This window comes from Coloeus monedula (assembly GCF_965178545.1).
Source record: "Coloeus monedula genome assembly, chromosome: 7".
Classification (NCBI taxonomy): Eukaryota; Metazoa; Chordata; class Aves; order Passeriformes; family Corvidae; genus Coloeus; species Coloeus monedula.
The window spans coordinates 629,721-915,425 of record NC_138787.1 but is presented as its reverse complement, the minus strand read 5'-3'; the positions used below and the strand labels follow the sequence as shown (position 1 = coordinate 915,425).

The 285,705-nt window shown below is 51.1% G+C and overlaps 2 protein-coding genes across 10 annotated transcripts; one reads left to right on the top strand and one right to left on the bottom strand.

Annotated features, from left to right (window-relative positions):
- Window positions 1-14,771: 14,771 nt before the first annotated feature.
- Window positions 14,772-15,254, top strand: TWIST2 (twist family bHLH transcription factor 2; the record flags this gene model as incomplete). The annotated part of the gene is made up of 1 exon (XM_082285440.1): window positions 14,772-15,254. One exon carries the CDS (start codon window positions 14,772-14,774, stop codon window positions 15,252-15,254), a length of 483 nt encoding a protein of 160 aa, XP_082141566.1.
- Window positions 15,255-71,422: 56,168 nt separating this feature from the next.
- Window positions 71,423-246,593, bottom strand: HDAC4 (histone deacetylase 4). 9 transcript variants are annotated; one of them, XM_082285040.1, is made up of 27 exons: window positions 246,500-246,593; window positions 220,467-220,716; window positions 173,580-173,651; window positions 150,300-150,544; window positions 138,136-138,286; window positions 135,067-135,187; window positions 130,148-130,269; window positions 121,403-121,543; window positions 119,441-119,553; window positions 115,828-115,944; window positions 115,504-115,702; window positions 112,332-112,561; window positions 106,224-106,481; window positions 105,287-105,473; window positions 99,928-100,061; window positions 98,467-98,587; window positions 95,354-95,400; window positions 90,101-90,208; window positions 89,810-89,865; window positions 89,209-89,296; window positions 88,192-88,311; window positions 86,398-86,495; window positions 79,300-79,418; window positions 77,586-77,719; window positions 73,976-74,060; window positions 72,776-72,917; window positions 71,423-72,307 (listed from the first exon to the last, which is right to left on the bottom strand). In XM_082285040.1, exons 2-27 carry the CDS (start codon window positions 220,486-220,488, stop codon window positions 72,268-72,270), a joined length of 3,270 nt encoding a protein of 1,089 aa, XP_082141166.1. In that variant the 5' UTR covers window positions 220,489-220,716; window positions 246,500-246,593; the 3' UTR covers window positions 71,423-72,267. The 9 variants fall into 9 exon arrangements, with proteins under 9 accessions (XP_082141166.1, XP_082141167.1, XP_082141168.1 ...); XM_082285041.1 differs by lacking the exon at window positions 246,500-246,593 and adding an exon at window positions 245,944-245,994; XM_082285042.1 differs by lacking the exons at window positions 220,467-220,716; window positions 246,500-246,593 and adding exons at window positions 178,961-179,192; window positions 179,694-179,809.
- Window positions 246,594-285,705: the final 39,112 nt, after the last annotated feature.

Genomic DNA, 285,705 nt, shown 5'->3' with positions numbered 1-285,705 from the left:
AAGTTATGGATGGTTGCATGAGATCTCTGGGTTTTTAGGGAGGTGGGCAGAGAGAAGAAGGCGGAGAGCAGGGCTCTGTGTGGATTTAAAATTTCAAATTGAAAAAAATAAAGAAAAAGGAAAGAAGAAAGAGAAAGGGAAAGAGAAAGAGAAAAGGAAAAGAAAAAGGAAAATGAAAAGAGAAAGAAAAAGAGAAAGGGAAAGAGAAAGAGAAAGAGAAAAGGAAAAGAAAAAGGAAAATGAAAAGAGAAAGAAAAAGAGAAAGAGGAAGAGAAAGAGAAAGAGAAAGAGAAAGAAAAAGAAAAAGAAAAAGAGAAAGAAAAAGAAAAAGAAAAAGAAAAAGAAAAAGAAAAAGAAAAAGAGAAAGAGAAAGAAAAAGAGAAAGAAACAGAGAAAGAAAAAGAAAAAGAAAAAGAAAAAGAAAAAGAAAAAGAAAAAGAAAAAGAAAAAGAAAAAGAAAAAGAAAAAGAAAAAGAAAAAGAAAAAGAAAAAGAAAAAGAAAAAGAAAAATGGAAAGCCACAGGACTGCCCCCAGTCAAAATTTTCTTCCCCACACCCACAGTTTGTGAGGGTTAGATTTCCATTGAAAATTATGAATTGGCAAGGAAAGGTTTTAAATTTTTTAAGTTTTAACCTCCTCTGCCCACCTTTGGAGGTATTTTTCCAGATGAACCCAAATTTCTAAGGAAAAGAGGCCCCTTCAAGAAATAACACTTGGGATAATGCAAAAAAAAAAAAAAAATCAGTGGGATGAGGGGAATTAACTTCACCAGGAGACTTATCCCTATTTGAACATTCCATTGGGTGGGATCAGCTGAATTCAGAGAAAACCCCTCCATTGGAAATGTAAATGTTCTTCAGGAAAATGAAGAATGGAAAACCCCTGGATGGAAGAAATCCTGGCTGGGGACACCTTTAAGTGTGTGGCAGAGAGGAGGAGACTGTGGAAGTCTCCAAAGTGTCCTCACACCCCAAGTTCTGAAGGCTCCTCAGCATCCCCCTTTGGGATGCACCCACTCAGGGATGGAGGAACCTCTGCCACCACCTTGCTAAGGTGACAAAATCCCTGGGAAAAGTGTGCATGGAAGCTCCCTCAAATTTTCATTTTGGAGTGAAATCTGACCAACACACACCCAGTGCTCCCTCTTCCCGCAAAATCCCACCTCCTTTGCCGAGATAAGATCATCTTTTCACACCCCTTACTCGCACTCTTTTTATCTTCAAACTAATTTTTACCCACTCTTCTTAAAAGGAGAGCACAGTTTTGCTCGGGCTTTCCTTTTTTTTCCCCGGTGAGGCCTCCCTCCCTCTCCCTGAAATCCCCAAAATCGCTGACACAGTGCGCTCCTCCAGGAATCCAGAGCCTTTCCCACTGAGTTACAAGCTGCCAAGGAGGCTATATTATAACAAAAGGAGTTTTTATATCCTCCTGTAGGCAGAACACTGGGAACTGCCATGAAATGTGCATTACCCGAAGGGGATTTGTTGATGGATAGAATCAACTTATTTAGGAAATTTCCAGCTGATCTGTAAACACGCCCTGGAGAAGGATGGAGACAGCAACAGTGGTGCAGGCTGTGTCTGAACCCTCTTGGCCCCCATCCTGGGACTTAATATCTTAATAACTTGTCCTTATGAGTCACTGCAGGGAAGGAGCCAGGATTGCTCTTGTCACATTGGAGAAGTGGACTGAAAGGCTGTCACGGACTGAGTGGCTCGAGATGGGGCTGGGTGAGACACGTCCATTGTGGCAGGGATGGTGTCATTTGCCAGGGACCTTGTTTAAAGGATTGAAAGGAAAAATAACACAGGGGGAAATAAAAGAAAGCAGGTAAAGATGAAAAGGAAGAGGTAGGGAATAAAAATTTTAGGCAAACACCTCAGCGAACTCTACCCAGGTGTCTCCAGCCCCGGTCCAAGAGATCAAACTGTCCCTTTTGGCATTAAACTTCTTGATTAAATCAGTGAGGAGCTCTAATGGCTCCCAGCAGGCCAAGCCTGAATTTTCACCAGATCAGCACGGTTTGGTCAATCCCAGATTCCCTCAGCTGTACAGAGAAGTGCCCACAGATTCTGCCCCTGCACCCAACAGGAACCTGTTGAAATGAAATGCAAGATGTGACAGCAAAGAGAGCTGGCAGCAAATGACCACAACTGATCAATACAGAGGTTAAAAATGCGGGTGAGGGGTGATTTTTTTCTCCCTTTTGGTTCTGCATCACTGGCAACACCAATTTCTGCAGACTGAGCTACAGTCACACAAATCCACCCCATCCACTCCCTTGCAGCGATTCCCCTGAGCAGAAGCTGATAAGAAAGGAAGGAGAGGCTCAGGGAAACAGCAAATCTTCACATCTGTGTTAGACTTCACCCATGAGAGAATCCTGCCTGTCCCAATGGCACCAAAGCAAAGCAAACCTGAGAGCAACCGGGGGGAAACAACTTTTTTAACATCCAGGATTTGCAGGGTGAACCCGAACTCTCCAAGTGGTTTCGTAGCCAGCAAAGTGTAAAAACAGCACCTTGCGAGTCCTTGGCTGTTCCTCGCACACAAATCTGCCAACTCCAGCAGCAAAATCAGCCTGGATTTGTGCTGGAGCTGCAGATCCAGGCCGGCTCTGCGAGAGGGAGCTCCATCCCCCCCGGTTCCCGTCTTCCCAGGACACGTTATCCGAAATCCTCCCGCCGAGTCCGATTCCTGGCACGGACGTGGGAACAGGAAGGAGCCCTGCGAGATGTTCGGGTCCCAGCCCACGTCTTGCAAAGAGACACCAGGGCTGCCCAGACAAGGGAGCCGAATTTTCCCACCCCGAAAATTCCCCTAGAATGGTGCTTTCCTTTGCAACTTGCCATGAACTCCATTTCCTTGCCAAGAGTGGGGGTAAGAGGGGAAAGGATCTGTCATGCACTACCCCTCTCACAAGATCATTCATCCTTCTTTTCCTCAAAAAGGAAAAAGGGAGAGAACCGGGAATTGCTCGATAATATAATTAAAATATCTTTGTTTTTTTGCACTCCCTGATTTTCTCTGCTTTATCCCCTTTCTGCTGACAGGGAGACCCTCCCAAAGGAAAAGCAATAGGAAACTAAGTAAAGGAATGAAAGAATTTGTCGCCAGAAATATTTCTCTGCTTTTCTACTGAACAGGGGAGTCTTTCATGTGAATATTTCAAAATGAAGATTTGGATGGGGTTCCCCTCTTTTTAAGAAGACATAAAAATACAAGAAGTAACATTTCTTCCATATTTAATTGTTGCCTGAAAAAAATGTGGGGGATCTGAAAGGATCTGTGAGTTTGACACTAGTTTCCAAATTAAAAGCATGGTTCATTACTTCCTCGTGGTGAGAAACACTGAAGGGAAAATACTGAAAACAGCAACGTGCAAGAAACAACAATCATGATTTTTGTGCGAGGTGTGTTTTCCAGCAAAAACATTTAAAGAAAAAGATAAAAAAAACCAAAAAGAGAGAGCGAGAGAACAAATCTTATCAGTGGCGTGTTTTGGTCCCTGCTATCCAACAGCCTCTTGATTTTTAACCCCAGAGATTTGTATCTAGGTCAAGAGTCCGCCCGCCCTCCTCCCCCGGCGCAAGACCGAGCCTATGGTTCCTCAGGTTAGAAATGCCTTTTGCAAAACTCTCCTTGGGTCAGCGATTAGACCGAGCTCAAGGCCAATTCATATTCCATATGAATCGGTTGGTCCAGTCCTAGTGACAACAGCCAGAATATCAAATATACCCCAAAACCGGCCTACTTGATGATATTTAAAACATATGGCACGACGACGGGCTCGGCATTTCCATAGCTTCACGTGTGCGTGTTACTGATACGCTGAGTTTTATAATGAAAATATTAGGACACGTTGGATTGCTGGCCCCCTCCCCCTCCCCTCCGCCTGGAAGGATTTCATCACATGTCTGCTCCACTCCGATTTGGGGATTTATCTGCGCTCAGTGCCCGGCAGATGTTTGCTTGCAAATCGCTCTGCACCGGCCTCGTCTCGCTCCTGCCGCGCTCACCAGGAGCTGGTGTTGCCCCACTCCCCGTGGGGAGCAGCACCCATGGGAATGGGAATGGGAACTACGCTGGGAGCACACACCAGGATTGAAAAAACCCCATCCGATCTCAATCTTCTGCATTCACTGTCACACAGCAGGACAAAGGTGCCGGCGCTGAGATGTGCCCAAGGTCTGGGGGTGTCGGGGTTCAGCACCCACACACTGAGCACATCTGGCTGGCTGACCCAGAATTGCCACTTAAAAGCCCATTTTTCCACCAGCAGGCTCACGTCATCACAAGACAGCACATGAAAGCCCTCTCCTCCAGCAGCCCACACATCCTCAAACGCACGTTATGTTCCTGTGTTTGCCAAGGCACCACCAACCTTGCAAGGATTTTGGGTTAAAACTCCCTCAGTCCTCATACCCAGTAGTGTTTCTACACAAAGAAGAGCAGTCACACTTTGGGGCTTTCAAAACTCTCGTGTCAGCAAGGTCAGGCTGAAGATTGATCTTTTGTAACACTTGCAGCAGCCCTGCCACATCAAACTTCTGCTTTCCACCAAAGAGAAATTTCCGCGCTTGTGAAAACTTCCTTTAGGAAGTTCTCAGCTTCCTTGAAAACAAGGTGTCTCTTTGCAACCAATATTTTTTTTGTTTTACTACTTGCTTTCTGAACCAGTTTTTCAGCATGTGCTCCCAGGGAAAAAATCAGATCCCGCTTTAAGAAAAGAGAAAAAAAACCAGGGAGCAACACTAATTTCAAAATATCAGAGCCCCGGTTGCACAACATGCCGTGAGACGCTGACGTTTCTGGCTGTTAATTTGGGCTTTGCCTCGTAAGCCAGAAGGTATTTGTCCCACCAGCCACACCAAAGGTTTGGGAAGTGCTGTTTGTGCCTGCGTGGCGATGAACTGGAGACCCTGGATCTTCATCAGCCACCCAAATCTTGCAGCTCCCGAGGCGATGCCAGCCTGGGATACACCGGAGTCGATGGAAGCGCCACACCCTGTCCAAAGCTGCTCATCCCCCGTTTTATTTTTGGTGCAGCCAAGTTCTCTCTGTTCTCCTCAGGCTGCTTTCCCCGCCTAGGCAGGGAGAAGATTTTTCCTGGGAAAACACGGTTTTATGGAGGTGAGCTCTGAGGAAGTGGCTGCCCACGTGCCTGCGGGTCTCTTGGTCCCCATGAAGGCCTTTGCATGGAAATTGGGTGGTTCTGCTGGAAATCAGCAGAAATTTCCACCTGCCCCACTGGTGAGACCCCAAAAAATTGAGAGGGACAAGTGTTTCCCTGATTCACTGTGGACTTGTGCTGTTCCCAGGGTGCCGCTCTTGAGCAGGATGGTAAAGGGATCTTGTAAACTGTGGATCCTTGAGATACTCCTGTTTTTTCCCCCCAGTCCTTCCAGTAGTTAATGGATGATCTCTCCTCCTGTTTGGACCTGAGCTTCCACCCAAAATCTCTTGCATCTCCCACTTCATTTTCTACCACCCTCAGGCAAATGGCTCATCCCACTGCTTTACCCTTCCCTCCCCAATGAGACAGAACCATGTAACTTGGAAAAGGCCTCAAGATCATCCAGGCCCCTCAATGGCACCTTTATCCCAACCCTGAAATATCTGCCGCGAAGAACTCCAGAGGAGCCTAGTTAAAGCCCACCAGACACATCCATTTCCAGAGCCCAGGGCATCCTGTGCAGCGAGGTGCCTCCAACACTAATTCCCTCTAAATGAAAGGCTGCCAGCAGCATCCTGAAAATCAGGCTTTGAAGCCAGCTCGCAGCTCCCCGGCCCTATTATTGCTTTTTCAGATATTCCCCACTTCGTCAAAACTGTGCAGATGGCTCTGTCACGAGTGCTGAGGCAACGCTCTCGGTGTCTTCCCCACACAGGAGACGTAAGCCAGCTCACACAAAGGATCTTCCAGCTCTATTTCCTCCATGTGTTATTTTTATGTATCTTCCAGGGAAATGCGACGGGAGAATTTGAATTTAATAAGTGCGGGATATGGGGCGCTATTAAGGCTTCAAAGCACCATCGAGCAACAGTGATGGATCAAAGGCCTACGAAAATATTGCACGAAATTATTGGCCCTTGAGGAGAGCGAGGCACGACAAATGCCTACTGGATCCCTGCTCCAGCCCCCTTGGGAAGAGGGAATTATTAAAGGTCGCTGCAAAGCCTGCTGAGAGCAACATAAAGTTTTGTGCTGACGCTGCAAGTTGTGGATCAGACTCCGAGTCACCTGACAGGGCCTCGAGTGGAACCGACAGCAAACTCGAGCTTTGCCAAAAGCGCCAAGGAGGAGGAAATGAAACCTCACAGCCGTATTGATGCCAGAAAAAAAACAAATCGCAAAGCTCAACTGATAATGAAAAAGCTGGGGGAGGTTCAGGCCGAGGACAGGTATGTTTTACAGCTCTCCTCCTCCTCCAGCAGCGACTTAAAAGGCGTTTTGAGCTAAAAGATACAAAAATGCAGCGCTTTGCAATCCGCCACAGGTTGTGCTGCTCGTCCTCCTGGCAGAGAGGCAGCGGTATTTAATTCCAGGGTTGGATAACGAGGAGGCTGGGCCGTATGCACAGGCCGCAGCTGCCGCCCAGGTCGCCTCCTGGAGAAGGTCTGAGCACGTGCATTGCCCCCTTAACTTCATGCAATAATTTATACACTTGAGGATGCCCATACAGGGTGTTCTTCTCTCCTGCTGAGACCAAAACCTGCCCCGCCACGAGGATACATCCAAGCACGGGAATGCACCTTGTGGCTTCAGCCAAAGGAATGTTTCTCAAGGCCACCTCTCCTGGGAGATGCTGCAAGGCAAGGTGTGGGCAGCTGGGACAGGAATTAAGAGCCCAGGAATTCTGCTGGAGCACTGCTCCCCACTGGCCAATCCCACTGAGGCTCAGGATACCTGAAGGAGGCCAGTAAGAAATCTGGAGAGGAAATTTGGACAAGGGCCTGGTGTGACAGGACAGGGGGAATGGCTTCCCACTGAGACAGGAAAGGCATAGATGGGATATTGGGAAGGAATTGCTCCCTCGGAGGGTGGGCAGGCCCTGGCACAGGGTGCCCAGAGAAGCTGTGGCTGCCCCTGGATCCCTGGCAGTGCCCAAGGCCAGGCTGGACGGGGTTTGGAGCAAGCTGGGACAGTGGAAGGTGTGGGATGGGACCTCCAAGATCCTTCCGAGCCAAACCATTCCGGGATTCAATGACAATAATGAGCAGGTCACCTTTGCCCAGCCAAGCACAGCAGGGATGCAAGGGAAAGGGTGAAGGATGCCCAGGACCCCAGGAGCAGCAGGCCTGGCAGGTTCATACCTGCTGCCTCATCCAAACATCTTCCCTGACTCTACACATGCAAATCCACAGATGTTTTGCAGGAATGCTCTTCCTGTGCCTCTGAGGGGTGCAGCTGTTTCCCTGATCGTTTCATTTCCAGCGCTTGGGCTACTGCACACACGTTCCTTCACGGCAGGTTGGTGGCCATAGGCCGTGTGTCTACAGCCACAGCTTCATCCGGGAGTCTTTGTGCTCATGACGTCCCAGCAAACAGGGCTGTTGCTCCTGAGAAAACAGCCGGTCCACTCAACACTTCTGCAACAACAGCCCGAACCCAATTACACTCATTTATGAATTTTTATGGCTGCCTCTTTTAAATTCAACCAGCCTTCAGTTTTGAGGACTTGTTTGTTTGGCTCGGGGCTTTTCCACCTAATTGTTTTTGAAAGAAGTAATGGGCCTTTCCTGCTTTTTCCTCCCCAGATCTCGCTAGGAATGTCAAGCCTGGTTTCCCCTGGACTTGTTGAGGGTCCCAGAAGTGGAACTCGAGCTTTTGGGGGTCTGGTTGAGCTTTTAACAAAACTATCTTTTCTCTTCAAAGTTTATTCAGGTGCCTGAGTTAAACAGGTGTTGGTAAAGACAAAGAAAAAAGCAGAAGTTTTAATCAGTCTAAGAAAAATAATTTCCTCTCTCAGCTGAGCAGAGCTGGCTCTCCCTTCTGATGTTGTGAGTGTAGTTTACTCAGTAATTATTATTTTTTTCTTCATTAAATGGAAGATTTCAACCTTTCAGCATCAAATTAAACACCAAAGTGAAACCAAATCAGCTGGTAGCCAAGAAATTTGATCAGAAGGCCCCAGCCCATTGCTGCAGCAGATACCTAAACTGCAACACATGGAGGTGAAGGACTCAGGGTGCCTGGTTTTCCAAAATAAATCATATTTCCCTAGGAATGCTGGCACATTTCACAAAATGTTGTTCTATTTAGAAAACGAACATTTTTTCCCCTCAGTAACAGGTTCTCCTTTGTCTCCTTGCAGAGAAACTCACCAGTCACCCAGGGGGTTCTTCATTATCCCTTCCCTCTTCCAGGCCACTTAAATCCAGGAAAGCAAGGCCCAAAGGACCCAAACCTTGAGGCAGAAGGTGGAGCTCCCCCATTCAAGCAGATGAATACTCAGGGAGGATGAACCCAACTGCCAAACCAGCAGAACTCTTCCTTTCCAAGGTCCTGTCTCTGTGATCCCACAGCCCGGCTGTTGGGCATGGGAACGCTCCAAAGGCAAGGGAAGGATGAAATCATAGGGGAATTGCAGTGCTGTGGGATGAGAAACGAGGACAGAGGTTGCCTGGTGTTATCCAGGCAAAGGAGAGCTCCAGGGTTTGCAAACCATGAGTAGCTCCAGTATCCAAAAGCCAAGGGGAGCTCCAGAGCTGGCCAAAGAACCTGCAAATGACTGATTTTAACTGGCCCCATCCTCTTCTCCTGGAAAACTCCATTTTTCTCACCTGAGAAGCCCTAACAAATTTTTCCTTGTTTTACCCTGGCGTTCAAAATTGCGACTTTTCCAAATCGTGACAATTCCCAAAATCCCAGTGGGCTCCAGCAGGTGTGCCCAGCTCCTGGGAGCAGTTTTCCCTCTGCAGGCAGAGTTACCGTGTCAGGTTCATTGCTTTGGCTCCCCTCTCCCCATCTGACCTGCCAAATGCTGCACCTCCATGCTTAAATTCCAGAGGCAACGGTTCCGTTCCATCCCCAGCAATTAAAACTTTGCTTGGAGAGAGGTCCTTCCCTGCACCCATGAGGAAAACCACTTATTGCAACGGCAGCGAAATGACTCCAGGGCTTTGCTTTGTTTCTCCCAATACCTCGTTTCCATCTTTTCACCTCCCAGCGCTGTCAGCTAAAAGGCTGCTCCACCTCCAGGATTCTGGTTAATCCTCAAAAATACTGGAATGCAGGAATACGAACAACAGACTTGGAGCAACCTGGTCTAGTCAAAGGTGCAACAACCCCTTGTAAGCTGGCGCTGCAATCCCAAAGAATTTAAGAGAAGCCTGACCCTTGCAGCCATGCCTGGATGCTGTTGGAACACCCAGGCTGGCTATGGATTCACCTTTACATTAGTGGGAAGCCCTTCTTTCCCAATTTAACAAGGCCGGAAACGGGGCAGGAAAAGGTGAGGAGAACAAAATATTTCCCATGCTTTGATTTTCCAGTTCATGAAACAATATTTTCATTTCTCCTAGCCCAGGTTTTTAAGCTACAGTTGCTACTGCTGCAGCCACAATTAATATTCCACCTTCCAGAAAAGGGGAAAAGAAGAAACAATTTCTTGCCCGTGGATTCCCAGGGAGACATTCCACCCGGATCTGCAATTAGTGGTGGCCTCAGGCAAGTGATCTAAAATAGAAATGTTATTTTTGGAACCACGATAGCCACCAGTTTTTACTCCCCAGAACACCCGTTCCTTCTGCTGTCGTTAAAAATAGAACCCACAACTGCGACGCCGCTGCCTTTGGGCTCCTTTCCTCCTCTGCCATTCCAGCGCTGCCAACAGGAGAAATTACATGGAGTTCTCATCCTGCCACAAATCAGTGATCAGATCTGAAATACTGCACACGATGTTTGACGCAGAACTGGGTCTGGCCTAAATAATCCTTGTCCGACTGACTGTGGTGCAGATGTGAATGGGTCCTCAACAGCTTCATGCTTGAGATCCCAACCCAAAACCTGTTGAAGCCAGTAAAGACCTCCCTTCTTATTCCAGAGGGGAAGAAATTCAGGCCTGATTTTAACACATCCATCACCTTAAACACCTGTCCATGTCCTACAGGAGTTAAAAGGGCTCAGAAGCACCTCTCCTCTCCAAGACGTGCTCCAGTGGGGCAGCCACGGCTTCTCTGGGCCTGCCCACCCTCCCAGGGAACAATTCCTGCCCAATATCCCATCTAAACCTACCCTCTTTCAGCTTAAAGCCATTCCCTGTGTCCTGTCCCTCCATGCCTTGTCCCCAGTCCTTCTCCAGCTCTCCTGGAGCCCCTTTAGGCACTGGAAGGGCCTCTGAGGTCTCCCTGGAGCCTTTTCTCCTCCAGGATGAACAACAGGATGACCCTTGAAATTCCTGCCTTGCTTGGTCAAAGCTTGGATGGAGCTGCCACGGTCATAAAGGAGATGGACAAAGGGCCTGTGGGCATTTCCTGAGAGAAAGGGACATCTCAAACGAAAGGAGAATCTCAAAGTCCTCCCCGTGTCTTTTTTTTCCTGTCAGCCTCCTGCAGTCTTGCCTAGAAGGATCCCTATTTCCAGCCTCCTCAAGCACCAAGCTGAGGGCTCCAGGTGGATCCACCAGAACAAGGAGAGAGCTGCCACCACCTCTCTCCTCACGGGGAGATCCAAAGCACACCTTGCTGCACTTATGGCCGGGATCATTCCGCAGTGGGAACCACTGCCCCGGGTCAGCCTCTCCTTGCTGGTCGCGCTGCTCCGGGGTTTGGAAGGGGAGGAAGCAGACAGGAAGAGCGGGCACATCAGCTGGTAACAGTTCAGAAACAGATGTACATTCCTGCACAGAACTCCGGCCCGAGCGTATCCAATTACTTTGGAAGCGCGCTCCGCTCCAAGCGTCTCATCCCTGAAGCCCCGCACCTCCCGCCCCTTATCTGCGCCGCTCCTTTGCTTTTGATTATGAACTTGTCACCGCAGGGGGAGTGCTCTGGGGGACGTCCGCCTGCCACACGAGGGATGGGGGAACAAAGCCCAGGCAGCAGGAGGAGCAGGGACAAACCCGGCAGCACGGGGAAGGTGCCCACAAAGGATCGCTCCCGGTGGGTGCTGCACAAGCACTAAGGAACTATCCCTTAAAAAGGGAGGGGGGAAAAGGAATCAGCTTAATTACTGGCTGTAGTGGAGGTGGTTCGATGCTGGGTGCAGTTTGGGAGCGGGATGTTTCTGAAAGGAGAGGTGATGCTCTCCTCTGTAGCAGGAGGTAGCGAGGAGGAGGAAGGCAAAAAGAACAACAGCATCTGGTTTTCCTCCAGTTTGCTCCGAAAATTGGCACCCCTGGCAGCTCCCCCGGCAGAAGAGAGCTGGAAGAGCAGCCTGGATGCACTGAAAGGATGTTACCTGCACAGTCTTTTCCCGCTTCCCACGGCAAGCAGAGGGAGGGGCGGCAGGACACAGAAATCCAAACCTTCTCCTCTTCAGCACAGAGGGGTTAGATTTTCTGGCCAAACCCTGCCAAGGGGACAACTGGCCCACAGGCTTCCTACGGAGGGCAAGCACTGACCCCAAATCCCAATCCACATTCATCATTGCCCTCTAACAAAAAAGTCTAGAAGCCTGGTAAAGGCAGAGGAGCAGCACCATCGTGAGCGTCACATTCAAACAGGGCGTTCAGCTTCCACCAAAACTACTTTTTTAATGTGGCAGGTCTTGTTTCCTAACCTGCCTCCCACCCTGCCGGGGCAGCAGGAAGGACAGATCCAGCCCAGCCCGCCTTGCCAGCGGCACCTTCGCACTGCTTCCCCCACAAACCTCCCCAAACTCCCCTTTTCCTCCAGGAGAGCCGGATCACGTTTCAGCCGGGGCTGGTCCCGTGCCTTTGGTGTGCTCCAGGGCAGATATTTGCAGGATTGTCACCACCGGCCTCAGCCCGGGCACCAAGCACTGCAGCAGTGAAGGGTCCACACAACTCACGGCAGCTCCGGAGCGATGCTCGCTGGAGCCCGGCTCAGAGACTCCGTAACTATCCCACGGCCAAATCCCACCATAAATTTCCCCTAATGAAGCCTGCCTGATACTAAAAGGCTTTGCACGTTTAGAGGTTATGCACAGCAGCCATTCCCTTAGGGAGAAATCGTGCCCCGATCCTGCAAACACTCCTTCGCTCTCGTTTGCTGAAGCGAGGCGGGTTTTTATTTAATTTATTTACTTAATATTAGCTCTTTAATCCGGAGGAGCGCGGGGCCGCTCTGCTGCTGCCGCCGTGCAGCCGGAGAGGCACATCCCACAGTGCCAGGAGCAGCAGCCGCTCGGCTGGGCCGGGATCACGCCACGTGGCCGCAGCTTTTTCCCAGTGGGATGCCCAGGAGCTGTGGCCATGCTTGTGCGGGATTACCCTGAAGGCAAACTCCCTGTGCCAGCTGAGAACGGGGCATGTTGAGATCCACCCACACAGTCCACCCGAGAACCCCTCGGATCAAGTCCCACTCCATGGAAACCCCTCACACCCTGGAAGATCAAGCCCTGCTTTCGGTGGTCATGGCGGGGGCATAAAAAGCTGGGAAATAAGTATTGGCAGGGCAGGGGGAGAGGAGAGGCACAACCAGCAGCTCCACTCACCCTCACAAGCTGGGATCTTGCTCCTGGTGCTCTCAAATACAGCCCAAAACACCCCCGCTCCCTCCTCGAGCAGCTTTTCAGAGGCACCTGCAGCCCTTTTGGGCAGGGCACTCTGAGAGCTCAGGCCTGCATCCCACCTGTCCTCCCGTGCTCCAGGAATCCCTGCAAACCCCGGCATCTCACCCCACAAATGCGGTGCTGTGAGCCGGGAACCTGTTTGCTGGGAATACCAGGAATGGTGCCTCTCCAGCCTTCCATTATGGCTTCCCTCAATACTTGGAAGCAATTCCAGGCACTCAGGAGACTCCTAAATAACCCCAGCATGAACCAAATATCCCTCACAAGGGGTGGCATCTGCTTTGAGGTCCGTGGGGCTGGTGGGCACCATCCCATTGCACTTGTGGAACTCCAGGTTTCAGATGCTGGATCAACTCTTGGATCCAGCCCCGAACCCTTCTGGAAACCTGGATTTGGGGTGTGAGCGGGAGCTCACCGGGGTCTTAAATTGGATTAAAAATCTATTTGCAGAACGGCCTCGCTTTCCGACTTCTGTGCTGCACCTGAGGACCTTTCCTTTGGAAAGCAAACACAGGCTGTCCCCAGGGGCTGCCTGGGGAAGGCTTTCCACTATAAACATTACCTACCAGCAGTGCAGCCAGCCCCAGGCCAGCCAAAAATTCCTTCTCCTACCAAGGAACACTTTCCAATCAAACCAGACATTATTTTTTCCATTAATGAGTGTTGATGCCTACTGGAAAACTTTGCAAAGAAATCCACTCCAAACTAATTCTTCTGATACAACATCGGTGTTTTACAAGTTGCTTTTGTCTTATTTCTTTTTGTTATTATCATTGTTCTATTTTATTTCCCTGCTCCGTATTGAAAACATGATCTTTGCTGCTCAGGAATGCATCTGTTCCTGCAATTTGGGCTGTGACTGACATCAGAGGTCCAAATCTGATTTTTCCCTGCCTTAGCTGCACAGAAGCAAGCGGAGTTTTCCCACATTTTCCCCCACAGTGTGATGGAGAGAGAAAAAGAGACCTGTTGTCTTCTGCTGGCTAGATCAAAAATCCTGTTATCACAGTTTTTGTGTGCTGGGATACCACGAATTCAGCAGGAGCATATTCTGGAGGAGGAAAAAATGTCCTCCTACCTACCTTGGCTGCAGATTCCCTTAAATGTACTGCTTAGCATTTCATGGAAGGGGGGAAAGCGGCGAGAAAATGGCAGTGCATGGCCATTGTTGCCTCTCCGGGGTCATTTCCATGGGGTTTTCCACAAACTGCTTCCCAGCTCATCTATATTTTGGGTTTGTCCAGGACCGTTTTCTCCATGCCCCCCACAAGTAGGGGTTTAGCCCCTCTGCCCCCAAATCTCCACCATTCCCATAGCTCAGCGTGCCCCAGGGAACTTCTGCCGCTCCGAGGTCACCCTGTGGGATGGGGAGGCAGGTCCCCACCCCACCCCTGCAGGACAGGGGCTTCGCAAGACCCCCAGCACCGGGGGCTGCAAAATAGGGCCCCATTCCATAAAAATGGGGCTCGCTCCTTCTCCCCCTGGTCTGGGCACGGAACCTCTGCAGCCTGGCCACGGAGCTGGGAACGGGACCCCAGGCAGCACCCCAAAAACCCCCGGGGTGGGTGCGGGGGGTTATCCTGGAGGGGTGCTGCAAACGCAGCATCCCCGGGGGCAGGGGGTGGCGTTCGCCAGCTATCTTTGATTCGAGGTGCATTCCCAAGATTTTAGTTAAGTGTAACATAAAACTGTGAAAGTTTAGCAGGGGAAAAGCCTTCCTCCCACCGACCTGGCCGGCCAATCAGGAGGGAGCCCCGCACCTCCCTCACTTCTGACAACTATTTAGCAACTGAGCTCAGCTAAAGTTTCCAAAAAGTTAGAATAACTTCCTCTCTCCAAGACCTCAATTTTTTTACACAACCTCGGTCCTTGAAATAAGAGCCCTTCAAGCAACCTGGAAAACGTTTGGTCAGCAAAAAAAAAAAAAAAAAGGAAAAAAAAAGAAAAAAGGAGTCCTCCTGTTTTTCCAAAGGATCTGTCTCAGGAATTTAAAGCACATTTAAGACACACACACTCACATAACATAAGGAGGGGGGGAAAGGCTCTTCCCCTCCCCTTCTTGCAGAAAGCATGGAAGAAAGCTCCAGTTCTCCTGTTTCCCCTGTGGATAGCTTGGGGACCAGTGAAGAGGAGCTGGAAAGGCAGCCAAAGAGATTTGGCAGGAAGAGAAGATACAGTAAGAAGTCCAGCGAAGATGGCAGCCCCAACCCAGGGAAGAGGGGGAAAAAGTCCAGTCCCAGCTCCCAATCTTACGAAGAACTGCAGAGCCAGAGGATCCTGGCCAATGTCAGAGAGAGGCAGAGGACTCAGTCGCTCAACGAAGCTTTTGCTGCCCTGAGGAAAATCATCCCCACGCTGCCCTCTGACAAACTGAGTAAAATCCAGACGCTCAAGCTGGCGGCGCGGTACATAGACTTCCTCTACCAGGTGCTACAGAGCGACGAGATGGACAGTAAGATGACGAGCTGCAGTTACGTGGCTCACGAGAGGCTCAGTTATGCCTTCTCCGTGTGGAGGATGGAGGGAGCGTGGTCCATGTCGGCCTCCCACTAGCCACCGCCCGGGCCGGGCCAGCCCAAGGGGTAGGTACCCGTTTCTCTTCTCCTGGACGATGCTCCGGGTCTGTTTGCTTCCCTTTGCCCGGGGACAGGTGGTGTGGAATGCCAGGGACGCTGATGGGTTTGGGGTCACCGACGCGGAGGGCAGCGTAGGCACGTCCAGTTCCTCCCGCTCCCCCCGTGCCGGCGGAAATTCAAATACATGGAGCTTCCAGGAAGGCAAAAATGAGATGTGCCCCAAATTTTGGGGGGGGGGGGGGGAAGTAATAATCAGCATGTTTCTGCTCTGTGGGAACGGGGGAGAGAGAGAGGGGGTTGGTGTTGAGAGCTGGATGATGAGGGACAGAGGGGAAACCGTCACCGCGTGAGATTTGCCAGAAAGCGCCGCTCCAGAGAAGGGCTCGGAGAGGAAAAGGTGATGGCCACAACAGGCTGACAAGGGGATCCAAACCAGCTGCTGCCCCACTCCCTGGGCGTCTGCACCCCAAAAACCCCAGAGCTGAGCCCCGTGATGGCCACATCCCCTCCCAGCTGGGGGCCAGGGGGTCGGCAGGACCCACGCAGGGCTCGGCGACGGGTTCGCCCCAGGTTGTGTTTCTCTTAAAAGAAACGAGCAGCAGATGTCGGCTGCAGTCCCAGGCTGTGCCCCTTCCCCCTCACACTGCAAAAAGCAAACAGAGACAGGAGAAACTCTGCTAAATTTTGGGGGTTTTGTCCAGTTTCCCTTCCCCAAAGTGCCGGTGAAGCAGCGGCTGGCGTTGGGCGCAGTGTCTTATTTACTCTCCTCACTAAACCCTTCCTCGTCGCTTTCCATTAGCAGGAAACTACTTCCTCTTCAGCTGCATTTGTAATATTCAGGGAGGGAGGAATAAACAGTCAGAAAGGAGGGGAAAAAAGGCTTTTAATAACACCCTCATCTCCAGCTAATTAAGCAGAGCAGCTCTGCGTTGTGTCAGCCGGAGTTTGGGTCTGGCTGGGCGCTGTCTGGGGCTCCGTACATAAAACAGAGCCCATGAACCCGTTTCACCAGGCAAACACACCGAAGGGACATTTTCCCCGCCACCCCTGTGATGTAAAAATGAAATAATTTCATCATGTGCAGGACTGAAGAGGAAAGTTTATCCCAGCCCATTGGCCGGGTTTGTTTAAAGAGGCAAATCCATCTTTGTTCGGGCAGCAATGAGCAGCCCGTTGGAATAAATAAAATACAGAACCAGGCAAAAACGTGATGCAACTGCAGTGCCTTGGTTCAAAGAGCTAAAAAATGTGAAAACAGGACTTACTAGCGGTGTAAAACAGACTTAAAACCATTTCAGATGTAAATGTTTCACTTGCATCCTGAAATAGTTTGGAATTTGCTGCAATTAACGTGTCCACGCGCTCTTCTAGTGAGTCCCCGAAGTATGAAAAATGTCCCAAAATTGGTTATTCTACCAATTGCACGAGCTGCCTGTTGTTTAGCTTTATTTAAATAGGTAACACTGTTGTTGTGGGGTTTATGGCCATCGCTGGCATTCCTATTTTTTGCACGCCTTGCCCTGATTTCAACTGCAAAAATCCAAAGCTGAGTGGGTTTTTCAAAAGATAAACCTTCCGTTTATAAAACAGAGAGCCTTTTCCCATGATAATCTGGCTAAAAAACTGCAGCAAACAGATTAAAAAAAAAAAAAAAGCCCCACGCACAAAAAACCCCAGGCTTCTTGTCAAAACCAGATGTAAAATGTCCCAAACACATATTTCTTCAGCAGTTTAGATTGGCCGAATAGGAAAGTGCTGGGTTGGAACAATGCATTGATTCTGTTGTTTCCCAAATGATGTGTTGCCATTAGCCAAGGATGGTTGGGAATCTGTTATCTAATACACAACCACTCCTAGCACACGGTACGGGGCAAAACCTGCCTTTTTAAAACCACGTTTTAAACCCCACGTAGATTGAATTATTATTAACGTTGCTCTGATGAGGCAGATTTTATAGGTAGGTGCTCAGATTGTCCCTACCCCCCAAAAAATTGTGAGGACATTACAGAAAAACCACGATGCAGAACCAAACCCCGTCGCGTTTTGGTTTGATTGGGAATGAATCGGAATCCGGCGCCTTCGCCGTAACCCAACTTCCAACCCGGTGCTCTGGGGCGGCTCTTGCAGAGGAAGATCCCAAACCTTCCCCCCTTTCCCTGTGCCTGTGTGTGCAGGAACACGCGTGTGGTTGGACTGTTGAAAAGGTTGTTGACAAATGGCCTGGTGCGGTGCGGTGTCAAATTCGATCATTTATGGCGACAGAAATTACGGCTGCCAGAAAATAAAAAAGAAACTACACCAAGATCCTCAAGAAACCCTCGAAAACGGGCAAATACAGTTGGGTGGTGGGACATTTTATGGATGAGTGGGGAGCAGCCTGTGCTGCCTCAATGGACAAAACAATCCCCAAGAAATAGCTGTGTGGATTTGGGATCAGCTCCTGCCTTTCTTAGGAAGTAGGAACTGCAGGCGTGGGGTGAGCGCTGCTCAGGCTGGGCTGCCGTCCTCCCTTTTCCCCAGGTTTTGGGGAGAGAGAAGCAAGGAAAGGTTTTCTCCTTGGAGGGACGCTCGTTCCCCTCTGGCTGCAAGCAAAATAGAAATCGGAGGAGCAGTCTGATTAGAAAATCAGAGCCTTGGGAACTGGGAAAATGCCACCTGGCCCCTGCGAACGCCAGCAGGTCACTGCTGCTCGTTCCCCTGGCCACGAGAGCTTTTCCTGTTCAGCTCCACGGAATTCCAGACAACTGACTCTGGGAGTTTCAGGAGAAACAGGCGCAGCTTGTGCACCTCGTGCACCTCTAGGGCTGCAATGGGATGTTTCAGCCGAGCCTTCCTCCCCCCTACATCTCCCCATCCTCACGGCCGCCACCTGCGCCCCTTCCCTTGCAGCCGCCTTTCCCTTTTGCTTTCGGAATGTTCCACAGGCTCTACACTGAAAAGAATAAATCGGGGAAAAAAGGCAGTATGTTTGCTGATATGCCTTTTAGCAGGGAAAAAACCTGTCCAGCCAGGATGGCAGGACCAGCACAAAGTGTAAAGGACAACACAGCCTTGAGCCCCGCACCAGTAAGACCAGTCTGCCCCTTCTTCCCACTCACTGGGGACGAACCCTTTGCCTCCCCTGGGCTGGCACTGGCGCTGGTAACCCCTTCCCCACCTTACTCATGCTGGAGAAGCCCCGTTTAACGCGTGTGTTCGATCCACAGCCCTCATTCCATCGCCCCTTCAGACTCGCAGCGCTGTTCCCAGTATAAAACACCAGCATCCTATTTCATTTTCTCCTTAAAGAAGCAAACAGATGTTATCTCTGCTGGCCCTGGGAACAAAACCTAATTCTATAGTGTATGAGAGCAGCACAGTGAACTGGGGGTGTAGCGACACTGGAACGAAGCCCTTTTTGTCCCAAAAGCCCCATTTTTTTTATACGCATCCTTCAAAAAATGTAAATAAGTTTCCTTGACAGGAAGGATTGTAAAGTTTGGTATTTACATTAATAGCCTTGTAGCGGCGGGGAGGGGCGGGGGTTTCATCTCAGCGCATTTAAAAAGCCCAGCAAAATGCATTTTGGATCCTCTGTTTACGTTCGTGTCTTTCCTTGGGAAAGGATAAATCTGTTACCCAGCAGACACCAAACACGCTGCAGTCAGCCAAAAAACGCTCAGGCTCAGGGAGCTTTGAAAAAGAGGGTGCGAGGGAAACGCTCCGGAGAAGGAGACATGCGAAGAGACAAATCTGCCAGGGGCTAGACGCAAATAAATGAATTACCCATCAGAAAGAGCTGGGGACACGCATGGCGGAGGGGAAATGTTGGATCGGGTCCGAAGGAGCGCTTAGAAAAGTGGTAAAAACATGTTATTACTTAATCTGCTGGAGGCAGAGCTGCGGTAAAAGTCCTATCGGGAGAGATGTGCGTTGAAGGGTCATTAAGGGAACAATCGAGGCAGACATTTCGGCTAAGTAGACCTAATTTGTCTCCAAATTAGTCATCCTCACACCGCGCAGCTCGGCAGAGCAGCGCTAATTTTCAAAGCATCCTCATTAAAACAAAGGGGGAGACCGAAACGCTTCTCCCTTCGCATTCCTTCCTTCGGTGCTTTTTGGGGGCATATTTCCTGCAGTTGTAGGTAGCAGTGATAAATGAGCCTTGGAGATCACAGCGGGCTCTTACAGAGCCGGGACAGATCCTGTAACCACCGCTGAGATCTCTTTTGGGGACATTTCATGTCACTCTTTCCCCCGGCAATATAATTATTTTTATAGCCGCAGCCCTGAGAATCATTTCCATGTGCTTCAGCACGACTTTGAAATCTCCGAGCCCAAGCCCTCCAGAATTTATGTCTTGCTGGAGAGCTGCAGGAATGGTTTGACGAGGCCACGAACATGGAAAGGGACGGCACCACAAGCCCGAAGCACAGAGCGAGCTCGAAATGCCGCCAGGCACTTAGAGCTGCTTGGGGAAAGCAGACATTTCGGGGAGCTTTTTCACCCCTCTTCCCAGGTTTTGCAGAAAATTGGGAAGGGGGAAAAAAAGCAGATCGCTCCTTGCAAGCTGCCGATCCCACCAGACACCTCGGTGGGTTGCTCGGAGAGTCACCACAGCTCCCGATTTCCTTCTTCAGGCAAATTTGGAAGTGAGGAAAGCCAAGCAACCCTCTAGCTGGGTATTAGCAGACTCATACTAATTAATGATCAGTTCTCAAGAATTGAAACAGTAGCAATATTTGCCAGGGATTTAAAAAGACCCCAAAACAAAAGACCAAACCAACACTTGGCACCCCGGCATTAATTAGATTTGTAGTTGTGGAAGATGACCACTCAGCAACAACAACTAATCACACACAAAAGAGCAAATTAACTCAGCCAGCCCATAAATCAAGGCGAGGCAGCCCTTGCCCTCAGACCCATCCCTTTAACCACTTCCACACCAGCCCCAGCCAGTCCCCCAGCCCCAATGCCCTCATCATTCTCCTGGCAGCTGTGCAGCAAAACATGGGAATCAGGGCTCCGGGACCCTTTGGGATGTATTTCTCCTCCTGTCTTAGAGCGGGGATTTGGGGGGTAAAATAGAGGGTCCCTCTCTGAATTTTATTCGTGGTCTGTCACCCTTAGAGCCCAAGGTTTTCACTGTTCAGCAGTAAGGAGGGTTTTCCCTTGGGAAGGAGGGGAAAAAATAAACCAGTCTTTCTCTATCCCACCAAGGGAAGCAGCAGCAGGAATTTGGAGACAGGTTCCTTGCAGGAGCAGGGTGCAAACGGGACAGGGAGGTTTGGTTACCACTGCCATAAAAACGTTAAATAAGCGACAACAACTCCTAAACAGTGCTGGTAACAGCGGGCTCAGAGTGGCCATTGGACCCCTGAATTCTCCAGATTAGATCCCTGAATTCTCCAGATTAGATTCCCGACTTCTCCGAGTGGCTCTCCCGAGCTCTGAGCCTTTTGGGTGGAAAAGGTGTTTTGCTCTACTACTCCAAAAGGAGTGCAGGAAAGGCAGCGTGGATTCTTCATTGCCAAACCAGCACCTGGGGGCCGGGATCCACCTGGATCCAACCTCTCTTTGTTATAATTACGTGATTTAGGATTTTTAATTGGTTTTTTTTTTTTACACCTGTGTTTCGGCAAGGGATGGGATTGAGGCAGATCCGTTCTCCCCCAGATCACAAAAGTGGTCGGACACCAAAACAGAAAATAATCCTTTTGCCCTGCACTCTAGGGTGAGCGACAGTCCCTCCTCTTCCTCCCATCTCCTCCCCACCTTTTAACCACAGCTTGGAAAACAGCAAAAGGAGGAGCTGGGGGCAAGAGAAGAGACAGATGTCTATGGGTTCAGCTTGATGTATATTTACTGGAAGAGGTCCAGTAAGCCTGGCCTAGCTTTAATTGAATTCCTAATAAGAGAGTTTTGCCTTGTTAGCTGCCACCCCCAAGAAGCATTTCCTTAGGAGATATTAGACCTGCCAAAGTCGTGCTTTAAAATGTATGAAGTGGGTTTGGGGTGAGTTTAGCCACCAGAAATCCTCATGCAGTCATTTATCTGATTATGCCCTCGGTTTCAGCTGTTCGGGCCTCCTTTAAAAGTCATATGTTTGTGCTTAAATGTAAATAAACCCAATTGCTCTGCTGAAATGGGGGAATCACGGCTGTGCTGAGCTTCCTATTAAAAAAAATTAGTTAATCCAGCTTGGAAATTTCACTAGGGTGGGATGGAGCCAGGGAGAAACTTTCATAGGAAAAACAGTATTTTGGGTGGCTGGGGGGGTTCCCCACGGCATCCACACTCGGTGTCCCCAAAACCAAGCTCCTCAACAAAATTAACCTGCCAGAGACACAAAAATGCACATTCGTGGCTGACCCTTGTGGCGAATTTTATGCACATCACGGGTGGAACTTCTCTGTGTGATGTGGCTCCTTGGGCAGAATTCCTGTCTGGGAGGGGAAGCTGAGAAAGGTGAGGAAAAAACCAGATAGAATTGTGGACCCAGGAGGAAGGCGAACAGGGAGATGCTTCCCAGCAAACAGCTTGGCATTGGAAACTGAAGATAAACCACTTTGCTGAGGATAAGAAAGCAGTTTATAGTTTAGTCCAGCTGTGCAAAACCCACCTGGGCCCACCAGAAACCCCGGTGCCATGGCCCTATGGATTCTGTCAGGACCACGCTTGCAGCACAAAAATCCCACCCTGAATATGGCCAGGACAGAGACGCAATGAAATTTATTAACAACCCGTTAATTAAAGGGGTTTGGATGGGGAAAATAGGTTTCCAATTTGCTCCAGCTGAGCAGCTGCCTCCCCCTGTCCTTTTCATGCATCCCACTGGGATGCCCAGCACCACCTCCATGCCACAACCCTACAAAATTCATGCCACAGGCACTTTTTTGTGGATTCTCGTGAGTTTGAGACTTTCTTCCCCCAAACACACAGGTGAGCTTGCCTCAGGGGGCTCCAGAGCATGGGATGGGTGGCAGGAATTGAGCCTGTGCAGGAACATCTGGGAATTGTCCCCATGGAAATTTCCCAGTGAGAAACCAGGGCATAAAACCGCATGATAAAAACAGGCCGGATGAAGTAATATCGGCTTTTACACAAGCACTCTGCACACAGCATATTAACCTGTATTCTTACACATTAGATAGGATGGCTATCCTGCATATTTTAATTTGTTTTGCTTAATTATTTTGCCTGATGAGCCCAGGAAATTTCTGCTAGCACCAAGCCCTTTTTGCTGCACTGGTTGCGAGCGCGACGCTCCAGGCACGGCCCCGCGATCTCCAAAGCTCCCTCCCGGCTCCGTGGGGGTTTGTGCACGGAACAACCCAGCATTTTACAAGGGCTTTTTCATCCCTGGCCACGAAAGGGGCTGTTTAATAGATTCCAGGGATTGCCAGCACTAAATAATCTGTTTTATACCAGATGGGCCTGAAATCTTTGCTGTTGGAAGGGAGCTGGAGCGCAGCGCTCTCACCTCCATCGCGATGTGATGAGTTTGCACTTGGGTTTTGGGACAGAGAAGAGGCTCAGGCTTTTGAAATGTTTAAATCAGCTTGTACCTCAAGAACAGCGGAGATCAGAGATCCTTTTCCAGTGATCCCCTTGGAAACTTTAAAATCAAACAGCCTAAAGATCAATATTTTTCGTTATAACACGCGCAAAGGAGTAACTCACCGCTGCTTTCCCTGTTCATGCCAGGGAAATTGGTAGTGGAAAGCACCTCCAAAAAGACCCTGTCACACCAAAAATACAATTCCAGGCACCCCCAGGGCTTTGCCATGTGCCCAGAGGGCTGAGGATACGGAACTGGGAGCTCAAAACATGCCGATTTTCAACAGGACCGAGTTAATCCGAAAGCTTTCCTCCTAAGCGCCGTTGTTTTGTAAACCGGGCAATACTTTCACTCTCCATGAGTGGCACAAGGTAAATATTTTAAAGCTGTCGAGGGACACAGACCCAGCTCTGAAAATTGTACCTATTCTTTAGCTGTGCATATTCGTAGAATCGTAAGATTTTTCAGGCTAAAAATGTCAGTATCAATTCACAGAATCATATGATTTTTCAGGCTAATCATGCCAGAATCAATTCATGGAATCATTAAGGTTTTTCAGGCTAATCATGCCAGAATCAATCCATGGAATCATAGGGTTTTTCAGGCTAAAATGTCATTATCAACTCACGGAATCATATGATTTTTCAGGATTATCGTGTCAGAACCAGAGAGAAGAACACCTGGCCTTAAATACAGCAGTACTTGCAAATCCATTCCCCCTTTTTCATACTGGTTCATTGTTCTCGTATTTGCCATTACCGGCTCATTTTCTGCTGCAATCAGCAAGGTTTTCATGCCCACTGCAGAGCCCGAGGCACGTGTACAAGTCCCAAGGACAATTCTTAGATCTGCCCACTCATCCCTGCTCCTCCAGAAAATAAACCTCCTGTTCAGGGCATGTTGGGAGCTTCCTAATGCCATCATCTCACCAGCTGTGAAATGTCCTTTTGTTCTCCAGTGCTGTTTTTCCTTAATCTTTCCCTGAAATGCTACTGCACAGCCTCTCGACGGCTCCAGCCACATTTGCGTTGTTTGAAGATCCAAAAGCGCTTTCTGGAGAGGAAATCCATAGGCTCCCCCCCTCCTTGAATTACTCATCCACTGCACTGCTCAGGCTGCCTTGCAGCTCTTCTGTAGATCAGGCACATCCTTAAAATTGCTAAAATGTTCCAAAACCAGGGGATTTGGGTCATTTCTGAAGGAGGGAGAGGAGGAGGTGAAGGTTTCCTGGAGCTCTCGCAGGGAGACCAGGCCAGGAATCAATGCCTGAAGCTTTTCAGGGGGTCTGGCTGCTGGGACAATTCGGGACCTGGGTGATTGGAGCTGCTCCATCGAGGTGCAAACAGGGATAATGAGGCACTCCCAGCTCTGCGGCTGTGGCACAGCCAGGGAAGGGCCTCAGGAGAGTTGCTGGCCCCGTGGTGAGCTTGCTCTTACCCCCACCTCCCGCTGGTTCCCTTCTCCCAGGTGTCTATGAGAGCTGGGAATGCCCATGCCAGGAATGCCAAACCACCCCCAAGCACAGCTCCAGCCATGTGCAGGCACTGCTGGGACCCCAACCTTTCACCCTGGTCCCCCCCAGCCCCTCAGAGCAGGGCAGGAGCCCTGGAACCGGGGCTCTCCCTGGCTGCCAACATCCCAGCACCACGGAGGGATGCAGGGACACCAGGCTTTACTCCAGCAGGCCCAGGAGGCGTTGGAAGGGGCTGGGAGGCAGATGAGGCTGCTCCATTTCCATTCTCTGAGGAAACTAAGAATTTTTATAAAAAAGCGAGCGAGGATTTGGCAGCAAGCAGAGGGTGGGGACGCCTGCCAAGGCCTGGACAGCTGTACCTTCTTCACTAGCAAGTTGTGTGATCAGCGAGGGCCGTGCTGAGAGCCAAGAGGAGTTACCAGAGCTGCCACATCGCATTTGGCTGATCCTCCCTCTGGGAGACACCTTAAAGAAACAAACCCACCCTAACAGCTCTGCCAGCGTCAGCACAGCAAAACCAGGGGTCACCTCACAGGCTTGGGGTGTTGTTGTGGTGTTTCCCCCCGCCCCGTCTTTCCCCAGTTTCAGATCCAAGACCAGGGGACAGGGGAGGAGGAGATTTATCCAAGGCTGTTTTTCCATTTTCTGCAGCCTTGCTTGCGTACCACAGCCCTGCCTGCCCCTCCCATGCACGGCTGGACCTTCCCCACAGCTTGAAATAACCCAGGAAATTGTGCAAAAGCTGCGGCGGGTCCCGTCCTGCCCGGCTGCATGGACACCCAGCTCGGCAGCCTTGGTGTCCCTGCACTCTAAACCCTAAAGCTTCTGTCTGCTGGGGTCTTCAAAACAGCAGGAGGGTCGCAGCAGTAGGAGGGAGGGAGGTGTGTGATGGGCTTGGGGGAGATCTGGGGAGCACTGATGTGCCTGCAGACCCCAGGACGTGGCTGGGGGAGCCTCCCCTCTCCTCCCGTCCCAGCAGAGTGGGTGACAAAAGGCTCTCAGATGTCTCCTCAAACAGGAAATTATTCCCCCGTTTCTTCAAGAGAAAAGCAAGACATCCGTTTCCAGGTGTTATCCCAGCCTTGTCTGTCCCCAGCATCTCCAAGCACTTCCCAGGCTTGAAGATTTCATTTTAAGCTCATCACTGAAACAACCTCCTGAACTCCAAAGGCTCCCTTCACACAGCCTGCCACGTGTATTCCCATTTCCCTCACAAGGCTCGTTTTCCTTGCAAACATCTCCAAAAGGTCCTTCCAAGCAACTGTGCTTGCTCCAAAGCTGCTCTGAGGTACCCATTCCCAACACACCCCAGCGGTGCACAAACATTTCTGGCAGCTCTCCCCGCCCTGGCAGCCCCAGCAGCAGCAGCAGATTCCCAGGCTGGGAGATGGAAAAGGTGGAAAACCGCAGGAGCTGCTGACTCAGCACCTGCTGGCGCTAGAGGGCAGGATAAACGGCATTAAATGAAGAATAAGGTGGGGTTGGGGTTGCAACCAAGGGGAACATCCCCTGTGTGCCTAACAGGGAGCACATGGAATATCTGGGAGCAGCCAGGAGCTGTCTCACTGCCCAAGAAAAGGAGGAACCAAATTTTGCACTGGGCACATCCCTCATCAGATCATCAGGAGAACAGACTCCCAGGTTATTTAATTTAGGGTCAGAGTGCGGCATCAGAGGTGCTTCCACCTTGCAGCCACAGCTGCCTTTCTGATAGAAAAATTCTTTTTTATAAAAAAACCCCATTTCTCTGCTCTGTTTTCCTGAGTATGTGATTAAACCTGCCCTGTCCTCCTCTTAACAGGAGATTTTAAATTAGCTCCAAACACAACAAGCACAGGTCTACTCCATTCCTTTACCAACAGCCACTTCAATAAACAACCCAAATTTTAAAAGATGACTCCAAGAGGGTTGGGCAGCGCAGTCCCTTCATGGGGGAAAACCCCAGAGAGCTGGCAGGCATTGAGAGCAAGGCAATTTGTGGTCTAAACACAAGAAAAGAAACCTCTCAGGCCTCCCAGGTCAGCCCAAATCCTGCAGGAACAGCATCCCCCAGAGCTGCTGGTACCCACAGAAAGCATCTGCCCTTCCCTGAGGGACTGAATTCCTTAAAAGTCTAAAGATTGGGGTGCATGAGGAGCAGCTGGACCCCAGAGAGATGCTGTGCCCACAGGGCTCCTGCACAGGCCTAGACCCAGCCGAGACCCCCAAAAACTGCACACAGAGCTGGCAGGACCATCCCGAAAGCTCCTGGGGCAGGGAGACGAGAGGGACGAACCCCAAAATCTGAGAGATTCCACACATTCCTTAGAAGAGAGTCACTGAATGCTGCTGGGCAGGGGTTTGGCTGCGATTTGGGAGTGAAAACGTCTCAGGCCTGCTCTGCTGCTCAGGAAAAAGGGGGGGGGGGTCTGTAAATATCCCTGGGAAAAGGGGATTTGAAGCACAGCAAACTGCAGAGGTGATGGCTGAGCAAGGAGCCCCCAGCTTGCTCCCATCTGCTCTGTCCACCTCCAGCCCGTTTCCCACTGTTTCTGGCAGGGAGCAAAAGTGCCGCAGGATTTTGGGGCCCTTTCCTCTGATGGACACTTTCCACCAGAGCCTCTGGGCTAAGTGAGAGGGTGACACCTCTTTCGTGACCATTTGATGGGATGGCACCAGTGGGTTTTGCTCTCCTTGCACCCACAGCCCACCCTGGGCTCATCTCTCTCAACTGGAGGGGCCAGGCTGAACGTACTCCCAGCCCACGCCCACCTTGCCCTGCAATTTTGCCTCCATTTCCCCCCCAAAAAGCAGATGTCAACACTTGCAGTGCCCACCTTGGCACGTCCCCAGCAGGCAGGACCTTGCCAGCACAGAAGGCATTCACGTGCCACCAGGCTGGATTTACATTCGGCCGTTTCTATTCGTTTCGCAGCTCCTCATCGCAGAGATCTAAACTGCAGATGTTCCTCGGATTTGGAGAGGGACAAAAACGGAAGGAAAAAGGTTAAGCAGCTCTGTGAGTCACTCCAATACACGACCTACTGTTGATTTAGAAACCTACCTCGGCCGTAAATACAGAATAAGCTTCTCCAAAGTGTTTAACCTCTTGTATTCTGGCCAGAAAAACTAATAAATGAGAGCAAAACATCCCTCCTGAGTCACAGAAGCAACAGAGCTGGAAAACCCTGCCGTGGGGTCAGTACCGAGAATAAAGTGACCCAAAACAAGCGACCTAAGGAAGGAGGGCAAAAATAAAAAATAAAAAAGAGGCATTAGTGGGGCAGATAATAAAAAGAGCAGGCTGTGCTGCTCTCTGGGATCTGCTCCAGGCAGCAAAGGCAGGGAATAACTTCCCAAACAAGCAGAGAGAGGCTGTGCCATGAATAAAATAAAATACAGCTCAAACCAATAGCAGGACTCTGGTTCCACAGGCACCCACTCGGTGCACCCAGAGTCTCCTTGGAGCTGCAGACTCGTCATATCCCTTATGATCCCAAATCATTTATCCACAGGCTGCTTTTTTGGGGCTGGGAGGCAAAGGACATCTCAGCTGGGTAACTGGGGAAGGGCTGGGAGAAGAATTGCGAGTAGGAGAATTAGCTTTGCTGCAGGTCTTGCTGTGCATCAGTGCCTGGGAAGCTCTGGAGAGGGCAGGCTGTGCATGGAAACATCCTAATTCCAGCTTTGGAAATGTCCTAGTTCCAGCTTTGGAAAGCCCTGTGAGTTTTGGAAGGCAACTGAACCATCCAACACCCCCACACCCCCCTCCAATATCTTGTTGAATCATCTTTTGTCTTCAAAGCAGAGGGTGTAGCAGCGGAAGGAGAGCTTTCCCTGGGATTTGAGGCACTGAGTGGGAGTTGAGAGAAAGGCCAGCATCTGCTGATCTCAGGGTACCACCAGGAGAATTCTGCACCAGGATCCTGAGGAGGTCACTTGGGCCGGAGCCATCCCGAGGCCTCCGGTTCGAGCAGGATCCTGCAAAGCGACCAGGGCAGCCAAGGGGGGCTGGAGAGTCCCACCAAGCCCACTGATTAAAGGGAAAGCTGATGAGCAAGCACTTCCAGCACAAATCAGGCTCGCCTTCGATATTTAGGCATGATTGAAATCGGCAGCGCTGTGGTTCACAAACCACCAGAGGTTTCTGTAGGGATGGGGATGCTTTAAATAAAAATACAAGTCACCATTCTGGTCAGCACACAGATGCAAAACTCAGGGCAGGGAAAACTGCCTGAGTAGTGCTGATGGATAATTCAGACCCAAATACCTCTTGGGGTAATTTTCCTCCCCATTCCAAAGGCAATTTCCAGCCCTAATCAGACGTGAATTGGGACAGGATTCCAGAAAATGCATTTTACTTTAAGCTCTTTTTTGCTAGTTTTGAACTCTTCAAAGATTACGTGCTCAAGCTTTTCCACCTAAAACCCAAAGGCTGGAACTTTACCCCACTAAAACTTCTACATTAATTGCTAAATGAAGACATTACATAATCTGTTGGGGCCTTGTGTGAGGGCGGAGCCTTAATCAGTGAGATAAGGGATATTTTGGGAGCTTCCAGGAGTGCTCACACAGGTCAGCCTGTCCTTGCTGGCACTGAGCCGAGCCTGGCACACAGCGAGGAGCCCCAAACCAGGGGAAGGCACAGCACAAAGCCGAGGGATGTGGGAGGTTAAAATTCCTCCTGGTGGTCTCAGAGCTGCCCACCCAGCCAGGATGCTCTGTCTGAGCAGCACTAACAGGGTCAAACCCCAGAGCTGAAGCATCACAAAATGATTTAACCCTCTCTGTGGCACTGCCCGCTCCCCAGCACAGCTTCAAACAGCCAGGGCCACCTTCCTCTGACCCGTTTTTGGGGAAGGGACAGGGGCTGACGAGCAGACTGAAGCCAAAGAGATTTAGGGCCCTTCCAGAGCTGGGAGTTTTTTGATAGATACCAAGTTTTCTCGAAAGCTTCCTTCCTCCTTTTGAGAATTCCAGCCTAAACTTGTATCCAACAGCCTTTATCATTTAGTTACTCCTTGGATCTCTTGGGAAAACTAAAACCCCTAACATACAAGACCAACCTAAGTAAGGATAAAGCAGCACTGTCAGGTTTGGAATACACAGCTCAAGTCCAGGTGAAGGCACAAGTTGGTTCAGAGCTGTCCCTACATGTCCTGGGCTGTCTCCACAGATGTGTCTGGTCCCTGGACCAGACAGCTCCTTGTCCTGGGAAGGCAGCCCACAGGCATTCCCTTGCTCAGCCAACAGGATGACTTGGCCGGATCTCATCAGGGGGCCAGGCAGTGAGTCCCCAAAAATTCAGCCCCAGCCCATGCACGCAGGAGGATCTTTGCATCCGTGGAAAAGGGGAGCAGATCCCCTCAGAGCAGATACCAATCACCAATTCCTGCTGTCAGGGCCTGGCTTGTGTAACCAAGCACTGGAAAGAATAAACCCAGGTCCTTTCACGCTCAAAGATCTTTAAGGTCCCTTCCAACCCAAACCAATCCCTGATTAATGGAGCAGAGATGGAAATCAGTTGGATGGTGCAACACTGGAGAAGTCCCAGAGTCTCATCCCCTGGCCTTAAGACCTTCCCAAAAGCAGAGGTGGAACAGCCAAATGAGGTGATGGGAGCAGAATGAGGCTATCTCTGGAAGGAAAAGCGATGCCAGCAGTTCTCCTTAAGTCTCTGGAGCTGGCATGGTCCTGCCAGCCTCCTTATTCCAGCCCTACCTAGTTTGGGAGCAGCATGCAAACACTTGGAAGGGAAGGAAGAAAATGTTTAATAAGTCTGAAATAATTTGTTACAAATTCATTAGCTATTATTTCAGCTGCGTGACCTCCTGAAGGGACTTTCTAGAGGGCCAGATTATGCAGTCAACTGAAAATATAAATAAGTATGGAAAGGGCAGAGATCACTTTGCTCAGCCAAACCGTGTGGGATGTCAGGTTAAGTTTCCTGTCGGGTGCATCCGTGCACTTCCAGGAGGGGAGCGTGGCCCAGCATTTGCATTTCTTCTGCCATCTCCAGGGAAAACCGTGTGCCACGGGAACCAGCCAGTCTCCCTGAAAAAAAGCTTCATTTCACTCGTTTATTGGTGTTGATTTCAATCCCCGCTGCTTTTAGGGAGCCTTTAATTGGAATGTACATTCACACTGACATTTACTGATGGGGAAGTGCTGCATTCGAGGTGAAATGTGCAGTGCACAGACAGACACGGATCTTCCCCATCCCTGGCAGTGCCCAAGGCCAGGCTGGATGAGGCTTGGAGCAGCCTGGGACAGTGGGAGGTGTTCCTGCCCATGGGATGAGCTTTAAGGTCCCTTCCAGCCGAAACCATTCTGTGATTTTATGATACGACGAGGCCCATCTGTGACTGTAGAAGAATGGCAAAGAGAAATTTCAAAAGGAGACCCAAAGCATTTTTAACAGGCAAAAAGCACACAGAGGAGTGAAAAGTTCTTAAATTAAGTCACCCCAGCCATCCTCCACACCCACGGCGTAGTTAATTAAATCCGGGCTCACAGATGATCTGTGTGTTGTGTGCAGAAGCACGAGCACATTTCTCCAGACAGAGGCAGATCCAAGCTTCCCTCTTCTCTCCCTGCATTCAATCTGATTCCCTCATAAGCCTCTGAACTCTCATTTCAATCACCGAAGGTAGCACCCAGCCTCCCTCCCGCTTCACAAGCATCACATGCAGATTTCACCTGGAGAATACGAAACTTAAAGAAACATCTTGTACTGCAAACACAAATCGTGGGTAAAACTGGGTTGTACAGAGCAGAAAAGCTGTTCAGCATCAACCAGAGGCTCCCATCACCCCTGGGAACATCCAAGGCCAGCTTGGATGGGGCGCTTGGAACAACCTGGTCTAGCGGAAGGTGTCCCTGCCCATCCCAGACCGCTCATGAAACCCAGAGGGGAGCGGCACTGCCAGAGCCCGAGCACGGAGCCTTTGTTCGGAGCAGATGCTGCGGGGAGCTCGTCCTGCTCCCCCCCAGAGCGGGGATTGCATCAGAGCCGCGGTGACACAGGTTATTATCCCAGCGGGAACCTCGCAGGGGTCACTCTCCGAGGTTCAAACAAGTCCAGCTTTTGCAGCTGGCAAACCTAAACAAGACCAGCCAGCTGCTGCCGAGCTGAGTCAGCCGCACTCGTCGGCCTGAAAGCGTCCACTTAACCCGTTCACTTAATCACCCAAACCCCAAAAACCTGACAACTGCAGACAGCGAAACGCACATCTGCCTTTTGCAGCACGACGGGCTAGGAAAGACCGTGGAAACCGATTTTCCAGGGCTTTTTTTCCTAGGCTGCGGAGGGCGTGCTGCACACAAATCATGTTGCTGGGAGCCGGGCTGCTCTGAGTCAGCAGGGCATGTGCTACACCCCACCCCAGCCATCGGGGCGAACAGCACGCATTTCAATATTAAACATGTGATTAAATCCTCCACCAGACACAGACGAGCCGACTTGTTTGCTCCTCGAGCAGAGAGGTTCCATCTCTGCCCGCTTCTTCCCCAAAAAAATTGAACGAGACTGTTTGTTCCCCTTTGAGAAACAGCAGCAAGGGAGCGATAACTTCGCTTTACCTCTCGCGAAGCCATAAAACCCAGAAGTGCGGTGAAAAGGCGACCCGAGAGCTCTGAAGCGGATAATTTATTGATAGGAAAGAAACACGAAGCAGCGGCGCAGAGAGCGAGCAGAATAAAGCGAGATTTTAGAAATGATTAGTCAGTCGTGGCAACGGGAATTAAACCCCTCGGGGTGTTCTGTTGTGGGACTGGAGGCTCTGGGAGCAGAGCAGGGGGTTGGGAAGCTCCCGGCGCTATCCGGGCTGGAAGCGCGTTGCTAAAGAGGCTGTGAGTAAGATCTGGCTCCCCGTCCCCTTCCCGTGGTTTGCCTGCCCGGCCCGGCCCGCCGAGCAGTTTCAGGGAAGCCCATAAAGCAGGGGCCAGCCCCACGCCCAGTGCGAGGAGTGATGCTGCTCCTGAGAGCCTTGGAAAAATGATTCATGGGTGCTCAGAGCCCGGACAGGGCGCGGGGGGATGCGCTACCCACGCTGCTGAAGGAGGATGGCAGCATCCAAACCCGCAGAATTAGAGATAAAATATCCCCCCGAGCAGCCCCGAGGGAGAATCGCAGCCACTCTGCCGTTGCCTGCAGAAAGCCCTGTCCCCTCAGGAGCCACCACAGCCCCGGGTGCCCAACCGGAGCTGGCAAACAACATCCGACCCCTCGTTCAGGCAGAGCCAGACAAAACCACGCTGAAGCGCAGCATATTCCGACAAAACAACAACAAAAGTCAGTCCTCTGCACACCCCCAAACCCCTTCAGGCCACGGCAGCAGCCTTACCTGGCCCTCATGCAATGCTGCGTCCAGGACATCTCCAGAGCTGGAAGGGACCCACGGGGATCATCGAGTCCAACTGCTGGCCCTGCACAGGACACCCCAAGGAGCTGGGCACCCCCGGGAAGCAGAGGCTGCCGTGGGAAGAGGCTGGCAAGGAGAGGAGGAGGAAGAGGAAAGAGAGGGGTAGAGGGGATTGTCAACACCGGGGCAGGGAACGGGCTCCGTACCTCGAACGGTACTTAAGCGGGCTGCAGTCTAGAGGGCTTGGTTTAAGAAGCCTGGTCTAAGGGTTTTAAACCTGGTTTAACGGGATATTCTGTGATTCCAAGTATGGGCAACGCCATCTGCATGGAAGGCAGCAGCTGTAAAATTTAGGAAAACGAGTGCACTGCGTGGTGCTTGCATTTAAAGGCTGGGAGAAACGGTGGGACCGAGGAGAGATGCAGGACCAAGGGTGGCTTTTGCCAGGTTTGTGCCGTGCTGATGCAGCTGCCAGGCCAAGGAAAAGGGACAGAAAGAGCCCCGGGGCAGTAGGAGATAAGGAATGCCGAGCTTATCACACCCATTCAAATTCCAAGGTACTGTCACCATTCCCAGGGTGCCCAAAATGCCAATCCCAATGACTCACCCCAGCCCCACAAAATCCAGAGCGCCTCATGCCGTGCCAAGGACTCCTTCCCCCGACAGGATTGTTTGTCATATAAAAATATAGCTCCCCCTTCAAGAGGGCAGCGCCCTGTAACCCCAGGTATTTTAAAGAGCTGAGCGATTCTTGGCATAAAAAAAAGATCAGAGGGACTTTATTGACTGCAGCAGGGTTAAGCCGCTTTATTCCGAGTGAGAATTTGGCCCCTTGACTTCAAGGAAGCCGTGCTGATTAATCCCAGATGCAGACCTGGCCGGGTACAATCCCTTCCCAAAGTCCTGGGACTGAATCACCTCCGTTGCTCAGAGCCTGGGTGGTTATCAAGGAACGAGGAACAGCACCTGCCATGAGGGAAACATTGAGGATGGGGCCAGGGAGTTGGGATTGAGGAATTCAGGGACCTTCGGCATGTGCCTTGTAGTGGCGGGGAAGATGCCAGAGTAGCAACCTTTCTCCTGCAAACATCTGGGAATGGCACCTGGGATGGGAGGCCAAAACCTGGGCACTGAGCACAGCGGGCAAGGAGATGGGGAATCTTCCTTGTCTCCTTCCCACCAAGGGCTTTTTGTGGTGCTCTGTAAGGATCTGTAAGAGTAAAACCAGGATTAAATCCATCCACACTTCAGGGAAGCTGCCCCAGCATCTCTTTGGCAGTTTTGAGGAGCAAACACAGCTTCATTCCTGCTCCAGATGCCAAGGAAAAGGGTCTTTTTTCAGCTCTTTTTTCAGCAATCGCCTCCAAGGCTAACTCAGGACAGACAAGGTTTCTCTTCCCAGAGTTGTGGGCACGAGTGCCGTCCTTTTTGCAGGAAAAACTAAAATCCTTTACACGTGTGCCCGTGGAGAGGTGGCAAAACTGTGCCACGTGGCGATAAACACCAGGACAAACCGGTTCCAGGGCGGGTGTTGATGGGTTCTTGGGTCTGAAACGCAGTGTGGGTGGCACCTACCCCGCCAGGTCCCTCATGCAGGGGCATTAAAAACTCCTGGCTATAGGATGCCAGTGTCTCTCCCCAGATTTCCCTGGAGGGTCTCTGCCCCACGTTTGCATCGTGCAGGCCAGGTGGGCTCCGAGGGCTGGGCTCTGCGTGCGGAGGAGACTCGGCAGCACGGCTGGGAAGAGGGAAATGCCTGGGCTCGCCGTGCCCCCGCTCCAGCCGGGCCTTCCGAGCTGTGTTTGTGAGGGCCGGCGTCTGGAGCGGGACGGAACCCGAGGATTGATGGGCAGCAGCACACGTACAGCTGTGCACATCTGGCCCGCAGGTGTCTCAGCTGCTCTTTGTCAGGGCCATGAAAAAGCACCCCGAGTTCCCGGGGCAATCGTACCTGTCCCGTGGATTGTTCCCAGAAGCCCCCAGGATTCCTTGGATTTCATGTCTCTGCCTTTCAGTGGGTGGCCCCAAATTTTTTTTTTTTTTTTTTGCTTGTTTTCCCGTTACTATTTTATTTAAAAGAAGGAGTTTAAACCCTAGATGCTTTTAAAACGGGGGGGGTTTGTTGTTATTAATTCCACTGGCATCAATCCACGCAGCTGAGTCAGTCACAGTGGATGTTTATCATCCTTTCCCTGATTTACTCCTAGGAGTAGATGTTACTACAGAGCCTTTGTGCTGCACTGATGAAAAAACTGAGGCTGTTCCTCCTTGTGCTCAGCCACAGATAGAGCCAGACTCGCTCCCAAAATATTTAATCTATGCAAAGGCAGGTAAAGTGGGGAAACGGGTAGGAAAAGTCTCATCCATGGGGTAGGAAAATCCCAGAGCATCCCACAGGGATGCTGCCGCTCCTGAGGTTTGGGAACTGCAGCTGCACGCAGGAAAACTGTGAGAGCAGAGGAGCTGCTGGCTGAGCGGGCCAGACCCAGAGAGTTCCCTTGGAAAAAGAAGAAAGCCACAGATGTATATGTTTATTTTTAGAGAAGGTGTTTTTCCTAGGATCTGTATTATTTTGGCAGGAACGCCGAGGGGGAGGAGGAAAGGTTTCCCTTTGGCCAATAATATCTGCTCTCCTAAAATGGGGTGGAGGCAGAAGGGTGTTCTCACAGCCCCGTTGGTATCTCAGTTGTGTTTATCCCTGGGTCCAGAGACCATGTCCCAGGGAGCTTGGTCCTAAATTAAATTCCCCCTTAGCCTGCGAGTTGTGTCTGTGCAGGGTGGGATTGTCTCAGCAGAAGCGGATGGGCCACCTCTGGCAACTCCACCCTCCTTCCCTGATTTCCGCCCGTTCCCACCGCTTTGGCTCCGTTTTGGGTGGGCATTTGAGGCAGTCTCTGCCCAGGATTGCCGGTGCTCGGGCAGCTGGAGCCCGTCTGGACCCGAGAAGGCCGCAGGATGTGGGACTCGGGCGGCAGAGGAAGGTGGGATGTGGCTGCTCTCAGCCTTGGCGTGAGCCTCAGAGCTGCTCCTTCGGGACACGCCGGTGTCTGTGCAGCTTCTCCTCCCCAGCCCTGGGTATTTCCCTAGAGCTGCACCGGGAGAACACCTCCTTCCCTGCCTTTTCCCCGCTTGGTTCCACACCTTTCTCCTGTGGCTTGTGAGTGAGGGACTCGGGGCAGTAGATCCAAGCCACAGCAAGCCCTGGTGAGCTCTGCCAGCCAGGAGGGCTGGTAGGGGCCATCTCCTGCCCCTCTTTGCCCCCCATCCCTGCCCACACACCCTTCCCTGCCTTGGGAGATGTCTCTGGTGTCCCTCAGTGCTTGTTCCTCTGAGCCACCCACGAGGCAGCTCCGATGGTTCTCCCAAACGCCGGGGCAGCTCTGCTTTTCCCTGCTCCGGCTGCTCATTAGCAGCTTCCGCCCCTCGGCAGCTCCGAGCTGCCATTCCAGTGATGGGCTGCCAAGGTTTTAATGAGGGGCTCCCACAAACCTGCCTCCTCCTCCTCCTCCTCCAGCTGCCACCAGCCCCACTCAGCCTGTGGAGGAGTGCAGGCCTTTGGCAAGGGGGGTTCTTCCTGTTTAAAGCTCCTTTTTGTTGTTGTTGTTGTTGGTTTAAAGCTGTTTTTATATTTGTTTTAATTTTCTGGCCAGGGAGGGACACGGCACCTTGGGGCAACACATTCCTGAATGCCCAGAGGTTGCTGCAGGGAGGAAGGACATAACATAGCAACTCTGAGCATCCCAGCAGCAAAATGCTTCGTTGTTCAGCATTCCCTTCTCCTCCCTGTGGTGAGCACAGCCCCAGGAGACTGATTTCAGCTGGGCTACAACCTGAAATGCTGAAGAATTGGCTTTTTCAAGGTGTTTCGGGCCCCAAAGGACAGCTTTTTCCATGGGGAGTGGTTGAGCCCACAGGTAGCAGCCACTGAATTCCTCTCCTTGCTGAGCATCCCTCTCTTCTTCTTGAGGGGTTCATTCCATTCAAGGCCAGGCTGGAGGGGGCTTGGAGCAACCTGGGATTGTGGAAGGTGTTCCTGCCCATGGCAGGGGGTGGAACGAGGTGGGCTTTAAGCTCCCTTCCATTCCAGACCATTCTGGGATTCTGTGGAGACCAATAACCCTTTCTGCAGCAGCGTGAGGGGAGAAAAAGTATTTTAAGCAAAATTATGGAGTAATTTCTGGCAATATGCGAGAGGAGCACTCACAACTGCCCCAAATTTCTTTCAACCATGGGTGAGGAGCTTTTTAGACAGTCCCAGCCTCGTGGCCGTGCTCCATCCTGCTCCAATGGCTGGGAGCAGACCCAGGCAGGAGGGACCAGGGCTTCTTCTTGCGGCATCATCCCTTTAGGATCCTCAGCTTTCCCCAGACAGCGAGGTGTTAGCAAACCATGGGCATTCCTCGGTGATGCACAAGAGGGTCTGGAAAGGGAGAAACAGCCTCAGGGGGAGGAGAAAAGGCTTCAATCTCCATTTCCTCGTGCCACACCCCCATCAAACTGCTCCTGATAACAAACTGGGGGCTGCAGAGCACAAGGAGGATGTTTCACCTCCAGCCAGCCACGGGCAGATAAATGCCCCAAGCTCTGAAAAGGTGAATCAGAGAGAGGAGAAGCTTCTCCCTGGCTGAGGAAGGGTCCGAGGGGGGCCCCGCGGCTCAGGAATGAACCTCTCTGCCGGGGATGTGTTTTGAAACATTTTCCCAGCTGTGAGATGCACATAACTGTGGCTTTCCCTTCATCTGGGAGACTTCAAGAGCAGATGGGTGATAAGGGTTCAGAGCAGCAAAGGCAGAGCAGCCCGAGCCAGGGGATCTGGTTTCAGTCTGTCCATACCCGCAGCATTAGATCTGATTTTGGCCCTCTCTCCGCCCCCTCGCACGGACACAATTATCTGAATTCCTTTCTCTGCTGCTTCCTCCCCTCTGAAGCCTCGCAGCCTGGCCCTGCTGCCTTTTCCGGGGCTCCCTCCTTTCCTGGCCTGTGGAGGGGTCTGTGCCAGGGCCACGGGGACCGGCACCCCCCAGACAGCGGAAAACAACCACGAGGCTGGAAATTTATCCCCAACCCATCTTTTGTAGCTTTCCCTGGTGAGAAACACCCCCAAAATCAAGGGATTTCTGCTGGGTTTAGCCTTTCCTGGTGGGAAACACCCCAAAACACAAGGGAATTCTGCTGTTTTAAGGTGCATTTTTTTTTGCACCATCCAAATCCCGGAAAGGTTTTATATTTAAACAAGGACGGGCTTAAGTTGAAACAGGTTTATATTTAAATTCAACCAGGTTAAATTTAAATTATTATAAATGATTATAAAATAATGATTTATAATTCTAAGATGATAAAATGGGGTTTTTCCATGCAGAATCTGGGGCATGGAGATCCAGAGGGATGGGAATCAACCTTTCCAAGGGCTCTGCGTGGTCCTTGTTCACCTGTGAGGTGAAAAAAATCCCTTAAATTAAACAGGCTTAAATTTAAATGAATAAACTTAAATTTAAATGATGCTTAGATGAAAATAAATTTAAATTAATTTTGAACAATTTGAATTTAAACAAGGCCAGGTTGGACGGGGCTCTGAGCAACCTGGTCTGGTGGAAGGCATCCCTGCCCATGGAATGAGATGAGCTTTAAGCTAAGCTCCCTTCCAGCCCAAACCACTCTGTGAAGTGGCTACCATCACTTTTACATCCAGGGACAGTTGACAACTCCCTGAAATAATTTGGGAAGATCCCTTCAGCAGCGATCCTGCAGTGAGTGTAGCTTTGTGTAGGCAATCCATAGGCCAGTGCTGCCCTTCTCCCATCAGCTTTGCTCTAAAAATACCAGAGAATGTATTAAACCGTGCAAAAACAGGGACGAAACACATGGAGGGAGAGTTTTCCCCATGCTCAGCCACAGCAGAGCCCCGTGTGATGTTCCCGTCACCCCACCTGAATTCCCATCCAGCTGAAGCTCTCCGTGTGTTGCAGCTTGGTTTTTGCCAGGGGGGGTTGAAACTGGATGAACCTTACGGTCTCAAACCATCCTGTGACTCCATGATTCCGTGAGTCCGTGATTCCGAGTCCAGCTCCTGCCAGCCACCACCGTGCCTCCAGCCCGGCAACGGAGATGAACCCGAGCCAAAATATCTCCAAAATATCTCCAAAATATCTCCAAAATATCTCCAAAATATCTCCGCATGCTCCCTGCCTTTGGTCTCGCAGGAGCACTCAGCCCCAGGCACGGCTGGGAAGGCGATATGGGGAGGCTTGGAGCTGGGGCCAAACGAGCCCCGTGTCCCTCAGCTCCAGGTGGGATGGAGCTCTGCAAGCTGGGCAGTTTGCATGTTGCCTTCCAGCTTTTCCAGCCTGCAACACCTCCCAGGCATGGGGAAGCATTTTTGGAGCACGGCTGTTTCCCACTCCCCCTGTAGCCTGAAACAGCTGGGCCATTTTTCTTGCCCAGAAAACAAAAACCGCGGCGAGAAAGAGGAATCACCGTCGGGTGTGGAAAATTTTCAGCTCAAGAGGTCTAAATTTCGGGAGGTTTTTGAGCAGATCACACCCCGTGGGATGCTGGGAGGCAAAGTGTCCAGACCTGACCATGGATGCTCTGATTGATCTGTGCCATAGGGCTTTTTAGAGGGATTATTCCCAAAACAGCTGGGAATTATGATCCCATCAGGAATGGGATTTTAGTGATTTTCTAAAGCAGGAGCGTCGCCTTTTCTGCTGTAACCCAGCGTTGCTTGAAGCCACTGGTGGGGCTATTCCAGAGTAATTTTTTACACTAAAAAGAGAAGATTAAGGGAGGAAGAAATTCCTCACTCTGAGGGTGGGGAGGTCCTGGCACAGGTTACCCAAAGAAGCTGTGGCTGCCCCATCCCTGGAAGCGTTTAAGGATGGGGCTTGGAGCAACCTGGTCTAGTGAGAGGTGTCCCTGCCTGTGGCAGGGGTGGAACAGGATGAGCTTTGAGGTTCCCTCCCAACCCAAACCACGCTGGGATTCTATGAATGCCACATCTTCCTCACCTTGCCGTGTTTGCTCTGTCCCATCTCATTCAGGCCTTACCTCCGAGCAGAAGCAGCTCAGCAGGGGACTTCTCCTTCCCCATTCACCCTGAAACGTGCCTGGGACATCTTCCCAGCTATGGTGCAGCACCTGAGCATTAAATCCTTAATTAACAGCGTGGATGAGGAGCAGTGATCTCAACGGTTGTTGCAATTCCAGCTCCTTCCAGCAAAGGATGCTTGGTCAGAACCCAAAGGCAGCACTGAGCAGTGCTGGGCTCTCAGCTTGGACCCACGCTGCTTTTTACTTCCCCAGGCTGAAGGGAAAGTGGGGAGAAAACAACCCATAAAATTCCTGGTGATGGGCAAAATCGGGGGCAGCTGGTGTGAGCTGCACCCCTCACCCCTCTCACCCCCTTCCCAGTGCCAAACACAGGGCAGGAAGGTGGGGCAGCACCTTCCTGGCAGGGACTCAGGCTGGCAGAAGCCCACATGGAGGGAGAGAGAGGCTGGGCCCTGGGGGCAGAGCCTTTTTTCTACATCCTCAGCTTTAAAAGAAGTTGGAAAAGCTGCCTTTAAAAAAAAACAAAAACAGCAAAACCCAGCAAAACCAAACAAACTCCCAACGGTTTTCCTGCATTTCCCATTTCATTTGCACTCTTGGCCATGCCATGGAAATGATTTCAATCCTTTTGTAACCAAACCCGCCCCAATCCTATATAAGCAAAGGCCTGGGGGACCTGTTGCGAAATTTCCTGCAAGCTGGGCCGTGCTCTTGCTGCCACCTTCCATCAGGCCAGCAGCTCTCTGCTCCTGTGATTTCCATGATGGGCTGGGAAATGCTCCTAAAGCAGGGAAAAGCGGATCAGCAAGGCCTCAGCCAGAGGAAGCTGCACTGGGTCTGCACTGTGGCAGCACATCACAGCTGTGCTCTGTGTCGGGGTAAGAGAAACGCTTGGAAATCCCTGAGAAAAGCTTGGAAATGCCTGAGAAAAGCTTGGAAATCCCAGGAGAAAGCAGTTTCCATCCCTGGAAGTGCTCAAGGCCAGCTTGGATGGAGCTCTGAGCAAGCTGGTCTAGTGGAAGGTGTCCCTGCCTGCCAAGGGCAGCCTCCACACACCAGGTAGGAGAGGAGAAAAGAGCAGCCTGCTGAGGTTTTGGGGGGCATTTTCCCTCTTCCTCAGCCCTTCCTTCCCCCTGCAAGACTCATACTGCAGCAAGCAGGGGCCAGGTTGCTGACATGAGGATCACAAGCCAGATTCAGAGTCTGGTATCAAAGTCTGATTTCACAGAATCACAGCACGGTTTGGAAGGCGCCTCAAAGCCAGTCTAGTTCCAATCCCTCGGGAGCACAGGATGGGATGTGGCAGAGCCATTCCAGAGCTCTGGAACATCTACGATCCACAGGGAAGAAAATCACCCCGTTAGCACCGAGCTGCTGTGAAATTCCCAGTTGTCCAGCTGGAGCTGGAAACCAGAAAGAGCCAGCGGGAATGAGGTGCCTCAGGGCAGCAGCAGCCAGAGCAGGGGGTCTCAGCCGAGGTTGAAGAAGTCAGCTCTGCCCTGGGAGCAGCTTCGTGCTGAGCTCTCCACTCTTGGGTGGGATTTTAAAAATCCCTGGAACTAGACCAGCTTTTTATCTGGTTTTACCTTGTTTTCCTGTCAGCCACATTCAGAGAAGAGCAGGGCACAGCGAAACCTTGTGACCATCCTCCACCCCCTTCTCCTGCTTGCTGGAAAAAATAATAATTAAAAAAAAACCAGAAAATTGCTCCGTGGTATCTTCCTCCTCCCTGGACTTCATTTTCCTTTCCTGGAGCCCTCCCTGGACAGGGAAAGGACCAGCCTGTCATCTGTCAGACGTGGGTATCCCCAAACCACTGGGAGAGGTGGAGCTTTCCTAAGTGGTCCTGGGCAGCCTGACAAGTCCCTGAGCTCGCCTGCAGAATGTGGTTGTAATTAGATAATTAATAACTTGGAGAGGGAAGGGAAAGGAAATCAGCTAAATGGAAGCTTTCCTCGGTGGGAGGAAATAATTATATCTGCTTTTTGATATCTGAGCTGAGGTGGCTTTGCTGAAGGCAGGAGCAGCATCTCGCCCTGCCCCGAGCAGGATGGGGGATCCTGTGGGCACTGTGGGGTCATGGAGTTTGTCCCACAAAATGTTCCCTGTTCCTGGAGGTGTTCGGGGCCAGGTTGGAGCAACCTGGGATAGTGGGAGGTGTCCCTGTCTGTCCCTGCCAGACTCTGAATTTAGGCTATCTATCCAAAAGTCTAAGGAATTGTGCTTCCACTTGCTCCTGGCAGACTGGATCTTGCCCTGTGCCTGGATTAACTCCACACTACTGGAACCAGGGGCAGGATCCAACACATGGTTTCAGACCACAGCCTGGATTTGGAGGGAAAAAGCCCTTCCCACACAACCTGTCTCACAAAGATGTCCTGCATTTGGTGTATTTATTTTTCTTCTCTTTTTTTTTTCCCTCCTTCTCTCCAGACTGTCCAGTGTCTGCAACTGAAGTGGAATTGGGATTTATCCAAGTTTGTAGCTTCTGAAACCTTAAAAACCTCAAGAAAACTGCTCCAAAAGACCCCTCTTGACCTCCCTCGCTCTGAACTCTTGCGGAGCATTTTAGACTGAGCAGCAAAACAAAGGCACCGAAGAGAAGGGGCTGAGACTTCGCAGCATCTCTCCCCAGAACGACTGACCAAAGAGAGAAGGAGAAGCAACATTCCTGGTTGTTCATTGTTGTTGGGATTTTGTGTCTGTCTGTCTGTGCGTTTGGTGTTTTTATCGCTGATTTTTTTGGTTTTTATTTTTATTTCTGAGGAAAAAACCTTAATTCAGGAAACACATTTATGAGGCATCTTTGGGTTCGAGTTTTACTTCCCCTTAGCTGTATTCTTCTCTTTTTTTTTTTTTTTTTTTTAAAGTTCCAAACCTGATTTCTTGTACAGTCATGGCAAAACTGGACCAAGGCTCTCAGAAAAAAACAGGACAAGAAGGAGAAAAGCCCACCATGCCCCCAGCTCCCTGCATGATTTGTTTCAAGTACAGCCTGGGTTACAGACTGCCCTCCACACTCTGCCACCTCTCCCTTATTGCTCCATGATTTGCTACCGCTCATCCCCTTCCCCCCCCCCCTTTTTTTTTTAATTTTTTTTTTTTGTTTTCATTTTCTGTTCCAGTGTATATGTTGCTTATTTGTTTTATTTATTGAGATATTTTTAACGAGCTAAGAGACTGCAATGTCGCTGTGTATACTGCTTCTCTTGCCAATAAAAATAAAGATGTCATGCAGCTACCGGGGCTTTGAGATTTACGTTCTCGACTCCACAGCCCCCATCAGAGGCTGAGACTCTTCCTTGCACCCCACAATGTTTTGACACTCAGAATTTTGGCTAAAAATTTCTTTCCCAGGGAGTGGGTGATGGGTGTGAGCCTCACTTGTCCGGGCTGATGTCCTGCAGGACGATTTGGTTTGGAATGGACCTTAAAACCCAACACCTTCCACTAGACCGGGATCTGGAAACATGGGGCTAAATTATCCCAAATGACCTTTTCTCCCCATCCACTACGGGAAGAAAAAAAAAACCCCAAAACAACCCAAAAAACTCCCTGCTGTCGTGTCCAGGGCCATTAAAAAAAAAATCATGTCATTCCATCCACAGCAGCTTTGGGGGAAAACATTTTAAGACGCCAAATCCCGACCCTCCATGCGTGCATCGGATGCATGAATTCCCTGCTAGGTTTCCGAGCCCCGATGTCGAGTGTTTATGTCAAAACAAGCCTGGCTGCGTGGAGGAAAACCCATCACATCCATTAGAAGCTCTTGCTTGAAAGAAAATGACATCTCAGTGCGGGCTCTGGGTGCCAGCAGAGCCACAGCCACCTTGAGAAGGTGCATTTAGCAGGTGCCAGGCGATGCGGCGCACGGAATGGCTTCCCCCGCTCCCAGGAATGCCTGCTTCTGCATCAGTTGCTGCCATTTCATCCATGAAATGCATGAGGGTGCTCCAGGTTGTGCTCTCACCACAAGCAGTGATGTTTTTCCACTGCAATCCAAACCCAGCTTTCTTTTGAGGGCTTGTCAGAGAGCTGGTGGTGCTGCTCTGCTGTGCCATGAGGTGCCCAGGAGCAGGAGGACACGGTTGGATTTCCCCCAGGATCTTCCCCTGTGCCTTCCCCACTGCTGCAGAGGGCCAGGGCTGCTCCCTCCATCCTCCAGTGTCAGGGATTTATCATGGTAGATCAAAGCATTTGACCTCCCCCTGCCACTCCTAACAAAAATCACTGCCCACAAGCACCTTTGGAACCTCTTCCATGAATTCTGGGGGGTCAGCCGAGGCTCCTGTGGGTAGATGGCCTTGGAAAGGTCAATTTGGAGCCTGGAATTAGGATACAACATTTGTTTTTAGGCAGAAAAAGTAGTAAGTGTTCAAATGGTCAGGAAAGAGCCGTGCCGTGGGGTTTGGATGGGTGGATTCAGCTCCTGAGGGGAGAACCGAGGCCTTAAAACGCTCCAAAAAGTTTGGGAGCTGTGAACTCTCCAGGTGACAGATGTTTAACAGCAAACACACCTGGCTCCATGAACAGGCAGGCAGACAATTCCATCAGCTGCTGGGAAGGCTTTTTGTGTGCTTGGAGTTCGTCTGGCATGAGCTGGGCAGTCAGGAAACCCAAAAAAACCCCAAAAAGCTGCGGCTGTGTCCTCATGGGCAGCACATGGATATATTTCTGTGTTTTCTTTTCCATACATGGGAGTCTTTTCCCATGGCATTTATCACCCCTCATTCCCAAGGGGATTGGATTTGTCCTTCCCAATCCCACCTCTGATACCACAACGCCCTGTGAGAGATTAAGGGATGTCACCAAGGGCAGGGACAGGGTGGCTTGTGCAGAAGAGGATGAAAGCAAGAAATCCCTAAAAGCAGCAGGATCAGGTGGGTCCCAACAATGGGATTTCTCCTCCTTGTGCAGAAGAGGATGAAAGCAAGAAATCCCTAAAAGCAGCAGGATCAGATGGGTCCCAACAATGGGATTTCTCTTCCGTGGCAGCACACACACACACATGTGGGAGCCTGGCTAAATATTGGTCCTGGATTGCTTGGTCTCTGTGCGCCTGAAAGGCTACAAAAAAAATAAAATCCTCAGCACAAACTATTCCAGCAAACCACAAAGTGAAATATCTGCTGGAAAGAGGCCAAGCACTGAGGTGAGGATGTAAAATGCACTGATTTGGGGGGGTTTTTTTTAAATAATTTTTTACTCAGTCGCAGCTCAGCTTAGCACCTCCAACCCCTCCATTTTCAAAAGGGGGGATAAAAAGGCTTTTGCATTTTCAGCCAAAGTCCACATGAAAAAATAATAATCATTATAAAAAAACCCCAAACAAATCCAACCCCCGAGTCCCACCCCTCGGGATCTCTGTTCTCCTGGCTTCCCCCAAGGCCACCCTGTTTTCACACAGCCAAGGCGTGCTGACAGCGAGGAGGGATCGGGAAAGGGGGCAGCGCTGACCATTTTCCCCAGGGATCCTTGTAAACTTGGAAGCTCTGGTTTGGCTGGGACCACCCAGGCACCGTTTCTGGGATGGCAAACTCAGCCTCCCCTCGCAGGGTGACAGCAAAGAGAGGTCAGTGTCACCTCAGCACGGAGATCTTGGCTAGGGGAAGCTGCATCCCACACAAACCTGGGAGACGAGGGAGCTTGCGAGCCAGGGGACGACCCACGTGCAGCTGCATGGGCAGGACGAGGATAAATCCTCTGTTTCCTGCTCTTGTGAAGCACAGTGGCAATGGCACCTGAATCAGGGTGAGGCAGAAAGACCAAAACTGAAAGCAGAAGTGATGTGGATGTAAAACCCTCTTGGGTGTGGTGCCTGGGGACAGGGGTTGGTGCTGGCCTTGGCAGTGCTGGGGGAATGGTTGGACTCTGACCTTAGAGGGCTTCTCCAGCCTGAAGGATAGAAAACAGACAAAACCTCTCCCAGCAGCTGCTCCAGCAGCAGGTGGGTGGCTGGGAAGCGATGGAAAGCAAAAGGAGAGGCCAGTCCCAGCAGGAGACACAGCCCATCCTTTATCACTCAGACATGTTCTCTCTGCTTTACATCAAAATATCATGAATTTATGTCTCATCTTTAAGCCTTGGAGCACCAAAGCTGGGCATAAGCTGCTCACCTAAGCCCCAAGAAGAAGCAAACACCACAGACTGAGGCCCTGGCACTGGGTGCCCAGAGAATCTGTGGCTGGAATCCCTGGCAGTGTCCAGGGCCAGGTGGCACAGGGTTTGGAGCAGCCTGGGATACTGGAAGGTGTCCTTGCCCATGGCAGGGGATGGGATGAGATGATCTTCAACCACCCTTCCAACCCGAACTGTTCCATGGTTCAGTGATTCCATCACTGCCAGCATTTTGCCTGTGTTTTAACAGAATAATTCCAGGTTTTCCAGCTGCACCTTGATGCTTTTTGTGGTTTCGACGCCATTCCCCTCGCCTTTGTAGTCTCAGAATTTGTTTGGAGCATGGTAAAGTGCACTCAGCCCTTTTATGATTTCCTGTCCTGTTTCGGAGCCCTGCACTGAAAGACTTCAGTTGCCTCCTAAATCTTTTTCCAGAACTCTCCTGTCACTTTAAATATGGGCCAGCGTTTTGTTAGCTTCAAGACTTTGAAATAATATCAAAGTAAACCTCAAAGGAAAATAACGCAGTAAAGGAGAAGGCTGGGGCTTAATTCATATTTAAATAAAGATCCTTCACTTCAGGTTGGGTTACTGTGTAAAATGACTGGGAGCAAATGGAGCTTTTAAAGGCCTTATTCCCCCCAGGGGTCTACTTTAAAATGATCAGGGAGCCTACCAGGCCCAGGAATGAAATTGCCTTCCCAGGAAAAATTCCCTGCCACCGGGAAGAAAAATCCTTGAAGTTCTCCAGAGCCAAGATGCACATTTTTCCTCCTTGCCCTCCTGAGCTGAGACCCAGAGCAATGTTTGTGACTGGTGGGAAGGCAGACAGGATCCTCGTCAAAGCCTTTGGAGAGGCAGACGAGAAGCTCGGCATTGACTCGCGTGTCATAGCACGGATTTTTCTTTCATTTTCTTTCCATGTTCTGGGCCCAACCACACATGGGAGTGGGAGATATTGCCCTTTTCCCCTCCTAAAATGCTGGTTTCCAGGAGAGGAAGGAGGAGCTAAGGGCTGGCTTCCACCAGGCCGCAGCACCTGACAGGGATTTGTCCTGGTGTCAGAATTCCAAGCTGACCGCCCAGCACAGGTACCTCTGCAAGAGCAGCCAAGCACTCAGCTCTCCTGGACTTTATCCGGGGCTCTCCTCTGAAATTCTCCTCTAAGCTCCACATCCTGCTGCAGCACGGAGCAGGAGCGCTGATGGATTTAGCCTTCCACGTCCCCTCTGCCTTGATTCCTGACTTCCTACTCCAGCCCCAGGAACAGTGGGCGGGAGGGACGGCTTTTGCTAACGCCAGCAACTCCAGATCTGCCAAAACCCCGAACAAAGGCTGTGAGAAAAATATTTCTGCAGGAAGCATTTGCTGAAACATGATTCATTTCTCGAAGATAAGCCACATTTCTCCCGGCCAACACTTACAAAAGGGTTCGCCTCCCTCATCCCTGCTCCAGCCTGGATGATGGATACAGCCGGAGCATGTGCTTCCAGTTGAGGGCTGTGGCTCACCAGTGGATTTGCTCCCATGCAAAGGTGGTTTGAGGCTGGGGACGTGCGTGGCTCACTCTGGGTGTCCCTCATTGTCACCGGCATGTTCTCCCGGGTCCGCGCTCCGGAAGGGGACTGTCCCCATTCCCGGCTTCACGCCACCACTTCAAGCATCATTGTTTTGCAGCCGGGTGTGACACCCCTGCCTGGTCGCTGTGGCTTTTTCACCAGCTCCTAGAGACAATGGGCTCCGTGGGTCATTCGCAGTTCATCACGTCTTTGGAGTTGTCTGGGCACTTCGCTGGAAAAAAACCATCCCTGCTTCACACATGGCCGGGAGATCCGTAATGGGATTTCCTAACATCCCTCATTGCAGAAACCCTCGCTCAGGAGGGGCCCTGCCCGCCCGTGGCTTGCTTTCCCAAATCAGTGATGGGGTGGGAACGCAGCAGGAACTGGGCCAGGGACCAGCTGGCATAGCCCCGGTGCCGCGCGGGACAGCGGCTCACGGCAGGTGGGGAATGTCCATCCACGAGTCAGGCAGGGCAGTCCTGGGGGGGTGATGGACCCAAAATGCTGGGCAGGGACCTCTGTGGCCACAGTTCTTCTTGCCATAAAAGCATGGAATGGTTGGCCTGGAAGTGGCCTTAGAGCTCATCCAGTGCCACCCCTGCCATGGGCACCTTCCACTATCCCAGGCTGCTCCCAGCCCCAGTGTCCAGCCTGGCCTTGGGCACTGCCAGGGATCCAGGGGCAGCCACAGGGACTGTCCTGGGACACCACACCATGTCCCAAAGCTGGCAGAGCCCGCCCATGGGGCCAGAGATACACCCACCACACCCAGGGTGAGTGGCACACAGGCCAACCTTGGCTGCCCTTTAGATCCATCCAAGGTGGTCCCAAGCCCCCGATGTGGGATTCTGTCAACTGATTTCTATTTCTCCTTTTTTTTTTTTTTTTTTCCCTGGGATACAGGAAGTCAGAGAGGCTGGCTGGAGCATGAGCGTGTTCCCATGAGTTATTGCCTGGGCCACTGTCCCTGCAGGCATTGTCATCATCATCACCATCAGAGACGTCCAAGCTTCCTGTGCGCCCCCATCATCTCTGGGGATGCCTGGTGGCCCATGGGCCCCTCCTGCCAGGGTTTGGTCTTGTGCTTCGTTCACCAGTTGCCACCACAGAGCATCCTGGCCTGAGGAAACAGAGCTGCTGGGGCAACCTGGGCCAGGTAAAAGCGAGCAGAAAAATAAATACCCATCAAATCTCGAGCCCCAAACCTTCTCACATAAGGGCTGAGGTGAGGTGAGGTTTGTCCCTCCTGGAGTCACACCACAAAAAAAAAAATAAAGAAGCAGAAGGAGTGTGAAGGAAGAGAGAGGTGCAGGGGAAGAAGGGGATTAGCATGAAGCACAGACAGGAAGGGAGGCAAGGACCTGCCTCTTCCAGACCACACATGCGGACCTCAGGGTGGAGACGGGCGGCTCCTACAGGCTCCGAGTCATTTTCCACGTATCCGTGTGTCAGGTGGTCGTTTCATTCCTGCTGGACTCTGCTGCTCTGCGCCGGGACTTCAGCAGTGCCTTGCTAAGGCCCTGTTTGTTAGCACTGTATTAAAACAGAATTAAATCAATGAGGGCAGCATTTCGGCTGCAAACACTGCAGGAGCACCGTGCTGGGGAGAAGGTATTTTATGTTATTAAAAGCTGCTCTTTCCTGCTAGAAATTCTTACAATCACGGCACAGTTCAGGTGGGAAGGGACTTTAAAGCTCATCTCATCCCACCCCTGCCACGGGCAGAGACACCTTCCACTATCCCAGGCTGCTCCAAGCCCCAGTGCCCAGCCTGGCCTTGGGCACTCCCAGGGATGGGGCAGCCACAGCTGCTCTGGGCAAACTCCTCAACATTCCTGAAAATGTCCATCAGATCTGCAGAGCCCTCACTCCACGCACTCCGCAGCCTTCTGGGACGAGCGGAGCACCAAGGCAGCAGCTCGGATGTGAGAGGTGCCTGCAGGACACACCCCGGCCCTGTCAGCGGCAGGATGGGCACGTCCAGCCCCAGCACGGGCTGGGAGCAGCCAGCCCTGGCACAGCTCTGTAAGCAGACCTCAGCCCCCTGAACCTCGTGCTGTGACATGTTTACACAGCCAGACCCTTTCCCCTTCACTGGTGCTGGGGTCGGGGGAGCCAAAGGTCAGGCTCGGAGCCGATGATTTCACTTCTAAACAAAACCTCCGCCTCCTCCACCTCCCTCCTCAAAGGGCTTGGCCCATAAATCTTCATTTAGTACCACCTAGATGACTTCCCCCCGGCTTTACATTCTCTTTAACAAGAGGGGTATTTCATTCCCCAAAACCAGCTCCTTCTTACCCCGAGTCCCAAGGTTTTTGGGAAGCTTTGGCCAGGATCCTGCCCCATGCCTCAACTTACCAAGTGCCAGTCAGGACTGCTGGAAAAATAAAGGTGGCAGAGATGGGAAACCCCACAGCTGTCTCTTGGTCCCACTGCCCCTGGTTTTAATGGCTCTGCCACCTGTGTTCCCACAGGATCAGGGCCCTGTTTGACGTGCCAGAGGCTGGGAAGTGCCAAACCAAACCCCACTGTCCGAAACACATGTGGTTGCTTTGCTTTGGAGAGAAAACAAGGGGAAAAAAGCAGGAGATGCAGCTGGCTTCCAGGCTGGCTGCCTGCACTCATTCATGTCCTAGGGAAGAGCAACCCAAAATGCACGAGACAAAATGCAAAGCATCATCTGTGTTTCTCCTTGTCCTGGAGCCCTCTGTTTCTGTGGACATCCCCGAGACTACCAAAAAGTTCAGCCCTGATACTGTTTCACTGATCCTGAAATCTCTTCCAGAACTTTTCCAGCAGTGGTTCTCAGGGCTCTGCCCTCCTCTCCTCTTTCCAGGGAAGTCTCAGAGCTCAGCTGGCATGGGGAAAGAATTTGGTGATTTAGATCACCTCAGAGCAGGTTAAGAGATTTGGCTGCTCAAATCCTGCCAGTGGGTGATTCCTGAGCTGTGAGGTTCATGTCCAAGGCCAGGTTGGACGGGGCTTGGAGCAACCTGGTCTAGTGGAAGGTGTCCCTGCCCGTGGCAGGGGCTGGAATGAGATGGGCTTTAAGGTCCCTTCCAACACAAACCCAAACCATTTGGTGATCTTCCTGCATCAGCCTGGCCAGGGTTGCTTTGGCTCTGCTTTTCCAGCCCTCTTGGATTGCTGTGAAGGAAAATTTCCCCCCACACGGGGTCATCCCCACCTCCCCATCCCAGCTCAGCATGAAGGACAGTGCCTGGGGGCTGGTGCCATCGTGTGGATACAGCTGCAATGAAGAGGAGGAGGAGGAGGAGGAGGAGGAGGAGGAGAGGTGGGAGGCAGAATGCTGGGAAAAGGACAAATCCGGCATTGTCCAAGTCAGGGTCTGAACCCGGTTTCCTCCTAGAGAAACCGGTGGGTTAAGTGCTGCTTCCTCCAGCAGGTGAAGAAATAGAACAGCACAAGGACGCACCACCTGCACCACTCGTACCCTACAGCATCTCCTGGTGCCACAGCAGATCTCCAGAGGGAGTTTTCCCTAAGGAAAGCAGCAGTGGTTGAGATTTAGATCCCTGCCAAAGGCTCAGAAGCTGAAACCACTGTACCTTGCTCTGCTTTCCTGCTGGAAACGGGGCTGGAACACAACCCATGCGTGTGTCATCCCCTCCAGGATCTCCAGCACTGTCTGCTCGACCAACACAAACACAGTCTTGAACCTGGAGGAGAATCAGGCTGTGGATTTTGGCTGCTGGCAGAGGGTGGGTTCTCCACTCTGGGCTTGCATCCTGTCCTGGAAGTCACAGAGTCCCCAGCCTCCAACTCTCTTGCAAAACTGAGGAGCAAACCCAGCCCGGGATAAAAATAAAGGGTCCACAGGGCCCTGCCACTCGGGGGCCAGCTGACACAGTGCAGTCAAGTTCCTTCGTGTCATTTTTCCACTGCCTTTTACAGCCTGGAGCTGAACAGGAGCCACATGACAAGCAGGGGGGATAACGGATCAGGAGCCTGGGGTTTCCTTTGGGCAGTCAAAATCCCAAGCCAAGCCCTGCTGGCTGGGATGTTCCCATTATCCTGCAGGGCGAACTCTCATGGGCTCCTTCCCAAACCCCCTCGGCTGCAATGGAGAGCAACCTGCCCCGACTCCTTCGGACACGTGGACGTGGGGGATGAGCTTGGCTCCCACAGGAAGGGCAGGAATTCCTTGAGGGCCCTGTCCAGGCACTGCCCAGCCTCCCTCTCTCCGACCCCTGTGCCTCCCACACGCACTCCAGGCCTCCCCACCCCCGCCACGGTTCTGGCTCCCCCCGAATTCCCACTGCCAAGGCCTTTGCAGAGCCCTTGCAGAGTGACTTCCCCCTCAAAGTCCCGCTGGCTCTGCCAGGATGGCTCTGGAGCAGCTCTGGAAGTGGCACAAGGGATGCACCAGGCGGTCACAGGGCTCGATCACGAGCCCTCAGCGGCTCTGTGCTGGCAGGGACGGGATTGGAGCACCTGCAGGTGCCGGTGGGATCCCCCTGGATCTCCTTCAGTGATCCATCAGGGCACAGCCACTCTCAGCGAGCCGGCGCCCTGTCCCAGCCAGGTTTGGCAGCATCTGCATCCAAACCCCACGAGCGACACAGCCCCACGGTGCTGTTTCAGATTAAGTGGTTCCCATTGTTCTTTGGGAAACGTATGAATTTTTCCCATATGTCTTCGACCTATAAAACGAGCATCCCTCAGAACCGAAAGGTTATTGCCAGCGACGACGTGTTTTCATTTCTGGTCTTTAAGCACATTTCATGGCTTGCCAAGGCTTTTTAGGAGGTTAAAATTCGAGGCCTCAGCTCAGGAAAGCGCTCCCAGCACGTGCCAAGTAGGACTTAGGCACACACTCGTGTCTGAGCACATCTTACAGGCCTGCTGTTTGCCCAAACTGGTGCCAAAAATCATCTTCCTCTTCATCAACTCTCCGATTCTGTCCTCAGCTTTGCTCAGCTACAGGTGAAATTTGGCTGGCAGATGTGCAGCTCCTGGATTGCAGGGAGCCGCTCGTTGTTCGGGGAATGCTGCCTGCAGCTTTGGGAAGATGTGGGAAAGCCTGAGGAAGTAGAGGTGGGTGATGCTTTTTTTAAAAGCATGTTTCTAAAATCACAGCGAATTGCAGAAATTTCATGGAGTGATTAACAACAGCAAAATCAGGGAAAAAAAATAGGAAGGCATATTTCAACTGCTTATAAATGAAAACTCTGATTTTAAAAAAAATTTTACAATATAAACCATGGCTGAAGTAAAATCTAACTTCAAGCTGACGCAAACACCTCTTTCCAAAGAATGTGTCTTCTTTCTTTCCTTTTCTTTATTTTTTTTTTTCCAATTTTGGTTTGCCAGAAATTTCCATCGTTTCATTTTTCACCCCAAATCATTATTTCAAGTCTTTGGAGCTTTACTGCTGGAAAAGTTAAGGCCTGTATATCTAAATATACCCCGAGAACTGAAAACAGAGCTGGATAAATGAAGAGGCAATGCAAAATTCCGGCTCCCAAGTTTGTCTTTAAGGACTTGCCAGTCACCCAGGAGGAATTCAAGATACCACGGGTATCAAAGGACACGGGAATCTGTGCTCCAGTTCCAGGAAAGAAACATTCCACGATGACAAGGAAAAATACCGGATGGCAACCAGCCCCCTCGGAGCTTTCAGCATTCCTGCCTGCACTGCTAAATCCCCAAATCCAGCCTTTTCTGCAGCGTGCCTTTTATCTCAGCAGCACGGCTCTCAGTGTGGAGGAAAACCTGTGTTCTGCTCTAGCAGCTTCCCCCATCCCAGCCTCCCGGGCTCTAGTGTGGGCTTTATCCTCTGTCCCATCCCGCTAAGCCGAAATTCCCATGGCACATTCCCCCCGGGTTTGCCAGACTGTGCTCCTGGTTATTTGCTGTCACAGGGGACAGGCAGCACCAGAACCACGCCGTGGTGGCCGCAGCTCCGGCTCCCTCTCCCCGGACAAGCACTGCCCTCAAATGCAAATTCCAGAGGAAAGGCGGTGCTGGATTTCATGGGAATTAAACCTAAAGGTTTTAGCTCAGCAAGGCAAGGGTCAAACAAATTAATTTGGTGAACCTCCCCCATCAGATCTGTCTCATTCTCTTTCTCCTGCCCCATCCCTGGAAGTGTCCAAGGCCAGGCTGGACAGGGCTTGGAGCAACCTGGATTAGTGAAAGGTGTCCCTGCCCACCTGGGTTGAGCTTTAAGGTCCCTTCCAACACAAACCATTTGGGATTCCATGCACAGAGCTCACACTGACAAAGCAACCAGAGCTCTTCCACCCACACGGCTCTCACAGAGCAAGGTGACCAACAGAGAGGGGGAAAATGCTCAAAATCACTTTTTTTTTTTTTTTTTTTTTTTTTTGATCCTTAAAAAATTCGTTTAATCCTGAAAACAATTAAAACCGGGGAGGTTTTAATGGGGAGCTGAAAGCAGCAGTAGGGTCACTCGGGGTTTATTCCTATTGTCAAGAGGCGAAGCCATCCTGCTATTTAACATGTCAAAAGCCTGTGAACCAAACAAACAAAGCCCAAACTTCCCAACATCCGACCGCAGCGACACATTGATGGACACCAGGAAAAGGGCTGCAAGCACAAAACAAACAAACCTCCCTGAAAAGGGCTCTGCCAAATTCAAGGGGAAGAGAGGTTATGAGCATTTGTGGGAAACGCCGCGAAGGGGGGAAGGATAAAAGAGACCAAGAACAAAAAAAAAAAAAAAAAAAAAAAGAGGAGGAAAGAGCAGAGGGAGAAAGGACTGGGATAGGGCTGTGCCAGTCAGGAGGGATTTGGCCGGATGATGGTTTTACTGCACTGCAGTGTGGAAGACACACTTTGATTAATTCGAGGAGACTACCCCCAAGTCATCCTCGCAACTCCCAGCGCGCTAATTACGGAGGAGAGGCGGGCAGTGACTCATGCTGGAAACTTCCCGACTTCCAAAGGGGGAAAAGGGAAAAGAAAGAAGAGGAATTTCAGTTCTCAAGCAAACACGAAGGTCCCCGGACCCGTGCTGGGAGAAAGGTCGGGGCCGGCGTGGTGGCACTGAAGGGGCCTGGGAGGGGATGGTCCCAAGGAGGGCTGGCAGAGGAGCCATCCCGAGAGGGGGTGGGGGGGCCGGAGAGAGACGGGGGTTCCATCTCCAGGGCTGGGTTTGTCCCAGCACCTCCTTGTGCAGGCAGGCCAGCTGTTTTCCCATCCCTGCAGGCAGGGATCTGCCATCCCAGCAGAGACGCCCTTGGGAATACACCAAAAACCTGCTGCCAGGTGGAGAAACAGGAGGGCAGGAGCTGTGGGATCACTCTGTGTCCCTCCACCACCGCCCTGTCAGCACCCACCTGAACCAGCTGGAGGGCTGGCACCACGGCCTGGCTCTTGGCTGGAGCCCCCCAGCTCCGGGGTGCCTCACAGCCCGGTCTGCTGGATCACAGAGGGACAAACCAAGGCAGAGCCGAGCCCCAGGTGCCCTGCTGCCTCCCCTGTGCTTGGGGAGTGCTCAGCCAGGAGGAGATGCACACCCAGAGATGTTTGCTCAGCAAGGATCAGCGCCAGCTCCGAGAAAACCCCTTGGGAGGGCAGCGGAGAAAGTGAGGGGGGTCCTCGCTTGATGTTTATCATCCCATCTCAGCTCCCTTCTCATCTGCTCATTTTAAACTCTCCGGGTAGCTGACAGCACCAGGAACTGAGGCCAGAGCATCAGATTCACAACATCTTTCTTCTCCAGGCTCTTGGCCACGTGTTTGGGCCGGCTCAGCCCGCTAACGGGACCGACACCCCGGAATCTCACGGGCTGGAGACAGAGGTGGGGGAGATGGGGACAGCAGGATTAATGCCCTGTGGCCACTTGTAGTTACTTTTTCTTTTTTTTAGTTTCTCTTTTTAGGAAGAGGAACTAATTTTTTTGGTCTTTAATTCATTTCTATTTTTTTTAAAGAAAGGAAGGTGCAGGGTGAGACCCCCATCTCCACCACCCTGGCTCAGCCTGGGGTGTGTCACACAGGCGCACGCCTCTCTGGCCCTAAGCAGGAACCCATCTGAGCCCTTCAGATGGCATCAGTGATGATTAAAAAGCCACTTCCCTGCACCACCGTGCTCCTCTCTACCTCCCTGGCTCCATAACCACTAGAGGGGAGTGGAAGGTAACGAGTTGAGGAGATGGTTGTGTCCTCAAGGGAAGCACAACATCAGTGGCTTGGGAGGTTCTGCAGCTCTGGGTGTCCACCACACCCAAAGTTCACAGCATCCACATGAGAAGGTTTTCCCCATAACCCCACGGCACCAGCAGGATGCTGGAGCAACCTTCAGCATGGAGGAGCCAGGTGGGAGGTGAAAATTGCTGTGCAGAGAGAGCTTTGGGATGCTGGGTGGGGAACAGAACCCCTTGGGGTTCGTTCGTTCATTCTTTCATTCATTCCTTTATTGCCCTCCCCTTTGCGGAGGGAAAATGCACCAAGGCAAGTCTGGAGAGCTGCAGGAACGGCTCCGAGATGCGAAGGTGGGACAGCACAGCCAGGGAAGGGGTTAAAGGCAGCCCAATCCAGCTGTGTGTGGTCACTGGGGCTGAAGGCATCCCGATCCAAGCTGTGTCTGACTCCCGTGCCTCGGCGCCCTTCCAGGGAAGGGAGCTGGCAACACCCCACGAGCTGCAGGCCCAGGCATCTCCTGGAGATAAGCATCAAGCTGCCCCTCAAAACCCCTGTTTTCCAGGAGGCCATGGACATGGAGCAACCCCTGGATGGGAGGAAATGATCCTCCAGGCAACAGGAAAGCACCACAACCCCGGGAGAGAATGGGTCTTTCCTCCAACAGGGAAAGGGTTACTCAGGAGCTGTGAGAGGCCATCTCCCCCTTTTCCAGTCCCTTAGCTCACCTTTTCCCTGGTGCTGTCCAATGGCACAGGCACCACAGAGTTCACTGTGGTCAGCCTTGGCTTCTTCAGGATCCCAGGTCCCTCATCAGAGGGGACAGAAAGCCACGGGGCCACCCAAGAACTCCTCTGACCGTGGGGTTCACCGAGTGAGGTTTTGCCCAGTGTATTCCCCGAGGCAGAGCTTGGGCTCCTTGTCCTGTTGGCGTCGGAGAAATAAATCAGTAAAAGGGTTCCAGGGCTTGTGCTGATTGGAGCCAATTCCCATGTGGAGGAAACACGGAGAAAAGGCTGAGCACTGTTTTTTCCTGCAGTCTGGAAGCCCTTGAGGTGTTTTTATTTCTCCTCTGCAAATAATTTTGTGTGTGTCTCAGTGTGTCTGAGCCAGCCCGAGCTCCAGTCATCAGGAGATGCTGGGGATGGCGGAGATGGACACTGTGTACAGGGAATTCAGTGCCAGGCCTGGGACACCAGGAATATTTCTGGCTTTGCCATTGGGAAAACCCACATTTTACATTTTACTGCCCTGAGTCCCCAGCCCACGACGAGGCCATTATTAAAGAGCTGTAACATTAACATATAAAGCAAATTTAACAGTTCCCTTTGCAGAAAGGTGGTGGGCAGGGAGAGTTATCCCATTAATTTGGTATTTTGGTGGCAATGGGAAACGCGGGGAGTTCCCCCTGGGGCATCTTCTTTTCTCCACTAGGAAACAGGTCAACATTTCGCTTGTGTCCATCCATCCATGCATCCGTTTAAGGCTGGGTGGGGCTCAGAGCAGCCTGGGATAGTGGAAGGTGTCCCTGCCCATGGCAGGGAGGGGGTGCAATGGGAGGAGATTTAAGGTCCCTTCCCACCCAAACAATTCTGGGATCCCCCTGAGGTCACTGCAGCATTTCGTTTATTATCTCCTTCCCCCTCCCAAATGAAAACGGCTCCGTTTATCTCCCGAAGGTGATGGGCTGGGCTCTGTCCTGGGCAGACAGTTCCCCCTTTTATCTCTCCCGGATCTGTCCGAGCAGCTCTGGAGTCCGTCAGCCCCGTGATATCATCCATTGGCACAGCCCCTGCCTGCTTGCCTGCTGCCAGCATGGGTCCTGTCAACACTCACCAGGAACTGCGGGGCTCCCGAGGGAAAAGCACTTCTCTCCTCCTCCTCCTCCTCCTCCTCTCCGGAGAAACAGCCCATCCTTCATCTTTCATCCTTCATCCTTCGTCCTTCATAGCTCATCCTTCTTCCTTCGTGCAGGACGCCGGGGAGGGAGAGGAGGAAGCGCAGGCTGGGGATGGAGAACCACCCCGTGGCTTTTCCAGGATGACCTCGGTGACTACGGAAAACAAACAAACCTGGGGAGGAGGAAGGAGCCAGCTGCGTTCTCTGCCAGTCACTTGATTTTTTTTTTCTTTTTATTTTTTTCAGTCTTCTATTTAGCTCTGCTCGTTGAAAAGGCTTTTCCTTGATGTGTCACGAGTTCTGCAGAGCACGGGGCAGCCAACACCCAGCTGGGACTGAGCCTGGCCTGGCAGCCTCAGGCTGGTTACTCAAGCAAACGAGATTTCGGGGATTAAGGAGGCATGGATCTCTCTGGGTCCCAGATAACTCCTGAGCCCATTCCCTGCCCACCCTGCTCGGCAAGGGCAGCGATCCCGGAAAGATCAAATTTCTGAACGTCTCTGGAAAAGGGGCAGGGACACCTTCCACTACCCCAGGTTGTTCCAAGCCCCATCCAGCCTGTCTGGGATGGGGCAGCCACATTCCTTGGAGCGGCCATCCCTCCCAACCCTTCCCAAGCAACAGGGAAAGGAAAAATAAACCCCAAACCTCTGAGCACCGTAAAGGTTTTATTATAAACAAACCTCTGGGAGCACTTTGGGGTGATTAACATTCCTTAATGAGGAAGGTGGGGTGCCCAGGGGCTGGGGGAGGGCACGCACAGCACCCTCCTGAGGGCCCCACCTTCCCACCTAATTCCCCCCCGTTGCCATCTGGCAGATTTACTGGCCCCAGCAACGTGGCTCTCACTGATATAATGAGGAATTGCAGCCTGGGCTGTTTTTCCCCACGAATTTTGCTTCCCTGCCAGAAAAATTCAGGGCTGGGTCAGATTTTATTCATATTTATGTATATTAAATACATACATCTATAAATACACGTGTCTATTTTCCTTCTTTCCAGGTGATTGCCACCTTTCCCCACCTAAAGACTCATTCAGCCTCATCTTCCCTCCCGACCGGGTTTTGTCCTGTTGCCCTGGGCTGGGTTGAAGGAAATAATCCGAGGGCCAAAGCCCACATCCATGCCCTGCAGGGTGGGGATGCTGCACGCTGCTGCTTGCCGTGGGTGCCACAGGAGCACCGAGCCTGTCCTCACCCCGCTTCCAGCCAGGAAATGCTGATTTCATCAAGCTCAGCCTTGGCTCAAGGGGCTGGAAAGGGAAGATGGGCGGCTGGGACTTCAAACAGCCCCGTCCCTCCTCCCACACCTTCACAGGGTCACGATCAGAAAGTGCCCCAGCATCCTAAATCCCTGCCCCACGAGCTCCTCCAGCGCTGCTGCGGCTCATCCCTGTATCCACCGCCCCAGCAGGATGCTGGGAAGCACAGGCAGGAGGTGTGGAGGGTCCCCAAAATCACGTACCTGCCCCTGCTCCGAGGGATGCTCCGGGCTGGAGCTGCGCAGGGACAGCCTTTAGGGACCAGCAGAGAGGTAAAACTGCAGGAGGAACGTGGAAAACCTTTTCTTCTGAACCAGGGGCTGGGCCTGCTGCCTGCCACCGCTGCACAGGCTGGGAGCTGTGCCTAAGACAGGGAGAAAGGGGGGAAGGCAGTGTTTGTCTCTCCCTTTGGATGAAGGGGGGTGGGAACACCAGGAGAACCCAGCTGGCCCCACCCTGAGCTGTGGCACTGCTGCTCCTTCCCCTCCAGATCAGACACGTGGCTTTGCAGCCCCGTTTCACCCATCCCGCTGGAGAGAGGCAGCACAAACAGCTGGAAATCCCCTTTTCCCTCTTCCCGTGTCCAAACCATGGATCCCTCCTCCAGCTTTGCTGCCCCCGCCTCAAATCCTCCTTCCCTGGCCATGGCCAAGCTGCCCTGCTCCAGCAAGAGGCGACCAGGCCCCTTCTTTTAGGACAACAAGGCCTCAAATGTGTTCCTAGGTGAATTTTGTAATGAATAGAATGTTCCTAGGTGAATTTTGTAATGAATAGAACGTTCCTAGGTGAATTTTGTAATGAATAAAGGCTCCTGGCACGGCCACTCTTGAAGGGCTCTCTCCTCTTCTTTAGCCAGAGCTCTGGCAGGAGTCAGGGGGTGCTGGCATTGCCCCTGCTGCCTGAAGGCTTTAGGGTGCCAGTTCCAGGGTGATTTAGGGATCCTTCCCATAGGCCACCCCTTTTCATGACCCAGAATTCCCGTGCTGCACGGATTGCAGGCAGAATCCAGGAGGAGGTGAAGCCCATGCACACATGAAGGGGGGTGTCCCAGGGTGCAGGGAGGTCCAGGGGGACCCTCATGGGAACAGAGCTCACGGAAAATTCCAGATACAATCCTCACGGGTTTCCTCTCCCCTGCTGGGAATGAACCATAGCTGCCTGCTGGAGGGATGCCCCTGCACCCAGGGGATTTTCCCCTTGGAGAGGAGGTTTGTCTGGGCACAAACAGGCCTGGGAAGCTGCATTTCAGCAGCTCTCCTCTTTCAGCCTCGAGGAGAAGCAGCGCTGACATCGTGGCTGGAGCTTCCCGAGGCGCTGGTTCCTCACTGGTGTGAGAGAGGCCCTTCCCAGCCTGATCACCCTGCCCTGTCAGCACAGCACGAGGTGATTTGGAGCTGAGCCTTCCTGCTGTGCCAGGAATGGGATTCCCTTTCCTCGCTGGGACAGCTGGTGGGGCCAGTCTGGAGGGGCTCCCTCACCCAGCACCCCTGCTCTCCAGCTGACTGAACACAGGCAGGCCACAGCCCGCCCCTTCAGATATCCCAAACAGGTCCTCACCTGCAGAAACCCAGATCATTTCCTTCAGGAGGGGAGGGGAAGGGAAGGATTTGCTGTACCCAAGGCGCTCCAGCCCCTTCATGAGTTGATTTTTTTTTTTAAAGATCCCAGAATCCCACAATGGTTTGGGTTGGAAGGGACCTTAGAGCCCATCCCATCCCACCCCCTGCCATGGGCAGGGACACCTCCCACTGTCCCAGGCTGCTCCAAGCCCCAATGTCCAGCCTGGCCTTGGGCACTGCCAGGGATGGGGACAATAATCCTGTTACAAGAGCTGCCAGAGCCTTTGCCTCCCCAAACCCCAGCCCTGAAGCAGCCACACACCTCACCAGAGGCTGCCTCCCTAAGCTGCCTTTTCCCCACAGAGTTTTACGGCCAGCATTCCTCATTTTCCATGTCATTAATCTCCACAGGCCCTGGCTCCAAGCAGGCAGGAAGCCAAACGCTGCCAGACAGGTTCCAAGCACAGTCCAAGTTGTCTGGAAAGGAAGAAAATCCAGCTAAAAATCGGGAAAGCACTTGAGCCTCCAGCTGGCTCTCCCCAGGCACCCAGCAGGACGAGTGTGGTGCTGCTCAGCCAACAGATGGGTTTGGTGGCAGCCAGGGTGTCTCTTCCCGCTCCTCTTGGCTTTTCCAGCAACCAGCCAAAATACGACATGTTCCTTTGAGCTCACAGCTTTGATCGTGCCCAAGGGGCAAGAGAATTAAAAAAAAAACCAACCCAAAGCACAACTGGGAGATTATTTTTAAGCTTCTTTAGAAAGATGTTGCTTTGAGAGCTGCCCCTGAGCACTGCCAGCCAAGGCATCTTTCAGAGCATTTCTGCCACGACTTCTCATTTCCTCGTTTTGGAAGTTGCTCTGCTGTGAATCTCCCAACTCCCCAGAATCCCAGAGCTGAGGATGAGCGAGGCAAAACCTCTTTCAGATAGGGCAAGGGAGGAGGAGAAACCTGTCCTGCAGTAGGAGAAGGGGGAAGAGGAAAAACTCACCTGGACATCTCCAGAGGTACCTTAATCCAGGTTGTCCACATGGTTCAGCTCTGCCCAGGAGGATCAGAGAATCCCAGAAAGGTTTGGGTTGGAAGGGACCATAAAGCCCATCCCATCCCACCCCTGCCATGGGCAGGGACACCTCCCACTATCCCAGGCTGCTCCAAGCCCCAATGTCCAGCCTGGCCTTGGGCACTGCCAGGGATCCAGGGGCAGCCCCAGCTGCTCTGGGCACCCTGTGCCAGGGCCTGCCCACCCTCACAGGGAAGAAGGATGAGGCTCCACATGGCAGGAATAACATCCATCTCCACCTCTCCTGCAAGCCCTCAGGGTTTTGGCGTGACCTCTGCTCGTCCTGCACCCATGGTCGACACAGGCCACTGCCACTTCAGTCCCTCAGGGAAGGCTTAGGTTGGATATTGGGAAAAATCTCTTCCCTAAAAAGGGAGGCCAGGCACTGGCACAGCTGCCCAGGGCAGTGGTGGAGTCCCCATCCCTGGAGGGATTTAAAAGCCACGTGGATGTGGCACGTGGGGACATGGGTCAGTGGTGGGCTTGGCAGTGCTGGGGGAATGCTTGGACTCAGGCCTCTCAGAGGGCTTTTCCAACCTTTATGATTCCACGATAAATCCAAGGCACCGTGTCTTCCGACTGCTGGGAGCCGCCAAGTTCCATGTTCCTGAGTGACTTCCCCGCCTCCAGACAGAAGGCCAGCAGGGTTCAGCTCGGGGAGCTGCATGGCCCTGCCCCGGGAAGGACGGGCTGAGCAGCCTGGCAGCACCAGCACAGGGAGCCAGGATCCTTGGGAACGAGGGCCCCATCCAGCTGTCTCCAGAGCGGATCCGAGATGCGCTCTGGAGGAGCCCAGGTGGAACCTGTAGACACTTCCCTGCCCTGCTTGGATTCCTCTCCCTTCCATCCCCCTCCAAGCCTCCCCACCACAGAGCTGGGAAGCAGCCCTGGATACTTAAGCCCTAAGTCCTGCCTTTCTTGCCTCACAAAGGGGACCGAGAGGAATTGTTTTGGAATAACAGTGCAAATCAAATTTCCCGTCGCAGATAAAGGGCAGAGAGGTCAAACACAAGAAGGCTTTAGATGAAAGAGGAATTAGCCTGCAGCTCGCCCGGAATAACTCAATTCCAGTCTCGTTTTCAGCACTCCCGGGATCTGGCACAGCACAGGGCCCTGCTGGAGCCCAGCAGATCCACCTGGCCAAGGCAATTTGTTATCCCCAGCACGGAACTGCCTCACCAGCCACAGGCTGAGCATCCCCTGTCCCCTGGAACCAGGGAAAGTGTCCCAGCGAGTCAGGGGCCACCATCCATCAGCCCAGGGGGAACCAGGCAGGCCTGGCTGAGCTTCCAGCCAGAGCTACAGGAAGCCGCTCTGTGGCTTGGGTGTGCAGGTATTCCACAGCCTCCTCCTCCTCGTCCTCCTCCCAGGCTGCATCCCTCGGAGCTGGGATTGGGCACCTGGCTGCCCCATCCTGCAGACATCCCCTAAAAACAGCTGGAGGGTGCAGCCCCTCTTCCCTCTGCTCCCCAGGCTTGGCAGGGTTCGGGATGCGCTCGGGATGCTCCCAGCGGAGTTTTCCCCCACCCCGTCTCCGCTTCAGCTTCCCTCCCTTTCCCAGACGGAGTTCTCTCCATCTTTCCCAAAGCCACTTTTCCCATCCCTTTCGGTCCCGCTGTTCCTCCTGCTGCAGCACAGAACGATTCGGGAGCAGCCCCGGGGCAGCTGGGCAGGGCTGGGCAGGGCTGGGCAGGGCTGGGCTGGGCAGGGACCCTCAGCAGCGCCGGGACCTCCTCCTGGATAAACGGGCTCCAGAAATTCCTGCCGCTCACCAGCGGCTGAACCCAGCCGGCTCAAAGGCGGCTGCTAAGCCTGGGCTGGCTGCGTTATCCACGGGGATTGGGGGAGGATTGCAGGAATTGCTCTGTGCTGGTGGGGAAGGAGGGAATTCTTCTTTTTTCTTTAATTTTTTTTTTTTTCCCCCCTTTCAAACTCGAACCTGTAATTGAACAGTGAAATTCTGAAAGCTCGCTCGAGGACTCTGGGTATTTAATCACCTTTAAAGCCCAGGAATTGCTCCCCGTCCCCTTCTTGATTTAATGGAAAACAGGTTTCTTGTTCCTGCAGGCGCTCTGAAGCTGGTGACCATTGGATAATTGTGCCTTGATACAGCACAAATGCACAGTTCTGTCTGCACCCTCATCCTCCTAAATACAGTAAAAAGCCTTTTTTTTCCCCTCTTTAATTGCACTGAATTTGGAGTCCCTGGCCATGGCGGGGGGTGGAACAAGATGATCTTTAAAGTCCCTTTCTGTGATTCTGTGATTCCAAACCTTCCCCCTTGGGGCAGGGGAATGAATTGATAAAAAAAATAGATGCAAAAGGCTCAAAAGTCAGGTAATAAATCAGATAAAGGGCACCTGTCTGTGGCTGGTGCACACTGATGCTCCGGCTGTGCGATCCAACCTACACAGGAAGTGTTTTCCCCACTTTTGCTGTGCAGGAGTGAGATTTTGGGGTGCTTTTGTTTCAACCTCCTACACTCCCTTCCAAGGAGCAGCAGCTTGGCCAGGCAAAGAAGCCCTGGAGAGAGCAGCCTGTGCCACCACCTTTCCTCAAGGCCTGGCTCAAAACATTTCCCTCTGCCACTGAATCATTCCATTTGCTGTAAACGTGGGCAGAGGTTTGCTCTTCCCTCGTGGCCATCCAGAAGACACCTCTGCGTGCCCCACAGGCAGGATCCTTTCCCTCAGAGCCCGCCATTAGTTTGGCATTTGCTCTTTTCCTGCTGAGGCCTTCCATTAGCACAGCTGTGAAACGGGAATCTATTCCCCGTCCTCAGCAGGAATTGGCTTTGCCAGCTTGTGCTGCTGGAAAAAAGGCAGACTGTGCCTTCCCCACAGCCCGGGGAGCTGCGTTTTTAGCACTCCCACAGTCCTTAAAATTCATCCTCTCCTGCTCTGCGAACAGCCCTGCTGGGGAGCCCTGGATTTCAGGTGCCTCCGGAGGTTTGTTCCCTGAGCAGCTCCTGGAGGAGCCGCTTTCCATTCAGGGATGGTTTGCCAGCCCTTCCCTTGGATTTTTCTTCCTGCTCGACTGCCCGGCCCTTGCACTTTCTAACCCGTCCTCATCTGACCCATGAGCTTTCCCATTTCTCCCTCTCCTCTCCTTTCCTCTCCCATCCTGCTGCAGGGAGTGAGTGAGGGCCTGGCTATAACCTGCCCACTTTTGGAACCCTTCCAGGGGTGGTGGCTGCCCTGGACAGCCCATTCCAAGGTCTGGCCACCATTTCAGGGAAGACATTTTCCCTAATTCCTCTCCTGGTGCAATTTGGGGCCGTTCCCTCTCCTCCTGTCCCTGTTCCTGGGAGCAGAGCCCGATTTCCCCCCCGGCTGCCCCCTCCTGTCAGGGGCTTGTGCAGAGCCACAAGGTCCCCCCTGAGCCTCCTTTGCTCCCGGCTGTGCCCCTTTCCCAGCTCCCCTTCCCAGCCCCTTCCCAGCTCTGTTCCCTTCTCTGGACACGCTCCAGCCCCTCAGTGTCCCTCTTGTCATGAACTTTCTCCTTCCTTGGGCCAGCTTTGGCTTTTCCTCCCATACCCAGACAGAAAGCTCTTAAATTCCTGGACGTGACCCTGTTATTGCACCTTTCCCCTCCAGGGAAGCAGTGGGAAGCACTTCCCAGCCTCTCCCTGCCAGGAACTCCCAGTCCCTTTGACGTCCCCTGGAATTTCACCTCACATGCTATTTTTCCAAGCATTTTCTCTATCCCAGGACAACTTTGCAGAGACAAAGTTGCAGTGACACCAACACATCAGATCCAGGCAGGGGAAACAAATGAGTTCCCAGGTCCCTCAGAGAGCTTCAGAGAACCCCCTAAGAGATGAACCCTGCACCAGCACTTTTTAGGAGAAAGTTTCCACTCCACACAGATCCAAATCCCATCATAAATCCAGGACATTTTGCTGGCACAGACTGAACTCCTGCCCACCGTGCGCTCGGGTTGTACATTTAATATTGGACCCTGCTCTTCCCCCTGCAGGGCTCCCCCTGCCACAGACATCCATCTAAAGCACAGAGCCTTGACTTGCTGCCCAGAGGGAGAAGCTGCCTCTTCCTCCTTTAAAAATATTAGGAAAACAAGTGAAATGAAGAAAATGAAACCCTGGGAGAACCCTGGGAAGGGTGTGGGGCATCACCCACCCCAGTGCCAGGCCAGGCATCCATCCCTCACACCCAGCCACGGGCACACATCGGAGGAGCCAAGAGGGAACCACCTCAGAATGGTGTTGGATCACATTCATTGCAGGACAATGCTGTTTTCCTTGGGATTAACAGATTTCTGGCTGTAAAAATCCCCATGGCTAAAGCAGCAGGTGCCATAGCATCGAATTCAACCCTCCCTCCCCTCAGGTTTGTGTCCCTGTGCCCACAGTGAGCTCAGAGCATTCCAGGTGAGATTATGCCTGGCACAGGGACTGGGATCATGTCTGAAACAGCCCCCACCCCTCAAAACCAGGCCTCTGCCTCAGCTGGATCACCCAGCAGTGGGATTTCACTCCCAGAAAGGAGCTCCCCCAGCTCCTGCGAGCCCCTTCCCAGCCTTCTGCCCAGAGGAGCCCCCCTGGCTCCGCTCAAGGGAGCTGCAGGTGCCCTCCCAGCCAGGCTGGAAGCCCCAGATCATGGTCCTAAAACAATCACCACACCCACATCTGCCACAAATACAGGCTCCAGGGAGACCTCAGAGTCTAAGGGGGCTCCAGGAGAGCAGGAGAGGGACTTGGGATGGAAGGACAGGACACAGGGAATGGCTTCCCAGTGCCAGAGGGCAGGGATGGATGGGATATTGGGACGGAATTGTTCCCTGGGAGGGTGGGCAGGCCCTGGCACAGGGTGCCCAGAGCAGCTGGGGCTGCCCCTGGATCCCTGGCAGTGCCCAAGGCCAGGCTGGACACTGGGGCTTGGAGCAGCCTGGGACAGTGGGAGGTGTCCCTGCCATGGCAGGGGATGGGATGGGATGGGATGGGATGGGATGGGATGGGATGGGATGGGATGGGATGGGACATCCTGGATCCTTCCAACCCAAACCATTCCATGATTCCCATGAATCGTGCTGAAGCAGCTTCACTGCTGAGGGAATTGTGATGATCCCAAGTTCTCCCTGTGAGTTCCCCCCTTCCCCTCCCACGAGGAGCCCTGCAGAGCCCGTGAACACCAACCTGGCTGCTTCTCCTGGGAGTCACTGGAAGGAGCCCAGAACTGGAGTGTGGCCTCTTCCCCCGTGAGCAGAGGACAATTCCAGGCGATGCACATGGGGCAGCTGGATTTTGGAGGGTTCAGGGGGCTCCAGGGACAACCAGGAAGCCAATTAGAGGGAAAACACTCTGAAAAAGGCCATGAAAGGTATAAAGGTGGAGCTGCTTCACCTGGAAACTCAATTTTTGTTTTGCAGGCACTTTTCAACACGCACCTGGGAGCCACAAGGAACTGGGAAGCTCTGGGAACTTTTCTGTGAACACCCCGAGGTAGACACGGGTGTATTTTGCTCAAAAAGCCACTCTGGCACCGAGACCCCCCTCCAGGACACCAAGAACCCAGCAGATGAAACGTCCCATTCCAGAAAAGGAAGGAAAGAAGATCAGCAGCAGAAACCCGGGTGGTACTATAATTAACTTTTTTCTTTTATTTACACCACAAGAATAACAAGTTGTCATAATGTGGTACAAAATACTGGACTCCTAATAAAGTTGAAATTGAAGTCGGTACTGTCAGAGAAAGACACCATTGGCCAGTAAAAAAAAAAAAAAGAAAAAAAAGGTAAAACGAAATAAAAAGAGGAAAATGAAATAAAAACAAAAGAAAACCAAAGAAAGAAAAAACAAGAATGAGAAAAAATATTCCAACTCCACCGATTTAAAAGAAAGGACCGTCGGGAAATCGAGCACAAAGAATGCTACCATCACTGAAAGTAGGGTCCATACAATAAGAGTGAAATTGTGTCTAAATTACAGCGTAAACCGGTAGCTGCTACCAATGGTGACGTCATACTGAGCATGTATAGGTATAAAGTAGAATATAATATAGTTACAACTTTTTGATACTACATATCTGTAATAAGCTCTCGGGTGAATAATGTTTCAACCCCTTCCCCCCCCCCCCGCCCCCACTTTTATATATATATTATATATATAAGTTTGTCATCCTCATAAATTGGAAAATAGCGCCTCCACTATGGAGCACAGAAAAAGTGTTAATTTATTTTCTTTCAATAGGATACCTTTTTTTTTTTTTCTTTTTTCATCATCAATATCAAAGACAAAGTGAAGATGAGCTGAGAACGAGCCCAACTTCGTGACAATGAAGAAACACGTTTTGCCTTTCGCTGTAAAGTCTCGTTTTTAAACCACAGTGTTGCACAGTACACGACTGCTTAAAGTGAAACCGAGCAATAATACATCATGTAAAAGTAATTTCTTAAAAAAGTTAACGCAGCTGTGCTGAAGAGTTAACTCCTTAAAGTCCTCCCCGTCCGTCCGTCCGTCCGGCTCCTCGGAATGAACGACTCCGTGTGTTGACACAAGGGATGCATCCAACCTCCCCACCCAGCCGAGAAATCAAAGCAAAAACACCAACCCAAAGGGAAATAATAATAATAACAATAATAATAATAATAATAATAATGACACAGGCAGTTTACTTGGTGTGTTCGGCGTAGTTTCCCTAAAAACACTGTTTCCACATAAATACAATAAACTCTATTATTGGTAAGTCACAAGTGCTAGATAAACGTCTTAGTTTTTTTCTTTTCTTCTTAAAATGAGAAATGTTTAAGTAGTCCTTTTTTTTTTTTCCTTTATTTACTCTTTTTAACAATAAAAAGCACAATTTCTTCTTATTAAGTTCAGTAAGACTCCAAAAAAAAAAAAAAAAACCAAAGAATTCCCACTCTCCTTCCTTTGTGTGTCGCTGCGTGGGTGAGTGTGTGTGTGTGTGACAACAACATCCCAACCTTTAGTCTCCGCAAATGCCACGAGAGGAAAAAAAAAACCAATATAAAAACAAAACAAAACAAAACAAAAACCAACCCAAAAAAAACCCCAAACCACCTCTTATAATTTTTTTGTTTTTGTTTTTTTTTTCTTGTTATCGTTTTCAAAGCTGCCAGTTTGGCGTGCAAAATCTGTATACAATATAAAGACATGCCAACCTTACAGACCATGCAACCTCAAGGTGTAGGAAACTTAAAAAAATATATTCATATATATTTATATATATATTTATATATATCAATGCCCGTAAAAGAACGTGGGCCCAAAAAAGTTTACAAAAGGAAGAATGGAATGAATACATGACCGTCACTAATAAAAAAAGGAATGTTTTGTATCGAAAGTAACAACAAAAAAAAAACCAAACCAACAAAAACCCCCCCCCAAAAAAAAACCCAACAAAAAACCTCCCCCCCCAATGGTTACTTGTGTACTGCAAACTGGGCCTCACTTCACTGTAAAGAGGACTGAAAGATGTTCCTGTTCTTCCCAAGCAGGTACAAAGGATGCCCTGGGCAGTGCGTGCTGGATGCGGGAGCATCCCGGGCTCCCGCCCCGCTGGCACGGCCGCCCCATGGCAAAGTCATCTGAAATGAAGAAGCTTTAATGGCTCAAAAAGGTGAAAAAACCCCTGGAGAGCCTCAAAACGACGGCTCCCTCCCCTCTCTCTGTGCCTGCGCCGGCCCCGGAAAGCATCCCCGGGGAAGAGCGTCCCCAGGGAAGGTCACGCCCCAGGGCAGAGCGTTCCCAGGGAAGAGGGGGATGCTGCGAAACAAAATCCACGTCGCCGGGAGTCTGGAGGAGACGAGCTCTGACGGCTCGGGAAAAATCTTTCCACCCCGGCAAAAAAGCTGAGGTCAAGGATGGAAAGGAAGGAAGGAAGGAAGGAAGGAAGGAAGGAAGGAAGGAAGGTGGCATCCCGACAAGCTCCTCCGGATTTTCCAAAGGAACCAGCTCAGCACGGTCGGCCGGTGGCTCCCGGGAACGCAAAAAGGAAGGAAAAAGCTTTGCCACGAACCGGGAGGAAAAATGTCAAAAACCTTCTGGGGAAGAGCTGACAACACAAAGGGAGGTGTAAACAGGGGCACTGCCCACGGCACAGGGAGCAAAACCCCACGCCAGTCACCAGGTTCGGCAGCCAGATGGATTTGGGATCACAGCAGCAGCGTGGTCGGATGGACAAAGACCCCAAACCACAATATCCCCAGGATGGGGGGGGGGAGGGTTAGGATATGCTGAGGATGAGCCTTGCAGCCGGGGCTTTTGGGGTTCTAGGATGTACTTGGGTCTGCACAACTCAAATACTGTAGTGTCTGGTTTTGAAACTGCGCTAGAAATCGAGGAAGGAAACAAAAGCCTCCTGCATTCGCTCACGCGTGGGGTTACGCTCCCGATTCCTCCCGCCAGCGAGTCCTGAACGGAATGAAAGCAGCTGCTTCGAGAACTGGAAAGAAGAGAAGTTACTGGAAGCGGCCCCGCCAGTCACCGTGGGAAGAGGATGAAAGCAGGGTGGTTAGGGGGAAGCTGCGCTGGGAAGAGGGATGTGCTGTCCTACACTGCTGGGAGCGGGCACCCAAGACGCTCCGCTCTCCGTGGCAGGGCTCGCGGCCTTCCCGGGAGGCAACGACCTCCTCGGGGTGGGGGGCAGAAAAAAAAGACCTCCAAAACCCCTCCCAGCGCCAGGAAGAAGAAGAAGAAGAAGAAGAGGAGAGAAAAAGAGGGAGAGAGGAGGTGGGGAGTTTGCGGGCGTGTCCGGCGGAGAGAAAACGCCAGCGGTCCCGGAGTGTCCAACGGGCCTTGCCGAGGGCAGGCAGCGCCAGGAGCCACGGGCCGGACAAAGGCATCGCCCACCGAGTGCTACCAGGTAAGAAAATTCCTTATTTTCTTTACAGAGCTACGACAAGAGAGCTGAGGAAATATACAGTCGGAATCGGCACACAAAAGAGCCCATCACGGTCCCTCCTCCTCCTCCTCCTCCTCGGTAAAAAAACGCCCCCTTTCCCAGAAAAAAATAAACTCTGTCGGTCTGCCCACAGTTCCTTACACCTGCAGAAAGCTGCTCACTGTACAAAAGAGTTGAGGAAAAAGGAGAGAAAATCATACGGAAAATTAAAAAATTTAAAAAAAAAAAATTTAAGGAAAATAAAAAAAAAAGGAAAATCCATGTACAAGCAAGAAAAGAGGGAGGAAGAAAGGTTTAGATGCTATTGCCGTTCGGAAAGGAAACCTGCCAAATGGAAAAGAAATGTCAGAGTCACACAAACAAGGCTTCCGGAGGGTTTCGGGAAATATCCATATAAAAATTAACAGCAAATTCAGCGTCTTTGCTATAAAAAACTCTTTTTTTTCTCGTTTTTGTTAGAAAAGGATCACAACTAAAAACCTTAAATTAAAATACAAATGTTTAGGGTAGTTGCCTAGTGGCTAAAGTGTTGGCTTTCTGAAAAACTTCCCAACCTGTCGCCTGAAAAGTCCTCGAGTTTCAACCTGGATCCTTTTCCAAAAGCACCTTTGACGTTCCAATTCCCAAATCTGTCCCTAGGGAGCTTCCAATGGCTACTGTTAGAGTATGCATTTATTACATATAGTTTTTTCTGGTTTTCTATAAATGCATCATAAATATTTTTCTCAATAATTCATAGGAATCCGGTTTCTAAGCTTGGAATACATTTGGAATATACATTATACACACATATATATTTATACCTAACAATTTAAGCAATATCTCATGCTAGTTGCTTTTCATAAAAAGCATTCCAGTCTTAAAACCTGCATTTGTGTCTAATACATGCTTCGACAACCAAATTGATAAGTTCAATTACTAGATAATGTAGAAGAGAGAGAAAACATTTGAAAATTGGTTGTTAAAAATGGTTGAATTTCAAAGACCCAACAGTATTTGCCACTTTTTTTGGCAACTACCTTAATTTTTTTTTTTCCTTTTTTTTTTTTCCTTTTTTCCTTTTTTTTTTTTTCTCTGAAACAGCAATGAAAGAAAACAAAACAAATCCAAACTTGTCGACAGTTTTTGGAGACGCTCTGTTCAGCTGATGCCTGCTTCCCACCATCATGCCAGCACAAGCCAAAAAGTCTTCCTTCCTGATGGCAGTCCTTGGCTTTCCCAACCAGAGGAAAAATATTCAGGAACTGCTGTGTTCTTTGTGGTTTATTTTTCTTTTTTTTTTTTCTTTTTTTTTTCCTTTTTTAAATTTTTTTTTCTGTGTGTGTTTTGTTGGTTTTTTTTTTTAAATTAATTTTTACTTAAGGCATTGTTCCTCAAACTTCAGAAAATCCAGCTGCACCAAATCCATCAATTAAAAAAAAAGGCACAAACTCATCTTCAGATGGCTTTGGAGACAATAAAGCCGACTCCATCCGGGCTACCGTTCCCCCCCCTTCTCCTTCCCTTTCCTTTAGGTGTCAGATGAGTCCCTTGTTCCCTGTCCCTCCCCGTTAAAAATTCACCGTCATCTCCCAACGTTCCCGTTCCGACAAGAGCTGTCGCTGACTCACAGGCAGGCAAGAGCCATTTCCAAATATCCAAGAAATGAAAGTACACGATGGGTCGAGTGGTTCAAGCGGAGATTGCTCAGTTGTGGGTGATCAACTTTGTAAGCACCAGTTTTACGTTAAGGTTTGTTTGATTTGTGTTGCTGAATCTTTGATTTCTTTATTATTCTCGTGTTTTGTTTGTTTGTTTGTTTGTTTTTGTTTGGCAACTCTGCCAAAGACTTCCCGGGCGTCGTTCCTCTTTCCGCTCCCGGTGAGGACCAGAGGAAGAGTGCCCAACGTGTCAGTCCTTTGCTGCTCTTCACCAGCGGTTTTTCGGCAAAAAGAGACTCAAAGATGCGGAGAGATTTGATTTTTGTGTCGCTTGCTTTGCTTTACACCTGGCTGTCCTTCCGTGTTCGGGAAATAACCGCGACAGGACGCAGGAGTAACAAGAGAAAGCTTCTTGGCAGAGCTTCGAGACGAAGACGAACAGACAGGAGAACTCCAGCTCGAAGGTGGATGCTACAGGGGAGGCTCCTCTTCCATGGGTTCGTCCTCAGGTCTGAGGGATTGCACAGCCAGGCAGGGTGGGAGAGGGTGGGGAGAGAGAAAAGAGGGTTGGGCATGACTTAGCTGGACAATGTGTGGTGCCAAGTCTCACTCCTCATGTTCCCATCACCTTCCCACCCCGCCAGCTCGGATCAGCTGGCTCACCTGGAATTAAACTTGCCACCACAAAGGGGTTTTGGACAATCTGTTTGCACTTGGGCAACGTTAACATTTTCCACAGCAAAATAAATCCCCTCTCGTGCTCCAAAGCCACGCTCGGAGCAGAAGGCTCAGCCACAGAGCTCATGGCTCTGCTGCTCTCCTGCAGCCCGGGAGGACTTCTGGGAATCCACAGAGGCCAGGGGATGTGGGGAACGCAGCAGCAGTGGCTGAAAGGACAGGATTAACCAGGAAGGCGGCTCCTCGTGCCTGAGCAGAGCCGGAAATGTGAGGATGGACAGATGGATGGAAAACCACTGACCTCTTCTCCGCTGGCTTCACGCCCACCGACAGCGATGCCATGGCCGTCACCGTCTCCGCCTCCTCGTTCTCACACTTCTGGGCCTCCACCAGGGAATATCCCACCGTGGAGGCGAAACGCTGCAGGGAATGCCAGTACTTGCCTGGGGGAGAGGTGACAACAGGGCCATCAGGGCACCATGACTGCTCCTGCTTTCCCAAACCCAGCCGCCGGCTCGGAACTGCCCAGGGAAGACTCGTCTGATCCCGACTCTCACTCCAAGGGCCTTGGGTGCTCACAAAGTAACTCCTTTCCCACCTCGAATCCCTCAGAAACTTCCAGACCTAAGGACAAACGCGCCTGGAAGTGTCTCTCTACCAAAACTGTGGGACAGGGAAGGATGCAGTCCAGATCTGGATCCAGCTACTGATCACGTGGATCCTGCCACGTGCTTTCAGTGAGCAAATCACCGAAGACTAAAGAAGTCCAAGGTGTATTTAGAAGCATTAAGGTTGGAAAAGACCTCCAAGATCACCTCCAAGCTTCAACCTCCAATGTATTTTTTATGTCAGCAGTTTGACACCCTTTTGCTTGGGGAAGACCACAGGGAAGGCTCCAGAGGAAAGAATTTCCTAAAGAAGTTTCGATACAATGATTTTAACTTTCTTGGCTAAATAAACCTAAAATATCAACAACTTCCAGCAACGTTCATAGAATATCCTTGGAAGGGACCTAGAGGGATCATCGAGTCCAGCTCCTGGCCCTGCTCAGGACGTCCCAAGAATCCCAGCCTGTGCCTGAGAGCCTGTTTCACTTCCATGCCTATCTACGCTTAATTAATGGGTGCCACAACACCCAATGAGACTGGTGTTATTCAGAGATACTTAATTGCTTTTGAAGAAATAATACACCCTCTAATGACAGCACAGTCTGTCCTTAGCAGAGATTGGAGAGCTTTAATCAGTGTTGGGTTAACAGTTGGACTGGACCATCCTGAAGGTCTTTCCCAACCTAAACCGTGCTCTCATTCTGTAATTCCCCCTCAAGGACTAAAGCCTTGCTGGGCATGGCTCCATCCCCAGCAACACCAGTTTGTGGCTGCACAAACCCAGTTCAGGGTGCAGTGACTGCCAGGAAACGGGAACATGGAGCTGGCAGAGCGATGGAGAAGCCCACGGGGTGCCCCCAGGGAACCAGCTGGGTCGGTGGGGCTGCACTCACTGTGGATCTCGATGACTTTCTCCATGGAATGCACCGCGTTAGCATTTGCTCTCTGCTGGAAAACCTTCTCTGGAAGAGGGTCAAGCTGGAGAGAGAGAGAGGAACACCAGAGAAATGTTACCATTGAATCCCAGAATGGTTTGGGTGGGAAGGGACATTAAAGCTCATCCCATTCCATCTTCCACGGGTCAGTTCTGCAGTGGGAACGTGCCTGTGCCATCCCAGGGAAAGGCCTGACAGCACTGCTGGAGGGATGTTCTAGGATTTATTTGATTTCCTTTAGAAAAAGCCAAGAAGAGGAGACACCTCTGCCCTCCCAGGTTCTCCACGAGTGAATGAATTCATCCCAAACCTCCAAGGTGGGCTGTCCAGAACAAGAGATGTCCACTGCTGTTAACTGTGCTGAAAACAGCACTCAAGGCCCAACCAGGGATGTTCCCCAGCAAAGAACAGCCAGAGTTCAATAGTTAAAAATATCTATGGCAAAGTTTAACTTCTGCTCAAAGCCAAGAGAAGCTGCAGCCAAGACTGCTCTTATGAGCACATGGTAGCCATTCCATAGGTACTTCACGGGATGCTGCATTCCAGATTTAGTAATTACGGATTGCACTTCTTATTAATTCTCCGCTCTAAAAATAGTTCTGCTCCAAACTGGTTTCTGCATGACATTAAGTGAAGGCAAAAGCAATTCCTGGATGAGCCTTTAAGCAAGAGCTTTCCAAGGCCTCTTGGTTGACACTGAGACAAAGCACGTTCCTGATTCCAGAGCACACTCCTCCTCCTGAAACAACACTCCCAAACAGCCTCAGCCTGTGGAAAAGGGAGCAAAACCCTCTGGGCATGAGGCACCTGGTTGTAATTCCCTTCTTGTTTGAAGGGCAGAGGCTGGTGATGCCCACGATGGACTGAGCAGCTCTGCCGGGTAATGGGAGAGGAATGGTGGCTTACTGGTCTGGATTGCCATCAGCAGGCCTCAGAATCATGGAGTCATGGAATGATGGGGGTTGGAAGGGATCTTAAAGCCCATTCCACCCCTGCCATGGCAGGGACACCTCCCTCTATCCCAGAGTGCTCCAAGCCCTATCCAACCTGGCCTTGGACGCTGCCAGGGATCCAGGGGCAGCCCCAGCTGCTCTGGGCACCCTGTGCCAGGGCCTGCCCACCCTCCCAGGGAACAATTCCTTCCCAGTATCCCACCTGATGCTGCCCTCTGTGGTTAAAATGGATTAAAACCATTCCCCCTTTTCCTGTCCCTTCAGGACCTTGTCCAAAGTTCCTGTCCAGCTCTCTTGAAGCCCCTTTGGGCACTGGATGACTTCTCCCTGGAGCCTTCTCCAGGCTGGACAAGCCAAACTCTCTCAGACTGCATAGGAGCGTCTCTCCCTGCACCAAACCCAGCTCTGATTTCCACTGAAGCCCCGTGAGCTTTGCACCATTCTGCCACCACAGCAGTGCAAGCAGCCCTGAGCCCCTCCCCAGCGCAGCCACCGGCTGCACAGCCCAGCTCTGGGGCAATTTCCTGGCAGTTGGACAGGAAAGGAGGCGGCTCCTGCGCTCGCGCGAGGTTTGATCCGCGCCGACGCTCGGGGGACTGGCACCGTTCCCCTCATTTCCTACCGGCCCCGGTGCAGCTCCGGGCGGCTCCTGAGGCAGCCCAGCTCCCTGCAGGCTGCCCTGGCTGCAGCTGCCTGTCCATGTGTGTGCAGGCGGGATCCTCCGGCACGCCGTACATCAAACCGCATCAAAGGGCCGCGGCACAGAGCTGCGGCCGTGCCCCACGACTTCCCTGCCTTCAAAAGGTTCGAGGAAAGACCTGGATAAAACGAGTGCTTCCTGCTTTCTGATGTGTGGGGAAGCCAGGGAATCAAATCCTATCTGCACAGCCCACCTAGGACAAGTGAGAACAGGTCTGGGTTCAGGTGTCCTAAAGTGCCTTGTAGCTGTGATTGAAATAATCAGTGGGTTTTACCTTTAAGGATCAATATTCCCTCTGCTCAATGAAACCACTCGGGCAGCTCACAACACCCAAGGTACCCTGAGTGCTGAGCTCTCCCCACACCCTCACACTCCCAAACACATCCATAGCTTGGATCAAGCACTTATTTACCTAGGAGCACGTTGAGCAGGAGGAATGACATCCTTCAGGCGTAATTCCCACTGCTTCCCTTTCAAAGTGCATCCTGCACCCAGAAGTGGATGGAGCCAGAGGAACTGTCTGTGGTGACAGCTTAAAGCAGATGGCTGCTGCAATAAACACCTCACAGAATCCCAGCATGGTTTGGGTTGGAAGGGACCTTAGAGCTCAACCAGTCACACCCCCTGCCATGGGCAAGGACACTTTCCACTATCCTGGGTTGAACCAAATCTCATCCAAACTGGCCTTGGACACTTCCAGGGATCCAAGGGCAGCCACAGCTTCCCTATGAAACCTGTGCCAGTGCCTCACCACTGGAACCCTCCTGTCTCCATGCTGCCTCCCGAGTTTCCAGCTGTCCCGAGGGCTGAGTGCAGGCTGGAGCCATTCCCCGTGCCCAGAGCCTGAGGAGAGCTGCCTGGCCAAGCACAAGGAGCAGGATGCTCCCTGGACACGGGGAGCTGGGATGCTGGATGATGGAAGCAGATGCTTCTGATGAATCCCAGCTGGTTTCTCTCTTGGCCTGGCTACTCCAGCCTCCCCTTTCAGAGAAGTTCTCCAACAGGCTGGAAGTCAAACTGCTCCACATGTCCATGCAGATCTGAGCTCCCTCTCCATCTTCCCAGACACCTGGTGGTCACTGAACTACAACCCTCCCCAGAAACCAGCTCCCACTGGAGACAGACCCAGCTCCTCTGGTGCTGCACCTTGGCCCAAACTAACCGCACCCACAAACGTGGTTTCAAGTTGCACCAGAGGAGGTTGAGGTTGGATATTAGGGAAAACTCCTGCACTGGAAGTGTGCTCAGGCATTGAATCAGGCTGCTCAGGGCAGTGGTGGACTCACCATCCCTGCAGGGATTTCAAAGATGTGTAGACGTAGCATCTTTCATCCCACTGACACTAAAAGTGGGGGGAAAAGGCGGAAAAGATGGAGTATCCAAAGTTTTCTCTGTAGGAAAATACCCTGAGCTCTCCAGAACCCAAAATCTTGCTGTACTTCTCTGTCTTGCTCTCATCACCCCCCCTAACCTTTCTGGCCAATTCCTCTGACACAGCCGAGGCTTTTCCCACACAGCAACGTGCAGAAACCAGAAAATGTAACTGCAGGGAAAAAAATCCAACTGCAAACCATGCCAAGCAAGCTGCCCCATGCAGCAGGCACGGGCTGTAGGACGAGAGAGGGGAGCAAAGAGAAGGGAAGGCTTGCACAACGAATTCAGAAATTAATTAAAAGGCTTGTTTTTCAAAGAGCACAAAGCAAATTACTTGGAGCAAGAACAAACCCAAAAAAACCATTCCTAGCTGTTTCACTCATCGCAGGGACTGCAAAGCACAGGTGGTTTTTAAGCACAAAACAAACACTCTTTAAAGCACCAAGTGTCCGAAGGACACAAAACAATGACAGAACCCTGGCAGACGGGAGGATGAGACGCCCAAACCCCAGGGGGGAGGAGGTTTTGGGGGTGCCTGTACCTCGTTTCCCAGCAGGGCAGACACACAAGCCTCCGAGGCGTCACAGATGGCAGTGAGGTCGTGGCCACCCTCGAGGGCCAGCACGACGCGGCCCCCGGCCAGGCCCATCAGCTGCTTCGTCAGGTACCCGAAGCCTGCAACGAGGGAACAGAGGAAATGCAGGAGAAGGGCAAAGGTGGTGGCTGGAATCGGGCTCCTGGCGAAGGATCAAAGAATTAGGGAGAGGAATTACATCATATTAAAAACCCACCGGGGATTTGAAAGGGCTCAGTGCATAACACGAGCCAGGTTGGGCTTCGACGCACTCGCCGCTCGATTCCAGCCGTGGCTGCCCTGGGATGGAGCCGTGGGGTGCCCTCCCCAGTGAGAGCACCACCATCCTCCCCTTGCCAGCCCTCCCTCGGCACCCCAAATTAAAGCCAGCAGCCAACGTTCCCTTTGGAAGCAGGGAAAGGGGCGGATTTCTGCGCTGCTTTGGGAGCTGCGGCGGGGGAGGAAGGGCAGTCGGCACAGTTTGGGTTGGGAGAGCAGCAGTGCAGTGCCCCAGAGAGATTTAGGTTTGACATCTCGTTCCCAGCAGACAGCTCTTCCCAGCTATAAGACGCTATAAAAATTCCAGGGGCACCCGGCACTTTGATCAGATGACACACAATACATTTCTGCCCCCTTTAAACAAAACAGAACCGAGCGGGCAGGATTTAAAAAACGTGTCCTCAAAGCAACCTTCCCCCCTCTAGGAAAAATTAAATAAAAAATAAAAAAAGAGCCAAACCAAGGAAAAGCCAGGGAATTTCTACCCTCCATCCCCGCTCCCCGCTTTGGAGCGAGCCCCTTTGCGAGTCGGCAAATTAACAAATTAACAGGCAGAGAGAAACACGCATTGCTGATCCCACAAGTGGTTTTGTGAGAGGAGCAGAGCATAGCAAATTCAACCAGCAGGTAAACAAGACCTTCCCTTTCCCAAGTGTTTCTGGATATCTCAAGGAACTTGTCTCTTGTAAATCTACTGCGCTTTATTCTTATATAAAGTTTATAGGTTCAGCTCCCTTACGAGGTTTTAAAGTTCACTGTAGAGAACAACTTTCCTGGCTGGAGCAAACTCTTAAAAAATAGTAATAAAACCTTTTTTTTGCAAGAAAAACTGTCCTCTGGATGAATTTGAATGAAACAGAGCCAGGTAAACTCCACATAACCTTGGTGGGGGGGAGGGTGATTTCAGTGCATCTCCCAAAAACATCCCAGACCCAAAGCAAAAAGGAGATTTTTGTGGGTCTCTGTAATTAATTCAAAGGTGGAGAGCAAAAATATTCAGCTCAAAATTTTAATAAGGTATCCTGGAGGAAGAAATGGACTTTTGGTAGCAATGAGAGTGTTTACAGCTGGTATTGCCTTTTTCTGCAATTTTATATTAAAGCCAGCAGAACTCTCTAATTCAGCAGATGTGTGGCTACAAATAAATTACACAATATTCCATATTGAATATTTCAAAGTTGAAATAAGCAATGCTTCAAAAAAAAAAAAAGTTATTAAGGCTTCAGCCAGGCCAGAATATGCACTATGAAGAGATAAATACCATGAGAATTCAAAGGAAAAGGACGGAAGCTTTGCCATTGAAATGAAAATCTGAAATAGGAAAGTGAAATGCCATGAAAAGTGAAATCTGGGAATGCCATCATTTAATCCTGAGGACAGCAGCAGCAAAGCCCCCACTTACATTTTGCTGACAGATTATATCCTCCGAGAGGTGTGGGGTGCCCTTCCACAGCATCGAAACCGGATGACACCAGCACAACATCGGGGGCAAACTCGTTGGCAATGGGCATCACTACTGTCCTGCAACACAGAATATCCACGGCACACACGTTAGGGTGGCTCCTGAACACAGGCAGGGACCTTTAAACCCTCTCACCAAACCCTTATTCCACGGCAGCAAAGCCCATCTATTTCCCCACAAGGTGAGAGCCTGGCTGGAAGAACTCCTCACTCGCATCCTCTGTGATTTCCTCCACCAACACCCTCGTGTTTGGAGCAGGGAAATGAGCTGTCACACCTTGTGTTTCCCATTTGGGATCAAATCCTGCTTTATATACATGGGAATATGGGTAAAATAAGAGGGCAGCTGGCACAGGCTGCAAAATCACCTGGGAAACCTCACTCCAAGGCATTATCTCCATGCCCCCCTTCAAAACATCTCCTTTAGGTTTGCAAAGTGATTCGTTTCTCCCTTGCTGCACTTCTCGTTTCCCACAGTGAAAGGCTGGGAGTGTCCCATGGGGCAAAACAGCTTTAAATGCAAATATCCCACACAAATCCACCTCTCCCAATGCCAGGTCCTCCTCCTCTGACACCGAAAAACGGATGAATTGCTCAGCATCTGTATGCTGTTGATTGTTAAAGTTGCATTTAAGTGAAACAAGGGGTCTGTTCCTCTGGTTGCCCACTGAAAGACCTTTTTGCCCTCTGGTTTCTCTCTCTCCAAACTCCGCCATTTGCAAACACCCCATTCCCCACATCAAGACGCACTTCCCAAATCAGCTTTTTTCCATTGCAGCTGCACCTACTGACTGCTGGACGTATCCCCAGGGCAACCTGACCTCTAATTTTCCCACTTCTCCATCCTAGGAACAGCCCCCAGCCAGGATAACTTTCTGCAGCAGGAACTGAGGTTATTTTACCCACATCCCAAAGCACGGACCTGTAAATATCTTTGCACACACGAGAACCTCACTTTATTGAGTCAAGTCTTTATGTGATGCTCTAAAAACAGAGCCCAGGGGGACCTGTTCCGTGCTGAGACGGCTCAAGTGCTCTCGGGGCGCTCATAAAAGCTCCCAGTTTTTGCCACAAGGATATTAAACAGCCACGAGGCATCTGCCAGAGTCAGCAGCTTGTGACATCCCGCTGAGCTCGTGCCACCGCCCTCCGCAGAGTTTATTTTTAACGGGGCATTAACCCCTGCCAGGCACTGAGCAAACCCATCCCCGACGTTCCACTGCCACCACGGAGCAGGGACAGGCACCCAGACACCAAAACCAAACCCCCTCACACCTCCCAGTGTTATTACTTCCCCAACTGTTTGCCACAGCAACCCCAGAGCCTCCCTGCTGCCGGTCTCCGCGCGCAGATGCAGAAAGCTCTGCGAGAAAAAAGGGATCCGATTTTCCCTTAATCCACACAAAATCCCAACAAGGAATCTGAATTTTCTCCTCTAACGACGTGACTGCCCTCTCCACGTTGTCCCTGGGGGATGATTCCGTCAGGAAGACAAAAGGGCACAGTTCTGGCTGGTGACTTTACAGTTTGGTGGAACCCACAGGCATTTTTAGGAGAAACCACCTCCCTCAGCAAGGCCTGAAGCAGCAATTCCAGAGCAAGTGCAGCAGCCGAGGGTTTATTTTCCCTGAGCTTTGAAGTGCTGCTGAACCCTTTCATTCGTATCCCAAGGAAAACTGCCCAAATCATCAGATTTATTTCCCCCCCTCCCCAAGTTATGATGCCATGGGAGCTGCTAGGATCTCAATGGAAGTGTGGCATCACCAAACCTGCACCCCCAAGGTGTGGGTGTAGGAACCCAGAGTAAGATTGTCACAGGGTGAAAAATTCAGAGGTTTTGGGCTTCTCTTTGTAGTAAATAGATAAGAGTAAAAAAGATCAAAATGGAGGATTGTTGCTGTCCTCTAAACCTTCTTCTCCTTCTTCTACTACTCCACGTTCTGCAGTAAAAGTAGTTTGGATTGATTGGATAGAGAATTCCGCAGTTCCTGCCGTGTTACTGAACAATTGGTAGGAAAGTGAAAATAATGCACGTTTTTAGTAACTATTGGTTAAAATATCTTTAAAAGGCTGTGTAAATCTTGATAGAGAGGCTTCACTCCTGCTTTTCTGTGCTCTGTGCTGTACCTGGGTCAGGCTAGTGGCTCTGTTCCTCTGATAACACTTAATAAACAGCTATTGGAAGCATTGAAACTCCAGGAAAAGTCTCTGTTTATCTTTGAAACTCCTTGCATGGACTTTCAGAAAATTCTCTCCCATCCGGCAGGACTTGATTTGTGGCACGGTTCAGTGTCATGTGGGCATGGTCCATCAGCACTGAGCAACCCATGGGATCACGGATCCGTAGGGATTCTCGGCCATGGAACAGCTCATGGAAGCACAGAGCGGTTGCGAAGGACCCTGAAGAGCATCTGGTTCCAGCTCCTGGCAGGGGTGTCCAGTGATGCCAAGCACAGAGGCTCCTGAGGAGCGGGGCAGCTGCTGAGCCTCGGCCGGAGGTGGCTGTGGGTGACAGTGGCTCAGAGGTGGCCTCCTGCTGCCCAGCCACACGGCCCCAGGGCTAACCCTGAACGCTGTCAGGGGCAGTTTGAGGAGAGAAAAAGCAGCAGCTGCTGGCCAGAGGTAAATCCGTCGCTCCTTGACAGGAGTCAGGAGGAGCTGCTGTGAGGATGCCCAGAGTTTCCCCGTGCAGGCCCAGGGTGACCCCACAGCCACCACTGGTGACTCCAGCACCAATCTCCAGCTGGGAGCAGTGACAAGCAGTGCTGGGTGTGGCTGTCAGCTCCCTCAGAGGTTTAAGGAAGGAGTTCCACATCCCCTGGCTCCCTCTCCAAGAGGCCCAGCCTGTGTCCGTGAGGCTTTCGGGACCTTGACCACCCAAACAAATCCCAAATCCCAACCCGGACTTGAATCCTTTTCTTTTCCCCATGGCTCCCACCTAACCTCTCGAGGGCTGCTCCTGCTTCTGCCCTGCTCCTAAATCCAGTAACACCGGCATTCCAAAGCCACAGCCCCAGCTCTGTTTGATGCTCTCCATGGATGTAAAACTTGAGCCAGAAGGATCAAAGCCAGCACTCCCTCATTTTGCCTTTTTAATTGTTAAAAAAAAAAAAAGGACAGAAATCCGGTGTGTTTCCGAGATTCCATCTATGGACAATGTTTTGGACACATCTCATCCAGCTTTCTGCTTTTTAATTTTCCCTTGTCCACAGATAAAGCCAGCCCCGTCGCTCAGATCCATCCCAGTAAAGCCAAACCCTCCAGAGGAAATGAGGATTAAACTGCAAACAACCCCGTGGCTTTGCCCTGCTGATGAGACTATAAAAAAGCCAGAAATTCAAGTTATTACCCAGGAGATAAGCAGCTCTGCCTGGAACTGGGTCTTTTAAGGAATGGCTGAGGTGGCTGTAAAGTCATTCACTGAGGGATGAATATTCCTGACACTGAATGTTCATTCAATCCATGCACAGTTTTTAAAAAAAAAACCAAGGAAACTGAAATTTCCCAAATTTCAGAGGCTTGTTTTGCGTGCTTAAAACAAATTGAATCCTTTTATTTGCCTGGTTACAGCTGAGCTGAACAGCTCTACACAAGAGCAAACTGATGGCTGCAACCAGCAAAACCTCCCCATTGTGTTCTGCAATCGCTTGGGAGAGAGGAAAAAAAAATAAATGCAATTTTAGATCTATTTTCCAGAAGGCTGAATGAACAATTTTTAGCCTGGCATTAGCCAATTCCCCAATTAAATGCCTAATAAACCGCAGGCACATGAAACAATCCTACAGAGGATTATTTTGGGCTTTAAATGCTCAATTGCAGCGAGTAAATTGGTGAAACTTAAAAGGCTGAGCACTTTTTCAGAGACATTTTCCCCACTCTTGGCCATGTCTATGTTCTGTATGTATTTTTATATATGCTATGCATGTATTTATGTATGTTAAGTGGATATATTTATATTATGCATATGTTTATACATATTGATTTATTCTACATTTTGTATCTATCAGGTATCTATTTCTATATGTGTTATGTATATATGGTTTCATACACGTTATATATTTTATATATAGAAACTAAAAATGTTGTTCACTGCTCTTCAGGCTAACCAGCTTCCCGAAAATTCCAGTCCTTGCTTCTCCATGGTCGTTTACCGTGTCAGAAGGGATTAGGAATTTGGGGATGAAATCGGCATGGGGAGAGCATGAAATTGAAAATACAGCAACAACCATTCCAGGCAAAACATCATCATCTCTTCCCCCTCCTCCTCCTCCTCCTCCCCGCTCCTGAAATGGTTTATGGATCGAGGGAAAAAACCCAAATCCCCCCAAAACTGGTTCCTGAACTTTTTTGAAAGCGGCAGGAGGAGGGGGAAGCACAGCCCTGGCTTCTCCTTCTGGTTGAGGTGTTTTAAATAAAAACGAGCGTGGCATTGAGCTGCACGTGGAATTCTGGCTGTGGAGGAGACCTCGGGACAGGGGAAAAATTTCTCAGACACCACACAACTGCTGGAATCATCAGGAAAACTTCCTTGCAGTAATTTCGGAGGGAAACTCCTGTGGGTAAAACATTTTAATTTCACTAATTGCTGTTCCTGTGTAACAAGGAACCAGCGGAGCCTTCCCGTTTTTCCTGCAGGTCTCTTAGCCGGGTTTGCACCCGGAGCAGGAGGACTGAGAGAGGCAAATGGGATTTCTGCTCGTGTAAAACACTAGGGAAGGACACATCGTGGTCCAAAAAAACCCCTCCGAATTTTACAGTGTTTGTTTCTGTAACGATGGAACAACAGCGGAGACACCGGGAACGTTCTGCGGAGTTCAGGACTTTGGGAACGACGTGCCCTGCATTCTTCCCATTACACTGAACGCATTTCTGGCGGAGCTGGGAAATCTGGGATTGCCCACACGCTCGGGGGGTGAGCTCAGGCACGGGATCCGCGCCCACTCGCCTGAGCTGGGATGTGGAGCTGACCCGACACAGCCGCTGCTAGCACGGGGTGCAGGAGCTCCAGGCTCCCAGAAAACTCCCCAAAGCCCTGGAGCCAGGGCAGCCAGTGATTTCAGCCCCAGGTTAGCAAGGTAATGAGGGACAAAGTGCGGGGAAAGGCACATTTTTAACTCTTGCTCTCACTTCTGATACATCTCGCTGGCATCATGGACCATCCAGAGGTCAGGAGAGCCTGGGCACCCCAACACTGGCCTGCAAGACTGGGGAGATAGTATCTGGAGACAGGATGAAAAGCACTGATGTGAGTTCCCTTCTGTTTTTTGGATGGAGCAAACCCACACCGAGACAGGTTTTCAGCGTGGGGATGAGTGGTTTCACTGGGATTTATTTATTCCCTCATTTCTCTCCTTTAGAAGGAAATTATCCCAGTTATTTTCATTTCTCAAATCCACACACCAGCTCATCCTGAAATGCAACAACAAAAAAACGAGGAGCACGTTGCTTATTTAAATCTGCTCCTTTTACACAGAAAAAGGACTTTTCTCCCTTAAAACAGGCGGGTGTGTGAAGAGTTAAGACTTAAAAAAAAAAAAAAAAAAAAAAAAAAGTCTATCAGTATCTTTGCCTAGCTCAAAGGATTTCCACTGATTCCTCTCCAGACTTCAAAGCCTCACAGTTTGGCATTCGGACTGGTTTGAATTAAAGCTCAGTTCTCCACTGCGAGTTTCCAAGTTCATGGTGAAAATGCCTCCTGCTTCTGGAGTTCATTATGGCCAATTTTCTTATCTTTTCTTCATCTTCGGTTTGATCCCCAGCAAATGCAACGTGGCATTCGACGGGGTGGAATAACAAGGTGCTGCCTTGAAGGCATGTATTGTCTCAAGGGGCTAAAGCAAGAAAAGAAGGGGGGAAAAAATAGGATATATGACCCATTCCCTTCACTTTCTAACTCTCGGGGGACCATAAATTGCAAACTTCAAAGCGTTATTTTACATTAAAATCAATAGAAAGATTCGGGGGGTGGGGGAGGGTGGGGAAATTGTTTTTCAAAGGAGCTGGTTAAGATTTAAAAAGGTCACTTGATAATGTATTATCATGGCCAAACTTGGCATGGGATGAAAAAAAAGCTTCTCATTTAACTTATGGTTAAACTGAAGGTGTGCACATGGGGCAGGCTCCGGGAGGAGCATCCCTCAGCTTCCCAAAAACTCCCCAAAATAAGGGCTGTGACCCAAATAGCTGCAGTGTCCAGGCAAGCAGACCCCAGGAACGGCTGGCAAAGGCCCCACCGTGCAGCCCTGTGCCTTTCCCAGGAGCTGGAAAGTCAGTATTTAATGTCCCTGCTTCCCCCAGCTCCGGGCTCTCCGGCTGTTGGAGAGATCCATCCTGGCGGCTGCTGGGACAGCCAGGCTCCACTCTGGAGCAAAGTGCTGCCTTCCTGGGCCAGCAGTGACACAAATGGCAGTGATCTGATGGCATTTTGAATCGTGTGAGGGCTTTTTAATGGCAGAACGAAGAGGGAGGAAAGGCTCTTTCTGCTCAGTGTAATGGGATGTAACAGGGAAGAGCAGGAAATAGTGCTCCCGGATTTAGGGCTGTTCCATGAAGGTGATATTCCAGAAATTCACACCCCATGTTCTGGCAAGTGTGTGTCTGCCTGAATTTAGGGCACCAGAGGTGCACTGAACCTGGTGTGAGGACAGAAAAGTACCTCAGGTTGTTAAAGGAGAGGCCAGCCGGAGCCATGGCACAGGGGAGGCAGACAGTGGGACAGGACAGTGTCTAAGAAAAGTCATGGAATGCTTTGGGCTGGAAGGAGACTTAAAGCCCATCCCATCCCACCCCCTGCCATGGCAGGGACACCTTCCACTGTCCCAGGCTGCTCCAAGCCCCAATGTCCAGCCTGGCCTTGGACACTGCCAGGGATCCAGGGGCAGCCACAGCTGCTCTGGGCACCCTGTGTCAGGGCCTCTCTTGGGTGAATAATACTAAAATCTAAAGCTTACCAAAAGCCAAATTAAGGAGGATGGCATGAGGAGAAAGAAACCCAGCTGAGGTGAAAAATACATTTGTGAGAGGGGAAATTCAATAGTACCTGAAAGCAGTTAAATATTCCGTGTCTCCCATGGGCGGATCCAGGCCACCAGTAAATGCCATGTTCACATTGAAACCAACTCCTGCTCCTGTGCCCACCTGGAAAAGGGAAATGGGACGCTTAATGAGCGAATTCTGGCAACACATCTTTGCTGTCTTGATGTTCCCCCAGTTGAATTTGGATTTGGATTCAGTAGTGAGGTGGTAATGAGGTCGATTTTTCCCTGGTCCCCAAAACAAGAGGGAGAACAAAGCTCCTCCATGCTCAGAGCTTTATGGGAGCTGAGGACCAGTGGTGTTTGACTGCTGCTCACCCAAAAAAAACCCCATCGTCAACTGGACCCTCTTGATACTTTTGCAGCAGAGTGCTGCATGTAATACCTTTCCATAATTCATTTTCAGCTTGATTCAGAAGCATATTTTATATTTCACTACAGTTGCAACTGAGGGAAAAAGCATATTTTAATCAGAGTGAGCTCCCCCTCTGCTGGAGGAAAATAGAATTCACAGAGAAGGGATTTTGGCTGCTTGAGGGACACGTGGGTGGGAGATGTAAATATATCCCTCTCCTTGCTTGTACTGCAAATGTCCCCATCTGCCCTGCCTGCAACTACCTGAGAGGGGGGGAAAACTGAAAAATAAACCAGGAGTTTCCAGCGATTTTTTTTTTTTTTTTGCCAAGAAGGTCTTTGCATATGAAAATAGAGAATTAAAAAGTGAAAGTGAATGTGTTGCACAGCTGGATAAAACTGCATGGCTTTCATTGCAAATTATTCCTTGTACTGGTGCAAATATTTTTGCTAGGAAAGCACAGGGGTGGGTGTTCATCTGTCCACAGTGGGTTATTTATTCACTGTTGGCTCAAATCAAACTTATTTTGTATCCTTTCTTTTATTTGGTCTAAAACAACACATCTAAAAATGACTCTTTTGGTAAACCAAATTACTAAAAAGCAGGAATTAAGGCTGATACAAAGGGCTGTTCCTTCACTACAACAGTGATGGAGCGGCACCACATCACATTTAAGTTTCTTTAGAGGTTGAAATGGAAACACTGAGGTTTTCTCAAACAGAAAATGTAAAATTGACAGGGGAAGAAGTTCTCAGGTGTATTCCATAAAATTTCCCTTTGCTAAATCACTCTGAAGGACCACATTTCCTGCCAGCCCAGAGGGAGAGGAAGGATGCATCCATCCAGAGCTCAGCTCCTGGCTTCAGTGGCCCAGCCCTCCTGCTGTAGGCTCTGAGGACACCACCAGGAAAGGTGGATTTGCTCCAGCAGCATCCATGACCAGTCCTCAAATCCCACAAACCTGGGGTGGAGGTGCAGCTGTGGTGGTGGTGAGTGATGCCTAGGCAGGGCCAGGAGAAAGGGGAGGTGGAGAAGGGGAGGTGGAGAAGGGGAGGTGGAGAAGGGGGGGTGGAGAGGCTCCATGGCTGTGCCAGAAAAACCGACTGCGGGCGGTGCAGCCATGGACAATCTGTTCCTCCTGCATCTAAGAAACAACTTCTGCCGAGGGAGGGGAAATCCTGAACGGGACACGGAGTGCTGGGACAGCTGGAACAGGTTGTCCCACAAGGGCTGGAGAGCTTAATTGCAGTGACTCATTTGCTGCTCGTTAGCCAAGCTGTCCTGCCAGCTCCGGCCGGGACACAGTGCCCGCGGCTGTTGGATCACACGGACGTGGTGCGGCCTTGGATGGCAACACACAAACCCAGAGGACCCCTATGAGGTGGGAAGAGCTCTCTCCAAGTCTGGCAGGGGTTCCCCAGGATTCTGGGACCCATGTGCTCACCTCGTCGGGAGCACCGCTGCCTGGGAAGAAGTTGCCGTCGTCGTAGCGATGTAGTGAGATATAAAGAACATTGGGATCGTTGTAGAAGGCCTGCTGAGTACCATTCCCGTGGTGGACATCCTGCAGGGATGGGAGGATCACAGGAGGGAGGTTAATCCTTCAGTAAAACATGGATTAAAGGCAGCAGTTTGGGATTTGGAGGGGTTTTCATTGCTGTTGTGCTTGGTTTTCTCCAACCTGGCTGAGGCAGTTTCTGGGGAATGGAAATAACCCGCTTTGCACACCCGGCTTCAGGTTACGCTCCTTGTTTATGAACACAGTCCTAAGTGTCTGCCAAACTGAGACAGGAGCAATTCACCTGGATGGAAAGAACTGGATTCACACCAGTCTTGGGGGATGGAGACACCGGGATAGTGGGATATTTGGTGCCCCAATCTTTAGTCAGTCTGTGGGGTGAGCACTGGTACAAATAAAGCTCTGCTGGGCCCAGGTTAAACAGCACAACCCATGAGAGATCCCCTATTGAGCTGCTGTGTGGTGCACAAACACAGCCTGTGACAGGACAGGTATTCAAAATGCCCCTCCCTGACATGAAAAACAGGTGGGAAGTGAGGAAGAAAATGTCCACCCAGTAGGTCCAAAAGGAAAAATAAATCCATTTTAACTTGTGGGTTTAACCTGTGGGTGATTTGTGGCAACAGAACCAAAACTCTTGGCTGATATTCAGTCGCTCCAATGCCTTCCCAGCCACACAAATCTATTAAAAAATAAACATCTATACACTGCCACAGCAGAATCCCAAAGAAGCCCTTTCTTTTTATTTGAAAATTGTGATCCCCTTAAGAACTTTTGCTCTGATTAAAACACTTTTATTCAAATAAACCCCCAAATTTTGGCTTGCAGACCACAGGCAACAAGTTCTTCAATGACTTACAACGTTTGCCCTTGCTAGAAGAAACCCACCCAGAACAATATCCACCTGCTCTCCCAAAGGGAAAGAAAGGGGCATTGACTCACCCAGTCCACTATGAGGATCTTGCTCACGTTGAGCCTTTGCTGGAGCAGCTTGGCTGCAATTGCCACCGAGTTAAAATAGCAGAAACCCCTGGAGAGGGGAGACAAGAGGAAAAGAGAGGTGTTAATTACAGATTCCCGTGGTCCCAGTGCATCCATCACCTAGCTGGAACACAGGAGGAAGGAATTCCTTCTGCTCTCACTCTTCTTTCCTCCCTGGAATCATGAAATGGTTTGGGTTGGAAGGGACCTTAAAGCTCATCTCGTTCCAACCCCCTACCACGGGCAGGGACAGCTTCCAGTAGATCCATTTCCCACTGGAAGTGCTGAATTCCAGCAGCAGGCTCTAGGGAAACAGGGAATGTCCCACTCTTGCCCAAACCCACTGCAAGAAGAGGCTGCAATGCTGATTCCTGCTAGAAAACATCCCCCTGAAAGCACTGAGCAGGATCTTACCCTGCTCCAGAGAATTTGGGAAGCTTTGAGTACCATACATCTCATCAAGCAACAAACAGGAATTGCACAGCCATAACCGAACAGAACTCCTTTGGAATTTCCAGCTCCGGATCCCCCATGGAAGGAGCACTGGAGCAGAGATACTCACATGGGTGTGCTCTCCTCTGCGTGGTGACCCGGGGGCCGGACAACAGCAAATCCATTCTGCACACAAAAAATAAGGGAAGGAAAAGGTCAGAGGGACAAGGATGGATGCAGGGATTGCAGCCAGAAGCCTTAATCCTGCTTGGGAACTCTGGAGTTGCTGCTGATGGATTCCTCACAAGGCCATGGCGTTGGGTGATGCTTTCCCTCGTTGTGGAGGGGGGAAAAGGTGCTGGACATGGCACAGCCCCGAGCAGAGCCCTGCACAGAGCACAGCTGAGGGTTGCTTTCATACCTTCAGTTCTCCCGTGGCCACCTTGAACACCAGCTCGATGACACAGCCCACAGCCAGGCGAGCGGCGCCGGACGAGTGCACCTCGTTCCAAATGGTGTCACTGTCGACCTGGGGGGGACACACAGGAACCAGGTGAGGAGCAGGGAGGGCAGCCAGGAACCGAGAGGTTAACCCCTGTTTGATAAAGACATTGCTCACATGGAGCGACAGGACAAGGGGAATGGATTTAAACTGAAAGGGAATGGGTTTATTTTGGATATTGGGAAGGAATTCCTCCCTGGGAGGGTGGGCAGGCCCTGGCACAGGGTGCCCAGAGAAGGTGGGGCTGCCTCTGGATCCCCAGAAGTGCCCACGGCCAGGCTGGAGCAGCCTGGGACAGTGGGAGGTGTCCCTGCCCACAGCAGGGGATGGAATGAGATGTTCTCTCAGATCCCTTCCAACCAAACCATTCTGTGATTCTACGGCTCTGTGACCATGGGACCAGCACTTCTCTTTAACTTCTGCAAGAAACCAATCCCAGACGAAATGGAAAGGTCTACGAAATAATTCAGCGATTCTTTAAAACTAAAAAAATAAAGAAGGATGTTCAGTGATGGGCATTTAAAAGACAACAGCCCAGGACTGACAGCAGCTTCCCAGGGCAACCACAAGCTCACCCAACCTTCAGTACCAGTGCTGACTACACAATTTACTTCAATGTCGAATAGCTGATAGAACCACCCTATTTCCCCCCTGAAAATGTGCAGACAGGCCATGGGCAAGGCAAGGAAAGGCACCCCGCAGGCATGCCCGTGCTGTTGTTATTGCAGACCATGTCCCAGATAAATGGGACATTCCTCACCGGGAAGGATCACCAGCTGTTCTTCACATTTTAGTCTGCCCTGAGTGTACTTGTGAAAACAATGGCAAAAGGCAGAGATGGGAAGAAAGGGATTGTTTGTTGTGTCTGGCTCACTGAGCCGTGAGGAGACACAAGTGGCCCCACAGAGGACTGATCCACCTCCTTCCCAGCCAGGCTGAAGCCATGACTGGAAATGATTCCAGCTCTGTGATCATGGATGGTTTCTGGGAGCATCCACCCTGACGATGCTTCGGAAGCCACAATAACCTAAGAAAGCACTTGGAGAACACCAAAACCCTCTGGGGAATGCCACTGCGTTGTGGGAAAGCCCTACAGTGACTACTGGTGGCCCCAGGGCTCCTCTGGACCCCTCTAAGTTTGGGCAGTAACAGGGGAACAGAAGCACGATGGAGTTTGAGTTACACACGCCAGCTCCAGGAATCCTGGATCAGGACTGCACACGTGCAGGGGAGGGGACTGACCTGAGCAGGTCTCTCCAAAAGCTCTCAAAAAGTGGCAAGACCAAGCTGCTTCTCCTCCCCACTGACCAGCGCGATAAAGCTCTGTGAGGGTCCATCTTTGGGCTCCTGTCACTGGATCTGACCATCCACGAGTGTATCTACCCCATCTTTGGGCACATCTAACCCATCTTTGAGCAAATCCAACCCATTCTTCTTGGTCTTTGGAAGAAAATGCCTCAGGACACCAGCAGGGAAGAGCTCCCCTTCCTGCCTGGGCGCAGCGAGTTCAGGGCTCCTTCCATGGATGCAGGATTGCTGAGGGCTCTCTTTGCTCCCTGTGAGGCACCAGGGGAACAGAAATACAAAACACCCAAATTCACGAGTCCTAAGGGGCCAGCAGGCCCTCAGATGGCGGCTGGGGACAGGTTTTCCCACAAAACAGACAGGATTCAGCAGTACCAGAGCCAAGCACTGCCACGTTCAGGCTCCTGCAGAAAGCAGGCTTATGCCAGCAGCATTCCAGGAAGAACAAGGAGAGCAAGGCAGAGAGGATTTGCAGTGCTATTATTTCTGCAGGAAGAAATTGAGTACTTAGGAAAAAAACCTTCTACAAGGAATGTCCACAACAAAACCCAAAGAGTTTTTCCTTCCTCATAATAAAAAATTACAATTTCCTTACAATTATTTCCTTCCTTTAACAAAAACTCAAGGGTTTTTTTTATTAATATCCACGATGAGGCTCCTACTCACAGCGTAAATTCCTCCTACTCACACTGTAAACTCTCCTATCCACTAATGTGCAGCTATCTCAGAATTAAATGAGCACCTTACAAAAGATTTCCATTATTCTACTATTTAATTTAGCTGAAAAACTACACAGGTAAGAAATCGAGCACCAGGACAGGCTGACACAGGTTGTACCAGAGCTCCAGACCCTGCAAAGTGAAGGAATTCTGCTCTTCCCTCACAGTGGAAGACACCCCACCGTGTCTCCTCCTGCTCTCAATTAAATAATCCTCACATTCTGTTCCTCTGACTTGCTAATTAGTTCCTCCTCATCTCCATTCCACGGAAGTCCTTCCCGTGGTCTCTGCTCTGCAAGAACTTACTCTGCTGGCACAGTTTAAAATCGTTGATACACTCTCATCAAAGCCCTTGCACCCAAAAATAGAATCACCCACTCCAGAGAAGATCAACAACACAAACACCTCTTAGAGATGGAGATCTTTAGATATTTTTAGAACTCGTGCAGAAAAATGAGGCAGATCTTCGGATATTTTTAGAATGTGTGCAGCAAAATGCTACAGAGGAAAGAAAACACGTTTTATCAGCTATCCCAAAATCAAGCTTTGGAGTGCTTTGAAGAATCTGGATGCAAGTGTGCTGGGACGGTCTTGCAGATTTTCAAAGCTTAAACTCCTTTCTCCAAAACCTTCTTCTGATTATCCTGGATTAGGCAAGGCCGTGGTGCGTGGAAGTCGGATGTCGGAAAGGGGTGTGAGCGGCAGAGGAGTGAAGCTGAGCAAAATTCCCAAGTGATCAGCAGAAATAAATGAGTGGTGTTTCAATCAGAGCTCACATCTGTTGATTTCAGTGCTTCTGTGCTTTCTTTCTTCCTTTCCTGCTAGGACCAGACAGCTGCGGAAGGGAGGAGGTTTGTCAGCCTTGGGAAGGCTTCTTGGGATAAACCGACGAGGAAGCACCTGGGAACAAATTTAGCCTTTTTCTCCTTGATTTCAAGTCACTGTCAATGAATTTTTAATTGAAAGAGAGAGTTTGAAAGGTGTTATAAGATGAAGGCATTTGCTCTAAGCTGTTTTCCTGCTGCTTCACTCCAAGAGCTCCAGGAGCATGTGGACAACACTCTCAGGGACAGGGTGGGATTGTTGGGCTGTCTGTGCAGGGCCAGGGGTTGGATCAATGATCCTTGTGGGTTTCTTCCAGCTCTGGATATTCTGTGATTCACTCTCCTGCCTGTCCTTCACCTCGCTCGTTGTTGAGGAGAACTCATGGCTGCCCAAGCTCCATCCTCCATCCTGAGGCAAAACAGTTTCTCCCTCCCAAAACTGCCCTGCACCCCCCTCCAGACCCATCCTTCCTTCTCATCTACACCACATCCCCGAAGGAAGAGAACCACACTTGATTGCTTGCAGGGAAAGAACCTGGTTTCAAAGCTTTCCAGCCCATAATTTCAAATATGACACCCTCAGCTCCTGAATTCCAACCATCAGCCATCATTCAGCTTTATCCTGCTCCAGTATAAATCCAGGACAGGACCTGTCCCACATTACTCTACTGATCTTTTAATTTGTTTGGGGCTTTTTTTTCCCTTTCCTTTTGACTTTATGGCATCATGTTTGCCCCCTGAAAAATATCTGGGGGGAGGGGGAACAAGCAGGGGGGAATGGCTTCCCATGGAGAGAGGGCAGGGCGAGGTGGGATACTGGGAAGGAATTCACCCCTGTGAGGGCAGAGAGGCCGTGGCACAGGTTTTGCTGATAGGATTGCTAAAACACTGCACCAAAGTCAGCAAATACTCAGTACCAAGGGTCTGTGGAGACAACCAAGCAGCAATTCACTGCCAGCACCATCTTTATTGGGAGCGTATCAGGAATACCAGCACTGAGGCGCTTCCTGCCCTGATTTGGGATTTAATGCAAGACTTCTGGGCCCGTGCTGGGCTCAGACACCGTCTCTACTTGTTACCATTCAGTCTTCATTTGCAAATGATAATTTTTTTTTTCTTTTTTGCTTTGAATGGCATGCCTGACTGCAGGGCAGAGTAAATCCAAACCTTTTAAGCTCTAGCCAAAAATTTGCCATGAATTAGGCGACTGCAGCATATTTACAATACAAAATAAAATATCTCCACGAGTGGCGGTACGAATAAACGACGATTATTCTCTTTTTTTTTTCCCCCTTCTCTTTTTTTTTTTTTTCTGACGGGTAATTTTCAAAGCAGCGATTTTGCAAAGACTCAGGAAGAAAACAATTTTGTTTCATTTCCATAACAGAATCCAGACCTTGAAAATTCAACCTCACGAGCTACAATTATGCAGCAGAACTACCACTGTGAATTTTCAAACACAATGCCTTTTATTGTCTCTTCTCATTCTTTTCCCCTTCCTGTTCTCCACGATTTTCTGTTCTGTCACCCTCCACAGAAACTCTGGAGTAGAAAGTCTGACTTGAAAGGGAAACTTTTAAGCTCTCAGGCTTCAAAGGGAAAAAAGAGAACCTTCAGAACAAGGTATTTGGGGTTTTTTTGGCTTTATGGGAACAAACAACAACAAAAAGTCTGATTATATGGAAATGTAACAGCTGAAAAGTAACATTCAGCTTTTCCACGAGGGATGGAGGGGTATTTCGGTCACCTCCTGGAGAATCCACGTGGATTATCCCGGAGCTGGAGAGTAAAAGATGCCAAGTGCTGTTTCGTTCCAGGGCAGCGACGTAGCAAGCTTGCTGTTTACAGCAATATGTCCTTCACCATCACTACTTCAGGGTCACGTTTTCCACCTGCCGTGGGAGGCAGGCAGCTCTGAAGTCCCAGGACTGAAGACAAAACACCTCCACAGCACGAGCACGCCTTGCTTTCCACAGAGAAAAGCACTTTGGGATGCAAGGGCTGCTTCCAAACGCGGCAACCCCTACTCCATCAAACATCCCTGCCTGGGAAATGAGGTTTTTCCTCCCCAAAGGCAGAGCCCAAACACGCCTCTGGATGTCACACACACGCTCGGGCTCTCCGAAAGGGCTCCGAAACCCTCCCGCTGCTTTTGAAGGAAGGCACGTGAGGCCGAGGCACCCCGCGCCCCAGGCAGCCCCTGTTTGTGGGCAGCATCTGGCTGCAATTACCCACTCGATGGAATGCAAAGCAACAATTCCTGTTGCTGAGGGGACCGGGAGAACAAACAGGACATTATTTACACATTAAAGGGAGTTACTCACCCCGACACCACCGCAAGGCAGCCTGACAAACATCGACGTTAGGGAACCTGCGGGGGGGACAAAGAACACACCCCGTGAGTCAAAAAGTCAGAGGTCACCAGATTCTGGGGCCAATTTTGTGGCCATGCCGCCGTCTTTGTGAGCACAGAAACAACAGACTGGGGGTTTGCTTCCAGTTTTCAGCCAGCCCTGTTACAGCAGACAGACAGACAGACACACACACACACACACACACAATGCGCACGCCTGGGCTCCTGCAAAAGCTGTCTGTAATTCACTCATCTTTATGCAAAGTTTGGGTGCCGTCTGATGCTTCAAGACTATACATGATGAAGATGCCACCAACAATCGCTCAGCGTGTCTTCTCAGAGGAGCACTTTAACCCCTTCCCACCGAGGCAGGACAGGAAACCATAAAAACACCCCATTCAAAGTTCTGCGGGGCCCCTGAGCAACCTGCTCTGGTGGGAGGTGTCCCTGCCCATGCAGGAGGTGGAATGGGATGGCCTCTAAGGTCCATTCCCACCCAAACCATTTGGGATTCTGTTGCTGGAAGAGGAATTAATGCATCTGGACTCATCTGAGCTCCAAGTGAGATCCATTCTTTGATCAGACCCACATGGAAGTTGCTGGATCATCCTGCCTCGGACCTCCTGTCACAACTCTCACTGATAATCCACCCATTATTTCCATATTTACCTTCTTGACAACAATTTAGGATTGCTCCCCACAAATTAAAAGCAGCCTTATCTGCCTAAGTTTCGACTTGTCCAGCAGGTTCCAAGTCTTTCCACTGTCCAAGGAAAGATGGGTTTGTATCTTGTATCCTTGAGAGGACAAGGGTGAATGGCTTTAAACTGAAAGAGGGCAGGGCTGGATGGGGTATTGGGAAGGAATTGTTCCCTGGGAGGGTGGGCAGGCCCTGGCACAGGGTGCCCAGAGCAGCTGGGGCTGCCCCTGGATCCCTGGCAGTGCCCAAGGCCAGGCTGGACATTGGGGCTTGGAGCAGCCTGGGACAGTGGGAGGTGTCCCTGCCCATGGCAGGGGGTGGGATGGGATGGGCTTTAAGGTCCCTTCCCACCCAAACCGTTCTGGGATTCTGTGATTCCATGAAGGCACACGCCCCTTTTCATTTGCAGAAGCTTAACAGGAAACATCGTCCTGAAAAGCCTTACAAGCTTTTTCCCTTTTAGGCTGAGGTTTCTCAGGCTTTTTTCCTCCTCACAGACCTATCAAAGGGGAAGGGTTTACACGGAGCCATCAGGCACCTGCCAAGACACTCAGCCCTAACAAACTCCCATTTGCATCCCTAAACCTCACACAAAGCTTTGCCGCCAGCCTTCAAACCTGCCCTTAATCCACCCTCTAACGTTTAAAGAGCTGGTTTGTAAATTTGGAAGCCTTTTAAACCCCCCCAGCGGGAGAGGATGGCTGAAGGAGGAGTTTCCCCTCTCCCCACGGAGCTTTTCCCTGATATCCTCGCTCAGGTCCTGCCCTGTGGAAGCCATCAGGAAAGAAGGGGGTCATGTGCCACTGTCACCATCTCGAGGCTAAAACGGTGCCACATGGGCTTAGGAAACCAGGTCTAAGCCCAGTTAAGAGCAACTGGACATCCCCTTCTACTGGAGATCCTTGGGGAGCAGACTCGCAGCTCCAGGGCTTTTCTGGAAGTTATATCCAAACAGGGAATGTTTTGTACTGGAAAGCCCTCAGGTGTTAGAATTTCTCCTCTCTACAGGATTAAACTTGATCTCTACAGGTACTTTAAAATGAGTGATTAAAGCCATGGGGGGCACAGAGCTACAGGAGCAGAGGCAGAGCAAGAGAGGCTTCCCCCACAGGTTCTCTACACAAACCGTGAGGAATGGTCCAGCAATTTGGGCGTCCCCCCAAAGATACTGTATCTCCAAAGGCATCTGTGGAACTGTTGAGACAGATCGTGCCCAGAGCCAAGGAGGGAGTGGAAAAGTATCCCAAGAGAATCTTCTCAGATCCCCCAGGGAAGATTTACCGTGCCTTCCTTCGGGCTGACGGTTTTCCACTCCCAAGCACATGACATCATAAATTCCTGGAAGTTTACGTCCTGATGGAGCTATCATTCAGCTGGAGGTGTCTACTTTTGGGTTCTCTGGCTTTAAAGAGGTGGGAAGTGAGCTATAAATACGGTGCTAATTGCGTGTTTAACTACTGGCTAATGGCTTCCCTCTCTGGGAGCTCATGGACACACTGAGCAAAATGTTTCCAGCTCCTTTGCTGTGGCCACTACATCATGCAGGCCATGGAGTTAATCCTCTTTTTATATCATCCAAACTCAGGCTAATCCCAAAATAAACTTTCTCAACGTCTAGGCTCCTGAACTGTCTTTTTTTTTTTTTTTTTTTTCCTGCTGATCCCCACGTGAGAACTTCCCAAACTGCCCCTCCAGCCCACTGCTGCAAAAAGGCAGGAAGTAAAGGGAGGTGATGATGACTCCACGGAGGTGCTAAAATCCGTGTGGTTTGGTTGCTTTGGGGGGGTTGGTTATCTCAAAATCCACCCTTTAGGATTTTTGCTGGGAAAATACCATTTTTTGGATATTTTTGTCTGTATTTTACTACAGACATGGCCATGTTTCAGGAAGATTCAGTCTCCAGTGAAAAGGATAAACAATCCCACCCCAGATTAAACAAATGCAGAGGCCCCTGCATCTCTCTTGCTGACTGTCCATACAAACCTGACAGGGATTTGTTGGTGCCTGTGCAGCTGGCTGGGGGGCTGCAGATCCAAACCCTTGGGAGGGAGTTCCAGCTCCTCCCCAGCCATGGATAACTTCCTAACACACAGAGTGTCCAAGGATAAAACAAACTGCCTGAACTATCTTTCCTCCTCAGGAAAACATCCTTTTAGGTTCTGAAGACATCAAAGGAAGGAGGTTTAAGCTATCCAGGGTTTAGGGATCTGCCTGAAGAGAGGGAGATGGATTTTGTGGGGACAGATGGAGCTGGGAACAATCCTCTTGGAGCTGCACAGGGCTAAGGATGGAGGGAGCCCCAGCATCTCAACCCTCCACGCTGCTCAGTCAGCACTGTGGGTGCCAGGGGTCAGGAAGGGGGATTTCCCCCCAGGGAATGATACCTAGGAGCTTCTTGCTGTCCAGTTTCTGCCTGTTCAGAGGGTTTGTGCCGTAGAGCAGCGTGTGGGCTTCCGAGTGAACCGTCTGCAGCTCCTCCAGCGTCGCCTTCCTGCCACGGATGCACTGGAAGGGGAAGGAGAAGGGTGGTGAAATCACTGCTGAACTGCTCAGCTCTCATCAAAGAGCTTTCGTGCTTCCTTAGCAAGCCAGCAAGATGGACAGTACAACACTGAAACGGCTCCTCAGGTGGAAAAATTCAGGTTTTGGGTTAATCCCTGACTCACAACATTTATTTGCTCGACATAGAAAGTCATCCTCAGACTCGTTCAAGATAAAGAAGGAAACTTTGAGATGGGTGCTGGCAGGAGCTGGTGGGGATGAAGGAAAGGTGGCCAGAGAGATAAGGGAGTACACCCTGCAATGGCAGGGCAGAGCTTGAAGCAAGCCAGCAGGGAATTAAGGCCGAAATTTAGCATTTTTGGACAAAAAGGAGAGTCTGGCGGGGCTGAAAGTCACCGGTGGCCAGGAGGGAAACACAGCTGGAAAGCAGGTGAAGATCAACAACAGCTCCCGTTGTGAGAGCAACCAAAAGTGCCAAGTTAGGCACGGAAATCAAGGAAAATAAATGTTCCTTAAGGAAATCAGCAGGGAATTAAGGACAGTAATAGTTCCCTGGGATCCTACAGTGAGGAACTCAGACATTAGAGAACATCTGTAACACCCATTGAGGAGGCCAGGCAATTAGCAATGAGGTTCTTTTGGTCCCAAATACTCCCAAAATTCGATTAAATGGGTATCCACAGACAGAACCAGGTTTGAAAGGGATAAATGAGGGCAGGACAGGGACATTTAGGCAATGGCAATGCTGCCACCACGTGGATGTCTTATCTGATGGCTCGGGAACATTCCCAGACAGATCCTGACACTGCTGGAATATTTATGCTCTGGGATTCAGCCCCCTCAGATGCTCCAAGAATTGATGAACATACACTTACACTCCCATTTATCACCACTGCTGTTAGTTACATCTAACAATTACTCGTTAATTTTGATTATTAATCTCCATTCTTTCCATTTCATATCTAAGCTTTTCCCTTCGTCTGCTTGCTCTTAAAAATGTATCAAATAAATCTAATTTAACCTCTTGTGATGGAATGGTGCTCAGTGCCATCCTCCTACCCCCATTCCTTTTACAGCATTGACCATTACTCATTACAGAGCACAAAAAAGTTATTAAACCAGAGAGAAGTTGTTGCTTTTGCTGGAATCATTGGAAGGATAACAAATGAGAGGGTTACATCATGTCTTGCTCTTTTCTTTGGCATAATAATAATATAACAGCAATAATAATATAGTAATAATAATAATAATAATTTAAAATAGCAACAACAATAATAAAGCAATAATAACATTGTTAGTAATCCTAAAAGCCATCATGTGGCCTTTGCTGGTGTTTTCCTCACCTCACACTTGCCCCGCAGCCCCGTCTCCTGGAGCCTGGACCAGATGCTCTGGATCCTGCCCGCGTGCTCGGGGTGGCTGTTGGTGTTTCCACAGGTGCACTGGTGCTTCAGCATCAACGTGTCGTACACGAGGCCTGCGGCACAGGGGACACAATTGCTCTCAGCTTGAAACAAACACCAAAAAACTGCCACTTTCAGGGCAAAAAAGGGTGTATTTTGCACTTTGGAGTCAACAGCTCTAGGCCAGAACTGCGTGTTCGAGCAGGAGCCACAGAGAACTGAAAATCCAAACCTGCATCCAGCCCTTCCTGTGGAAATCCTCAAGCGATATGAGACTCCAGAAAACAGAACAAAAGTGGTCAGTTTGGGGCTTTTTTTCCCAAGAGAAAGGTTTCTTGCAGGAAATGTCTACGAATGTTGGTCCAAGGGCTGGAGCCCCTCTGCTGGGAGAGCTGGGGGTGCTCACCTGGACAAGGGAAGGCTCCAGGGAGAGCTCAGAGCCCCTTGCAGGCCCTAAACGGGCTCCAGGAGAGCTGCAGAGGGACTGGGGACAAGGCATGGAGGGACAGGACACAGGGAATGGCTTCCCAGTGCCAGAGGGCAGGGTCAGATGGGATATTGGGCAGGAATTGTTCCCTGTGAGGGTGGGAGGCCCTGGCACAGGGTGCCCAGAGCAGCTGGGGCTGTCCCTGGATCCCTGGCAGTGTCCAAGGCCAGGCTGGACATTGGGGCTTGGAGCAGCCTGGGACAGTGGGAGGTGTCCCTGCCATGGCAGAGATTTAAAACCAGATAATCTTTCAGGTCCTTTCCAACCCAAGGTTTTCCATGATTTCTATGGACTCCAAAGGTCTTGACGAGAATCCAAAGCCTCTGAAGGCAGCAGCGGCAGGAGCCGGTCCCAGCTCAATCTGGGAGCTCCAAGGGGCTTGCAGGGATCTAGGAGCAGCCCTGGACACGCAGCTGGAGCTGAGGCTGTGCCCCTGCACGCTCCCAAGCCTGGCTCCAGCTGCAGTCCCACCTCCTGGCTGGGTGTGGGCACGTTGTGCCACCGGGAATCTTGGCTCCTTGCCCTGGCCCCGGCACCCGCAGGTCTCCAGCGTCAGGGGAGGTGTCTGGCAGCTCCTCGCTCTGCTGTAGGTGAGTGCAGAGGGAAAAAACACCCCCCAAAAGCCAAACCACGCTGGGTTCGAGGGAGAGAACAGAGCCCTGGTAATTGGCTGCCCTCGGGTCAGCCAAAGTTCACTCGGAGGAGGCTGTGCTGCAAAGCTCTCTCAAGGTCTCCCATGTTTGATGCACAGCATCAAACACCACCAGGAGCTGCTGGGCCAAGGCAAGCTCGGAATTCACCTGAGGAGAAGCTTTCACCCCAGCCTGAGTTTAACTGAACGAGTGCAAGGTCTTAAACTAGAAGAAATTTAGATTGGATTTACGGAGGAAATTCTCGGCTGTGAGGGTGGTGAGGCCCTGGCTGTCCCATCCCTGGAAATGTCCAGGGTCAGGTTGGACAGGGCTTGGAGCAACCTGGGATAGTGGAAGGTGTCCCTGCCCATGGAACTGGATCACCTTCAAGGTCCCTTCCAACTCAAACCACTCAAGGATTCTCTCCCACTCCAAACCTGGCATTTGCAGAATCTGGTTCATCACTGGTTCTCCTCTCCCAAGGGTTCAGTGATAACAGCAGTGTCTCAGCGAAGTCCTTCTGTGCTGCAACCACACGTCACTCATCATTTCTCTTTCCTAGAAACCAGCCCAGTGGAAAAGGGAGCTGTTCCCAGTTCCTTCCTGTGGCTGGGGACACACATGCACACTCACACACACACACACAGAGGGAAGCTCGGCAATTTAAGCTTAAAATACAAAACTACACTGGCTGTCACAAGTTAATTGAAGTGGTGCTGGAAGCAAGACTCTCTTCAGACATAAGAACAATCATTTTTAAAGGTCAGCACTAAAGCAAAACCAACTGGCTTTTCTTGGCAGAACAAACATATGATCTGAGGTTCAGATAATTATATTGCTCTGCACGGGAGAGAATAAATGCCTTCATCAGAAAGGAAAAACCCTTTAATGCAGAACATCAGAATAATTTGTGGACCCATTTTTGCAGGAGATCAGAGACTGGATAATTGGAGCTATGCAAATTAATGGCCTAACCTGAAGATCCTTATTCAAGTGTGTAGAACAGGGCAAGCACAAGTATTCATTAAAGTCACGGGGGCTGCTCAAGCTAGAGAGGGCAAGTTCAAGGACTGGCTTTCTGGGAGGAAGGAAAATTAAATGTCATGCTTCGGGACATCAAACTGATTGCTGGAAGGATTCAGGAAGGGCACGGCTTTCACTTTGATGTGGAGTAATGGACATCATGTTTGAGAGCTGCAGTATGTGGCTCTTTCCCCTGCACCTTTGAAGTCTCAGGTGTTGGTCACCGAGAGAGACAGGAAAATAAAATATACATCAGCCCCAGAACTTCCAGCTGTCTGCAGCTAACTCGGTCCAGGGAAAGCATCAGCTTTCTGTGTTATATCTATATAATACCCCACACATGAAAGGGAGGAACAATTCCCCTGTCTGTTGGACAAGGACTGATCTCTTAAGGGCCACATCCAGAGTGATCACGGTTGGCCTGATTAGGGCCATTCAGCGAGGTTTGCTCCCTGCAGCCCTCTCACCAACCCATCACACCAGTTCCAACCCTCAGTCCTCTGCCTTAGGATCAGTCTCCAAAGCAGCCGCTTATCAGCCAGATGGATTTTCCTCAGGAAAAAGAAGCCTGATGCACTTCAGCACTGCTTGCTTTTGAAAAATACCCAAGACTTTCATTTCCTGCCTTCCAAAGAACAGCTCAATCCCGGTGATTAAGCTTCAGCATCCACCTCCAGAAACACAATCTCCGACACGCCGCCGTGGACAACTCCAGCAAAACATGAGGCAATTTCACTCACACACATGCTCAGCAGCTGAAATGCCTTTCCTTCCCTTTCTCCTGCTTCCATGCCCATGGCAGTGGGTGTTCTTCCCTGCCTCTCTTAAGCAGACAGTGCTGGTTAATTAAACCAGTCCCGCACCTCTTATGAGACCTAGGACTAGCTTTAGGTCCAGCACAGAGGTCTTTATGCTTTGCACCTTAATTAGTGACAGTGAATGCCTGATTTTATTGTGCTTCCTCCTCCACTCACCCAGCATAAATGCAGAGACGGAAGGGAAAAGAAAAGTCAAGCCCTTGGAATCTTAACCTGGGTAAACGCCATGAGAATGGTATTTTACAGGTGAACTACCCGAAGCATTCTGCACCTCATCACTCTGTGCAGTGCTGGATAGAAGCAGTGTGATATTCCACCTCTTATTTCCAGCCACTTTTTTAGTTTTTCAAACCCTGCCTCCGAGGAAAATAAACCCTGACACTGGAACAGCACCTTTTCCAAGCAGCACAGCTCTCAAACCTGCACTCTTACTGTTGCCTGCAATTTTAAACGAAATTCAGGGGCACGGAGCTGAGTCAAACATAGATCCTCTGGTAGGAAATGCTATTTATTGTATGTCCAGAGTCTTGCATGTGATTGATTGGGCAGCTTCAACACTGGTGGAGGAGGAGGGAAGAAAGGGAAGGAATGAATAATCCTTTCAAGCAGGGCCAGGCTTCCTTGTTTTGAAAGCCCCAAGGTTTGGGGTTAAGTGTATTAGGAGCTCAAATTTCATCTGCTCTGACCCTGAGCCAGGGGACTTTTCCTTGCACCCTTGGCAAAAGCCAAAATCTATTAATTTTGTGAGAACTGACGGCGTTAGAAATGGAGCTCTGCTGAAATTCTGGGGTTCAACATCAACAACAACAAATAAGAGACTTTAAAGGGAAAAACGGAGCCGTTCCCTGGGTTTTTCCAGAGCTGACAGCACACGCTTCGCAGCCTGCCTGCAGCCAGGAGCTGAGGAACAAAGTCACACTGAACATGCCACTATTACTACACCAGCAGGGCCTGAAAATAAATCCAATTCACAGCACTGAGCTGAGTGATGCAAGAAGTGTAGGTTAAAAATGGAATAAAAGCAGAAGTGAAAGGGAAACAACATCATGAGTCGCTCTTATTTGGGCGCTGTGGATTTTTCTCCCCCCTCCTTTTCCTTTTGCCAGGGAACACATCACGTTGCAAACTGTTCATTCACAAAGTAAGAGCCTGACATTTGGGGGAGAAGGCGGACTTCGAAATCAGTCCCCATCACCCAGCACGGGGCTTGAGAAGTCGCACGGGAAAGCAACTTTCAGCAGTTGCTAAGGGTACTGAAGAGGCAGAAAGGATTTTGGGGAGAAAAGCTGGTTGTCAGGATACAGGAAGAACAATTCGCTTTTTGCTTTTAATCTTGGTGGGGAGCTCACAGAATCCCAGGAAGGTTTGGGTTGGATGGGACCTCAAAGCCCATCTTGTTCCACCCCCTGCCATGGGCAGGGACACCTTCCACTGTCCCAGGGTGCTCCAAGCTGGCTGTGAACACTTCCCGGGATGGGGATCAACACTTATTTTGCACTCATGCTTTCCACCAGACAAATGCAGGACTGCACTTACTGTTTTCCTTCACAGGTAAGCAAACACTCTTTGGTCTCTGTCTCTTCAAGACAACACGAAATCACCAGCTCACCTCATTTTTCCTGACCTGCGGGCACGGACTCCTGTGTTACAGGAGGAGGCAAGGCTGGCAGGGAGCCCGGAGTGGATAATTTATGGCATGAGATTATGGAGGGGCTGGAGAAGGTGGAGGAAGCAGAGCCAGCATTGCACTCTGTCCCTCAGGGGCACTGGCTCTCCCTGCCTTGCCTCTAAATCAGCTCTGCCACGGCCTGGGACTCACTGTGTCTGCCTGGAGACACAGAACTCCAGGGCTGTGCTGCTGCTGGTGTGGGCAGGTTGTTTTTGCTCCAGGGAAGGGACATGCAGGACAACAGGGATGACTCAGTCTGCTCCTTGAAGAAGGCAGGATGTTACGGAGCACCCAAACGGGGGTGAGACGCGGAGCCCACGCTTATGGATTGGCAGGGACGGGGAAGAAAATCTTAGCATCGTCATCATGGAATGGTTTGGGTAGGAAAGGACCTTAAAGCTCATCTTGTGGGCAGGGCTGGGACACCTTCCACTTCCCCAGGCTGCTTCAAGCCCCATCCAACCTGGCCTTGGACACTTCCAGGGATCCAGGGGCAGCCACAGCTGCTCCGGGCAACCTTATCACCCTCACAGGGAAGGACTTCCTTCCAACATCCTATCTAACCCTCCTCCCAGTCTAAAGCTATTCCTCCTTTTCCTGTCACTCCATGCCCTTGCAGAAAAGCTCAGTGGAAGGCACACCAGTCATCCCCAGCCCCCCCAAACCTCACCTGTTGTGAACCTTGGCTTAGTGGGTGGCTCCTGCACGGACATGGGGAAGGTGGCCGAGGCGGGGGAGGACTGTGCCCGGGACAGGGGCCGGTGTCCCCCGAAGGACACGGGCATGCCGGCTGCCTCCAGCGATGCCTGGTAGTTCCTCAGCTGGTGAATCCGCTGCTGCTCCAGGAGCAGGGCTTGCTGTGGGGAAAAGAAGCAGGCAGCTGCTCAAAGGGCCTTCCCAAAAGGGTTTCTCAAGGCTGGTGGCCTTGGACTCCTTTTCCTCACATGCAGCAAATGAATGTGGTGTTTCTAGGGCCAAGTCAGGCAGGCACAGCACACAGAGCCCCAGCCCCGTGGGCAGGGACACCTTCCACCAACCCATCCAGCCTGGTCTTGGACACTTCCAAGGATCCAGGGGCAGCCACAGCTGCTCTGGGCAAATGTAGTTCCTGACATTCCTGGAGGACATGGATGAGCTCCATTACACTGTGCTACCTTGTTACTGGATTTATCACCTGCAATCCACAAGCCTCCGGTGTTTTCCCCCAGAAATGAGCCTGGTTGGAGGCTCTAGGATCTCTAATTCTGAAGCAGGAACACCCTCCACTTGTCCCCTGCTTCCTTGCACAGTCTTTTTCTGGAGAAATTCATTTTAAATCATTAAACCAAAATAAAATCCTCTGCTGGTGGCTAGTGCTCTGGAATGTTAGGATACACTCTGTCTTCCCAAAGAAACAGCCACAGTGACTGTGTTTTGTGCAGGTGAGCCAGACTCTCCTCCCAGGGAAGGAATCACTGATTTTACACTGGGTTCCTCTACCCAGCCAACCCTCAGGAGCTGGTTCCCCTCAGAGTCTCCCCCTCGGAGCAGCACAAGGTGACTTCCAAGCTCAAATCCACGTTCTACACCACAACCCAAGCGCCGGACTCGGCGCTCCGTGAGCTCACCTGGCGGAAGAGCAGCTCCTGCTCCGCCTGCCTCTGCCCGGACTCCAGCTCCTGCTGCGGCTCTGCCTCCTCCTCGTCGCTCTCGATGGGCTCCTGCTTCACCTGCACCACGCTGGCCAGCGCTGGGGCCTCCTTCTGGCCCGCGGCCCTGTCGCCATAGGGCTCCTCCAGCAGGGCCTGGTGCTCGCGCAGCTCCTCCTCCGTCTCCTCGGGGTGGCTCTCGTGCTGCCGCGCCGGCTCCGTGGGTTTGGATATGATCTGAAAGCAGAGAGCCCATCAGCGAAGCGCAACTCACCACAGGGGAAGCTCGCCCTGTCCTCCAGACTCACGGGAAAGAGCACTTCTGGGTGGTTCTGCCTCACAATCCAGGCCCGGAACAATCCAGGGAAAGGTCAGGGCAACCTCGGCATGAAGGGCTCTGAAATCCCGTGGCCCAGGTAATGACACCCCCTCATTTTCCACTCAACTTTCCCTCTGAAGGAATAAGGGCCTCTTGTTCCTGCGTGCCTCCAGATGCTGCTCCATTCACAAACCCGCAGAGCAGCCATCGAGATGTTTGGCAATTAAATTCTGAAAGAATACGAGGGACACAAAGCCTCCGAGCAGGGTTTTGCTGCCTGTTTGCCCAATCTCACCTCGAATCACCCCCTGCATTTCATCTGTGAGGCTGAAATAAAGATTACTTGAAAACCTGCACTCTTAAGAGGAAACTCAGGACACACAGCTGAGAGCAAACCTCAAAGCAGCACTGTTCTAACCTGACCTCCCTAACCAGACTCAGTAAACTCCTCTGAGAGCAGCTCCTAAACCAAAAGGAACAATTTAATTTTCACTGTAATTCACTCAGACTTTTTAAAGTTCATTGGCAAGATAAAATTCACGGTCCTCTGTCTCAGACTGCTTATGACTTTTATTTGGGATATAAAAAAAAAACCCCAAATGTGACCTGTTTTTAACACCAGCATGGGAAAACCAATCCATTTCCTCCCTTTCAAAGAGCTCAGGCTGCCCCTGCTCCACAGGCTTAAAAAGAAACTGCTGCACTTTGAAAGTTGTCAGGGCAAGGTTTAATGAGGATTAGGTCATTGGTATGGAAAGCAATATTGATTTTAAATCTAATAAAGCTAAATCAAAACATGGTTATTGAACACATGCAGGAGGAGGGACTGTTTGTCAGTAACTTGCTCTTTGAAGAACAGCGGCTCCAACCTGGAATTAAGCCTTTTTTCCTCCCCAAAAGTAGGAAGGAAGGTTCTGCCATACAACTTAAGCAGGGCAGAGGGGCAGGAATGGAGTTAAATCTGGCAAGGGACATGAAGGGCATGAAGAAAGAAAAGAGGAAGACCAGAGAGATCCTGGTCCCACTGCTGAATGAGGGAAGGGACCCGGTGGCACGTGGCACAGAAAAGGCCACAGCACTTAATGCCCTATTTAAGACCATCCTTCAGGAATCCCAGGACTCTGACACCAGAGGAAAAGTCTGGAACAAGGAAAACTTCCCTCGGTGCAGGAAGTACCAGGTTTAGGCAACACTTAAGAAAACTTGGATATACTTAAGTCCATGGACTCTCATGGGCTGCACTCACAGGTGATGGGACAAGAGGCCATGGGCACAAATTCAAACCCTTGAAATTCCTTCTGAACACAATAAAACACTTTTTTTTTCCTGTGAGGGTGGTCAAACACTTGAACAAGTTTTTCAGACAAGTCCTGGAGTCTCCATCCTTGGAGATCCTCGGGCAACCTGCTCACGCAGGGACACTGCCCTCAGTGACCTCAGGAGGTCCCTGCAAAGATTCAGGGATCAAAACCCCTCAAGGATTTTTGTGAGGTTCCCCCTGCCCCCCCAGTTTCATTCCTTACAACACACACTGAATATCCAAACCACATTAAGCTAAAACTTCTTCCACCAATTTTCTTTAAGCCCTCTTAGGCTTGATGAATATAATCTGTTTTAAAGATAATTAAATCATCACAAACCATCTGCTACTTGTGGTTTTTTTTCCCTGCTTGGATCGAAGGTCTCAAGCTTTTGAACTTAATACCTTTTGAACTTCTGAACTGCACAAGGTAATTGCTGGGAAAAATAACTCACAATGCCACTGTCATACCTAATGGGAATGAGAGGCCGTGTAAGTCCCTAGAAGTTTTAAATTATTCCTGCTCCTTAAAAATGTGAGAATTAATTGAAAAGCACAGTGAAGGTTGAAAAGACCAAGTGGTCAATGACAAGGACATTTCAGACATTCCGTCTGCTCTCCCTTTGCAGAGGGAATCTCCTGGTCTGTCACCAGCTCCAGCTGCAGCAACCCTGCCCTCAGAGGACGATTTTGCAGAGAAGACACTTTGTTCCCAACACATTCCACATAATGCACTGACTATCTGCATCCCAGGCCCATTAAAACTCCCTAAAAATCTTCCATTTGTGCAGTTTTACGAGCACGTGCTCGTGCAGTTGAAAACTGGAGGGAATCGAAGTGCAAGAGGCTGGCTGTAAAGGTAGCACTGAAGCTGCTCGCAAATGTTTCTGGAATAGTAAACACAGAGCACCGTAAATAACTCCTCCCTCCCTTAATTAGCTCTCTGGCTTCCTCTGCCACGAGGTTACTCCTCTGTTTTCATACCCAGTGGCCTCTGGCTGTCACAAAGTGCCACCACCATGAGCCTCTGGTAAAGGCACTGCCTCTCCAGCCTCGGGCAGAGAACGACTTCACTCCGGAATAAATTACAGCTCTCTAGTCACAAGCATTTTTAAAAGGCTCCACGCAGCTGGCAAGAGTTCTCCTCCACAGCTTCGAGATACAAAGAACAGAAATAAAACAAAACCCACAAAACAACAAAGAAACACCACATAGCAAAGCCACGTCATAAATACAGGGAAAACCAAAGCGTTCGTCATTTTTCGGTGGAATGTTTCATGAGGGGGAAAAAGCTGCATTTTTTGCTAGTGACATTTCAGCTGCCATTGGATTTGTCCAGCAGATGTGATAAATAGACTCACAGGTTCATTAAGGTTGGAAAAGACCTCCAAGACCACCAAACCCAACCTCTGAGTACCACCAGGCCCATCAATCCATACCAGCTGCTCCAGGGGACACCTTTCTCTACAGTGGCAAGTTCCTGGGACACTGAAGACCTTGAAGGTCCTACTAAACAGGTTAGGGACAGCTATTTACACATCAGAGACCAACGAGGAGCCCCCAGCACAAAAATCATGGAATCCCAGAATGGCTTGGGCTGGATGGGACTCTGATCCCCACTGGTGGGTGGCACAGGAGGAAAACCAGAGGAAGAAAGGAGGCAGGAAGCAAAGGAGGATGTCACACTAGCTCAGCCCCGGCCATGCCATGATGTGCAGAAGGCAGTAGAAACCTCCTTTTCCTCCCTCTGGAGGCAAAGGACAAACTCAAGGAAGAAACAGAACAACTCTGGACAGCTGGAGACACAGCTTTGATGAAAATGAGGAAAAAACAGGAAAAAAAAAGAGATGATAAAGGCTGAACTCATTTAACTCAACATCACTCTTCCCACGTTCCCTTTGGGTTCTAATTTTTAACTTTTCCAGACTAAGGGGAAACGAGAGATGATAAGGGATGACGGGGAGAGGCTGACTTGGGCACCAGCCATGTAGGGAGCTGGCAGAGCCTTCTGCAGCAGCCAAAGCCTACAGAAATCTCTTGATCTGTTTTTTTTTTTCCCCTGAAGTGATGAGACAGCAGGGGAAAAACAACTGTCTGAGGCAGCCTCAGTCCTGCTGCTGGAAGGACCAGGAGACTGTGGAGCTGCTGTGCGTGGAGGGGAGGGAACAACCCACCTGCAAGGCTGGATGGGGCTTGGAGAGAAAACTCTTCTGATGTTACAAATCACAGAATCCTTAAGGCTGGAAAAGCCCTCTCAGACCATCAAGTCCAACCATTCCCCCAGCACCGCCAAACCCACCCCCAAACCCTGTCCCCCAGTGCCACATCCACACGTTGTCTGATCACTTCCAGGGATGGAGACTCCACCACTGCCCCCAGCAGCCTGTGCCAGTGCCTGACCATCCTTTCAGTGGAGAAATATTTCCTGATAATCCAACCTAAACCTCCCAGGTTTGAACATTAAACCTGCAAAAGAGGTAGGATATAGGAGCACAGGGTGATGGTGGAATTTCAGCTCACTGAGAAAAATAGAATGGTTTGGGCTAGAAGGGATCTTAAAGCTCATCCCATTCCCTCCCTACCATGGGCAGGGACACCTTCCACTATCCCAGGGTGCTCCAAGCTCAGTCCAACCTGGCCTTGGACACTTGCAGGGACCCAGGGGCAGCCACAGCTTCTCTGATGATTATTCTTACTATTTTAAAGTAAAACAGTGTATTTTTTCTCGGTTGCCTTCCTGGAAACAGCAAGACTTGTTTTGGCTGCAGTCCCCTCAAAAATTTCATCTGCTGCAGACACCTAACAGGGAACATTTAGGGCCAAAATCTCTAAGTTTGGAAAAATCATATGGAATTAAGAAGAGCCTTATTTCAGAATATATAAATATATAAAAGACTTCAGGAGTATTATTTACGGGAAATCCACAAATAAAAAAATTAACATGCACTGCCATTGGTCCTGTTAATAATTAAATATACTTTTATTTTATTTTTAGCCATGCCCTTAACTCTCCTACACACGAGGGTCCTAAAATATCCCCACATCTGGGAAAAGTCTTCTTCATGTCAGCACTTGGATGCTGTCCCACGGGATAAATCCGCCACACGCATGCAGCGCTAGCACCGAAGTGATTTTAACTCGTGACTCCTATAAATCAAACTCTGGGAAGCTGCCCCTCTGCCATCAGTTCAATTAAACCCTCTCTGCTTCTGCTGTGGAGAGCGATGGGTCCCAGCTTTGACAAAGCTGGAATTCAGAGTGCTCCAGTGGCTCTCCAGCTCCTGGGAGGTCTGGGAGAAAGTCTGAATGAGCTCAGCGGATACGTCACGGCCGAGGCTTTGGAAAAGCTTTAAAAACCTTGATGAGAAAAATCCCTCCAGCTGACACTGGCCTGAACAAAGAACCCCAACTCACTGCCCCGCATCCCACGGCCCTGGTCCTGAGGAGTGTGTGGAGGGGGGAGGAAATGGGATCCCTCTGGAGCAGCCCCATGTGCGGGGCTGACCCAGGGCCAGGGCTGGCACCCGCGGTGGCAGCTCTCCAGGAGGACAGCATTGACGTCAGTGGCTTGTGTAACCATCCTGCCTCAGCCCAGCCCATAAACGAGGCTTTGGGGGTGGTTGTGTGGGGGGGGGGTTGTGGCTTCTTCCACTCTTTGATCCAGCCCTTGGTGGTTGTGTTTTCTCACAGGACTGGAACAGTGGAAACATTTGGAGGAAGCTCTGCTGTAAATGAAACCGCCGCAATCCGAACGGCCGCCTGCCACGGGCTGGTCCTGAGCCCCAAACTTCCTGCTCCTGGAATTGCTGCTTTCCCTGGAACTCCTTGGGAGGACTGTTCTGAAAGCCTCAAAGCAGGGCAAATCCCAGAATGGGTTGGGTGGGAAGGGACCTTAAAGATGATGCAGTTCCACCCTCCTGCCATGGACAGGACACCTCCCACTGTCCCAGGCTGCTCCAAGCCCCAGTGTCCAGCCTGGCCTTGGGCACTGCCAGGGATCCAGGGGCAGCCCCAGCTGCTCTGGGCACCCTGTGCCAGGGCCTGCCCACCCTCCCAGGGAACAATTCCTTCCCAATATCCCATCCAGCCCTGCCCTCTGGCACTGGGAAGCCATTCCCTGTGTCCTGTCCCTCCATGCCTTGTCCCCAGTCCCTCTGCAGCTCTCCTGGAGCCCCTTTAGGCCCTGCAAGGGGCTCTGAGCTCTCCCTGGAGCCTTCTCTCCTCCAGGCTGAACTCCCTTAAGTCTCTCAGCCTTCCAGCAAACACTTCAATAAATCTGAGTAACTTCCCTCACAAATACTTCCTGGTGTTGTCATGCCTTAGAGAGGTCCAAGGGTGAGAGGTCCAGGGATGAGAGGCCCAGGGATGCTGGAGGTGGAGCCCACACACACACCCGCACTAGGGACCCCAAAATCGCGCGCTTGGAGCTGCTAGGGAGGAAGAAAGGCATTGCAAGCTTCATGCCTACCTTGTTGATGTGCAGCTGCTGCTGCTGGAATTGCTGTTTGTGTTTCTCCAGGAACTGCTGGTGCTGCTGCTGGATCACCAGCTGCTGGAGGGCCTGGGCGTTCTGGGGCAGGGGAGCAGACTGGGTGCGCCCGAGCGGGCGGTGCTGCCGCAGCTTGTGGATCGAAGGGGAGACCCTCTCTCCACCCACCAGGGGCTGTGCGTGCAGGGGCAGTCCTGAAAGATACCAGTCTGAAGATAATATGGAGGAAAAAACAGCAGAGGAGAAACAAGAGGAAGAAGAAAGGAAGGGAGAAAACGGCTGTTGAGTAACGCTGATGGTGACAGTGATACCATGTCAAACCCAGCCACCTCGCCACCTACAGCTGGAGCTGCCTTAAGAGAGAGCAGATAAATTAATTACCACTGCACGGAGCAATGCTTTGCTTGGTTTGAGCTCTGTGTCTGCCTGGTGACTCAGAGACCCTCTGGAAACATTTAATTTCTTGAAACCAGCAACACCTCACAGACCCTTCCGAGACCACAGAAGTCTGGAGGAGTTTAAACCTCACAGCTTGCCTTGGTCCAGGGACTGATCCCAGGTTCAAGCTGCAGGAACCAGCAGTTATCCCTCATGGGGGCTCCCTGGATACTCCCTTGATGACGATCAAGGAGTGCACGGCTGCCTTTGGCTGTGCTCTGCTCCACACACAGGGATGGAGAATCCCTGTGATAAGCCCCTGGCCGGCTCTGAGCTGGGAAAGGGACTGTCTCAGGAACATGGGAGCTGTCAGGCCTCAGAGCTTCTGCAGCAAGAAGGTAAGTTAGAGGCCAAGGTGACAAAGAGCTGGAATTGTTTCCATCACTGTCCTGTGCAGACATGCCAGTGAGTTAACAAAACTCAAAAGGTTATTTTGGGATAATTGTGGTTACTGACACGCCCTTGGAGATTTGGGTGTCACTGATGGCTGCCGTGTGAAATACCCCCTGAGCTCTGGGAAGGACACATCTTTAGGAAGTGTCCTCTTTCCTTAGCAGTTCTTGGGGTGAGCCAGTTCCTGCCCAGCTCTCGGAAAACACTCCTTCCCACTCTTCTGAGAAAGCTGGGACACCAGCTACACCCACCAAAGCCCAGCCCAAGGTGGGAGGAGCTGAGGATACACGTTTACTTTGGTTACACCTTGGGATAAAAAGGCACGGCTGGGAACTGCTGCCTCACTAACAGGGCTAGGGCTGCAGTCACTTTTTTTTGGGCAAGAAGCCCTCTGCTCTCCTCAGGCTTTGGTTTAGGACAGAGTCAAGCTGCCGGAAGTCTGCAGCCAGCTCTATGCTGAGGATTAGAAACACCTTGACATTTGTGTCTCAGGATGTGACCTCCTTTCCCAGCGATTCGCAGAACTGCCCTACGTGGAAGGAGCTGACTCATGTGGAAGCCTCTTTTCTCAGAAGACTTAAGGAGTTTCTCCCACTCTCTGCTTTTTTCTGAAAGCAATCATGTGAAAGGGTATTTGATTTTATAAATGCGTGTCTCCACAGATGTCGGTGTGTACACACACGGGTCTGCGCACCAACACACGGATCATCGGCAGAGATGTGCTCCTTTTCCCTGAGAGCACAGCTCCTCCTCCCAAAAGCTCGAATCAGACAGCAGAGCTTGCACAGGATATTATGGAAGACTACCTTCCTCCAAGGCAATGGCCAAGGTGCTCCTGGGAAAGCTTTCCAGGAGACACCAAGTTCATGGAATCCTGGAATGGCTGGGCTTGGGAGGGACCTTAAAACTCATCTCATCCCACCCCCTGCCACAGGCAGGGACACCTTCCATTATCTCAGGTTGCTCCAAGCCCTGAATGCGTTCCATGAGGACTATGGAACATCAGGACATGTGCCACAACACAAAGGATACTACCCGGAGTAACCGGTCCCAAAAGGAATGCCACAACTAAGGAATTCTGGTCTAGCTTCCCAAGCTGGCCATGTCTACCCTCCAGCACAGAGAGAGCCATCACAGCTGGATAATTCTGCAGCTGTCAGGGGACCATCTCCAGAGCTCAAGGCTCTCCAGCAGAATCCTAATAAACTCCACTTTGTTTCCAAGGAATAGCCAAGTATTAACTGCAGCTTGGCAGCCGGTGCACTCAAGGCTTTGGGGAGCACGTGTGAGCTCGCTGCCTCTCAGCTGCTGCCTCTGGAACGTGTGTTTCTCCTTCTTGCTGTGTCCTGACTCCTTCTCCTGAGTGTTGGGCTGTAACACGTTGTACTCACTCGGGAAACACCGCACGGAGCAGGTGGAGTAGAAGGAATTCGCTTGGAAGCCAACACGGCACACTGGAAACCGAGGGAAGCGAACACACTTCTCTAGCTTCGGCTTCCCCACATCTACGTGCTCCTAAGCTTATCCCAACCCCGTGGGTATTCCTGGGATCTGGATGCACAACCAGCCACGAGCTGCAATGCTTCAGGGGCTGACACCTCCCGAGAACTTCCATTAGAAATGGAAGGAAGGGAAGGAAAAGCAACATGCCAGTAACTGAGGCAGAACATCTTTTGTCCCAGCACCACACACAGGAAACCAGGAACGCATCCCAGTGGGAATTATTGCTTTGAATCCAGCCTATTCATTGCCACAGGCCTTCCCACAGGTAGCTCATTCTGAAACTCCAGCACCGGGAGTGACTCACGGCAATTAACGTCCTGGAGAGGGAACGCACACAAACAAACCCAATCTGCTGGGAGGCAGCTGATTCTGCCACGGTTTTGCTATTTATATTAATGGTGGAGAGGAAGTGCTTTGATCCGTCATTTTCTAAGTGCGTGCCTTTCATACCCTCATGGAATAGAAAGCATCCATGGAAAACAGGAATTGTTAAGACGCAACGTTTTTGCCCTCGCTTTGATCTGAACTGGTCAGAACTCCAACAAACAAGAGTTTTCAACTTTTACCTACCAACTTTTGCTGTCCTGATGGAATAACAGCATTTATTTTCATCTCACCAAAATGAGGTGGGAGATCTGGTTTTGGAAAAACCACCACTAATCAATGAATCAGCAAACACATCCCGAAGGTTTTATGTTCTACCTGCAGGGGGTAGAGGGGATGCAGGACCTAGAGGCTGCCTTGACAACAACCCAACAGATCCCAGCTGGTTCCCTCTCTTTCCCAGGTGCCCGAGTGCTGCCCCCGGAGCGCTCACCTGTGACCAGGGGCGTTTGTGCAGTTGGCTGTTCCAGTAAGACCATGTGCTGCAGGAGAGGGTTATGTGCAGTTCCCCCATCCCTCTCCAACGTTGTAGTGCTCAGGTAGGGAGTGAGGTGAGTGCCAGGGAATAAGGAGATCCGCTGCTGTAAGGCTGGGATTGCGAGCCTCTCCGCGTCCTGCTGGGCTTGTCCCGCCTGCAAATGCACCACGGCACAGGGGGTTAAGGGACATCCCAGAGGCTGGTCCCCACCCCACTGACATCCCAGAAGCTGATCCCAACCCCACTGACATCCCAGAGGCTGGGCCCAACTCCACTTACGCTGGAAGGGCCGGTGGCAGGCAGTCCTAGCGTGATGTTGGGCAGGGAGGGCGAGGTGTAGAGCGGGAGCTGCGTCACGGAGCCCTCGCGGTTCACAAGTCTGTGAGCCAGGCTGGTCTGGAAAGGAGAGCGAGAACAGGGCCCTGGTGAGACCCCATCCCCAGAGCCCACCAGAACACGGCACAATCACCAGGACAACACAGCAGGAGGAGACACAGAGTCTCCAGAGCCAGAGAGGACCCATGAGGATCATCAAATCCAGCCCCAGGCTCTGCACAGACCCCCCACCAACCCCAGCCTGGGCATCCCTGGCAGCGCTGTCCAAACGCTCCTGGAGCTCTGGCAGCCTCGGGGCCGTGCCCATTCCCCGGGGAGCCTGGGCAGTGCCCAGCAGCCTCTGAAGGAAGAATCTTCTCCTAGCATCCAATCTAACCCTCCTCCGGAACAGCTACGTGCTGTTCCCTTGGTACTTGTCCTCCTCGAGCACTTGACCTTTTTTAAAGGTAAAACAGGTTATCTTAAAAAAAAAAAGCTTTACAATTGGTGTTTTTCTCTTCAGCAAATAACAGACAATTTATGTTATTTACTAGCGTGTGTTAGCACAAATCAGACTTCAAGATCTCATCCAAAACCCTTAAGGTTGCATTTACAGAGCTATTTCCTGATTTTCAGGGTGAAATGCAAGATTTGCTCAGTTGTCTTACGGGCATTTGAAGCAAGAACACTTTAGCAAAAATACCTTTAATTTCCAAACAAGACTGATTTGAAATACGCACGAGAAAACCCATTATAAAAATTACAATAAAGTGCCTGATTTTCCTGTTAGGAAAGCAGCGTTCTGATCATCCTGAAGTCTCTGCGGGTGATTTTCCAACGTAAATAGAATTTAGACTTCAAGAAGACTTCTGCAGAAGTCTGTTAAACTCAGGTGCTGTTGTGAAAAAGGGGCTTTTGTTTGACTCAATATTCTATTATGGGGCAATCTGTACCTAAGTCGTGGCTGTCCCATCCCTGGGATTGTTCATGGCCAGGTTGTTCCACCCCCTGCCATGGGCAGGGACACCTTCCACTATCCCAGGGTGCTCCAAACCCAAAATCCAGCCTCACCATGGGAACTTCCAGGGATGAGGCAGCCACAGCTTCTCTGGGCAGCCTGTGCCATTTTTTTTAACAGCCTTGTTGTAAAAAAAAAAAAACCTTCATTTTTCTCTCTAATCTAAAGTGACTCTCCATGTGATTATTTGTACCCACACACTTCTCCTTCCAAGTGATTTTTGAGCACTCCTGGCAATTTTGCTTTAATTTAAGTTACACAATGTCAGTGTGCCATTGAAAATAAGATACTTATTGTCAGCAGAGGAATGAAATATTTTACTGATATCATAAATGAAACAAAACTACATCCATTTTCCCTTTGAACAATCAATACTCTGGAGTTGTGCCTCAAAGCCTCTCCTGGGGATTTGATACAGAAAACAGAGGAGAGAAGAACACAGCAGCTTGATGCTCTCAGCATATGGGATTTGGCAGCATTATCATCACTTTAAACACACAGCTCCCGTCTCTGGGCTGTGCACAAATGGGCCTGAATTGAACACAGCCATTGCTGAATGCACAATTTGCAGCTGTACTCAAGCAGTTTCTAGAGGCTTGTACCAACTGCACTGGCAGTGAATGCTGTGTGCCTTTCAGAGAGGGAAAAGCCTTTAAAAGCAGCATTTCTAAACAGAAAGGGCCTGTTTTGAAGGAGGCAGGGCTGCAGCCTTTCCCCACTGAAGGCACTCAGATGAGGACCGTGGACACCATCTCCCCACATACCTGCTCCAAGGGCTGATGCAGCGAACTGAGCAGCAGCGAGATACATTTCTCACTTGAAACAAAACATGAAGCCAAGAACGAAACACAGCTTCATCTTTTCAGGAACATTCAAATGTTTCTAAACATTTAATGGTGGGAACATGGGAAATCCTGGTCAACTGGTATTAAAGAAACCTCCAACACTTGAGCTCCCAGGTCATACAGCTCCTACTGAAGAAGAAGGTTTTAAAGACACCAAACCCCACTGATTTTTTCCCAAATGCAGACCAACGGATCAGCTGGGATCACATGACATGAATGTTGAAATAAAATGCAGAGTTATTTTTCTTTGGGAAAGGGAAAGGCTTGGGCAGGACAGGGTGGGTTTTTTCCAAATCATTTGTGGTGCTCGTGCCTCAGCCTAAGTCACAAAACTGCAGCACTACAAGCAGTTGATGGAAAGGCTTTTTCTTGTGGTCAGTGTCCATTTGATTAGGTGTTGGTGGTCTAGTCCCAGATGATCAGCTCCAGTTATTTAGCTGAAAAATCAAATGGAGGAGGAGAATGCTCCAGCTTCACATTCACCTGCAGGAGCTCACTCCGACTTCATGGAACGGTCTGGGCTGGAAGGGACCTTAAAGACCAATAGGTTCCAACCCCCTGCCCTGGACAGGGACTTGTGGGAAGCTGCCTGCTCTGTTTATGTCACAAAAAGCTGTCAAATCCACTAGTTTTTCCATCAGCAGCATGACAGAAAATGGGGATTTGCAGTTTGCTAAGGACAGACAAGACTGACAGCTCCTGGATCAGCAAAACCAAAACTCAGTGCTCGTCCTCTCCACCTCACACCATCTTTATCTTCACACCAATTACCCAAATCTGTAAGGTTTACCACGGACTAGAGGGGCTGGAATGTGTGCTGGATAATTTGGCAGGGCAGAGGGTGGAGAAGGAGGCATGGTCCCCCATATTAAATACTGTTACACCACATTAGAAATAAAAATAAAGTGAGAATCTGTACAAAACTAGAAAGCAATAAGGGCTGACATTTCCACCATCAGAAGGCCTTTTCAACCCTAAAGGAATATTTGTGGAGAACAAGCCCAAGCCTGTTTGTGGAGCCCTGGTGTTCAGACAGACTCTATATTCATGGGGAGAACAGCTACTGGATAACAAGAAATGCACCAGTAACATCAGACAACCACACGGGTTTTCTACAGGCACAGTTTATAGTGGGAGCCAGCTCACATGGCCCAGACCCCTTGGAAAAGCAGGGATCCAGGATTCCTGAACACAGGAGCTGCTGTGCTCAATCCAACCCCACTCACCCAGTCCAACACCCTGCCCTGGACATCCATCGATGCCTGGAGCGATGGTGAAAGTTTATGGGATTATAAACCAGCACATGGCACCAAGCTTTCAGATCCCCAGCTGGGGAGGAAAAGTTTAAACCCATTCCCTTTAATCCGGTTCTGGTTTGGTCATATTTAGACCAGCCTACTGCACACAATAAATCCACCCCATACACAAGAAAAAATTCCCCAAACATTAAAATACTTGCATCTGACCTTGCTGGATCCCTGTATTTTTACTTTCTCCTCACTACAAAACCACTGCAAGTTACCACAAGCTGCCTGTGAGCTGGTTCAAGCCAGATTTAATAAACAGATAAGGCATCCTGTCAGCCCAGGCTGAGAGGTAATTCCCAAAGTCTGCTCCAAGTCACAAGCCAGGGTTTTCCTTTCGTGTGGTTTAGCCCTAAAACTCTCCCGAAGCTGATGAGTGTTAAAAAGCAGAGGGAAGGAGGGCTCTGTACCTCTGCTTGGATACTCGTGACTGATCCTGCAATTCCGTTCTCGGTGCTGATGTTGTTGGAGCTGTTGTTCGGAGAGCTGGGACCAGATCCAGGAGCACTGTTGCATGCCGAGTCTGAAAAACACATCCAAAACCAACTCTGAACATTAGAAACCATCTCTCTGATGGGATTTAGACAGATAACAACCCCTCAAGTTTCGTTTTGGATGAAAGCAGCCCTCCTCCTCCTCCCCTTCTTCCCCCTAAATCTTCCCAGGGCTCTTAAAATACCAACAAACACTTTCAGATGGTTCATCCAAGTACCTACTCAGCTTATTTAAGTCTTCTCCCCACGGGGATTTCTCTTAGAGTGTATTAATAACTTGAAATATGATTGAAAGATGATATAAGACATGGAAGGTTTGAAGAGGTCAGACTGGAGGACGCAGGAGCTGTTCTGCTTCATTTTTCTAGAAGTGCCTCTCTCACCCTCTTTCCCTCTAATCCTAAAGACACCTCCTTGCATCAGACTTCCCTCAGAAGGTCTCTCACCTGCTGTATGGCACAGCTGCCAGTGCTCCTCCTTTTCTTCGGGAAGGTTAATAAGATTAAAACCTTTTCTTTTGAGCTTTCCCTGTCTCCAAGCATTTGCAGCAGGAGAATCTCCCAGCAGCTGCAGTGGCTCAGGCTGCAGCAGGCTCCTCCTTGCTCCAGCAGGAATAAAAGCTAATTATTACAAGGGCCTGGAGGGACAGGACACAGGGAATGGCTTCCCACTGCCAGAGGGCAGGATTGGATGGGATACTGGGAAGGAATTGTTCCCTGGGAGGGTGGGCAGGCCCTGGCACAGGGTGCCCAGAGCAGCTGGGGCTGCCCCTGGATCCCTGGAAGTGTCCAAGGCCAGGCTGGAACAACCTGGTCAAGTGGAAGGTGTCCCACCAGAACCCCCTGCATTCTTCAGGGATTAAATATAATTTCTACTCCCTCAAGTGGGACTGTTTTAAAAACCTATTTTCCATTTAGAAGTCCCCTCTTACCATGAGAACTCAGATACTTTCCTAGCAGGCTCCAGGCTGGCTTCTTGAACCACGTCCATGCCAGTGAGAAATGGGAGCTTCCACTGCCATTTCAGAAGGCATTGCTGAGAGAAATGGTCAGCCAGCAGAGGCTGACTTATCCCAGGAGCCACGTGCCACATAGCATTGTGTGAGTGAAGGAAATTGGATTTTCGGGTCTGAAAGCCTGCCAGAACTCATGGAGGGTTTGGACAACGCTCTCAGGCACAGGCTGGGATTGTTGGGGTGTCCTGTGCAGGGCCAGGCTTTGGACTGGATTATCCTTGTGGGTGCCTTCCAACTCAGGATGTTCTATGATTCCACCATTCTTAGCTCTTGAAATCATCCTTCCCCTCTGCAAACAGAGAGGCTCTGACACAGAGAAGCGCTGAGCCACCCCAGGGTCTCCCAATCCCACTCCGCTGTCTAAAGGGAGCTCCCTTTGAGTTTGATGGAGTGATGAACGTGTGCCTTGGAGCGAGACAAGCCTGGCAAAGCTGTCCCTGGGTGGTACTTACCCAGAGACATCCCTAGATGGTGCTAAGAATTAACTTTATGGTAATCTCCTCATGTTCTCTACTCTGATCCCACTTACAAACTTTATTCCTGAAAGAACAGGACTTTTCAACAAGAAACTACCAAGTGAGTAATCAAAGTATCAGCTGCATGTTTAGACCCCCTGTGTCAAGAACCTCTTCCTGTTTTCCATCCTAGCTGACACAGCTTCAGGTGTGTGTCGGGTCACAGAGGCAGAGATCAGAGCTGCCCCTCGTGAGGAAGCTGTGGATCCGGACGAGGCCTGACCTCAGCCTCCCCCAGGCTGGACAAGCCCAGTGCCCTCAGCTTGGTTCCACCAAGGCACACGAAGGAGCCAGGAATGCATTCTGGAAGAGGAGAAGGGGGTGAGGAACTGAGGAAATGTCGCTTACCCGCCGTACCTGTGACGTCCAGCGGGCGCTTCTTGAGCGCCGTCACCACAGGCCCGTCCTTCCTGCGCAGGAGGGGGCTGCTCCTCCTCTCAGCAACCTTCTGCTTTAGTCTGGAGCGCAGCTTCAGGTTGGGCTCAGAGGCTGGGCAGGACAAGGAAACAGTGTCTGGGTTAAGAGTGTCTCAGCAGTGTTTTACTCAGACTGCAGCTGAGCTGAGTTGAGTTGGCTGCAGCCGAGCACTTGCAGGAGGCTAAATTAAGTGAGGCCATTTGCTAACAAATACCTGGAATGCAGACTTTTTAACGTAACAACCAGGTCCCAGCCCATGCAACATCTGAACTCAACAACAACGGCAGGCATTTCAATTGACAATGTAATAATTATCCTGCAAAGTCTGCCCTGAACGAGGATACAGAGGCACAAACTGCTGACAGCTCACCAGGATTAGTGCAGGGCTTCCCACCTCTGCCCGACCTGCTCCCAAGCCAGCGGCAAACCCAACCGATGGGATCCAGGGAATCAGCAGAGGAATGGGTGAGCCAGCTGAGAGGCTGCTGTGGGTTATCTCTGACGTGCTGCCAGAACGGGCAGCTCCACACCCTTGGAGTCATCCAACCCCAGGGAGAGCTGGCTGAGGGAGGGACACCAGGGCAGGGGGAAAGAAAACGCCAAAATCAAACCCCACAAGCAAAGCAGGCGATTGTCTCCCTGCTGGGTCACCCTCAACTTGCAGACAGACGAACCTCTGTCAGCTGGAGCCAGTGTCAACTCAAGGGAAAGGGCATGAGAGCGTGGCCAAGGAAAGCCAAGGCCAGGGAGGAGGAGGAGGTTTGTTTGTTTATTTGGGAAGCAACCTGGGTTACATCATCACAGCCCCACAGCTCAACCCTATCGAAGAGCACATCAGACACTTGGGAAGGTCCGGGCTGCCCAGGGCAGGTGTGGATGCATCTCCTGTGACCACAGCCTTGTGTACAGCATGCTTTCGAGAGACTCCCTCCAGATCCCAAATCCTGAGATCCCAGAAAGCCAAGGCAGAGCTCCTGGGAAGCCCCAGCGCCCCTGGGGCCAGGACAGCCAGTGACAGCGCATGCATTATCGAGTCTCCATAGAGTCATGAAGCTTTAATTCAAGACTCCTCCTGTGAGGTGACTTCCTCTGGGTGCTTTCTGACCTCCTGAGTCCTGAGAGAAACAGCTGCTCTGGGGTTTGAGGGCTCCCAACAGAGCCGAGATGCATAAACCAGCCCCATCCTTTCCCTTCCCCAACCTCCCAACAACTCCGCTGCTCCATCCCTCTGAACCAGCAGTGCTCAGTCCTTAACCAACCAACACACTCCAGGGCCAATAATCTACGCTTCTCCAGAAGAATTACAACAGGGTTTACAAACTGATTTGAATTAACTCAGCCTGGCTGCAGCTGTATTTCCCTACAGTTGGCTTTGACCACCGGGTCACATCAAAGATCAAGCCTGTCGACGTTAGTTGCAGGGCTCAAAAAATCAGAAGGCTGATGAATTCAAGATCAAATGCTTGAAGTTAAGCCATCAAAACAGTGCTTTGATGGAATTTTTGGGAGGAGGAAAAAAAAAGAAAGGAAAGAGCTTTTTCATGAATGCTTTGGACAGAAAAACGCCAGCAAGAGATAAAGGGCGCACTTAAAAAAAAAAGTGCTTCCTCAAGATGATGCTTCAAATGCTGAATGAAGTGCATTAGCAAGGGGAGAATTATCTTAGAGAGAGAGAATTTGCATATAAAATGGCAGGGGACTGAATGCAAATCTGCTCCCAGGGCAGTACTGAAGAGTGGACCAGTTCAAATACAAGCCCAGGCTCCAAGCAGCAACTTGTCCAAGTTCTCTTCGAAACAGCAGCTGACGTACGATTTTAAGAGCAGTCTTTGGGTACACACCTCCTCCCACATCCTTACATTCACAGCTTTCATTCCTCCCAATTTCTGAGCGTTAGTAGCTGCCTGGATGCCACACGCATGGCTGGAACGAGACGATCTTCAAGGTCCCTTCCAACAAAACCACTCTGGGATTCTGTGGAAGGGGAAGGTATCACAGCTGGATGCTGATATATCCATTTTAAATCAAGGAAATCCAAGCCTGTGCCACAGCTCTTGGAAGGATCTGTGCTCTGACAGAGGAAAACATGGCAATAAAAACTGTACTTCAGCCCAAGTTTCATTCTTGGTGTTCAGCTGAAGGATGGCTTCTGTTGGGAACACACAAGTAATTAGGTAGCTTTCAAACACAGAGAAGGAATGGGTTTGAAACACCTTAAAAATGGGCAGGGAAACGAAAGATTTGGGGTCACAGATCACCCAACACATCCCATATTTAAAGCCACAATAAAAACCTCCTTCCATATAACAAGAGGCGAACAAACATAGAAAATGACAGCCTTAAAAGAGAAAATACCTCCAGCACAAGTGATTGCCAAAGCAACGCATTGGAATTTGTCAGATTAAACTATTTTAAGGCAAAATCACTCCGTGTTTTCCCCTTCTGCTCCCTCAGCTGGGGGGTGGAGTCTCGAAGCACCAAAAGGTCTATTTAAAGCCCCACTCTGATTTTGCTCTTTATCCCTCAGATATAATCCCAAATCTAACATGGCATCAGGACCCCCGAGAGCATAATCCCTACACGGATTTAATTGGGTGCTCCGGAGCCCAAAGCAGGGGAATTAAAATTCAGCGCGGGCAGCGCAGCACAGCCTCAAACTCACAGAATTTATGTAAAACCTACTTTATAGTAAAAGATGGGAGCTTCCAGCAGAGGCATTTCCAAAGCTCCAACCAGGAATTCAGGCTTATTCAGATGGTTTTTAAACTATTATATAATGAAAATATTTTTAAGCTGAGGAGAGCTGTCTTTCACAAGTGTAAAACAGGAATTTAAACAACACAGAAGCATCAATACCTGGCAGTCAGTGCAGGTTCAGTGCTGTTCTAGGAACACCGATTTCACTGGAAATCTCCCCAAATTCACCCTGCCAGGCAGTATGCCCAAACAAAGCCTTGCTAACTAGAGTAAATCTAAAAACTGGAGACTAAATTACAAAACCTAAGTTAAAAAATTACTGCTCCTCTACGTCTCCAGGTGAAACATTTAAAACAAATGCCGTGAAGTTATCTAAATTCCCCTCCAGCAAACACAAGAAGCCCATGCCCAAATGTGAGTCAGCTCCCACAAAGCCAGTGGGATTTCTTAAGCACTGCCATACTTAATTTGGCCTATAACAAGGATTTATACAAAGAATATTTTGTTTTCCTCCGAGTAAATTAATAACCAGAACATAAGCCAAAAGCTTCCCTCATTTTCACAGGCTCCAGCCCAACTTACCCCTCTCATACGTCACTGAGTGCAGCAGGACCCATGTAATCCAATTCTTCCAACATTTGTGTCATTCCCATTGTTTTTTTTCCTAGAACTGCAGCCCCTGAGCTGCTGAACTAATCGGACATTAAGCCTGTGCAAGTCAAAACCCCACCACATTCTGGGCAGAGTTTGCCCTGTTCCCACTGCCTGTCCACATTTGGGGGATAAAAGCAAACCCTGCAGCATGAAAGCCCTGCCCCCAGTCCTTGAACACCTTCATTTTGGCAGGTGGGGACTTCATTCATTTATTATTATTATTAAAGGATGTTATTATTTTTATTATCATTATTGTCGTTGTTGTTATTATTAAGCTTCAGACTAAGCTTTACCAGTCAGGCAAAAGCCAACAGAATTCTCTTGTCTCCCTTCTAACATCCATGAGAAAACCCCATGAGCAGAGGGAGCTTAAGCTGAAGGAGGGAAAGGTGAAATGGGATATATTCCCTGTGAGGGTGGGCAGGCCCTGGCAGAGGGTGCTCAGAGCAGCTGGGGCTGCCCCTGGATCCCTGGCAGTGCCCAAGGCCAAGCTGGACGCTGGGGCTTGGAGCAACCTGGGACAGTGGGAGGTGTCCCTGCCCATGGCAGGGCTGGGATGGGATGGGCTTTGAGGTCCCCTCCAGCCCAATCCCGGGACTCTATGAGCAGTGCAGGCCCCTGGAAAGCAGAGATGGAGCTGGGAGGACCGAGGAGGAGGAGGGTGGGTTCCCTGAGTGACTGAGGTCCCCCAGAGGTGACACTAAACCACAAGATTTTGTTTGGTCTCCTACTGGAAGGCGTTTCTCTCTTGGAGCACCACTGACAGCACCCCTCAAGAAGTGTCTTCATGATCCCACAACTGTTCAGGCTGGAGGAGACCTCTGAGATGACCGAGTGCAACCATCAATCCAGCACCACCACAAACCGTGTCCCCCAGTGCCACATCCCGTTTTCTGATCACTTCCAGGGATGGAGACTCCACCTCTGCCCCCGGCAGCCTGTGCCAGTGCCTGACCACCCTTCCAGTGAAGAAATTTTCCCAAATATCCAAGCGAAATGTTATTTTTGGATCAGGCAGACTGACGTCCTCCACTTGGAGCAGGACAGGGTATTTCCAGCAGGGATTTCTCCGGCGGGTCAGGGCCTCCTCTGCATGCGTGGGTCTGTGGGAAGCCAGGCTTCCAACCGTGCTGCCTCGAACCACAGTGACACTCCATGCCACACAGAGCTCCGAGGTTTCCTCTGGATTACACTCCCACGTTACACCAGGGTTTCTCACTGGTCTATTTTCCTCCAAACAACCTTTTATCCTAAAACAAACCGCTCCAAACACTCCAGTAATCAGAACCAGCTCAGAGGGATATTACAGTTTCCTTGACAAATGCAGCACTGTAATTGTTGACAAATCCTTTCATTTTCCCTTTTATTTCTTTTTAAACACACCAGTTTCACCTGCTTAGCTGCAAACAATACCCAAACAGCTCCAAGTTTCTGCAATAGCAACATCATCACAGGATGCTTTCCTCTCTCAGGCTCCTCTCTTTTGCACGGAAAAAGAATCATGGAGTCACAGAATCGTTTAGGTTGGAAAAGCTCTCTAAGATTGAGTGCAGTCATTAACCCAGCAGTGCCAAACCCACCATGAACCCATTTCTCCCCCAAAAACATCCCACAGGCACATCCACAGTGACTGTCTAGGCAGGAAATCCAGAGATGCACCGGCCAAAGGTGTCCCTGTAAGCTCCCACTCTGGCATTAGTGGAGAATCCCAGAACAAGTTGGGCTGGAAGGAACGTTAAAGCTCATCCAGTTCCACCCAGCTGTGCTACTGGAGGGGAAGGAAAAGCCAGGATCCAGAGCCTCAGTAATGCTTCACAAAACAGGGCCCTGAGCAGCCTGGGACAGTGGAAGGTGTGTGTCCCTGCCCAGGGCAGGGGGTGGAAGCAGATGAGCTTTGAGGTCCTTCCAACCCAAACCATTCCAGGATTCTGCGACACAGTCCAGCTCTCCACCGGATTTAAAACAACCCCAAAACAGCCAAAAACCCCAAGAGGAAAAGCATGTCAGGAAGTGATCTACATGATGGTGGCAGTGTCAGCTTTCCAAGGAACAGCATGTTTTAATGCATCCACCACTCGAGCTTCAGAGAGCAGGGAATGCCACCAACAACCTTGTTCCCAGGGCGAAAACCAGGACAGGATTCCTTAGAAATGCAAAACTGACAAGCTCTGCTAAAACCCACTTCAGCAGCTCCAGGCAAGGTGTTGACAAACAACTCTTGGGGTTATCTAAACAGGCTGTCCCAATGCAGAGTCTAAAATCACTCCGTAAGGATTCTCCAGAGATTCTCCTTGGAGGACCCCGGTGCAGCACTTAACAAATGTTATTAAATTTGGGAGGCACCAACCCTGATCTGGGAGCAGAAAAGGCCACTTACAATCTCCCCTCTCAAAAGCTGTCAATAAAACTCTGACACTAAATCCTAAACAGAACAAAGAAAACTCCCCAAAAGGGGAAATAAAAATCCTTGTGCTAATCCAGGTATTTAACAGCAAAGGCAGGAGTAGCACCAACCAAACCAGTCTTAGTTCAGTGAAAAAAAAAAAAAGGAAGAGCCCAAAGTGCTTGGAGAGAGGGAGCAGAGTGAAATTAATCCCCCAGCCAGGCTAAGAACAGGATTCAAGCAATTAGTAACTGCACCAGGAAAACAATTTCAAGCTGAAACTGAACAGCCAAGAAACTGGAACATAATTTAGGAAAACAAATCAGAGGGAGTTGGATTTCGGGGCACGGGAGGCATCAGGAGCACGCTGCAGGAGCTGACTGTTCCCCCTGCTGAAGGCTTTCAAGCACTCCTACGAGATCATTCCTGCACATCCTCCCTCCACCATAACCTGTGACCATCAGGATGCTTGAAATCAGAGTAAAAACACGGAGTATTGGTAAAATGCAGTGAAATGACAAATTCCGTGGAATCCCAGAATGGTTTGGGCTGGGAGGGACCTTAGAGCTCACCTTGTTCCAACCCCCTGCCATGGGCAGGGACACCTTCCACTAGCCCAGGCTGCTCCAAGCCCTGTTCAACCTGGCCTGGAACACTTCCAGGGATCCAGGGGAGTATTTATTCTTCCCAAAAATGTCTCAACCTGCGGGACACGCTCCCAGCTCTGCAAACTGGGAGAGATGATCATTCCAACTGCCTTCCCACCGCCCCCTGAGCCGCCCTCTCCCCAGCAACGGTGCTGGTTGGATTCCAGCCCTGGTAATCAGAGCTGTATTGTGATGGGCTCTGTTATTTGAGCTGCAAATATTTAATCAAATTTAATAAAATTGGACTACACGATATGGCGGTTTTAAATTACCAGCACAAAGCCAGAGCGCTGCCTGGTGCCAAAAATCTGAAAAGCTCACCCGTAATAAAGAACTTTATTTAGGATGGGCTCCAGCCTTCCCTGCCTTTTGTTTACACCAGACTGTTCAGGAGCCTTTCCTCTCCAAGCAACTTAACATTCTTGGCACTGGGAATTCTGCAGGATATTGCTGTGCCAGAGCCTGACGTGCTGTTGCGTTGAAAGGAAAATAAAAGAAAACAATGAAAAGAAAAAGAAAAAAAAAATTTCTCCCCTGAACCTTACAGAAGTGAACTCGTTTGTATCCCACAGCAGCGCCCAGGAGATTAATGCTGGCGCCCAAAAAGAACGAGCGCCAGCGCTCTGGAAAACCCAAATCAGCTGAACGTCCTCCTGTTGGAAAACAACAATGCCTTTGGTTGCTTCCACTCTTTAATAACGTGATTAGCTCCATTTATCATCCTTAATTCTCCCTGTCTGACAGCAGGAGCCTGTTCAGCAGGAGCCTTGGTGAGATCCCAGTTTGGGAAGCGGCGCAGGGTGAGATGTGCAGATGTCTTCCTTCCCCTGCAGAAATTCCCTTCCAGGACACTGGGAGCAAGAAGGGCGACCGCTCCTCCAAGCCACTCTGACAAGGTGCCTCGAGGTGATGAGCCAGGCGGGTTTGGGAGCATGGCAAAGCCCATTTCTACTGTGGGAACACTAACGGAGTAGGAACGGATCACCTGGCATCACAAGGCATAGGAAAGAGCTAAAAATCTCTTGGAATCAGGCTGCCCACAGGCCCTGAGCGATGGGTTTGGTGTCAAGGGATGCCTCCCTGCGTGGAAACGCTGTGGTTCCCCAGGGCAGCCTGGAAGCTCTTCCATTATCTGGAAGCACAGAGGAGAGGACGCCCTGTCCTTCAGCAAATCCAGGCTTTTGGAGTCCTCCCGAAAGGGCACAATCAGAATTACCATCCCCAGAGCCACAGGGGCACCTTTTCCAGGGGAAACCCACATCCTGGAGCCAATTTTTGACTGGGTTCCTGGGTGCAGCTGAAGTGTTTGTTACTCGTCAGCCCAAGGGGGAACAGAGACAACTGCACTGAGGGAATCCACCCAGCAGGCCAGGTGCTATGGTCCATAATGAGAAGCTCCCAAGAAGGGATGGTCAGGCACTGGAACAGGCTGCCCAGGGCAGTGCTGGAGTCACCATCACCGGAAGTGTTTTAAACACCTGTGGATGTGGCACTTGGGGCCATGGGCTAGCAGTAGCCTTGGCAGTGCTGGTTAAAGGCTGGATGATCTTAGAGGGCTTTTCCAACCTTAATGATTGGGTGATCTTTCCAGAGCAGCTTTTTTTGCTGTCCTGAAGTGATTCCCAGCAGAACTGCTCCCTGGGAGAGGCTGAGCTCTCCGAGCTGAGCCGTTCCCCGAAGGCAGCAGCCCCGAGCTGGCCGGGTCGGGAGCCCAGGCTGCGCTGGCTCAGGCATGGATACGGAGCTGAGGAGCACAGCCAACCCAAACAACCTGGTTTACATAATGCAGGCTTAAGGAGTGACTGACCTGCTCGGCCACCATGCAGGGAGAAGCCAAACTGAGAGAGAACTGTCTAGGTGTGAACCGAACCCTCGCAGGAAGCCCCGGCGCTCGGCCTGGCACAAACCTCCTTATTTACCTCAGGTACAAACTCGTACATAAAATGCAAATCCCCCAAGAAATGCACTTTTTCTCACTCAGCAGAACACGCTTGGGCTGGAGACACGCGGATCTCTGTGCGAGCTCTGGAGCTGGGAAAACATCCCAAGCTTAGACACACGGCTCCGCTGTCTCCCGCGCTCCTCGCACAGCCCGCAGCAGCCCCAGGCTCCCTGGAACCCTGGGAGCGCAGGGGCAGGTGAAGGGGGAGCAGATGGAGAGGGGGCTTGGTAAATGAAGCGTGGCCTGGAATCCAGGTTTTTGGCAACAGCCCTTGTTTTTCAGGAAAATCAGATCAGCGGGCTGAGCGTGAGGGCGGGGAGAGCAGCGGCACGGCGAGGGAAGGGCAGCCCTACCTGTTTTTCTGAGTGGGAAGTCGTCTTTGGAATCGTACATCCCCAGGACTGGGTGGTTGTAGGTGCCGGAGACGCCGCTTTGGGGTGGGGAGCTCTGGTCCAGAGAGCTGTGCTGGGTCTTCCTGCACGGAAGGAAAGAGAAGGGACAAGCTTTACACCAGTGACACACAGAGGGGACGAGCACAGTGCCTGCCGCCTCAGGGAGCGGGGAACGGGGCACAGGCAAAGGCTTTGGCTTTCTCCTCCTGGTGCTCCTACAAAAAGCCCCACTAAAATCCAATCTACGGGAAGAAATCAACTTAGTTTTCAGTGTAAGGCTCCACCTTGGCTCAGCTCATGCAGGTACTGAACCACGAGTACAAATTCTAAGCCTGTAACCTGGGCTGGGTTTTGCTAAGTCATGTCCCTGAATCTCAGCACAGGTGGTGTTACCCCCCTCAACTTCAGAGTGAGTGAACCACTTCCCTCCCTAAAATAAACTCCAGGCTTAGCAGACAAAGTCCAAGGCCACACAGGTGGCTCCTGCCTCTCCTCCTGCCTGTCCTCCCATCCCAGGAGCTCAGCAGAGACAGGGCCAAAGCACTCAGCACCTTTCCAGCTGAACTTCTCCGAGCTGATAATTTATGGCTTTGTTTGAGCAGGCTGCTGGAAGTAAATTACAGTCTGTTTGCTGAGGATATTAAATAATGAATGAGTTTTCTCAGCCTCCTACCAGTTTGTTGGCTTCATCTTTCCTGCTTAATGACTTGTGCCCAGCTTTGCTGTTTCTCAGGAGCTCCACCAGCCTGGGAGAAGTCTCCAGTCAGCAGAGCAGCTCCATCAGCAGAATGACTGATTTAGCCGTGCAGGTGGCACTCACTGGGCTCTCTCAACTTAACTTTAAATAAACAGAATTTCAACCCTGTATTTCTTCTAAAAACTGAAGGATTTGGGAAAACAGAAAGCAAGCATTTTGTGGAGAAAAAAAAAAAAAAAAAGGTGAATATTTGCAATTTTATATTGCCTAAAAATCAAGCTGAAAATGTTCTCCTACAAAAGGCTCTTCAAGGAACCAAAATGAGCCATTCCCAGCTGAAAATTGCACAAGTTCCTGCGACTTCTCGAGCAGTACCAACCCCTGGAGTGCAAGCTCAGCTCACAAGTTGGCTCTTTGCTGAGATCCAGAGCATCAATTCCACTGCAAGTCAAAGCCTTCAAAAAATAAGGGGCTAATGAAATACCAGGAAAACGCATTGCATTTTCTACATAATTTTACTACAAAAAGAAAAAAAACCTCTGAAATCTTTATTCCAACACCTACTTCAACATTTTCTACTCCCACAGACCTTCTTGTGGGAGGTGTCCCTGCCCATGGCAGGGCTTGGAAGGGGATGGGCTTTAGGGTCCCGTCAACCCAAACCATTCTGGGATTCTCTGGAAGTATGAATGACAGTGGTTCCCCAACACTCCCCGTTCATATCCCAGATTTCTCTGAACATAAATGACTTTTGGGGCTCTTGCAGGGCTGTGTTTCCCACTGCCACCCACACCCGCCCCTGAATGCCCCCACTCGCACTTCAATCTTCACCTGCAATCAAAACAGCCCCAAACAGAAAAATGTTTGAGTCCCTCCTGGAAGGAGACGTGGCTTTTCCTGCCGGGATCCGCTCATTCCGTGGGAAGGCAGCACACGGAGATGTTTCACTCCCAGGAATCCTGGACGCTGTGATCCAAGAGCCCTGAGCCCCATTGAGCCACACAATGACATTTTTGGCTCTTTATGAGCAACAGACCTTTTTTCCCCCCCCCCCTTCCTTTTTCTTTCTTTTTTTTTTCAAACCATGACCTAAGCAGCACAATCAAGTACATTGAAGCTATTTTCACCACTTTGTTAGGGAATGTGCAGGAATTCAAAGGGCCTGTTTAGATGTGCTCCGGGACTGCTGAATGACAGATATTGAGCTCTGCAAACAGGAACGCATTCCCTGGCTCCAGGACTGGGAGCTGACGCTGCTCCCAGCAGCATGCACTGCTCTGCGTGCCCCTTCAGGAATTTCAGAGCTCTGGAACAAGAGGAAATTGGACACTCCACGGAGCTTGCAGGCATTCCTGAAAGCACATCCCTTCATTCGAAGCATGCCCTGTCCCCTGAGCTCCTTCAGACACCCACGTGCACAGACAGAAAGGTTGGAGGGATGATCTTGGAGGTCTCTTCCAACCTTGACGATTCCATGACTTGCTAGACCCTCCCTCCAACATGTTCACCATGCACTGGACACACATGCAGACACGTGTACCCGTGCTGGGATGCTCTGTGCTCGCACCTGTGGATGCTGGGACCATTCAGTGGGTAACTGGATGTGTAATTCCAAGTGTAATTGTACCTCTCTACCTCCTCACCACGCAAACAGCGGAACTCCACTCACGGCTGTTTGCACACGGAGCGGCTGCTTGCCAAGCACTGCTGACAACTGCCCAGGGAAATCACAGGGAGCAGAAATTCCTGGGAGCTGCGCTGCCCAGTGGGATCAGGACCCACGGGAGGCACAGTCTGACAATGCAGCTCCAGAGAACCTCTTCTGCTGTTGCCTAGCACAAAATCCCAGAGTGGTTTGGGCTGGAAGGGACATTAAAGACCACTTTGCTCACCCCCTTCCACTCTCCCAGGTTGCTCCAAGCCCTGTCAGCATTTCCAGGGATGGGACACCATCCTAGAGGTCTTTTCCAACTCTAACACCTCTGTGATTCCATGTCAGCACAACATTTTTTGCTGCCACAGCCACTGACGTCAGACCATCATGGTGTTCAATACCCTCAGGAGACGTTTTTGGGTTTTTTTTTTTCCCAAGCAATGCTTTCCATTTTTTTAAAAAAAAAGGAATTCACAAACCTTACTAAGACCGAGGGAAGTGCTTAAAAGCAGGCGTGGTGCTTCGAGAGGCTCTTCCAGCATCTGTTCCCACTTAATTGCCTCGCCTGCTCACAGTGGGAGCGCGGAGTGGATCTCCTGCAAGCCCCGCTCGCGTGTGCTCAACCCAACCACCACCCAACTGCATCACATCACAGCTATGTGGGGACAGGAATGCCTCCAGAGCTCAGCTGGTAACCTACGAGATGCCATATAAATAAATACTAACATGTCGGGAATTTTAAGGTTGTTTCTCTTCTTCAGGGGGAAAAAAAAAAAAGAAAAAAGATTTTTTTTTTTTTTAATAATAGGATGGAAAGAGAAAAATCCTCAACTTCTGCTTTAACAAGTGAAGGGTGCATTTAAAAAATCCTGCACTGCTGCCCTCCTTTGAGGGCTCAGCAGGACAACTCAGCAGCGAGAAAGATCTGTGTGAGGCCCCAAGGCTTTGTCCATCTCGGGTTGGAATCCAGAATACCAACCCTCACCCCACCCCAAAACGGATGGAAAATGAGGGAATGGCATGACCTTAAGCCCTTGTGTGATGCTTTGGGTGCTGGCACCCCGCAGCATCACAGGAAAGGGGTGCTTGGATTATTAAGTGCCACAACAAACCCAGACCATCCTGAAACCCCAAACACGACGTGGCCAAAAACCTGCAGCACCCCTGGCCTTGCATCACAGGATCCCAGATGGTTTGGGTGGGATTTGGTCCTTAAATCCCATCCCATTCCACCCCTGCCATGGGCAGGGACACCTCCCATTGTCCCAGGCTGCTCCCAGCCCCAATGTCCAGCCTGGCCTTGGGCACTGCCAGGGATCCAGGGGCAGCCACAGCTGCTCTGGGCAACCTGAATTCTAACTGACCTTGTACCACTCCTGCATTAACTGCTATTTTAACCAACTTTTAAAGAAATGGGGGCTCAGAGCCTTCAACCACCTTTAATGAAATCCCCAAGCCTCAGATTAGATTTTCAGAGATGTATTAAAACTGCTCAATCTCACTTTGCCTCCAGTAACATCTGAATTCTTCTGCCAACTCCCCTTCAGCATTTCTGTCCTGGCTCAGAGCTGGGACAGCTTTCAAATTTCATTTCAGCTTAGTTTCTGGAATTTGGAAACATCTTCTGGCTATGACCTCATCCTCCCTGTACACACGTTCATTTCTTAAGACTTAAAACGCTGTCAGTGCCTCAGCTTGAACACAAGTTTCATGGCAAAATGAAATTACTTTTGCAGCTCAAAATCTCACGAATTTTAAGGTCACTAAAGCCAACATCCAAAGCACTTTGGTTTTTTATTTAACGTAGACAGCGACAAAGCCATAGCAGCGGAAACTTTCAAGGCACATCAAATTTTCTGATTGTCTTTTGTACAATGAAGAAGTTAATTTCTGAAATTGAAACTGGAGACCAGTAGTTGAATATTTTCAGTTGAAAACAGAGATGTTGGGACAGTTGTGATTGAAAGTGCAGACTGGACCCACTGGATGTTTCCAGTAAGAGCCAAGAAAACAACACTTCCAACTTTGAGAGATTCAGAAGAGCAATAAGTGTTAAAGGCTTTAAAATGCAAAGCTTGACTATCCTGAGTTGCAGGAATTCACTGAATCACAGAACATCCTGAGCTGGAAGGGACTCACAAGAATCATCGAATTCCAACTCCTGAACAGAAAAAATGACTCCTCATTTGACTAAAGTTTGAGTTTTATAACACCAGGCAGGATCAAATCCTGGGTGAAAAGCTGGAGGACTTACAAAAACTGATCTCTGACTGTAGAACTTGTGAGCTTGAATAATTGTGGATTCAGGATGACAGCAAAGACCTCTCTGCACACACAGAGCACCGTGACCATCACAGCGGACACAAAAACCACGCGTACTGGGACCCTCTGGAAAATGCATTTTGGGAATGCACAGCACTCTTGTCACCGCTCTGGCTCATCCCACAAGCACACCAGGTCTGTTCCCTCAGGGAATGGGGGACAAAGGTGGCACTGGCTAAACCCTGCAGGAAGCCCAGCACCACTTACCCGTACCAGAAGCGAGGGTCGCTGGATATGCAGTGGTTGAGATTCCGGTGGGCCAGAGCCTTCTTCTTGTTTAACACAAATTCCTGCAGCTTCATCTTCACTTCTGTGCTTGCCACTGCACCTGGGATTAAAAAAAAAGAAATGCATTAGAAAGGCTATTAAACCAGCTCACGCACTTGAAGGAATTTTAGATTTCTAAAAAAGATTCCGAATCAAATCTTTCATTGCCAGCCTAAAAAAAAGGAACTTTGCTTTCAAAGAGAGAAGAACAAAGTGCCTCCAGAAAGGAGCTCTCCCTTTTCATCCCTTTAGCTTGGCATATATTCACAAGTTATGCTTGAAAACACAGATGAAATCGGGTTTATTTCACTAGAAGAGGATGTTACACTGGCATAGAAGCACACTCAGAATAAAGCACTTGTCCGGGGTATCCCAGCTCTCTTTGAACCACAGTTATTTAAGAAAAGGGGTCTTGTGCACCCTCAAGTTGTTAAATGTCACATCTGAAAGCAGGAGGGGAATGAGCCCAATGGCTCATACGTAGGTTTTGTCTTGCAAACTCCTGTAAACAGGGACCTCTTTGTTCCCAAGTCTCTGTGTACACCCTGACCGACGCAGGATTTCGCTTCGTTTACGGGCGCGCAAATCTCTCGCTGCAAATGGAAAACCCAACGCTGAACAAAAAATAAAACAAAAAATAAGGGAGTCAGTGATTCTGCAGAGCTAAAATGTCAACTGCGTAATCCCCGCTCATGATTCCCTGCACAATGGAGAGCAGGCTGCTTCCCTGCCATGATGGATCCCAGTGATCATCAGGTTGACAGCCCAGGCTCCCAGGCAGGGCTCCTGACGGAGCGATGCAGCCAAAGTTTGGCAGGGGACACGTGGAAAATGATGGTTCATCCACACCGTGGCGTAAGGCAGGAGCTCCAACGGAAAATATCCGGGCTGGGACGAAAAGAAAAGGGCAGGGAAGCTGCCTGCTCTGCTGGGAATGAGAACTAAAAGATCACCCCGCCGAGTTCTCGTCTCCCGGGCCATGCTCGACTACGTGGTGACATCTGACACGCTGGGGGAACAAGCCCTGGGCTCTCCCCGGGAGCAGGGGGCTGCAGCATTCCCACAAGGCACTGCCTGAAGGTGTAAAATTGCTCCAACACCAAAGAGAAAATTCCCTTTTTTTGGAGCCCTGCATTTCTCACCAGCTCTACAAACACAGGCTTGGTGGAAAGTTCAAGCAAAGAGCTGGAGATAAACCCCTGAGTGGCAGAAGAGGTGACAAATGCATGCTTAAAAGCCTTCTCTCTGCAGAATGTGTCACCCTTAATCCATTAGCATCCTCACAACAACCAAACCTGGCTGTGTTCTGGCAGTTTGGGATAAACCCGGTGCTTCGAAGACTTGAAGCTCAACATTTTTGGACTGGGAGGTTTACGAAGGCTCCCCTGGAAGGTCCTCCTCCTTTACTGGAAGCTGGAAGATACCATGGAACCTCAGAGTGCTTTGGGTTGGGAGGGACCTTAAGGATCCTCTAATTCCAACTCCCTGCCATGGGCAGGGACACCTTCCACTAGCCCCAGGCTGCTCCAAGCCCCATCCAGCCTGGCCTGGGACACTGCCAGGGATCCAGGGGCAGCTGGGGTCATTCAGGGCCTCAGCACCCTCCCAGGGAACAATTCCCAATTCCCAAGATCCCATCCAGCCCTGCCCTCTGGCAGTGGGAAGCCATTCCCTGTGTCCTGTCCCTCCATGCCTTGTCCCCAGTCCCTCTCCAGCTCTCCTGGAGCCCCTTTAGGCCCTGCAAGGGGCTCTGAGCTCTCCCTGGATTGTTCTCTTCTCCAGGCGAACACCCCCAGCTCTCCCAGCCTGGCTCCAGAGCAGAGGTGTTAACAAGGAGGAAGAACAAACTCTACCTCTCTCACACTCTCTTCATATTTCAGATCAGGACAATTTTAGCTTCTCTTCACCAAATTCTATGATGTGAGAAAAATAACTTAAGTGTCCTTAAGAGCCGAGGTGCGATAATGATTCTACACCACAGCACTTCTTAAACAAAAAGTAATTTAAAAATAAACCTGTAGCCATGGGAACAGGATCTTCAACTTCACATCCCCAAATTCGGGGTTTTTTCCTCCACACCTCTGTGTTTCACCCAAAAGCTGCTTTGCTCCTATTTTCCAGCGATTCGGGCATTTAAATTCCTTTCCAGATTACTTTAATGAGGATGGGCAGGTATCAATTCTGAGGAGAGGCCCAGCAAAACATGGATCAAACATCAACAGCTGATGGGAGCAGCAGGGGGAAGGGGAAACACCTAGGGATTCTGGACCTCTGGTCTTTCTAGGATTTAGAAAGGTCTCCCACACCCCAGTCTTTCCCTACTAAAAAAGTTCTCGGAGCTTTATCTTATTCCCAGTTTCCAGCCAGCATCCCATCCTCCTTCCACCACTCCTCCCACCACAAAACCAGACCCGAGGAGTTGATGGCACAACTCGGGGAGGTATTTTTTTCCCCCCATTCACTTGCAAAAGAAGCCCTAACAAGCAGCCCCGATCGTCTCTGATAAGGGACATTGTGAGGCCACAATGATCTCCTCAAGTGCATAATGACACATAGTGGGGAAGGCACCCACAAGCTGTCACCTCCTGAAAAAAAAGCTCCTGCTGAATGGAAATGCTTCAAAAAGGGGAGAGCTGAGAACTCAGGCTACGTCTTAAAAGGAGTGGAATTCAGAGCAGCAGAAAGAGAAAAGGAGTGCAGCGTGCATCTGGTGTATTTCATGGGCTTAATATTCTGCCTCCATTAGGAATGCTGCCAAAAATACTTCAAAAAATGTAAAATCAAGGGAAGAGAGGATACGCTTCCTTTTGAAAAACGCTAAAATGGCATTTAGCGAGACGAAAATGAAGATAAAGCAGAGAAATACATTTCTCTCTTTCCCTCAATCCCCCTGATGAGTCCCCTCACAAGCTCCCCGTGCCCTCAAGGAGGTTCCTCCAGCTTTCTGAGGCTCCTCCATGGCTCCCATCCACCGGTCACCACCCAAACGAGGGAGCTTTGGCCACTTACTCTCTTTCCCTTTCTCTTTGTTTTTCAGCTGCTGCAGTTTCTGCTCCCGGTGCTGCTTCTCCAGCTCCTGCTCCTGTCGGTGCTGCTCCAACTTCCTCTGGTGCTCCAGCAGCTCCTGCTGATGCTTCATGGCCAGCATCTCCTGCTGCTGCTGCGGAGAAGGGAACGGGGAGAAGGACCAAATTAACACCATCAGCCTTCCCAGGGCCAAAGCAGAGGCTGCAGGCAGGTGACAAGGACAGGGCTTAATTCATGGAAATAAGGACAAGCACGGGCCTTCCTTTTATCTCCATCACCTGTTTTAGATAAATACCCACTAGGGCACCTTCAGTATTATTTGTTGTACGGGGAAGTTGTGGAAATTGTGGCTGCCCCTGAATCCCTGGAAGTGTTTCAAGCCAGGCTGGATGGGGCTTGGAGCAACCTGGGATAGTGGAAGGTGCCCCTGCCCATGGCAGGGGGTGGAACGAGGTGGAATTTAATGTCCCACCTAACTCCAACCACGCTGAGGTTTTGTGATTAATTATAAAATCATTTCCTCAATATATAAAAAAAAATAAGTCCTCCAATAACTTCTCCAGGAAGGATTTACCCTGAGCCTCTCGATTCGCCCACATCCATGGGAATAAATCAGGAGACATGATGTCTAATTAAGGTAATTATTTGCAAAGCTCCCATCAAACGGGACCTTCAAGGCTGGGAGCACCAGAGGCTCCTACCCCAGCGCAAGTCCCGCCATGGGTCCCCAAGTCCCAGCAGCTGGAAGGCGTCAGCATCCCCACCAGGCTCCTGGGCAATTTGGGGTGCATGCCCCCCTGTTTGGGCGCAGAGGGCATTCCCACGGGACAGAGGGCAGCAGGTGGATGCGCTGTGCCCCGGGATGGCGTGAGGGAGCGCCCCGTGTCCCGGGTGTGTGAGGGTGAGGGTGCGCTGTGCCCCGGGATGGCGTGAGGGAGCGCCCCGTGTCCCGGGTGTGTGAGGGTGAGGGTGAGCTGTGCCCCGGGATGGTGTGAGGGAGCGCCCCGTGTCCCGGGTGCGTGAGGGTGGGTGAGGGTGCGCTGTGCCCCGGGATGGCGTGAGGGAGCGCCCCGTGTCCCGGGTGTGTGAGAGTGGGTGAGGGTGAGCTGTGCCCCAGGATGGCGTGAGGGAGCGCCCCGTGTCCCGGGTGTGTGAGGGTGCGCTGTGCCCCGGGATGGCGTGAGGCAGCGCCCCGTGTCCCGGGTGCGTGAGGGTGAGTGAGGATGTGCTGTGCCCCGGGATGGCGTGAGGGAGCGCCCCGTGTCCCGGGTGCGTGAGGGTGAGTGAGGATGTGCTGTGCCCGGGATGGCGTGAGGGAGCGCCCCGTGTCCCGGGTGCGTGAGGGTGAGTGAGGATGTGCTGTGCCCCAGGATGGCGTGAGGGAGCGCCCCGTGTCCCGGGTGTGTGAGGGTGAGGGTGAGCTGTGCCCCGGGCTGGCGTGAGGGAGCGCCCCGTGTCCCGGGTGCGTGAGGGTGAGTGAGGATGTGCTGTGCCCCAGGATGGCGTGAGGGAGCGCCCCGTGTCCCGGGTGTGTGAGGGTGAGGATGTGCTGTGCCCCGGGCTGGCGTGAGGGAGCGCCCCGTGTCCCGGGTGCGTGAGGGTGAGTGAGGATGTGCTGTGCCCCGGGATGGCGTGAGGGAGCGCCCCGTGTCCCGGGTGTGTGAGGGTGCGCTGTGCCCCGGGATGGCGTGAGGGAGCACCCCATGTCCCGAGCACCGGCCGGGAGCATGCGAGGCTGTGGAAAGGCAGGTGACGAGCGGCGTGGCCCGGCGGCCTGCAGAGCTGTGGAGGGATCTCCGTGGGGATCTAAAACTGCTTTTCCCTACAAAAGCCGAGCCGGAGCTTTGCTCCGTTGGAGTCCGCAGCTGCCCGCTTGATTTGCACCCTCCCCGGCAAGGTGCAGGCCACAGCCAAGCGCGTGGGCTGCTCCTCGGCCTCCCGCCAAGGGCCGGAATGCCGGAGCCCTCCGGAGCCCTCCGGAGCACGGCGCCCACCCGGCACTCTTTACGTTGGCAGCTTATAAACCGAGGGATTGACTGGGAGCTGGCAGCCTCCAGCCTCAGAGCCCCGAGCTCTCCAGGGCTGCACTTAATGGGGGCCTGTGCTCGGATACCACCCACCGCTCCCGAGAAATCCCCGCGGCGGAGAGGGATCGGGAGCATGGAATTGTGGAATGGTTTGGGTTGGAAGGGGCCTGAAGGATCGCCTCGTTCCAAGCCCCTGCTGTGGGCAGGGTCCAAGCCACGGCTGTTGGGACAGGGAACCTGCTCTCTCCAAGCTCTCTCAATCCATCCTTCTCCAGACCCTGCCAGCTCCTGCAGACACGAGACTCCCACCCCACAGGTTTTCCTTCTCCTTGAGCTCATCTTCCTTTTCATCCCTTTAATTGTGATTCTTGGGGCGCCCTGTGCAGGGCCAGGAGCTGGACTTGATGACCCTTGTGAGTCCCTTCCAGCTGTGGATATTCTAGGATCCTCTGATTAACTTGTGGCATTGCACACTTGCCCCACTCAATGCTTGAGCCACAGATGCACCACAGATACAAATAAAATCACACCGTTCTACATAAAGATGCAAAAAACCACAATCTAAGAAGTATTTACAATCTGCCTGGCTATCTGCTGGAAACTCTCCATGGAGGAATCCCTGCTGCTGCCTGTTCCAAGCAGGCAGGCTGTTGTAAAACACCGAAAATCCAGTTATTTGCAGCAACTGCACCTATGCCTCCCTTCCTAATTCTATTGAATTATGTGTAAACAACCGAAAATCCACACTCAAAAAAAAACTAGAAAAGGAGGAAAAAATAGAGGAAACCAGCTATTTTTGTTTTCTAATTAAGCAGCAGCTTCTACTAACACGTCTCCATTTGGGGAAAGAGTCTCTTTTCCGACTTCCAACAAGTCCACCACATGGTGGGCTTTGAGAACCTCGCCATGGAAAGTATGCAAATGAACAATATTTAATGCACAATATGGTAAAACAGGTTTTGTTATTTTTATGGAATCAGGAGCCTTTTCTCTCCATCTGCAGTCTCCTAGGCTCCGCAGGCTCTGCTTCCTGCGATGGTTTACATACATTAGGCTGCTTTAGGAGGAGCTGTGCTTTCACTGACATCTGGAGCGAAATGGGAATGAAAAGCCCAATTTGTAGCTGGATGGTTTAGGGAAGTTTCATTAGGGATGTATTGTCTCTGCTCGTTTTGACCCCAGTTTCCACAAAGCCTATTCTTAATATAGTTTTTCGAATCATTTCGAAGTTGAAAAAAGAAAAAATTTAAAAAATAAAATAATGAAGCCATGTCTCCCATTGTATCCATGAAAAATGAGAAGAAATCACTGTTGGTGTCTGCTCTAGCCTGGGAAAACGAGAGAAGAAAACCCATCCGGGTGTCTTCTCAGAGCATGAATATTTCTCCACACTTACCAAGAATGTTATGGGGAAACAGAAATTTAGGTTGGGTATCAGGGAAAGGTTCTTCCCCCACAGTGTGCTGGGCACTGCCCAGGCTCCCGAGGGAATGGGCACAGCTGCCAGAGCTCCAGGAGTGACAGGGTGTCAGAAAAAAACATCAGAAAAACATCAGTTTCTGGTTCATTTAAAGCAACCGAGGCCAATTTGAACAGGCACTGCCCACTCAGACCCTGTGTGTTCATCACAGGCAGCTGGGGCAGGGGGTTTATTCCCCAGCTGTATTTCCCAAACACTGAAATGTCATCACAAAGTTCATTCACTGAGGGAAATCCCTCAGGATCTGAGACTAACTCAGCCCTGAGTTTGAGGAGCACCGTGTGACAGACGCACACGCTGCATCAGGGAGCTCAGAACATCTGAATTAGGTGCTCCTGCCAAAATCAATATTTGTAAATATTCATAACTATGGGGATTCCTGCATATGTTTAATGTCACTGCTCCCACTATTTCTGAAAACTGCACAAATGTTCAACTGTACCTGCAGTTAGTGCTGCTGGTGCTCCTTTAGCATATATTAATATTAATAGAGGTAACAGGGAGAATGCAGAGCATTTCCAGGTATTTATCAACTGCCAGCCTGCCGTGAGCACTCAGCAATCCAGAGGATTTTGCCATCACACTCCTCAATTGTCTTCAGTGCTCCAGCTTGTCAGCCTGGGAGGGGGACCGACACCTTATCAGTGGGGAAACTGTCACAGAGAAACCTCTTTTTAAGGGAAGCGCAGCTAAAATGGCTCCCTTCAGTCATCAGTCATGTTCCAAAATCCTCCAGCAGCCAGGCAGTGCCCTCCCAGGAAGAGTGGGGTGCTGACACCAAGATCCCATTTCCCAGAGACAACCGGGATGTATTTCATGGAGACTTTCACAACCACTCCTCCAGCTGCCAAACAAGAAGCCAAGCACAGAGATCCTTCCTGCCCCCCCCGAGCTCAGACTGGCTCCTGGGTGTTTATAAGAGATTATTTTGAATAGCAGCAATTAGTGGAAGGGAGAGCAAAATAATCCGTGCCCAGACAGCTTGTGGAGATAAGCACGAGCCTGGGTGAACGGCAGCTGGAACACTTTTGGCTGACAAATATTCCCTGGCACCCAAAGTTGCTGTGTCCAGCTCCCAACTTGCACCTCAACCCACACCTGAGATCAGCTCCAGCACGGGGGGATACCAGGGAAGGGATCTTCTGCCACCTGTTCTGGCCAAATTCTACGGTTTGGGGAGCTTAAATCGGGTATTTAAAGTGATCTTGAGCTCAGGTTCTTCAAAAATAAAGTCAAGTCGTAGGTGAGGATGAAGAAAAACTGGCCAAGAACGTACACATCAAACCACCCCCCGAAAAATCCGTGGTTACGGGTGGAAGCAAAGCACAGACACTGGGAATTCTGGGAGGTGGATTTCTGGGAGCACTGCTCTGCTGGGTTGTTTTACAGCGATCCCAGCGCTGGCTGGACTCTCTGCTTCGTGTTCCCCCATCCTGTTTACTGAAGCCTCGGGCTGTGGCTCCGGTTTCAGGATCCGCTCTCTTGGCTCCGTGGCGGCGTGTTTGGGATATCTCCTGGAGCACCAGAGGCCGGGCAGAACAAATCAGCTGTGCTGGGACACGGGGAGGGGGGATCATTGTGGCTTCCAGCAGCAGCCAGGACACAAAGATCTGGGAGAGCGAGCACCTCTCATCTCTTTTCCGGGACACGCATCCCGCGTGCCCCCTTCCCGCCATCGGGCAGCTGACAGCTGGCAGTCCCATGCCAGAAATTCCCATGGGCAGGGAATTTTCCACAGGGAAATGATCCCTCCCGGCCGACAGCTCCCTGGGCAAGAGGCTGATCTCGGTCAGACACGTCCTACTGAGAACGTCTGGTGTTCAGGTTTATGAGGCTAAACCGTCTCCAGGACCAGGAATGACGGTGATAAGATCCCGTGCTTTTACTTTGGCAGCTCATATGTGGATATGGAATCTTGTATCCCAGACTCCTTCCCGTGCCATTACCTCTCCTAAAAGGCCGGAAGCCCTCTGGGTCCTGAATACCTGCAAAGGTTCAGCACTGGGAATGCTTTTGTATGAGCCTCTTGCTCCCTGATTCCCATTCCAGCCTAACTTTTCCCTCTCTCCGGAAGCAGAATATCCAACAGCCTTTTCAGAAAGCAGCAAGCTCCGTTTGTAGTATCCAGCACATTCAGCTCCTTCTCCAGCTTTCCCCTTTAAAGGTGAGGAAAACTCCTTTGAGTCTGCCTCTGCTGGGCTTTACATGGTTATTGTTGAAGGGGAAGCAATCAGGAGCAGGGAATGCTCATCCCAGCATGGATGGCAATAAGTAAATCAGAAAATTTGACTTAGACCAAAGCCCTGCAAACCAAAGGACCACATAAAAAAACCACGTAAAGGAGGAGCCGCAGATGTTTAATGCTAAATAAGAGATGAGACCTGGGGCCTTGGAGGAGCAGTTACATTCTCTGTGAATTGTTTTGGGAGTATTTTGGGTATTACAGGAACTCCATGTTTCTGGATCAGCAGTGGTCTACATTAACAGGTCAGTATTCCTGGCATAACAGCAGGATCCAGTGGCATATTTCCTCATCCCTGCCCTGATTCTTTGTGTTGTCTTTGACTACTTCCAAATGTTTTGTAAGTTCAAAAATAAGATAAAACTGGAGTCGAACATTCAGGTGTGGGAACTGCCAGAATATCCCTTCTGCTGCCGTTTACTTTGGAATTCCAAGCTGGCAAAGATACAATCAAGGTGCCCCTCACATATTTTACTCCAGGCAGGGCTGAAGTTCTCCTTGTACTCCTTCCAGCCAAGCAACCGTGGCCCATCTCAGAAGAAACCACCAGGAAACGTTTCTTTCACCGATTTCCAGTGGCTCTGTAAGGACCAGAGCAGACAAACTCCCCTGGATGAGCACTCCAGCTTCACTCCTGACACCACCAACAGTGCCTGGATGGCAGCAAGATGCCTGAGTTATCCCAGCCTGCCGCAGGACTCCTTCAGCCAAGAGATGGGGTAAAAGGTGTCCAAGCTGCTCCATGGATTTGTTGACAGAACCCAGCTCTCCCTGTGCAGCTTTGTCCTCACCGCTCTCAGAAAAGATCCCGACTTTGAGGCTGAGGAGAAGTCACCACCCACCCCCTTCAAAAGCAGCAAACGCTCTGATCTTCCAAAGGTCTTCCCCAGGGTTGCTTCCATCAGAAGTTAAGTTTTGCAGGATCTAAGGTGTAAGTTTTGGAGCCGGCTCGGTGTGCCAGAAAAGCGAGGCAAGGTCACTGAGAAAGAACAGGAAGCCGTCTGGAAATAGCGCGAGTTCCAAGGCGCTCGAGTGGTAACGAGGCACAAAATGTTCAGTCTGGTCTTTTACCACCGACTGTACCCAGCTGCAGCTTCCTAAGATGAATAATCCTATCATCCCGGAATCCAGACAGAGGCAGACACCTGGTATCTCCAGGCTTTTAAAGTTCCTCTTGAAAAGGACGCAGGCCGCGAGCAACGGGCGCGCTGCGGAAGAGCCGCGCAAAAATGAGCAGAGGGAGCCCCTCCACGCTGGCTGCTGCAGGAAGAGAGCACGGAGCAGACAGGCCCGGGATCGGGAGCTGGGATATTGGGGGGTGAGACGGGAGCCTGCCCTTCTGGAGTCCGAGGGAAGCGGGTGCTTTGTGGGAGCCACGGTGCTGCTGGCACCATCCCTGCTGGGGACACGGGGGAGGTGCCACAGGGGATCAGCAGGTGACACCGGTCCCAGCAGCAGAACTGGAACATGCCCAGCCTTCCCTGCTGAGCGGGAATCAACATGGAGAGGCCACCAAAGAGAAGCTCTGGGCACCGTCAGGGCTATGCTGAGAGCAGCCCCACTAAAGGACGATGTTATTTGGGCCCGGTGAGCTACCACGGAATCATGGAATGCGTTGGGTTGGGTTGGGAGGGACCTTAGAGATGATCCAGTTCCACACCCTGCCCTGGGCAGGGACACCTTCCACCACAACCCCGTCCAGCCTGGCCTTGAGCAGCTCCAGGGGAATCCTGCAGGCAAACCTGCCATTCCACGGGCAGGTGGCTCCACATGAAAGCAAGGAGCAGTTTCTCCCCTCAGCATCAGCATGACAACTATCAAGTCTAGACATCTTTGGGGAAGAATTACATTTCTTTACAGCACAGCAAAATCCGTCTGGAAGATTCCCTGCAAGATTTTCTCTCTCTGTAACCAAAGGAATGGCTCGAGAGTTTCACCCCGTGTCTCTGAACACGAGGCTGATCCCTCGGAGGTGTTACCACCCCTCACTCAATGCAGGAATTCATTCTGTCAAGGGAAAGAGAACAATTTCAGGATCACTGCACAGCAAACGTCCTCTCAAAGCTCCTTTCCCTGCTGCTGCTTCCCTGCCCATCCTGTCCATGCTGGATGCACAGCCCAGCACTCCCTCTGCACACAGTCCTTTCTCCAATGGTGGGGAAACTGGGAATGGGGTTGCACACCCGCGGGTGAGGATTTCAGGCCCACGAGGAGCTGGGAGGCTCAGCTGCTTCCCTGCGCTGTTATCCCTCCCGCCGACGTGCGTCAGCATCCCCCAGAAGTTTCCGGCTGTGGCTATAAAACAGCCAGAGCTGGGAAGAGCCCTGCTCCAAGCTCGGACAGAGGAGATGAACCACATTCCCCACGACGTCCTTCCCTTCCCGCTGAGCTCACAGCGCCCGAGCTGCCTCTGGCCCCTGCCAAAGCGCCCATCCTGCCCCTCTTCCATCGCCCCGCTCCAGCCCTTGACCAGAAGGGCAAACGGAAAAGCTTTTGGTAACTTCCAGCTGATCTTGGCTGGGAATGAGTGACTCACAAAGGAAAAAATTCCCCGCCGGTTCCTCCACAACCAAAGGTCAGGCAGAGCTCACAGCGGGACCTGCGGAGAGGCTTTCCACCATCTCACCCGAGAGCCAGGCTCCTTGTTCCATCCTTGGTTTTGTTTAGGAAGGCAGATTTGAAGGCCATAAATATTGTCTGTCCCACATCTGGCGAGGCAGAGAGGAGTGGAAAATCCATCTGGCTGAAGGTGAGTGGCTACAGGAGAGAGCAGCCACTGCTGGTGCCTCCAGCCCCCGGCGCTCTCCGGAGTCAGGCCTGGGCAATCCGCAGAGCTGCTCTGGAGCTGTGGAAGAAGCAGCCTGCCCTGCTCCGTATGGTGTGAAGCCTTCAAAAGGCTCCGCTTACTTTCCCTAAACACGTCAGGCTTTTCACAGAATCGCCACAGAACGGTTTGGGTTGGAAGGGACCTTAAAGCTCATCCCACTCCAACCCCCTGCTGTGGCAGGGACACCTCCCACTAGATCAGTTTGCTCCAAGCCCCATCCCTCCTCACTAATTTCTTCTGAAGATCCAATCTAAACTTACCTCTCTTTCAGTTTAAAGCCATTCCCCCTTCTCCCATCTCTCTCTCCACGACCCTGTTTTCTCCTAACCCTCCTATGCCAAACTCTGTGTCCATTATAGAGCCCTTCCACAAATATTTTTTCACTCATTTCCTGGCTCTCTCCAAATTGCACCACCTTGGGGAATTTGGCACTTTCATGTGAAGGCCAAAACACAGCATGTCTAACAGCAAGCACTGGGACACACCAGGGAAAGGATCACATGCTCAGGCAGTCATCGTCTTTTCCTCCTGCACTAGGTCAGATGTTTAAAACTGAGCTGATGGAAGCGATTCCAAGCTCTGGAAAAAGCCAAAACTTCAGCTCTCAATAGGAAAAAGTTATCTACTGGGATAGAAAAACAGGCAAGTCATGCCAGCATTTTCCAGGCCAAACTTCGCTCACTTAAGTGTTCTTCACACTCCTGCTTTGTTTGGGGGGTGGGATGGAGGGATGTTCCCCCCTTCTCACTTCCTGTCAAGTCAGAACAGTTCCTCTGTTCCCACCAACACCATGGCAATAAAAGGAAATAAAACGACCCCAAACCACAATTTCTCCTGTACCAGCACAGGAATCAGCACTGTAAACAAAGGAGCTGTTTGAAAGCTTCACCACCTGGGAGAGCTGGGGGTGCTCACCTGGAGAAGGGAAGGCTCCAGGGAGAGCTCAGAGCCCCTTGCAGGGCCTAAAGGGGCTCCAGGAGAGCTGCAGAGGGACTGGGGACAAGGCATGGAGGGACAGGACACAGGGAATGGCTTTCCAGTGCCAGAGGGCAGGGCTGGATGGGATCTTGGGAAGGAATTGTTACCAGTGAGGGAGCTGAGGCCCTGGCACAGGGTGCCCAGAGCAGCTGGGGCTGCCCCTGGATCCCTGGCAGTGCCCAAGGCCAGGCTGGACACTGGGGCTGGGAGCAGCCTGGGACAGTGGGAGGTGTTCCTGCCCATGGCAGGGGTGGGAATTAGATGATCCTCAGGGTCCTTTCCAACCCAAAGCATTTGGGGATTCCATGAAAGCTTTGCACTTGTTGACTAAAATGGTGGATGCTAGGCTGGAATGGAAAAAGCCAAATTAATCAATTCTAGACAGCAGCAGATACACAGAACAGAGTAAAATGCAGAAATTCTTCCTCCTTCACAGAAGCAGTTTCCAAAGCAATTGCAGGTTTAACATTACCATAGAATCACAGAATGGTTTGGACTGGGAGGGAGCCTAAAGCTCATCCCATTCCCAACCCCTGCCATGGGGGTGTTCACACCTGTGTGGACATGCGATTAAAAAAACCCAAAAAACCGACTAAATTTCTCCAAAAAGAGCTCTGCATCTTCACTCAGGACTATTTCTATACCAGGTTTCACAGTTCAAGCGCTTCTCCTGAAGAAGATAAATGGGTTTTATTCGCTTTAACATCCCCACCCTGCTTTCTTCATGAGCCACAAAGGAGCTGGGCAGCTCCGAGCCCAAATTTAAAGTTATATATTTTAATTCTCTGGGCACAATAATTGCTTCCCTGCACTCAGAGCCACTGGACTTAACACAGCTGCCAGTTGTAAGAGTCACCTAAATGTGGGTTGGCTTCTTCACACGGAGACAGGCAGGACATTTCCCCAGAGAAAACACACCACAGCCACACGCTGGGGCAGGGTGTGGGGTTATTTCCTCTGTGAGGCATCGCAGTGTTTATTTCAACAAGGGGCTGTTTGATTTTTAAAGCAACTCGGGTCCCACGGACACACTTCCTACTCTCAGAGATCACCTTGCAGGCCACCCTTCTGCACAGGATTATATCATCCCTATTTTAAGGCTCTCGTTTAGCCAGGCTTACACACGAGATGAAGAGCTTCATGGCTGGATACACTGTGGCCTCTCAAAATTAGAGCCCAGCTTCCTCCTAACACAGATTTTGAGCAGAGGCAGTCAGAGCTTTACCACAAATGAGGGTAAATATGTTCCTATCAGCTTTGAGCCTGGCCATTAAATGGGAACGGGCCGGCCTGATTTTTCATAGACAAATAACTACAGGCACGGGCAATTAGAAGGGAAGAATGCAAATATTTGCCACAGGAGTTCCCCATCCTTCCCCCCCCCCTGCACCCCGAGTGCTTGCACCAGCTGTGGATGAACGTGGGGATACACCAACATTCCACACATGCCCCCAGAGATGCCTACATTATGCATCCATGTATAAACACAGCTACACCCAGGCACCTCCTCACCTCTGCCCTGGTGACAGCACAGAGGACTCACCCAGGGACAGGGGCATTTGCTGCTAATCCAGCCTCAAACAGGGGCACCTCTTACAAACTCCAGCTCCTCTCTGTACTGAGAAGTCTGTAAATAACACCCCATTAACTTTTAATCCCATCTTCCCCACTCTGACATGCTTTCTGTATTAAAATGAAAGTTATATAAGGTTGAATCGAGGTTGCTTTTCAATATTACATTAAGGCTATTTACCATGTGCAGCACTAATCCCCCTTTGAAAAAAGGAGCCTATTAGCAATTCGGAAAGCTTACGTTGCCATAGCAATAGTCCAGCACTGGGAAATATTTATATAATGTCTCCTGTTTTCACTCTGCCACAGCCATCTTCCAAACTGGACTGCCTGCTGACCCTGCCTGGTGTTCCCTCCCTGTCCCACGCAGGGCACAGCACCTGCCTGGTGCCTAACTCTGTGCGTGCAGACCCACCCTCAGGCACTGCCTCTGCATTCCCTGCTCCCGCACTCCCACCACGGTCCACACACTCGCTGTGCACCTTGTGCTGATGGCAAATGTGCAGCGAGGAGTTCCCGTGCCACTCCACTCCCAAATGTGTGGCCACAGGAACAGGTAACCTCCTGCGGGGCTCAGTTCCACTGGAACATCCCAGCTTGGGGCATTTTTTTGTGTCCAGGGAAGGGAACGGAGCTGGGGAAGGGTCTGGAGCGCCGGGAGCAGCTGAGCAGGGAAAGGGGCTCAGCCTGGAGAAAAGAAGGCTCAGGGGGGACCTTGTGGCTCTGCACAACTCCCTGACAGGAGGGTGGAGAGCAAGGGACAGGACAAGAGGAAACGGTGTCGAGCTGTGCTGGGGAAAGTTTAGGTTGGAGATCAGGGAAAACATCTTCCCTGAAACGGTGGCCAGGCATTGGAACAGGTTCCTCAGGGCAGTGGTGGAGTCACCACCTGGAATTGCTCCGAAGGTGTGTGGGATGCAGCGTGGTGGTGGTGCTGGGGTGGTGGCTGGGCTCCACGATCTTGGAGCACTTTTCCAACCTCAACAATCCCACAGCGTCCTGGTCCCCGGCCGCCCTTACCTTGATGTGCTCGTGCAGCTGCGCCTCGTGCTGCCGGGAGAGCTGCTCGTGCTGCCGCTGGAACTCGGCGATCAGGATCTGCCTCTGGATCTGCTGCTTCTGCTTGAGGGCCAGCAGCTCCTGCTGCAGCTGCTGCTCGCGCAGCGTGGGCTCCGTCACCGGCATGGAGAACTGGTGGTCCAGCCGCAGGTCCATGGGCACCGAGCTCGGCGCCACTTGCAAGGGCAGCGCTGTGCTCACGTCAACTGCGGGGAGAACACAAGGGCAGGGCTCAGTGGGGTCCTCATCCAGCAAAGGAACCTTGAGGAACCATGGGCTGAACCAAGGACAGCGCTGTGCTCGCGTCAGCTACGGGGGAAACAAGGGCACGGCTCAGTGGGGTCCTCACCCAGCCCCGAGGAACCATGGACTGAGCCAAGGGCAGCACCATGAAACTCACACCGCTCCTTTACTGGTAGCCAAGGCCTACAGGAATTCAGGGATCAACGAGTTTTCCTCCAGGCACCACCTCCCACAAACCCGTGTGTTTGCTACAAGCAAAGAGCACCACGTGTGACCCATCTGTGCCTTCAAAACACACACACACCTCTGTTCCACCCGTCCAGCACCACTGGAAATAAGGAGGATAAAGATTATTCCAGGACTTCACAGAAAGGATTCATCTTGACTCGTGATGGATGAGCTGATGTTCCTGGTCAGGAACATGAGGCTCTCATTTCAAGAAATTTATGCAGAAAACCACGATGTGTTGGGTGATAAATCCCAAACTGGTTTAGCTTGGGAAGGACCTTAAAGCCCATCCAGCCCCACCCCTGCCATGGGGAGGGACACCTCCCACTGTCCCAGGCTGCTCCAAGCCCCAATGTCCAGCCTGGCCTTGGGCACTGCCAGGGATCCAGGGGCAGCCACAGCTGCTCTGGGCACCCTGTGCCAGGGCCTCGCCACCCTCACAGGGAAGAATTCCCTCCCAATCCCAATACCCAACGTAACCCTGCCCTCTGGCAGTGGCAAGCCATTCCCCCTTTGCAACAACTGAACTCAGCTTGTATCTCCTAAAAAATGAAATTACTCCTACCCCATGAATGACTAAAAATCTTCTAAATTTCACCTGCATGACAATTCTGCCTTTCACAGGTATTCTGTATTTGCAACATTTGCTGTCTCTCTCCGGGGCAATCCCTCAATAACTCTGCTGAGAGCTGTGAATGAACACCAGTTACAGGGTAACAGGCTAATCCCTCAGAAACGCTGGGCTTCAGCACAACTGGAAAATAAAGGTGGGGGTTTTTTTCTCCACATCCTCCATCAGGACATTAATCTTACCCATCCCAGGGGAAAGAGTTTTCATAGGGTTTTTCCCAAACACTCTCGTGGAGCAGAGGTCCAGGAGCGTGTTCACCCCTCCCTGCACCCGGCTCGGCCAGGGAGGAGGAGAAGGAGGAGGAGACTTTCTTTTTTTGATGGAAACATTTTCAGCAAAAGGTCACATTACTGGAAGTGTTGCTATTTTTCAACCCACAAGCTCTTCCCTCCACTTCCCTATTGTTTTCCTTCCTGTGGCCTTTTCTCTGCTCCCCTCTCTCCCCCGCAGGACCAGAGCAAGGATTCCTTGCCATGGATTCCCGAGCCACAGCCAGGGATTCTGGGGAGAGCAGCACACTCTCACCTACAGATAACTGCTCTAACTCACGTCAACAGTGTGTTTGAGGGCTCCAGGGAGAGCTCAGAGCCCCTTGCAGGGCCTAAAGGGGCTCCAGGAGAGCTGCAGAGGGACTGGGGACAAGGCATGGAGGGACAGGACACAGGGAATGGCTTCCCAGTGCCAGAGGGCAGGGATGGATGGGATATTGGGCAGGAATTGTTCCCTGGGAGGGTGGGCAGGCCCTGGCACAGGGTGCCCAGAGCAGCTGGGGCTGCCCCTGGATCCCTGGCAGTGTCCAAGGCCAGGCTGGACATTGGGGCTTGGAGCACCCTGGGATAGTGGAAAGTGTCCCTACCCATGGCAAGGGGTGGAATGGGATGGGCTTTAAGGTCCCTTCCAACCCAAACCATTCTGGGACCCCATGTGTTCCCCTTGTCCTGTCCCTCCATGCCTTGTCCCCAGTCCCTCTCCAGCTGTCCTGGAGCCCCTTTAGGCCCTGGAAGAGGCTCTAAGGTGTCCTCGAATCCTTCTCTTCTCCAAGGGAACACCCCCAACCCTCCGAAGCGCGCAAAAATCAGTCCAGTTTCAGGCAGAAGGAACACCCTGCCGCTCGTGAGCGTGCCCTGAGATCCATTCCTCCTGCTTTACTCCCTAAGAAGTGCCTGAAGTTGCTGTTCCCCGCCAGAAAACACTCCTGAGAGAACTTGACCAACCTCCCATTTCCCATCCAAAGGGACTCATCCCCCCACAGCCGCAGGGACGGGGAGCACAATTCCCATTCAGGGCTCCGGCAGAGCTGTGTCATCCCCGACTCCCGACTATTTCAGGCTCCAAACAAGCCCCTGTTTGGCCCGCCGGGAGCAGCCAGCCCTCCGTGCCCCACAACAAACACGGCCTGGGCTGCGGGCAGCGCTTGCCGGGACACTCGGAATCGCTGCTCCAGGCTCTGCGCTGAGAACGCACCAGCACAATCGCAGCCGTGACGTGAGCCAGGGCACAAAGACGACATTCAGGGCCGGGATGAGAAATGCCAAAGCCGGGAATTAGGAGACAAGATCCCGATTATGAATAATAAACTATCTCACGGTCTCTCCCTGCTTCTTTTTCTTCCCTGCAGGAACAGAGAAACGTTAATTTTTTCATTTTTTTTTCCCCCGCCACCCTTGGCATATAGGGAATTATTTCCTCCCTGTGGTCAAGTTAGCCTGATTTTGATTCCACGGTCATGTTACGATGATTTTTTATACTGAGTTGGAACCACTCTGCTGGTGTTTCCCTTCCCAAATAAATAAAACATGGCTGTACATCAAAGCCTGCTTGCATGCTGCCCGTTAATTAAGACCTAAAGCACTTCAGTCCCCCTCGGCTGCTGATGGAGACTGGAAATTCGACACCTCCCAGCTTGTCTGTGACACACTGAGGGGAATAACCCAAAATGGGGAAATGAAGCGACAATCCCCAACCTGCAAGCAAAGTGCACGTCCCACAAAAGTATTTAATCATGGAATCAGAATGGTCTGGGCTGGAAGGGATCTTAAAGCCCCTCCAGTGCCACCCCTGCCATGGGGGCACTTTCCACTGTCCCAGGCTGCTCCAAGCCCCAGTGTCCAGCCTGGCCTTGGACACTGCCAGGGATCCAGGGGCAGCCACAGCTTCTCTGGGAAATCCATCCCAGCCCCTTCCACCCTCCCAGGGAAAAATTCCTGCCCAATATCCCATCCAGCCCTGCCCTCTGGCAGTGGGAAGCCATTCCCTGTGTCCTGTCCCTCCATCCCCAGTCCCTCTGCAGCTCTCCTGGAGCCCCTTTAGGCCCTGGAAGGGGCTCTGAGCTCTCCCTGGAGCCTTCTCCTCTCCTGGTGAACATTCCCAGCTGTCCCAGCCTGGCTCCACTGGAAAAATCAAAAATGTTTCACACGAAGGCTGTAGATAAGACATTATCAGGGAAGTTGTACCTTGAGATTCTTCCACGCTCCAAAATGGAAATAAACTTCTCCGTAAATCCTGAGTGTTTTGGAAGGGATTAGGGGAAGGTGACACTAAACCTGTGAATAGACTTTTCAATAAAACTAACATCTATAATTGAATTTCCTTCCCCTTCTCTGATACAGCCTTTTCATGCTGGTCTTTAAAGGATGGAAATACAGGATTGAATCCTGGAACACACTAAAATGTTAAACCAAAAATTCAGTATGAGAGGCACCAAACGAATGTTTAAATTCAAACCTTGTTTCAGCATAACCTTCACTTAAGGTTAATTCAAAAAATATTCACAGAATCACAGAACCACAGAGGGGTTTTGTTGGAAGGGACCTTAGAGACCATCACATTCCAGCCCCCTGCCATGGGCAGGGACACTTTCCACTAGACATCAAACTGGAGTTTTTTTAAACCAAATGCTGTTGCCAAAATTACTCTTTCCTTTCCTTTTTTTTTTTTTTTAACTTGTTCTTCTATTTTTTTTTTTAATAATTTAAATTTAAGCAGCACAGAAAACTGCCTCTCCCATTTGAAACCCAACATCACCTTCAAAGGGAAAGTGCAGGAAATGCTTTCCCTGAGCTCTCCCTCCCTCCGGCACAGAGCGAGTCCCGCTGAACACAAACAGCTCCTTCCCAGCTCTTCTTCCTCCGGCAATTCCCTTTGGAGAAGGGAAAAAATCCCATCAACCTCCCCAAATCTGCTGCAAAACCCTGGGGATGAGAGTCAGGGCAAGGCTGGAGGAAGAAAGCAGCTCCCTCTCCAGGACACATCCCACCTGCCCATGACAGAGTGAGCCTGGGAGATTCCCAAAATCCCAAGGAAAGAGCATTCCAGCTCCTCCGGTGACTCTCCAGTGCTTGGTGCCCTCCCAGATTGCTGCCCACCAGGAATGAGATGTTCCTGGGGCTGGCTGTGGCTGACCTTCCCCAGCCAGGGCTTTCCAGAGCCCGTGGACTCAGTTTCTCCACCTTTCCCATCCTTTCCAGGCCGGGGCTTTATTCCCAGCTAATGAGTTTGCTGCTTAATTACCACTGTGCCAGCCGTGCCCTCGGGCCAGGCTCTGCCAGGAGCAGCACGTCAGCCTTTGGGCACCCACAGAAAGCAAACACAAAGCCAGAGGATGTGCTCAGTATCCCAAACTCTTGGCTGCTGCCGTCGGATCATGCCCATCCCACTGAACCACCCAGCGGGACGCTCGGGAAGCGTGTGCATGGATCTCCCCCTCTCAGCATTATTCCCAGCCCTTCCATCCCCGGGGAAAAGCAAGAAAATTGTGTGTTTATTCCCTGACTTTATTCTTCAGGGCTGTTCCTGGTGTCCAGCAACAGTTTAAAGACATTTAAACACCAAGCTGCTGCCTGCAGGAATGACTTGGGCATGTGGGGAGAGTGACGCTGGCTCCGAATCCTCGGAACACCGTTCCTATAACCCACCACCCCAGTTTTGCTCGGAATCAGCCTGGAAAGGGAGGCGAGCGGCTACTGCTGACTCCGAGCACAGCCAAGGGAGCACTTGAGGTGGTTTATTCTGGCAGGAAGATGTGTGTCAGTCGAGCATCACTGGATTACTGTGAATTAAATCCATCCCCCCCGGCAGTGGCCGGAACACCGGGATCCCCTCCGCCACCCGGCCAACCCAGGGATCCTTTTCCAGCGGGGCTCCCCTTTCCCAAATTGTCAAAACTCCCCAAAACACTGTGAGACGGTGAGATCAGAGCTATAAATAGCACGGAGCTACTGCAGTATGTGACTGCAGTGCCGGGATAAAAGCAGCGGCCTCGGTGGGGAAGCGGAACGAAGCCGCGGCACAGCAGCCCCGGAGCTGGTTCCATCTCCAGCACGGGGCATGTCCCACACACAGGGAGAAATTAATACAGGAGGGGGGAAACAACGCATTACCAGCTTCACTCAATTTATTCTCTGGACAAGATTGTGCCGAGCTGGGCTTGTCCCAGAGCAGCTGGTGGGAGCAGGTCACGGCAGGACACCAACATCCTCTGGAGCACATCCCGAGCAGCATGCAGGGACAGGATGAGGGCAGACTCCTGCCCTGCTCCTCCGCGGATCCACACCACACCAGGGCAAACTAAAAGACTGTCACAGAATTATGGGATGGCCTGGGTTGGAAGGAACCTTAAAATCACCCGGTTCCAAATCCCTGCCAGGTGGGACAGTAGGAGGAAGTGGTTACTTCTGTCCCACTGAATTCTTACCTCTGTTATGCCATTTCCAAGGACATGGGGAGGGTATTCTGGGTTGGAATCAGCCAACAAGCTTGAGCATCACAGCCCAGCTAGAGCCAAAGGCAGGTCAGCACCCCGGGAATGTTTGGACAGCCCAGGTGGGTGGCCTGGATCCTGTCTGGGAGCACAGACTGGGAGTAAACAGCAGCGGAGGTTTCCTACGAGCTCCACGCACGCTGCAGTTCAGCGAGCTGGAGTCACTCCCTGCTCGGGGAGTGTTCCCTGCTCTGTGAATGGGAACCGAAATTAATCATCCCATCAGCCATGGAAACACATCGCGAGGCAGCGCTCTGCAGGCAACAGATGGAGCTTTAAATGTCACTCTCTCATTCATCGCAAGGAAAACTTCTCCCTGATTACTACCGAGACCTGCAGACACAATAAGGGCGCAGAGATTCGGGATTTCCATCGTCCCCGGCTTTTCCGAGCCCAATTCCTCCCCTGAACGGACCTCATTAGAGTTTATCAGGAACCTGCATGGAGATTTCGGTCATGATGACAAGGAAGCCAAAACTTGAAGAGCAGACCACTTATCCTACTGTCTCCATCTTAGATCTGAAGCATTAAAAAAAAAGTCTCTTCTCTTGAAGAAAAAGAACACCCACCAAGCTACAAACACAACAGACAGAAAACCACATTTTCCAGAGTTTGCAAGGAATCCCAGAATGGTTTGGGCTGGAAGGGATCTCGTTCCAGCCCCTCTCGCCTCAGAGCAGGACATCAGAGTTTGGAAAATTATAAACTTCCATGGATAAATATCCAGGGGTATTTCCTTAATGAGAATGTGGAGAGTTCAAGGCCAGCTCCAAACCCTTGATGGCACAGACGCCTCCAACAGAGATGTCTCCAGCAGATGAGCCTGTGCAGGACAGAGCAGCTCCAAAGGAGACACACCAGCTTCTCCACCTCCTTTTCAACCATTATCCCACTTCATCTCCTTGCTGGTTTCATCAGTGACATCTCTAACAAATGAGTGTCTTGGATGGAGCCAGAGCTTTCTGTGAAATTAAAGATAATGGAATGGAAGGAGTCGGCTCGGACTATTTCTCATTTCAAACTTCATACAATTGTGGGAAACCTCTCCTGCCACAGTTTCCTTGCACGGAGTGGGTAAGCAAAACCCACTTGAGTTTCCATTAAAAAAAAAAAAAAAAGGTGCTAAATAAATAATAAATAATAAATAATAAACCAGAAAACAACAAAAAGAAATGTATAGCTCTTCTCAAAAAGCTCAGGAAGCTGTGGCAGCCCCTGGATCCCTGGCAGTGCCCAAGGCCAGGCTGGACATTGGGGCTTGGAGCAGCCTGGGACAGTGCGAGGTGTCCCTGCCCATGGCAGGGGTGGCACTGGATGATGTTTAAAGTTCCTTCCAACCCAAACCATGCTGGGATTCTGTGATTCCTGGGAATGTAATTTCACCTGCCTCTTTGCCTCAGGCATTACCCAGCAACTGAACCTCTTTGATGGATCTGTCTTGGTTTCAGAACAGGAAACTTCTCCCCTCAGCACATCCCCAGGACAAAAAGCAGAGTTGAAGGAAGCTCAGCTGCACTTCTGTAGAGACAAACCCACGTGGACTTCCCACATGCCTCTCTCTAAACTCACTCTGAGCTTCCTTCAAGGGAAAATGACGCTTTGGAGAAGAGAATTAAACATGGAAGAGATCCAGCAGGAGCCAGAAAGTCTCATCCCAAGATTATACATGAAAAACCTCCCATGAGAAAAACGAATAATCCACCTTGTTGGATCAGCATGGGGGAGTTGAGGGATGCCCAGGGAAGGTGGGGTTGGACAAACACCTGGACATTCTCACCAGGTCTTTGGGAGTTTTCCCTGGAGCCTCCAAAGGGGTGACCCCTCCAATAGCAGGAATAAAGCCACTGATGAGCCAGTGGCACAGCATGGTTTGGGTTCTTAAAGCCCATCCTATTCCAACCCCCCGCCATGGGACACCTCCCACTGTCCCAGGCTGCTCCAAGCCCCAGTGTCCAGCCTGGCCTTGGGCACTGCCAGGGATCCAGGGGCAGCCACAGCTGCTCTGGGCACCCTGTGCCAGGGCCTGCCCACCCTCCCAGGGAACAATTCCTTCCCAATACCCCATCCAGCCCTGCCCTCCCTCAGCTTAAGGCCATTCCCCTTTGTCAAAAGAGAAGGTGAAACAAAATTCTGAGGAATTACCTGTCCCACTGTATTTCAAATACAGCAAACAAATGGTTATTACTACCAGGACAGTGAGCTACCTTCTGTTACCAGCCAAGGGACTCCCAGCTGTCCAAGAAGCCCCAAAATGTGCAATGCCACAACCTCCATCACGGCAGAAATAAAGTAAAAGCAGCAAAAGGAGCAGCTAAACAACAAATTGTAACAGGAAAGCTATTCCACAGCTCTTGAGAACTCGTAGATTGCTCAAAGGCTGCAGTTTTGAGTAGAAATCCAGACGGGTGAAAGAGAAGCCCATCCACATGGGCAAGTAGCCCACAGCTTCCTGTAGCCCCTTCTGGAAGGGCTTTACTTCCAGATAATGGGTGTTCTCAGGTATCAGCTGTGCTAGGACCAGGATGCTACTTGGTGTCCATTCAGTGCAATGAAGACACACATGAAAACACAAAAAAAAGTCTTTTAAGAGACTGTCAAACACAGGCAGTTTCCCAGAGAAATTCAAGTAACCTCCAGCCACTCAAACCCCAGGACAGCACAGAGAAATGGCACTAAAGCACCTTTTTATTCTGGAGGAACAGGCAGGGCTTGCCGTGCCTGGATGCACACACCAAAACACACAGCTGAGTTAAGACTTCTCTTTAAAAACTTCCCTTTTTCCTTAAAAAATTTTCCTTTATTTTTTCCCAAGACCCACCAGAGGAACTGAGCACATGAAAACCCACAATCCTGCTACCCAAATCCTAAAGGACAGGGCAGAGTTCCCTGCATTCCCCGTGCCAGCAGTGATCCACGCATGACAAGGCTTCCCCACGTCACGGCTCTCCTCAAACCGAGCTCTCCCTTGGCATTCATGCCCAAACCACTGACATCAGGTGGCCTTTTAGACACGGCACAAAACCCCAGTGCAGCTTCTGCTGAGTGTCTGCCCAGCCTGTGGCCAGGGAACTGCATTTTCCTTCAGCAGAGCCAGCCAGGTGCTGCTCCTCCAACAGAGCCAGAGCCACCCAGGGATCGGCTTTAAGGTGAGTTTTAACATGACAACAGGTTAAATCCAGGTGTGGTTATAAAGAGATTTAGGTGTTTCCCACAAGGAATCTCACAGGGATTCTCCATCTCTACTCTGGCAAGAGCCCACCTGCAGAGCTGCCTCCAGCCCTGGAAACCCCAGCATAAGAAGGATGTGAAGCTGCTGGAAAAAGTGCAGAGGATGCCCTGGAGCCAGGCTGGGAGAGCTGGGGGTGCTCACCTGGACAAGGGAAGGCTCCAGGGAGAGCTCAGAGCCCCTTGCAGGGCCTAAAGGGGCTCCAGGAGAGCTGCAGAGGGACTGGGGACAAGGCATGGAGGGACAGGACACAGGGAATGGCTTCCCACTGCCAGAGGGCAGGGATGGATGGGATCTTGGGAAGGAATTGTTCCCTGTGAGGGTGGGGAGGCCCTGGCACAGGGTGCCCAGAGCAGCTGGGGCTGCCCCTGGATCCCTGGCAGTGCCCAAGGCCAGGCTGGACACTGGGGCTGGGAGCAGCCTGGGACAGTGGGAGGTGTCCCTGCCCGTGGCAAGGGAGAGGCACCAGATGCTCTTTAAGGTCCGTTCCAACCCAGCCCATTCCATGATCCCATGCCTCTCTGAATGCTGTTTTCCAACTCATTTTAAACTGGCCTTCCCAAGGAAGGAACAGTGCAGTGATGAACACCTCTGTGAATGGACAAAAAGCTTCCTTTTGTCCCCAGAAGCTTCTGGACTCAAAGCTCTCGTTTCTTTTATTAAAAGCTCTGAGCTGGGTGGTCGCCTGCTGAGAGTGTCAAGCAGCTTCCCAAACCACAATACACCTACACTGCGTCTACTACAACCACAGCAAGAGGGGAGCAAGTCCTCCCTCAGAAATTCCGATAAATTCTGGATTATCTGGCTTAAAAATGCCATTTCAGCTGTGAAACTTGGACCTAATACAGGGTTTAGGGATGCTGGCAAATTAAATGGTGCCTGCCTCTTTCAGTGGGAGGCTACAACTCTGCTCCAGCTACGTTCAGGCACCAAACTCCCCTGCCAAGGAGTTGACTGCAGCCTGGTCCTTCCACAAAAAGAAACAGGATGCTGTGAGAAGCCCGAAGGTGAGAGACATAAAATATCTATATAAGGACGGAGCTCCTATACGTACCCAAAATAACAGTGACTCACTTTTCAGAGCACTCGGAAAAAGAGAAACGACTCGGGGAAGGAGCTGAAGAGGGTTCAGGGATTCAGCCAAGCCAGGCTTAGGAGGACGCCCCGGACAAAAGGCATTCGGAAGGTTGGAAGGAAGAGATAAAAAGGACATCCAGGCAGCAGCTGAGGGACAACCGCAGGAGGCAAGCTGGAGAGGAAGGCGTCTGAAAGCAAGTCTAAGGAGGTTAAATCTGGTTCAGTGGTATCTGGAGGCAAGCAGAGATGGCAGTGGCTTATCTGCTGCCTCCCTGAAGCACTGCACACCCTGGGTATTAGCAATAAGTGATGGAAATGGGACATTCAGATTCGCTTCAACATTCCTGGCTAAGACACTGTGTAAAGAGGCGCCAAAGAAAACAGATAATCACTACCAAAACCTTCTTTAGACAAAACTCCTGCTTGATCCCAACACACAGATAATCCCTCCTCCACCAAGCAAACCACATCTTAACTGCATCTTAACAGCATTAACTGCATTTGATTTTCAGGCCACTTTAAGGAAGCTCTGCGCTCTACAGGTTCATCCCTCAAGTTTGGGAGCCCATTCCTCCTAAAGGTTACAGAAACAAGTCCTTGCAGGGAAAGCCAGACCAGCTGAAACACACGTAGAACAGAACACCGTGAGTGACAATGCTGCCCAGAGCAGCTGTGGCTGCCCCTGGATCACTGGCAGTGTCCAGGGTTGGATGGGGCTTGTCCCGTGGGCAGGGACACCTTGCACTAGCCCAGGTTGCTGTATCCATGTTTGCTACATGAATGCCAGAGCATCTCCCAACATTCCAGAAGCCCACGGGACGCGACGCCTACGAGAGCCCCCCTGCTCTCCCAGCTGGTCAGCCCAAGGAGCCAACACGGGGAACAGCATTTCCAAAATGCCATTATTACCATTTTTTTGCATATAGAAAGGTCTGCAGGGAGATGGATTCCTGCACACGCCTGTGTCAGACCAGCCCTCTGAACGAGGGAGATAACGAGCCAAACTCCAAGTGCGTTAAATCCTGCGTCAGTGTTTCCATCCCGAAATAAAGCTGCCTTAAACCACCACAGCCTAATCCTCCCCTGATTTCGCCTGGTTTCGTTCCCATGTTTCCACTTCACAGCCCATTTGCCTCAAGTTTGCTTCGCTCATGGCAGTGGCCTTCAACTGCAGAGAGCCCGGCTTTGGCGGGGACCGTGAGACAGCACCAGCTCCTGGCCACTGATCCCAAGCCCTGGGAGATTTCATAAGGATTCAGGGTCCAGAAGCGATGCTTGAAAAATGAGGGAGGGATGAAGCTGCAGGAGCTGGACCCTGAGGGGCTGGAGCATGGCCAGGGCAGGGAGCAGAGCTGGGAAGGGGCTGGAGAATTCCTGAGGGAGCTGAGAAAGGGGCTCAGCCTGGAGCAAAGGAGGCTCAGGGGGGACCTTGTGGCTCTGCACAAGTCCCTGACAGGAGGGGGCAGCCGGGGGGGAAATCGGGCTCTGTTCCCAGGAACAGGGACAGGAGGAGAGGGAACGGCCTTCAGAGGAGGAATTAGGAGAAATTTCTTCCCTGAAAGGATGGTCAGGCCTTGGAATGGGCTGCCCAGGGCAGTGGTGGAGCCACCGCCCCTGGAAGCGTTCCAGAGCCGTGTGGATGTGGCACTTGGGGCCATGGCTTAGTGGTGGCAGTGCTGGACCTCCTGAACTCAGGAGGTCTTTCCCAGTCTCGCTGATTCCATGATTCTGTCCTTTGTGAGGATGGATTCATGAGGGACAGATAGAAAAGCCCACAGCTGGCAGATGAAGAGCGTTATTTAGAAAGGAAGTTGGGCCACATTTTCAGAGGAAAAGAACACAAACTGTCCCAGCCAGTGCTGTTGGCCACAAGACACTGAGGTGTTCACATCAGCACAGGCAGCTTTAGGCAATAACCGAATTCACAGATCCAATAGAACCAGACAAACCCGAGCAAACCAAGCCCCAAGGAGGAAGAAACAAGAGGCTGAAGCTCGCTGCAGTCAGTTTGATCACCAGTGTGTTCTTGGAGGATGCAGGATTCATTCCTGACCTCACCCAAACTTTGACTTCCCCGTACGATCATCACTCTGTCAGAAACGCCATCTCGGTATTTTTAGGTGACAGTACACTTGTTTGTACTGTACATTTGTGGTGAGAAAACCGGTTATATTTTGTAGGTCACTCGGTTCTACCATCTGCCTTGATTTCTGCTTAAGGAAAGTGCTGTCTCTGAAATCCCCGGGGCCCTACACGCACTGGAAGATGTCGGAACCAGCAGCAGCTTGGGTTTGTATCACCCCAGTGGAAGCGTGGGATACTCCTGGATCCTGAAAAAGGGTGCAGCAAAATCTTGGGGGTGCTCAGTGAGAAGCCATTCCCCCTTGTCCTGCCACTCAGTGTCCTTGTAAAAAGTCCCTCTCCAGCTCTCCTGCAGGCCCAAAAGTTTGGCAATATTCTACAATGACCTTAGTAAATATAAAAAGAACGTGAAGTTTATTAGGAAATGAAACCTGGGCTGGGAGAGATCCTTCACTGCAAGGCCTCTCCCCTCACTGCCAGCCCATCTCAGATGCCTGAAGAAGCTTTACCAGCCACCCTGACAGCGACAAAAGAAAGCACTGTGACAACTAGCTGATCCTTGGGAAGGCAAACACAAAATTCTTCAGTAAGGTCTTGGAATTTTGTAGTGGATTTGTCCTTGTCTTGACCATAATCTCACGAGCGACGCCAGCACATGTAAGACAAAGTATCTGCTGCTTGTGGAGCTCAGCATCTCAAAAATCAGCGTTTGCAGTGGCTCAAAGAACAAGCAAGTTCAGCTTCCCCTAAAATGCTGCACTCCTTCAGACTGCTGTGCCCAGGGAGGCTAAATCTGTTTACAGCTAAAGGAGAACCTGGAGCGATGGACTGCAAAGGATCCTGGAATGGTTTGGGTTGGGAGGGACCTTAAAGCCCATCCCATTCCACCCCCAGGGACACCTCCCACTATCCCAGGCTGCTCCAGCCTTGTCCAAAATGGCCTTGGGCACTTGGAACCCACGCTGGTGTTGATGGTGCTGAATCCATGAAGCAGCTGACACCTTTAAGCTGGGTTTAACCTGCTCATTCCAAGTCAGAAACCTGTCCTCAATACCTGCCATATCCACTCAGAGATGCACAGCTGGGGATTTCGGGTGTAAAGCAGCATTTGGATAGCAACCAGCAGTTAGTACTTAATTCCAAGATGTAAACAGCACCCTGCATTATGGAACAGCTCCTCAGAGGCTGAAATTCCCATCCTGTGCAAGAACTTCTTTTGTGGGATAAAGAGTAAAGCACATTCTAAACTGCACAGAAACTTAATATCCACCATGCTACAGGACTGTCTGAAACCCCCCTTAAAGCTGCTTTGAAAGGACTAGAATTTGTCTTGATGTTATGGTGATTTTTAAATCACCTCTTAATACTTATTTGTCACCTCATGCACCTCACTTAAAAAGTCATTTTTCTCTTGTGGAACAGGACCGTGGTGCAGTTCCTGCACCAGCATCCTGCCCAGCAGCAGTAATTTTGTTAGAACACGTAGCCAGATCTCTACATTGAAGGCCAAATGATTTCAAAATAATAATAAAGAAATAATAAAATTAAAAATGAAAAAAAAAAAAACTCCAAAGCAACAAGGAAAAGTAAACATTGCTTGAACGTATTGCTTGAATGTATTGCTTGAATGTATTGCTAGAAGAAACAGTGCAAAAAACCCCTTTTGCTTGGCAAAAGTCCATGAATATTTGAGTATATGAGTATTTACAAGCTGCAGGAACTTGTTGGGGGTTCAATGATGTGCAGAGAAGTTGCCAAGGAACTGCATTTTCTTCTTCTCTGCTGCAATGAGCCTTTTCCAGCCCAGCAAACAGCAGCCCAACTCCAAAGCTGCCCCTCTGTACCAAGGAACACAATTCCTGCTGAAACTAAAGGGAAAACAGAGATTATCCAACAAATGGGGGGGCTTGGGATATGAGTAAACTCCACATTATTGACCCTGACAGCGTACGGCTGGCACCTGCGAGGGAATATTTGGGAAAGGCAGGGGGGAATGGTGTCTTGAATGACCGAAATCCCCTTCAGATTAGGGCAGAAGAGCAGCTTCACCTGCCTGTGCCTTCCTGAAATAAAGGGAAGGGTTAGGTGGGATATTGGGAAGGAATCCTTCCCTGGGAGGGTGGGCAGGCCCTGGCACAGGGTGCCCAGAGCAGCTGTGGCTGCCCCTGGATCCCTGCAAGCATCCAAGGCCAGGCTGGACACTGGGGCTTGGAGCAGCCTGGGACAGCAGAGGATGGTTAAAAGCAGGGTGGATTCATCCACGTGTTCCCAGACCCAGAAAAAGCGCCAGTTTTGGGGGTGGTTCCCCTAATGGCCGGCGTACGGATGGAGGTGCAGCGGCTCCTTACGGACACGCTGCACGTGTGGCTGCACGTGCAAGCAGATGAAGTCTCTTGGCTGCTCACCCAGGACACCTGACACTCGTGTCAACACAGCCAGCACCTTCCCTGCCGTGTCATTCCCATCCCTCATCAGCGGTGGGACACGGCCAGATCGTGTATCGAGGCTCTGAACAGGAGTTAAACCTTCCCCTGTGCTGCCACGCTGGAAACGAAACACCAGAGAATTCTAGAGTTTCCTTCTCTGCAGTTTTAAGGATTATTCCATGCCAGTGTGGGGTCACCAAGGTAAAGTCCTCAAGGTCCCCAAAGGGATTTTTTCTTTTTTTTTTTTTTTACATCTATTTACTTATTTGTTAGCAAAAGCCTTTCCTTCTGCCTTTTCCACAGTGTTATCTCCTAACCCGGCAGCTCCGATGAGCTTTGAACTCCTGAGGCTTTAGAGACTTTGTTACAGGCACAGCCAGGGATGGAGGAGAGGGATCTGAGTTCTGCTGAGCACTAATTCAAGACATGATAAATCCCTGGGACAGGGATTATACAGGCATAATACAAATATATACACATATATGTACATATACAAGTACATACAAATCCCTGGATCAGGGATTTACACAGAAAGTGAAAGGAATTTTATTTATTCCATCTATAAAAACGTTTGATACCTCCAAGCACGGTATCAGACATTTGATACCATGGTTAGGGGTATTTTTTTGATAATATTCCACTTGTAGTGTGCCAGCACAACATTTGGTCGAAGGTCGAGCCTGGTGTTTCCCACCAGGAAAAGCTGGCAGCTTTTTAGACCCTATGGACTATCAAAGGCAGGACAGGGAGACAAGGAGCCGTTCCCTCTGGAACATCTGAACTGGATTTACAGCCCTAAACATGATTTGTGAGGTTAAATGCCCTCACACACACACAAAATTCCACTGGAGAGGCAACCTGGACACCATGGTCTGGCTGAGTTCCAGGGACAGAGCTGGCTGCTGCTCCCAAGATCCTGCTCCCACTATAAAGCCATTAAGCAGAAGGAGGGGCAGGGTTAGGTGGGATACTGGGAAGGAATTGTTACCAGTGAGGGAGCTGAGGCCCTGGCACAGGGTGCCCAGAGCAGCTGTGGCTGCCCCTGGATCCCTGGCAGTGCCCAAGGCCAGGCTGGACACTGGGGCTGGGAGCAGCCTGGGACAGTGGGAGGTGTCCCTGCCATGGCAGGGGGTGGAATGGGATGGATGGGTTTGAGGTCCCTCCCAACCCCCAAACCATGCTGGGATTCCGTGACTGCTGAGGAGCTGGAGGTATCCAGCCCATGTGCTGCTGGAGCCCAGGACTCAGCCAGCCACGTCTGTGACGGGAACCTGTCCGAGGGCTCAGCACATTCCGTGAAGGGAATTCCTGCTGCTCTCTGAGCTGAGCTCTACCAGCGAAACTCTGCTGCTCAGTTCAGCAAAACCCCTGCGACCCACGCCGGGCTGAGGCACAGGGCAGGTCTGATGGCACCCTCAGAAAGTCCCCATTTAAGTGACAGGCACAGCAGCTCCCGGGATCACTGCGGAAGGGCAGGAATTGGCTGCACTCGCTGCCCCTTCTCAGTGCGTCACAAACACCTTCCCAAAGCTGCTGCTGAGCCCCAGAGCTCATCTTCTCAGCCCCTTCTGCCAGCAGAAAACAAACAGACAATCCCACTGCTCGTCAGAGAAGGGCTTCAGAGACACAGGGACAAAACCCCAGCTGAGCCTGGCCTGATCCGTATCATTGGAGGCCCAGCACTCCCTGGGCAAACGCCTCCAACTCTGCCCCGTTAATATTTTTAAAAACACATTATTGCAACCACTTCATCTGGCTCTAGAAAAAAGATGAAAAAAAAATTGTAGTAATTTCCTCAATCTGAGGAGTAATTTGCACACAGGTGGCAGATGACTCCGCAGTGAAAATAAAAATCCTCCCATGTGTCACTTAAGCAGTGCCCTGACAACTCAGGATCCTCAAGATCATTAGTATCATTACAGTGTGACTGTCTATGAGTAGGACTACAAATGGGTCAAAAAAAGCAAGTTTTGATCTAAATTTCTCTGTTTGGTCAATCAGTGCAACCTGGAGAAGTCCGGTAGTAGCTTGGGAGTTCCTCTCTGCAATGGAAAAGATCACTGCATTTCATCAGAAACTTTTAAAAAAATTCAATGTACACAATTCACTGGCAGAACTGCCAGAGCTCTAAAAAACACCTAGGAAAAGTATCATTAGAATGTGCAGTACATTTATTCTGCATATTACAACTGCAGTTCCAAATCAGTGATCCAAAGCCTTTCATTAGATCATAAAAAACTTCAGGCCAGCTTATAATGAAATCCCTAATCAAATATGAATGAATCATCTGATATGACACAATTCCTTGAATGAGAAACAGATGGAAAAGTAGTGATGATTAAGTGGTTTAGATCACAAGATATTAGTTAAGCCAAAGGAGGAGATATTTAATCACAGAATCATGGAATGGTTTGGATTGGAAGGGACCTTAAAGCTCATCTCATTCCACCCCCTGCCATGGGCAAGGACACCTCCCACTATCCCAGGGTGCTCCAAGCCCCATCCAACCTGACCCTGGGCACTTCCAGGGATGGGGAATCCACAGCTTCTCTGGGCAACAAAGGAAAGGTCTCTTTAATGAACCATCAGCAATTCCCCAGGGAACCATCTGGAGACTGCTGCTGTATTTTAGGCATCGCTGCACAAAGCATTCACCTGATATTCCCTCCACTGCCCAAAGACAAAGCAGAGCCAAATATAGCCCTGAAAATCAATATACGCTGGGGAAGAGCCTCCAGGATCTTGATAAATGTGTGTCATGCTAGAGGAGGAATTCCTAAAATCCTGGGAACGCAGGTGGCTGCTCTTTCCCCCCCCCCGGCAATAAAGTACCCCCAGTTAATTTTGGCAGAAGGCACCCTGGGGAGCTCTGCAGTGCAGGGCACAGCCACGAAAAGGGCAGGCAGACAAAGGAAACACAACCCCTGGAAATAAAGAACAGCCCATCCTCATCCTCCAGCCAGTGCTGGCATCCATCTGTCAGGAGAAGCTGATGGAAAAGAGGAATCGAGCACCGCTGTGTGGGACCACTACAGCCCCAGGACAAGCATTACCTCGAGAAACAGAAGGGACTAAAAATGAAATAAAACCAGCAGTACAAAGGTTGCACCCCGATTACCTCTTTGAGCTTGCAAATCCAGGTGGAACAGCCGGGGTGCAAACACACACGGCACACAAGCCATGGCAGCGTCGCCTCCAGGATCCCGTCTGAGACACAGAAATTCTTCCCCAAGAAACGCCTCAACCCATGATCGATTTCCATGAAACATTTATCACTCCTCATTCACCTCACAGTGCTGTTATTTTTAGCAAAGCCAGAGGCAACGGGAACAAATTCCTGAATAACCATTGAAAGGAGCCTTTCCATGCCTGCCTGCTCGTATCCTGCCATCTCCTCCTTCCCAAAGAAGCCACAAAGTTTTAGCATTCAAAGGCTCTTCCCTTCACCACCTGCTTTTATATAAATCAAAAGCACAAAACAGCCTTTCCTGTGGCAGGGAATCGGTGAGAATTCTTATTTTTGAAAATTACACTTGGTGAAGAGTCAGGACTGAGAGAATCCAGTGAATTCCGGAGCTGCTCAGTGTGAATTCATGAACTAAGCAAGGTGAGGGAAGAAGAAAGAAAAATAGCAAGTTGGGGCTTGCAGCAGAGCAAACTTTCCTGCCTTTCATCCAGGAAAGCAGCACTGCATTCACGAGCTTCACATTTAAGTGCTGCTTTCAGCTGTTAAAAGAGGGATAATCATTAATAATTCATCCCAGCTCCTCCAACTGATAACCATTTCCTCGTGGGTAAGAAAAGGAGACAGATAAATCATGACAGATAAATACATTTTCTGAGACAAAAGACAACAAAACCAGAGCTGAGAAGCTGTGGGCTCCTGCTCTTCCCAACCCACGGGGATCAGGATATGCACTTTCTGGGCTCCAGAAATAAGATCAGTTCAGGACTGCCCATCCCTGGAAGTGTCCAAGGCCAGGCTGGACAGGGCTTGGAGCAGCCTGGGATAGTGGAAGGTGTCCCTGCCCACGGGACAAGATGGGCTCCAAGGTCCATCCCAACCCAAACCAGTCTGTGATTCTCCGATTTCCAGCCTGGCCAGAGGAGTGGTTTCATTCCATGTGGAACATGGACACTGAAGTTGAGGCAGAGGTGGCCAAAAAGCTCATCCCTCTTCCATACAGCCCTGCACATGCACAAAGCACTGAGGCAGAGTTAGAGGGTCCTTAAATTATCCTGTGACCAACAAAATATGAGTTTGGGGACAGTAATAATTCAGAAAAGAGGTTCTGAAGCTTGAACTTCCCTGCTCCTCTGCAGGGAGCTGCCCAGGACCTCTGGATGTGGCAGTTCCCTCTCCTGCACAAATAACCCCAAATTCACTGAATGCAAAGGGCTTTTAATAGAAGCACAGCAGTTCAGCAAATCCCCTGTGGAAACCTGGGAGCTGGCTGAAGGGCTGTGCAGGGCTTTCCTTGCTGAGGAATGGCTCTGAAGCTGGGCACACTTCAGGAGAGCCTCTAGCAGGTGAAACACTCCTTTTCTCATTGCAGGAGCTGTGGTTTGTCCATTTGGCTTAGGGCTAGAAATGAAAGACACATATTAATAAATCGTAGGTATCGCAGGAAATGTAGTGCTGAGCTGATTTTAACTCTCAAGGCTTTAAGCTGCACTAACCTGCAGTTTCTCTGCTTCCTTGGAATCCCAGAATGGTTTGGGTGGGAAGGGACCTTAAAGCCCATCCAGTGCCACCCCAGCCATGGGCAGGGACACCTTCCACTGTCCCAGGCTGCTCCAAGCCTGGCCTTGGACACTTCCAGGGATCCAGGGGCAGCCACAGCTTCTCTGGGAATCTTATCTTACACCAGAGCATCTAAAGTGGTGGTAAAATTACCAGACCAAGGCTGCTGCCAAAAGGAACTGCAGCTTTTCAATAACCCAACGAGAGGACAGGGTTGAACCTGCTTAGTGTCCGGGCGTGACATTAAAATGATTTTTCCTAGAACTCACTTTTGATGATAATTTGGGGGGTTTGGATGGGTTTGTCCCCCATCCTGGGCTTCATGTGTATATCCATACTATACATCAGGATATTCTGAACACTGAAGGAAAGCCTTTCTGAGGGGGAGCTACTTCTGGGGTACAACAAATGCTCATGTTGCTCCCGAGCTGACACATCCCAGTCTGAACCAGGACGGGATCCTGTCAGGAGCCCAAGTCCCTGCTGCTTGGGCAGCTCCCTGGACCTGCTTCAGAGCTGTTTGGTGCCTTTCTGGAGGAGGTGCTGAAGGAGAGTTTGGAGGTGGGGAGCCATGAGGGCATCCCCTTCCTCTGAGAGGGGGAATTAACAACAGCCCGGAGCAGCTGGAACACCCCTCCTTCCCCTCACAGGCAGGGATTCATCTCTGGCTGCAAAACCAGGCGACAACATCAGTCCAGAGGCTCGTACCAACCATTTAATCCCACATACATCAACATTATTTTTGCGAATGGCTGTGGAAGTGAGAGTGGATAATTAGATCTAGCAAGGAGAAAAAAGCAGCAGGGAGCTGAAATCTCCCACTTAATGCTCTGCATTGGAAGGGACCTCATCCCTTTCCACAGGCAGGGACACCTCCCACTATCCCAGGCTGCTCCAAGCCCCAATGTCCAGCCTGGCCTTGGACACTTCCAGGGATGCAGAGGCAGCCACAGCTGCTCTGAGAAATCTGTACCAGGGCCTCACCAGCCTCTGACTTAAAAAAAAAAAAGAATGAAGGGAAGCAACGTTGCTGAATAAAGTTAATTTATTCCTTTTCCTCCCCCGGGCCAAAGGCGCAGCGATCCTCGGAGCCCGAGGCAGAGAGGCAGCGCTATCAGACAGATGATGATTGCACTCCTGAGCAGGATGTGGGCTGTGGGGGCTTTGTCTTGTTGTACTTCTGCGAGCACCTCAGAAATTCAGAAGCACCAATTACGGCTGATGCGCCTTTGAAAAGGGAAAATGTTTCCCTTCCTCCAATTAATCTTTAATTTATACAGAAAAGAAGATAGAAATAATTTTCACTGCTGATGACTGAACTCGGTTCTACTCAACCAAATTCGCTCCTAAAAACCATCTCATAAAATTGCTGTAAATATTTCTCGGTTTGTAGCTGAAATGCCCTGCAGGATGGAGGATTTTTAGAACTTTCTCACCATTTCACATCAGAGAAAAACAACTAACAAGGGTCAAACCTCTCCTTCACTTGGTTCGTGGTGAAGAGAAAAACATTTTGGTTTCCTACAAGCACACCACAGTGATTTTATCTGAAATAGAAATGCAGCATAAAAGCTCAAGGACCACTCAAGTTCATTCAACCTTACCCTGACCTGGGCAGGAGAATGTTTTAATCAAAATATCCCAGGACACAATCAAGTCTTTTTTTTTCCTCCTTAAGCTGTTTTTTAACACCATTATTTCAGTCATGCCTGAGACTTGGAACACCACCCTACAATCCCACACACAACTCGTTTTTCCAGAGCAATGCTTGGTGTTGCTTCTCCTTTCTTCTCTCACAAAGATCTGCAGCAAACTCCTAAAGACAAGAATGATAAAAACCAGATACGGCAATCCCAGGATGGTTTGGGTTGGGAAGGACCTTAGAGCTCATCCCATCCCACCCCTGCCACGGGCAGGGACACCTCCCACTGTCCCAGGCTGCTCCAAGCCCCAATGTCCAGCCTGGCCTTGGGCACTGCCAGGGATCCAGGGGCAGCCACAGCTGCTCTGGGCACCCTGGGCCAGGGCCTGCCCACCCTCCCAGGGAACAATTCCTTCCCAAGATCCCATCCAGCCCTGCCCTCTGGCACTGGGAAGCCATTCCCTGTGTCCTGTCCCTCCATGCCTTGTCCCCAGTCCCTCTGCAGCTCTCCTGGAGCCCCTTTAGGCCCTGCAAGGGGCTCTGAGCCCTCCCTGGAGCCTTCTCTCCTCCAGGTGAGCACCCCCAGCTCTCCCAGCCTAAGTTCCATTCCCACAGCCCAAATACTGGGAGAACCATCTGCCAAAGAGATGGGGCTTCCCACCTCTCATTCAACCTACTTCGCACCAGCACAGCTCCCCAGGGATCCCTGCCTCAATGTTCTTCCAAAAGCACAGAGGTGAGCTATTAGAAATTGTCAAAATGGAGTCCAAACAGCAAGAACTCCCCAAATCCTGCATGGCTCCATTAAACAGCCTCACTTCACCTGGGCAAAACCAGCCAGAACAGACTCTACCATCAGGCTCCCCAAGCTCTCAACCTCAGAAAGAAACATTAAATTTAGCCAGCAATCAAAACCAATACCAAAATAAAGGGGATTGAAGATTCCAACCCATCCCTTTCCCAATCCTGGCCGATGATCCACAGAGCCACAAAATCCACCCCGGCTCACGAGCGAGGTGAGGGCAGTAAAACCTGTAAGTTGACCTGTGCTACCACAGGGATGTTAAAAGGAGAATGCCTGTGAGGGTTAGGACAACAGAACCTCCCTTACCTGACGGACACGTCTGGGAGCACACGGAGGGGACAGGGATTTCTCACAGTCCGAAGCCAAACGCCCGTGCCTGGTGAACAACCATCTCTTCCTTTTTCCCCCCAATGCTACAACTCTACCTCCTTGAAAGTTTCCTTCCCCAGATATGCATTTGAGGCCACAAAAATCTAGGTTAGGCCACAGCCCACTTTCTTCTCCCCCTCCCAATGTAGCGAAGTTGTTTTGAATAAACTTCGTTTACATCTTTCCAACTGGCACTACCAGAAGTGCTCAGATCTTCTGCGAGATCTCATCCTTAAGAGAAAAGGGCCTGAGGGAATTTTGGGAGGCAACAGAGAAGGGAAAGTTGGAGGTTTGGAAGATCTGAGCTGCTCCCTGCAGAGCAGATAAAGTTTCCTGTATCCTATCACCCCTAGTACAAATATCTGCTTGTACCTGGAAGACAGAAGGGGGAAACACAACAGCCAGCAGCAGATTGTTTCCCACAGAATTCCATGTGCTGGGAGCAGAACTTTGGTCTCCATCACTCACAGAGCTGCAGCCACGAGCCTTTAAGAGCTCCCCCAGCCCGGTCAGGAGCAGCCAGGACAAGGAGCAGGAGGACAAGCCCCAGGAGATGCTGTGGCAGGATCATTATGAGAGGGAGAACAGCAAACAGCCCGGAGCCCGGCGTGACACACTTTGATCAGCCCGGCCTTGGCTCCCTGTCCCTTCTCCCTAACGAGAGCAGCAGCTCCAAAACCTCCTCGGCTCCCCAGTGCTCCTTCTGGGCTGGGGAAGGACTCGTTCAGATGCTGCTTTGTGCTCCCATCCTCTCCTTTCCAAGGCAAACCAAGCACCCCCCACCAGGCTGGGCTCCCCTCAGCGCCCTGCAAGACTCCCAGGGCTGCTGTGCTCCATTCCCAAATCCCACTCTCCCAGCCTGGGAAAGCAGAGGTGTGCAAGTCCTAACAGACTTTGTTCCAGCACTCTGCATTTGCATTCTGCTCTCCCACTCGCAAGGCAGAGCTGCAGAGCGTTTTCCTGCACCCCCAGCACAGGAACGAGGCTTAATAGGAAGCTTTTTCCTTACCAGAGCTGGGCATGTGGTTCACTCGAGGTGGATTCAACAGCTCCACTGGCTGGTCTCTGCCAGAAAGCCCATCTGGAAAGAGGGGAGGGAAAAAAAAAAGTAAAATCACATCAACACTTTGGGTAGCTGAGCTATTTTTAGCCATTCCAAGCAGAAAAAATAATCAGCAACCAATTATCGATGCAGAGCAGAAACACAAGTAGCATGAATCAATGGAAACAAGAACATTCCCAGGACAGCTAAAGCAGGAAATGAAGGAGGCTCTACCCCGAATTACGCCCAGGTTTTCCTGGTCTTTAAGCCCGCAGCTGGTGCTGAACCCAACCTGAGGAAATAGGGATGTCAGCTCACAAACCTTACCAGAGAACAGCTAAACTGCCGCTCCTTCCTTGCTGGGAGAACTGAGTTAAGACAGAGACGCAGCCCCACAGAGCAAAGTTGAGGAATGGCTGGAATATGCCAGGGAGATGTTAAGGAAAACTGACAAATCACTGCAGGAGATTAAAATGCAGAGACATGCATAACAAGCCCCATTTTGCATAAGTTTGGATCTCAGAAAGGCATTAAAAACATACTTTGTAAATGAGATGCACAAATCCATCTTGCTGAAGCAGTTCCCTATTTAAAATATTTCCAAGATCGTATCTTGCATCCAGGTAGAGTTAAACAGAACAACCAGTGTTGGAGACTGCCACACCTGAGTTTCTAGTCACCCATTCCCCTCCCAGGAAAGCTGAAGCAAAAAATGCTAAATTATGTTTTCAGTGCAATTATGAACACTGGGATACAGAAAATTTATCTCAAACCCATTTGTTCCACCTCTGCCAGTCTGTCTCACTTTTCCCCTCCAACCCCTTTCTGTGCTGCAGCTCTGATAGGATCAAGCCAAACCCTGTCTGGAGACATCAAAGAAGCCACTCCATCTCTCTCAGGCAAAGGACAGTGCTAGAAAAACGTTAAGATTTGTTTTCTTCTCCCTGTTTTCTCCATTTTTCTGGAGAGAAGGCACAGTCGGGGATTTCTCCATGTCTTGCCTGGGTTCACCTCCACTGACTACGGATTGAAGGGGAAGAGCAAAACATCACTATTTCAAATATAATTGAGCCATCAGAGTCAGTGGAGAGCACAGCCCAGGAAAATTCCCAGTTTTCCTGGGGAGCAGAGTATTTTCAGCTTCTCTGCTGGGCAGTTTCAGATGAAGACGAGCCTTCAGAGGAGAAGAACCCATGGACAAAGCAGAGCCCTGCAGCAGCACCCAGGTGCTCTGTGAGACAAATCCAGGTCAATTTCAGGGACTTTTAAGACCTGTTTAATTCTAAGAAATAAAGAATTTTTTCCACTGATTAAAAAAAAGTATTCCTTTCCACTCATTTAAAAAAACCCAAACCCAAAAACCAACGCTTTGCCACCTTTGTTTCAAAACGAGGATTAGATTAATCACAGCAGAACATTTAGGAACATCTTTTAAAGCACTGACACCTGAAAGACTCGAAGCAAAACCGAGCGATGCGAGACTGAGGTTCTGTCTTTGCTGTCCAAATAAAGCTCTATAAAAGAAAATATTAAGTATAAAATAAGAAATAAAGCTCTGAATCTCTGGAGTCCTCCCTCAGCACAAGGATGTGGAGCTGCTGGAGCAGTGCAGAGAGGTCAAGCCACATAATCAGGGTTTGACTTCTTACAAGCCATAGACCCTGGTTTGAATACTGAGACAACCCAGACAAGCTACGAAATATTCCCCAGCTCTCTGCTGGCCAAATTGGTCCTAAGCTACTAAAAAGAACTGGCCAGAAAACATCCTCCCAAATTGGCTCTGTGTGAATCAGGCTGATGATTTCCCCAAAACTCTGCAACAAAGTGCTCTGTCCACCGAGCCTGGAGGGAGGCAGACACCAGCCTGTCTGATTCATGGCTCGAGTCAGGGAACATTTAGTGGAGCTTAATTTCCAGATGGGTATTTCTACTCATTAATTAACAAAATGAAGCCATAATTCATTGATGGAAACTCGAACACGTTGTTTTTAATCTTAATCTGTTCCAAAGAGTTGTTTAAGTTATTCAGAAAATATAGCCAGGACAGGTTTGGAAGTAGCTGAGCTTGCAGGATTTAAAGATGTTGAAAATAGCAAAACAAAGGCAAAATATTTACGAGTTCACTCCAGAACAAACCAGAAACATGACAGATAAAAACCCTCAGAAAAGATGAAGCAGCAAAATGAACGATTTCACAGAATCAGAGAATTGTCAAGGTTGGAAAAGACCTCTGAGATCATCAAGTCCATCCAGGGCAAAACCAAACCAGATGAGGACAAGGAAATACAACTTCACCGCTTTAGAAAGACAAGAAATGAAGAAGAATAGAAGGCTGAAACATTCAATGAGGTCTTAAAGAAAACTGCAAGCAGCCTGACTATAATTAACTCTGATGAGCTTCAAAATGTAGGGCAGAACTGGGAACGAAGAGGTTATTTAAATAGTTTTCCATGTATTCAGATCTTTCGACCTGATGCAAATCACCCTGGCCTACCTGAATTCCTGGAGGGAAGTGATGAGCAACTAAAAATTATCTTTAAAGGATACCTGCAGTAGAGGAAAAATTCTACAGAGGTGCAGAAGTAAAACTTTAGGGAAGACAGGGAGAAAGGCAGGAGCAAAGGGTAGAGAAAATCAGCATTAGTGACTCGGATTTGCTCCCTTTGGAGCTTGAAATGCAGAATCCAAGGTGAAAAACAGATGGATGGAAGATGCAGTGACAGAAGAGTAAAACCTTCCCACGGTGATGGCGACAGAAAGAAGTACAACTACCAACGGGAAATAGCTGGCCAAGCAAGGCCAGAAGAAGGAAAAGCCAAAGGATTTCCCCAAACCACACAGTCCCCACTCAGCAGTGATGCAGAGGATCCAAGCTCCCTCCTGGATGCATGAACAGGGGCACGTGCAAAGTCACCCCTCGGGGACGCAGCAGCCTCGGCGGCCACGGCTTCAGGTTCAACACCTGAAGATGAATTATGGGCAACCAAGAGGGAAACCTCAGAGAGAAGATTTTTTTATTAAATGGGACAGAGGCGCTGCAGAACTCAGTTTTGCCAGCATCAGCCTGGTTCTCCACTGAGGGAAGGCAACAGAGTGGTCCAGAGGCGTTTTCAGGATGAGCAGCTTTCTGCTAACGCTGCGAGTTTGAGACCACTTGACCAACTTCTGTCTCCTTTGCTCATAAATCTTCTGGACAGCACCTCACTGCACAACAGCAATCAGGGGCCTCTGAGCAGGCAGGGAATTCACTGGGAGGGTGGGCAGGCCCTGGCCCAGGGTGCCCAGAGCAGCTGAGGCTGCCCCTGGATCCCTCCCTGGCAGTGTCCAAGGCCAGGCTGGACATTGGGGCTTGGAGCAGCTTGGGACAGTGGGAGGTGTCCCTGCCCATGGCAGGGGGGGGAAGCAGATGAGCTTTAAGGCCCCAGATCATGCTCCTTGCCCCTAAGCAAGGCTGCCCAGTGCTCCACAAGCCAGCACAAGCCTCATCCCTTGTCACCAGGCTGTTCACACGAGAGCCCTGGCAGTGCCCAGCAGCTCCGTGCTGTCTCCATTACATGTGTCAGCCCACAGCAATTCCATGGATCTCCTCCAGGCACAGGAACGTGGGGTGTCCTTCCCCCTGCTATCAGTATCCACGCACCAGAGCCAGGCTATAAAAAGCACCTTGCATTCTGTCCCCGAGCCGGGTCGGGGGGCACAACGTGCACACAGAAGGTTTCTCTGCGTTCCTTCCGGGCAGGATCTGGGGAGGGTCCGTGGGTGGCTCTGCTCGAACGTTTGGCTGAATTTAAAAACCAGATCATGCACTACCCTTGGAGCCTTGGGATGCCAGGCAGCTAAAACAGGCTGGCTGAGGAATTAAAAAGCCTCCACCCCTGACCGTTAAGCACAGGCCACTGGAACACCCTGACTTGCATATCAAGCGTGTGTGACAAGTTACAATATTAGCAATGAGAACGCTAATTACCATGGGCGCGTTATTTATCTGTCTGCTCATACGGAATTTACAGAGGGGGGAGAAAAAAAGACAAAAAAAAAATCCTTCAACGTTTACAAGAAAGCAATTAGGGCAGCAAATGGATTATTTCTCTTTAAACCTATGAGAAAATGCTCAGTGCATATTTCCTCTCTAATTTGTCTGCACTCAAGGAGCTATTTTTGGAAGTCTCCCTAGACTGTATTGTAGCACCACATGTACTGTAATGGCATTTTAATTAGCCCAGAGAGCTGGAAGATGCACTCTGCATCCGAAAGAGAAGCAGCCTAACAAAATGAGAGCATCCTTTCCCTTCCCTTCTCGGAGATTTACAGCAGCCATCAAGCCCAAATACCAATTATGGCTTCGGCTGGAACCGACTGCGGCTGCTATAAAAACCCAGCGCGCCGCCCCGGCCCGCGGAACTCCGCGCAGACAAACCCGGGATTTAAGCACTGTTTACTCATCCCTTAAAGGTGGATGGTAAAAATAAAAGCGCTGCAGCCACGCACGGGCAGAACGGGGCACGGGAGGAGGGGAGACAAGTGAAAAAGAGATGGGTCTGTTGGAGTTACCAGAACGCCTGTTCAGAGGAGAGTTAACCCAACCCCGTCCGTGTGGGGTTGTTTGGGGGAATTTTTTAACTATTAGGGTTACTACAACTACAGCTAATACTGAAGTGAGCCGCCTCGCCTTGCCAGGGAGTGACATCGCATCACCATCACCAGGATGGCCTGGTGTATATATCTATATGTATCTAATTTGCCTTCATTCTGACTGCTTGCTGTGGATGCAGTAGAAAGTAGGTCAGGCTGGTGGCTTCCTCAGCTCTGGAGGAGGCTGGCACACCTGGAATAGCAAACCCCCTCGTGCCCTTGACAATCCTGACTGCTCCAGAGACATTCCAGAGTCCAGATATCCAGATGTCAGTTCCACTGAAGCCAGGAGCCCACCCCAGCACTCAGCACCTCGCTAGTGAGAACCAGGATGAGGCCCAAGCTTTCTTTTGCATTAGAATCCACACAAATACCTCACAAGAATCTGAAGGTACTCAGGTATAACATTTACAAGAGCTTGGTACTGCTCTCCTACCCTGGACCCTGTAAAGGTAAATCCTGCAGGTCACAGTTTGGTTAACATCAAAGTGAAAGCATAAAAGGAAACATAAAAAAGTTTGAGGCTGGGTTGGATGGAGCTCTGAGCAACCCGATCCAGTGAGAGGCACCCCTGGCCACGGCAGGGGCTTGGAACTGGATGGTCTTCAAGGTCCCTTCCAACCCAAACCCTCCCGGGCTTCTAATGCTCAGCAGCTGCTAACACAAAAAGCAACACTTAATTTATTACTAGGAAGTGATCCTAGAAACCAAAATACCTAAGAAGCGTTTAAACAGGAAGCTGCGGTCCTCAAGGTGTTGACAGGCTGATATCCAAATGACAAGACACCACTTTTCCCTGGAAGCATTGTGTTCCACTTCCTATGCCATTATTTTCCTTAATTCCCTGCGGTGGGAGGACGAAGCAACTCCCACCAAACGTGACAATCTTCAGCCTCCTCAGCAGACTCCGATGACTTCATCCGCACACAGCTGAGGAGATGTGTCACTCTGGAGATCCACGGGAACAAAATAATCCTTTACGTCTAAACGCGAGTGAGCAGAGGCTGGGAGTAACCCATCCACTCCACCGGAGACAGCCAGAAGGAGGAGCTGCCCATTCCAGGATATTTGATTCCCTTCCCCTGTGAGCAAGGAAAGCCAGAAACCTTCCCCCCAGCCAGCTTTCCCACTGCCCCCCAACAAAGCACGCAGGGGAGGAGGAATAAAACAGGTTAAAGGGAGAGAATGTGCACTACACATTTCATGTCCATTTTCCCTTCCAAGTGAAAAAAACTCACGTATTTCATGCTGGTTTTCAGTCCATTTTTCTGTAACTGGTTTCAAAACCAGCTCATTTGGAAACAACCACGGAGAGTCGGGTAATACTAGGGCTGAGCTCAAGCACACACCTGAAGCACCACCACCCTGCTCACCCGTGGCACCCGGACCCTGAGGACGGCTCAGGAGAGACGAAGAGCCCAGGAAGCCGCGCGTCCCCCTCACACGCACCTGGCAGGCACAGCCTCCCACAGAGCTGCGCGGGCCCGGGGAGCAGCGGCGTCCCGACCATTCCCAGAGCAGCGGGATCCCGGCCGCGGGCGCTCTGCTGCCGGCCAGCCTCAGCCCGTCCGGCCTCTGCGCTGTCAGCAAAGGCTGAGCTCTGCTTTCCCCTCGCAGGCGCCGCCCACGGAGTGACATTCCCAGGCACGGAGCCCTGTCCCGGGCCCGGCTCTGTTTCAGGCCGAGCCGTGTCCCGCAGTGTCTCTGCTGTGGCCAAGGCCAGAAGTCCTCTGCTGGTGGCCACCCCGCACCTCCCGCTGGCCAGCGCAAAGCAAACCCCAAAGCACAGCTCAGGGCTTCTGCTGCCAGCATTCCTGGTGTCCCCAGGGCGCTGGGAGACTCGGGGTGGGATCTGCAGGATGCACCATCGGTCCCCGGTGATAGATGCTGCAGGATCAGCCTGGCACTCTGCACAGCACCTCCCCGCTATCCCAGCCTTATCCCATAGAGAGCCAGCCGGGATCAACACCAGGCAGCAGCAAAAGCACCCCTGTCTACCTGTTCTTGACATAATTTCCTTATCACAAGGCTGGAGCCCCTCTGCCCTGGAGCCAGGCTGGGAGAGCTGGGGAAGAGAAGGGAAGGCTCCAAGGAGAGCTCCAGGGAGGGCCTAAAGGGGCTCCAGGAGAGCTGCAGAGGGACTGGGGACAAGGCATGGGGGGACAGGACACAGGGAATGGCTTCCCAGTGCCAGAGGGCAGGGAGAGATGGGGTATTGGGAAGGAATTGTTCCCTGGGAGGGTGGGCAGGCCCTGGCACAGGGTGCCCAGAGCAGCTGGGGCTGCCCCTGGATCCCTGGCAGTGCCCAAGGCCAGGCTGAACACAGCTTGGAGCAGCCTGGGACAGTGGGAGGTGTCCCTGCCCATGGCAGGGGGTGGAATGGGATGAGATTTAAGGTCCCTCCCAACCCAACCCGCCCTAGGATACTGTGATTCCATAATACCTGCCGCTACCCGCTAGCTTTAGGCTGTCTGTATACATCATCTTCGTGTCAATTATGTACAGATTTCTAAAATTTGGACTTCAGATATTTTTAAATCTCAGATAAAAAAAAAACAGACTCCCATTTCAAAGCATCTAAAAGTAGATTCCACTTTCACAGACTTGGTGGAACAGCAATTTCCCCACTTGCGACGAAGGAGCCGAGACTCCGCTGCTCATGACTATAAATATATTCATAGATATTTTCCCTGGCACAAAGCACTTCAATTTTAAAGGCAAGAGATTCATCAACTCTTCTGGAGAGCTTCATCCTTTTGCTGCTTTGATTCTGTCAGTGAGCACACGCTCCTGGCAGGAGTGGAGGAGGGCACAATCTGCCACCATCTGCAGGGTGCAATCCATCTGAAAAGGTGACTGTCCTCAAGAAATTAGCATAGTCCAAGCATTTAACTTCGCTCTGGAATATTATGTTCAACCAACAGGCTCTTTCCAGAGCCATTCTGCAGAATGTTCCTGCTCCCTGCACGGTGCTGGGTTTGGGGTTTTTTTTTAAGTTTTAACACAGCCTTTTAACAGAAGTGGATAAAATTTTCCATCCTCCTTGGGAGGCGAACGGGGTAAAGGCAGGATTCCACCACCCTCCCAGTTAAATGTTTCTGCGGGAGATCGGCGTTATCAAAGTGAGGTGTTCAATCTGCTGAGACAGGTCCCGTGAACTTGAGCACAGTAAAAAAAGCCAACTCCCCAGGACTGCCTGGGCGTTGAGCGGGAGAGGTGCTGCTGGCAGCCGGCCATTCCCCAATCACCCGCTATTCACAGCACGTGAATCCCCACTGCAGCGCCACGAATCCGCAGACAGAGCGCCCCTTGGATCCAAAGCAATATTCCAGCAGGTTCTTCAAAACTGATTGCTGGTACAAGAACGAAGCAAGGGAAGAGGGGAGCGGGGCGGGGGAAGAAGAAGCACCTTGAAATTATCTGCGATTGTCAGCAGCAGGAGGGAGGCGAAGCACATCTTCGAGGCAGGAGAGAAGGGTCAATAACCTGCTTAATTTTCCCTTCTCTCTGGATGAATAAACTGTCAGGAAGAAATCCAGCTGAAAGATAGCCTGGCTCTTCCACAGCTTCGAACGAGGCTCCAGCTCCTGCCCACGCACTCACAGGACGCGATGTTCGAGCTAACGAGATGCCATGGGAAGAAGAGGCTTCCTTGCTTCCAGGAGGGAACAAACTGTCTGTGATGGGAAGCAAAGAGCATGGATTGCCTTCCAGCCCCACGGCCGGCTAGCACACGTGCTAAATGAGACTGATCCACACAAGTGATGATTCTGGGCAGGGTCAGGTTGGGTATCAGGCTGGAGAGCAGGGAAAGGTTCTTCCCCCAGAGGCTGCTGGGCACTGCCCAGGCTCCCCAGGGAATGGGCACAGCCCCGAGGCTGCCAGAGCTCCAGGAGCATTTGGACAGCGCTGCCAGGGATGCCCAGGGTGGGACTGGTGGGGGGTCTGTGCAGGGCCAGCAGCAGGACTTTGTGATCCTTGTGGGTCCCTTCCAGCTCTGGAGATTCCATGATTCTATGAACTATTTCCAATGCAGGCTGCATCCAAAGGTTCCAATCCTTTCCAGTGCAGGAAAGGGAAGCGAGGACACTTACTCAGCAACCCATTACACTCACACTAACCCAGGAGAAACTCCTGGATGCAGCAGAGGGCAAGGAGAACAGAGGCAAAGGAAACTGAGGCTTGGAGCCCTCCCTGGGCACTGCTGGCAATGGGAACCATCCAGGATTTCATGAGTAAGCAGATGCCTGCTGGCCTTAGGAGCTCCCTGAGCACATGGCAGAACTGGAAAGAGCAGAGGGGAAAAAAGGGGGAATGTTTCGTTGAGGGAAATAAATACAGAGATATGGAGACAGGAGGGTCAGCAAACAGATCAGGCCTTGGGTTTGATGGGGCTGCGGGTCCCAGGTGCCTGCCAGGCTCCAAAGGCTTCCAGCCCCAACCCTTCCCAGTGCCCCATCATCCTTTCTGCTACACTCCCCATGTCTCAGGGTGGAAAACTCATCCTCACATGCAATACCACATCCAAGCCTGTAACAGCAGCAAATCTGTGGCTCATCAGGGAAAAAGCCTTTTGGTCTAACATTTTAAGGACCACAGGCCAGCTGACCGTGCCTGCAAGCAGCCTGAACTGCAAGTCACCCTACGCCTGTTGAAGGTGACAACAACACATTTGAGTGCCACCCTCACCCTCAGACAGGGAGGAGGACAAGGTTTCTCCTTGCTTTGCCCAGATTTCAAGCAGGCGCACGTAAACATTGAGTAAGTTTGTGTACAAAGCTTGGACCAGAAATTGCTGGCACCCAGAAATGCAGATCCTGTCCCAACACGCTAATTCAGGGTGCTCAAAACAAAACTGGAGATAGTGCTTGGTCAAAACCAAAATCATCAGTTCAACAATCCTGGAAGCACACAAACAAACAGCAATTAAACCAATCACGCAGTTAAAACTAGTCATGTCCAGAGTGCCCATATTCCAAACTTCCAACACTGGCTCTTCACCCTCAAAAGAAACAAACCCCCCAAAAGTGCCAAGCACCAGAGGTTACTTTTAACTGAAGATAAGAACGTGAAGTCATTCATCAAAAAGACTGTTTTGCTTTAAAATACTCACACTAAGTATTTCTGTGGGAATTACTGCCCTTAAATTAAAGCCATGAAGAAGTTGGACACTTCCTACAGAAAACTCTGGATGGAGACCACCAAATCCCAACCCAAAGGACAGCTCCCGGCACCTACCCTCAGCACCTTCTCTGTTTCATCCTGATGATGGAAGACAGCAGAAAGCTCCAAGAGAAGAAAATCTCACCAATGCCACTGGAAAGGCACAATCCACAACTCCCTCGCACTCAAAAATCCCCTTTATTCCAGTTCTGTGGCACATAAGGGGTTAACACAAGCTGAAATGCTCATGCAACGCATAATGGGTTTTCCTTACCACAATGGATCATTATTGCATGGCAATCTAATACAGTAATAGTAGATAATACCAGTAATATGGATTTGCTTTAGTAAAAGCATTTGAAATTGCATTAAACACAGCAACACGAGAATGGCACGTTTTGAAACGGATATTTCTAATTCCCGGTGTGTAGAGGAGCCGCTCCTGTTTCCAAGCCAAGGAGAAGCAAGTCTGTCTTACCACGAGGCTGATCCAAAATCATGGAATCGCAGAAAAGGCTGGAGAGGCCCTCCAAGATCACAGAGTCCCACCATCAGCTCAGCAGCGCCGCTAAACCTCGTCCCCTAGTGCTGCATCCCACGTGCGTTTGCACTCTTCCAGGGATGGTGCCCTGGGCATGATGCCTTCATTTCAGGCAAGACATTTTCCCCAATATCCAGCCTGCCCCTGCCCTGGCCCAGCCTGAGGCCGTTCCCTCTCCTCCTGTCCCTGTTCCCTGGGAGCAGAGCCCGATTTCCCCCCCGGCTGCCCCCTCCTGTCAGGGACTTGTGCAGAGCCACAAGGTCCCCCCTGAGCCTCCTTTGCTCCAGCCTGAGCCCCTTTCCAGCTCCCTCAGCCGCTCCTGGGGCTCCAGCCCCTTCCCAGCTCCGTTCCCTGCCCTGGCCACGCTCCAGCCCCTCAGGGTCCCTCTTTTTGTGAGGGACCAAAACTGAACCCACTGGATCCAAGGTGCAGCCCCAACGCTGGACTTTGTGTATGTTCAAAATAATGTGACAAAGAGGAGAAAAGAAACTGAAAAGCATTTTAATGAGTATTATTGCCTGCTCCTTTAGAGCACAGAACTTTTATCCACAAGGTGCAGCCTTCACAGGGGGCTAAGCAGCACCGAACACCTCATGGGCTGCACTTTGATAATGGCATGGCTGCCCGGATTGCTCCGGGTCTGTCTGGAGACAGCCTTCACAGGGAATCAGGAATCTCAGGAGCTGCAACACCCGGGGGACCTCGGAGTCCCTGAGGATCTCCCTGAGTGAACCATCAGCATGATACAATACTTTTTGTGTGTTACAAAAGGAAACAAATGTTCTAGAAAGTACTGGGCAGAGGTCTCCCGATGGAATTGTGAATAGGTGATTTGGGTGGGAAGGGACCTTAAAGCTCATCCCGTCCCACCCCTGCCACAGGCAGGGACACCTCCCACTGTCCCAGGCTGCTCCAAGCCCCAATGTCCAGCCTGGCCTTGGACACTGCCAGGGATCCAGGGGCAGCCACAGCTGCTCTGGGAAATCCATCCCAGCCCTTCCCCACCCTCCCAGGGAACAATTCCTTCCCAATATCCCATCCAGCCCTGCCCTCTGGCACTGGGAAGCCATTCCCTGTGTCCTGTCCCTCCATGCCTTGTCTCCAGTCCCTCTGCAGCTCTCCTGGAGCCCCTTTAGGCCCTGCAAGGGGCTCTGAGCTCTCCCTGGAGCCTTCCCTTCTCCAGGTGAGCACCCCCAGCTCTCCCAGCCTGGCTCCAGAGCAGGGGTCTCCAGCCCTGGGAGCACTTGACAATCCCATACCCCAGCACAAGCAGGGAATTAAACCCCACAGGTAAACACAGCAAAGGCTGAGAGTTACAGGCAGCACCACCAGCGCACCTGTACCAACAGCAGTGCCAAGAAGTGCCACTGTTCTTGGTAAGCAAAACATAGATGGGAAACAACAAAGAAAAAGCCTTGATTTTTCATTTTAACTCATTTCTGTGTCATTATGTTGGTTTTTGCTTCATCACTGCAAGTAGAAAAGCGTAAATTAAGACACTTGGGTTTACTACTTAAGTTGCTCCTTAAGGCACCATTTACTCAGAAGTAGTCAGACAAAAAAGGGATGATTTCAGGTTTTGCTTTCTTATTGTTTTTACGATTTTTTTCTTAACCTGGAGTTATTTCTCTCCCATTTCTCACTTAAAGCCATTCCTCCCCTAGCCTTCTGTGTGCCCCAACTGAAAACCAGCTGGCACCTCCCAGAAAGCCATCAGAATTCCTTTAGAGCTTCTGCAGCCAAGAGGTCCCTGCTCATCATGGGAGGGGGAAAACATGGCAAACAAGGTGATCAGCACATGGGGGAGTGGGCCCCACATAATAAATCAGAATGTGCTGGGCCTGGAGAACAGGAGGCTCAGTTTCCCATTTCCCAGAACCAGTGCACACACCGAGTCTGAACCTATTATCCCACCTGGATGTTATTTACAATAACAAACCACAGTGACTACAAATCTGCTAAACAGCAAACACCTCCATCAGTTTTGGCTGCATCCTCCAGTGCTTTACACCAACAGCTACTTCGGGGTTGCCTTGCCCCAGCCACTGATGGAGAATCCATCACTGTCCGTGGAATCACACACTGCAGTGCTGCCTTTTGCTGGCCCTGCTGACACTCCCGTCCAGCCAGCAGCGCCAATCAATGGCCTCCCCAAAAAAATCAATCCTGGCCCACATTTCAATCCCCCCCAGCACCCAGCCAGCAGGAATTGTTGATCCTTTGTGCGCCACGAGCAAAGGAGCAGCTGAAAACACCTGACATGTGTCAATCTGGATGAGGTTCCCTCAGCACTGGGTAGGGGTGCTCGCTCCTGGAATTGGAAATGCAGCAGGGCAGAGCTGATCCCGGCATCACTGCAGCTCTGCACAAGGACTCATCCAACCCAAAGACAGAGCATGTCCTGAAAGGAACCCACCAGGACCATGGAGTCCAACCCCTGGCCCTGCACAGACACCCCACCAACCCCAGCCTGGGCATCCCTGGCAGCGCTGTCCAAACGCTCCTGGAGCTCTGGCAGCCTCGGGGCCGTGCCCATTCCCTGGGGAGCCTGGGCAGTGCCCAGCAGCCTCTGGGGGAAGAACCTTTCCCTGCTCTCCAGCCTCACCCTGTGGTTTGATCCCTCTCTGCTGCACGTTAAGCCATCGAGTAATGCAAGTAAATCCTCGCTGCTTTCCCTCAAACTCCTCCTCAATACCCAAGGCATGTCCTTGGACAGGTTTTTTTGAACATATTGTTCTCGAGCCACGGTTTAAAATTCACTGTGGCCCTGCATTGCTGTCATCCTGTACTCCTGTCTCTGGCATACATGAGGTTTGACCTTTTCAGATTTACATTTACAGCATTCACAATCCTTGTGAGCTTCGCTACAGACAGGAAAAAAAATGAATTGAGAGGAATTTCTGGAATGGTGACTGGACTGCTGATGTTTCCTAAGGCAAAACACACACTGCTTCTATTCCAGCTTCCTAATATCCTGGTAAACAAGAGAAAATTGAATGACAAAGGAACCCTAACTAGCTGGAATCTTCTGAAAGATGGAAAACAGACTTCCAGGGCTGCCCACACAAGCGAAGACACTTCGGCAGTCACTGTTCAAGGGTAGCACAAACAATGCTCCAAATGAAGAATGCGGCAGGAACAAAAAAATGCAGCCCAGCAGCTGGATTTCCAACCGAAGGAAGGAAAGCCAGGCACTTCCAGAAGTGTCCCACCACACACCCAGCCTCCCGCTTCTCCCTTCCCTTTGTGCTGCAGATGCCATGCTTGTTTTCCTGGTGTCCCTAATTTATGTGGATCCCTTCCACCCAGCTGTCTCTGCACCACACAGAGCCTCAGTGTGTTCCCCCAGCCTGGAGCAGAGCTTCCTCTCCCATCCAGCCCCCAGAGGGAGGCAGGCACGCTTTTCCTAACACATCCATCACTCACAACACACGCACAAACCCCAAAGCTCTGGATTTTAACAAGGCTTGGAGGGACAGGACACAGGGAATGGCTTCCCTCTGACAGAGGGCAGGGCTGGATGGGATCTTGGGAGGAAATTGTGAGCGTGGGGAGGCTCTGGCACAGGGTGCCCAGAGCAGCTGGGGCTGCCCCTGGATCCCTGGCAGTGCCCAAGGCCAGGTTGGACATTGGGGCTTGGAGCAGCCTGGGATAGTGGGAGGTGTCCCTGCCTGTGGCAGGGGTGGAATGGGATGGGCTTTAAGGTCCCTTCCAACCCAAACTATTCCATGATTCTGTGATTTTCCAGCACTCCCATGCTATGAGACCACATGAGAGCAGAAACAGGCTCTTGGATAAGGACGATCAGCTCTGGATAACCACGGTCCTCCTCAGACACACTAATTCCTGGGCTGGGCTTGTAAAGGTACCACAAACTTTGGCTTCCCCAGCCCTAAATGCCCTTCAGTGCCACAAAACACCGTGCCCAATTAAGCCTTTTGATGTGCCTCATTTTTTAACAGGGAAAATCAAGGGCACGAAGAGGAAAGGCTAAGCTCAAGGAATGGCAGCATTCCCCAAGCCACTTTTCCAGATGCCCTACCCCAGACCCACCACCCTGCCAGTCACTGGTCTCCTACCAAATCATGGAATCCTTACAGCTGAAAAAGACCTCTCAGACCACGCCCAAGTATTCCCCCAGCACTGCCAGCTCCACCACTAAACTGTGTCCCCAAGTGCCACATCCACAGTCTCCAAACCAGAGACCTCAGAACAAATTCATCTGCCATTTACAATGAATGGGTGAGACCCAGAACATTTTCTATTTCATCACCTGTGGGTACTTCCAGCACAAGACACCAGTGTGCTTGTACAACACTCTTACAGACCAGGAGCATCTGCCTCTGCTTTCAGCAATTTTTTCCCTGTAATACTCCTGCTGTGCACACTCTATCCATCTTGTACACCATCAATAAGATTCATTGATCAGTGTCAGCCACCAAAACCCAGCAGAAAGGTAAAGAGAGGATGAGGAATTGAGAGCTCACTGCAAAGAAGGCAGCTCCCGGGGCAGAGGATTACTGTCAGAAGGGAGATGGGCAGCACGAACTCTAGGAAAGGGGAAAAGAAGTAGGAAAATAGGACACAGGTGGTTAAAACAACACCTTCCTAGTCCTGCTTGGGGCTAAGAGCTGCATTTCAGCATTGCTTGCGAAGCTCTGCCTGTGAAAGGGAGACTTCACAGCATCCACAAGCTTTTGAGCAAAGCAGCCAAAGGAGCGAGAGCCTCAACAGAGCTTTGTCCCAAGCAGGGGGGATCACCCCGGGACCTGCTGGTCCTACACACCCCTGCCCTTCCAAAAACCAGGCAGCAGGGCAGGGCCTGGGTGGGGGTTTCTCTGGCAGTTTGGGCTATGATGGGCACACAGTTCTCTCCATCCCAGTGCCATGTGCTGAACAAACACCGCAGGAAGCAGAAGCAGCTCCTCAAAGTCTCCGAAGGGTGGCTGATTTTTTCACCCCAAGAAATTAAAAGCTGTAGTGCACCAAGAAGAGAGCAAATCATCAACAGGCTGCCAGGTTGTTTTACTCCTTCTTAACTCGTGATTACCACCACCAATTCCATCATCTGGGGCTAAGTGGAGCTCCAAAGAGATGTGTGGGATCAGAGATTAGTTCAGACAGTTGGAATTATTCCCTCCACGCTTGGAAGGAGATGTGTAAGAGACGGGAGTTTGGGGTGGCTTTTTTGAGTTTGTTTGGTGTCCTCCAGCCTGGTCTGTCCTTGATTCAGTTCAGTTCCACTCAAACAAACCCCAACTGTTCACGGGTAGGATCAGCTTCACAGGATACAAAGCTGTGACCACACAGGCAGCTCCACAGCCACGAGTGCTGGAGACACCAGCCCTGCACTTTGCCCCAGCTAACAGGGGAAAAACACACCAGGAAAAACAAAAACACACCAGGATGGGGGCACAGACCCCCTGAGGCAAAGCTGGTTTTACTTCACGGGCTCCACTGGAAACACAAGCTGGTGGGTTTTATTCTGCACACACGGAATTATCTTCTGTCCTCACAAGTAGATGCCCTGTATGGAAACCACCAGAAAGGACTTTGAACATGCAGTTTGGAAACACACAGACCCACAGGGCTCTTGTTTGCCCACGGTTTAGGGATCTCAGTGTGGTGCTGGTGTTCCACCCCCTGCCACGGGCAGGGACACCTTCCACTGTCCCAGGCTGCTCCAAGCCCCAATGTCCAGCCTGGCCTTGGGCACTGCCAGGGATCCAGGGGCCTCCCCACCCTCCCAGGGAACAATTGCTCCCCAGTATCTCATCAAAACCTGCCCTGCTCCAGCTTAAGGCCAATCCCCCTCATCCCATCAGTCTACAGCTTTGTGAAAATCCCTCTCCAGCTTTCTTGTGAGAATCCTTCCTTTCCCCATCTTGCTCCTGCATCTCATTTCTGCCTCTGCCATAACTTTTTGACTGAAGCAAAACAACTGTGCTTGCAGTCCAGCAAGAGGATTAATTAAAACAAAGTAATAATAAACAACCCCCCTCCACATAATAGACTCTTAATACAAATTAAGACCCACACTTTAAAGTACCAGGAACAAGTCAATCAAAGCTAAGTTTGTATTTCCAATGGACAGAGAGCCTTTGTACAACTTCTCAGAAATAAAGTCCAGTCCCAGCTAGAAATTCTGGTCGTACACACACTACCCAGAGTTCAAGGAGCATTTGGGAAACACTCTCAGGGATGCACAGGGTGGAGTTGTTGGGGAGTCCTGTGAAGGACCAGGAGCTGGACTGGATGATCCCTGTGGGTTCCTTCCAGCTCAGGAGATTCTGAGATTTTATGATTCAATTTTTCACCAGTTTCTGTCTGCCTAACCCTGGGAAGTGTAAGGAGCCAGGCTCCAGCCTGCACTCCAAGAGCACTCCAGCAGCTCTGCTGCCAAAGGGTAAAAGGGTTCCTGAAGCATCTGCAGTTCTCCAATCAAAGGGAACGTCACTCACTAAACCAGCATAAAACAGGAGGCCCTGGCCTATGGATTCTGTGTTAATATTGACAGGCTGGAGCTCAGAAGTATCACTGAGAAGAGTGAAAGAATAAAGAAAAACCCAACATGAAGACTTTTTGTTGTGAAGAGCTCGAAAAAGTTGAGGAGTAAATCAAAGAGTCAGAAAATGGTGAAAAAAGCAGAAACATCCCAAAAAAACTTGTAAGTGCAGTCTTAGGTTCCAGAATGACAGCATCCTGGAGCATTTAACAATTTCCACTTAAGTCAAGCTAATAGAAAGATTGAACTTTAATTTCCACTGAATTACTGCCAAAAGCTTTCCTTTAGTTGAGGATGGAAAAAGCATTCTCCCTCCTGCTTTTTCAGCTTGTTCAGGATAGACAGCAAGGAAAAGAGATCTGCACAAGGGCATGGAGTGACAGGAGAACAGGAATGGCCTTAAGCTGAAGGAGGGCAGGGTCAGATGGGATATTGGGAAGGAATTCCTGGCTGTGAGGGAGGTGAGGCCCTGGCACAGATTCCCAGAGCAGCTGTGGCTGTCCCTGGATCCCTGGCAGTGCCCAAGGCCAGGCTGGACATTGGGGCTTGGAGCACCCTGGGATAGTGGGAGGTGTCCCTGCCTTTTTGTGACAGGCTGCTCTTTTCCTCACTCCTGAGCCTTAACTGCAGCCATACCCAATTTCGAAATGCGCTTGTTCACAAACCAAAGGTCAGCAGGGCCTCCACAACAATCCTCTCCCTGTAGCTGTGGCCATTGAGCTTTACAGCTCTGGAACTCTGAGCAGGGGAGCAGCAGCATCAGTCTGAGCAGGTCCCCAGCTCCTCTCTGGCTTTAGGCTGTATTCCTGAGGGTTGGGTAGCCTGGAGAAGCAGGGTTAGGTGGCCAAGGAACCATGAAAGCACTGGGGGATTAAGCAGCCACTTGTCCTGCACGACAAGGTGAGCCAGAAGATGCTAGAAATCCACTTGGGTGCTTCATTAAGCAATTAGAACTTGTTAAATAACCCACAAAGGTGCCACAGGGATCCACCTGATTCCAGAGGACTCCTCTGTCCTGTCTCCCACCCCAGCCAGGCTGAGGAAGGGCAGCTCCCTGAGGGGATCCTGAACACGGAGGTGGGAGTAACATTGCAGCTTGCAAAGAGCTTCTTTTGCCTCGCACAAAAGCCACGTGTGCAGGGGGTGTGGGTGACAAAACACGACGAGAGAACAGGTCCCTTCTTTAAGCCAGGGAGAACAAGATGCTGTCTCCTACAAGCCCCAAGAAAGGGCAGGTGCAGTTTCTACACACACCCCAAACACCTCCTCTGACATACGTGTAAACGGGGACAAGGGATCAGCACAAGATTCCAAAGAAAAGACCTTTTTGATAGAATCACAAAATCAAAAACAGCCCTCTGCCATCATCAGATCCAACTGTTCCTCCAGCACTGCCAAGGCTGCCACTAAATCATGTCCCCAGGTGCCACATCCGCTCGTCTTCTAAATCCCTCCAGGGATGGGCACTCCACCACCGCCCTGGACAGCTGTGCCAGGGACTGACCACCTTTTCCATGAAGGAATTTTCCCTAATACCCAACCTAAACCCACCCTGTGCAACCTGAATCCAAGAGGAGCCCATCTGTGGAAGAGCTGGGGATTAACTGCTGGAACAACTCAGAAAAAGGGATCTGTGTGAGGAATAAAAGCCAGCTGGGCACATGAGGGTCCTCTGCAGCATTCAGGAAGGCTGGTTGCTCTCCAGCTCCCAGTTGTTTCAGGTCTGCCATGAACTCCCACCCTGTAAACAGGTGATGCAATGAACTGACAAAAAGGAAAAGGTTCTTCCCCCTGAGGGTGGTCAGGCACTGGAAGAGGCTCCCCAGGGAATGGTCACAGCCCCAAGGCTGCCAGAGTCCAGGGAGAGTCTGGACACCGCTCTCAGGGATGCCCAGGGTGGGATTGTTGGGGTGTCCTGGGCAGGGACAGGGGTTGGACTGGATGATCCCTGTGGGACCCTCCCAACTCAGGATACTCTATGGAAACAGCTCCCTCCCGGCTAGTCTGCCTCCAAGGAGGAAAACACGATCCCCAAGTGTGGAGAAGGAGGCAGGCAGACCTGGGAGTGTTCATTTCCATGGGGAAACTCTGAGGTCGTCCGAAACCCGCCAAAATTAACGATCGGAGAGTCCAGAGCAGGAAAAGATGGGTGGAGGGGGAAAACCCTGCATGCTCTCTAGTGTTTTATCAACATTTATTGATTTATTTTAAAAGCTGGGTGGAACACAGGGAATTAATAGACCACCACATGCCCACGTGCTGCATCTGCTACAGCGATTTATTCTTATAGTTCTTTTATTACCTTCTTTGGGAACTGAATGGGAGAAGGAACAGCATCCTGACACTTGGAAATTAGCTCGTTTTCACAACTGTCAGCAGGAAAGCAGGAATTAATCCTCTCATTTCAGCCTGAAAAACAGTGAGAGCAAGCCCAACGAAGAAAATAAAAATAAAAATTGTTTCTGCGTTTGTAAGGGGGGGGGGGGGGGAACTGCTTGGAAGAGCAGTGGCCTTATTATGCTGGCAAGGCTACAGCCCATGAGATCAATGTTTTGATGAGCACAAGGACTTGTGCCAGAGGGGGACGGGAAGCAGGAGAGGAGACTTCAATGGGCTGAAAGCATGGAGAGAGGAAGAGGCAGGGAAGTGGTTTGGGAATGAATTAGGTCAGGGGTGCGTTTAGGACAAGGGAGAGCAGGGAATGCCTGGACAGGGACATGGGAGCTGGTGGGACCTCAGCCACCAGCCCTGAAGGCTGGGAGGAAAGATGAGAGGAGGGAATGTAGTGACTCCCACCTACAAGTGAAAGGAGGGTTCTTAGAGGAGGAAAGGAGAAGGATTTACAGTGGACTTTGCACACAACACGAGAAGCACCATCTGCCCAAGGTAGCCCTTACCAGGACGGCTCAAAGGGAACCCACAAACCTCAGCCAGCTCCCAGGACCAGCTCTGTATCCAGCTTGGAGACCTCTCTAAGGCACCAGAGACTTGAAGTGAAGAGCAGACAAGACTTGTGGGGTTTGGCTGTTCTTTGGGCTTTTTAACACCTCTCCAAAAGCCTTCCTGCACAGCAGCAGGAGCAGCAAGTTGTGTCCCACCCCAGGGCTGGGTTTGCCAACAGGATTTATTTCTGGGCTTGCAATCCCCCTCGAGCTGGGAGTTGCGTTTCGGCACTGCCTTTGCCTGGCTCCTGATCCCACGGCAGTCACAGTTTCTAGGTCAGAAAGAGGCTTCTGTAACAACCACAGGATTTATCGAGTTGGAAGACACCCACGAGGATCATCCAGTCCGGCACCTGGCCCTGCACAGGACAACCCCAAGAATCCCACCCCGTGCATCCCTGAACGCTCCTGGAGAAATTTTAATTCGACTGAAATTCTTACTAAGAAAAAACAAGAAACTAAAACTCACAAATAATTAAATGCAAAGATAAACCTGCGTCCCTTCACATAGGAACACTTATCCACAGCAACCCTGGGCAGAAACCCCATGCTGCCACGCCGAAACCTCACAGATCAGTCCCTCGAAGACAAGCCCAATGCTGGGCATTCCAAGATGAATTTATACACCCAGCATCCAGCGGGAGAGGGCTGGAAGGAAAAGAGCAGCAACTTCCCACCTCTCCCTCAAACCACAGGCTCTCCCCCCAGAGCTGGAGCGCGGACTGCCGGACCCGGCTCGGAGAGGAGCCGCTGGGAGCAGCGCTCGCGCACCCGCCCGGGCCTGGTGTTCCAAGCTGCGAACAAAGGCGCCCTTAAATGTGGTTTGATTGACGCAAATCAAGAGCTGAGCGGGTGATTCATCGCTGTCAGAGCGCAGCACTCGCGCAGAACCAGCGCGGGGACGGAGCCGCCGATGCGCTCCAACACCCGGCGCCATGGGCAGCGCGGCCGGCACAAACACAGGGCCCCCTCAGCGGGAGGGGAGCGCTCGTTCCCCCCTCTCTGCCCCCCTCCCAAAGACATTCTGGATTTTCACAGGTTGTAATAAGTCTCGGGACACGAATGTGTAATTAGCAGCTTGCTGCACCTCCCCACAGCTTGGCAGGGAGGATCAGTGTGTCAAATAAAGTGAAGGCGTAATCCCAGCGGAGCTGAGGGATAACCCATGGCTGCACCCCACCGAATTCCTGCTGTTTGACGGACGTGTTCTGACCTTTCTGTGCCCAACCCCAGCCTACTCCCTCTCTCTCCACACTAAAGACGCTTTCCCTCCTCTTTTCCTATACCACGAGCTTCTCGAGAGCAGGGCCAGGCTGGTTTGGGGCTGAGACACAAATGTCTTCCCCCATTCCATGAGGGGAGCCTTCGGAAAGAGCCCCAAACCGCGGCTCTTGTGCTGACCCTGAACTGGTCCCACTTTCCTTGCACTGCAGGAAGCTCTGCACAGGGTAGCCACGGATGTAGATAAAGCTGGGATCACAGAGTGCGTCAGGCTGGAAAGCAGGATCGTCCTGGAGCATGCTGCACAAGGATCCTTCCATGCTCCCCGTGGATCTCAGTCCAACTTAATTAAAGACCTGCAAATTTGTCAGAAACAGCACGGATCACAAATACCTAGTTCTCCTAGCTGGAAAAGAGTGGGAATTAGGGAAAGAGCTGCTGGGTCACAGGAGGGTCCCTGCCACCAGCAGCAGGCTGGTGCTGTGCTGCTGCAGCTCTCCCACCACACACAAAGAGAGCAAACAAACTTCTACCATAATTAACTCATGAAAATGACACCATTATGTTCCTGCAAACAATTAGGAGACAAAAGAGAATGTACAAAGATCCTGCCAACACCACAAAATAAACTGAAGACATTGTTTCATACTAATTTTCTCATAAACCATTTCAAGATAAACGTGACTGTAGGTAAGAAAATTCCAACAGCCATGACTTCTGAGGTCACTCATCAATCCAAGGAGCACCTTGGGGTGGAAAAGTGGCTTTCAGTGGATCGGGGCTGGAGAAAAGTGTCAGGATCTGCCCAGTGGCCTGCACCAAACCTCTGCTCCTCAGCCTTCAGCTCTGCTAGCACAGCAATCCATGCCAAAGCCTCTGGATCCTGAGCTGGCTTTGCCAGAACAAGCTCATGTTTGCACCTGAGCTTCCAAAGAGAAGTCAAAAATTGCTTCAGCACCTCTGCACTGCTGCAGCTGGAGCAGCCTAAGGAGAAGTCATTCCAACAGCTCCAGCATATCAGAACTAACTCCTGAGGGTGAAAATAGAGAGAGAGGGAGCAGAACACCAGGAGAGATTTCTCAGAAACACATTACCATGGAAGAGTGAAGTACACGAAGTTTAATCCCTCAGCACTGCAGTTGTCACCGCTCCTCAGGTTCCGGCTTAGTCATCGTTGAAAACAAACCCAAACACAACTCAAAACCCTCCCGAAGTTTAGCAGTGCCCTGGCAGTCATGGCAGGAGTTTTCCCCCCGGCACTGCTGCCCAGGAATCTGGCAGGATGTGCCTTCAGCTGTGCTCTCCCAACAACAGATCACTTCTTGTTCCACCGGCCAAACGGGGAGAGGAAGGGATTCTGCAGGCAGGACCCTACAAGCAGCTGCCTGCAAGAGTCAACAGCTGGAAGCTGAGGCAAATTATTTTAAAAATAGAGAGGGCAGCAGGAGATCAACATGTGAAGAACAGGACAAGGTGACACACAAGAGCAAACACTTTCATTTATAGGATAAATTTCTATAGCTCTCAGGGTTTGGGGCTTAGGAAGCCGTCAGCGTGACTAACATCTTTAGGAAGTCCAGAAATGAAATCTTGCCTTGTTTTTGGCTTAAAGCAGGAAATCAGCTTTAATGACAACCTACAGTTAGCTCTGGAGTAATTTTCTTTCTGCTTCATTGACATACATGACAAGACTTTGTTAGCAGGACTAAAATTAAAAACAAAACATTTTTCCCAGCTGCACAGAATGCTTAATGCACACACTGACACCTCAAGAAAAGAGACCAAAAAAATTATTTCAAAGCAATTCCATCACCTTTTTATACTCCAGCTTTTCCTGGTACTTTACATCAGAAGTTTTGCACTTTGCACAACCACAACCATAGACTTTTCATCATCAAGAATAACCACTGTCCAACTGGTTTTCATGGAATCCCAAAACCGTTTGGGTTGGAAGGGACCTCAGAGTTCCTCTTGTTCCACGGGCAGGGACACCTTCCACTATCCCAGGCTGCTCCAAGCCCTGTCCAGCCTGGCCTTGGACACTGCCAGGGATCCAGGGGCAGCCACAGCTTCCCTGGGCACCCTGTGCCAGGGCCTGCCCACCCTCAATGTAAAAAACCCTGCATTTTAAAATCTGATCCGAATCAATCCCATTTTAGCTTAAATCCTTACCCCTTTCCTATCAATATTTTACGTATCGTGTATTCTTCTACTGTGTTAAACCTTGTGATGACAGCGTTCAAAAACGTCAAATCCATGAGGAATCACCTCAAATTACACTCTGTTAAAAAAGAATCAAGTCACTTAAAAAGAATTTTAAAAAAGCAAAGGTTTTAAAAGTTAAGCAGTTTTAGGCCACTGAACCAGTTTGCTGTTTGGTACCCAATAATCCTTCCACGATTTTCCAAGTGGAAGCAGCAGCTCCCAAAGGCTTCAACCTGCCAGGCAACCCTTAAACCTCATGTGGCTTTTAAAATCTTCCTGCACACAATGTTCCCTAAAAAAATGTTCTTACAAGAATCTTTCATCTATTCAGAAGCTTCTTCTAATGATAGGACTTGGGACTGTGTGAAATCCTAAAAATACTGAGCCAATTCAGGATCTGTGTTGCCCAATGGGATTGGGTGGTGAGGCACTGTCAGAGGCTTCCCAGGGAAACCGTGGCTGCTCCATCCCTGGAAGCATCCAAGGCCAGGCTGGATGGGATTTGGAGCACCCTGGGATAGTGGAAGGTGTCCCTGCCCACAGAAAGGGTGGAATGGGATGGGCTTTAGGATCCCTTCCCACCCAACCCAGTCTGGGATTGCCATATCTGGTTTTTATCATTCTTGTCACGTGGGTAATTTCCAATAATAACCCAATCTGCAGCAGAAATATGGGTTGGATTTTGCTTTCTTTTAGAAATTTTAAGCAGGAGCGATGGTTGAAAAGCTTCAGAAAAAAAGAAAAAAAAGAAACCAAAAAGATTTTGCTTGAGCCCCTCTGTCCAGCATTAGAGAAGAGAAAGGAGAGGAAAGAGAGAAAAGGTAAGGAATTATGATTGTGGAAAGAAAATTTGGTTTTGCTAAGCTGTCAGAGCCCTGCTGCAGAGAGAAGTTACCCAAGGAAGTGATCCTGCAGCACAGAAAACCCCTCCCAGGACTCCCCAGTCCACCTCCAGCTGAAACACTCACAGAAAAAAACCCATTATGGTAAAAAACCCAAATCCTAATTTACAGGAGGTCAGCAAGAGCAGAGTCCCTGCCGTGGTCAGCAGCGTTTTCCCCTGGCTCCAAGGAGCTTCTCCTGGAAGTCCAGCTCAGGGCACGATCGAGGAACAGGACTCCCCTGCCCGTGTAGTGAGTGACCAGCCCACGAGGCGAACACGGGGTGAAGCCATCAGAAGCCAGAGATCACCACAAGTGCCGTGGCTCAAGGCTGCAGTTCCTCAACTCTGCTCTGCTTCATGTGGCTGAAACCCTCGGTACTGGTTTGTTTGTTTTGTGCCTGCTCTGGCTGATTAAAAATGTGTCAGTCACCCAAATAAAGCAAATATTGCCACCAGCGAGCAGGAACTGTCTGCAGAGCTGACCCCAGTGATGTTCCTGACACGTGGGGCTTTGACTGCCACTCAAAGAACCACCAACTCCAAATATTTACTGTAAAACTGCAAAGAATTTTCTAGACACGTCAGGGACATGATTCCTGAAGAGCTTTGGCTGATCAGTCATTTACATCACTTGGGTACCAATTTGGCATTTAGGGGAAGGAGGGAGAGCTGGGGGTGCTCACATGGAGAAGAAAACAATCCTGGGAGAGCTCAGAGCCCCTTGCAGGGCCTAAAGGGGCTCCAGGAGAGCTGCAGAGGGACTGGGGACAAGGCATGGAGGGACAGGACACAGGGAATGGCTTTAAACTGAAAGAGGGTAGTTTTAGATGGGATATTGGGAAGGAATTGTTCCCTGGGAGGGTGGGCAGGCCCTGGCACAGGGTGCCCAGAGCAGCTGGGGCTGCCCCTGGATCCCTGGAAGTGCCCAAGGCCAGGCTGGACATTGGGGCTGGGAGCAGCCTGGGATAGTGGGAGGTGTCCCTGCCCATGGCAGGGTGAGGAATGGGATGGGTTCAATGTCCCTTCCCACCCAGGCTATTCCATAATTCCCTGAAATTCAGTAGAGTGGAGATGCAGGTGAGGAAGGAGCACTTTCCCAAAGAATCCCCCGAGGAGCAGGGAGACTCTCAGGCCCTGCTTTGCCTTGCCCACGGTGGGAATCACTGTCGGTTTGCTGAGCAGTTTTCCAGCCCGGGAAGAACACAAAGGGCCCGGAGCTGGCCCTGGGAAGAGGCTCTGGAGCTATTTATAGCAGCTCAAGGTGTGTGCTGCCGCCGCTGCTGCAGACAGGGAGCAGCTTGTTTTCCCAGGAATTGATCTGCACGGGCGGATTATATAAACAGTTGTTTCTTGCTCATTTCCACACCGCCGGCATCTCCCGGGGTAAAAACGTGCCTGTCAATACAGCAGCTGCTCGCAGGCAGCAGAGCTGGCAGCAGCTGCGGCGCCTCGAGCTGGGAGCTCTAGGTGAGTTCGGGAAAGATGTTCCAAAAATACAGCTGCGAAGCCGTCACGTCACAAGCTGGATGCAGGCAGAGGAGAGCCATCATCTCCTTCCACGCGATTCTGCTGCTGTTTAAAAACCCCCAAAGCCAATTTTCTCCGTTTCACTCACCATAAATCCTCATTTAAGCCTATCTGCACGAGTCTTTTGGACGATGTCGATGGGAAGCTCCGCATCCAGCTTCTGTTTTGGGGAAAGCCAGTCCAATTTCTTTGAAGGCTATTCCTTCTACTTCAATAGTTATTTGCTCCTGCCCCACAGCACTCTCCAATGATTCTATCAGAGCAAATAAAGGCTGGGGAGCTGCTATAAACAGGTAGAGAAGCAATAACCACCCGTGTGAGCGCTCTGCTTTATCTGGCATCATCCGGGGCACACCTCATCTCTTTCAGGTTAATCAGATTTTCAGAGCAGGGCCCAAAAGCTGCAGTTTAACTCCACGGTATGAGGAATGTTCCCTGCACAGAGATTCCTTATCACTTCTCCATTTTAAAATTTAACGACAAACTGGAGCAGAGAGCCAAGGCTGCAGCCTGGTTACTGTACACTCAGAGCTCGGGGCCCTGAAACTCGCTTTCATCTACGGCAGAAGCCACTGGAAAAGAGGTGAAAAACCACCAGCAAGCCTTCGTTTTCCCCTCAGTGATGTGCCCAGGTTAACTCTGCTGGCTGTGCATTGCAAAAGCAGCGCTCACCTGAAGGGCTGCCGGGCTGTTGAGCAACGCTCTCCGACCTCTGTCACAACTGCAGAAGTTAATTCTGAGCCCTGCTGGAGAAAATCCATCTCCTCCAGCTGAGGCAGCAGTGCATCACATTAGGGATCCCAAGGTTGCACCTGAGCAGCTGCTTTGAAACCCAGAGGAGCTCAGCTGACCAGCCAGCACCAAAACAGCAGACCCACCCCGACAGAAATCCCTAAACACCCATTCCTACACCCTCCGAGCCTGGAAGAGCCTTCCCAAAGAGTCAGAAATCCTTTGGCCTCCAGGCTAACACACCCCACACACGTTCTGCTGCAGCCTCAGCAGGTGAGAAGGCATTTCCCTCCTCACACCTTAACAAGAAGGGCCCAGAAGACCTTTCTTCGTTCCTTTAGACACTAAAAAGGCAAGCTCAAGTCAGCCCTGGCCGAACGAATGCAAAATGTTGTGTTTAACCAGTGTTGTCCTCCCTGATGGCTGCTGCCCCTCTCTGGGGATGGAAACAAGATCATGGAATCATAGAATGGTTTGGGTTGGAAGGGACCTTTAGGATCACCTCATTCCAACCCTCCTGCTGTGGACAGGGATGTCACCCAGATGCTGGTTTCTGCACGGGAGATGCTCATATGCATCGCTACAGATGTGCATGTATCCATATTCAAAGTGTGCTTTGCACGTACAAGCATATCTAACCCCAGCAGAAATTCCCATTTATCATGGAAACCCCATTAGCCACCGCCGGTGCTTCCACTCAGACAGATCCCTGTGCTTATCCCAGCTCCCTGGAGAGCTGGGATAAGGGGGAAAGGCTTCCCACTGCCAGAGGGTAGGGATGGATGGGATATTGGGAAGGAATTGTTCCCTGGGAGGGTGGGCAGGCCCTGGCACAGGGTGCCCAGAGCAGCTGTTGCTGCCCCTGGATCCCTGGCAGTGTCCAAGGCCAGGCTGGACATTGGGGCTGGGAGCAGCCTGGGACAGTGGAAGGTGTCCCTGCCCATGGCAGGGGTGGGATGGGATGAGCTCTAAGGTCCCTTCCACAGTATGGGAAGCCTGGTATCCCTAACAGCCACCTGGAATGTGTGGACCCAACCCCTTCTTCAACAAGATAAAGATTTACCCGGTGCTAATTCTCCTCACGCCCACAAAATGCTGCACTGACCTTGCAGTCTGCATCCGGACACTTACAAGGCAAGACGCTGGAAAAGCTGGAATGTGGGGGGAAGGTGGCAAGGGGGTGGAAGCAAGCCCTCCCTCCCAGCATGGATGCCACCAGACAGCAGCTCCCCCAAGCTCCCTTGTCTTTTTAAGGGAAGATTACGAAGGTTTAGAAAGCAGCAGCTGCCTTGGGGTGAGATGTGAAACAACCAGCTTGACTCCGTGCCATGCTCCAGCTCGCACAGAAAACATCATTTGCAGCAGTGGCAGCGAGCCTGCAGGTGAGTGCAGCCCAAAGAATTGCTGCTTGGGAAAAAAGCCCCCAAATACAGACGGCTTAGCAGCGGAGATAATGGCATTTCACTCCCCAGGTCTCATCCACTGTGAAATCTGGGGAAAATATATTCCACACGTACACTACCTGCTGCCTGAAACCAGCACCAAAATTTCCTCCTGGGCCAGCAGGCTCTGTGTCCAGGATGTTAATTAGTGCTCCTTTCCCTCCTGCCACGGGATGAGGGCCAGCTAAAAGCTCTGCACAAGTCACTGTGATTAACCTGCCAAATCTGTGATTGGCTGCCCATCACAGAGGAGTCACACAGTTAATTCACAGCTCCAGAAGACACAAACACATTTCATGCCTTCCTGAAGCCAGCCGGCATCAGCTGCCTCCTCCCCGCAGAGCTGACAAGGCTCAGGACTGAAACCCACAATTCCTTGCAAAGCAGACTGGAATAGTATGATAAATTGAAAAGGTCTGCAAGTTCATTTGTATCAGCCTTTAATTACGCTCCTTTCTGGAGGTTTCCCTTTCTTACTGTCTCGGTGTCAAGGATAACTTGAAAGTTATTCCAAGTGCATCCCCCTAATAACAGGCACAGCTTTGAGAGCACTTGCCCAGAGCAGCTGTGGCTGCCCCTGGATCCCTGGCAGCGTCCAAGGCCAGGCTGGACAGGGCCTGGAGCACTCTGGGATAGCGGAAGGTGTCCCTGCCCATGGAACTCGATGGGCTTTGAGGTCCTTTGCAGCCCAAACCATTCTGGGAATCTGTGGAAACCTCCTTTTGGGAAACCTTATGCTCCAGGAATCGAATTTTAGACAAGAGTGCTTGTAGGAAGCTATCACTGCTCTCTGCTGCTGTTGGAACAGTGGGATTTGGGGCCAGGGAAACCCCAAGAGCAATAATTAAAGCTTAAAAAAAAAGTGAATTACAGCAGCTATGCTGGATGAAAACATTAAATAAGTGACAGAGAAATACACTGCTCTCGAAGCCATGCTGGTCTGAAACTGCTCACTGCTCTTCCTTCCTTTTTCCCATTTATTTCACTTGTTTAGGGCCTATTTTCTGTAATTCCTGGTTGGAGAACATCCATTACCTGTCTACTCACGAAGCCATCCAGCCAGGATCCACCCAGGCTCGTACCTGATGCTTTCCCAAGTCCAAGTCAAGTTCAGCATCTCTCTGCCAGCGTCCTTCTCCACTGAGCCATCACCATCATCATCATGCCTGGACCATCACGGCAACGTAAATACCTAAAAGGCCTCTCCAACACTTCAAAAAAACCCCTGCTGCTGCTGCTGCATGGGAGAGAGGCAGAGTTCAGGAATACTGAGGGCAAGGACATGGCTGGGGCAGAGCTGTTGCTGGTTCCCCCCACAGGGGACAGAAATATCCCCATTTGTGTAAATACAGCCTTAGTCAACAGGGCGACAAATCCGTACAGAGATAAATGTCACCCGCTGACGTCAGTGCCACAGCAACCTAATCAAAGTACAGCCTTCAGCTATTTTTAAACCCCAGTTAAAGTATTTTTCTTTAAAAAGAGAAAAAAAAAAAAAAAAAAGAAATATTGTTAAAACCCATCTTAGGAAAAAAAAAAAAAGAACCAAAAAACCCCCTTGAAAAATAAATGTATTTAGCAGTAAAACAGAGCTGAAATATTTCTTTCTCTCCTGTGCTGTGGCCATACAAGCGAAGCTTGACCCAAGCCCGAAACTCGCTGTTCCATCTGATGCGTCACTGCACTAGAAAGCAGAAGATAAGGATTTGGGAAAGCGAACACATCAGATTGGCACTGGCCTTTGTATTGGAAATTTACCCAGACAGGTTAAAAATAACACGGGGAACGTTGGGAGCCATGCTGAAGGTCGCTCTCGGCGGAGCTGCTGTTTTTGTAGTAGGAGCTGCCGGCGACACATGACTGCCATTGCCAGGATTTGTGTCCCAGCACATGCCGGGATCCCCTGGCTCACGGAGGCTGCTCAGGACCAACGCAGCAGTGCCACAGCACACAGGCCGAGCCCAGCACTTCCTCGATGGACCTGTTTTCCTCCTCAAAACCAGTCCTCTGTGACTGACACTGAAAGGAGTCGTTCCTGCCCGCTGGCCAACATTCCCGTTCTGCATTCCCAGGGCTTTAAGGCCCACTGCAGCAGGGCCCGGTGTCAGTAACACGGCAGTGTTCCCACAGAGCTCAGCACAGAGCTCCAACCTTCAGGCCTTGCAGAGCTCAGTGAGGAGAGAGGAGCGCCCACACCTTTGCAGGAGAGCTGGTCAAACATCCACCATGACCAGCCTGAGGGGATGTTCTCCATGGTGACTATGTCTGGGCTCTCCACAGTCTCCATTTAGAAAGAAACCACAGAATCCTCAAGGTTGGAAGAGGCCTTCAAGATCACCCAGTCCAAACACGCACACAGCACCACCCTAATCCCCCCCAGTGATATCCCCAAATGTTTCCAGAACGCTTCCAGACACTCCACCACATCCCTGGGCAACTTATTGCAGTGCCTGACTACTCTTTCAGTGTTTTTTTTTTCTTTTCTAATACCCAACCTGAACCTCCCCTGGTGCAACTTGAGGCCACCTCCTCTCATCCTTTCACTTGAGGCACAGCAGAAGAGCCTGACCTCCACTTCACTACAACCTCTTGTCAGGTACTTGTAGACAGCGATGAGGTCCCCCCTTGAGCCTCTTCTTCTCCAGAATGGGAGTTGAAAAGGAAGCAATTCCAACTGGGAACACCCGATTCTGGACTTCAGAGGTGCAAGAGGCTCCACTGCTTCCTTGCAGTTGTAAAGCATTCTACAAATGCTTCATGTGGGGGAAAAGTGCCTCCAGCAGTTAAATCCTCAGTTTAAGCTCAGGCTCCACAGGGAACTTGCAGAAGTCACTCCTGGGTGTCGGCAGAGCTGAGCAGTGACCACATACAATGAGCCCAAGTCCTCTTTCCATGCTGTCCGTGAAAGGAGAGGCAGCACGGGTTGGATGCTGTTGGGAATGGCTGGCAGCAAGGGCTCACACTGATTTCTTCCACTTGTTTGCTGGTTTTAGAGGAAGAAACTTGCTGTTTAGGAGGAGCAAGAATCTTTAATTCTTCCTTCATCTAGAACGTGCAACTGATTTAAGAGTTTCTAGAAGTTATCTGTACTTAACAAGGGGGTGCCTGAAACAGGTTCTGCTCCCACAGAAAAACTGGATCTCCAGCCCCTGCAGCCTCATCCAAGCCCAAACTCCACCGGCAAGGTTCTGCTGGGCTTCCGAGCTTCACCAGACAGAAGGAAATTCATCTTCAGCAGCAAAAGCACAAACACAAGCGCAGGAGGATGAAAAACACGAGGGAAGGGAAGAGGAAAATTCCCGTCAGCTCCCACTCGGTGAGATCACACACACGCCTCAACTCGTGAAGATGCACATGAAGACCAAGATAGATGTGCATCGATCCCTCTCTCAACCCAGGGCTTGCCTTATTTAATGGGATACAGCAGAGATAAACCTCCGGGATAAACCAGCGGTGGAAGAATCCATTTCCCCACCAGAGAGAATCAATGATTATCCATTTTCCCTTTTATCCTCCTCGTCACACGGCGAATTGGAGCAAACGAGCTAACTGCAGCTCCCATCTGCTCCCCTCCCAGATGTTCCTCCAGCTCCGGAATCCCCGGCAGAGCCCGCACCAAACCTGTCCTGACGGGATTCTCTTGCCAAATTTAAACATGACAAGCAAAGCAGCTTCCCTTGGAAGGCTAAATTTAGTGCAGCTTGACCGTGTAACCCACAGAGCCGGACACGCGGAGGGGCTCTCCCGGGACTCGGCACTTGTGTCCAGCTCATTTCAAGCTGGGAACACGCTGGCTCGTGGATCTGGAGTAGCACACAGGCTCTAATTACATAAAAGAACACAAGTACAGAATAACAAAGTCTTTATGCAAGAGCCATGCTGAGCGCTCCGAGGTCCCCCGCAGCACTTTCCCAAATAAAACACCCCATTCGGGGAGGGGGAGAAGGAACACAAAGTGCATTTACTGTAACACTCGCGGATGAAAAATTGTAATTGCTCTGCCTTGACATCTGGTTTCTATTTCACTCCCATTCTATCAGGTTACATAACAAACAGATGATGCACCAGAGCCCCGGAGTTCTTCGGCAAGTCTTGTGCGGATTTGGTGTTTACATTCCTCGGCATAAAAATTCAAGCTATGCCACACACACGGGCATGTTCGAGGCAGACAGAGCGCTCGGAGACAAACGAGCGCCTGCAGAGGAAAAGTGAGGCTGATTGGGGAGTGTGGGCGTGTTTTTCAGAGCAGATTCCGTGCAGAAAATCCTCCGCTGTCCCAATCCAGTTCGGGAATTGAGTCTGCACTTGCAGCTGTGCAGACGGAGTTTATAGGAGCGAGCCACAGGGAACACACCGAGCTTACAGCCGGGCGAAACGCTCGGGTGAAGCCAGTGCCAAATTTAATGATGCAAACACAAATTCCACCCTGCCCCGTTATCTAACCAAGTGCAACCTCCGGGGCCTTCCTCCACCTTCTCATCGGGGGTTTGGTTTTTTTCTGAAGAAAATGGCACCTTTCACTCACTTCTGCTGTCACGGTGATTCACAGCCTCGAGAGCGCGTGGCCAGTGCTGGAACTCAGGCATCCACTCCACTGACCCTGTCCCCAGACATCGCAGGCTTTCTTCTGAGTCAACAGCACATCCTTCCTCGGCAGCAATTCAGGAAGCCATGCAGTGCTAATAAAGCTGACTCAGCTGAGCACAGGTGCCACAGAATCCCTCTTCCCTCCCCGAAACACCGGCACGCAGCAATGATCGCAGCAAGAGCTGGAAAATCGTGGAGCCCATGGTGCTCCGGCGCTTCTCTCTCCAGTTCGATCTGGAATAATCCTGAGTTATTCTGGAGTCCAGTATTAATAGGAAATTTCATTCACAAAGGATTTTCTATGATTCACACAAACAGCAAGTGTCCCCAAACTTTAAGTCACCCCCAAGCTTCTCCTTGCACCTTTAATTGCCAGCTTGGCCTTCTTTACCTTCACTTCTTGGGCCAGCAAAAGCACCGGATTATCAAGCACCAAAACTGCCAGAATTATAAACTCATCTCACATATTACTCTATATTCTATACTCATTTTGGGCTCCCTGTTTTGCTTCTTAGAGGCCATAAACACCTTGTGCTCGTCACTGTCAGGCAGGACACTGGTCCAGGTCAACATTCAGCTTCCTCAGGTACAACCCAGTCTAGGACTGGATTTATACCTTCAGGAGAGACCAATTCCCACGGGGACTTGCCAACCTCACCACTGCAGGTTATTTTTGAAGGAAGCAAACAGGGGACCCTCTCCCAGCTACACCTCAAGGGTGTAAAATGTGTCCTGTAAGAGGGGGCAAGATCCCTGTGCTGTGTTTGGGAAACGCCTGCCAAGGCTCCCTGCGGACGGGACCTCTCCGAGCAGGAGGTCACTGACATTTCAGCTGGAGCCAAATATGAAAATAATAAAAGCCCTGATGGACATTGCTGCAACGCCTGCCGATATCCAAAGGTCGGTGGCTGGCTTTTCTCCTCACATTATCCCCACACAAATCTGCGCGCAGCCACGCGCCGTGGTGTGAGGACGGCACCAGAAGTGGTGCAGGTGGTAGCCACGGGCAGGCAAGTGGAAGAATGCTCCAAAACACCAGTTTTCAAGCAGCCTGCTCCTCAGGTACTACAGTGTCTCTCTGCTGCCAGCTCGGGCAAACACAACAGCGAAAAAAGGACATTTTCCTGGTCAGAGAACCCCTTCTGGACAGGTCTTAACAATTAAGCACCAAGAAAGCAATTAACAGTATTAACTTAGAAGGAACACACAGCACTACATGCATTCCCTTCCTTACCAGGAGGTGGTTTTCCCTCTGTTTCCACCCTGGACTAGCTTCCTAGAAAGCTCAAAAAGGAGCAGCTTAGGGGAAGAAAGAAGGGAAAAGCAAAAAAATAAAGGAAAAAACTCCAACCAAACAATGCCACCTCCCATTTCAAAACTCCAACAACTAAAATACTTCAGGTGTCCCAAGGAAATCCCATGGAAACTAAGCACAGAGGACAAGAGCAAGGAGCAGAGGCAGAGTTGCTGTAGCCAACAGCCCCAGCACTGACACCTCAAGGCAGGGCAGTTCCTTACTCCAGGACGTAACCTTACAGCTACCCACACTTTGCTGCTCTTCTTCAAGCATCCAAATTAACGTGTTTGCTCTGCCATTTCACCTCCAGGAGATCCTCAGGCGGCCATCCACTGAAACACATCAGGATCTATCTAGTCCGTGCTGCCGGGATGTTTACAGCTGGTGAAGGAGTTTGTGTACTGTGCTTCGGATACCTCCTCCAGCTGCTGGGGGGCAACCCGGGTGGCACAGGGGTCCTCTCCAAATTCAGCACACAGCCCAGTCAGAACAGGTCCCGGAGCATGCCAAGAGCAGAAGAGGGAACCCCACGGGGAGGCCGAGGGATGCGGAGAGGAGTTTTAGTTCCATGCTTCCCAACGCCTGTCTTTGGAGCAGCAAGCGACACTGCGAAGAAAGGGACTGCAAGACTCCGACTCGCTCAGAGGCCAAGATGGAAAAGCTGTTCCTCCAGCACCAAAAAATTTTAAGTGCTTATTCATCCCTGCTTGTCATCTGTAAGCAAACTACTCCTCCATTCACTACAGACTGGCAGAATGCAAAGGCGTAGCGCAGGAGCCTTCTCTTTTACTATTATAAATGGTGCTATTTTTGCCTTTGAGCCTCCGGTATCACAAATCCCACATCCTTCACATGCCTCACCCCAGCTCCCTGCGCTCTGCCATTGTGTCTTCCCGAGCCGGAGGTGTTTTCCTGCCGTGCCTTCACCTGCTGAGAGCGGAGTCGTGCCACGTGCCCGCTCCGTGTACAACCACTCATTCAGAGCACGGGCCAATCAATCCAGAGCCACACGTGGCCAGAGAGCCCTGGTGCCATGTGTGCTGCACCCCCTGAGCTTTTGGCACTGATGGCACCTCTGGCCACCAGGGACGAGCTGCCACCAGGGACGAGCCGCCACCAGGGACGAGCCGCCACGGCCGTGCCAGGCACCGCCGGCCATCCCAAACCCAGCGCACGCCCTCGTTCTGCCCTCTCAGCTCTTCCCACCAGCACCAAGTTTTCCCTTCTGCCAGACAAAACATCACCCAGCTGCCAGCACGAGGCTGGGCTGGCACAGCCAAGGGCACTAGGCCGAGGTCAGCAGCTCCAAGAAGCTGCACAGTGAATCAAGGCATGGCATGCTCGGGGTGATCCGTCATCAGGCGTCGCAGCGTTTGTCACTCTGCACCCACAGCAGCATTTCTGAGCCCAGGACAGAGGGGTAAAACACCTCACACAGCTCAATTCCATTTTCCCAGCATCTAAAAAGGGGGCTTGAGCTGAAATTACGATTTGGAGACCAGAGACAGCGCAGCTCAAATGCCTCTGACTGCATGCAAGGCCTGAGCCAGGAGATGTGGAAGCTCCGAGTCAGAAATGTTCCAATTAAAGGACTCAGTGGAAGTGGCCAGCAGCCTCCCCTAGTTTCAGTTTGGGAGGAGAAATATCCCGGGCAAATTTTTCCTCCCTGCATCTCCCCTGTGCACAAAGGTATCCTTAGTCAGGGGAATCATTAACTTGGAAGAGGCAGAGCGGTAAATAACGCGGATCTAAGCAGATAAATCATGGAGAATTTGCCAATACCAAGAATATATTAACAAACCGAGATGTTATTAACAACTTGCAAATGTGACAAAAGCAGTGAAGCTCGCAGACACGATGAAAACACCGGCTTGGTGGGAAACAGCAAGAAAAAATATTAGAGGAGCGAATACTGAGCATTCTGCCTCTTTCAGAATCTCTGAAAGCTGTCGGTGAGATTGTATCTTTGCCAGATACGATCTCACCAACAACGGTTCCTAAACACTACCTACTGCTTCTTACTGCAAAATAAAACCAGTTGAAGGTTTTGGGGGGGGGTGAAAAACCCACTGCAGCCCAATAGAAAGAGTCCCCCAGGTGTTTCTTGCAAGAGGAAAAGGAGTTTCTAGCGCGATGGGACCCATCTCCCAGCACAAGTGTGTCTCATACCTCCACCTGCTCGAGCCACAAATGTTGATGTGCCTAAACCAGCCACTACATCACTATTTCTGAATAAAAACAAACTCCTTCTGCAGAGCTCCCTGGCTTCAGCAGCCTGAAAAGCCAAACAAGACACCACAGCCACGCTCCTTTATCCCAGCTCACCTTCCCTGGGAAGGAGGGCTCATCCCACAGCAGAGCCAGGCTGCTGCCACTACAGAACCCAGCTTTAGGGACTGGTGGCTCCTGAAGGGATTCTCCTGCCTGCCTCTCCTGAGGAAAGCAGCTCCAACAGTCAAGTACAAACCAAAATGGGAAGGAAGTTAGGAATTTTAGAGTCCACACGTTTCTTCGAACACTTCCAGGGACGGCGACTCCACTGAGCAGCCTGTTCCAGTGCTTTACAAGGAAAATATTTGACCTCAGGCACAAAGGAAGTCAAAGACTCCTCAATGTGTGACAGGCAGCCCAGAGAGCTCCCCGAACCAACCCTCAGCACCCCATGCCCCAGCCGGATCAATGGGGGTAGGGGATCTCCAGCTCTGCAGCGCCCAGGTCCTGGGGAGAAGGAGAAGCCAAGCACACCCTGAGCTGGCACAGCTTCACTCGGCAGCTGCAGGTCTGTCTTCACCCCCACATCACTCCCTGCACAACAGACACCCGAGAGACGGGGAAATGAGCGTGTGAGTGTGATCAGCAGGCTCCAACACCCCGAGCCCACACCAGGCTGGGGAAAAGCACGGCCCTAAGGAATAACCTCTGGCCAGTTCAGACAGGAGGAGCCTGGACAGACGCGCGGCTGAGCGGCAGCGCAGCCACGTCAGGGGAGCGGGAGCTGCTGTGCGCCCGCTGCAGAGCCAAAACACCGCCCTGGCATCAGCAGCAACGCCTGCCTGGCAGGGAAAAGAGGGAAAAGCCCACGCAGCCTGCACCCCGACACAGGCACGGGCAGGCAGCTGCCAGAAAGGCCCGGTGACACAACCAGCACTGCCTTTCCTGCAGCCTCGCGCTCCTCCGGCACCGCCCCGCGCATCGCGGACGGGCAGTGAACACACCGACAGGGAAACATTTCCAAACCTGTATTTTCACTCTAAGCCTCGAGCTCGAGGGAGGACAAAGGGCAGGGGGGGTATTCTTTGCACACATTCTGCATTTTGGCCAAAACACGTACATGTATTAGTGAATACTAGCTCGCAGCTCCAGAGAGGAGGAGGGGGAAGGCCAAGGGAACAAGATGAAAAACCCTAGAAAATACAGAGTTTATCAAATCCCCGCATCAGGACGAGAGCAAGCCATGCTCTCCTTTCTGGCAAGGCAAGTCAACTCTGAGCAGTTTCCTCATCAAAACAGGTGCTCTACCTCTGGAAGTACTTCCAGACCCAAATCACATCGAGGCCTGCCCTTCCAGGGACCTCCAGAGTTGACCCATTGGCATCCACAGGCTGGCTGTTTTTCCAGGGACAGAAGGAATAGGTGCAGAAGTTTGTGACGAAACAAACAGTTTGGTTTAGAGCAGCTACAGCCGGTCTCTCAAAACTGGCCAAAATAACTGCTACTTTCATCCACGGGTGGGATATGGAGGAATTTGCCCCCACCCCTCCACCAGCAGTTTGTGTTTGTATTTAGATATAGATTGAGAGAATAATAAACAACAACAACAAAAAATCTAAATTTTAGAAACATTTCTAAATCATTCTTATTCTCAAGTCTGCTCAACTGCTCCATTTAGAGGCAGGGCAGCTGTGGGGGCAGCGATGCCAGTGGGAGGAGGAACGTGCTCCAGGAAAGCCCAGACGAGCAGTTTCATCAGGGCATTCTCCAGGGAGAAACCTCTGGAGCCTGGGAGAACCAGCAGGTTCCATCCCACTCTCTGACTCAGAAGCTGCCAGTGGATCATCCCAGCCTCGCCAGCAGCTCCCTCAAGCTTCCCTGCAAGAATCCCAGTGCAGAAGGATCACCCATTTCCCAGGTTTTCTCACCCCCCACCATTTCCAGCAGCATTCAGCACCCGCTTTGCACAACAGTTGTTCCAGCAAATGGCTTTTGCAGAAAGTTTCTTTCATCTGGCGGCTGGAACATCTAAAGATCAAGTCCCTGTTGCCCAACGGTTTGGGCAATCCTTCCCAAAACATCACGTTCTTTTGTGCAACTGCCATCCGCGGTCTCCCCGACAAAAGCAAACACTGGGACTACCAGTAAAAAATAAAAAATAAAAATAAAAGGAGTCTGAGCAAGCAGCTCGAAAAGGAGCCCCTCAGGTGCCGGGAGGTGAAGCGGTGAAAGGAGGGCTGGGAGTCCCTGAGCAGAGCCCAAAGCAGGGGTTAAGGAGGGGGCCAGAGGGGCTTGCAACACAAACTGCAGCAGCTCTGACGCCCCAAGCAGGCACTCTTGGACTTGACCACTCTGCAGCTGCAAAATTGGCAACCTCTGGCCTACTTTGGGGCATGTTAGAGTCCAACTGTATTTACGCTGACAGAGACAAGCAAAGGTTGTGACGATTTATTGACGCAAGAGCTATTTTGTGCTCCATGCCAGAAATTAATCAGTGGAGGAGGAGGAGGAATTCTCTTTAAGCGCTTTGGTGAGCTGCTAAAAACAACAGGCTGAGGTCTCCCATGGCAAACACCATCAAAAAGAGAGAGAAAGAAAAAAAAAAAAAATTTAAAGGGCAACTTTCACCCAGCAGCTTCTTTAGAAAGACTCAGGAATCAGGCAGTGCCTGAGCAGAACTGCCCTGCGTAACTTTCCTTGTAAGAAAGAAAATACATGAGAGGAATAAATCAGAGCTTTCCCAAACCTCTGTCAACACAACCTGGGGCTGTGTTTGTCCAGATCAACAGGTCTCAAGTACATTTGGGGGAGGTGGAGGTGGTGGTGGAGGTGGGATGACCCTGTGAGTTGGCTCTACCTGCTGCAATTCCGGACAAAAAGAAGGAAAGCAGAGGCAACAGTCCCATCACCTCCTTGAAAGAGCTGCTGCACAGAGCTCCACTTTGAAGGGAAAAAATAAAAAGGAAAAGAATCCTTAATGCAGACTGAAGGAACAGCATCAGCCCTACCTGCCAAGAAGACATCACGATAAACCTGTCAAGAGTTACGAGCCTGCAGAACAGGCCTTGCACCTGCTGGAAAGGAAAAAAAAAAGGAAGGGAAAAAGCCATCTAATGCCAATCAGATTCTTGCTGCTGGCAGGGAAGAGATGCCAGAGCCCTTCTCCTGGGTTTGGTAAGCTGTGAGGATCACATGCTTCCCCCTGGCAGAGGTTCTGTGAGACCAGTGGCACCTTAGTTAGAATAAAGCGAGTTCTTGGAAGTTTCAGAGGTTTTTCCTGAAGTGACAGACGTGAAGGATTCAGTACTTGGATGGACTTGTGGAGTTTGGTGTATGGTCTTTTTACTGTTTTGGATGATTTTATGACCAGAGAAGGGATGGTTGGTCTAGTTCAGGCTTTTATGTCTTCCCACAGGAGCAGCTCAAGCATTTTGTAGATCAGGAGTGGAAAAAAAAGTTTAAAACTGTTTCTCTTTATAGGCAGCATAAAATAAAGGTCACAGTTAACAGAGGGGGTTAAGTCTGTTTGAGTAGAAAGTGCAAGTTTTGAATGCTGAAACAGAAGAGCAAAATATAATTCCCAATGGATTATTTTAACATCAGCAGGCTTTAAGGGTTTCCTGCCTGAAGAATTGTCCGTTGATCAGAACTACTGAAGCCACCTTTTCCAGCAGCAGACACAAAAACCACCTGCCCTCAGATCTCGGAGCAAATAACCCAGCTGAGGGAGCGCTCCCCATCTCCCAGCTGCCCCCAATTTGCCAGCTGGCTGCAGCCCCATTGATCTGGGGCTATTGATCACGGGCTGAAGCCTGGCGGCACAAAGGCACCACACAGGAGCTCAGGGACAGCAGCAGCTGGGGAAGGAGAAGTCCCAAGGCCCAGCACGGCGAGCACAGGGCCCACGGCGCTCACCCCGCGCCTCTGATCCTGGTGGGGTCACACGGCCACAGCAGCGCCTTGGAGGGCACAAAGGGTACCTGAAGCCAAGGCTGGCAGCTCAGAGCTCCCACAGCAGACCTCGCCCCCACTACAGTCTGCCCCATAAAGCTATTTATGCCGTTTGGCAGCACAGCAGCTACAAACAACGTGAGTCCACAGATTCCGGGATAGTGAAAGGGTCAGGATTGATTTTTATTTTTTTTTTTCCCCAAACAAGTGATTTCTTTGAATTCGACTGTAATTTCTCCAGCACCCTGATGCCAGCCTTGCCACAGAGCACAGGGGGTTTCCAGCAGTCCCCTCCACTGCAAGCAACTCTGCCTTGCCCATGGCTCCATGCCTCCATGGCTGGAGGTTTCTCCTGGAGGAGAGGATGGCACTGGCAAAATGCCACTTGTTCACGGGCAAGTCAACAAAGGAAGTTGTTTTTCAGTGCTGGGATTATTCAGCTCTTGGTACAACCAAAATGACAGGGAAAAAAAAAACAACAAAAAACAACAAAACAACTAACAAAAGTAAAATTCACTTTATCAGCCCCCTCACAAAAATCCACATCACACACAACCAGAGGTTGAGAGGGTGTGCTAATGGCTGTTGGCACAATCCTGCCTGTCCTTCCCCCCTTCCCCAGGCATCCACAGGTGGCTGTGGTCAGGCTCCCGTCTCCCCAGGCTGACCTTGCCCAGCCATCCTGGCAGAACCTCCTCACGCCTGGCAATTCCAGCCTTCAAAACAAAGCTGATGTTGCTACATCAAAGTGCAGCAGGGCAGCTACAAACACTGATTAAGCCTGGCCTGCGGATTCCCTGGAAAAGCCCGGGTCAACAGGGTTCAAAGCAGGATCAGCAGTGCCCCACTGAACCCCAAACACACTCCAGGGCTCCCGAAAACTCCCACAAGAACTGAGCTGAGAGAGGAGGATCTCAGAAAAGCCCCCCTGGGGTTATTCCTGCATGGAATTCAGCTTTCAATAGGGCTGAAATTTAATATCAGCCTCATCCTTCTGAGAGGCTAAAAATCTGCTCCCACACCTGAGCAAATCAGTCCATCAAGCCAAAGGGTGACAGCAATCCCCAGGGGCAACCCCAAGAGCTGCTGAGCATCTCAAAGCAAACCAGAGCACTGCAGGTAAAGCAGTGATTTTCCCAGGAACTGATGAAACAACAGGATTTTGGTTTTGGTTATGGAAACAAAAGCTTTAGAAGACCTGCTGATGTATTAATTTTAGCTTTCTTAAGGGAAGAATAAATTGTGTGCCCCATTTCCCTGTAGTTTGACCACCCCACCTGGCACCTCGAACCTTGCAGGTGTCAAGGTCTTTCTTGCTTAATGGCCTAAATAGAAATAATAAAATGAATAAATAAAGGGGAGGGAGGGGGAGGGAGGAAATTCCTGGTATGTGGCAAGCTACGGGGAGAAAGGGACTTGCAAAGCCTTTCCTGCAGGATGGGAGAGTTACCAACTCCACAATTGTTCATTCTCCAGCCAGGCACCTGCTGCTCCACGTTCCCTCACTCCTGGCTATCCTCTGACTGTGAAGACAGTTTCTACAGCTGTTAGGGGATGAAAAAAACATGCTAAAAACTACACTAAAATAAGAAACGTCATTGCAATTGTCTCTCCACTCTTCTTCCTGACCCAGCAGCACAGAATCAGAGAACCACAGAATCTCCAGAGCTGGAAGGGACCCACGGGGATCACTGATCCAGCTCCAGGCCCTGCACCCCACCAATCCCACCCTGGGCATCCCTGGCAGCGCTGTCCAAACGCTCCTGGAGCTCTGGCAGCCTCGGGGCCGTGCCCATTCCCTGGGGAGCCTGGGGAGTGCCCAGCACCCTCTGGGGGAAGAACCCTTCCCTGATATCCAACCTAACCCTGCCCTGGCACAGCTCCAGCCACTCCCTTGGGTCCTACATGGAAACATCTTCAAATAAAAATAAATCTCCAAAAGAGTTTGACCAAGAGCTCTCCAAAATAAAGCCCTGTTTTCCCTTTTGCAGCAAGGGTGAGCAGCACCTGCCAAGCACAGGTAGCCAGTCCTAGACTTAAAGGATGCAGAGTGCCCTGGCTGGCTGACATCCCTCTGGGAATAAGTGGATTTTCTGCCCCTGCTCTCAAATCACTTTCAGAATCAGCGGGGTGACTGAGATAGTCCTTTGCCATCAGCTCTGTCCCAGTTATGCACATCCAGGACACCCCAACAAGCCTCACTGCTGTGAGAGCCTGGCCCCAAAGGTGACAAGCTGAATAATTTAAAACAAACCCTGAGAAAACACTCCTTGTCAACTTAATTTGGGGAAGTATGGGCAAACAGGGCAAACAGGGGTTGACCAAAAGTGAGTAACAAAAATGTAGTAACATCTCGTAGAAAAAGGTTTGTCTCCTTTCCAAGTGAGACACAAGATCCCAAGGATTATCTCAACCATTATTACAGAATCTCCTGACTTTAAAAGTACGACCTTTTATATATCCTTTTCCTACCCTGTACTTCATTCAAAATAATCCAGAGTTCTCTGCCTCTCATCACAAGTACCTGCTTCTCATCTTTGCACTGCAGGAAACATCACAGGCTAAAAAACTTACTTTAGAAACAGGCTTTTAAAGAATTCCTAAGTGTGAGAACTGCATTTAAAGAAAAAGCAGAAATGAGAGGAATGCACTTGGCAGGGACACTGACCTAGCAGGAACTTCAACTTGAACCCCAAGTTGAAGCACAAAACAATTCTTCTCTTTTGAGGGTACAGTAAAACCCTTGCACAGAAAGTCCCAGCTATTTGATGCTCCAGAAAGGAAAAACTTCACAGGTTTAGTGTGAGCAGACTGAAAACTTTCAAGGACCTCAGAATGACACTGTTCCTAGAGGAAATCCAGGACAGGCTCAGCTCCCACATAGGTACGAACAGGAAAGCAGCTGGAATAGGTGTTCTGTTGTGGGCTGGGGAAAGAGAAGGGAATGGAGGCATGGCCAGTTCCCATCTGCTGGAGTTCTCAGCTGTTTTAACTGAGTTTACTCCACAGACAACCCCGAAGGCCTCCCCAAAACTGGGGGACCACACTGCTCAGGGGAACAGCCTCTGAATTCCCAGTCTAGAATAATCCAGTAAAAGCAGAGCACCAGACTGGTAAGGGGAAGCAGAGCTCCTTGGAAATGTTCCAGGTCAACCTGGGATAGTGGGAGGCGTCCCTGCCCATGGCAGGGGGTGGGATGGGATGGGATGGGCTTTAAGGCCCCTTCCCACCCACACCACTCCACGACTCTGTGATACACCACGTCCGGATGCTCTTCCACAGCCAATACCCACCCTGGCCCTGCTGCAGGAGGGCTGGAATCTACCCCCACAGCCCCTGTGTTTATTTGAAATGATGCTCTTGCCCCTAGATAACTTCCCCAGACAGCCTCATTACTGCCAGAAAGTAGGTCAGTGTCATTTAAAGCCGGCTTGAAATGCATCTCCACAGAAACTTCTTAATCTTTAAAAAGAGAACGCATCAAATATTTATTGGGCGGTGCAAAACGCTGGGAGACGCTCACAGGGAGAGCTCTTCTGTGTGCTGCATGAAATGGCTTTCCATGCCTCACCGAGCCCTGGAGTAGGGGAGGAGAGTGGCTGGGTGCAGATAAAGCCCCGTACAAAAGTCCTTATCTGCCCAGCAAATCACAGTACGTGACTCCCTAACTCGTTCTCCCGGTGCCATGTGATCCTGGAGCTTTCTGCTTCCTCCAGGAGCTCCTCTCAGCCTTAATGATCCCTGCTGCAGATTTTCCCCTATCAGCCAGGCAGCTCATTCTTAAAACTTCAATATTCCTAATTATCGAACATTCAGCCCTGCAAAATGTAGCTGAAATTTGCATCTCTGCAAGAGTGGCTCTGAAGAAAGGATGGAGCATTTGCATTCAGACTGGTTAATTCCTGCAAGATAACATTTCATAAACAAAATGCTTCATTGAACATGGAGGTTTTCAGCTTTTACAAAGGAAAGTGAACTTTAAACAAATACAAATCAGTTGAGTGATTAACTTTAAGTGTTTTGGTTTTTTAAAACTAATCTTTATGTATAACTAGTATCAGCAGAACAATCTTTACTGATTAAAGAAGCGAAGACAGTGAAACTCAAGCCACTGAATATTAAGGAGGGAGGTAGAAGGAGACTGCAAGGAATCATTTAAGGTCAATAAGAGAGGGGAAAAAATCCAAAACACAAAAAAAACCCTATAAAAAAACCCCACACTACTCACAACGCAGTCAGCCTGGGTAAGGTGAGCACCACGGGTTACGTGAGGCAAGTTTAAATTGTGGCCAACGTTACCAGGCTAAGGAGTGAAACTAAACACGCTTTCCCCTGCCCCCCCAAGCTTTGTCATAATCCTAAATGTTATCTTAATTAGCCTAATTTTCTTAATTATACTTCGCAGCAACTTGAGCCTTCGCAGCACAATCCCAGCGCTTTTCTCCAGCTTTGCTCCAGCGCTGGAAGGGGCGGCGACTCCTCTGCCAGGAGCCAAAGGGCGCGTGACGCCTCCCAGCTCGGTCCTGACTGGATCTGCACAGCCTCCTGCTCCCATCACCGCGGGCAAAAGCCAGATCCAGCCCCTTTCCCCACCTCCAGCCAGCTGCAGGGAGCTGCTTGTTCCTCTGGACCACACCAGCATGGTGCCCGTGGCACGAGGGGCACCGGCAGCCCACCGGCTTCTCCTGCTCCACATGTGCACAAGAGCTGCTGGTCCCAACCCCAGACTCAAGAAGGAGGCCGTGGGGAGAGCCCAGAAAACAAAGCTCGAGGTCTTTACCCTGTGTCCAGGGCTCAGACTGATTTAGCCACTGGAAGTTTTCTCCCACCTGGGTATTCTTCTCCAAAAGCTGTTTCTTGTTCCCTGAGGAATCTTACTCCAAACCACAACGAGAGAGGAGGCAGTGAGGGGGGAAGAAGCCACACTTTTCTTAGCCAACTTAAATCTCCTCCGAATTCTTTCACCTGAGGGCGAGAAGCCCTCAGTGCCCGACACTTCTCACACAAGCTTTGCAGAGTGAAATGAAAAATCAAAAAAGCACAGAAAGAAACCCAACCCAAACCACTTCCATTCATCTACGCCGCAACAACTTTATGGCACAGCTCCTAAAACATCCCATTAGTGCTGGGCTTGGAGAAGATTAGAGAAGAAAGCTTGAACCCACTGAAGCAAGGCTTAATAGGCTCTCGAGTTAAGCCAGAGCCTTCCCTTAAACAATGCCCATCATTAGGGATAATTACCTGTAGCTGTATAATCACCGTGGCTACGATAACTGACATGAGAAGTCCAGATGTCATCTTTGGCAAGGGTTGGGAAATGTTTCTGCTCCTCATTATGCAACTGACTCTTGAAAGAGAAACGAGCGACAGGAACACCGGGGGTGAAAAGCCACCATGGAACACGGCGGAGCTCCAGCCCAGCCCTTGGAAATACAACCAGAGTCAGAACCCAGCACTCAGGAAGGGCACACGGATGTCCAACACCATCCTGCCCAGCTGCTGCACCCCTGGGTTATGGTCAGACTGCCCTTCTCAGCACCATTCTAGACAGGGTTGGTGGGAAAACGAAGCTCAAACTGGTTTTTAGAGCTGAGCCGAAGCAGCAGACCCAGCAGAAAGAGGCAGGAGAAACAAGGGTTCGGCAATGAATTATAAAGGAAAGCCAGAAAAACCAGCAGCAGGCTTCCACTGAGTAACAGCCCAGCCAGGAAGGACATCAGCACTTCCCAAACCTCTGGAGAGCTGCTCCTCAGGGAGCCAAGCAATAGCCATGGTTGGGTTTGGACTGCAGGTGGATGTTTCAGGTGTCCCACCGCCACGGCGAGAGAAAAGCAGGCGGCCCCAGCTGCCCAGCCTCACTGCAGAGGCAGGAAAACACTGAAACAACAATTATCTGCTATCTGAAGAGCAGAACTCCTGAAAAACACCACTCTGCATTTGTGGCCCAGGTGAACTCATGCAAACACACTTCAGTTTCCCAACTCCTCATAGTGCCAACAAGTTGCAAAACCTAAGGCTGCTACATTATGGAAGCAGAGACCACTTTTTTTTCTTTTTGATAATTGTGATGATTTTAGAGACTTACAAACTCCTTTCAGCCGTGAGGAGAGGGTCGGATCTACCCCTGCTGCCGGTGAACTCCAGCACCCCTATTTATTGCAGGATTTCTTTCCCCACAAATAAGCAGTTCCTTAAATCTTAGGAGCTGTTCCCCGGCTTTTAGCACTTCAGCCTTACTTGTTAACCCAACCCTGATTAAACTGAAGTCACAGAGTAATCTCTCAGAGGCAGAGTTAAGTAAGTCCTTCCACGTGCCCCGTTGTTGTTGGATTATTTGCTTCCCAGCAGCCAGTTCTGTACCATAAACTCAAACAGCCCAAGCACCATTAAAATTCCTCTTACAAAGCTCTGCCTGTCACAAAAGTTGCCCCAAACTCCCCAAAAACAAATGTATGAGGCACCTTTAAGCTCAAAAGCAGGTAACCGAGTAGCTACAGAGCCTGCTGACAGACAGCAATGCACCATTTGGTAGTGATGAATCATGCCTCCAATTGCAAGACACATTAGGGGTAATCCCCCAGCCAGCACTGAGGTGGATCAATTGACTTTTGTTCCAGCAAAACTATTCCTTCCTATTAAAAAGTACTTTAAAAGTCAAAGGGTTTTCTTAAGTATCACTAAAGGCAGCAGCAGAACCGTGCCCATTCCTGGGAGGTACACTGCACATCGTTAACGCTGATTTAACAAATTAAACATCTGGCTAATGACTCAGAAAATACCAACAATTTGCACTGATGCAACAATTAGAGAGCTGAATTTTAGCACGATTATAGAAACCTGACATGGTAAAGCTTCCCTGTTAACTCCTGGTAACAGCAGCAGCGCTTTCCAGCCTCACACCAAAAGCAGCGAAGGCAGCAGGGCTGATGATGCTCTGAGCACGGTAAAAGGCGTGTCCATGCAGCCAACTGTGCCTTGGGGTCGCTGCTGGGATCCCAAGCGGCCCTGCCCTTACCTGGATGGCTTTGGGAGCTCATTGCTGGCAATGTCTAGTCCTTGGGAGAAGGGATTCGAGACGGATCAGCTTCCGCGGGAGTAACAGCAGCTCGAAAGAGCTCCAGTGCTTCACCAATACATAGGAATGGGAAGGGGGGGTTAAATCATGGCCACCTTGTAAAATCCAGGGCACAGTGACATGCTGAGTTGTATGGGAAGTAATCCAAGAGGGTGGCAGAGTATCTTCCAATGGCTTTTAAAATGGGAACCTGCAATTAAAGAAAAAGATGTCTGCGTTAGCAAATTAAGATTAACAACCATTTAAATTGTACATTATGTAACCTGTTTATCCCCTAGATTAAACTACAATGCTATTTTAGGCATTAAGGGTTGCAGAGAGAGTAATTTTCAGAGTTGTAAATGTTACTTTGATTAATAACCATAAAGATGCAGATTAATACTTAACATTATTTAGGAAAAAAAAAACAATTAAAAAAAAAAAAACAACACTTTCCAATGACACATTCAAGTCTCAGAAACCCAAAATTCCATGTTAATTCTCATCCTCCAACAGCACCATATGAAGCCACTTCAGTCCAACAGCTTCCATATTTTAAAAGCCATATGTATGAGTGGTAACTGTACTTCACGCATCTGTTCCCCGAAGAAGTCTAAAGAAAAATTCCTCAGTGCCAAGAAGTGGTCTTGGAGCAGGAAGGAAAAAACCCACACAATCAATTCCACTCCCACTCTACCCAAGCCTCCAGCAGATTACTGAGGAGCAGCTCCATACTGCCCCAGGGGAAAAAAAATCCACCATTCCCAATTATTTTGAAGCTGTATATTAAAGGGAGGGAGAGAGAACAGAAGGGAAGTAACCCCCAGAGCCAGCAAGCCCTGACCCCTGCCCTCCCAAAAAATGGAAGTGTAGAAGCAGTAGATACCCAGCCCACCTGAGGCACCCACGCTGACCCAGCCAGCCACCCTTGCACCGAAACAACCTGCTCAAGCTCTGTTTTGGGTGGGGTCAGGGGCTTTTTGGCACTGTACCAAGTTACATCCAGTATTCCCCATCCTAGGAAGTGTTCCAGGCCAGGCTGGAGGGGCCTGGGAGCAACCTGGTCGAGTGGAAGGCGTCCCTGCCCATGGCAGGGGGTGGAGTGGGATGGGCTTTGAGATCCCTTTCCACCCAAACCATTCTGGGATTCCTGGACATCCCTGTTTCACAGGCAGAGCATCTCAGGGATTCTGCTCCCAGCCAGCTGACCTAGCTTAAACCCAGCTGTGTCCTTCATGCAGAGCACCCCACAGCCACAGGTGATTTCCCTTCTTTGCACCATAAAACACCATCGAACCAGCAGCTCAGCCCTCCTGGGCAGCAGGGGCATGGGGTGAGCTCCTCCTGCCTGGCCAGGCATCACCCAGCGCTGGGATGAGGTCACCCTGCTGTCAGCAGCCAGCTCCAACCCATCCCCACGGATCCAGCTGACTCTGCTCACCCCAAACTGCTCTGGCAGCAGATCCCAAAAGGAGTGGTGCCCTCCAGCACCACTGGGGCGGGGGACGGCTGCGATGGGAACTGCGATGGGAACTGCGATGGGAGCTGCTCCTGCCTTGCACAAGGAGCATCTGTCCACAGCAGGGCTGTGCCACAGTGTTTCAGGCAGTGCTGGCTGTTCCTGGAAGAGCTCTTAGCACGCTCGGGTTTGTGTGCTCCTTTCCAAGAAGCAAAACCAGGTCTGAGCCTTCCAGCACCGGCACAGTTGCTCAGGATGGGCTTTCTGAGGTCAGGGCAGGAAAGCGCCCCGGCAGGCAGTGCTGAACACAGTCCCTTCCTCGCTGTGCTTCATTAAAAGCCCTCTTTAATTGGCTGTTTCTCTGCAGCCCAAGTGTCTCAGCATCACCACTCTCCAAGTTCCTCTCTGCCCATCTTGCATTCTTAGAGACCTGGAACGCGTTCCACGGTACGCGTCAAATTCAAGAGAAAATCACTTAAATGTCATTTCTAACCCCTGCAGGTCTCTGCCACCCCAAATGTTCAAGATGTTCCAGTCCCATTAATGAGCACATCCTGCTAAACAGAGCTGGGTCAGCTTAGACCAGGCATTAGCAAGACACTAACATAATTTATTTCCATTAGAACCAGCAGGTACTGTTGTAGCATAAGCCATCTCAGCTGCAGACAAGAAGGATTTGGAGTGGAGTTACCAGATCCCCATGTCCTCATTTTCCCAGCACAAGAATGAAAATGTGAGCATGAACAGTGGGAAGTTTCCCAAAGGAAATGGACTCAATCAGTAGCACCAAATCCATTCAACAGCACCATTTAATCGTTCCATCTATTCCCACTGCTGCCCCATCCCTGGGAGTGTTCAAGGCCGGGGGCTTGGAGCACCCTGGGATAGTGGGAAATGTCCCTGCCCATGGCAGGAGATGGAATGAGATGGGTTTTAAGGTCCCTTCCAATCACTCTGTGATTCCACAATTCTCTCCAGGACACAGCAGTCACGTCCCAAGTGACCTCCTCCCAAACTCTAATTTTCAGGTAGCCCTTGCACTGACCTCAGTGCAGACCAAAGAGCCGCTGCCAGGCCTCCACCTGCAACAATTCCCGTGTACATGTGTCCTTTTGCCACTGTCTCAAGGAACACACTCCTTAAACTGAAAGGAGTGAAACGCTGCCTGTCCCTACGCCTCAGCTCTCCGGAGGTCTGGAGGGTTTTCCAAGCCAATTATCTCGTTGGGAAAAAAAAAAAAAAAAAAAGATTAAAAAGAAAAACAAACCCGAGTTTGTTTAACTTCTACTCCAGTGCCTCCCAGGACAAGGACGATCACCTCTGGCCTGAGGAACAGCGAGTGCACCCCAAGCATCATTCCAGAGGCACGTTCCCCTCCGGCACCGGATCAGGGCCGCCTGCCCGCTGCCATCCCGGCGTGCAGGAGGAACCTCAGACCCCACTGCCTTGGCCAGATGGGTCTCAGCAAGGCCCAGCCCTGGGTTTTGGGGGGTTGGGGGCACATCAGGCTTTGCTGGGAGCAGAGCCGGGCACGGACGGCCGCTGCCACCGGAGCGCGCCGCGAGCCCCGGGATTACTGCTGGCTACGGGAATTGTCCTGGCAGACAGCACGCGGGGCCACGGTGGCCGTGCCAGGGCTGCCACTTGCCTGGGCACAGGGCAAAGGGAGGGCTCAGGGGTGCATCCATGGACATGGGGCACTGCTGAGCACAACTGCAGGCCCGAACAAGCAGGTGTGTAAAACATTATTGGACCAGGACTGGGATCATCAAGCCTCCTGCCTTGCAGGAGAATTTTCAGAGTCTGGTCACTGCTGGATTTTTAACAAACTCGGCAACAGGAGCACAAGGAACCACCCGTTTATTTCAGCCTGCTTCTGGCAGGGCACACCTGAGAGCACAGGCTCCCTGAAACCACTGGGCTGGTGCATCAGCAGCTGCATCCTCACCACATCCCTGGAGCAGAGGGTGGCCGTGCTCTGAGCGCGCTGGCACCTCCCTGTCCCCGCCCCAAGCGAGCCTCTACCTGCAGCCAGCACAGAGCAGGACCGAGGGCCGAGGGGCTGCAGCCTCTGCCAAAGCGCCTCGTTTCTTACTGGTTTGGTGCCCCAGCAAACCACCAGCTCCTGTCAGGCACCTTCCCTGGATGAAAAGTAATTCCAGCTCTCCTCTTACCCCCACAGAAAGCTTGGTTTTTTTTCTCTTTTACATAAGAATCGTACAGTTCTGCCACAAGGATGGTTTGTTGACAGGAGGCCTGGAGCAGCTCCCCTACAAAGACAGGCTGAGAAAGCTGGGGCTGTTCAGCCTGGAGAAGAGAAGGCTGTGTGGAGACCTCAAAGCAACATTCCACTGCCTGAAGGGGCTATGAGGAAGCTGGAGAGGGACTCTGCACCAGGAACTGCAGTGAGGGGACAAGGAATAATGGGTTCAAACTGAAAAGGGTGGAAGTTTAGATTATATATTAGGAACAAATGTTTTACTGTGAGGGTGGTGAGACACTGGCACAGGTTGCCCAAGAAGCTGTGGCTGCCCCATCTCTGGACGTGTCCAAGGCCAGGCTGGATGGGGCTTGGAGCAACAAGATGATCTTTAAGGTCCCTTCCAACCCCTCACAGTTCTGTGATTCTTTGGCAGTGCTAGTCACAAGCCCAGATGTGCAGAACCACTAATGACACTTACCACAGAACTTTATTTACACAGAGCTGCATTTTTCAGAGCTTTAATTGCTCTCCAGCCCAGATAAGAATCTTGGCCTGGGGCTGAGGTTTCGGGGCTGAGTCAGCCGGGCTGCTCTAGGACCAGGAGCCCTGATGCCCCGGCTCTCTCAGACACAGCAGCCAGGATCCCTCGGAGCCCTGGGTGACACGAAGCGATGCCAGAAGGGATGCTTCCCATCCTGGCACTCCTTTAGCACCACTCCAGCACCGTGGCGCTTGCTCTCCAAAAGCCATGGAAACACCACCACCACCTTCCAGACGGCGTCAGCGCCGCTCCTCCTGCCTGCCACAGATTGATTACGGCGAGATCATTATTTTTTCCCCCGAAATTACCTTCCTCGCTGCGCTCACAAGCAAACAGCCCCAAGCTCGATCCCACGTGCTCCACGTAAGATGCCAGCATCACCCTGATGTTTCCTTGGATTCCTGCTCGTAGCAGGCAGCCTGCAAACAGCCCAGCGCTGCAGCACACACGTGCTCAGCACTCGCCGGCCTGAAGGGGGGTACAGCCTCTCTCAGAGCTTTATTGATTAACTCTCTCTTCTGACAACAGATCCTGCACTTCAACCGGAGCAGGGGAAAGCTGCCTTTGCTTTCCAGGGTTTGTTTATAAAATACTGCCAGCACAGGATCCATACATGAAAAGAAGAGGGAAGGAAGAGGCTTAGAGGTGCCTGAAAACAATTCACGGTGACCACAGGAAGATTTACTGCGTCTTTATTTAGAATGATGGAATGGCTTGGGCTGGAAGGGACCTCAAAGCCCATCTCATTCCAAACCCAGGCAGGGACACCTTCCACTAGGCCAGGCTGCTTTGTTTAGAGCAGAGCCAGGGTGGAACAGCCTCCCGAGCTGATCTCCCCTCCAGGGACCACATCTCCCAGCCACCACCTTGCAAGGTGACAAAAAGAGTGGCAGCCATCCCCAGGACCCCCACAGCCCTCTGACAACATCCCCTGAGCTCCTGTCTCTGCAGCAGAATACAGCTTTACTGGATCTGTCCCAGGAGAGCAGGTTTCACAAGCACTGCCCACTTCCACACGTGCTGCTTTTCCTGCAGTTTCAGCAATAACCAGACCTCTTCCAGGAAATACGTTTGCAAACCTCAAATATCATCAGACCCTCAAAGAGTTCGGAGTCTCTAAGCAGTTTTCTGTCTCTAAACACACACTGTGAGAGTAACAGGTGACACTGTAAAATCTACTATCAGCTTCACACTCAGCTGGGGCCAGAAGAGCCACCAGAATATCACAGAATAATGGAAAACAAAAATAGAGCAGAGAATTTGCTGCTGCGTTAGCCCAGTTCCTCCAAACCCACGCGGATTTTGTGCAGACCTGGACATTCCCCCTCCTTTGCCAAGTACACTGTATAAGAGCTTCAAAAGGGCAAGAAAAACACCACCAGAGGTGTGGCACAAATTCCTCATGCAGGTGATGATAAACCTGCGGCCCAGACAGAGGTGACTTAGAGATATCACAGTGATGCAGAGTCATGATTAATACAGACAAATCACTCATCGCTCTGCTTTCCATCTTTCTTTCAGAGCTAGAAGTTTTTCCCCTGCTTTTGCTGGGTGAGAAGCTGGGTGGACACAGCAGAGAAGGCCAGGAAATCCATGGGACAAGTCACTGGCTCTCAGGCATGTTTGAGAAGTGCCACCTTCAGTGACAGCGCATATCCTGTTGTGAAATGCCTCCCTCTTGGATGCTGCTGGAGAACGTGGCAACCAAGTACTTTTAAAGACCTTGAAAAACCTTCAAATATCACCTGGACACCAACCTACAGTCACCAAACCAACTCAGCTCTGCTTTGTCCCACGCAGAAGTGACAGCCCCATCTGACCAAACACAAAGTTTGCTCTGCAAAGCTTTCTATATTGCACTGAAATCATGTATCAGATTCTTTACAGTTTCTACACCTGCACTCAGGAAGTAAAGGAAAATACTGGCAGATAGAAGTGCTGACACAAAACTCAGGAATCCTCACAGAAGAGGGGCAGGGAGCACAAGCAGTGTGAGCACCGAAGCCTTCACCACAGTTAGAACTGTGTAAGTAACAATTAAACAGGAAACCCACCCTAATCCAGCTGTTACCAACAGCTCCTCTCCAGGGGAATACCAGGTACAAACATGCCCGGGTGAGGAGGATCCAGACTGACCAGTCCAGCCCTCTCTGCCAGGACATCCCATCTTTGCCAAACCCTGCAGCACCAGAACCAGGGGTGCCTGCCTTCAACATCAAAAGCTCAGCACGGTGATTCAAACGCACGAAGCACCTCAGAAACACAGCAAGGTTCAGCCAGCACTTCAAGGAATCAGCCCCCGGTGCATTTGTTTAGCAAATGCTGACATTTCCCTGCCAGCCATCACAAGAGACTCTCACATGACAGCCCAGAGCCGAGCAAACACGGCGCTTCCGCCTCCCCACGAACCTTCCAGCACACACACACACGGTGAAGAGTGACTGCTTGTGTGCTCACACCAAGCCCTGTGACCCCGTGCCAGGCTCTGTGTGGTGGAACAGTCACACACAGACTGCACCTCCAGCCGTGTCCGTCCTCTGTGCTAAACCAGGGAGTAACCAGCACCTGCTGTGAACTTGCACAGCTCCCCCAGGAGCCGCGCTGCCCTCCTGGGCCGTCCCCGGGAGCTGCTCTGGAGCGATCCCGCTGGTACCCCGGGCAGGCAGTGCTACCCCTGCGCTGAAGGCACCGTGAGGCTCGCAGAGGAACCCAAAGGAGCAAGAGCCACAAACGGCAGGACGCTGTTAGCTGACTGTGAGCTGCTTCATCAGCGCAGAACTAACACAGCTGTCTAAAGGCAGCAAACCTAGATGGAAATTATTAATCTCACTACGTGCAACAGAAATTCTCCATAGAAACAATTCAAGGCAAACGTCTTCTACAGGTTCCCATCCTTTTGCTTCTCACTGTCAAGTAACGCTCCGCAACTGATTTCCAGGGCACACAGGTTCCCTGAGTAAAGCTGCTTTTCCCAGGCTCTTGTCAGCTGTGTCTCAAAGCCAGGTGCTCACACTGATCTCTGGTGGCAGTCCTGTACTTCTGGAAATCCAAGCACTGAGACACCAGCCCAAACTGAAGATGTGGTATCTCAGCAGAAGTGAAGACATCCCACGCCCATTTCCATGTTAAATTAACACAAAACTGACATTATTGAGCTTGCCCCTGGCGGTATTTTCCTCACTAAGTCTGAAACTGAGGAAATCCCTCACGGTACCTTGTACTTTTGTAAATCACCACCCTGACCAGCACTCAAGAGCTGCTCTGAAAACCGAAGGTGCCTCCACAGCCTAAAAAGAAAAATCTTCTGGTGGACACCCAAAACCCCAAAAGTTTTGTGCCCCTTCTCCTTCCTTGCTAGTACAGGAGAGCATCCACACGATTTCTTCTTCCACAGATTTCCCAGCAGTATCACTGGTAGATCTCTCATCCATTTTTAGACCTCAACAAGTACTGATGTCGAAACCACTGCAGGTATCCCAGACACACAGAGAAGCAAAAACACTTTGGGAACAACCAAGTGCATGAGGAGTGAACCCAAATCCTCCCGTGCATCACCCAAGACTCTGAACAAAAGATCCCGAGCAAATCTGGAAATACCACCTCGAGCTCACTCTGTGGGAGCTCCGATTTAGAGTGGCCAACAGCTTGGAAATTATTTTTTTCAGAGTCAAGCAGGAAGAGCTGCAGATTCAGAAACACGGGCGACTGTTTGAAACCTGGGACTGTGCAAATCTGCAGGAATACAGAGCCCTCCTTGACTAGCAAGACTCTGGCAGAGGGTCTGAAAGAGCAGGATGCTTCTGAGCTCGATCCAGTTTCTCAGCAAGAGCAGCAAGAACAAGCAGTCTCACAGATGGATCCGCGTGGGAGGGAGAAAGGATAAAAGTCTGCCTCGGGAGCCTGTTCCAGCTGCTACCGGAGCCTTGCAGGAGTCGGCACAAATTGGGCAGAGCTACCTATAAAAATCTACTGCCTTGGCTTCTTCTGAAGCCCTCTTCTTTCCCGATTCCATGTTTTTCCTCCATCCTACTATTTCCACATTCAAAGGAGTCCAAATCAGATAGCTGAAAGTAGTGCCTGACAGAAGGCGAATGCAGACTGGGAGTTTATCCCGATTCTTCATTCCTGCCTTGCAGATCACCCTCACTACACACACTCAGGAGCACAAAAATCAAAACTCCTTTTCAATGCTTGACTGAGAAGTGATTAAAAATGGAATACTGGAGGCCGGGTTGGAACCTGAACCAGTGAGGGGCAGCCCTGCCCATGGCAGGGGGGTGGGACTAGATGGTCTCTCAGGTCCCTTCTGACCCAAACCCTCCTGTAATTCTGTAATTCCATATTCTTTTTATCCAGAATCCCCCCAACGACATTTCCAGTGCCAGGAAGAGGTTGTGTGGCCAGCAGACGGGGAGCTCACCTCACTGGCTGAAAGCAATTCTTGTTTTTCAGCTCCTCAGGTAGGCAAAGGCAGAGAGAAAAACATTTACCTTTTCTCTTCATGTACTTGAGCTGTTCCAGCCACATCTGAACTTCTTGTTCCTTCTGACAAAGAATCAGAATTACTGGTCACTAGCTGTGCCTAACCCATCTGGTCTCCCAGCATAAAATAGCTGAGTACATGTGTCATCAATCACTGTTAATTACTTCATTAACTTGGAAAACGAATATTGACTTTTTTTCAAAGAACAAACATTGTTTAAGGTCAGTCTAGTTCTTTTTTTTTTTTTTTTTTTTTTTTTTTTTGCTTTTAATTGAATGCTATCTGATTACCAAGAGAAAATGACTTAGTCTGAACACTCAAGCAACCCTGCCAGATAACTGGTGCAGGAGACATTTCCCCAAATCCCTTTCTGGAAGGGCCGGTTTGATCCAGAAGCTTCGTGCTGTTCTCCAGAGCCCCGTGCTCACCACGATGCCGTTCCCACCTACTGCCCCCATGGCTCTGGAAGTCCTGACCTTTGCCATGCTCTGGGAAAGAAACATGCCCCAAGGTCTCCACAAACACGTTGCATCACTGTGGAGTGGACATTTAGCCCTCTGCTGCTGGCTGCAAAACAGTGACACGAGAGATCACAGCTGTCTGTGCGTTCTCATCTGCAGCAGATCTGCTGCCAGCACATAAAACCACTCAGGAGCCACACAGCACAATGCCAACTTGCCCCTGGACTGTCCCCCTGCTTCAGAGGCTCGCTGAGATCACCTCCTGGCCCCAGCATGAGCTCTCCTTCCTGCCAGGCAGAGGGGTCCCTCTCTGCACCTGCTCACAGAGCCTGGTCCAGCCACTCTCCCTGGAGGAGCCACTTGAACTTGATATTTATTACATTTCTTCATGCTCACTGAGCTTACTGGCTCACTCACTGTCCACCTCCAAGAAGCTATTTTGCTTGAGGGCATCCCCTGTCACTCCTGTCCCCCAGTATCCCCTAACTCTGCCCCCAAACCCGGGCCCTGCTTCCCAACCCGCCCTGCAGGAACATGTGCGGCTCACTCGAGCGCCCTCGACCTTGGCTGCTGCCCAGCTCCTCAGGCACAGCACAGCCTCACCCACAAAAGCTCTGGGATCCCATCATGGGTTCCCAAGTTTACATTTCTGGGTGTTTCATTTCTCCTGTCTGGCACTGCATGCGAGTAATGATACCAAGACACTGCACTTCCCACAGCCACCCCATCGGCCAGACCCCAGTCCTGATGGACCACAATGGTTTGGGTTGGAAGGGACCCGAAAGAGCACCTCATTCCAGCCCCAACACGTGGTGCCACTCTGCCACTTCTCCTTTTAAAGGGTCTACAGCCAGTAAAAATGTCTTACAGCCAGTGGGTGCATTGTGCATTTGTGTACCTTACTCAAAGGAACTCCGCCTAAATCCAAATTTTACATACGACCATAAATAATGCACCAAGCAGAAAGCAAGAAATCACAACTTCACCTTTAAAGTGCAACGTAATTTGCTTTTATTTGTTGGGAAAACCTGTTCTCCTCTCACCAGCATCATGTGAAAAAGTCATGCTGACCTGTACCCACTCACAGGATCATCCCTCAGCACACACGGCAGTCGAGGCACCCTGCTCAGTCCCAGCTCCTCTGCCAAAGCTGCTGGGACTCCAAGCCCCAGACTGCTGAAAACTGAACAGGCAGGAATTCCCCCGGGAAGCTGAAATAAAAGAGATGGCTGTCTATTCACAGGGGTTCCACGACTTCCAGTTCTAAATCAAAAGTAACATTTTTTGAGCCACATCCACAGCAAGAACAGAAAACCAAGTCAGTCACCACAAACCTCTAAGTCCCTCTGTTGTACCCCTCTGAACAGGGTTACATTTTTCATGACCAGCATCACCCTTTAATAAAATCTAGAATCTTCAGGCATATATTTCAGTCTTAAAAGCTGACAAGCAAGAAAAGCGAGGAAGGTACTACTCAGACTCCAGGGGGTTTCAGGTTGTTTATTGTATATTTATGTTTTATAACACCACCAAAGCCAAAAAGGAACAAAACCCTTTAAAGAAGTAATTGCAGGTTACCCTGATAGACAATGCCAGCAAACTTTTGAGAATTTCCTTTCCAGGTGCTGCTCCCAACACCACAGTGGTTCCTTAACTCAGTGAGAAGGAAGGGCTCCATTTACTTTAGGATTTACACCACATTTTATGTGGCCCATTCTGCCTGTTTGCACAACGTGAACACAGCAAGGCAAACTGGAACTGTCCTTTGAAATAAGAAAACTGGACTGCAAAGCCACACAAAACACTGGACACATTTCAAGGACTGACGCAGTACCTGCCACGGGGGCTTTTTAAGGTGTGTTCTACAATACTGTTCATCGCCAGCTGGAAAGGGACTGCAGCTCTGTGTCCCCAAGGAAGCCTCAGAGCCCTAACTTAGGGTTTGAGTTGGGAGGGACCTCAAAGCCCATCCCATCCCAGCCCTGCCACGGGCAGGGACACCTTCCACTGTCCCAGGCTGCTCCAATGTCCAGCCTGGCCTTGGACACTGCCAGGGATCCAGGGGCAGCCACAGCGAACAATTCCCAATTCCCAATATCCCATCCATCCCTGCCCTCTGGCACTGGGAAGCCATTCCCTGTGTCCTGTCCCTCCAGCCCTTGTCCCCAGTCCCTCTGCAGCTCTCCTGGAGCCCCTTTAGGCCCTGGAAGGGGCTCTGAGGTCTTCCTGGAGCCTTCTCTTCTCTTCTCTTCTCTTCCCCAGCTCTCCCAGCCTGGATCCAGAGGGGCTCCAGCCCTTGGAGCATCTGTGTGCCTCCTCTGGACTCCCTCCAGCAGCTCCAGGTCCTTCTGCTTTGGCCCCAGGGCTGGGGCAGCTCTGCAGGGGGATGTCACCTGAGCAGGACAGAGGGGCAGAATCCCCCCTCCCTTGCTGGTCACACTTGTTTTGATGCAGCTCAGGATATGGGGTTTGGGATTTCTGGGCTGCAGAGCACTTTGCTCTTTGGGGTCATGTTGAGCTTCTCATCCACCAACACCTCCAAGCCCTTAATGGCTTTTCACACTACACAGCACAGACAGAATAGTCCTCCCTGCAACTCGCCCCCCTTTCAGGGTGGGAATGAAGCAAAGTAATTTACACCTGCTTTTGTCCCTCTTCAGCCTTTTAAAACATCAAAGCCCAATCTTGGGGGTCTTTTTTTCACTTTCCTGGCGCTTGGGATTTTGCACCTTTGCATGCTCCTAAATCTCCTCCCTTAACTTCTCGCTAACAGCTCCAGCTTCCAGGAAGAATTGCTTGGCTTTCAAGAAAAGCTGCCATTAGTCACCAAAGCTCTGCCCTGCAGAAACCCCTCTCACCTGATCCCCTGCTGCTTGGGATACTCTGAAATAAATGAACAGGAAAGGATACAAGGTGAAAACAAAACAAATCCAAAGGCTTTGCATGTAGCGTTAATCTGGATACATCTTGTACCCGACAGGAGCCTGTACTGAGGTGGGGGTTGGTCTTTTCTCCCTGGTAACAAGTGACGGGACAGGAGGAAACAGCCTCAGGCTGTGCCAGGGGAGGCTAACTTCGGATATTTAGAAAAAGTTCTGCATGGAGAGAGCTGTGAGTCCCTGGGCAGTGCTGGAGACCCCGTCCATGGAGGGATTCCAAAGCCGTGTGGAGGTGGCACCTGGGGACATGGGACAGTGGCAGTGCTGGGGGAACGGTTGGATTTGATGATCTTAAAGAACTTCTCCAACCTAAACGATCCTGTGTTCCTGCGAACATAATGACGAACGAGTTACATTATGGCAGAGGGGGAAAAACATGGCCTGACAGCCGATGCCTGCAGCCACCTCCAGCCAGTGCAGCCCCTTCCTGAAGGAAACCGCGCACAGCCACGGCACGCTCCGACAGACAGACACCTCCTCTGGATGTCAGGCGGCTGAAAATTGACATTTCAGCACCCGTTCGACATTCAAGCAAAGTGCGGGGCCACCGCAAAGCAAACGCGACTCCCATTACCTCAGAGCACTCGGCATGCCAAGCACACTCCAAGGCTGGGGCGGGGGGGGGGGAAGGAGATTGCAGGAATTTTTTCCTGAAATGGAATGGGGAGATAAGATCGAGTGAAAAGGAGCAGAGGCTGCTGACATATCTAGATTCCCAGAAGCCAGTAAATATGCAAATGGGCTGCCATTTCTGCCAGTAACACTCAGAACCAACTTTGATTCTGCTAAAATATATCGCATTAAACAAGGGAGATAAGCCCAGCACCGAATCCACACAGAGCAGCTCCCTTTGACCAAGACAGCTTTACTTCTCACTCCAGGGAATCCTGAACAAAGCTCTCTATTCTAAGAGTCTCCACGCTGACTATCACAATGTTTATTAATAACTTTGGCCATTTACCTTTTCATAGTGTGATTTGCAAGTACTACTAAAAACTCTCCATAAAGCCATAAACCGCCCTGGAAAAGCTGCATCCAGTACCAGCCGCAAATCCTTCCCCAAACCAGGAAAGGGCTTGTTGCCCTGAAGCCACAAACAGCAAATTTCACACGAGATGTCAGAGAGGAGAAAATAAAGGGTGGATTGAATGTGCATCCCCAGAGACAGAGATTACAGAGCAAGAACTGAAGTTGATGTGACCTGATAGCAGATGATAAACTCAGGAGATGATAAAGGCATTCCCTGGACATCCATCTGTTGCCCCTGGGGTTTGGACACTGGGCAGAAATATATATATATATAGAGAGAGAGAGAGAGAGAGATGAAAATATTAAATATAGACATGATTTGTTTTCATACATATGAAGTATATACGTGTGAAATAAACAGATGTATATTCAGCACCGGAGGCAAAGAAAGCATTTCTTATTTTCACTCCATTTTATCTGCCTACCACCTCTGAATCAGCGAGATGAGCTCAAAGGCCAGTGCTGGCTACAGTCTGAGACACACACTTTGCACACTGCTAAGCAAGAGCAAAAGCAGCTCTCCCCCTGCCACGGCAGGAACTGAACTCGGCCTCCACAACTGACTCCATTCAGCGAGGCTGTTCCCTAGCAGAGGGAAAACTACAACCTGCACCCTCCTCGACAGCCCTTGGCCGCTCCTCTGAGATTCCAGCACGCAGGAAAGAGCATCGAGGACTTCAAGCAACCGCCAGCATCAAAAAATAAGCATGTAGCGAAGGTAGGGAGATGTAAAAAACAAAAACCAGACCTCTGGGGGCTGAATAAGCCTCCCACGTGCAGCACACTACAACAGGAGCGATCTCCCCAGCAATGTCAGGCGCTGCAGGGACATGAAAGCAGGCTCCAGCTCTCCAGGAGCAGGGAGGCCTCCGGGATTCCCAGGAGCAGGAACCCATCCCCAAACCTGTGGCAAACACAGCTGAGAGCAATCCAACGGGAGATGGCTGGGGAAGGCTCCCAGTGCTGCAGGAAGGTTATGACAAAGCAGGTTTGCCGGCAGGGAGGAGAGACACAGACATGGACAGGGGCTGTGAGGGCCTGCTCCAGGAGAGAAGAGCCTCGGGAAGAGGGAATAACCCAGCCCAGGAAACACCTGCGCTCACCTGAGCTCAGTCCCTGCTCCTTCCATCCCAGCCAGCCCAGCAGCGCCCTGGCAGGAGAACACCAGGAGCTGTCCCTGGGTGTGCCTCAGATCCACAGCCACGCTCGCTGGCTGGCTCCAGCATATGCTCAGAATTCCCTTATCCCTGTTCCGAGGCTGCGATAATTCCCATTTTCGTTGCCAGTGCTAGGAAGGAGCCTCAGAGCTATATGCTGAGGCCCTGGAATTTAAATATACGATAACACTGTAAATAAAAGGAAACAAATTCCTTAAGGAAAACCTTTTCACATGCCAGATCAGTTCCCAATAGTAACTGCTCTGCTTTGACAAGAGATAAATATTTACAGTCTGAAACAGAGAACACCTTGTGTTGCAATACTGGAATGCAAACCTTGTCAGTCCTGGTATCCTAAAGAGAGGGTTTTGATATTTAAAAGAAAAAAATTAGACAGAAACCCCCAAGCTGAGCACTTAGAAGCACACACACGTTATTGTGCTCATTTACCCCACCAAAACAAAAACCTGAAGGTAGTCACACAGAGAAATTGTCAAACATGCTGAATCCAGAACAGATTTTCTCAAAAGGAGACCTCATCCCCCAGGGAATGTAGACAGTTTATAGCAAAAGTCTAAATTATTGCCAAGAATATGCTGCTTTTTTTTATTTATTTAAATATAGTCTAAGTTGCTCCTCTTAGACATTCCTCTAGCGAAAGCAGACACTGAAGATTTTTCTTACTGGAGCAAAAAGGCAGCAAGGAGGCTCAGATGTCCATATCCAACTCCTTGGACTGGGGCATCCCACACCGGGAATACCCTTGGCAGAGGGAAGAGGAAGCCCAGCAGCTAAAGCCTGAGCTATCTCAGAGCTTCCAGCAGCACTCCCAACCTCCAGGCCTGAGCAGCTCCTTCCAGCTAAGGAAAGAATGTGGAGAATGTCATTCATACTGGCACTTGGGAAGATCGAGGAATGGAGAGTGCACAGTGACTGGATATCCCTGTCCCGAGGAGGGTGGTAAGGAGATGCTCTCATTCCTGCACGGCTCAGGCTGCTGGGGTTTGCTGCCATTCCAGACCAAGTAGCCACCTCATTCAGCATGAGTGCTTTTTCCTGCTGCACTGCCTGCACAGTCCAAACTCCCATTTCTACCAGGACCAGCACGAGGCCGGCCTGGCTGAGCTGTTACACTCCAGGATCTCATATCTGAGGTGCAATTTTCCTCACCCAACTGCTGTTTGGGCTTTTATGGCCCGCTCCCTTTGAAGTGGGGCAGCCCGGCCGCCGGCGGGCCGATGGAAGAGTTCAATGTCTACCTGCCACTCTCAGTTCCCTTACTTCCTCCTCTCCTTCCCAGGGAATGACTACCCCGTGCAGAACTTTCCTGCCTCGGCCTGGCTGCTGCCAGGGCTGGTGTTGCTCCATGATCCCATCCCTGCAGTCAGCCAAGCCTTATGTTCCGTGCACAAGTTCTCCGTTTGCTCCCCTGCTTCCAGCATCCCTGCACAGCAGTTTATTTTTAGACCAGCATTTTTAGAGCAAAGCCCAGAAGCAGCACACTTTCGGTGCCAAACAGAATTCAGCTGTGATTCTAATGCTGTCAGCTGACAGGAGGACACTCGGGTTTGGTGGCCACAGAATATTGGTGCGGCTCCGTGGCTGCCACCCAGGGCCACTGCTGACCCCTGGGCTTTTCCTGCAGTGCTCTCCTAGCTGCACGCACCACGGGCCCTGGGTGGCCACAAAGCTCAGCCCAGTATTGCCACACCAGTCCCCTCTCCAGCAAAGGAACTGTTTTTCCCTGTGTGTGTGCGCAGCCCTCTGCACGGAGAAGGATCTGATCCCCCCTCTCTTCACATCGGCAGTGCCACGAACCAAGCAAGATTACAGAACCACTGAGGCTGGAAAAGACCTCCAAGGTCATCAACTCCAACCTCAGAGCACCGAGTGCCACATCCAGGTGTTTCTTGAACACCCCCAGGGATGGTGACTCTGCCACTCCCTGGGCAGCTCCTTCCAACACCTGACAACTGCTTCAAGGAAGAAATTCCTCCTGATGTCCACCCTGAAAGTCCAGACAGAGAACTGCGCTGGCCCAGGAGAGCCCAGAGCTTCCCCCTTGGCTCCACGTGAACATTTATAATTTGGGGTCACCACTCACAGCCAGCTCAGGGCAAAGGGGAGATCCCTGCTGGCTTTACCAGGTGCTGGAACAAGCCCTTAACCACCAACACAGACAAGGAGAAGTGCCCCGATATACAAAGTGAGGCTCCTGCCCAGCTTTATCGTCAGCTTTCTGGGGTCAGAGGTGGTTTTCAAGTTCTAAATACCAATATTTGCCTTCTTTTTACTACAGCTTGTTGTTTTCGGTGCAATTATAGAATAACAGAATCAGCTCCATCAGGTACCACCACCACCTTTTCCTGTTGACACAACACAACCTAGTAGAGGCAACAGCAGCAGAGACACCCAGACACAGCAAGTGAGATGAACAAGACCATGCAATCTGTGCAAATCCACCCAAAATCTGCAGGGATGGCTCAGAAAATTGCACAGTAAAAGTCTTTTCTACTCTCAAGAGCTCATGGAATGTCCTTGTGAACAAGACTGCAGTGACAAGGCCATCTTCTCCAAGGTACAAAGCAGTCAGGGACAGAGCCACACTTTGCCCTGAAATCACATCAAGCCTTTTTGTCCACTGACCCAGAAGTCTCCAGCTTTCCTGCAGGTTGGATAATTTATAACATAAAAACTCAGATTATTTTTCCCTGTCACAAGCTGGTGGTTTTTGCAAAGCTTCAAGCAGGAAGTGTTTTTCCTAATGTTGAATATTTCATTCACTGTTATGATTAATCCCATCCTCGAAGGCTCCATCCGAGGCACAGGGAGCAGATGAGGCAGCAGGGATGAACAAGGGGATGAAGAAAAGCCTGACAACGAGAGGCAAACACAGCCCCCAAGGAAGCATTAGATACCTACCATGTACAGTCAGAATAAATACTCCTTTCTAGTCCTCTCCCTCCTCCTTTGATCATGCTTCCAGGTCAATATCTTGTGAGAGGCAGTCCAGACTCAAACGTATCCCTTCAGCCCCCACCAGGATCTGACAGCAGGTATCAGTTGTGGAAATAAATAAGTAAAGAACATTTCCTCCCAACCAAAGCACTGCTGTTTGATTCAAATAGGAAATCTGTCTTGGGCAGGAGAAATGCATAACAGAATCCATATGGAGAGTCATTTATTCTGGGAGGTTCACATGCATCAAGTGGTGAGGAAGAACGGAGAGGGAAATGCAGATCATGGTAGCCAGTGCCTGTCCCAGCCCAATGGAAGGGCTGGTCACTCAGCAGGACATCCAACACCACATCCCAACACACCTGACTGTGTGGCCTCTTTCTCTTGCCTTGCCTTCCTCTTCAGCACACAGCAAGGACAAGACACCAAGTCTGAGCGTTCTCACCACCCAAAACACCTGGGCCCTTGTTGCCCTGCTGAGTAAGAGCAGCAGCAGCCCTAAAACTGGAGAACTTGGATGATCCATGCAGCAATTCCCACCCACAGCAGGGCTCAGGAGCACAAGATCCAGGGGCTGGTTTGCTGACCAACAGCAGGAAGAGCAGGGTCGGACCAGGCTTTCTGCTTTGCATGGGGAGCAAAGAAGGGCTGAGCTTTGCAACAACCCAACAGAGATCCTGCTCACATTCACGGAATCATTAAGGTTGGAAAAGCCCTCTAGGACCATCGAGTCCAACCATTACCTCAGCCAGAGCTGTTTCTTTCCCTGCCCCTGAAGATGCCCCAGCAGCACAACCCACACTCAGACTGCGCCATCTCCCCAGGAAGGCAGCAGGAAACTGCACTTCACTGTGTTCTCGCCCTCTCCAGCTTTAGAAAAGCTGCCAACCTTCATCCCCTCCAGCAAGACCTCCCCAAGAAACATGATCCAGTATCCTCTGAGTTATTCCGAAGCATTCTGCGCTGCTTTTTCCCAAGCAGCCTGAAGAAATGAGCCAGGCCTGCCAGCAGGACGCACACCCCGCTGTGCCGCACGAGGCCGAGCTCCGTGTCACCGTCCTGGTGACCTTGGTCACGCCGTGACTTGGAGAGGTCTCCTCTCCCGACTCACCCACAGCACCAGGGGCAGTGATTTTATTTTATTGCAAGTCTCTGATGCCTGGAGAAACGACTCTATTCATTTGAACAAATGAGTTGCACATACGCAGAGCTGTAGAATATAACCCAGCCTGCAGGAAAGCTCAGTTTTACTCCCAAATTCTTCCTTCAGGACCCCTCCTGAGGGATTGTCTGCATACAGCTCTGCCCCTTCCAGTGCTCCCTGGGAACTCCATGATCTTTGCATCCCTATCTGTCTGCAGTTGGATCCAGTGCATCCAAAGTGGGACCAACAGCCCATCTCATCCCACCCCTTTCCAAACCAGTGCTCTCAAACACCTGCCCGCTGCCGCCGTGTTCCTTCTCCCTTCTCCCTGCCCTGAGCTCCCAAGGCTAAAACTCACACACTGTTCCAGTCTGCAGAATCCTCGTTGCCATAAAGCTGTGAATAATGCCGTTTTTCTTCACTTCTGTGCACGTTAGTTGAGCAGAGAAGCCAATCTCGCCACTCCACATGCACATGAATCTGCAGCAAAAGGCAGCCCAATCACTTTCGCTCTCCAGGAGAACCACCTGTGTTGAGGATTTCACCAGAATCCACAGCAGACAGTAACAAGAACTAGATAACTGTAGCTCCCACAGGGGAAAAAAATGTAACCTCACTCCTTTTCTGAGAATTTCCTGGGAACAGCACACACCAGGATGAATTCCTTGCTTTGGGCTCACATTGAGGAGGACCCTTCCCTTGGAGATAAAGTTTTGTCCAGCGGAACCCCAGAACTAACCTGAGCATCATTTTCCCTGAGCAAAGGCAGCATAAGCTGTTGCAGCACATCAGGAAACTCCAGGCAGGAGAAGGAGGTAAAGTGACTGGTGAGAGCCCAGTTATGAGTAACCACTATTCCTCAAAGTGGAGGCAGCACCAATTCTACCAGCAAACCAACGCTCTCACGTGACAAATGGAAGCTCATTTTACATGGAACAAGACACAGTGTGCTAATGTTCACAGAATTTAACTGTAATTAAGTCTCGCTGACAGACACCTCATTAAAGCGCCACTTCTCCAGAAAAATTAATAAAGTGAATTATTTCCTACGTGTGAAATATCGGGGTTTTTCACTCTTCATGAAAGATACATGGAGTTCAGTTCAACTGGATGTCGGTGCTCCCCAGAATGAAGGAGTGGCACGCTTAAAAAGACATTTAAAACAACACACTGCTGTGCTGCCAAAAGCCAGGCTGAGATGCTCAGCCTCTGCACGTTATTTTATCCTGTGATGGCAGAAAATAAAACCCTTAAAATACAATTCTGCACCCAGCAGATACAGACAGATAGATAGATAAATAGATAGATAATATAACTGGCTTGTTATTAGAAAACCAAACTAAATTAAGACAACCTAATCTTGGCCAAACTAAAAAGAAGATTCTCGTGACCCAAAGATCCAGTTTTCAAACTGCAACTTTTTGGGGTTTAAATGCTTCTGATGTGAGGAACAAAGGTTCAGCCATTGGGGAGAGGGGCAGAGGGCCGAGTGTGCCCAGGCCCATGAGCCAACACACATTCCTCTGCACTGGGAGATGGCTCTTTGAAGCACATTTTAATCAAACTTCTCTGAGGTAATATCCAATATGAAAATGAACTACAAAAAAATGAAGCTGATCAAGACATGCCCAGTACTGAATGCCATGAAAAAGGCCTGAATTTTCAGAGGGGAAGGCCAAGCTGTAATTCCTTGCAAAGGGAAAACCACGGAAGCTTTCCAAGAGATTTTTACAGTCTTTTTCTAATTGTTCCCTTTTTCAACATCATTATGCAACCTCCGTGTGCTTTCCTGCTTCTCTACCCCCCTTTATTTCACCCATTCTTCCCCCCCCCAAACTTCTTCTAAATGCTGTGAGGCAGCTCCTTTAAGACAGCCAGAAATACAGTGCAGATTTTTCTCTCCTCCTCCTCCTCCTCTCAGTTTAAACTGCCCAAATCTTTCCGGTGAAGAAGCATTGCCCAAAATCTGCTCGCTATTCAAGCAGCCCTGGCAATGACAAGCAGCACTTCATGAATCATCTGTTATATATTGCCTTATCAACACGGTCCACTGCAGGAGAAAGTAAACCTGGCCCACTTTGGGGCTGTGCATAACACAATCAAAATGCAAGTGGCATTAATTACAGGAGGGCTCTGAGGAGTTCCCTCATCCAAGGACTCAATATAGGCTATATATACACATATAGTTATATATATATATATATATACATATATGAGGCAACGTAAATCGAACCAAAATGCTAACAGCCATTTCCTCCCCCACCACACACAGCTTTTACTTTAATATTTTAAAGGACTATTTACCCCTTTTACTGGTTTCCAATATTGTCACATTTCTAATTATTAAAGCAGACAGCTTTCGTGTTTCTGCTGTTTGTCAGCTTCAGCTATTTGTGGCAAACACACATATTTTCATGGGGATTTTTTTCCCCCCCAAGCCAGACCTCTAAGCTCAGCAAGTGAGGGGAACCTTGCACTGCTCTGTTTCCTTCCACTGCTCTGGAGCATTGGCATGCTGGGGAACCTGGAAGCAAAGGTACATGCAAGACAGAAGCTATCCATGAGGGAAGGGGGCTCAAAACTGAAAAGCAATTGTGCATTCAGCGCCAAGACACATCCCATCAGCTTCTCTGCCCAGTGAAACACAGCCTTACAAAAGCACAAACTCAAGGGATTCCAGCAGGACTCTGATAAAATCTAAACCCACGTACACCAGGTAGCAGGACTGAAAAGGATGACAGAAAAGCAATGGGGTAACTGGAAACAAGCTAAAGGTGAACTGGCAGAGCAAGAAAGTAGAGTATGACACCGCTAAAGAAGCCAGCAAGAAGAATACTTGGCAAATATTTAACAAATGTCATTACCAGTGGCCCAATAACATCTTCAATTAATATTTCCTTGTGGTTTGGGACAAGCTCTGCCATTTGGAACAGGCGAGCAACAGATCCCACTGAGCAAACGAACTCCTCTGTGTGTACTCAACCATGGGTACAAGACGAGGGAAATACAGTCCCGAGGGCTGGGGTTTGCATTTTTTATATATAAATACAACATACACAGTGCCAAGGAGGACACAAACACTTCTTTAGCTGGAGGAGGACACCAAAGAAGTGCTTTAACCCCAAGATGAAGCTGGCACAGCTGGGCAGTGAGCACTCAGGTTCTCAAACCTTGAAGGGAGCATCACTTAACCCACACAGACCCAGGGTGACCTCGACAAAACGTGGGGACAATGGGTTCCAGTGACCTTACAGAGGTACAGCGTGGCACACCAGCATGGGAGGAACGCTGGAAGATGAAGGAAAACTGTCCTGAAATATTTGCTTCTATCCCATCTTACATATTTAAGAGCAAGTTTTAGTCTCAACACTTCATCTGCAATGTTTGGTCTGCAGCTTCCCCTGATTCGAAACCTGCAAATGAACCTTGAGGATAAGTTTCAGTCCCTGCACCAAGTTTCTGGATCACAGATACACCTTAAGCTGGCTTTAAAAGGTCTATTCCCTGGAAAGCACAAAGCATTTGAAAGAGAGATAAAGAGGGCAAACTCAGCTAAACCCACAGGCAGTTTTAACCTTTATTTTGAACAAGCCCTACTCCTCACCCCTGCAGCGCCACAGGGGACTTAAGGCTGAAGACTCAACTCCAGCTTTTCAGCAAGCTATAAACAGGCAGCTCCTGTGCTTCCACCTCTGCCCCTGGGAAGAAGGAATCCTCCCCTGTGTGGGTGGGGAGGCTCTGGCACAAGGTGCCCAGAGCAGCTGTGGCTGCCCCTGGATCCCTGGCAGTGCCCAAGGCCAGGCTGGACATTGGGGCTTGGAGCAGCCTGGGACAGTGGGAGGTGTCCCTGCCCATGGCAGGAGGTGGCACTGGATGGGCTTTAAGGTCCCTCCCAACCCCAACTATTCCATGATTTTAGGGCAGAAGGCTGGGAAAAAAACAGGCACTGACCATGGGGGCTGAAGTTACTTGTGCTCAAGCTGCTGCTCTCAAGGAGGGGGCAAACCACAAGGCTGGCACATCACGGGCCGGTGCTGCAAGCAGAACAACCTGACCAGTTGGGCAAAGCCTCCACCCAAAACCATCCCTCAGCTAACACAGGTCCATGGGACCTGCAAACCTCCCCAGCCAGGTGCTCCAAGGCTCAGGAGGCAGGCTGGAGTTCAAGCCCCTGAAGATTTGGGCAAAACACCTTGCTTCAGGACAAGGCACTGCAATCTGCACCTACCTAAATATCTCTTATCAGCTCCTGCTACCAGGTAACTTCTTCAGGAGTTCATCAATCTCCAATCTCCAGGTGTCTGTAAACACATCACTCCTAGTTTTAAAAAGTCCCTCATTCTTATATTTACCTTTTCTTGTATTTACCTTTTCCTGCTGTTACTGCACTGTTGGTTTTTATCTTTCCTGCATTAATAGGACGTTACCTGTGAAACGTAAGCACAGCAGAGAGCTGCATCTTCACCAGCACAAAGATTATGCAAGAAACTACTTTTACTGGTTTTATCTACTCATAGAATGGTTTGTGTGAAAAGGGACCTTAAAACCCATCTTGTTCCACCCCCCTGCCATGGGCAGGGACACCTTCCCCTATCCCAGGTTGCTCCAAGCCCTGTCCAACCTGGCCCTTTTTTATTTTCCTAGTGATTCACCATCAAAAGGCAAGCAAGAAAGTGAAAAAATTTCCACACTAAGGAGCTCACCTGCATCCCACAGCAGAATCTTGGTATCCTCCACCTGTTATCTCCTACACTGGACACTCCCTGGGCTTCTCAAAAACTTGATAATTCACACCTGGTAGTGTTCCTCTACTTCAGGATAGTCTGTTTAGGAGATGGCAGCACACAGGCACAGACTGCCCAACAAACATCTCCTCCCAAGGGAATACAAGCTTTCCATGCCATACATGTGCTTGCTTTCCATGCCTCCATCCCACTGAGCAAATGACCAATTCTTCTGGCCTTCTGAGCTGATTTTCAAAATGCTTTTTCTAATCCTTTCTAAAGCTAAGTCCTGAAGCAAAACAAACAAACAAACAAAAAAAAAAAAAAAAAAACCAGGGTGGCAAAGTTAAAATTTTGAAAATTTAAATGTATTTTTTCCCTAAGTTTAGACCAGCAAGAGCACAGCTTAATATCAACACCAGGAATCTGTCAGATGCACATGCTAAAACATGCCATCCAAGGACGAAGGGAAAAAGCAGAGAATCCTGGAAAGCTGCATCTTCCACATTTCACTTTATCCAGAAAATCTGCAGTCGCTAAAACTTACTCTTTCTAACTGGGTGGCATTTTACATTTCCAAATGTAATTGAGTGAGCGTGTTGCCATGGCGACAGCAGGGCTCTGCAATAACTTTGTTGCCTTGTAATTGCTGTATATTTGTATACAAGCAGCTGAGCTTTCTTTAATTCAATGCCCTCAACTCTTCCAGCGAGGCTGCGGAGCAGCGACGGCAGCTTTTTAGGCTGAGAACTCCGAACAGTGGTGCTGGAAACATCAGAAACGATTAAAACTCAGTGCCGCGACCGACCGCATTACACACACACACACACAGAAAAAACCCCACCACGAAACCCTGCCAAGAACCAGATTATTATATAAACTTCAGAGCTCCTTAGCTTTTAAAAAATATTGCCGTTACAACAACAACAAGAAAAAAAAAAAGCACAATTCAGATAATTAACTCCAGGTAGCTTTGGCACCGAGCGAAGCACTTTGAGGGCAGGGAATAATGCAGCACGAGTCCCATTTATTGACAGGGCATAATGCCAGTAAATCAAAACGCGTTGGCCAGGGGATTATCCACTCGCTGTGACTCCCAGGGCCAAAATAACGCTTGCTCCATCTCCCCGGCCTCAAATCAGCGCTATGAGGACAACGGGATGCAGCTGTGGGAAACGAGCACGGCACCGAGCTGCCTGGTGGGAAAGAAGTGGGGAAGACGGGAGAGAGCCAATGCCTCGCCGCACGCCCCATCCCAGGGTTTTACAAGGCATTTTCACACCCTGAATCCACCCACACCTTCCCGACACAGATCCCCACTCCTTGGGAGCGTTTTCAGAGCTGTAATCCAGCCTGGAATATGAGGCAAGGCTGGAAGATGAAATCCGCTCGTACGGGCGTTAGCGGTGACGAGCCTAATTTATGCAAAGCTGCCAAAACACCCTATTGACAGGCAAAAACCCCACCGAAGGCAGCACCTTCCACTACCGCGGAGTGGGCGCACAACACAATTACGCAAGTGCTTTGAGCGAAGGGCAGGTTCCCTTCCCCTCCAGACGCTGCCCAGCGCCGAGCTCTGACAGCGCCAAATTATTGTTATGTAAATCCATCTACTCCGCGGGGCTGTCAGGGCGCCGGCCAACACCCCGCACACCACATCTGGGGCGCGGGCAACATTTTGGGGGCAGCGCCGGGATCGCGCAGCATCTTCCCTGATAAATCCCTGCAGCAAAACCCACACGCGGCTGCCGGGCAACACCTCCCTCCGCGCTCCTCCGCCAGCCCCAAACCTCAGCTTTTTCTGCTTCGTTTCGCCCCGTGCGAGCCAAGCCTTGAGGTTTCGCGGCGGCACACGAGGTTTGTCCCCCCTCGGCCCCCCAAAACCGGACTTCTGGCGGCGAGGCTGCAGCCCTGGGCCTCGGACCTGTCACCGCCACCTCCGGGCTCCCCGAGAGCGCCGCGCTGCCGAGGGCAGCACCCCCTGTTTTCTCCTCCCAGGCACAAAAAAAAAAAGCCATTTTGGGGCTTTTTTTTTTTTTTAAGAGGCGATGGGTCCCGCGGGGCCCTCGGCCGAGCCGGGCAGCCCCGGGGAGCGGGGCGAGAGGACACAAACTTTCCCCAAGTCCCGCGTTATTCCCAGGATAAGGACAAGGGAAGGAGGCACCGGGGGAGAGAGGATGGAAGAACCGACCCCGGGCCGCGGCCCGCCCGGCGCCGCAGGGCCCCGCCGCGGGCGTCGCCCCCGCCGCAGGGCCGCGCCCGCCCCGCCGAGCCGCGGGGCCGGGCCCCCGCGCGGCGCTGCCCGCGGCCGGGCGCTCGCTCGCTCCGCCGGTCACTCACCGCTGCCCGCATCGCCCCGCCGAGCCCCGCACGGACCGAGCGCCGCCGCCGCCGCCGGGGGGGACGAGGCGGAGCCGCGGCCGCCCGGGAGGGGCGGGGCGGGCGCGCAGGGGGCGGGGCTGGAAGCAGCGCCGGCCCCGCCCGCCCCATTCACAAAAACCGGGCCCCGCGCGCTGAGTGGGCGGCGGCGCTGCCCGTCACGCCCCCCGCGCCCCGCCCACCCCGCCCGCCACGCCCGGGCCGGGCTGATGGCGCGCGGCGGCCCCGCCCCGCCCGGCGCGCCGCCCAATCAGCGCGCGGGCTGGGGCGCCGCGCGGCTCAAATCCGCCCGCCACCGCCGCGCGGGCGCCTCCGATTGGCGGCGGGAGCTGCCCGTCACCGCCCCCTCCCACGGCCGGGGCGCAGCGCGGACCAGCGGCCCCCGGGAGCGGCCCCGCCGCGCCGCGAGCCCGGCGGGCGGGGAGGCAAGCGGCCTTAAAGGGCCCGCGCCGCGGGCCGCCCGGGCACGGCGGCGGGGACGGCGCGGCTCGGGGGCAGCGGAGCGCCGCGTACTGACCTGAGCGGCGGGCGAGGCGGGGAAGCTGCGCGGCGATGGCCCCCCCGGCGCGGAGCGCGCCACCGACGGACTCAGCCCGTGACGGGTTCCGCCATCTTGGAAATTTTTTTAGATGGGGAGTCACGTGGTGCAACCATTTTTTCCCCGCGGCCAATCAGCGGGCGCGGGCTATTTATAGCCGCGCGGGGGGAAGGGAGCCAATCGGGCCCCGCCCCGCGCGCCCACGGCCACGCCCCGTGGCGCGCGGCCCGTCGCCATGGCGACCGGGGGGCGGGCCGGGGGCCGCCATGTTGGCGCCGAGCCCGCGGCCTCGCCGGGGTCGGGCTTGAGGATCAGGGTGGCAGGAGCGGGGTCCCGGCCCCACCGAGGCGGGCTGCGAGCCCACAGCAAATGCAGTCCATACCGTGTCGACGGTATTGCAGCCAAACGTGAAACTTCGGGGTTTTTTTTTTTCCCCCTCCGGTTTTCCGCAGCCGCGATGCCGCTCCCGAGTGGGCTGTTTTGTTTTATCCCTCAGGTGTCGTCCGCAACGGCAAACAGCTGAAGCGAGGGATAAAGGACAGAAAGGGCAGGGCACGGCTCAACGTCTTTGCCTGAATTGCCGAGAGGGAATAAATAAAAACAGATAAAAACAAAAAGGAGTTGTCCGGCGCGCTTCCCACTAGCCGTGTTTTCGCGGCGACCATCGAACACTGAATTGATTTTTCAGCCGTACGTGGAATTACCCCATCGAACTGACACACCTCGTCTCATAAAACTCATATTTCGTTGTTTCACCTTCCATTCGCCCGCTGCCCAGAGCTCCCCGGGTCCTGCTCCGAGCATTCCCGACGAGGGGAAGCCCAAGTGTATCTGGGGGGACCTGTGGGACACAATCCGATGGGAACATCCCGCCTGGGATGCATTATCCCATTATCCCATTATCCCCAGAGCTGCATCTCTGGGAGCGTCCGAGGCCAGGCTGGACACTGGGGCTTGGAGCACCCTGGGATGATGGCAAGGAGACTTTCCTGCTAAGCTTCCAAGGAGTTTCTTCCCATCCTTGCCTAAGACAAGCTGAAACATGACATTCCTTATTCGCAGGCAGCCGTCCCAGCACGCTTCTGGTGGGCTTGATTAATTGGCTCTGGCTAAATTGTTTTTAAAACTTCCAGATTTTCCTTAAAGCAAAAAAAAAAAAAAAATGAACTCGTGTCGTTCAGCCATCTGGATTTACATAAATTCCGGGACCTGATGGGAATTGCTAACAACTTTGTCCCTCTCTCTAAATCTGCATATATGTGGTAGTGTATATACACCGCTCCTCCTCTCTTTTACCTTTTTTGAGATATTTCGCATTTAAATTTTCGTTTGAAAGGGCTGCCCTTATAAAAATCCCTGGCATATTGAGCCAACCCTTAAAATTGCTTTTTTTTTCATGCTGTGAACAGGCTCCCCAGGGAATGGTCCCAGCCCCGAGGCTGCCAGAGCTCCAGGAGCGCTTGGACACCGCTCTCAGGGATGCCCAGAGTGGGATTGGTGGGCTGTCTGTGCAGGGACAGGGGTTGGACAAGGATGATCCATCAATAATTTCTCCATCCCTGGCAGTGTCCAAGGCCAGGTTGGACACTGGGGCTTGGAGCAACCTGGAATAGTGGAAGGTGTCCCTGCCCGTGGCAGGGGGTGGACTCTGACAGTCCCATCAGCAAAAACATCCCGTTAACTTCAGCTTTCCATCTTACTTTAATTTTAAGATAACAATTTATTCCCACCAGCTTCCCACCATTACACTTTGACAGGTCTAGGCTCAAGCACACGGGCAGCATGGCTTGCCATGGAGCAGGCCAGGAGTTTGGGGCTATTTTCCCTGGAATACACACCTGAGAGCACCACTGGCACTAAGAACGCCACTTCTGCCTAAAGCTGAAGCCCTTTCTGTTTCATTTTCAGCTTCTTTGGGCTCGTGGGCTTGTTTGTTGTTCTTTGGCTGGTGAGGTTTTGGGTTTCCTCGCGTGGTTGTTCTGCCCTCTTTATTCGGGGCCAGCTTGTGTGCTCAGAGGGATGGGGGAATATGTGTATAAATAACCTCCTAAATTATTTTTGAGTGTCAGGAGACCTGTGGGTGGAAGGGCTTCGGGGTTAGAAGGTTACCAAGGCAGGGTAATATTTGCCACAGCAACAGCTCTTCTGCTGGAGGTTGGCATAGGACACGCCTGCAGCAGCCAGGTGAGCATCTGCCCTCCCTTGTGGTCCCCATTTGTGCTGCAGCTGGGGGGTGATTTGGTCCCAAACCCTTTAAACATGGCTTACAACCAGTATTTTTGCCCCTGTGGTCACTGCAGGTTGTAAGTGTGCCCCACCTGTGTCCCCAGCCAAGCTGGGGGCTGTGGTGCAGAGCACTCTCCTGGCCACACCAGCTGCCTTCCCTCTCTGCACTGCTGGAGCAGTTTGGAGACAGGAAACGAGAGGAGCAAGCTGTGCCCTGAAAGTTGCCATGGAGTGTGAGTTTTACCTTCAGGTTTTGATTGATGCCGTACCTGTGGCTGTGGGTGTGAGTACATGTCTCTGTTAATACCCAGTCTAGGCTAACCTGTGCATAATGGCAGAAAACTAAACCTTTGTCGTTGCTCGTGTGAATTAGACCCCAGAGATTCACAAGGGAAAGGCTCCTTGCTACAAGTTAAACCCAACATATTGGCTATAGCTGTATATAGTCTGTTTTTACTGTAATTGTAGCTGAAGAACTTACTCAGAAGCCAGTTGAAGCAGAAAATAAAAATCTAAAAAAAAATCCAACCCTGGCAGAGCTAATTCATAAAGATTTAAATAAAAAGCAATTACAGAACTTCCCGCCTACCTCCACCTCATCTTTAGCTGAACTCCTTGTTTGTCAGGAATGATTCCATTTTTTCTGTTCTCAAGCAGGAAACAGCCATCACAACACTCCAGCTAATTTCCCTCGCTAGTCACAGGGAGCTGGTGAAAGTAAAATAGGGTGCTTCAGCTTTCCACTCCAATCCTGCCACTCCACAGCCTAAAAAAAAAGGAGGATAAAGTTAGGAAGAGAGCCAGCAGGAACTTCCTCTGGAGCCTAGACACCAAAGAAGTGCCGGTGCCACTTGGTTCTGTGGAGAAAGTCAAGCCTAGACACAATTTCCAGCCTGGTGAGGGCTTCCTCTTCTTCCTCCTGATCATTCAAACACCATCACTGACCTCCCCTGGTTTTCCTGCCCCACCCATCACCCTTCTGTGCTTAACCTCCCATTCCCTGTTCTCCATCTTTCCCACAGCACACTGCTTTACTCCTTTTTGGAGTAAAAACCCCATCAAGGCCCCCGAACTCACAACGCAGCTCTGATGGGACAGGCAGTGTTACATTTACATCGCCCCTCTCCTGTGTTCTGCCCCAACATACCTTTTGTTGTGGAGTTTTGTTCTGTTGTTACTGGGGTTTTTTTAATCCTGGTGAATTTTGCTTCAGCTGGATCTCCTCCTCCTCTCCTTGCACAACTCTTTCAGAGATACACACCTCTTCCTTACCCTGCTGCAGCCCTGTGTGGCTCAGAGCGAGCTGTGAGGCAGAACGAGGGGGTTCTCCTCCACTCCTGAGCCCCCCACGCCTGTGTTTGGCTGCAGGAGCCGTTCCCCAGCTTGGCTGCACACCCGACACTTCATCAAGTCTGCAGCACTCAGGGCCTGAAGAGCTGGAATCCTGAAGCACTACGAGCCAGACTCTGAGAAACAAGTTCTTGCTGTTGTTTTGGGCAAAAGCAAGTCCCTGTCCCCCACTTGGGGGGGAAAAAAGAGCAAGTGAAGCTCAAAATGAAGGTCACAATGTAAAGTTTGCTTTCTTCTCCATATTTACACTTTACTTTTGCTGATGGAGATACACTGGGTTGTTATGGCGGTCATTTTGCAATGCGCTTTTAAAATAAAACTCCTTGCTGAAGTTTGTTTTTAATATTTTTCTGGATTTGTATAAACTTCCTATTTGTTTAGCAGCTATGCTCTCAACTGTGTTATGGAACATCCTGACTTGGAAGGGATCCACAAGGATTCCTACTGCAGAGAGAAAAATTATTCTGGGGCCATTACAAACCACTGCCCAAAAGTTCTTACCGTGTCATCATCCCTCTAAATTACACTGAAGAATTAAGAGTATGACAGAAATCTCTTTTCCCCCCTCAACTGTTTTTTTGGTTCAGTCAATTTTAGTAGCACGCTTAAGGCTTAAATTTAGATAAAAAGCAGAAGTAAGTCTAAAATAAATATGGAATCTTTGTGAAGTCAAGGCTAGGGTAACTGTTGGATACACTTCGTTTATCAGTGCTCATTTTCTTAATGGTAAAATTCTTAATGGTAAAAACAAGGGAAATGGGTATCAATTTATTATATTTATTTTCATCCATGGCAGCTGCTGGGAGAATAATGTGGGGTGTGTCTCTCTGTAGTGGGAACCTTAGAGGAAATATTGATCCATTTTTCTATTCTGTCTCTTTCACCCAGAAAAAAAAAAAAAAGCAACCAAAAAAGACATCATCCAGGGTGAAAACCAATTAAAATCTAAATAAGTGTAAGAAAAACGTGACCAAAAAAAAAAAAAAACAAGCTAGAAATGAAAATATTTGCAGCCTGGCCCCTGGGTGTTGGTTTTACATGAAGATACTGACTTGCAGCTGAATGACGAGTAGGATATTTTTCTACTGAAATATTGATAGTAGATTACACTAAACCACAAACTATCTCCAGAAAGCCCATCATTTCTAATCCTAATGGTGTTTTCTTTCCCTTGGCTGACTACTACATTCATGAGATGATGGCTTTATTCCATCTGGGGGAAAAACTTTTTACCATACAGCTAAATTAACTTGTCAAAAGACTTCAAACTTCGGAAGCTTTTACAGCTCGATTCAAAGCTATTATTCAAGATTGAATGAGAAGGCTGTGGACTGTAAAAGCTGGCAAAAAAAAAAATTCAAAAAAAAAATTTCAGCAGCATTCAGGAGTTGAATGGAACACTTACTTTTTGTTCAGGTTGTGTGTGTTTCATTGAGCTGTTTCGGAAGAGCTGGATTTTCGTATTTTAAGGCAAAATGCTTCTTTCTGCTGCTCTGGAAGCTGTGACCCAGTCCGTGCTCTTTCACACACACTTGGTTATATTTAGTTTGTGCCAACCTAAATAAGTGTCAACCAGCTCTCCAGAAATGCGGGGAGCACAAAGGAGAACGGCCAGCAGCTAAATTGAGGCAGAACGAGAACACAATTAGACTTATTTTTATCCTTTTCTTTTAAAATCAGATCACAGACTATCTTACACTCAGCTCCAGCTTTCTCATGCAAATAAAAATGCCTGGTTTCAAGGAGCAGCAACTTTTAGATTTTGCAGACGAGGAGCAGCTGGCAGAGCTTGTGCTTGGAGTCTTTCCTGTCTCGGGTCCAATCTACTTTGGGCCAAAGCTGGAATAAAAAGCCGAGCCGACAATGGCAGCCCCCGGAAGGGAGCCCAAGGCTCTCTGGGAGAGCGTGCAAGCACGGTCAGGATGTGGCAGGATGGGCTCCACAATGGCCAGCACAGGGAGCAGCCTGGATTTGGGGTGTTCCGGAGGCAGGGAGCGCTGGGCACGGGAGCAAGCCTTCAGTACAGCTTGTCACCAAGGCCTGCAGGTGGGGAGGTTCTGCCCTCCACCAGGGACCCACCACCCACTCTCCTATTCAGGAGCCGAATTATAGTCCCTGCACTGTTTGTGGAGATGCCCAGGCCTTGCAGCACGTTCAAGCTCAGAGCACGCAACCACGGAACGGGGGACCCAGGCCCGCCAAGATCCCTCTTCTGCCTGACAGGTTCCTCCTCCCGAGGGACCGTGGCCGTGGTGGAGCAGGACAGTGTCCCTCCTGCTGCAGAGACGGAGCACTGAGCAGCGGGGTGGGCAGGGTGCACGAGAGGACAGAGCAGGCAGGATGTTAACGTGCTTAGCTGATACACAGAGGGTTGAGGAATGTTTGGGTTCTGGAATGTCAGCACAGAATCATGGAATGGTTTGGGTTGGAAGGGACCCTAAAGCTCAGCCAGTCCCACCCCCCTGCCATGGGGACACCTCCCACTGTCCCAGGCTGCTCTGAGCCCTGTCCAACCTGGTCTTGGGCACTGCCAGGGATCCAGGGGCAGCCACAGCTGCTCTGGGCACCCTGTGCCAGGGCCTCCCCACCCTTATGCTAAAGAATTTCCTTCTAAAACATCTTCCCGTGATCTGAGCTTAGGTTTCGAGGGGGCCAGCAGCAGAGCACCAAGGTGTTTTAGAGCTCGGCACTCCAGAAGCCAAGCTCTGGAGAGCACTGAATTGCTGCCTTCGTGATAAGGTACCAAGATGACCTCACAGTTTTGAGCACTTGAGACTGAAGTTGCACTGATAGATGATGTGTGGGGACAGAATTGCACAGACCTTTCAATTTCCCAATTTTTCTCCCCTCTGTTCTGTTGCTCTAAGGGCTGTTTAATCTCATTTCATGTGGGTCACAGCATTTCCTGAATACCAATATCTATTAAAAGGCACCTGTGCTTTGCATTTGGCAAAACCTCAGCCGACCTGTTTTCCCTTTCCTATGGCAAAACCAAAATTAGCCAGCTTTGGACTGGAATCCACTAGAAAGCACTAAAATACCTCAAATTTTCTCTGTCTGCTCATCAAGGAGCAAGGAGTTTTTTCCTAATGCAAGCTCCTTAAATGTGGTATCTTGAAAACTCATGTTCCTTACGAGCACCTTCACCGAGTTCTTAAAAAGCATCACAGTAGAGCAGGACGTGCCAGCAGAAGTGTCCGGAATAGCAGCAGTGGCATCGAAATCATGAGAGGAATGTCTGAAAAGCCATTGAAGGGTTGCACTCAGACCCTGTCAAGGAGCTGGGTGGGACTCTGGAATCCGGCCCTCATTTGCAGATACGTTGTTTAATAGAAATGTAAGAAGTGAGTGCTGGCCCACTACTGACAAAAATAAAGTTTAGAATGTATTGGGATGAGAGGTCAGGGGAGTCAAAACCTCTGCAGCCCTGGAAATGTCTGTGTGTGTGACTGTAAAACACGGGCAGAAAGGAGAGCTGCTTCCCTCCTCCAGGATCACTAGGCAAGATCAGGTCTGCGAAAGACCAGGAGGTTCCACAAGGGAAAAAAGGAAGAAAAAAGGCAGACTTCCCATTCTGAAACACAGCAGATCACAGAAAACCCACGGAGGCCTGGACTAGATCCAAGGGGATGTGTGTGCATTGTTGCACTGGGATTGGTTTAGGATGTTCACACTGTGATCCGAGGAGATGAGGCACATGGACCTTGATTCATCCTTATCAGGAGCTTCTTATCGGGTGGCCTGCTGCACATTAAAGACTCGGTTATCAGCAGAGCCTTTGTCTTGGATCGGGACGAGGGGCAGGATGTGTTCTGCTCATATCCAGAGCCCAAGGAGCAGCGATCATGTGGTGGGAAGTGTAGTGCTCCAAAACTGGGATATGCTTCTGTGGAACTGGGGAGACAGAAGGTGTTGGGGCTTTTTTCCCCTGCTTCTCTGGTCAAGGGAATCGTAAATCCCAAAATGGTTTGTGTTGGAAGGGACCTTAAAGCCCATCCAGTGCCACCCCCTGCCACAGGCAGGGATACCTCCCACTATCCCAGGTTGTTCCAAGCCCCAATGTCCAACCTGGCCTTGGACACTGCCAGGGATCCAGGGGCAGCAACAGCTGCTCTGGGCACCTTGTGCCAGGGCCTGCCCACCCTCCCAGGGAACGATTCCTTCCTCATGTCTAATCCAAACCTATCCTACTTCAGTGGAAGCCATTCCCTGTGTCCTGGCCCTCCATCTTTTGTCCAAAGTCCCTCTCCCGCTCTCTTGGAGCCCCTTTAGACACTAAAATGGGCTCTAAGCTCTCTCCAGAGCCTTCTTCCTTCTCCAAGGTGAACACTCCCAGCTTGTCTCCTGTCTTATCTCTGGCACAAGAACACTTTTTATCACTTTGCTTTCGGTAAACCCAGACAGCTCTTTCAGAGGAGTTTACTTGTTAAATTATCCACAGTGCTACAGATGCTCAGCTCTTTATTTTGGTCATATATTTCAAAGAACAGTTTCTCCAGCAAACAGTGCAACAGCTGTGGCTGATAAAACTCCTGGGTGCCATCATTATCCTTTTTCCTGATAGAGACTGTCACAGATTTACCATCGAGTTTTGGCTCAGATGCTGGTGCTCTGCAGCCAGCCAAAAATAAAATGGAGCTGGGTAGCCTTCACATGACAGAAGAAGGATTCCCAAGGTTGGAAAACTCATGGAACTGCAATTATCAGACCAGAGGAAGGAGCTGTGTCCAACACAGGTACCAGAATCTAGTTTGGATGTGGCAGGGATCTGCAGTGATACATTCCCCCATGCTTGGCCACAGGGATCTTGCCACAGGACTGAGGATTTTGGAAGGTGGACTCCTGTGCCAACATGAAAGAAGTTCTCTGAAGATCTCTTACATATTCCCAAGCTGAATTCCCAGAGCATCCATCAGTTTGGGGTGCCTCAGTTACTGACCGTCTACGAATCCATCTCTGAAGTCACACTCCAAAAACCTCTCCTGAGGTTTCTCCTACAAAGTCGGACCTGGAAACCTCTCCAAAGGCATCCTTAGTCTTCAGCATGCAGCTGTACGGGGTGTGAGGTCACACCCTTGGCAGGATACGTACCTGCAGCTCTCGGAATCGTGTGGCAGCCAGGTGAAGTGCTGGTTTCTGGGATGCACACACCTGAGCGCCCAGAACGGGCACCAGGCCACCAGGGAACACGGGAGCTTCGCAGCTTCCCCTCGCTGCCAGCCTGGACGGGATTCAAACCAGCAGAGAAACCATCCCTGCTCCGAGGCATCCCATCTTCCGTGGGCTTTAATGAGCCAGCGGGACAGCCCCCGCTGCAGAACAGCAGCCTTACAGTTGGGTTTGAAGGAGCATTTTTGCTCTCCTGGACTTGAGCCCAAAGTCCCGCTTGGAGTAACTCACATTCACGTCAGCAGAACAGCCCCAGCCAAACACAAAGTTCTCTCTTTGTGTTTTTTTCTTCCCCTTTAATTAAACTGTTATTCTCTCAAATCAAATGCGAGCATTCTCCTCATTCCAAACTCAGAAAGATCACAGGTGAATGCTGCCAGTGAAATTAAAAACTGTCTTGAGACAGCTTTGCTTTAAGCAGAAAGTATCTTTTTTTTTTTTTTTTGCTGGATGCCTCTTCACCAAGCCAACGGTTGGAACTGAAGTGGGGCAGGTTTTTAGACTGTCAAGTGCAGAAGATGTTTTCTGTCTGCATTCCTCCTTCAGAAGAGATAAACCAAGCCTAGAGAAATGAGGATGCTGCAGCTCCTCGTGTCGTGGAGGGGTGATCATGCCCAAAACACCCTGCTTGCCACAGGTGCTCCCTTCGTTCCCAGGGCCACCAGGAGCTTTGCTGGCAAAAACAAACCCTCCCTGTCACTGCTGCTTTGCTCATACCAGGTAGTGGCATTTCCAGTGTTACTCATGCCCAGAAATCCCAGCGCCAGAAGGGCCACACTTACACCCAGCCCAGCTGCCTTGAGGTCACAAAAGAATCATTTATGTTGTAAAAGACATTTGGGATTGTTGAGTCCAGCTGCCAACCCAGCACCACCACCACGTTCTCCACCAAACCACATCCATGCAGTTGCTGAACACTTCCAGGACTGGTGACTCCACCACTGCCTTGGGCAGCTTGTGCCAACTCTTTGCGACCCTTCCCATGAAGGAATATTCCCTTAAATCCAGTCTAAACCTCCCCTGGCACAACTTGGGGCCATTCCCTCTCCTCCTGTCCCTGTTCCCTGGGAACAGAGCCCGACCCCCACCTGGCTGCCCCCTCCTGTCAGGGAGTTGCAGAACCCTCAGCTCCCACCAGCCCTTAAAAAACCTCTCGTTACAACCCTCAGCAATTTATTTCCAGCCTGCCTGGGTGTTTTGCAGCGAGTGGGGTACAGAAACCCTGGAGACTGACAGAAAACAACAGAGTTAAAAGAATGGAGCGGAATTACCCATCCCCTGCGCATTAACTGGCTTCAGATGGTACCAGCTTGCTGTTGTTTTTTCTGCCTCTCTGACAGGGAGTGTTTTATTTGCTTAGTAAAGTTTTCACATGCAGTATGTTGTTGCTGTTTTGTTTTGTTTCTGAAATCCCTTACCTATATATTTATTACAGACAGATATTATACCCTGGCAGTAAAGGAACGCTGCAAAGTGCTAGTTAACTTCTCAGAGCTGCCTGAATAATTCCATAAATACGAGGGGACTGAAATGACAACAATAAAGGGATCTGTACTTTGAACAATAAATATGAACTGGAGCTCTGCTTTGGATTTGAGGCATGCTGCAGCTAATAGGTATTCAGCTTGTGTGGGCCACTGACATTTAAATAAACACATGTGCAGTCCAAGGGGGTTGGCTGCAGAGCCTCTTGTCAATTGAATCCAGCCCTGGGAACACTGAGAGAGTGGTTCAGGACTGCAGGAATTCCACGCTGGGCTCTAGCCCTCGGTGGGATCTCTCCTGAGACCATAAGATGTCCTCCATGGGGGAAAAATAAAAGATGGGGGGGGGGAGGGGGGGAACACAATGGGAATGAGGAGAGGGGGGTGGAAACCCCCCCCCAAAATATGTGGCTTCAAAGAAATGATGAAAATATTTATAAGAAAAATGCCTGGCGGGCTGCCCGCTGCAGCCTGAAGGAGAGCTCAGCTCCTCAAGCTGAGATAGCTCAGCAACCTTAACAGCATTCCTGCACTGCCTCGGGAAAAAATCACCTCTAAACAGGGCTGTTGCACGTGAATTTGCAGAGCCAGGCCGGAGTGTACTCTGAAAATCCATTCGTGCTGGGAGAGGAGCAGGAGGGATCCTGGGACAACACCTCCGTGCAGCTCCTGGGGCCTGCAGAGCCAGCTTTGGTTACGGTGGCACCAGCTTTCCTGCAAAGGTAGCCCTAAAATCAAGGATTGTTTGGCAGCCTCAGACACACAGGGAGGGACAGGTGCACGTGGTGCTCGTCCTCTGCACCTCACACCAAAACATCTGAGAGACCTTGAAGTGTCTCCAGCACTTGTTTTGTGTGATTCCCATAAACCTTAATCATTCGTAGCCCACATATTCTCCCTCAGTATTGCAGAAAACACAATTTCACATGCAGGTGTCACCTTTTCCCTCACCAGGGCAAACGAGGGATGACCCAGGAACAAGGAGGCATCAGCTCTGGGGCTGTCAGCTGCAGAAGGAGGGAAGTGTCCAGTTAAAAAAATAAAATTAAATAAAACCAACAACAAAAACAAATTTTAAAAAAAACCACAAAAAAAAAAATCCAAAGAAGAATGAATTGAGCTACTTATCACTGAGTTCAACACTGAGGCTGTGCAACAACATTACAGATAATTAGAAAACTGGGATGGAAGGAAACCATTCTTTTGGTAGCTGGAATCGTGGCTCCTGGGGAATCCTTTGTGGCCACCAATGCATGCAGAATGGGGGCAATTTACTTGATACCATGTACTCTGGTTTCTCAAAAGCTCCCTCACTGGGGGCACCTTGGAAATTAATCTCCCCTGGGATTAGAAGAAAGGTTCTCAGGTGAATTCCAAACCAGTAGGAAACAGAAAGGGACAGGTAGGAATAAATGGTGATTTTTCATGGCAGAGGGAATCCCAGTGGAATCCCTGAGCAGTTTGGGCTGTGGCATGTGCTGTTCTCAGAGCCTAAAGGATCAGGAAAAGGGGTATTGGAGCAATTTGCAGAAGAAAAAAAATAATGACTTAAAGCAGCAGAAATTGGTGAGAATTAGAAAAAAACTGCAAAGGACTGTGGGACATGGCAATAAAAGAGAATCCCAGGTGCAGGAACACAAAACCAGGCTGAGTTCACGTCAGCCCCTCCCTCAGTATTCCCAAAGAAAGAGAGAATCCAAAGCAACCCTCAGTTCACGCCCAAGCAGCGAGCAAAGGAATGGACAGAGCACAAGGAATTCACAGAATTATGGAATGGTTTGGGCTGGAAGGGACCCTAAAATCCATCCAGTGCCACCCCCTGCCATGGGCAGGGACACCTCCCACTGTCCCAGGCTGCTCCAAGCCCCAATGTCCAGCCTGGCCTTGGGCACTGCCAGGGATCCAGGGGCAGCCCCAGCTGCTCTGGGCACCCTGTGCCAGGGCCTGCCCACCCTCCCAGGGAACAATTCCTTCCCAATATCCCATCCAACCCTGCCATTTAGGCATGGATGTAACTTCCAAGGCATGTTGCTAGGGTAGGGAAAAGGAGAGTTTGGAGCAAGGGGATTTTTTTTCCCCCCCATGACTTCCTTGCTGGAGGACAGTCAGGGAGAGAACCTTGTGTGCTAAAGTGTCTGGGAAAGAGTTTAGACGGATAAAACAAACAATAAAGTCACTGGAATCAATTACTTCTCATTGACAAAGTCATTTGTGCCTTGTAAAGGAAATTAAAGATGAAATAATTGAACTTGTAAGCAGTCACCCTAAGCTATTCCTCTTCCCAAATTTTACATTTAAAAAAGGAGGGCACACAGATGGACAGGGACACAGCCCTGGAGAATCAGCATCATCCCCATAAAAGGAGGTTTTGCCTCACCAAACCGTGGTGGTCCTGTGAAGGAGTGGACACCTGGATTAGTTGTTCTGGTTTTCCTGGATTTCCAAAAACATTTCCAGTCTTTTTCACTGGGGGCTCTGAGGTGCCCTGGGATCAGAGGTTTTGGTCCTTGCCCATGGCTCAAGGAAGAGGGGACCAAAACCAGAGTCCCTGGCTGCACAGGGACCTGAAGGGAGAGAGGGAGAGCTCGTGTCAGCGCTCGGAGATGCGCAGAGCAGAAAACCAGCAGAGCACCTTGCCAAGCCCACGGCTGGGAGAGTGCAGAAAGCACATCTGGGAAAGCAGCTCTCGCGGGAAGAGGCCCAGATCTCACTGGAAGCTTGGAAAAACCTGCCCTGAAGTGGAAGGCTGAAACAGCTCCTCTCATCTCAGGCTGGAGAGGTGCTCTGACAAGGCCATCACAGCCAGCGCTGGAGGAACTTTTAGCAAAAGAGGGCTCCTGGGTTTGGGAGAAGCGGGCTCAGGGACTCCCTGGGGCTGAACTCAGGGAGGCTCTGTCTCTGCTCCAGGAGTGGAACACAGAGCCCTGCCCAACCACCCCAGACCAGTGTCAGCCCAAAAGAGAGATTTTGCTAAAAAGCCTGTTCCAGAGGACAGGCACTGTTTAAAAACCTGTGTCTTTTTGGGGCACCACAGCTTCCTGGAGCGAGATCAGACTCTCTCCCCTTCAAGTATGAAGTTCCCACAGGGGCTGGATTATTTTCCTTCCATGTTTTACCACACAACGAAATTCCTTCACTTGTCTGCAATGACCAGAGAGCTGGAATTATCTCAGCTAGGGGAACACTTCCCTCAAGAACTGAAGAGAGCCAAATAGCCCCAGGAGATCGTTTGAGTCCTGTGAGAAGCTGCTCTAATACCTGCAATACATTTTGGTGATCTACCGCTGCACCTTGGGCTCTGCTTAAGGAGCTGACTCCTCGTGTTGGGGAGCATTATGGAGATTTGTTTGCACTCAGCTGAGTTATTGCCAACCAGAAGGCTCTGCTAGCAATCACAGGACTGTATTTCTTGGTGATGGAAAGGTGATAGCATTGCACTAACACCAAAACCTAAGCCCTTTTGCTCTGATGGGATGATTGCTGTTATGAGGGAGCCCTGTGATCCCTGCCCACAGGATGAGATGCTGCTCTACAAACCACAGGATCCCAGAAATTAAAAGTAAGGCTATCCACCCTTGAGAGAATCGCTCCTTTCTATCCTCAGCAAGATAGCAAACCAAATTTAATTCAAATCAGAGTTTCCTCACAGAGTGGCTGCTGCTGAGTGCCTGTGGGAATTCAGGAAATTACGCTGGAAGGGAGAAGGGCTTGAGAATTTGGGGACAAGGAATCAAATCAATCCCTTGTATGGGACTGAGACAAAACCAAGGAGCTGCAAGACTTTAACTTGACAGGCTGGGAGAGCTGGGGGTGCTCACCTGGAGAAGTGAAGGATCCAGGGAGATTTTGCAGGGCCTGAAGGGGCTCCAAGAGAGCTGCAGAGGGCCTGGGGATGAGGGATGGGGAGCCAGGACACAGGGAATGGCTTCCCACTGCCAGAGGGCAGGGTCAGATGGGATATTGGGAAGGAATTGTTCCCTGGGAGGGAGGCCCTGGCACAGGGTGCCCAGAGCAGCTGGGGCTGCCCCTGGATCCCTGGCAGTGCCCAAGGCCAGGTTGGAAAATAATCCACCCCTCAGAGCTACAGGAGCTCCGAGGCAGAGAAACCTCTTTAAAAGCCGAAAGCTACAGAGCAGCACTTCACTCCCAGTTAATTGATTTCCAGGTTGGTTTTGGTTTTGTTTTTTTGGTTTCTTTTAAGAGGGATTCTCCTGTGATCAGTTATTCCTTGACAGTTCCCCGCTTTCCTTAGGAAACCGGGCTCCTTCAGCGGTCCCAGCCGGCTCGGCTGAGAAACAGCCTTTCCCTCACAAGTTAATTATAGGAGAGGGCTGAGGGCTGCTCAGCTCCTTCCTCAGGCAGCCTGCACGGCAGCCTTGGCCACAGGAGTCCCCTGTGCGGCCAGCACCGCTCTGGAAGTCGGGAAGAACAGAGGGATAAATCAGGGGATTCACACGGCAGCGTTGTCCACCCCGCTCAGCTGAGCTGTTTAACCCGTAGCCACCAGCCCTGGCTGTTCTTTACCAGAGCTTCTGGCCACAAATACTTGTGACCTCAAAAAAAGAAAAAATAAATTTATTTCTAGATTGCCCAAACAGCAGAAAATAGACACAACCTGTGCATGTCCCGATGGACCTGGACCTCCCTGCTAAGAATAAAGAGACGGATTTCCTAAGATCTAAGATTCAATTTACTGCTGAGAACTCCCTCCCCCCAAAAAATTAATTAAAACTGCAGCGAGATACACTGATATCTAAAAATATGGGGGGTGGGGGGGAAATCAGATTCAGGATTAGCATTTTGGTTTTAGCAGCTCGGCACTGAATCCGTAGATTGTTAAAACTGCCAGCAATTGATTCTTTTATTACCAGCTACCTGCTGAGAGCTGCCTGTGTTGATGTTTCACTGACAGCAGAACACTTCCTACCCTGTTATTACCTGAAACCACTTGGAAAAATAACATATCCAGCAGGCTGCCATGAAGACATCCTGGAGATGGGAGCTGCCATCGGCGATGCTGACATTTCAGGGTGTGTTTAGGACACCACGTGGGGTTAAACCATCTGTAATGGTTAAAACAAGCTCGGTTGATCAGGTCTGTGGTAGCCGCAGCACCTTCCAGCAGGTAATGGTGGTTTTTGTAAATAGATGGTAGAAATGGGGCCTTTATGAACACCCAGATCACACAATGCTGCTGTCTTCCATCACGAAATGGTTGGGGTTGGAAGCAACCTTAAAATCCATCTCATTCCACCCCCTGCCATGGGCAGGGACACCTTACACTATCCCAGGCCGCTCCAAGCCCCGTCCAGCCTGGCCTTGGACACTGCCAGGGATGTTGCCACAGCCTCTTACTGGCACTTCTCAGCTGGTTATTCCAGCTGCAATCAAAACCCCCCTGCGACATCCCCAGGAAATTGTCACAGCCAAGCGCACTTTGCTGCGAGCCCGATATAAACTCTCTCCATCTGACCAGCCGGGTTGCCTTCCCCAGTTCCAACAGCAGCCTTAAATAAACCCACTCTTCCACAGTGAGGACAGCAGCTGCTTCACAGGCAGCTAGAAATTTTGCTGTGGTTCTCAGGAGAGAAGGCAGGAGTCCCTGGAAAGACCAAGGGAAGCAGAAGCTGAACTGTGTTGAGAAGATGTCGGTGGCAGAGGGTTTCTCCCCGCTCTTTGTAGTGCCTCCAAAACACCCTGATGGTGTCAATTTTTCTCCTTTTGTTGCCCCCCCCTGTCACAAACACCAATCTCTGCCTTCCCACCCAGCCCCTCGCCATCAGCAGAGATGAAACAAACATCTGGGCTGCCCCTGCCAAGGGCAGTGCCAAACCCACCGCTGCCCGCGCCCTGCCTCAGGGGCAGCATTGGCACAGCCAGCAACAGAGGGAGCTTGGCTTTTTGCATGTCCGACCAACAGAACAGCTATTCAAAAATACCCTTGGCAAGGGGGTGGCAGAGAGGGCCTGAAAATACACATCAAAGTACCTAAAACCTGCAGGGACCCACCGAGACATCGGGGGAGAGGGTTTAGTGCTCCAGACAGCAAAGAGGGACATTGTGAGAGCTGCATGGAAAGGAAAGCGCTGCCTTTTCAGAGGGCAGCCAGAAATGGAGTTTCATTTCAGGGAGTTTGGGTCGGTTTGGGGTCTGGATTTTCCTTTTGTGACCTTCTTTGTGGAAGGGGAGGCAGGCAAGTGCCAGGGTTGAGCCAGGGTGGGCTCGAGGATAAGCAGCTTGCCCAGCAGCAGAGGAAGCAGACACTGGGACCCTTCCCTCCTCTCTGCCCAACAGGCAGCCAGGAGTAGAAAAGCAGGGAGAAAGCAGGTAGGCATCCAGGGAAACCTCCTTGGGTTCCTTGTTGCCAAACTGAGCCCACAAAACATCTCCGTATCAGCACAAGAGGGTTCCTGCCCCAACCCCGTCAGAATCCCCATCTGCCTGAAGGGTTTCTCATGAGGTGATCCAGCAGAGGTTGTCTCCACAGGTCCCTGGAGGCATCCCAGCCCCAGATGGATCTTCAGGATGCCCTTCTCTCCAAGAGCACACCAGTTCTGGCTGTGAAAACACGCTGTGTTAGGTTAAAGGTTGGACTCGGTCCCGGGAGCCTTTTCCAACCTGAACCATTCTGTGGTTCTACAAGAGCAGTCCATGAAGGTTCTGCTCCTCTTTTCCACACCTGTAAGTCCTGGGGGCTAAAGGACCAGAAGAAAAGAGCAGCAGAGAGAGCCCAGTTCCCCAGAATTGCCACAAAAGCTGCAGGAGGGTGTGAGCACGAAGTAGACACAGAAGTGGCTACAAGCAAGAGTGGGATGGAAAAGCAGTATTTTCCAAGGGGAATGGGGTGGGATGCCATCGCCAGGGTTATACACCTGAGGCAGCCCATGTGGTGAGAACAGCCTGGGGTGGGCTGCAGGGGTGCTGGGCTTTACTGGGCCCATGGTGGGAAGGGGATTAGCAAGACAGAAGCACTCGAAGATAACTCTGTGCAACAATTCCTTTGGAGGTGTGGGCTTTGGGGTAGAATTCCTGCAAACAGAGAAAGCCATGGACACCTAGAGGTGTCCCAGCTCTAGAGGAATGCCTCGAAATAGGGTGGGAGAACAAGGTAAAGAGCAACCCTCAGGCTGAAGGGTCAGGGCACAGAGCGAGCCACGTGGATGTGGCGCTTGGGGACACGGATTAGTGGGGGACAATGTTCTTAGAGGGCTTTCCCAACCTTACTGATGCTGTGTGGAAGGAGGGCAGCGCCTCAGCTGGAGCCAGCACCGTGTTTTCAGTGCTGGAACTCCTGGGAAACAGGGCCCGACCTGAAGGTGTCCACGGAGGGCAGAGGAGATCCAGCCCCAGGTGCGCTGCCAGAGGGTTTGATCGAGGCCAAGGCTGGGAGCGCAGGCGCCCAGAGAATGTTTGTGGTTTGATGCAGGACAGGGAGAAGCCATCACTTACCTGGCAATAAGGGATAACAGAGTGCTGCACGTGGTCCCACGAGCTTCCCTGACAGCAACCACACACAAATGAGCTGGAAACCGGCTCAAACACCACAGGAAATGAGGAGCTGCGAGATCCAGCAGAGACACGAGCCCGGAGATGATGACTTTCCGTGCTCCACGCTGCCCGTTCCTGCTCTGCTGAGGAGCTGACTGGGGGACTACAGGCAGGGTCATCCCACACTCTCCCCTCTGTTTCCTCAGCAGAGCTCTTGGATCACCTGCCCATGATCCAGGGCTGATGGAGGATGATCCCACCATCCCTCCTTAGGCCCAGATCCCCGTGAACTTGAGGAGAGAAACAAGGACTGATGTCTTTCGAAGGGAAGTGCTGCCCTGTTGAACTGTGGATTGCATGATCTGAACCAGAAGCAAAAGATCTCCTTTCATCCCACTCCAGGCCCATAATTTTATAGGGCCAGCACCACAGGGAAGAGCTCGAGGTCACACAGGGAAATCATGCACATGCAGGAAGGCAAGAGCAGGGCAGAAAAACAATTTAAAAAAAAAAAAGAGAAAAGAAAAAAAGAAAAAAACCCAAGTGGCAGTGGTTAATTATTCAGTGTTTCAGCTACTTTCCCCTCAGAAAAGAGGAACTCCTGGGGCTGGAGAACACTCTAAGGAGCAGGAGGAGGGCCTGATACTCTCAGTGCCGTGGGAAGCCTCTGGAGCCCAGCATCTGATTCCAGTTCAGCCATTTATTCAGCATGGAGGCTCCCAGGTGGGTCCCTGTCCCCTGTTCTGTTTCTGGGGCAGGCAGGAGGTACACAAATCCTGGAGATCAGCATTCCCCACCTCCTGTCCCTCATATCAGTGGGACCATCACCTCCACCCTGTCCAGCCTAAGCACATCCATCTTTCACAGGCAGGATCGTGCACTTCCACTCCTCAAGGGCCCTGAGACTGGCTTCCCATTAAGGGAAGGGGAGCCCTCCAGTCTGGGATACGCTGCTGAGGACCACTGCACAGCCAAAAGATGAGTTATTGAACTCAGCCTCTCAGGCTGGCATCACCAGGAGCTGTGCAGCACGTGGAAGCCCCTTTCCCATCCTTCCAGCACTGGCTAGAAGCGGAGGAGAGCCACGAGCCACCCGCACCAGGCCGGCATGGCTTGGGGTCCGCTGCTCCAGAAAGAGCCTGGTGGCATGAGGGACACCAAAGCCACACTTGCAGCAGCCCCATGAGACAGAGAACCTGGGAAGGGATGGGGATGCTTTGGCACCCCTTGGCTGTAGGGAAAACAGCTCTGAAAACTGCATGCCCGGAGCAGTTTTCCCTCTCTCCTCCACCCCCTTCTTTCTGGGAGCAGAGCTGGGTTTATTCATCCCCTCTCCATTGATGCTGGCGTGCGTCACCGGCTGCACGGGTGTGGGAGGTGCAAGCGTGCCTCAGTCAAATCCCAGCCTTTCAGCTTAATAACACCTCAGGGGCACGGAGAAAAACAGCAGGGGAAATAAATGATCCAACAATATCAGCTGAAAAGGAAGGTGGAGAAAAAAAAAAAAAAACAACAAAAAACCCCACCCCAAAACCTCCGCAGCAGGAGGTGAAGGAAAAACAACGCCTGGAAAAAAAATACATCAATAAATAACTGAATCTCATTTTCTTTTGCACAAGGCAGATAAATCTCAGAATGGTTGGGGTTGGGAGGGAGCTGAAAGCTCATCCTGTTCTACCCCCTGCTACAGGCAGGGACACCTCCCACTGTCCCAGGCTGCTCCCAGCCTCAGTGTCCAGCCTGGCCTTGGGCACTGCCAGGGATCCAGGGGCAGCCCCAGCTGCTCTGGGCACCCTGTGCCAGGGCCTGCCCACCCTCCCAGGGAACAATTCCTTCCTAAAAAAGCGATTTGTTAAGGATAGATGGTTGATGGTAGGACCCTGGACCAGGGATGCTGAGCACAGGACAAGGGGATTGGGCTGCACCAGTCCTGGGGGAAGGTCAGTGCCACCTCACCCCACTCCACCAAACCCCAGAGAGCTGGGCAGGATGGCACTTAAACTAAACAAGCCACGTGGCCAGCACTGACCACGGGCACTGGGGCTTTGGGGAGCTCCTTTTAGGAGGAGGGTTGGACACCTGGGAAGAGGCTGAACCGAGAGCTGGGCAACATCAGCATGGCAGCCCCCAGCCCTGGCAGCGCCCACCCCCACAGGCACCTCCAAAGGCAGACTCTCTGCCACAGGGAATCCTTAGAGTTGGAAACAACCTCCAAGGTCGTCAAGTCTGACTTCCAGCCAAGGACCACCATGCCCACTAAACTGCAGAGCACCACATCCACTCATTTTTGAGCACTTCCAAGGACGGTGACTCCACCAGCACTGCCCTGGGCAGCCTGCAGCACACTTGCTCCCTGACTGTATCCCCTGGAGAGCTGACACACCAGCCCAGGCATGGGAATCAGGCAGACACGTATTATCCAGGTGAGGGTGAGAGGAGGCATTTTGTCTGCTCGGTGGTTCCAAGCAGCTCCAGCAGATCCCATGGATGTGATGATGGCTGCACTACTGCCAGGGACATCCCGCTGGGCTTGCAGAACCTGACACCTTCCCACTCCACAGTGGAACCAGCCATTCACCTCGTGGTGAACACCCCAAAAATGCAAGTGGCTTGCACCGCAGGAGAAGGAATACAGCGAGTGGAGGACAGCAGACATATCCCATGGGATGAGGGAGAGGATGCCAGCTCCCACACACACAGGATTCCTTTAGAGCCGGATAACAGTGCCCATCCCCAGACAAGGAGTCTTACACCTGAGTGGCCTCAAGAGGAGCAGCACAGACCCACATCCCCAGCTGGGGAGGCAGGAAAGCTGGCAGGAGCCCATTCATCCCATTACAGTGAACTTTCCCAGGTATTCAGCCACAGGGAAAGCTGTGCTTTGAGAACAGCACTTAGCAGGGAAGCACAGACCTCATGGAGGTCACCAAACACCTCCACAGCACGACTCTGCTGGCTTTGCCACTGCCCTCAGCTCCCAGCAGCGCTGGCTCCGCAGCCTGGGCTCGTGGGTCGCTATCCCTGCTGCCACTGGGATGTTGTGGGCTGCCAAAACCACTCCAAAGCAGAGCCTGGGCAGCAAGCAGAGCCCGAGGCCGGCTCAGGGCTCCCGGGGTGCTGCCACCCCTCCCGTAGCCGTCCACGTGCCGCCGGGCGCTGGCTGCTCCGGCACAAGCCGCCCGTGCCGCGCGGCCCACGCTCCGGCAGGCAGATGATGTTTTTCTGAATGCATCCCCATCTATAATGAGACATTACTCACAAGCTGCAGAATAAAATAGAATAATAGCATCTCTCGGCGTTAGTCATGCTTTAAATGCGTACCTTTCAGAGCAGGAGGGGATTTGATAGGATAATCTTCCAAGAGACACGTAGGAAGCGTTCATTGAGGGACACGGGCCCATTGGCAAATTACAGCTTGCTGCTCCTCGTGCTGCTGCGCTGAATGATGCTCTCAGGGGGGGACCAAACGTGGGGCAGGGGGGCCCACAAGCCCCTGGAGAGAGGTTTGGGGCAAGGCAACAGGATCTGTGAGTTTTACCAGCTCCAGGTGCCGCAGTTCTTTCTGCTCCCGCTGCCGGGCCGTGCCTGCCCACAGCCGCACAAGGGCTTTTTCTTCCCTTTGCCCTGCTCTCCAACTGCGGCATCCTCGGTGGATGTGTTCCCTACCCAAACAAACCCTGTGTGGCTGGAGGAGAACACTGCAGAAGAATAAACTCGTTTGGCACACGTGGAACCAGGCCCCAAACCTCTTTGAGCGAGGAATGCTGCAGCCTCCCGCAGGCCCCGCGGCTGGGACGCCTCACCAGAAGGGGCCGGGAGCGCTGCAGGGACGCTGATTAGGCTGGGAGAACGCAGCTTTGTCCCAAAACCACTTCTCTCCCACATCTGTTTGGATGACCCCCTGGTAAAAGGCAGGAACCAGCTTGCTGGGAAAGCCCAGCATGCTGAGGGCTGCCCTTCGGGGAGCCCAGCGAGACAAACTGGCTCAGCACCGGCACGGCTGCGCTCTGTTTGGGAAAGCTCATCGCAGGATCTCAGCGCTGCGACAAACAACTCATCCCTCGTTTCTTTACCCGCGTTTGAGGCACGCTAAAGGCTGCCAAGCAATCTTTCCTGGGTGCTTGAGGAGATGGAGAGGAAATTTGGTTCCCAGTCAGAGGCTCTTAACCAATTTCAGCCGCGGCGCAGCGCGAGAGAGGAGCGATTTCGCACAGCGGTGCGGTGGCGTTCCTGCAGCCTCCTGCTGGCCCCAGAGAGGCGGCTGTGAGGGATGAACAAACACAGCACAGGGGCTGGGATAAGGCCCAAAGCCTCGTGTCCTGCCCCAGGGAAGAGCCCTGCACCCTGGCTAAGGGGGGTTTGTTCTTAGTGGCTGCCAGCCCCGGGTCAGCGCGGTGAGGCCAGGACTGGTGGGGGTGTTCAGGCAGCTCTCACCCTTCAGAAAGGGTGAGAAAACACAGGCAGGCTCCAGGAAAGCAAAAACTCACCCTGTGCCCTTCCCCAGGGGCTTCTTGTATAAAAAAAGCCCAAAGAACAAAAGCACCAAAAAAACCCCAAAATAGGGTAGAAAAAAGCGAAAAGGGAAGGGAAGGAGTCACACAAGGATGTTGCAGTTCTCCCAGTGAGGACCAATTCCTCGGTCACGGGTAAGATGTGAGCAAGCCTGCACACCTGTGGGGCAGGGGATGAGCTTTGGGGGCCTCCCAAAGCCCCAGAGAGGGATTAAGGTCACCCTGTCTTCACATGGTGGACCCATAAAAACACACTGTGCCCAGCTCAGGTCCCTCCTGAACCTCCAGTGGTGCCTCAAATCACCCCAAAGAAGCAAAAAGCTCCATTTTGCTATGGCAGCACTACACCTGTTACAACACCGGTGCAAAGATTTCGACCAGCAAAACCCAAAATACTCCCTCTCCTTTTCTTTTGCATCCAGATAGCAAATTAATTTGGAGGAGCAGCAGCTAATTGGTGCCACAGAGAATTTAACAGCAGCAACGATGACCCCTGCACACCTCCCTGGTCTCTGCAGGCACATCAGGCCCCGGTCCCTGCTGCAGGAAGCAGGTGGGAGAGCAACAACTTCCCCTTTAAAGTAAAGCAGGGTGAAAGCAAAAAAATGGAAAGAGTACCCTGCACGTTTCCAAGCATGAGACTCCCATACAAATGGTCCCCGCAATGTTTAAACCATTTGGGCTCCTTCCTTATGCTGTTTCTAAGTTTGAAGAATGCCTGCTGGGGATGATTAATATTCCTCCTCCTACACTTACCCGTTACTCCTGACAGCAAAAATTAAAACAGGAGCTTCTCTTCATTCAACCCCAGCCCACAGGAACGTGGCTACACGGGGAGAAGCTGCTAATAAAAAAGGGGGAAGGTTTGTAAATCTGCTGCATTCGCGGGCGGGAGAGGTGTGGCTCTCATTCAGCATCCCTGGTGGATGAAAGTTCCCTCACCTCCTCCCGACGGGACGCTCGGCACGGGCGCCGCTCAGACGGCTTTCGGGGGCAAAGCAGCAGCAGGCAGCACCTCCATCCAGGTCCCTGGCACGGCAGGGATGCCCGCGGGATCACTCCAGCCTGGCTCGCACCAGTTGCTATGGGCACTGCTGCCTAGGAGCAGCCGGCAGCACAGGGAATAGAGAGGAGCCATCCCGGAGCCTCCCAAGCTCAGCTTCTCGTCATGCTGCACGTTCTGCCCTCAGCTCCGCTGCTCCTGCGCTTTCTGAGTCGCCTTTCACCAGTGAAGAAAGCCTCGTCCCCACCAAAGGCCCGCTCGGACAGGAGGAGAAGGGGGCACGGCAGCCGGCATCACCCACGGAGCAGCCCCACCCTCTGCACCCACCCCTGCGAGTGGCATCCCGTGGGATGCAGGACAGACATTCAGAGCTGGGCGTTTTCCCATGATCCTGAACAGCTTGGGGCGGAGCAGGCCTTTAAAGCTGCCCTAGTCCAAGCCCCAGTGACACAGGAGGCTGACCTGGACTGCTGGACTGGACCTCAGTGACACTGGAGCAGCTTTGCCACCCTGGATCTGGTTTCAGAGGAGGTTGTTCTGCACGTGGGGCGGCCTTGACCCGGCACTACCACAAGAACCTCATGGGCTTCACCTCAAACGCGTTCAAAACCCATCAAAGACTCTTCAAGGTTGTCCAGCATCCTAAAATTGAGTGTTACAGGTCCTCCCTGCCATGCTCAGATGTGTTCTGCTCATCACCTGCAGGCAGGGAACCCCAGGTCAAAGCCCTCAGCTCCCTACAAAAGTGTTTCCCCATCAACTTGGCCCGTTTTGGGGGGGGGGGGGGCAGGGATAGGGGTTTGCCTTTCCTCGGTCCTCCTTGCACGGAGGGCTGGGGAAGTCAGTTTTCCCCCCATGCTTCACCATGTGGCTTGGCTGCAGCAAACCTCCAAAGAGCAGAGGGCAGAGTTAACTCTGAGTCTGGAAAGCTTCAAGGGACACCGTGCAAGAGACACTTACACAACCCTAATGAGCCAGAGACGTCCTCAAGGAAAAAAAAAAACCTCCAAGAAACCATGTTAATTACAGCCCTTTCCCTTCAATTAGCTTCCCTCCATTTAAAAGCAGGAACGAGAGATCAGAAATTCCAGGCAAGCCTGAGAAAACTGGTGTTCCACAGCAGCCTGAGTTTGGGATGCAAGCAGGACTCACCCACCAGCCTCTGCTGTGCTTCTCCACCCATTTTATTTTCCCCCAAGCACATTTTTAAGACCCTTGAAAGCCTCCGTGGTTGTACCACAAAGCATAACCTCCCTAGGGAGAAAGGGCAGGGCAAGATTCCTCATCAGGAGTGGTGCGATAGGACAAGGAGTAATGGGCTGCATGTGAAGGAGGGGAAATTGAGGTTTGAGATGGGGAAGGAATTGTTCCCTGGGAGGGTGGGCAGGCCCTGGCACAGGTTGCCCAGAGCAGCTGGGGCTGCCCCTGGATCCCTGGCAGTGCCCAAGGCCAGGCTGGACGCTGGGGCTTGGAGCAGCCTGGGACAATGGGAGGTGTCCCTGCCCTTGGCAGAGAGTGGAGTGGGATGGGCTTCGAGGTCCCTTCCAACCCCAGCCATTCCACGATTCCAAGCGCGGTGCCCCGGGAAGGAGGAGATTCCCCAGCCCCATCACCACCGTGGCATTTGGACGCCCTCAGACTCCAGAGGTCTTTAACAAATCGAGTTAATCGGTGCCTCACACAGAGCACCTTCACGGGGCGGGCGCAGAGACAGCGAGGAACAACGGCGTTCCTCTTTAATGAGGATAAAGATCAAAATGAAGTCAATTAAGTCTGCCGCTGGTGACATTTGTCTGAGCGCATGAAAATCGGTATAAGCTGAGGCAAGACAGGTTGGTTTGAACTCCGTGGGCAGGATTATTTCTCTTTTTTCTTCCCCCCCCCCCCCCTCCCCCCGCCCCCCCCGCTCCTTTCAAAATTAGTTTTTCATGATGCATTTCGATTTTGTTTCCCTGCCTTGCTGGTAGGTTCAGGGGACATGTGGGACAGATTCCACTCGACAGTTTGTAAACAGCTGACGTGGGAGGGAGAGGGCACTCGAGTTATTGGAATTGTTTTCATTCAAAAAATTCTGTAAATTAATTCCTCCCCCAAGCGCCTGCTCTAAACAGCGCGGAGCCGCGTTCCTCCCCTCCGAGCGGCGCACGCAGACAGATGTGCCTTCTGTTCCCTCGCAAACATCAAGGCTGCCGCGCTCGCCGCGCAAATGTCAAGGTGCTAATTAGTTGTAGCAGGAGTCAGGCGAGGACAAGGCGCAGCGCGGCGAGAAGGAGCTTTCCAAGGCTCCTCCGAGCAGCCTCCGAGCCGCCGGCGGGGACAGGAGTGGGAATTGGGGCTGAGGGGCGCGGGATGCCCGAGGAGGAGCACCCACAGGCTCACGCACTGACGGACCTCTGTGAGCAGCGACAAGGGACGTGCATGTCCCGTCAGAGCCAGCACGACTCTGGTGATGATCCCTGTGTGTCCCTTCCCGCTCAGGATGTTCAGTGATTCCACATCAACGCGACCCGCCCTGAGTTCAAAATCTCCGTTCCTGCCCTAAACACCGGCCCCTTGTTCTCCACCTGGCACCAACAAATTGGATGTTTCCTCCTCTCACTCAGGGGAGCCGGAGTTGCTACACCCATCACACTTCCATCGATACTTTCCCGTCCCCATTCCCCTCCTGCCTTTACCACACTGGAATATTTTAAGCCTCAGCACAGGGATGTCACTTAAGCCCTCTTTGTTCAGACGGTACCTGCTGACCACCTAATTACAGAGTGATTACCACGCGGTAATTACGCGGTAAGCACCGTTTCCGAGCGAGCGAACGCTGCTCTCTGCCTCCCCTTCCCCGGGGCAGCTCCTCCCAGCCCGGCCGCACGCAGTCCCTTGCCACAGCCCCTGGCTACCCCGCTGTTTAATTCACCTCTGGCGCTCCCCAAACTCCCGTCTGGGAAGCGAGCGACAGCGGAGGTGACACCAGGGAGGTGCCCGGCTGCAGAGCCACGGCCCCCAGGTACCAGCACCCGCCTGGTACCCCTGGGGAAGAACACCCAGCCACAGCCAGAGCACAGTCCCTTTCCACCGGGCATCAGAGCCCTCCTTTCCCAGACCGGCGGCAGTGAGAAGTAATTAAATGTTATTTCTCGCTACTATTGCTTCCCCTGCCTCTGTGAGCAGCTGTCTCCCGGCTCTCTCGCGCGTTTGGAGCTTGCTGGAAGCATCCCTGGATTGCCCTTCCTGCTCTCCAGTTCCCAAGGACTCCCTTCTGCATTTCCCTGCAGGAAGCACAGAAAGCGCTGCCTCCTCCGCTGACTCATAATCCTCTCCTCAAACATACAGATTATTTAAACATAAGCGGGGATTTCATGCCGGGTTTCGGAATGCCGGGAGCTGGAGAGTATTAAAATCCACCATTTTATCCTCGGAACGCCCAGCCCCAACACCCAGAAGCAGAACCACAGTGCTGGGTACTGGAGGAACAACCCAGCCCAGAGACGGAGCCCAGCGCCTTCCCCTCAGTGGGAAAACACAGACATGGCAGCTCAGCCAGCTCCCAGAAGCAAACCCCAAATCCCTCGTGGCACTGGGCTGTAGGGTCGCCTCTCTGACACCAAAACCCCCCTGTAGCCTGCTGAGGTTGTACCGTGGTGCCCCAGGGCTGAGCTCTCTCTTTCCTCTCCTTGGCCTCCTGGAAGTCTCAAGAAAGCCACGTTTCAGCCACACCCGTCAGCAGGGAGCAGCACAGGGATCCAGAGTCCAGACCCCAAAGAAATGAGCTAATGGGAATGCAAAAAAAAAGAAGGAAAAAGCAGTGGGATATCCCCAGTTATAAGAGCCAGGCAGGCGCTGTCTGCCACCGAGCAGCAAACACTCCCCACTGCGCTCCCCAAACCTCACTCACTCTCCCTGTGAGGCCCATCAGCCCATCTCCACCTCCCTCCCCAGCTGCTCCCGTCTTTCCCAGGAAGATATTCCCCTCCTACCATCCCAAAAACCCCAGCTGGGCTCCTTACCTGGCTCATGCAGCTCCAGCAGCCCTGCGGCCAACACAGCCCCCTGCGCTGCCACGCAGCACCTCCCCAAGGCCTCGCTGCAGCCCTGCCCTTCCTTTTAAACCTTTATTCAACAGTTTTTAATTGCCACTCCATTACAGCCTGGGTCAGTAATGAAGCACCTAATTAACCCCTTCCAGGCAGGAGCGAGGTGGGATGTGCTCACCCTCCTGCTTGGGGTGAGCACCCCAAGCCTGCAGTGCCTCCTCGCTGGTGGTGTCACAGCTGTCAGAGCCCGTGTGCCCCTTGGCGTGGCACGATTTTAGAGTGAAAAGAAGGGAAAAGCATCGGGGAATCTGCAGCCAGGCCCTGCTGCTCTCTGTGGCCACCATCGCTCATCCCCGAGCTACTCTACTCCAGCACCATCCTCTCCTTTCCCTGAGAATTTTCCCCGGGAAGGTCTTCCCACAATTAGGCGTGAAAAGCCTTGGTAAAAGGTCTCCTCCTCACATGTGCCCTCAGTCCCCCTTTATTCCGTTTCTGCCCTCCTTTGATTCCACCCATTAGCCCACCGCGAGGAAGCTGCATTCCTTCCCTGGGAGAGGGACCATGTTTATTGCTGACTCTGTGCTTGCCACCTCTATTTCCTCTGCTGCTGTTTCCTCCCCACCCCCTGCAGCTTCAGTGGGTTTTTATCGTGATTCCACCGCTTCTCCACCGATCCCTGACTCCAAAAGTTGACGCCGTGCTCAAAGAAGCCACCCCCCAGCGCATCCCTCCACCCCATCCCCTCACTTCTGGCACCACGGCACAGCAGCCATCCTCCAATATGGTCATTTTCACCCAGCTCCAAACCCAGCATCTTTATTAGCAGGTGCTAAATTGCTGCTCCAGCTGCTGAATGGTAACAATTAACTCAATTAACATCTAAACAGATGCAATTTTTGAGGAAACGAACAACATTAATAACAACCAAAAGGGGAAAAAGGCTGCAATTACAAATGTGGAAAGAACCCTGCGCGGCTACAGACAGGCGTGTGCCGTTCCCAGTGCCCCCTGGAGAGCTGTCAGAGCACGGCCCCCTCTCTCCCGGAGAGCTGGCAGGACGTGCGGCTCCGAATATCCATCCTTCCTGCCGCTGGATGTGCCAGGGATGCGGCACAGCCCGGCTCTGCGCGGAGCAGGGCCCCCCGAGCCCACCCGTGCTCCCCCGGTGAAACCCGCTCTCTGCGCTGCTGCAGCTCGGTGACCTCTGTCTGCCAGGAGTGACCTCCTGCCTGAGCTCCGTGCAGGACACAGGGACATCTAATGGCAGGAGCACAACACTGCGAACGGTGCAGCTCAAAAACCGCGGCAGCAGCAGCGAAAAAAAATGGGGTGAAAAACGCGGATTCCCAGCCTGAGCTGCGGCTGTGTCCTTGCCTGCTCCCAGGTCTTGGGAACGGTTGTGGTTGCTGCCCCAAACCGTCATGGAAAGGAGGATTTGTCTCTTCCAAAGTGCCTTTATTTTTATATCCACAGCCAATCCCTGCCAGCTCGAGTCTCCAAACTGCCCTCCTGGTGTGTTCTGGTTGTCATGGAGCAGCTTCCAGAGAATCATGGAATGGTTTGGGTGGGAAGGGACCTTAAAGATGACCCAGTCCCACCCCTGCCACAGGCAGGGACACCATCCACTAGCCCCAGGCTGCTCCCAGCCCCAATGTCCAGCCTGGCCTTGGGCACTGCCAGGGATCCAGGGGCAGCCCCAGCTGCTCTGGGCACCCTGTGCCAGGGCCTGCCCACCCTCCCAGGAAAGGATTCCTCCCCATTATCCCATCTAAATGACAACACTTCGGGCACTGCTCTCAGGGCAGTGTGTCCTTCTTCAGGGAAGGACGTCCCAGTTTGGTCACCAGCCCCCAAAAAATTGCCCCCATGCCTCACTCCCCCTGTTGCTGCTGTTGGAGGACCCCTTTTCCCAGCCAGCTGTGCTCCCCACAAACAAGGGACAGAGGCCCTTCCCTGGGGCCCTCTGTGCCCCACAGACAAGGGGGTCAGCAGCAGGCAGAGCCCTAAGTGCAGCTCTCTGCTAGGTTTAATGCTCAGATTAAATTTTAAAGAGCATTTAATTGGCAATCACTCTGCTCTCTCCACTTATGCACCCAGCACCTCCCTGGGCCGGTGCATTTCCACGGGCTGAGGGGGAAGGAGAGGGTTTGCAAAGAAACTGGATGGGTCTCCCCTCGAAGCCAAACCCCTCTGCGAGGGGAGGCTGGAGAAGTTCTGTGTTGATTTGTGAGGGATCTGCCCTGACTTTGTGGGATTCAGAGATCGATTGTTGACATTTGCATCTCGTTCCAGATGTCAGCACGGGGGGAAGTCAAAACCCAGACTCGTGCTTTGCCCATTCATTTTCCTTGCACTCGGGAGGAAAATAAAATGTGCCGGGACAAGCAAGAACGTTCCCCTTTTTTTTCCTGTTCCAGCCAATTCTCAAAATTCTGTAATTACCATTTAGGTCAGGGGTTTCTAAAGAAAGCAAACCCCAAATTCCCGTGAAAGGAAGGACTGGGGCGTTTCACTGTGTTTGCCAATAAGGCAGGATTTCATCCCAATAATACCTCCCCAGGACAGGGCTCCACTTTGGCTAAACAGCAAGTGACTTGGCTGAAAAATTTGGGGTTAGTGATATGCAAACAAGCTCAATGGGGTTATTCCCTATCCCCAGTTCATCCCTGTCCTTATTTCGGTGTAAATAGGATCTCTGGAGCAATGCCCTGGGTCCTGTAGCCCACATCACGGCCAGTTGTTGACAAATACAACCCACTGCTCGCTGCCATCCCCTCGTTTAAGTTTTAATTCCCTGTAATTAAGAGGTCTACTGGAAACAAGGCAAACCCAGGATTTATCCTGGAGGAGGCAGCTGAAGGAGACTCGAGACCTTTCCCGGCGCAAATGGGAGCATCAGTCTCCATTTAATCTTTATTTAGTCTCCCATTCAGCTTAAGTGTTACGGACTGGGCTGGCTGTTTGCCAAGTGCACAAAGCCCTGGGCTCCTGCTGCCACATCCTGGGATCTTCAGCAGCATCCTGGGACCGAGGGATGCTCTGCAGCTTTTCAGGCAGCACGCAGACAAAACCATGTCTTGGCGCCTGTGCTCCAGGTGCTTTTGGGATTTTTCTCCCATGGGCAGTGGGCAGTGATACCTGGGCAGTTATTGATCACCAGGCAAGGTTTGGGAACGGTCTTTTGGGCCACGGGTCCATCCTAATTTCCCTCTGGATGGGGGAGCTGGAGCCTTACACCAAGATTTCCCAGGGCAGGCATCAGCCTCCGCCCCAGGCTGGCAAACCCCAGCCCTGCCCAATTCCCCTCCCACTGGAATATTGACTAATGCTGAGCTGCAGAACCCTGCAAGGTAAGAAATGCTGCTTGGTGGGGGCTGGAAAAACCCAGGAAACATTGGGATTTTGGTTTTCCAGAGGACAGAAACAGAAGCAGGTGCCTGAGGGGGTCTCCCTGCTGGCCCTACAGGCAGGAGGAGCAGCAGCATCCCTGGCTTTGCCTGGACACAGTGCAGGAGTTCACCCCTGTGCTATCCCAGGCTCAGTCAGCCTGCTGGGAAATAAATAAATAAATAAATAAATAAATAAATGGGATTAAGGAGGGAAGAGTTTTTTGGCTGGATAACCCATTGCACGTCGCTGGCTGGGTGCAGAGCTCCCCTAAAGCCTCTGTGCCAAGTCTCAGCAGCCTGTGCTGGCCTGAAATCCCAAATGCCACCACACCGCGTGTGCCAGAGGGGCACCAGGCCACTCCCGAGCCTGCCCCTCACGGGTGAGGGACCAGGGCCTTCTGTGACAGGGGGACAGCGCCTGGCCCCCACCTTCCAAGCTGCTTTGGGCCGGATGTGCCAGGTGCCTCAGTGTCCCCCAGCACATCCTGCTGCAGAGGGGCTCGTGGGGACAGCGGGGAGCCAGCAGGCACAGAACCAGCTGCCACAATTTTTGGGGTTTTCGGGGCTCTCTGGCCATGAAGGAGCCTTGCAAGTAGGGCAGGGCCTGGGCAGTCTCTCGCTGGTGTGTGCCTGCTCCTTAACGAGGTTTGTTCCCATCTCTGCTCCTGGGAATTGTGTGCAGGGTCTGGGTAAAACAACCCCGTCCCTCAGCAGGGAGTCTCCAGCACCGGGGTCTGCACAAACACCCTGGCAGAACTCCGGTGCTTTTTCCAGCAATCGTGGAAGTTGTGCAGGATGGGAGCCAACTCCCATCTCTTTTAGCATCCACTTATTCCCCACGCCAAAGCTTTTTGGAAACCCTTAACTGGTAGCTTTGAAGCATTTGGAAAAAAATTGGTTTCCCTTCTTCATTGATGTACTGTCTCTTTTTTCTGCCAAAACCCACAATTTTTTTTGCCAAAATAAAAACCCACTAGTGTGTGAAAGCAGAGCTCATCCCCCAGGGAGGGCAGAGCTAGCAAGTAAGAGCTGACAGAAATAGAAAAGCTTCCAGGAAATAATATCTTCAGTGCTGTTTTATCTGCTCCATCATCCTGCAGTCAGGAGAGATTTTACCAGGGTCCAGATGAGCCCAATTAAAGCTTTCTGATTTTCACAGACCTCCCCAGAAAATATCTGGTGTACAGAAGTCACAGAGACCTCGTGGAGGCTGTGTTGGTGCTCACTCCCTCCTCTGGTGACAGTGACAAGCCTGACTGTGATTTGCTGTGCCACACACTGGGGTTTGTTCCAGGTCCCACGCTGTCCTCAGGAGCATGGAGGTGTCCACCAGACCATCAAATACCTGCAAGAAATCCATCAGCTCCTTAGGGAGGGACAGCAGACCTTTCCTGCCAGGTTTGCAGAGCAGGGCTGGTAGGATTGACCCTATTTGGCTGGAATTTGGGGCTGAGAAAGCAAACCCACTACGGACACCCAGCTCTCCAAGGCCCAGCAGGGCTCACCAAGATTTTTTCACCAAGGGGGCAGAAGGGAAAACCCAAAAAACAAAACCCTTCCCACAGAATCAGAGCCAGGGTCACCTCCCCGGTGATTTGAGGACTCCAAGCGAAGAGGTGACTTTGTGGGAGGGGGAATGGGGCCATGGGGACCCTCACTGCCCTCCTGCCCTGCTGTGGGTGTGCAGGAGGGTGACACCAGCCTGGGGACATCCCAGTCAGCCCAGCAAGTGATGCACATCACCCAGTCCCCCGAAACCAGGCCGGGAAGTCTCCAGCTCCCAGCCTTGAGTTTTCAATTAACCTTTCCCACAGGGACACCCACAGCTTTCCAGCTTCTCCCCAAGCAGGGACTGGGAAAAACCTGGCAAGTCTGACTCACAGATGCTGCTGGCCTGGTTTTAGAGGGTGCCAAGCGTGCCCCACTGTGCCTGGTGCTCAGCCCAGGGGGATGAACCCCCTCTCCACGGCAGCTTTCCACCCTGGAAGAGGCTCTCTGGGGAGATGGGCAGCAGGTCGGGCTGGGAAAGTCCCGCTAGGACACGTGTGCTCCTTTATGGCTCCAAAGGGAACGTTTCTCATTATCTCTCCTCGCAATTTAATTAATCTGCATTCAGTAATGAACCTTGAAATTTCAATTAAAAACATCATTACTAATCAGGACAGGATTCAAAACAGTCGAGGGCTCTCGGTAGCTGTGCAGCGGCAGGAAGTTGGGGTGTGCGTGCTCCCACCTCTCCATTTCGGACACCCTCGTGCCTCTCCCCTGGCACTGGCAAACCCCGGAGGCACGGGAGACGCAGCTGGAACTCGCCTCTCTGCGGAAAACCACGGGGCTCCAAAATAAACCCAAAAAGGGGGAGTCACCCAGGAAACCAGCAGAATAAATATCAGCGCCGCCGTCCCTCCCGCATCGCCCAGCGATTACAATCTGGGGAAGGGAGATCTGCGTCTCCTCAGCCCATCAGCGAGGCAGCCTCGGCACGGGCGGCTGGCAGCGCATCACAGGAGCCCCAGGAATGTCGGGATAACCTGACCCGAACGAGGCATCCCTCCCCATGCCCCAAAAGATCCTCCTGCGGCCGGGTGGATGCGGCTGGTCACGCCCTGCTGCTCCCGAGCATTGTCCTTCCCGTGCCAGCGCTGGAACAGCACTCCCGTGACTGTAAATCCTGAGGCACAGAGGGAGCGCAGCCCTTCCCCTGGCTCCACTAAAAACCGGAGCGTAGTCATAAATCCACGGAAAAAATAGCCGAAGTAAGCAAGGTAGGAAGGGGAGAGAGAGGAATGAATCCTGTGTAGTTGCCCGTGTTCTTTAGAGCGGAAGAGAATAATAAATATATTCGCTGGAAGAGAATAAAATGAATGGGTTTGGTTTGTTTCGGAGGAAAGCTACACCCCCAGCAAGGCTGTAGGGGGATGAGGAAAGCTCAGGGGGCAGGAGACACAGGAGTGCCAAATGTCGTGGCAGCGCAGCCTCCAAAGGGAAAAGCAGAGGAAGGCAAAGCCGTGTTTTCGAGCAGCTCCCCCAGCTTTTGGGCTGTGGCTTTCGTTGCACTGCAGGTGTGTCCTTTCCCAGATCCACGAGCCCATGCTGAGTGTAGCCCTCCGTAAATCCCGGCAGGCTGAATTATCCCGGCCAGGAGGGATCTGTGGGACGATGCTCCCTGGTCGCCAGCCCTGCACCAGCCCGAAGCCCCTCGTGACCACTCAGCTCCCACGGGGGAGCACACGCACAGAAATTACTCCCTGAGGCCCTGCACAAGCAGTGCAGAGCTGTGAACGCGGCGAGAGGGTGGAAGTGTGAGCACAGCTCTGTGGAGTGCGGGTGAAAGCTCCATCATCCCAGCTGCCTCTCCGAGGAGATGGAGAAGGGTAAATGGCAGCTCTGGGGTAAACCCCCTCTCAGTCCATGCGCTGTTTCTGAAGCCTGGCCAGCCTTCAGCTGGGATAATTAGATTTAAGCCGCAGAGGTAAAACTCACAGGATAAATTATTAATCACAGGTTGTTTGCCCAGGATCAAGTGAGAAGGGAGGGAGCATTCCAAAAGCTCCAAGAGGCAGCGGCTGGGCAGCGTTTCTGCTGCTTTACCGAAAGATGAGGTGCAAGCACAGGCACCCTACAGCTCCAGGACATTATCCTCATTCTCTCCCCTGCTCCCTGGGTTAAAACTGGGATGGGGAGATGTCCCCTCCACGTGCAGTGTATTGCACGGGCCCAGAGTGACAGGACAAGGGGAATGGCTTTAAGCTGAAGGAGGGGAGGTTAAGGATGGATTCTGGAGACAAATCCTTCCCTGTCAGGGTGGGCAGGCCCTGGCACAGGGTGCCCAGAGCAGCTGGGGCTGCCCCTGGATCCCTGGCAGTGCCCAAGGCCAGGCTGGACATTGGGGCTTGGAGCAGCCTGGGACAGTGGGAGGTGTCTCTGCCCATGGCAGGGGGTGGAACAGGACAGGCTTTGATGTCCCTTCCCACCCAAACCGCTCCATGATGACCAGCACGATCCTGCCATGGCTATGGAGAGAGCAGGCACTCCCCCAGCACCTCCCCAAAAATCCCAGCCAGCACACACGGAGCACGGCCCTGGGGGGGTTCAGCCAGTGCAAGGGTGGGTCTAAGCCCCCTCTGGGGCCTCTCCAGCTGCTTTGTGCCTTCAGTTGTGGCCGTGTTTCCCCAGGACCTGCCCACCCTTTCTGTGAGCCTGGCTGGGCTTGGGGCTCAGAGATGTTCCCTGGCACAGAGCGCTGGGGTAATTTTCTGTGGGGCCCACACCCAGGATTATGGCTTTGAAAAAGGAGGAAACACGGGAGCTGGGCTCAAAGGAACACACTAATTACCTGAGCAGGGAAAAAAAGAGCCTTTTCTTTCCTGGTAGAAGGCATCTGATAAAAGCCTGAGACCAGTGGTATTTATATTAGCAGATTTTACATCCTCCTTGTGTGTACTTGGACTGTGAGATATAAATCAAAGCAGGGGTTCATTCCAAGAACAGTTTATTTTTATCAGAGAAGTATGTGCTGGCAAACCAGATACTGGTATGTTGATTCTGTTGGTTAGGTGTGATTTATAATAGTTCCTATTGTTTTATGGTGTGTTCCACTTAATTTATCCGAGTCGTGGGTTTAGGGTTTTCTTTGTTTTGCTCCATTTAATGTATATTTTCTTATGGGTGGTTTTGCATTTTAGTGGTTGACTGCAGTCTTGGAGCACTTTACAGCAAAGGAAGAGCCTAAAACCATGAAAACAAATCCTAAATGGGTTTGCAATCAAACATCTCCCTGTCTAAATGGATCTGTGCGAGGTGGAGAGCAAAGCAGCACAGAGTGCTTCTCAGTCACTCAGTGCTCCTTGAGCAGGGCGAATCCTCAGCAGAGTTTGGGAAGCAGCTGCATCCCTGGGACATCCAGAGGTGGAGTTCCCAGGAGGCACCTGCAGCAGGGGGGGTAAAACCAGAGAGTCACGGAATATCCCGGGCTGGAAGGGCCCCACAGGGATCCTCGAGCCCGACTCGTGGCCCTGCACATCCCAGGAATCCCAGTGTGCTGTGTCTTGTGCTCTGGAGCCTCTGTTTGGCTGATTTGGCACAAGATTCCATTAAAATTATCCCCCTGAAATACTTCCTCACCCAGAGAAAAATCCCGTGGGGTGAAGGGAGGTGGCTGAGAGGAGAGGGTGGGAAGCACAGCCTGCCTCCAGAGCAACCTCACCTGGTGGAAGGGGTCCCTCAGATGATCCTTAAGGTCCCTTCCAGCCCAATCCATGGCGCTGTGAATGACCAGGAAGGGAGCAGCCCAGGAAAAGGCTGAATCCACAGCTCTGCACCCAGGTGTGCCCAGCATCCCCTCGGCTCTCCCTGCCGCTTATAACCAGGCTCCTTGGAAAGCTCTGCGGCGGAATTTCGGGGATTCCAGCAGTTCCCTAAGCCCGGGCTCTGCTGGCAGCTCCGTGGCAAGGAGAGCGTGCCCTGCGCCGGGCTGTTCGTTAGCTCGCTGCCTGCGGCTGGTAATTAAAGCAGGGAACGGGAGAGAAGATTAAAAAAAAACCAACAGAAAATCACCTTCTTCAAGATTTATGAGAATATAAACTCGGAGCTGAGATGTTCCTATCAGCACCTATGGGGCCCAAGGGACAGCTTTGCCTTAATGCAGAGTCGGATGTTTGTCCCGGTGATGGATTCAGAAGGAGAGCGGGGAGCTTGAAGCTCCAAGAGGAGCCTTGGGGCTGCCAGCTTGGGGTCTCAGGCCCTGATTTCCCCAAAGCCTGCCTACCTGATGGGGGGCAGTGATATCCCCAGCCCTGGCCACGGGGAGCCTGGGGAAGGGGCAGGTGGGCAGCGAGGTTTGAGCCACCCCTCCAAAGCCACCCCTCCAAAGCCACCCCTCCAAAGCCACCCCCCAAAGCCCCCCCCAAAGCCACCCCTCCAAAGCCACCCCTCCAAAGCCACCCCTCCAAAGCCACCCCTCCAAAGCCACCCCTCAAAGCCACCCCTCAAAGCCACCCCCAAAGCCACGAGGGCCCCTCTCCCAGCACAGCCTGTCCCACCAGGGAGGCCTTTGCTGCCCTGGGGGGTTCTGAGATGCATCTTGGGCTCTGCCCTGGTAGGGCCCTGCTGCTGTTCCATCCTCCCTGCTCCCCCTCAAATCCTTTAATTCCTTGGTGAAGGCATCCGTCAGGGAGGCCAGAAGGATCATGGCCCTGCTCTGGTAAGGAGTTTGTTGCTCAGGGAGAGCAAGGAAGAGCAGTGCTTGGTGCTGTGCTGCCCCAAGAACCCCAAAGCCATGGCCAGGAGGAATCCCATCAACGGGCACCCCAGAACCTTTCATCTCTGAATCAAAAAGAAAGGTAAAATAGATAAATAGGTAAAAGCAGCGCCAAGGAGAGTCTTTGGAAGGAATTTTTTAAAACACAAAAATAGGAACATCCAGCCTGAAGGCTCCATATCCACTCTGGAGCCGAAGCTGCTGCAAACTTCCCGTAAAAGCAAGGAGAGCCTTTCCCATTTCGGGTTTCCAACCCTCCACGGGCAGCCCGCCCACCCCTCGGAGTGAGCCCCAACTTCACGGAGGAAGGAGCCACATCCATTCCAGTTAAGGTAATCTCCTGCCTTAATAATTCATGGGCTGCTTTCAGGAGAGCTCGGAGCTCTGAGGAAAGCTGAAAGCTTCTGTGCACATCTGTCAGCAGCACCAATCAGTGCCTACCTCTAGGAAAGAATAAAAACCAGTGAAAGCATTTTGATTAAGCAACGGGGTCAAGTCGTGGCTCCTGCCAAGCTACAGGAGTCACATCTGGCTTATTTACACGTTTTTCCTCCCCTACAGTCACACAATAAAAGCATAATCCTGAAAAGAAGAGGAAGATCTTAAGCTGGAAGCCGTGCTACCTGACAAACACACTTTAAAAATGCACTTTTAACTCCAGAGTGCCTTGTGGAGATTGTTCCCAAGGAGCTGTCCTTCCAGGGAAATGTCTCCCTGGATGGTGTGCTTGCCTGCTTCCCTATTGTCCCCCCTCATTACCCTCATTCCACTCTTTACTTGTCCTAATTGCATTAGTGCTGGTGGATATTATTCCTGGGGGGGCTTGGATCTGTTGATTCACCTGGCAGAGCCTAAAAAACACATCTGGGAGGCTGTGCCACGGCAGAGCTCAGGGAGGTTCATCTGCAGCAGGTCTGACCCTTTACTCTTCAAAGATTCATCCCTTGCTGTGAAAAGGTCAGGCAGGACAGGGCTGGGAGCAACCTGGGCCCCGTGGAAGGTCCATGGCAGGGGGTGGAACAGGGTGAGCTTTAGGGCCCCTCCCAACCCAAACCAGCCCGTGATTCCTCGCTAAGGATACGCCTCTGCTGATGAGAAGGTGTGGCTTTCTCCCCTCCCAGCCCAGCCACTCATTTTCTCACCACACCCACCCCTTTTCTTCTCACACACCTTTCCCATTTTACGAGGAGCTCTGGCTTTCAGCGAGCTTTTGTAATGCTTTATGAGCCCGGGCTGATTGAAGAGCACTCTCAGAGATGACGGAGGGATGGAGACAGGCATCTGGCTGGGAGAGGGACAACTCCGGTAAAACACCTTCTGGCTGTTTGAGAGGCTGGGCCGAGTACCCCCAAGACACAGGCGTGGCCTGACACCCCATCGGGGCTCTGGGATCCGTATTCCAGGGGTCGATCCCAGGTGACTGTCCCAAAGGATGCTGGCTGTGAAACGCAAGCAGCCCACAGCTGCAGCGGCCATCGGAGTGGCACAGGCAGAGCAGCCTTTGAAGTTCATGGGAACTCCTCTGGGATCCTCCCAGGAGGTTTTCCCCGCCAAGATCCATCTCCCAGAGTCCCTGCCCGAGGACGAATGCCATGCTCCTACAAATCTCCCAAGCTCCCAGCCTCCAGGACCTTGATTGCTGTCTGCTAGCCCTTGATTTCCCAGCCAACGTGGGATGTGTGGAAGCAGCGCATCGTGGCACCGGGATAATTGTGTCTAATTACACCAAAAGCCTCCACGAAGCTCTCGGTGTGGCTCTGACTCCGTGTCACACTCGCAGACACGGTACTTTTATTTCAGGCAGCAGAGAATAATCCTGCAGTCAATTACTCCCACTTTCGGCCTTTGTGCACTGCCAGGTATTTCAGACAGCATGAAAGACACTCTTAAAATATTCTGAATGACTGCTCCAGGCTGTTGCGAGCAGGCACTTAATACAATGCATGGCAAAAAAGATAAATCTCTCTTTTCACTGAAGGAGTCAGTGGGCTGCATCCATGATGAGGCAGGAGCTGATCCTGCACAGCTCTTGGGGCTGGGGAACGAGGGGCTCAGCACCACTGTGGAACAGCATCCACTGACACTACACAGTTCAGGGCTACACTGAAGCAGACAAGTGATGCTCCTTTTTAATTTCACCTGCAGCAGAGGCAGAAAAAGAGCCAGGAAAGGAACAAATAGCTCAGAGGCACCCAAGGCCAGAGCGGGGAGGAGCAGGATCCTGCAGCAACAGCTCCGATAAACCCTGATTTTTATTTTTCCAGGCAGCTAAAATCAC

What these genes read in the sequence shown, in the direction of transcription:
- HDAC4 (XM_082285035.1), bottom strand. Translation starts at nt 179,754, where the DNA reads ATGGTCGGGACGCCGCTGCTCCCCGGGCCCGCGCAGCTCTGTGGGAGG. An exon ending in AGCTGCACGAGCACATCAAG is followed by an intron (nt 138,287 to 150,299) that starts GTAAGGGCGGCC and finishes CCTTCTCCGCAG; the next exon opens with CAGCAGCAGGAGATGCTGGC. An exon ending in TAAGCCAAGGTTCACAACAG is followed by an intron (nt 100,062 to 105,286) that starts GTGAGGTTTGGG and finishes CCTGTGCCGCAG; the next exon opens with GCCTCGTGTACGACACGTTG.